The sequence below is a fragment of the Bacillus rossius genome, chromosome 1 (assembly GCF_032445375.1).
Source record: "Bacillus rossius redtenbacheri isolate Brsri chromosome 1, Brsri_v3, whole genome shotgun sequence".
NCBI classification, from domain to species: domain Eukaryota; kingdom Metazoa; phylum Arthropoda; class Insecta; order Phasmatodea; family Bacillidae; genus Bacillus; species Bacillus rossius.
Window position 1 is genome coordinate 102,607,421 of NC_086330.1, and position 288,358 is coordinate 102,895,778.

General features: G+C 39.1%; 5 protein-coding genes across 9 annotated transcripts; 2 read left to right on the forward strand and 3 right to left on the reverse strand.

Moving 5' to 3' along the window:
• Positions 1-9,904: 9,904 nt before the first annotated feature.
• LOC134540990 (inter-alpha-trypsin inhibitor heavy chain H4-like) lies at positions 9,905-159,734 on the reverse strand. 4 transcript variants are annotated; one of them, XM_063384104.1, is made up of 25 exons: positions 159,242-159,680; positions 149,358-149,468; positions 108,160-108,326; positions 107,196-107,306; positions 106,858-106,996; positions 104,623-104,737; positions 103,869-104,029; positions 103,108-103,308; positions 101,393-101,567; positions 82,179-82,567; positions 80,687-80,977; positions 75,530-75,608; positions 63,086-63,193; positions 62,742-63,005; positions 37,000-37,046; positions 36,448-36,596; positions 35,765-35,875; positions 30,871-31,012; positions 30,203-30,302; positions 21,382-21,566; positions 20,232-20,444; positions 17,897-18,029; positions 13,149-13,498; positions 12,673-12,768; positions 9,905-10,121 (listed from the first exon to the last, which is right to left on the reverse strand). In XM_063384104.1, the coding sequence occupies exons 1-25, from the start codon at positions 159,266-159,268 to the stop codon at positions 10,074-10,076; spliced, it is 3,912 nt and encodes a 1,303-aa protein (XP_063240174.1). In that variant the 5' UTR covers positions 159,269-159,680; the 3' UTR covers positions 9,905-10,073. The 4 variants fall into 4 exon arrangements, with proteins under 4 accessions (XP_063240174.1, XP_063240182.1, XP_063240200.1 ...); XM_063384112.1 differs by having other exon boundaries at positions 13,149-13,486; positions 159,242-159,679; XM_063384130.1 differs by lacking the exon at positions 149,358-149,468 and having other exon boundaries at positions 13,149-13,486; positions 159,242-159,734.
• Positions 159,735-164,056: 4,322 nt separating this feature from the next.
• Positions 164,057-165,034, reverse strand: LOC134532877 (uncharacterized). Its single transcript, XM_063369925.1, has 2 exons — positions 164,822-165,034; positions 164,057-164,257 (listed from the first exon to the last, which is right to left on the reverse strand). The coding sequence occupies exons 1-2, from the start codon at positions 165,032-165,034 to the stop codon at positions 164,057-164,059; spliced, it is 414 nt and encodes a 137-aa protein (XP_063225995.1).
• Positions 165,035-177,035: 12,001 nt separating this feature from the next.
• LOC134541013 (large ribosomal subunit protein eL28) lies at positions 177,036-219,078 on the forward strand. The gene is made up of 5 exons (XM_063384142.1): positions 177,036-177,329; positions 180,881-180,973; positions 207,623-207,751; positions 215,093-215,206; positions 218,943-219,078. The coding sequence occupies exons 2-5, from the start codon at positions 180,887-180,889 to the stop codon at positions 219,024-219,026; spliced, it is 414 nt and encodes a 137-aa protein (XP_063240212.1). The 5' UTR covers positions 177,036-177,329; positions 180,881-180,886; the 3' UTR covers positions 219,027-219,078.
• A 25,653-nt stretch (positions 219,079-244,731) lies between these two features.
• Positions 244,732-246,659, forward strand: LOC134541020 (splicing factor, suppressor of white-apricot homolog). Its single transcript, XM_063384155.1, has one exon. It carries the CDS (start codon positions 244,814-244,816, stop codon positions 246,506-246,508), a length of 1,695 nt encoding a protein of 564 aa, XP_063240225.1. The 5' UTR covers positions 244,732-244,813; the 3' UTR covers positions 246,509-246,659.
• Positions 246,660-250,949: 4,290 nt separating this feature from the next.
• Positions 250,950-260,963, reverse strand: LOC134541025 (replication protein A 14 kDa subunit-like). Of its 2 annotated transcripts, none has more exons than XM_063384172.1 (3): positions 259,354-260,529; positions 257,848-258,034; positions 250,950-252,720 (listed from the first exon to the last, which is right to left on the reverse strand). In XM_063384172.1, exons 1-3 carry the CDS (start codon positions 259,384-259,386, stop codon positions 252,653-252,655), a joined length of 288 nt encoding a protein of 95 aa, XP_063240242.1. In that variant the 5' UTR covers positions 259,387-260,529; the 3' UTR covers positions 250,950-252,652. The 2 variants fall into 2 exon arrangements, with proteins under 2 accessions (XP_063240242.1, XP_063240236.1); XM_063384166.1 differs by lacking the exon at positions 259,354-260,529 and adding an exon at positions 260,741-260,963 and having other exon boundaries at positions 251,143-252,720.
• Between the last annotated feature and the right edge of the window lie 27,395 nt (positions 260,964-288,358).

Sequence of the window (288,358 nt, forward strand, 5' to 3'; positions counted from 1 at the left end):
GGTAGGGCTGGCCTCCGGGCCGGTTGAATGACCTTCATTCAAGCAAACTGGCAGGCACGTGTTTCTTATCTCTGTGGGTGGGTGCGTGCGTGAGCGAAGAGGACATTGAAGGTAGTAGGACTACAGCTGCAGTGTTGTGTTACTTCTATGTTGACGTGCTAGTGATTCACACTTCCTGGAGAGTATAGTCACTGCCACGCACAGTTTACATTTCACATACACAAGAATAACACTTCAAGCAACTCGTTAAAAAATACAGATATAGAGAAATACAGGTAAATGTAGACTGTTTAACCATATATTAACGTATAAATATGTACATAATACATATTTGTACACTAAATTATTGTCTACAAACTGAAAGCATCACACGGAAATAAATGTTACTCGCTATCACGTGTGTCAGCGTGTGCAGTGGGAGTCGGTGTACATACTCTCGGGCCGGCCGGAATTTTCCGTTTACTTGACATAGTGAAACAATAAAACAACTTATAGCATAAACATCTTTATAGTAATTCACGTCCGACGCGAAAACCAGCAGTGTATTTATGCAATGTGCGGGAAAGACTGGCTATAATTAGCTCTCTGACAGACGTCCGCGTGCGCGCCTTCAAGCAATGTACAGTCAGGCAAAAGCAAAAACACCTCATTCCAGTGCGGAAATGTTTTGGAAATGATTTAATATTTTTTGGAAAATTAGTTCCGGATATCGGGAGTTCCGTTTGTGGGAATTACGGTCGAGGGGTGCTCTACTGTAATATGTATTGTTAATAATCAATATTTATTCATCAATTATTATTGATATCCTGACCTGTTATTTTGAAGTGACTAATAATTTTCTTAATTCATGTTTATTTATTTCTATTTCAAACAAATTAATAATAATTGTAAAAAAAGTTTGGATTCTTAAATATTTGTTAAAGAAATGAAAGCCAAAATTTCCAAACTATGTTATCTTGTTATAAAATTGTATAAATGATTTTGCTGTGTAATACTAAGTAATATTATATATGTGGTTGAGAATAAAATTTATTGAATTTGAGTTACTTTTTAAAATGTGTATGAATTGTAGTTAGAATTGTTTTCGTGCAACAGTTGGGGTCCTGAAAATTTTAATATAACATTTTATGTAGTGATTTTTTCAACAGTAATATTTATTGTTAATTAATCATTATTGATTGATCAATGAATGATTATTGATATCCAGTGAAGTTATTTTGTAATGAGTACTAATTTTCTTAATATATGTTCAATTAGAAATTGTCTTCTTTCTCTCTTGTTGCCATATACTTCGAATTACCAAAGAAGCATCACTTCTATCACATGTACTGAGTTACACATGTTTTTTTTTTCTTTTTTTTTTTTCCAACGAACATCATTCTTAACAAGTCAGATAATCTTATTTCACTAATGAAAACTATTTCCGAACTCTATCATTTTGAGAACACCAAACTTTTCAAGGGTTACAAAGGCCTTAAAGTAGATGTGCAAGAGCTTTGAAAGATAGAAAAATACATAGATATGTTGAAAGTGCTGACTTCTCTGAGTAGAAATTACAATCAGTTTTCACTAGCAGTTCTGCCTGCTGTTTGTAGACCTACAAACAATGTTGACAGTTACTGGTTATATAGTCCTAACTTAAGTCTTCACAGACAAAAGGCTGAACCTGAATGAAAGCAATTTAGAAGTCTTTACTAGGCTGTCTTTTGTTGACTAAATTCAACACTTATATTTTGAATTTTTATCTGCCTTTAGTGTTAAATGTAGTAAGATAAATCAGTTATGAAATATAATTTCTGTAAAATTATATATAACCATTAAGTTATGGCTTAATGTTCAAGCCAGGCCTAGGCACTAGACACACGGCCTGACTCCAGTGGACGTATCACTATAAGGAAATAGGTTATAGAACCTAAGTATTGCGGAGTCTGATACGTATTTACTAGGAAAAATAGACTTTTATTATAAACAATTTTTAACAGGGTTAACATAACAATAACAAATGCTTACAAATTACTTTAAGATAAACCGTGTGACAAATACTGTTATAAGCTCTTATACTGTAATTCTTAAAACGTTATGTTTAGGCTAACAGTACTTAAACACGATATAGGCCTACGCATTTATGGGTGGAGTACATGGCTAGCGGGCAAGACCCTACACAACTGTTAAGCATCGGCGACGCTTCGCAATTTACTAAATATTCATAAGACATCGGGCACAGAAGAACAAATTGACAGATAATGCTAACAGCGACAAACAGCGGAGTGTAAGTGTGGCTTGACTTGAAGTGTCGCTGGCCATCGCTTGAGTCCCACACAATATTATACGTGAAAACGGGGTAAGCCATTGAAATATAATTTGCATGAACAAGGTAGCAAGACACTCGACGAAGCAAAATTAATCATGGAAAAATAGACAGACTAACAGGGACGCACAAACTAAACATAACTAATATGACTGGCCATATCTAGTATACCGAGTGACGCGGTAACGACGCACGAACAAGAATGTTAAGTAGAATTTAATCATAGCTTCGCCGAATGTCGCGGAGAAAGACCATAACGATGCCCGATGGACTGTCAACAGCTCCTAATGAGTGAAGACAGCGACGAGAGCTAAAAAACATGGGCTTATATAGCACTGAAACTACGACACCAGGAGCGCTGGTGTAGCGGCGGGCAGAGAAGGAGAAGGCAGGAGTGGGGAAAATAAGGGAGGGAAGGAGGTGGCAGGGTGGGGGAAGAGGGGAAAAGGGGGTAGGAGCGCTGCGCTGCGGCTGTAAGCGGAGGCATCTGCTTCAATGTTTTTAAATTAAATGACATCAAATAAAAGTGCTGATAAAAATATAATAATCTCACATTTTGCAATTGCAATATCTGCAAGTTGGCCAGCACTGAACTAAAAGCATTGGAAGATAAAAGTATTTGTTTGATCTTGCATATCTTATTAGTAGCACTTTTTTTTTTTTACATTTATGACATTCGCACATGTTTCAAACACAAAAAATATGCAGATTTAATTTTATTGTTGTGTGATAGACATGCTTATTACTAATGATTCACCTAAATGTATTGTTACGAACGTGACAATGGCCGGGACATGTGCAGGTGCAGAGCTGGCTGGCGACTGCCGCAATATGATGTGTGCCGCGTGCGCCTGGAAGATAACAAGGATTGTCGCTTTCCCCCTCCTGCCCACCACTCCCCGCGCGGTGCCCTGCCTTTGACACGTAACTGACACCGGACAGCTGGGAGTTGCGCTAGCTGCTGACACGTGTTTTCGAGAGATTTCTGCCGTCGGGACGGCTCGGAGTGATGCGACTGGCCCCGGCCGCTCTCGTGAGTTCTGGAGTTGCGCCGGGGCCTATATATATGCCCGAGGACGCTGGCCGGAGGAGGGAGTGGAGTTCAGAGAGAGAGTTCAGGCGGGAGCCTTCCCGCAGCGGAGCTTCAAGGGCGATAGTGCCGCGGGTGCGGCAGAGTGGCGAAGACCTTGGACGAAGGTTCCATCGCAGGGAGTGAGTACGTTCAGTGGAGTTGGGTGTTTTCCCGCGGCGGAGTTCCCGGGCAATAGTGTCACGGGCGCGGCGGAGTCCCGAGCGAAGTTCCGAGCGAGGCGTGGAGCGGATCCTCGGCGAAGGCAAGTGTCGGCGGCGGCGGCGGCGGCGGAGGCCCACGAGGGGTGCTGCGGCGAGAGTTGCGCCCGAGGTGCAGCCCAGCGAGGCGTGTGGATTGTGATAACGAGTGACTGGGGAAGCAACATTTTTAAGTGCAATTGATTAATGGCATTTTTAGATTATTTGTAAGTGACATATAAGTAGTGGCATTAAATAAAACTGTGTGTGTGATAAAAATCTTTAATTGGGGTATCCCCTTTACAAACCCACAGTAAATCGTAACAGTATGAACAAATGAAAGTAAATTTTAAATCATTTGTAGCATAGATGCTCAAACCTCATCGTTGAACACACTTCCTTCACACATAGATGAATTGAACATTTTGTAATACAGTGTGTTATGACTCTACTTGTAAAACGTTACTTACTCCAAGTTCTGCCAACAATTATGTTGCAAATTAACATCAGTGAGCTCAACACATACTTGGATCCTGTCTCCGTAGACTTTGTGCTTGAGTTTAATCACCAACACCAAGATTAGAGCTATTCCGATACATGGTATCGGATATTGGCCAATATTCACATCTCATGCAAAACCAAAGTATCGGAGGTATCAGAAAAAATATGTGCACATTAAGTTTTTTAAATACTAGTCTTGGTCAACATGTTTATTCAAGCAAACGTTTCTCTTAAAATTTACTAAACATACACTAATCCTTAATCCTTTTGTGTGACAAAATGATGGCGCAATGCGTTAACACCTGCCCGCCTCATGTACCCAAGCCGTCAGCAGGTTAAACCAAGCAAGTAAATCTTAAAAACTACTATTCAGTTTAGTACTTGTTAACTATGACTAAACAAATATGAAGTTTACGTAATAAGTACATGGTGCACAATGTTTTCAATAAGCTTGCTTTGAATTTAGATTTAGTAATAAAATTATGACATTATAAAAAACTAATTCTTAAATAATTACTTTATATACAGTGGCCAATAATATGAAATAATTTTGTGATATCAGGTATTGGTAAATGATATCAGAAATAGAGGTACTGGAATAGTCCTAACTAAGATGGTTGTTTGTCATGTAAAAGCATATCTTTGCACCAAATACGTGTCATCCAGTTTTTTTCCTGGCAAGAGTTCAGTTTTAAAACAAAACAATACTTACTCATCTGTAGGGACCCGGAATTTCTTGAATAGCACCTGCCAAATTTCTTGAGTGAGGAAAGCAAAAATTCTTGAGTAAAATTACCAATATTCTTGAGTAAAATGCAAATTTCTTTTGATTAACAAATGTATACAAGATCAAAATAAATTGAAAAGGCTGTTTAAATTTGCTGCATAAAAGCTTACATATATCCAATTTTAAATTAATTTAAAACAAAATTAAAACCAATTTTTAAACCAGTGTTCATTCACATTTTTACAACAAGCAAATTAATAAAATAATGTAGCTTAGGCAGACACTGCTCACTCAAAATGAATACACACGTGTAAACAGTAAATAATGTGTTTTTGAAGTAAAATGTCTAGTAGCTACTAGTGTTATTAAGATTAATTTCTTGTAAATACGTATACTTAAATGACAACTTCCAGGACCTCATGCAAAGGCTTCATATGCATAGGAAGACAGAAATTCAAGGTTGGTTCGACTTAGATTTGTTCTCCTGTTTGTGAGAACACCAGAAAATTGTGAGAAGAAGCGCTCACAATCCACATTTGACACAGGCATCCATATAGCTCTTAAAGAACCTACCACAAAGGATCTGTGGTCATCTTGCATTGAATTTAGTGCTTCAAGTACACTAAGATTGGTGTGTTTTTTCAATAGCTCTCCGAGGTCAGTATATGCATGTACACCCTGATCAAGTTATATGTCTTTAAGTGATGGAACTTTTGAGAAAAGAACTTTAAGTTTGTTGCTAGTAACATCCTGAGTGAGTATATTTTGCTTGTGAAACAACTCTGCAACTGGTTGCAAGTACTTGCGAGCAGGATCCTCTGCCATTAACTTGTCCAGCTTCAGCGACATGTGTTGTGCTGTTTTTTTTTAACAATTCGCTGGTTTTTCCTCTGTGGAGACTCTTGAGCTTGTTGGCACTTTCCTTCACTTCATCACTGAAGACACCTTCACCAAAAATTTGCAGTCTCCTTCTCACAAACTGGAGTTTTGGATAGACTTCTGAAGCCATAGGCTTAGAATTAGTTTCCAAGCTTACCAAGAATGGTTTAATGAAGGAACTGACTGATTTCACAAAGAGTGATTGTACATGCAGCATGCCGAGTTCCTCTTCGCCAAGGGTCTGTAGATGAGATGAACCACCATTGAAATTGTTCTCCCTTGCTGTCTCTGACAGTAGAAAAGCAAACGAGATCTCCCAGTTATCAGAAAGCCATTCAACTGCTGTCAACCAGGAGTTCCATCTGGTTACAACAGGATTAGGGGAAAATCCAGCACTAGAGCCTTCCTGTTGCAAAAACTGCTGGAAAGTATAACGTTTCTTCCTGGAATTTAAAAATATCTGCTTCACACATATTACAACTTGGTTCAATTCTGAAAGACTGTTTTTCATGAGGACTCCAAGAAGATTCACTTTATGGGCCCAGCACTGCACTTGCACAACTGAATCAAATATGGAAAGACCATCAAAACAAGATTTCATGTAAGAAGCTGCATCACTTACAAATGCTACCACCTGATCGTAGCCAACCTCCATATCTTGAAAGGCATCAGAAATAGCTCTAGCACATGTCCTGCCATTTACAGCTTCTAATGAAGTCACAGCAGCAACATACTCTCTACTTCAATAAAATAATTATCATCAAACTTAAAATATGCAGTTGTGAAAAACGTATCTTACCAAGTAAAAAATGAGAAATTTATCTTAATTTTTTATATGTTACAGGAACAAAAATAAGCATACAAAAATCATGCTAACCTAAAATACTTTCCAAATGAAACTATTAACAACATTGCTCGTAATAATTGCATTTTGTAGTGCAAATACTAGCTAAATTATTCAGCAAATTTGGCAGTGAATCATTGCAGCAATGACATTAATTAATGCATTTTAAATATTCTGGTTTAAACAGTGTATATTGACAACGACCTGTTTTAGATCAAAACAAAATTTTTCGCTTGTTTTAAATATTATATTCACTATACCTGCTTTTCCCTGGGGTCGTTTGGGACTCGTTTGGACGTTCTCTGATGGCTTTACGCATACTGCATATGGCTCTTTCACTAACTCCGGTATATTTCGCAGCTCTTGCTGTTGCCCTTTGAAGCGGCTCCAGAAGACAGCCTCCTTTAGCCTCTTCATCGCAACACTGAATCACCGACTTTATAATTACACGTTCACTGCTGTGAATAACTTTCCTGTAACGCTGTGACCGTCCTTTACCCTCCATAGCCTTCCACGCGACTAAACTAGGGGTGGCTAATGTTTGTACAACAGCTGATAGCCTAATCTGACCTGCGCGCGCATCTCTTCCCCTCTTGCATTCATTACCCCGCTTCCCCCCGCTGAGGCATGCACAGACGTCTGCCGGTAGTTGTACATGCAGGTTTATTTAAACTGTGCTTTAGCACTGAGTAGCAAAATTATGTAGCTGGATGCTTTATCGTAAACTCCCAATTATCCGTGTTGATTGTGAGACACGTCGATGCCTGGATAATTGAAATCCTGTAAAAAAAAAAACAGGTAATTCGTTTCACGGTAAGAGCCGCCCTCGAATTAGTGTCTTGGCTTAAAAAACTAGGGCACTGCCTCGCCATGTGGTCTTTCTCCGTCTGCTGGCGATCGGCGGCAAGTTAATCTTTAGTTCCTTGTCGCACGAAAAAACGATATTGTTTGCATCATGAAAACCTGTCGTGATTTCCTTCACGTACCGTTGCTCGTTCACGGTCATTTACAACAGTTGTTGGAAGAGAGAAAGTTAACACTGCGCAAGATAAAGATTGTGCTGACAATGCACACATAAATTCAGGCAAGATCCCCCCCCCCCCCCCCCTTTTCGCAACCCGTGGCCATTCTTCCAGCCGAATGCCAGCCAGACACGCAAGCGCCTGTCACTCGCCAGGCACCTGCCGTGTTGCTGGGCCACGTGAAACAAACAAACAGAAGAGGCAGCGGAGGGGGGGTGGGGGAGTAGAAGTAAGGGTATCCCCCTGGAGTTTAAAGAGTCACAAATGTGACATCTGAAAGGGAGGACCACACAAAGGGTCAGACCAAACAGCTTTCTGACACAGAAACAAGAGTGGTTAAAAATATTGAATGGCCAAGTGAAGAAATACGTCGGAGCGAAGTAATTTTTTTTACAGCTTCAGAATAACTATTAATTAATCTAAATTCAAGCACGGATAACCCAAAAACCGGTTATTCCGGGCCTGGATAACCGAGAGTTTACTGTAGCTACTTGTGTTCCTGAAGTGACGTACTTTTTTTATAAAACAATAAAAAATAAAAAGGATTTGTTAATGGTTCTGTGATAAACATTTCCAATATTGGTGAAAGAAAATGCATGCCAGCATCATATCGTGTAACACTACCGTACCTTCGCTTCCTTGGCGCCTTCAACAGCTTCGAACATCGTTTTCTGCCGTTTTCCTTTCTTGACGGCTTCAGCGTGACCATTACTTCATATGTATTTCTTCACACCGTCGAAAGTTTTCCACGCCACTGTTTTATTGCAAAAACGGCATATCATAACATTTTGAGATTTAACTATTCCATCTTGGGAAAACTGTTTCACTCTTTCGTTAATGTTTATTTTGGGCGGCATATCAGCATATATAAACGAAAACGAACGTTACGAATATGTGTCCACCCTACGACTATTCAAACCTGACTGGACCAAGCTGGCACTACGCCTGCTCCCCTTTAACACTGTCACACACTTACTGTTCATCTTCCCCCGCTGCCTTCCCCCCTTTCACCAACCTGGCTACTGCAACCTGCTATTGTTGACGGATAAGTAGTAAACAACCGTCTCGCGCTCGCACAAAATTTTTATTTTCTGTCATGGATCCGAAAAATTTGTGTATATTCTTAAATACATACAGAAATTCATGGGTACTACCGAATTTTAACAAATTCGCGAGTATTTCTTTATTCAAAAAATGTTATAAATAATTTTTATAATGGATTTAATATTTTTAACAACATTTTAAATGGTTTTAACAATTTTCGCAAATTCGCAAGTTGCGAATTTCCCGGGTCCCTATAACACAGCGGATGCACACAACAGTGTCACATGATGATTTGTGCGGGCGGCTATCTCATAATCGGCTGCAGGGCCATTCTTTCCGCTACACTTCACACGTTTGTAGCACTGTATCCTCGAGAAGGGTGGAGGGGGTTCAGCCACGGAGGAACGGCAATGGGCAACAACGGCCTAATCAACCGGAGAGAGCACTGGAGGTGATTTTGAAGAATTTGTTGTGTTTTATGATAAGTACTATTACTTAATTAGTTTAATTTCCATATAAAGTAATTATTTTTTCACACTAAATACAGTATTGCAAAAATGTGTCATGTTTTGATTGGATCAGAACTAGAGTGGCAGGCTTATACAGGCTATGCACAATTATCGTAAAAAAGTACCTCTATTCCAGGATTGAAATGCAATCAAAATGAGTCCATTTATATATTAATTTCACTCAATTACAATTGATTGTGAAAATAAAGGTAATCCTTTGTACCCCTCCCTTTCTAGCCAACATTCCTGATATGCCGAAAATATAGATGAAAACTAAAAACCTGAAAAAATCTCATTAAATAAACATAAAAAATAGTTGCCGAAAGATTTTTGATAAATACATAGATTGTTTCCAAGAAGCCTCTACTCCGAACAATTAAAAAATTTCTCCCCTAAATAATTGCCAAGAAATTGTTAATAGAAGTTATCATTTTGTAATACTTTCAGTGGTTATACAACTCTTAGTTTACATTCATAAATGATTTTCTGAACCAAAAAACCCTGCATAAAATTTATTTTCACCTCAAAGTATTCACAAAAATATTATATGAGTTGGAGCCATTTAAGCAGAAACAATAAACTAAAAAAGGTGTCTTTTTGAGAGATAACAATTTTTTTAAATACTAAAAAAAAACTTGAATTTGTAAACATATTTGTAAATATTTGTGTTTTTTGTTACTTTTTCCAACAAAGTTATAAATTTGAAAATTACATTAAACAATAATTTTTTCCCTGCTTTTTTTATATATATATAAATATAATTTGGTGGGTTACTTTTTTTCACAGAATAAAAACTAAGAGTTAACAAGCTTATAATTTTATTTTAAAATGCTTTGAAAATATACATAACTTAAACATAAAAAGTAAAAACATTATAACAATAAAAATATAAAATTATATTTTGCATCTTTGAGTTTTAAAGCTGGCAAAGCAGAAGCTGGGATGATCACCGAATGATCTTAGCTGATGATTACTCACTTGCAGCAAAAAATGATGTTTCAGAAGTTGCAATATTGTGCTGAAAACAAAAAAAAAATTTTATGTTAAAACACAACATGTAGCACAAATTAACAGGATAGATGTAAGAGGACAAAATGTAACTGCAGCTGAAAGGGCCATACGGTACCGTATTTACCAGTGTATGGATCACACATTTTATGCCAATATTTTTTTTAATAAAATGTACTGTGACCTTATGTAAATGTTCCATTTTGGGTATATAAAAAAATTGTGGTTGACTATGTTCTTAAATAACTAACCATTGTTGGTTTTTTATAAATATGTTATGAATAAGTATAAATTGTTTAATTATAATATCTCAGCCATGCATGTATAGCATCATTAACTGCGCCATTGTGCTGAGTCTGGCGCCTGTTCAGCGGCTACCCGGCTGGCTGTCCGGTGGCTATCTGCCCCGGGCTAGTGTAGCAAGAGGAAAAAAATTGAAAAATAAACCAGCCAGTGAATGCAAAGGGGGTGTGTGTTTGTCATGAGAGTGTGAAAGTGTGTGTGTGGCCATGCAACAGTATTTATGGTTCTCCTTCCCTCTATCAATGTTGTAAATGTCCACTGTATACAATCATGTGTATCTAGACAGATTTTTGTGACGTAACAGTATTCAAACATAGTTTTTGGCATGAGATTTCCCATGCTTTCTACCGCAACATTCCATGACAAAATTGCTGAAAAGGGCATTTTTTACCTTCTCTCTCTTGCTGAAGGAGATAGGGGGAAAAAAATAGACAGGGAAGGGAAACAACAAAAAACGAAAAAGATGCCAAAAGGGAGACATTAAGAACCGGCGTGTGTTTCTAATGCGGCAATATGCCGAACCATAAAGACTTAATTTGTATTCTATTGGAGACAGATCTATGATGCGATCCATATTAGAGGGCAACCCTTACAATGAAAATGTAAGATTTTTTGCCAAACATTATAGATGCGACTCATCTGCGGGTAAATACGGTAACTGAAGCAGTTTTTAGGTAAAGAGTGTACGTTTTCAACTAAAATATTTCAACTGAGATAGTCAGCAAAAGAATGCACAAGCTAATTAACGGTAATTAGTACAAATTGTTTAAATAACCGCCAGTTATTATTAATCAAGAATTGTTATTAATTACTGGTTACAACTAACCAGTATCAGTACCACCAGATTTTTAGTTGCATGAGCTCTTCTGAAGCTCAGCACAAAACTTATGGCCCAGTATATAGGGCCATAAAGCTAACAATAAAATGTTTCACTGTAACTAGTTAAGTAGGCCTATGCAAAAATAAGTTTTTAGTTATAATAAACCATGAATAATACCACATTATTTGTGAATATGAATACTAGTAAGAATGATATGTATTTAGAATTCCACTTATATCGATGGAACTCTAGTGAAGACAGATTGTGATGCTGCGACCCACAAGCAGGGGCGACTTTTACAGAGAAACTGTTAAAATTTCCCCCCCCCCCCCCCCCCCCCCAAAATTAAGGGTGCAACCCATACGAAGGAGTGACCCTTCTGCCGGTAAATATGGTAATTGTACTGTATCACGTATCCAAATACATCCCATGATTCTGATGGCATGATCCTGTATGATTGATCCTGTGGTATATGATGCTTCCTGTTTTGATTTAGTAAGTGGTAAGATCCTGGTCATACCAAAAATATTATATCCAAACAAACAATGTTAGAATGTAAATATTTCTCAAGGGTACAGTGCTACGAATGTGTGAAGTGCAGCGGAAACAACGAACCTTGCAGTTTTTTCGGATAATACGATCATAATTCATTGTTACATCACAATTTTTGTTATATTCAGGATCTTTTGATTACTAAATTAAAACAGCAAGCATTATGAACCACATAATCAATATATTCACGATCATGCCATTAGGATCAAGGGATAGACTTGGATACGCAATATGAAACTTTTACCCTTTTAAGTTTGAAATATTTTTTTCATCCAAATGATAAAAAATGTAAAAATAGTGATTTTTAATTCATTTTTATCATATTCACAGATTGTTTGTTACATATAAACAGGACATGTACGCAGTGTTGCAGAAAACAAATCGTAATTTCTAAATAAAACGTTTTAGCTTATTATATGTTAAATTATTTCATTTAAATATTTTTTTAATGACTCACACTTCCTATTGGTGATAAATAATTAAAAAAAAAAATTATTAATTTAGAAAGTTGAATCAAAAATAAAATTATTCATGAATATTGAATACTTTTAGAAACTTGCATACCCCTAGCTGCTACCACTAACTCAATTTACTTTATTAGAACACTAAATATTAATTGATTACCAAGTACATTTAAGGTGCCACATATTAACTTACACAAAAAAAAAAAACGGACATTGTGGTCATTACTCCGTTCGAGGGGTGATGAGATGACAATGTAGCATTAATGGAACGCAGGTTTGAGGAGGGGTAAGGGGGAAATGCGAGTACCCTGAGAAAATGTATCAACCCACTACAATGTCTGCCATGTTTCACGTATACGACAAATCTGGATTTGAACCTGCCAGCCTTAAAACAAAGAATATAACTGTAAGAAAAAAATTACCTTCAATGATAGTGTGATTTTCATGTCGTCATCTTTTGATTGCTCGATGGCTTCCTTCAACCAAAACTTTTCCATGAACCCATCAAATACTGGATTCTGAAACAAGGTTTATCGCTATATAAAAGCACATAAGCATTACAAGATGGCATTATTAAAATGAGAGAAAGAAATACAAGTAATACCATTTACTTAATAAAATTATGTATGATGATAATAAGAGACCAAATATTGTTTTGTTTTTTTCTCCTATCGTGTCTTGTCTCAACATTATTATTATTCTTATTAATTATCATACATAATAGTACACAATAATGCAGTAATGAGTGTTGTTTAGAAATTCAAAGTTCCTGGAAATCTAAATACCCATATTTTAGGAAGAAATTAAAATTTCCAGATCAGAAACATGTCTTGAATCAAAAAGTAAACTTGTACTTTATAACACTATAAGGAAATTACGAGGTTCTATGGAAAATTACCTGGTGTACAACCTTACAGTCTATCCTGTCAAAGTCAGACATTCGGAAGAATAGATCCAGCAAGCGCTCGACAGTTTGCTTGTGCAGCTCACAGGCGAAGCCTGACGAGTCTGCCGAGATCTCTCGGAATAGAGCTGAGAGCGCGGCGCTGCCACAGGACAGGCTGAAGATGGCGGCCTTGTGAGCATTGACGCTCTTCAGGCCGGAGGCAAGGACGTGCGTTCCTGCGTCGGGAGCGCTGGTCCCGCCCGTCGACAGGACAAAGATCTTGGGACGAGCTTGCTCTGTCTGGCCAGACAACTGCAGGGCCTTTGTGAGTGCAGCCTCCATGCTGGGGTCTGGAACAATCACTTCTTTACTATACAGCGGTATTTCTCTATTATGAAGACTGACAATGGCAAAAGATTCTTTTTAATGAATATTCGTTATAGATGAATAATGACGAAATACTTAAGCCCAAAATTATATTTACACATTTTCCTAAATGTCTCAATTCCACAACATACCTCGGAACAAGTTGCATCCTAGAGAAAAAATGCACAAGATAAAAACAGTTGAAAATATAAATAAAAACAAAACAAAATATCTACTTATTTTTTTTGAATCTCTGTTTTTAATTTATTTTCAAATCTCTCCATGTGCTGCTGTGCTATATATGTTGACCCTTTACTTTTGTGCGATATCAGATCTGGGAACAGTTTAATTGAAGACTAATCGCTTTGTGTCTAAAACCTGCATCACTTATTTCTATTTTCACCAATGCTGTTTACCACTCGGCCACAGGCTGGAAACAGTTGAGGATGATGATGTTTACCACCCAAACCTTGGCAACAGAGGTGTTGGAAGAAACTGCACATTATATCGTGGAATGCAGGGGAATGTTTCCTCCTCTTTGGCTTCCATTCTAAGCCCCACCCCTGTGCTTCCAGAGAAAGAGAGAGCAGTGAAGCTTGTCCCTGTGAACTGGTGAACACAGCTATTACTTACTCGCCCTTCTCTACCAACCAAGCTAACCACCCAGATTCTTGCACTCACTCTCTGCATTCTTCTTCCCATGATTTGCATCATGAACGAGATCAAATGATTTTTGTGCAGCAACAGTCCATAAAAAACCCCACTTTTATTCAAACTACTTGTTGCGTGAAGTTCTAAAATATGCTGTGTAAATAACCCATAGTTATGAGAAAAAATAGGCTCCAGAAAAACTTTCATAAATACAATATGGATTTACTTTAATTTATAGTGAAACTGAAATGATTAACATAATTCACCTAACATAGGACTTCTCATGATATACTTTACTCATATTATCAGGGTCACAATGCATTATCAGTTATTATTGATTAAATACTCTACATTTGTTCTAAGTTTATTCAAACATATTTCGTATGGCACAAGTAATTAAGAGCCCTGCCTACCTGGGCACACATTGGTGAGCAGAGCTTCAGAAAAAAACTATGTGATTTGAAAACTGTTTAAGATATCGGAGTGGGATCTATTTACGAAAAGCATTTAAGAATAACAAAGGGCAGATGAGTAGTTCTGTTTCCGGATTTTGTTTTTAAAATGTATTTCTAGAAAAGTGAAAATGTCTGAAACTAGTGTTTTTAAAAATAATGTTAAGGCATGCAACATTTGGTACAGATTCTTCAAAGCACACAAGGGACTTGCATTACACCTTTAGCTTCATTTATTAAGGAACTAATGTTATGGTTACCACTCAAATCTCATAGTTGCCCTATGCACTGTGATATTACATCTCACATAATTGAATATTTTATATATTTTTTTATCCCGACCATAAATAATAAATCTTTGCGAAATTACATTTGTATTAATTGCTCTATGCAATAGTGGTTTAACTTCTATGATGAAAAGACAAAAGTAATGTTTGTGCTATGGTTAAAGGAATTTAAAAAAGGAAAGACTGACTTTTTTTGGTGATCGAAGTGTAAGGACGTGTTAAGTACTTGGGTGTAATTTGTAATTGAAGAAAGACTTTAAGTTAAATGATAATGTATAACCGTTAGCAATATATTGATTTATTAAAGTTATATATTTTTCAAAAGTACTGTCTGCGTAATTACCTATAAATTGGCATCAAGACCTAGTGAAAGACAATTATCGTTTGCTACAATGGAATAGGTATGAAACAATTTTGGAATTTTGCAACTCAAAATGTGGTTAATGCAGCGAACCAACTACATTTTATGGATTGAGACACAAAATAATTGATCCTAATTCCACTGTGATCTTTGAAAAGTAGTTGATAGACTTTGAATTTTACACTGAGTTAACGGTGTTCTACAATAAAAGTTGCTACGAGGACCTCTGAAGAGAAGCCACATGAATCGTCTAGAACTGACCTGTAATTCGAGCGGAACACACGACGGGGACGGTTGCTGACGAGACCGTGTTCTTCCACCATTCTACGAGAAACTACAGGTCATCTTAAACTGTAACGCATATTTGTGTACGCAATCCCTGAACAGCGACGTAAACCAGCTTCGATATATCCTTTAATTGATTTATTATTCATGTATGTGTGTCATCAAACGGTATGTATTCATATTAGTTTATTAGTGTATTGAGTTTGTGAAGGTTTTCTTTGAAGTGTTTATGTAATTTTTAGGGATGGGGCGAATCCTGATTTCCTCAAATCCGAATCCTAACTCGAATCCTCGACTGGAATTGCCGAATCTCGAACCCAAACCCGAATCTTTGAATAGATGATGTCCACATATCTAATGTAAGTGAGATGTATTCTGCTTGCACTAAAAGTCCCTTGACTTTATCACATGTAGTTTGGTACATTTCTGGTATAAGTGTATATAAAGACAACAATTTTTTCTTGAGAAATTTCAGTTTTAGTACAGATTAGCGGTTAGGATTTTTTCTATAAATAAGCTAGAGGTCTGCGAGCCTAAGAATTTTACTTCGAGCCGAGCTCGAGCTTTTGTGGTACAGTTACACTTTTGGGAAATTATTTTTATCTTAAACTTAGTATCATGTTTGAATAAAGTATTAAAATGAAGTGGGCTTATTAATTTTGGGTAACTATTTACATAGTGTGTTTACATTTTGCACTGCTAGAAAAAGAATAACATTTTTTTTCATTGAATCTTACCTGTTTCCATTGGTTCATTAGTAACTGATATCATCCAACTAACATAACCAAGTATATGTTTGTGTAAATGTAACATATCTTTGGAAAAATTTCACCCTTGTCAATTTTTCTGGAGACCTTACTGAGCTTCAACAAACTTAGCACCAAAAATCATGTTGTTTGAAAAGTACATTCACATTGTTTCAACATTTCCACTTTTCAGCACAATAATTCTGAGAGAGATTGTCACAGAGTATTAAATTCTGTTCTTTAATCTATCATTCAGAACAATAATTTGTTCTGCACGTTCAGGAGTTAAATTAGCTCTACGATTGGAGATAGTGTTTCCAGCAAAAGAGAAGCGTCTCTCGCTGGCAACCTGCTTGGCTGGAATGCTTTAGTAAAATTGCTTAACCTCAAAATTAGTGTCATAAATATCTGTAACTGGTCATTAAAGTTTAATCAATTGAAAGTAATAAAAATAAAAACATTTTACTTCATTCAATTTACACTTGCAAAAAAAACATACACACAATAAACCTACATGGAAATTAAAGTCTTTTTCAATATCATGAAGTCTGAAATATGTTTACTCATGTCATTAAATGTAGAGCTGTGCTATATTGAAGAAGCCGATTTTGCCAATATTTAGTTGTTGAATCGGCATTTCTGCCGACTTCCGATACAGTACGCTCGTTAATTTTCAGCCGATATTACTGAAAAACGAAAGAGACTGCCATAACCTAAAAATCCACGAGAACCATTTTCACTTTTCGTAGTAGTACTGCATTCTTTCAGATCGCATTATTTCTTAGCAACATGTGCCAACCATACATATGAAAGTTTAACATCCTTTTTTTTTTTTTAACAATGTTTTTTAATTTAATATGTCATAAATAAATAATACATTACTATCACGGTAAATATACATCTCAGTTGTTACGGTAACTATAGTGCAAATATGGTAGCTATCATGCTTATGTAGTAATTATGGTATTCTACAAAGAATCTTTAAAACCGAATCCTTTGACGAATCCTATATCAGACCCGCCGAACCTTCGAATCCCTAGGATTCGGTGGATTCGGCGGATATTGGATTCGGTCGCCCCATCCCTAGTAATTTTGTAATATTACAAATTCCATCTCCCCACATTCAGATCGCCCTATTAATATTATTTAATGATTTATTTTGCTTGGATTAATGTAATTGCTCTGTTGAATGTTTTGTTTGCTATATTTAGTGTCAATTTCAAATACATCCTTGACTGGGAAGGGGGGGGGGGGGGGGGGGCTTAAGCTATGTCACCAAGCATATGGTAAAAATTACTAAATTAGGTTTCGATGACATTTTTCATTAATTTACAGATTTGTTTTCTAATATAATTAAGTCCAAGGGTTTTGCAGCATAGGAAATGTTTAAAAACCTGTGTATTTATTTGAGTTGGCATGAAATAACAGTTTTTTATGAACAAAAATATTACACAAAGAATACATTTGAAATGGTTGATGCAATAGAATGCTTTATGACATCAAGATCACATGCATCAAACAACAGGTATAGCTACAATGTTTTAAACATTTAAATATATTATAACAGATTAATACTTGTATATGCTAGTCTCCTGGTGGTGGAAATACTTACCTTTTGAAGGCACAATAGCCAGTGTTTGTGTGATGAAGTCCCTAGCCTTCCTGATGTTCTCCTGGGACGCAGGGAATACTTCAGTGCCTAGTGTAGTCATGCCGGATACCACGCTGCCAGAATCCTCCCAAACCTGTGAAAAAACACACAATGAGTTGAGAAGCAACAACATACAATAAGTTGACTGCATTAGCACTGGAATTTATAAACCTAAAAATGTGTACAAAACTTCCACATAATTTTGGAAGCACCGCCTGATTTCCTTCATCAATAGCATTTTCCATACTAAAAATACTTTTTTATCAACAGCTCTACAAGAAAGAACCACAACTGCAAAATCCACTAATATTTGAGACAGAGGTGTCTTGCTATTGGCTAAACAAAAATGACATAACTCATAAGACATGGTTTGGTGTCCTACTCAAGAAACAATTGTAGAAACTGGAAATGCACTTGACATAGCCACTGGTCAGACACTTCGCTAGCAGCATACAGCAGTTGTTTGTCTAGGTATCTCACAACCTGAGCACATTCCTATAAATCAGCCTCCTGCTGGATACAATTATACTGATGTGGAATTTATGAAGCGCGACCTAGTTGGTAATACTACATATATTAACCCATTCATGAGCCCTGCCCCTGATTCACAAGAACATAAGTTAAATAAATTAAATTTAAAAGAAAAATAATTATTTGATGTCCATTTTCCATGGCTTCTTAAAAAAAATGAATAAATCTTAAACTAAAAACTCTGTCTTTTCAAAATCAAAGTAGGTAGACAATTGACAAGCATACACAACCTTCCATTACTGCCAGAAAGATTAAAAACTGGCAGTAGGCAGCAGCACAACAAACTTGGTATGTTCGCAATACATTTAAAATGAGTTTATAAAGTTCAAATTTAATATTTTTCATGTTTAAGGCTTAACAAAAACATTTTAAAACTTTTTTTACTTTACCACATGCTGCCATTAACATATACTTTAGAATAAAATATAAAATATTTTAGTTTTGAGAATAACTCATTTTAGAAGGCATACTGGTTTTCTGAGTTGTTTACTGCAATTTATTTTCCAGTAAATTTTTTTTTTATAAATCGACCAACATTTTTCATATAGTCAACACATAAACACTGCAACATTTCCATCACACAAATCATAAATAAAATTAGTATGTGCCTAATTTAATGCATAGTATGCATGAGGTATTTCAAAACTATGTATTAGGTTTTTTTACTCTCCACAAAAATAAACAAATCTGGCTTTTTTGTTTTCTTTGCCATGGTTAGAAATAGGCTTTATCAAACATGTCCTTACCACGTGTTGCTATCCACATATCATTATAACATGGAAGCTTTACTTTTTTTTCAAGCCGTCTACTTCCCAAGTCTTCAACAAAGCTAAATCCATAAACTAATTTTGAATGAATCAAAATTAATAATGATTTGTTCACGAAAACTCTTTCAACATTGGTTTTTTTTATTATCAGTGTCCGTTTACATTCTGTACCCCACAGTTGACAGTAGCGTTTCCACCGGCCATTCCCATTTCCAATCATCTATTGCTGATAATGTAAACTCTACAAGCAGCTATACAAGTCTCTGAGCACTTGGGGATTTTTATATGCTTTAGTCTGCTAGTCTTACAGCCACACATATAGGAATGATGTATATAAACCACAAGAAAATACTTTCAACTGCACAGCCAACATGCCACATCATCATCCGCCATTTTTACCAGTGAGGAGAAAGGTGAATGTGGAACCCAATTTTGTAAAATTGTTGCATTCATATCTGGGACTTGTTAAATAAGGGTCTGATAGTTTCTTTACCTCTACTATTAGAAAGTTAATCATTTCTGTATAGATACGTGTTCACAACTTCCCTTTGTGATGAATCGTTAGTATCTCTTGGAACTTAAATAAATAAAGGGGATAATCTGGTATTTAGAATCAAACTTAAGGAAACAAGTCTTGGAATTAGAAAAAAATATGTATGTACTATACACATACCTTACCCAAACAAGTGGGAAACGGTTAATAATGAAGGGATACAATATTAAGTAATGGCAGAGTTACACTTCATTGTCATCATTACTTTTTATTAATGAGACATCATAACGATCCAGTGCAGAGTTACACTTCATTGTCATCATTACTTTTTATTAATGAAACATCATAACGATCCAGTGCGGAAGTAATGGCCCGGCCAAGTAGGGTAATGGCATCTCTTGCAGACGGCCACCAATTGCAAGGGAACCACCACTAGCAAAAAAATACATGCCCTTATTTACTTAGATTTACAAAATAATGTTTGATTAAAGCAAACATGACTGACCTGCATGTCATTGGAGCAGATCAAGATGCTGAACAGATCCCTCTCGTGCAGTTTGAGCAGCAAGTTCCTCGCGGAGGCTATGACCAGCTCTCGCATCTCCCCTGAGGCAGTGGTCCCGACGTGGAGCAGGAGGACGAGGTGCCTCGGCCTGGCCTCTGCTGCGGGACCCGCTGCCCCCGGCAGGTGCACGTGGATGGTCTGGCCACTCTCGTCCTGCCGACACCGTCAGTCACCGTTACCTCACGGTAGTACTGTCACTGGAGTGTATGTGTGTGTGCATAGTACTACAAGTAGAAAATATCAGTTGAGAAAATTTTCTGGAAAAATACAACCACACATATATATTTTTAAAACTTTCCTTTTTTCCATTGTAACCATAGATTTAATTAATTTAAGGTATTGTGATATAAGTTATACAATAATTTAATTTCAGCAGATTGGTAGGTACTTATTAAACAACAATATTTCTCCTATCAGTTGATAGAGAGAGCATGGGTTCTACTGAACTCTCAAATTTTAAGTGAGACATTAGGTGGTAAAGAAAGACAAAATATGTGTTCCCTTAACTGTTTCTATTCTACGTGAATATACACTTGCTAATTTTTTCAGTTTTGCAAAAAAAAAAAATTCTAAAAATACTTTTTTCTGAAAACTAACATTGCTATAAAATATTAATTAATTTAGAAAATAATTTTCAGGAGTTATTGTTTGTGTTAGCACACTTTCCTAATATGCATCACTAGTACGTATATTCTTCTCCAACCAAACTGTCGTAGAAAATGGTAATACTTTGAAGTGTGCTACGACAGGAGTTTTCAAATGACTTTCTTATGAGGTGGAAAATTTTTTTTGCAAATTTCTGCATACATTCTTCTATATTTGAATTTTTTTTTAATGACTAGGATGATTATGTTTCAAATTCTGTAAAAACTCTTTTAAGAAGTTCTCATTTAAGAATTTTTTTCCTGTTTAATAACCTTTAACAACTTTGAACTTGATCTCTAAACAATGTTTTTTGTTTTTAAAAAAAAAAGAAGTTTCCCTGGTTAATAACTTCAAATTTTTTAAGTAATTTGGGAAGCATCTCAACACAAATTGACTGTAGTGAATACGTATACATACAGACGTTTGAAGTGTGTAAAAGTCTCACCAGAACCACTTCGCCATCAGGCCCGTCAGACCCAAAGTCAGGTGCTTGTGCCTTGTACTCGACACCCAGCTGTACGGTGTCGTCCGCCCCGAACAGCCGGCCCTGCTCCTCTGCGCTCGGGGACCAGCGGAGCATCGCCTTGTGGTCGTCCGTCGGGCTGAACTGCACCTCCACCTGGTCCAGCACTGGAGACAGGCCACTTTACACTAGGCATGGGTCCATCAGATACACACATCTTAAAATACCATCAAATATTTTGTATTCAAAAGATATGATATTCAAGAAAAAATATTTGCAGAAAAATACTGAAGGAAATGTAAAATTCAAAATTCATAAGTGACACCTCTTAAGTTCTATTACTAGGTTAAGGGATGTTTCACGAAGAAATCTGACTTTTCTTTAGATTGCAATAAGGCATGTCCAAGCCATTCAGGATTTTTTACTTTTGCTCAAAATAACTGTGATTCATGTGCCGACAATGAGCGCATACCTTAAAGAAACTCAACCGATCACGAAACACAGTCAACACTACGGTGTTTTCACACACAACTAGTCTACACATCTTATCATGAAAAATACATATCCCTACCTATTACCTTTCCCCTATATATTTTGTACTTTTAGTATGGAATTACAATACATTATATATATATTTTGAAAATTTATTTCATGAAACAAACTATTAAAGGGTTAAATGTTTTAACGCCATTTGTTCAGTGACTTTAAAAAAAAGACCATTTGTATATATTTCTCATTTGTTTGTGCTCGGATCATGGACATGTAACAGTATTTTTCTTTTTGTTGTTGGTTGGATGCGGACAAAACTTTCTCCATGCTTGTGAGTCCAACAAAGGACAGTAAAAATTAAGATGGCCGCCTAGCCACAAGTTGGTGCTGGGCGCTGCTAGAATTCACCAATTTTCGGGTGAATTCTGTAACTTCCGTAGTCACGGAACATTTTGATCCTCCGGGCCGGATCGGTCACGAACGTAGTGATATTTACGGCGGGTCGGTTCGGATACAGTCGTAAGTAGAAGGCACGCGGACGTTCGTGGCACGCCCGGGAGCGGGTGCGTCTCGGTTTATTTGTGGAAGAAGCAAGATGGAAACAATAGACGTTCTGTTGTTACAGTGCGTAGTAAAATCAGAACTACAGCAAATTTAATGGTGCTTCGAAGTTCTAGAAAACAATAACGCGTGCGGGTGTATTTGGTACTCGTTTATCTTTCTTTGTCTTGTCTCGAGTCCTTTGTCTGACGTCACGTGAACGGATCGCGAACATCGGTCACTCTCAGGACCCGCCGGGACACGGTTGACTTTTTTTTGGGGGGTAAAGGAGTGAAAGACTAGCGGCAACAAAGAAGCTTGAGAAAGGGAAAATGGCGGAGGGGCAGTAGGGAGGATTGAGTTCAAGGTCAACACGGAACAGAGAAACCTAAAAAAAATAAATAATAATGACAGATTTGACAGCTGTTTACCTCAGGTTTCGCGGTCAGAAAATCGTCTGCAAAGAGCATCAACCCTTGCAGAGAAGGCTGCATCTGATCCATCTCAACAGAGGCTATTGGAGGCCACCTGCAGGGACTTGGATCAAATACAGAAGGGCTTTGAGGAGGACCATCTCCTAATTGCTACCAGTTCAGGACAGATCACTGAGTTTGATTCAGAGGAGCATAATAAAAGGTTGGATACATTCGATGATTTATACTACAAGATAATGTTAATCTCTGATTCCTTTGCAAGGATACCACTACCCAGCTCATCACATGCTTCATCATCCACCTCTCATGACTCACCTAGAGTGCACCTTCCAGCCATTAAATTGCCATCATTCAGTGGTGATATCAAGTCATGGCAAACATTCTCCAACCTATTTGAGACCTTAGTTGCAAAACAGAAGCAACTCACGAATGTGGAATGACTCTCTTATCTGAAGCTGTCATTGGAAGCAGAACCCTTGTCTTTAATACAGTCTCTCCCTCTAACAAGAGGATAACTTTGAGATTGCCTGGAAGCTTCTCCACCGGCGATACAATAATAAGAGGCTTATTATTAATCGCCACATTAAGGCACTAGTCAATGCCCCATCTGTCACTGGAAGTTCATCTACCCTAGTACAGCTGTTAATAGCTATCCAGGAAAATGTTGCTGCCATCAAGGTATTCAGCATATCTGTGAATACTTGGGATCCCCTGTTACTCTATCTATTAGAGAGGAAATTGGATTAGACTCTTAGACGAGACTGGGAGTCGACACTAACAGACCCGGCACAGATACCAACACTGGAACAATTTATCATCTTTTTGGAAGGTCGACAACGATTGTTGGAGTCTTTAGGAAGTGGACAAAAACTGAAGGCTGTTTACAAACCAAGCCAACAACAACCCAAGTGGAGACCATCACTCATTGTCTCAGTGTTCCAAATTTGTGGAAACCTCCCCTAAGCAGCGATTTGAATTTGCAAAACAGCTGAAGGTGTGTATAAACTGCCTGCAGCAGTTTCATAAGGCCAAGGATTGCTATTCAAAGACCAACTGCAGAACTTGTGGATCACGTCATAATACCTTGTTACATTTTGAAGACTCAGCATTATCCAGCCAAAACTTGGAGACAAACAATGAGCTAAGTACAGAGGTGCAGTTGACTGATGATATCCCTGAACAACCTCCCACATCAGCTCTGACCAGTACTGGTCCATCGTGTGTTTTATTGGCAACAGCCACTGTTGGTGTTAGAGATGCTAGTGGCAACAATCATAAGTGTAGAGTGCTGCTGGATTCGGAAAGTCAAGCTAATTTCATTACAAGCCAGTGCCTTCAGAAGTTAGGCTTGCCTCGACACAAGTGTTCACGATTGATTCAGGGTCTTTCAGGTGTGTCTGTCACATCTGTGAGAGGAACTGCCTCTTGCCAGATACATCCCATCAATGATGATGCTAGAGTATTCACCCTTGAAACTTTGGTCCTAAACAAGATAAGTGTGAAGTTGCCTAATACACATCTTTTTTCTGGGCAGTGGAAACATCTCTCGAATCTGAAGTTGGAACACCTGGTCCAATCGAAATGTTGCTTGGAGCCGAAATTTTCCCTCTTTTGTTAACTGGTGGTCGTGTCGAAGGCATTCCTGGCTCTCCAACAGCATTGGATTCTATTTTTGGGTGGTTGGTCATGGGAAAAATCGAATCGACGTCTGGGTCTCCAGTGTCTGGATTATCAACATGTTTTCATGCTTCACTTGTACCACTGGAAGATACCATGAAAAAGTTTTGTGAACTCGAAGAAATTCTAGATGTGATCCCTGAAACACCGGAAGAAGTTAAGTGTGAAGACATCTTCAGAACAACTCACGAGAGAGGAGCTGATAGCCGCTATACAGTCAAGTTTCCATTCAAAACTATGGCCCCAGAACTGGGAGAGTCAAAATCTCAAGCACTAAGGCGCTGGGGAAATTTATAACAGAGATTATGTCACCAACCAGAGCTCAAGGCTCAGTACGAAAACTTCATGAAGGATTACATTACAGAGGGTCACATGGAACTAGTGGCTGAAGCAGAACATAACGCGAGACTGGGTTACTACATCCGTCACCACTGTGTCTTAAAACCTGATAGCACCACCACAAAACTTTGTGTTGTTTTTGATGCATCGGCAAAGACGTCATCTGGACTGTCCTTAAATGACACCTTGCTACCAGGAAAGAAGTTACAGGGCGACATAAGTAACCTTATTCTTGGCTTGCAATGCCATAAGATTACTTTCACCGCTGATGTCCAGCAAATGTACAGACAAATTCTACTGGATCCACAGCAACAAGACTAGCACAGAATCCTTTGGCGCTCCAACTTAAGGGACCCAATCCAGGAATATCGGCTGAAAACCGTAACATATGGTGTCTCGACAGCACCGTTTCTTGCCATTCGAACACTTCACCAACTTGCGGAAGATGAGAAACCAAGGTACCCTCTTGCAGCAAGTGTCCTTGTGGCTGACACTTATGTGGATGACGTAGTGACTGGTGCAGATACACTGCAGGCAGCTATACAATTGCAACAGGAACTGGTTGGTCTTCTCAAGTCTGGTGGCTTCAATCTCCGCAAGTTTGCCAGCAACAGTCCAGAGTTTCTTGCCCAACTGCCACCATCTCAACTACAACAACCTATTGCTCATTTGTTTGATACTGAAGGGCATTCAAGTCTGAATGTATTTGGTCTTCATTGGAATGCTAGGTTAGATACTTTTTCGTACCATGTACACTCCATGACCAGCAGCTGCACTAAGAGGGGCATTCTATCTGATGTGGCAAGAATATTTTATCCACTAGGTTGGCTATCTATCACCTGTGCTGTTACTGGCAAAATCAATGATACAAGAGTTATGGTTAGAAGGTGTTGACTGGGATGACAACCTGCCTGCCAGATTAGAGGTGAAGTGGACTCGTTTCAAGGAGGAGCTGTCTTTAGTGGAGGAAGTTACTATACCCAGGGGACCTATTGTAGGTGCGCGAGACTCATTGCTCGAACTTCATGGTTTCTCTGACAGTTCAGAGTTAGGATATGCCACTGTAGTATATCTTCGTGAGGTACCTCATGATGGTTCACCCCAAGTACATCTGCTGATGGGTCAGTCCAAGGTAGTACCAACCAAAAGGGTTACCTAACCTCGCCTCGAACTTTGTGGAGCTGTTTTACTCTCAAAACTTCTGCGTTATATTGTGGGTGTTCTTTCATCTCTAAATTTTAAGAACGTTTACGCCTGGACAGATTCCACTGTCACCCTAGCTTGGATACGTTCATCGTCTCATAGATGGAAACCATTTGTGGCAAATTGTGTGGGAGAAATTCAAACAAACACTTCACCTGAGTGGTGGCATCATGTTCCTTCGGCTGATAATCCGGCAGACTGCGCCTCCAGAGGTCTTCTGCCCTCACAGCTGGTCAACCATACGTTGTGGTGGACAGGCCCATCATGGTTGCGTGAGGGACAAACCACACGACCACATTTCAGTTGGACGTCATCTCTCGATAATGCAGAGTTGATAACTGAACAGCATAATCAGCCTGCTGAACCCTTTGTCGGCGCACTCACAGATGGAGACCTATCGCTGCTTCATCAGTTTTCATCCCTCACGAAAATCAAACGGATACCAGCCTACTGTTTGTGCTTTATAAACATTAGAAGTTCTCACAAGGAGAAAAGAAGTGGTGCTCTTCAGGTGAGCGAGCTTCAAGCAGCACTCTTGGTGTGGGTCAGGAGGACCCAGGCTGTTGAGTTCGCTACTGAACTCTTGGCTGTGGAAAAGGGTCAATGCTCAATCTCCTTGTAGAAATTGAACCCTTTCGTAGATTCAAATGGCATTCTCAGAGTTGGTGGTAGGCTCCAGGCCTCGGACTTGCCGTATAGCCAAAAACATACTATATTGCTTACAAAAAGGTGTCGCTTGACGGAACTGATCATTGATCAGCTACACAAGGACTTGCTGCACCCAGGCCCTCAACATTTGCTTTCTGTCCTGCAGCAAGACTTCTGGGTTGTGAATGGCAATGATGTTATCAGGCAGCAACTGCATAGGTGTGTATACTGTTTCCGTGTCAGGCCAAGCCCAGTAATTCCTAAGATGGGTAACCTGCCAGCTGAAAGAATCACACAGGCCAAACCATTCCTCAAAACTGGAATTGACTATGCTGGACCATTTACCATAACAATGGCTCGGACCCGAAAACCACGGACATTTCGCGCATATATTTGTTGTTTGTGTGTTTTACCACCAAGGCTCTACATCTCGAATTGGTGTCTGATTTATCTACTGAAGCGTTTCAGCTGCATTTCGTAGATTTGTGGCCTGACACGGTTCTTGCACAGACATCTTCATTGACTGGAACAAATTTTGTTGGTGCTAATCATCAGCTGAAGGCTTTGCAGTCCTTCCTTGGAGATAAAACCAACAACAATATTATTACTCATGCCTTGGGCAATCGTGGAATTCAATGGCACTTCAATCCACCAGGCGCACCTCATTTTGGAGGACTGTGGGAGGCAGGGGTGAAGTCTGTCAATGCTCATTTGAGTAAGGTGATTGGCAGTCAGCTGTTGACATATGAGGAGTTTTATACAGTCCTCACCCAAGTTGAGGCCATACTGAATTCACATCCGCTGACCCCATTGTCAACACACCCGAGTGACCTGACAGCGCTGACACAGAGTCATTTCCTCACTCTGGGCCCTTCTCAACTCTTAGCTGAAGAGGATGTGACTTCGGTGCCTATGAATCGGCTTTCAAGATGGCATCTTTTGCAACAAGCTCACCAATGCTTCTGGCAGTGATGGCATAAAGATTATTTGCATCAGCTGCAGGTGCGGGGGAAGTGGAATCAAGCTGGAGTGAATGTGCAACCCAACACACTAGTACTGATTCAAGACCCTAACTTGCCTCCACTTCTTTGGAGACTTGGACGAGTGATAAAAACTTTTCCAGGTCCTGATGGGGTGGTACATGTGGCACAACTCCGTACACTCCAGGGACTTGTTACTCGACCGATAGTGAAGCTGTGCCCCTTATCCCAAGACTGAGTTGAAATATTTATTTCAAGGTGGGCGGGATGTTCAGTGACTTTAAAAAAAGACCATTTGTATATATTTCTCATTTGTTTGTGCTCGGAGCATGGACATGTAACAATGTTTTTCTTTTTGTTGTTGGTTGGATGTGGACGAAACTTTCTCCATGCTTGTATGTCCAACAAAGGACAGTAAAAATTAAGATGGCCGCCTAGACACAAGTTGGTGCTGGGCGCTGCTAGAATTCACCAATTTTCAGGTGAATTCTTTAACTTCCGTAGTCACACGGAACACCATTGATTTTATTTATATTATATTATATATATAATATAATATATATACACATACATACACACACACATACATCATACTGTTACGATCGCGCTTGGCTGCAGTGCATGGCATCGCCGCACTCGTTCGGCCTGTCTGCGGCCCCCTTCCACCCGCATCCTCTCCCTGGTATCTCGTGTCATACTATCTCGCTACATCCTGACCGTCGCAGTGCGCACCTGCCTCAGATCGGGTTACTTAAAAGAGGCCGCACTGCGGAATAAAATGACTCAGACGCCTTTATCGGCGTTCTTAGAGCAGCCACCGCGTCCTTCGAGGACTCACGATGCGTTTCTGGGCATTTCGACGGCGAAGGTCGCGCGATATCTCGGAGACATGCCCGATTGTTCTGGATGGGAACCCAAGGGCTATTTAAGGAGGTTGGGCCGACCTTCGAGTCAGTCAGAGAGAGAGAGTCTGAGTGGGGAGTTCTCCCGCGGCGGAGTTTCCGGGCGATAGTGCCGCAGGTGCGGCAGAGTGGCGAAGTCCTTGGACGAAGGTTCCAGGGCAGGGAGTGAGTGAGTTCAGTGGAGTCGGGAGTTTCCGGGCGATAGAGTCGCGGGCGCGGCGGAGTCCCGAGTGAAGTGGCGGGCGAGTCGTCGAGTGGGATCTCGGCGAAGGGTGTGACGGCGGCGGCGGAGTGCGGCGACGGAGTCCCGCGGCGGAGACCCACGAGGGGTGCTGCGACGAGAGTTGCGCCGGAAGTGCGGCCCAGCGAGGTGTGTGAAACGAGTGACTGGGGAATTGACATTTCTTTAAGTGTAATTAATTATTTGCTAATTTAGAAGATTATTTGTAAGTGTCAAGTAGTGGTAGTAAATAAAACTGTGTGTGTGAAATAAAATCTATTAATTGGGCTATCCTTTACGAACCCGCAGGGAAATCGTAACAATACATACACATTATTTTATTTTTGATACTGATTTGAGGTACTCTTTAGGATTCAGTCAAGATTTGGATTCGAGAAATTTGGGATGTGACTCATCCCTACTTTACATGGATCTGCTGGCCACGTAACACACTTACTGGTATATGTGGAACAAGCATACAACAGTTTAGAGCCTATGTATCCTATCTTTTTTAAACTAAAAATAATACTACTAACCGCTATGCTTACAGCTACTTATTTTATTTATTTATTTTAAATTTGTTACATGCCCACCAACAGCCGAAGGCTTGGGTGGTGGGGATGACTAAAAATACCACTGGTACATACTTTAAACTTACTAATATACTTTGCCATCAGCACTGCATTAGATAAATGCATTTAATGTTTTAAAAAAAATGGAATGAGGGTTTCTAGGTGTAAGGATGGCGGAGGCGTAATAAGCTTATTTAGAAGTAAAATTTTAATGGAACACTGTCTTTAAAATGCTTTTATCACAAATACACATTAATTTTTCACATTGTTTGCAAACATTTTTATAATCAATAGCAAATAATAGATGTTGCACTAAAAATTGACACATTTTTTCCAAGTGTTATTTAGGTTGTTTTAATGCATTATTATGATCTCACCTGAGTAGTGTGTTATCTTTCTGTATTTACATCACTGTGAAAGAAGTCTCACATAAATAGTTGCAGTAGTTTCCTAGTCATTAACATACATTGCAGACCATTGGTTTAACTTTAATGAAAAACATTTTATCTAGTTACCAGTTCACATAATAAAATAAATAGTGTACTATTCAAAAATGTTTAACTTTTAAGAACCGTTGAAACTCCCAGTCTAATATAACAAAGATTGTTCTCAGCAACTGGCACCTTGATTTTGTTTTGGCATATTTCCCAAGAGCAAGATCTGCTCATATGCTAATAATATTACAATAATTTTCCAAAACACACACATTGTAGGAAATTAATTTAACTCAACCGGAAGACAGCTTGGATACACGAGAAGCAGTACATATATATTTTTAAATCTGAAGACACTAAATTACCTTCTTCTTTTGGTGAATATGGAATGATACGCAAGGCACGTACTTCAGCCAATTTGTAGAACCCCTCAACATTCACTGTGATTTGCAGGTCTGGGACCGTCTAACATAACAGAATAAAATGCAGAGCATATTGTAGACATAATCAATTTCTCTTCACATAAAAATACCTTGTATTATCCTACATACTATGTAACCAAAAAAATTTTCATACCTAACAATTTGCATTCTTTGACAAGTATACCTTACAGCCATACAACAAATAAGAAAAATGAAAAAAAAAAAAAAAAAATCAGAAAACAAGAAAAATCACATAATGCTTTGCACAGTTTTGAGGGAGTCAGGAATTTTCCATTTACCCAATAGAACTGAGTCACTTAAACAAGAAAATTTCTTAAGATTACAAATAAATTTTTTTGCTATTACCTTAAATATACATATACAACACACAAATGTTTCTTGGTGCATACAGTAGAAACACTCAACACTAAATACAATTGAACCACTTATTCTTACACTCTTCAAGAAACTATGACAAAAATATTGTAAAATCCAAAAAAGTTTTAAAAAGACTAAAAAGTGAGAATTTAAGAAAATATGCAACTGAGGGTGTAAATGAATGGGTTCTAGGGTAACCACTTACAAGCAAATCACCATCTATGACATCTCACCTGGCCTGGGTTGAGATTGAAAGTGAACAAGTAGCCGTCTCCAAAATCTTCCAGGAACTCTTCGTACTGGAACTTGAACGTGAGAGTCGCCTGAGGCGGCAACACCACACACACAGTCACACCCCTCTGGCCGTCAGAGGTGCTGGAGCATTGAAAAACACCAGGATGTCACTTCATCTCCATCACTCTGGCATTGTGTAGTAACAGTATGAGGTAAAATTAACACTAGAGGTTTATGAATATTCTGTAGTGCAATAAATATAAAAGCATTCAGAACATTCACTCTCATTTAAATACAGAATTCTCTTAGTGAATGTAAAACAAAAAGTGAGTTAAAAGAACACTGGAGTACCTAACTAAAAAATGTTTGTGTTGTTTATATTAATTAAAATAGTTTGAAGTCCATTATTTTTGTACAATAACACAGAATAGTCAGATTCTGTTTTATAATGCTAAGCAACATATAGATTCAGTTGTATACAGTGACCTCGAATAAAAGTTATCCAAAACTATAAAATACTAAAATGTAGGGCAGCAGCAAATAAAATTAGATCTCGAACAAAAGACCACCAGGAACATAGTTAGTACAATGTTGATTATCAGATGTACTCGAATGTAAACGACCTCTAATGTATGTTAATAAAAAAAAAAGAGATTTTGCCTGTACATAGTTGATGTAACATGAAGACAAAAAGACCTAGATCAGTGAAATTTGTTACACAGATTCTCCAGGAGAGAGTCCATTTGCACCCTGAATCCATTTTTTTTCTTCAAAAATTTAATTAGTTACTTTTTATTTAATATTTTTTTTGCGTTTTTCAACCACATTTTCCCAATACGCACACAGTCACGCCCCTCTGACTATCAAGTGGTGCTGGAGCGCATTACAAAATACCAGGACGTCACTCAATCACCATTACCATCACTCTGGCATTGTGCAGTGATGTTGGGAGGTAACATTAACATTAGGGTTGTGTGAATATTCTGTAGTGAAATTAATATTGAAACATCAGAACATTCTTTCTCAATTTCAATACAAAAATCTCTCAATGAGTGTAAATAAAAAAAAACGTGAGTTAAAATAATAGTCGAGCACCTAAGAAATGTTTGTTTGGTTTATATAAATTTACTGTACTAGTTTGGAGTCCATCATATTTTTTTCTGATAATAATGAATATTTAGTTTCTATTTTCTATTGTTAAGCATAATATCTTGAGTATAAGTTACCCAAAAATATAAAATAATCAAATGTAACGCAACAGCGAATAAAATATGACCTCAAACAAAAGATAACCATGAATACAGGTACCTAATATACAAATTTTATAATAAGACAATCTCAAACAAAAGACAACCTCTAATGTATTTCAATCTCTAATATAAAAAAAAAGATGCATGTAATTATGTGCACGCGTTAGGAGTTATACTTCTTGGCATGGTAAAAAAAAACTTTAATAATTCATGCAAATAATTAACAGAAATAAAAAACAAAAGGAATGGAGTAATAATATAAATAAAGTTGAAATTCAATCAAATTAAAAAAGTAAAGTATAAATTAGTACAAAATAAATTCAATCAAATTAAAAATATTTAAATAAATATTCAGTATTTAATACTAATATATACATGTGTATAAAATTAATTATTTAATTCAGTAAAATAATATCAATATATTTTAATTAAGAAAATCAATAAATATGCTAAATGTCTATTCTGATTTATTAATTTTAATTATTAAATAATAAATAATAATGTAATAATTGAAAATACAAAAAATATATACATACGGGAAAAAAACCTCAGTTATGTAAATACGCTTGAAAAAGTTTATAAACACTATTTCTATCAATAAATCTCTGCAAAATATTAAAATTTTTGGAACAATGTTTTGAGACTGTATAGTGATTTTAGAAGTAATTTTTATGCTGATGTCAAATATGATTTTACTTTTCCTGTATCACATAAGGTTTTTATACAATTCAATTTTTTTTTTTTTTTTTTTTTTTTTAAAAGGGGCAGTAAGACACCCCAGGCCTGAACAAGCATTGTCGGTTGCTAAATTGCGCATAACTTCTATAATACTTTGTTTATATTGTTTGATTGTAGCACATAATTTAGATAATAATGTAAATGAATTATTAAAACTGAAACCATTAAAAAAATGTTATGTTGCAGGAGAGAAATTGCTGAAAACTTAAAATTAAGTTGGTTTTCACCAATTTTCTCTCTTTGAATGTAATATTTTTGAATGGTTTCACTTTAAAAAATTCATTTACATTATTATCTAAATTATTTGCTACAATCTTAATTATAAATGAAGTATTAAAGAAGTTATGCGCTATTTAGCATCCCAAAACATATGATCAGACCAGGGGTAAATAAAAACCCTTTATTACAGTGGACAATAATATAATATATTATACTCACTTTAAAATTCTATGACTTTTATGAAAACACAATGTCATATGACAATTTAATTCATCGTCTTCGCTGATTTCACTTCAAGATCTGTCTGACGTGGGTTAAAACTTCTCTTCCTCGATTGTCTTCCTTCAGCAGTGCCATCTCTTTTAAGCATGAAGCAGTAGTCCGCCATCATCTTTACATCCCACCTTCCCGGGTATCTCTTTTCCATGTCATTTATGTCTGGTGAAAACATTCTCCTTGTTCTTCACTGACATCGCCAAGAGATTCACAGGGAAAAAATCAATATGTGAATGTAAGAAGTGAAGTTTCACACTCATGTTACATCCTAATTTCATGAAATACTCCAACATTCATTCTTTTGTACTCTGGATGTTTTTTGTTACCTAAAATGTAGGCCACAACTTCTTTAAAAGAAACCCAGGCCTTTTTTTCTACAGGATTCATTGTATTTTCAAACATTCTGTCTTTCATTAATTTTCTGAAATGCGGTCCCACAAAGATCCCTTCTTTCAATTTCACTAAAGATATTTTCGGAAATTTTGTTACCAAATACTGGAAGCAGTCACCTTCTTTTGGAAGTGCTTTAGTGAACTACTTCATTAATTCGAGTTTAATATGAAGAGGAGGTAATAAGTAACTTGCTTTGTTGAACCAGGTTGTAGGGTTTTCTTTTGGGCCAGTCTGTCTGCTTCCAGTGTTTGTCTTTGGCTCTGCTGTCCCATTCACAAATAAAACACAGCATTTTTGTGTAGCCAAATTGTAGACTAAGAAGCATACCAACAACTTTTAAATCACCGCAAATTGTCCAAGAATTGTTTTTCATAATTCACGCATTTTATCAAAACTTCGAGATTTACAAATGTTTCCTTGAGATGCACTGAATGCACAATGGGCAATGAACCAAAGAAATTTCCATTATGTAAAATTACACCTTTGAGACTACTTTTGGATGAGTCTATAAATCACCTCCACTCACTTGAATTGTAAGTGACCATAAAGAAATTAAATAAACCCTCAATATCACAACAATAATCCAGAGTCTTTTTTTAAAGAATTTTATTAATTCCTTCTCTCGAGTCCTATACCAAGAGAACAAAACTCCAGGTAGTATGAGATTTTTTGCTTTCAATCTTGATCCAAGCAACTGAGCAGCATCCTTTGTCAGATTTAAGTCACAAGTTAAATCATTAGTTCATTTTGAGTGAATAATTTTGGTGCAGAATTTTCTTCGGACTTGTAATCATCAGCATTATCACATTCATTTTCTGACCTGCTTTCCTGTAGCAACATTTTCGAGAACGGGAAGTGGAACTGGGATATGAAGAGATTCACAATGTATAACTGGTCGTATGGCCGAAGGAATGTCTGGATATTGTTATGTCCTCCTTAGTTTTTGCATTATGACTTTGAACGTTAACCATACAGAAATAACAGTCGTTAATATGATTTTGTGGCTCTCTCCAAACCATTGGAATTGCAAAGGGCATTGATTTTTTTTTGCACCATTTTTTCAAAGTCTCAGACCCTCTACACATGTATAACATACCTTGTGCAGTGCCCAGTTTTTGTCTTGATTACCAAGCTTTATGCCGAAGTAAGTATAATAGACATTTCTCACAAAACTACAGATGTCTTGTCTTTGCTTAGTAGTTACATAACTACCATAAATATAACAGAACAGGTTTGGATTATTTAAACACTTATGGGAACTTATTTCTCAAATATAACCCCACACTACAGCATGTAAACAATGAATTACTGTTTTCCTCCTAAAGCAAGCTGGGTGTAACAAATGTTACAAACTATTCCCTCTTACCAAAATAAAATTTCCCCATTGCAATGAAAATTCCTTTTGTAAAATTTACATTTAAGTATAAAAAAGATCTTCCTCAATTTGCAAAAACAAACTGTACATGATAGAAAAAAATGGATTGCACATCTGGAATCAGTCCAAAAAAAAACTTTAGGAACACTTAAGACCAGAGATTCATAGAAAATTATGTTACATAGTGTAATATTCGCAATAAATTAATATTTTTAATGATATGGACCAGTATTCAATATCAATCACTAAAGTATAATATTTAAAAGCACATACATAATTATTATTTGTATGTAACCATTTATTTCATCCTGTGAAAATTTTGTTGCATGGTGTGTGCTTATCGTAAAAATTCACTCATTATTTTGTCATAACGTACCTAAAGAACTTAAAAAAAAAAAAAGCCTTCAAATGTAAGCCACATATTGACTAAAAAGAGGATCTCGAAATTTAGTCCATTACAAAATTATTTTGAATATAAAACACACTTCGATATGTTTCAACATTGATTCTAAGATTAAAAAAATTAAAGGATAGACTATGTATATCACATATAAGACAACTCTCAAATCAACCACAAGCAAACCTCAGTCTAAAACACAACAATTTATAAATAAAGAATATGTAAATATAAATTTGTTTTACCCTGGTCGGACAAGTACAGAAGCTGTGTCGTTTTTCTTACTGTCTGTAAAGTGCAGTTCTCCTGCTTTTTTCGATAACAAACGCAGTCTCTTCCCCTTTCCATCCACAAATCTGGAAATATATTAAGTGTATCAGCAAGCTGTCATAGCACAACTTGAAACTATAAATAATATATTTGAACTAATTCTCAAGCTATGTGATTAAGAAATTTATAACTCCACACGCCAGTGAAATAACAATGTGCAACATCACGTCCATCGCCATGTGACGGAACTAACTCACAACACAATTAGCACAAACATAAAAAAGGCAAGATAGGTTGTAACAACACAGAGAGTTAAATGCAAAAGAAGAAAATTGTCAACTGCATTGTTCTACATAAAATAACAAATAAATTGATTTTATGAAACCCACACAGTCTAACATTTTTCTCATCACCCATAGTCACCCACAGCCATGTAGACGAAACAGCCAACAATCTTGTTTTCACTTTATACAGTAAGGTCATAATTAACATGAAAATATTATCACTTAGTATGTTGGTACTACTTATTATTGTATTAGAAATTATGAAGGCCCACGTACTGCCTCAGATTTAACTGTGTGCAAACTTGTTGTGAATAGTTTTCCTTCCTAAGAAACCAGACATTAAGAAAAATTAATTCATCAATTACAAAACTCACATGGTACAGTGGGAAATGACAGCAGACAAGGTAAGGTATATGTTGAAGTTAATTTCTTCCTTGGTGTTCCCATGATTCACAAACACTTGCTTCATAGTGGTGCTGGCATAGCGACACCATATGTTGGATTTTACATGCAAACTAGAAACCTAAATTTAAAAAAAAAAAAAAAATTGCAAGCATAGTTATGAACTTCTCTTAGAATACACACACATCTATCTAGCTAGCTAAATAAAAACATTGTTGCCATATTTTTCAAAAACATTAACAAAAATTCATATTAAATAATAATTCACAATAATATCCACAGAAATATGCAAATTGAGCTATGCAAATTAATGTGCTTTTTTTTTAAAGAGATTTCTATGCTTAATTTTTATTTATAAACAGAAATAAAAATTAACTTTTATAAAAGTAAAAATATGTGAATATGTAACACCTTTCATCTTGAATATGAGGTTTTTTATGAATATCTACTTGAATATAAGGTTTTTAAAAAATATTCACAGCAGTCATAACATAACTAACAGTTTTCTATTACAGGAACCATACCTTGCATTTCTCCATTCCAGGGCTGGCATCATCACAAGCAATATCACCTAAAACAAATAATTTAATTACAAATGCATCAGTCAAAAGACATAAATATTAAGGCTGTGATCACCATTACATAACTAAAACTATAGTGTTAAGTATTCAATAGGACTGGATATATATTGGCAGGCCTGCTAGGACAGTAATGGCGGCGGACCCGAAGTGAGGACAACAAGGTTTATGTGATCTTGGAAATATGTGTACCAATATTGACATAACAAAAACATTACCACGAATATAAATCCAAACCAAAAATTTATATTTAATGTTATGGCCACACATACAACAACTGGCATCAACGCGGTGTGTAAGGCAGATGTACATCTGGCAACAGCGCACCAGTCTATAGACAAGGAATAACGTCGTATGATGTCGGACCAGGGAGTGTGGATTACACCGGGACCTTGGCAGTGATATCCAACATGTATCTATTATAACATATTGTGAGAGAACCTAACAATGGCGACGAGGATGCGTGAAGTAACGATTTGTGTGCTGGAAACGTTTTTCTACAAGTGCTTAATTTACATTCAGTGAAAGTGCTATCGCGTTCAACATGGCGTCATCATTCACCAAGTACGACAATTCCTGCCCAGAAGCCTGGGCTGAGCATCTAGAGCGTTTTCAGTTTTGGCTGGATTCCAAAGGGCAAGTGACTGATGACCAAAAATGAGGATTGCTAATTTAGATGCTGGACGATCACACCATTCGCGACTTAAAGGACTGGGCGGCGACGAAGACTCTGCGTGGGTGTACATTTGTCGAGCTCGTGAGATTTAAAACTATAAAATTGCACCTAAGGTAAACCCGATGGTGTGTTACAACAAATATGTCAACAGACGTCAGATGCCAGGTGAGACAGCCATTGTGTACATGTCCGAATTAAAGCGTCTAGCATCGCCCTGTAATTTCGCCGGCAATGCTATGACCATGGTGTTGTACCAATTTGTTTGTGGTCTGCGCAATGCCGACGTACAGGCAAAGTTGTTCTCCGAGACAGAGCTAACTAGCATAAAGGCTTTAGAAATAGTGCAAATGGTAGAACGTTCCGAAGCCAATGTTTTAGAGGTTAGGAACTCCGGCATGGACGAGGTTCACAAACTTCATACCACTGGAACCAATAATTTCAAATTTGGTTCCCCTGCTGTTAGTTTTACGCCTAGCAAGAACGTGACTTGTTTCCAATGTGCAGAAAAGGGACATATTGCCAGAACTTGCCCGCTTCCCAGAGACAAATTGAAATGTCAGAAATGTAACAAGGTTGGGCATGTTGCAAAAGCTTGCAAGCAAAAGGAGAAAGCTGTGTCACATTTGGTGGAGGAAGACCACACGAATTTCATTACAGTTGGTAGCCACAAACCCTGCAGTCACACTGCAGCAGACGCCCTACCACAGGCGGGTTTACCACGCCATTTTACTGCAGGCGGGTCATTGCCGCAATCTGAGGGCTTGTTTTTGTTGGCTGATTCAAAATCAGCTCTAAAAAAACCTTACGACATGCAGATACTGATTGATAACATCATGGTGCACTTTGAGGTTGATTCAGGGTGTTCACAAACACTCATGAATGTGTCCACCTTTAATACATACTGTGCCAATAAGGTCGACCAACCTGTTTTGCATCAGGCACCAATTGAGTTGCACACATGGGCATCTCAATCCCTGACTGGTTAGTGTATTCCAAGCACCAGTTCGGCACAAGGATATTACAGTAATGCTGCCTGTGCTGGTTGTTGATGGTGTTGGACCGAATCTTCTGGGTCGTAACTGGTTTGATGCCCTAGGTGTTTCCATTCAGGGTGTACATTTTCTGTCTCCAGATACACCCAATTCCACTATGTCAGATGAGATGTTTTTGCAAACAGTCATGAAGCTTCCTGCTGTGTCAGGTATTGGGACAGGTTGCTATAAAGAGCCCCCACTGCATCTAGATTTAGACCCTACTGTTCCTCCTGTTTATCAGCGCGCTCGTTCCGTCGTCTTCTCACTCTCAACTAGGATGGAAGACAACATTGAGGCAAACATCAGGAGGGAGATATGGATTCCCATAAGACACGCTAGATCCTGGGCAACTGCTATTGTGCCAGTCTTAAAGCACAATGGTTCGCTACAACTATGTGCTGATTACAAAGGCACTGTTAATCGTGCTCTGTCTGCTGATACCTATCGCTCCCCTACGGTGGATCAAGTGTTGTCGGAGTTGTCAGGTGGTGTACTCTATGGCACTATTGATTTAGAAGAAGCTTACACCCAGATTCCAGTGACCGAAGAGACATCACACGCATTGACCGTCAATACGGTTTGGGGCCTGCACAGGGTGACATGCTTACCTTTTGATATCAAAGTGGCTTCAGACACGTTCCAAAGAGTTGTTGACGGCTTACTGGGACCTGTCAAAGGAGTTATTGCATACCAGGATAACATATATGTGAAAGGAGCGACACTAGCGGAATACCGCCTCCGGCTCAAAGTTCTGCAAATTCTGGGTGATGCTGGGTTAAAAGTCAATGCTGAGAAATGTGTATGGCTAGCTTCTTCAATTGAAGTCCATGGGTTCAGGGTTAATGCAGAGGGCATTTATCCTACGGCTGAAAAGACGGATGCTATTACAAATGCCCCTGTACCACGCACAAAACAAGAACTTCAATCCCTACTGGGACTGATTTCATTTTACGGCAGATTCTTCAGAGACAAGGCCACAATTTTGGAACCCTTACACCGCTTGCTCGATTCGAAAGCTACATGGGTATGGACTGCAAAGCACCAAACTGCACTTCAAACTGTGAAAGACATGTTACTCAGTCCTGAGGTATTGTGCCATTACAATCCAAATTTACCTTTGGTCGTTACAGCTGATGCTTCACCTGTAGGGGTTGGTGCGGTTCTTGCACACATCATACGAAGCGATGATCTGCTAGGTAAAGTTACAGAAGTACCTATTGCTTACGCATCGCGAACCCTACCTGTCACAGAGCGAGCTTATTCACAACTTGATCGCAAGAGTCTTGCCATTATTTTTTCTGTTAAGAAATTTACTCCTTATTTGGCCTTTTGTCCGTTTACGATCGTAACTGATTACAAGCCTCTGCTTGGCATATTTTCTCCAGACAAACCAACACCCTTGCATTTGTCGCCGAGAATGTTACGATGGACTCTGATCTTAAGTTCATTTGATAATCAGCTACGCCACCAACCTGGAAAATCTGTTGGTCATGCTGACAGCTTGAGTAGGTTGCCTCAGCCTACATCTGCAGATGATTTGTGCCCTAAACCAGTTGGCGTGCACCTCCTGGAGGCTAGGGACCTACATCTCTATCTCCACGAGATATCGCAAAAGCTGCAGAGAATGATGATATTCTACGGCAAGTCAAACGCTACATGCATCAAGGTTGGCCGGACAAGGTACAAGACAGCTTGCGCCCATATTTCACCAAAAGGTCAGCGCTATCACTACAATCTAATTGCATCTTATGGCACGACAGGGTCGTGATTCCATCGTCACTGCAAGACAGTATTGAAATTGATTCATTCCACACATCCGGGCGAAAACTGCAGCACGGCCATTGCCCAAAGTATTGTCTGGTGGCACAATATCGACACGGACATTCAGAACAAGGTGAAACTTTGCCAAGCCTGTAAATCAGTAGCTAATGCACCTCCAAGATCAGTTGTATCTCCATGGCCCTGTGCAACATTCACTTGGGAACGAGTGCATTTTGACTATGCAGAACCATTCCTGGGACATTACCTGCTCATTGCAACTGATGCATTTTCGAAATTGCCAATAGTCAAAGTGGTGTCAAATTTGACTGCTTCGGTTCTTATTACACACACACCCAACATTCTGGCTGATTTTGGCAAACCAGTGGTCATCGTAACGGACAATGGACGGCAGTTTACATCCTATGCCTTCAATGACCTCCTTCGCAGAAATGCCATACGCCACCTGTGTACCCCGCCGTGGCACCCTTCTTCAAATGGGCTAGCGGAACGTACAGTACAAACAGTCAAGAAGTTACTGCTGAAGTTCGAGGATGTAGATATCCATGCACGAGTGGCTCGCGCTGTATGGGCCATGCGAACACGCCCCTCATCGTCCATGGGTAGAACCCCTGCCGAAGCCATGGGTAGAGCATTTCGTACACATCTTACCCACTTACACCATGCATCCGAGTTTGACGCACCACCAGTGACATTGCCCACACTCCAAGTCGGGGAACTGGTATGGATGATGAAGCATAGTTCAAGCAAATCTAGTTGGGTACCAGGTATAGTACATGGTCATTCTGGAGCTCGAGCCTATGACATTCGGCTAGACTCTGGGTTGCTGGCCATGAATGTTTCTGCTGACTATGTACGTCGACGATTTGCTGAAGAACCTGGAGATGATGTTGATGACCTTCCCACGAGGATGGTCGATACAGGTGCACATCCATCTGTATTACCATTATTCCAGAGAAGTTCTGAGGGATGTAGTGCTCCCATGTCATGACATAGTCATGCTGCATCAACGTTGGGGGTGGCTTATCCGGCTTATCCCTTGGGTACCGTACATCAAAACAGGCATCAGGCACATTCACCTGATACACAGGAAGAAACTGGTGCTACAACTTCAACACTGTCACACGCACCATCCAACCAAGAAAATGAATGTGCTACATCTGCAAAAGTGGCTAGCTCATCACCAGCAGCTTCACCTCCCCTTCATGATGCTGCTACCCGTACGACCTGCTCAGCACCAGACTCTCCATTTCTGGGCTTTCCGGAAGCGTAGTGCCCAGCAGATTTACCTCTCCGGAGAGGCGGTTCACCTGACCAGGTTCCCCACCTACCACAGCCCATGCAGTCTACAAGATCTACAGTTACCAGTTGTGGGCGTATATCTCGACGTCCCCTCCGGTACCAGTGATCAGTGGAAGTTAAGGGTGACCAGTGTGGGAAAGCTAAGTTACATTCTAGTGGGAAGGGGTGTTATGGCCACATATACAACTGGCATCAATGCGGTGTGTAAGGCAGATGTACATCTGGCAACAGCGCACCAGTCTCTAGACAAGGAATAACATTGTATGATGTTGGACCAGGGAGTGCGGATTACACCGGGACCTTGGCAGTGATATCCAACATGTATCTATTATAACATATTGTGAGAGAATCTAACATTTAAAAAAATTAATAAACCTTGCTACAGTACTCTCACTTTTAACTGGAATGCCAACTATTCAACAAACACAAAAAATTCTCATGTAGTAAACTGGGTTTTGTAGATTAGTTTCATATATAAATCACTATTCAACTAAAAATAGTGTTCACATTTTTGTCGGTTAGTCTCTATTTGAGGCAGCTATTTAATTTGTGTTATTCATTAGAAAAAATAAATTAACCAGCTAACAGCTTTAAGTAACAAGAGTAACATCCACCTTTTCCCGTACTAGGCAGGGTCAGCATGGAAGAAATGTCACGTAGCACATGCCCTGCCAATTGGGATATTAACAAATGTTGGGAGAATAGGTGAACTGGAACTCAAGCAGAATAAATTAATGAATGGATAAAAAATTTTACAGACTTGTCAATGAGGTCATTTGAAATGGATGAGGAGGTGATATGATGTGATGAAGCAGTGATGGGACAGAAACCAGAAACACACCAGATCACACAAATGTTTTGCAATTGTAAAATATCCTGATTGTCTCCACTGGGAATGCAACCCTGATAGCCTTTATGTGACCTGACTACAAACGACAGTGGGCCTGCTGAAGAGGAATGATTGAACCCTGATGTTGAATCCCACCATGTTCTTTAAGTTGAAGTCTGAACCAGTGAGAATGAAACAAAGCCACCCTCAGCAAGAGTAGCAGTTGGTGTTTGTTGGAACAGAACTTTGAAAATACACAAATACACTAGAACCTATCTGATTTGAACTTTGTTACGTTGTATGTTTTTGCCCGGCTAAGCACACAGAGAAACGTAACAAAACAAACAATGTTCCTGAGGAATTTTTCATTACGATGGTTCTGCGTTATTTGGAAATAAAAGAGTTTATTAAATTATCTTTGTTTATTTCTTTAAAAAAATGTTTTTTCTCATCGTTACATAGCCTCAATACACAATTTTACAAATGAATTTAATTAGAAAAACTTCGTTACTTGCACAGTTTTTGTCTTTTCTTATACAAATTTTAACGATGTCTTTGAATTTTGATAGGATGAGGTCCAAATACATACCACAGCACCATACATCTTGCCGTTGATGGTCGAGGAGTCTTGTCACTCGCCAAAGAAAAAAAAACTTAGTAATGTCCCTTGGTTGATTACATAACTCAAGGTACCGTCGATCGCGGACCGAAATCACACAAAGTCGGGCCGATGCCGACGCCTAGGGCCTAAAACTCTAATTAATTAATCCGAAAAACAATGAACTTAGGTTGAAAAATTACGGCCTGGCCCCAGCCCCTAGGCGTTAAATTATCTCTTAGTAATTTTCCATTTGTCTTGCGACTTGCCGACGACGTGACCGAGTTCGGCGACGATCGAGCAACAAGTGACTTGGTCGACGAGATTACCTTCCCTTGTAAAGGTGAAAACAAGGGAGGCAACCCCGTGGGCCAACTGACCAATCAGCGTACATAATTCCAAAACATGACCATATAAGGAAATTCGTACGGGCACATCACTTGACGCCAGGGCTTGCCCTGATTGGCTGGCTAGTGGTAGCCTCCAGAGACCCTTCCAGACGGTCGCTACAGCTGTGCGTACAACGTGACGCGTAAATCCCAAACACGCATTTACAAAGTGAAAAATAGCTTTCTGGCGCCAGAGTGTCGCGCCTGTCCGCTCTTCCTTCTGTACCTTCCAGACTATTCTCAAAATATTACACTAGCAATATCCAATAGAATATAAAATTACCCAAAAAATTCAAATACAATGTTAAAAATTTTAGTAAACAAAGTTGAAATTCATACCATATTAAAAACTTTTGTTTAAAAATGATGTCCTGTAAAATTATAATCTATACTGCTTTAAACAAAACAATTACTGACATTAATTATCAAATATCAAAATTAATTATTATGAACTGGAGTTAACCCTCAAATTAATAATTAAGTATCTCAAGGAAATAAGTATTTTAAGGCTTTCCATGAAATTTAACCAAAGTAATTAATAACAATTCTTAACAACTCTGAACTATCCTTATCTACATATTAAATAATTACTATCTTTCATATCAAAGTGATTCTTAATATTCTTATGACACCAAAAAAATATATATATGTATATAACATACTCATTATGCAATGCTACAACTTCTGTGTTTAGAAGTCATGGACACTTTGAAAATTATTGCTGGTTCTTTGAATTTTACCTTTACTTAGCACAAATAAAAAGTGCAAAATTAATAAATTTTGTTTTTGAAGTTTTAAGTGAAATGACCAGAACGTCTACTAAAACATATTCTCTTTTCAATAGAAAGAAAGGAGACTGTTACAATGGAGAAACTCATTTTGGGACAAAAGAATGAACGTTCAGGGCATAAACAGGTCCTAACACACCATGAGCACGTTTCAAATCCTCTCCAAGGGGGTTGCATATAAGATGATTTTGTTTATATTTAATAAAAGGAAATCGAAGTGTAGTTACAGTGGGTTAAATTTATAGATGTTATATAATTTTAAAAATGCTAAAAGTGAAATATGATATCAAGTTCAAAAATTCCATCCCACACTGTGATGCATTATTTAATTTCAAAACAAGATTAAAATTGAAAATTTGAGGTAGCTCAAAGCAAAAATAATCTTTGAAAGCATGATTTAAACCTATTTGAGGTGATCTGTCTGAATTTATTGGATGGAGAAAATTGGAAGCCGTTTTCCATCCAATACCACCCTCCAACTCTATTGTCAAATACAGTTGGAAGCAAATATTTGAGATTGAGACATGGCCTTAAGTCAGTTTCTGGGTGCGTCACATTCCCGGGCTTCTTCCGGTCCCAGCTGTAATATGTGCAATGAAACTACTGTTATCTTTGTTTTATGTCACAAATGTTCCACCTCATTTACGTTCCTTTTCACGAGCTGTTTTGAACTTGGACAAAATTATTCCGTTTTTTTCAAGTGAACGCCTGCAAAACCTCTGGCTTTTAAGAATGACCGCTACAGTAGTGGTAAGCTTAGTAAGAGACAAGTAATACTTTTGGCAGGTGAGAATATGGATGGTTCTAGAAATTGGTGAATTTGATGACAGAAACCTTTTGAAGTGAAATTTCTATACAGCTAGTAGGATAACGTGAGCAAATCAAGTCATCAGAATACATCAAAAGTGTTATAAAAATAAGGGTAAAAAACTGAAAAAAGTAGGGAGTCAAACAACTGTAAGACTCTTTGCAGGTATTTCATTATCATAATTTTTACATAAGTGAACGTCCAGTGTGAACTTCCGTTGTTTATTAGCTAACATCCTATCAAATTACTTGCTGAAAACAAATAAGGCAGTAGCAGCACTCAATGGCATGTACACATGATATCACACTTGCATATACTTATACACTTACATATTTCCACACATTTTTATACTCTCAGCTGTACACTTATAAACTTGTACACATGTTTTAAACATTTACATATCTACCATACAAATTTCCTATTCTGCTATATGTGAAACATCACTTATAACGCATGAAATGGCCGGGGACGCTGAATTGCGCCCCATTGGAAAGGGCGCCTTTCAGATTTTTTCAAGCACACACACAATTATTTAAATCCTGATAGGCTGCCTTTCCAGAGTTGGCTGTTCGCTTTGCTTTAAGCGAGAGAAAACCCTGAATTGTGCCCCATCGGAAAGGCCGCCTTTCAGGCTTTTCCTTGTACGCATACAGTCCGTAAAATCCTGATGGGCTGCCTTTCCAGAGTTGGCTGTTCGCCTTGTTTTAAGCGAAAGTAAACCCTGAATTGTGCCCCATCGGAAAGGCTGCCTTTCAGGTTTTTTCCTTGTACGCATACAGTCCGTAAAATCCTGATGGGCTGCCTTTCCAGAGTTGGCTGTTCACCTTGTTTTAAGCGAAAGAAAACCCTGAATTGTGCCCCATTGGAAAGGCCGCCTTTCAGGTTTTTTTCTTGTACGCATACAGTCCGTAAAATCCTGATGGGCTGCCTTTCCAGAGTTGGCTGTTCGCCTTGTTTTAAGCGAAATAAAACCCTGAATTGTGCCCCATCGGAAAGGCTGCCTTTCAGGTTTTTTCCTTGTACGCATACAGTCCGTAAAATCCTGATGGGCTGCCTTTCCAGAGTTGGCTGTTCGCCTTGTTTTAAGCGAAAGAAAACCCTGAATTGTGCCCCATCGGAAAGGCCGCCTTTCAGGTTTTTTCCTTGTACGCATACAGTCTGTAAAATCCTGATGGGCTGCCTTTCCAGAGTTGGCTGTTCGCCTTGTTTAAGGCGAAAGAAAACCCTGAATTGTGCCCCATCGGAAAGGCCGCCTTTCAGGTTTTTTCTTTTACGCAATGAGTTCGTAAAATCCTAATGGGCAGTTTATACTCTATTTTATTCCAAGACAATTTTTAATTGTTCTCTATTGTTGAATTATCGGCACAGATGAAACCCTTTTACACACAAAATGCAATCAATGTATGTCTCTACAAATTAATATTTATCTTATGGTGTACGACAAAACGAACCATTTTAGTTTCCTTGTAATATTTTATTTATGCATTATAGTTATCTGCTGACTGATGTCTACCATCAGAAACAAAATCGACGCTTATACAATCGCCCAAGAGATCATAAAGCTATATGTGAAGGAAATGCAAAGTAAATAAAATTATAATGCAACTTTTTGCTAGGTACTATTACAGAATAAGACCACGGGGCGTGAGGACACCCAGTGGGCATTACAGCGACTTGTACAGCCGTAGATGTGCACACAGGCACACGACAGCTTTGTTGTCGACATTCGGTGAGGGATAGTAGAGAGCTTTTATATAGATTGCCGTGACAACTTGTCTGTGTTCTTGCGGTTTTGTGGAAGTAGTTTTGCATTTTTCTTGGCTATAGTGGGGTTTAAACTGTGTAACGCAGAAGGCCTACTCACCATAATTGTAACTTACGTTTTTGCACCCAAAAATGTGAAAATGGGCGATGCCATGTAAAGTTAATGAAATAGAACAAAGTTTAAAGAAATCAAGTCTATGTGAAAGCGTCTTAATGCAGGATTATGGCCAGTAATTATAACATACAAAATAAGTGTACTCGCCGATAAACTAAGCTCGGGGCAAAAACTGTCTTTGCAATTTCCTTAAAATCTTCCTCTAAATCTCCATAACCTGGGCAGAAATCGCTATGCTTTTTGGTTTCAAACATTGTTGATTTAAATACCTAAAAAAAATTATTTTCAGGATTTTTAAATGAATTTTAAATGGTCGTATTAAAGATTTCTGGTGGAGAATCGAATTTAATAACCGTGGAAGCCCTCATATTCACAAGGTAGTTTGGGTGTTCACATTATTCAACCTAAATCTGTGCAATTCCCGATAAATTTTAGTCACGGCACTGCAGAACAAATTATGAATTATATTATGCTAGGCTTGCGCCGTACACAAAATGCAAGGTAGCACTGTCGAACACGTCGTCATGTACTAAGGTTCAAAGCTCTTGCTGGTCAAGCCATATGTGGCCCTAAGTAGAGTAAATTTGTAAGAAGGTCTACTTATTGATGAATTAGACTGCACAAAAGTGATTTACAAACGACCAGTCAATATCGACGCTCTAAATGAAATGAACAGATTAAGAAACATTTCGATATTTACAATGATAACTAAAAAATCCTACTAATATAATAAATGCAAAAGTTTGTAAGTATGGATGTTTGTTACTCTTTCACGTAAAAACTACTGAATGGATTTTAATGAAACTTTACAATAATATAGCTTATACATCAGAATAACACATAGGCTACATATTAATATGAAATTCCATCCTTAAGGGAGTGAAAAAGTGAAAATTTAATTTTATAACAAAAAAAATCATAGGTCATAGACATACAAATAGCCTAGTGAGTGAGTGAGTGTCATTTCTCTATGTCTGACACACGATCATACACATAGTAAGGTTTTGCAAATTAATATTTTTATCTTCAGTGAGACCAGCCCGCTTAGTGGAGCTCGCAGCGGCTAGCAAAATAAAGATGCTAATAACAGTTTGGTTCTTAACTTCGTCAATAGATAGAGTTGCCTTGAATTTTAAACGCACCTTCGTTCGATGCGTTTGTCATGTCTTTAATTTTCGTTTGTTTGTGCCGTATGCGTTCCTATACCATTTATCCGATTGCGATTGGTGAGTTGTTATGCGGATGCCCGTGAAGGTTTCTGAGACAGTATAACATTTGGAGCACGAATCGTTTCAAAAAAATGTGTTTATTTCATATTATAAGGCGGCACTTCGTCTGTATTTGTTGTCTAAGTTCGCACGCATGAGACAATTTATTTAAATATAAAATAGAGACAGAGATAAAGTGATACCTATATAGTGATATATATAGAGTGAGATAGAGATGGAGAGATAAGTTGAGATAGAGCGAGGTATAGAGAATGAAATGGGTTAGATAAAGAGATATACCCATACATGTATAGAGCTATATAGAGACTTATATAAAGAAGATATAGAGATAGTGGGAAGTATATATGTAGAAAAGAGATAAATAGAGATAGAGAGATACATATATATATATATATATATATATATATATATATATATATATATATATATAGATGAAAATAGAGATAAATATATATTTAGAGATATGGATGATTTGTATATGTGTAACTACTTTAAACATATTACTGAACATAACTGAATGAGGCATTGCAATGAATGCTAAGCATTAGCTAGATAATGGAATCATTTCAATATTAGTAATCTCTTATTTTTCAGATTTTTTCTATAGTGCTTTATAAAGTCTAGATTACATACAGACCACCAATTTTTTGATATATACAGGTAAGTAACTATACACTGGCAGAACAAATTCTGTCGGGATCTGAAAGTGATATAAATTATTTCGCACACTTGACATTCAAATTAAGAATACAATTACTAACTACATCTGATTTCGTAAAAGGTCCCCTTCACCCTGTTTTCAGCCCGGGCAACGCCGGGTACTGCAGCTAGTTATGAAATAAATTAATTCTAAATGTAAGTTAAGTTTTCTTGACTGGTGTGTATACCTGTTCGTGTACTTGCAGTTTTGTTAGTCTCTGCTTGTTGGTTGCAATTTCTGTCAATTCCCTTATAAGTATCCGTGTACCATGAGTTTCGACACCGATATAGTTTAAATATATACATAGAACTTTGCAACACTACTTATTTCAAATTAAAAAAAACAAATAACATAAAACTAATAAAGGATCAAATTTATTCAATAATAGAAAATAAGAATTATAAGTTGTGCGGGAACAAATGATTACAATTTCAATAGTGAGCATCCCATATTTATGCATCCATAAGACAATATAGTTTAGCAATGAACTCCTCTTTAGGGACAATAAAATTAAGAAACAACAGGAATTAGGTTGCGCACAAGTTTACTCAACGGTCCATTCAGTTCATGTTCGTTCTCTCACGTAAATTCACACGCATGACCTAATGTAGAAATTATTTTATATATAAAAAAATTTCTAGATGTAAAATTACAGTTTATTTTCTGATTTTTAATTATGTCTCAGCTTCGCTCAGTCAAAAAAAGATAGTCTTTAGCACGAAAGTCCCTTCCCAGTAAACTTCTGGGTGTAATATAGTTACCTTGGAGAATTAATATTCAAGCCCAATAGTCATTTGATTTCAACCAATAGATAACGTTTTCAGTCTATTTATGTTGCTACGGGGTGATGGCCTAATTACACAGCTCAATTTATTTTGGAGTCAGTGCTTCAAATTTTGTTAGTTCGCGTATAGGACTGTAACACATACCTTTTTGCACTCCTAATTGCTTTATCCGTCAGAATAAGCCCTTCCTTATTTACATATATTTATGCTCGTCGTTAAAACACCATCTCTTAGACTTGGATGGTCTAATGTAGCTAAAATTAATTAATTTCGTAGAGATAGTCTAGCTTGCGTCTCCCTAGTGACGCCGTCAAAAACGTTCCTATTTTTACTCTCATTTACGCCCGTAAGCGTCTGGGTCCTAAAGAAAGTGGCCTCTGATTGGCTGATACTTCAAACTTACAACAACGGTTAATTTCACAACAGACAAACAGGACTGTTAACAAAAACCATTTTTGTGCAAATATTCATTAGATTAATAATAACTATTTATAAATATAAAAGTTAACATAAATGGGATATATTACAGAAGCTGAAAATTCACGCTAATAGTATGGTTTTACAATGGACATGCCAGCAGCATTGTTGACCTAGCAAGGCCTGCCTTAGCCACGGTCAAAACAGTGTAAATATTGAAAATACCGAATATAATAATTCTGTGCTGGAAAATTGAACGATGTAACAGTACATAAAAAAAAAAATAAAAAAAAAATTTATTTAAATGCTCTAAAAAGAAGAAAATAAGTTAAATTGATTAAAAATCATCTATTTTTAACATTACACAACACCACTATTATTATTAACTAGCGACCCTCCCTCACCCTGCTTCGGGTACTGTTGTGTATAGCCTTTTGTAAAAAAAATTAATTAACTGATAGTAAAAATCGCATTAAAATCGCCCAATTACAAGCTTCGGTGGTTGTGCTATGGTATTAAGTGAAATACTGAACAAATGAAGAATGCAAAGCCTCGACTGACTTCAGTTTGCGATAAACGATTGTCGTCTATATTGTTGTGTGTACTCCGTTTTGTATACGACCTAGCACGTCGGACTAGGAATTGTTGCAATTGCAATATTTCGCAAAGTAGACGTATGGAGGATTTGAAGTATCTTTAATTGCAGTGGACGAGTCGAAGCTGACTTCATATGAAAAATCACAGCCGATTATAGAAAAGAAGCAAATGTAGCAAATGAAAACTACTCGTGTTTTTTTTGTATTGTTTATAAACAAATCTTTTGAACAATTTCCACTGCCAGCCAAAGCAACACAAATTTATCAGGTAGAAAATCCGTAAATAAAATATAAGAAGGTACTACACGCCCAAGCCAACTGTGATCCTGAGGAGGGGAGTGACGGGAGCGCTAGTGTCACAGTGAGAGAGGGGTGGGGAATGAGGAGGGGTATGGTGACAACTCTACTTGCCGTCCCACCCGCGACATGATTCGCTCCGAGCCTTGAGGCGGACTAGCGAAGGAGGGGACAGTGTGGTGGAAGGGATGACGACGGAGGGAGGGGTCCGTCTGACCTTGGGTAGTTCACATTTTTCCCGGGACCACAGTTGGCTTGGGCGTGTAGTAGCTGTGTTATTGCCAATTATAGCCACCCCTCTGTGCTTGTGTTGTTCATATGCTTACCGCTTAAACTGTGCTTGTGGTGTGCTAATAGCACGCCGCCGTTTCCTCATATGCTCGGCCAGGCGCGTGTGACAGCGATACCAGGAACTATTATGTTACCATAACTCGCTATGTGGGATATCAATATAAGATTGCGAACCCGTCACTTTGTTAGAATAATTGACGGCGGGGCGCGTGTGTGTGATTCTAAAGTTAAAAGTGGCTCACGGTCCAGGCAAGTAGTAAAGTGGCTATCGCTTTGGTGCTTGATTCTAATTTAATTAGTGTAGATAGTAGTGTGTAATAGTATTTCCGGCGCCTGGCTTCTGGCTGTGGAGCCAGGAGCCGGTCCGCCATCTTGGATTGTGACGTCACGGCGGCCATCTTAGATGGGTGTGACCCTGACCTTTGACCTTGAACCTCAACCTTCAAAATTTTCCCAAATTTGCCCAAAATTCTTCAAAATTCGCCAAAATTTCCATTTTTTTGGAAAAAAAAATTGCGCAAAAAAATCTCAAAAAATTCCACAATTCAAAAATTAGGATTTCGAAAAACGTCAAAAGTCATTTTGCCTTAGAAAGAACTCAAAATCCTAAAAGAGGCTTAAGGGGCCCGCCTCGTCAGGGGTGTATGTGTGTTAGTGAGGCGGGATGATAAGCGCGACGCTCGCTGGTGCTTCTAGCGCGGTATCGCCTCTAAGCTCAAGGCTCTGAACTGGCGTGCAGTCTTCTCGTCGTCACAGGATAACTGTGAAATTTGAGCGGTGACCATAACATTATATGGTGGAAAAATGAAGATAAATGTGTAATGCAAGTCCCTTAAGTGCTTTCAAGAATCTGTACTGGTTGTTTTACGCCTAAAAGTTACTCTGAAAACATGCGTTTAAGCCATTTTGACTCTTCTAAAAATACATTTTAAAAACATAATCCGAAATCAAAAGTACTTTTCGGCCCTCAGCGAACTCTTAAATGCTTTTCGTAAGCAGAGCCCACTCGGATATCTTGAGTAGTTTTGAAATCGCGTTGTTTTTCCTGAAGCTCTGCACACCGTATGTGAGCCCGGGTAGGCGGGCCCCTTAAGCATCCTTGTCTACAGCCTCCGATAAGCTCCTGACGTCATCTAGGGTTATGACGTCACCGTTGCAATTTCCGTTACGGACGCCATTTTGAAAATCTTTATTTATTATCCTATTTTAATGATTTTTTTTTGAATTTATAGAAAAATTCAATTAATAAAAATTTAATAATAAATATTTTAAAAATGTTCACTTACGTCATGGAGCTCGGAGTCCTTAGTTCGAACCCGGTGAGGGCAAAAAAATAAAAAATGGTGACCGATCCTTCCCTTACAGTGGCTTCTGGCAGACTGACCCCCACCACTTGTTTCATAGCATATATATCATCAGGTAGTATGATGTCATATCTGCCATCTTGAAAATTCGTAATTTTTATGTTAGAAATTCGGGAAATATTTTAAAAATCATTAAAAAAAAATCAATCCAATTAAATTATAAAAATTTAAAAAACACCATTGCACTTATCGTTAGTATCACCATCTTGGATTTTATAAATGTTGCATGTTTCGTTACAGCCACCATCTTGAAAATCGGTAATTTCAATGATAGGAATTCGGGAAAAATTCCAAAATTCATCAATAAATTAACTTATTAAAATTCTGATTGATTTCCGTCCTTGGTTCGAAACTGCTAAGAGCAAAAAAAAAACATCAGTTCCTTCCTCCACCGAAGCCACCTACAAGTTATGAGGATCTCTCCTCCTTATTGATAACCCAGCCTTCATATCCTATAAGGATTTCCAGGCTGGGGCCCCCATGGGCACGGATCCGGATACGCCGTATACGCAAAATGGAAAGGCGTTAGAGGTGCAGCTATGCCCAGAGACTGAGGCTACCCATCGCAGCATAGGCACCACCACAATCCCCCTACCTCAGCTAACCAGACAAGTGGCTACACCCCTAAGCTCAAAAGGTGCAGCATTGCTGGCGCCTACCCAATTCTCCCACATCACACTGGGACTCCTCAATCACCCAGTGAACCCGTGGTCCGGTGGAGGTCTACCCAAACCTCTCCCAACTTTCCAGGCTGGTACCGGAGCTATGTCGTCGCTCACCACGTCGACTCCGCATCGGGCTTGAGGGGCCCTTGGAGCCTGCTCCAAGAGATAGGAACCACCACTACCAAGTACGAGTCCTACCCAGCAAGAATCCTGGGCCTTAGAGGGAACCTCAGCGGGGACATCATTCAAACATGATGGATTCTTCCCATACTACTACCAACTTACGTGCATAACACGGTAGACTGTTCGCCAGTAGCTAGATCAAACCATCACCAGTCAGACACGAGCCACCGGATGTCCTCGTCTCCTCGGATCAACCCCACGACCCGCCGTACCTCGGTGCGACGGATTTACAATCGATTAAGGCCCGGCTGTGACTCGAGTCATCGGGTGACGATCGCCGTCAGCCCCAGCTAGAAATGGGAGCTGCAGCGCCAAAGCCGGAGAAACCTGGGGGTCACCTCGGTTCCTACCCCGACTGTTAGGCCAGGATGCTCCCTTTCGAGCAGTTTACAGCCCTTTTTTTTAGGCCCGGGTTGCCCAAACACTGCAGCACCATACCCAGTCCTCCATTACCATAAGGCCGGATCCATTCACTATGAGGCCCTTTGCGGACCGATGCACCGAGGCTCGGCAATCGAACCCCCCAGGAAGGTTTCTATCGCATCTGCTGTTGCCCGCAGATTCAACCCTTTCACCATTCCTGGTCCCATACATGCCATTGAGGAGGCAACTGAGGCAGGGTTACGCCCGGCATTGCTCTCTTTAGTTAAGAAGGTGCTATGACCATAGCCACCTACAGACTGACCTACCACCACCAATACCAAGGTATATATCGTCAGCTGGTATGTCATGTCCGCCATCTTATCTTCATCTGCTGGAGACTGCCATCTTGATTTAGTCTGCCAGAGTGTGCTGGCGACATGTTTGTATAATTTTCTGTTCACCATACCTTTAACCTCGACTGTTGGCATTGAACTTTGACCTTGAACATTGACCTTGACCTTTAAATTTGACATTGATCTTGAAATTTGATCTTGATCTTGAAATTTGACCTTGACCTTGAAATTTGACCTTGACCTTGATCTTTGACTTTGACCTTGACGTCCATCATGGATCTGACATTTTATGTTCAGTACATGCTATCAGGAGCTACCGCCTGCTAGTGGTCATTGCCACCATCTTGTTTTCGTCTGCTGGAGGACACCATCTTGTGTGTGTACTCGTCTTACTATCATTACCATCATGTTAGTTTAATTCTAACCCGCTAGAGTGCAGTAATCTTTTATTACTGAGGTGCCCGTCATCTTGAAATTTGGGCACCATCTTGGAATCGTGTAATTATTTTGCTAGAAATTCGGGAAAAAATACCAAATTCATTAAATAAATCACATATTAATTTACATATTGAATCGATGGATTCCTGTCCTCGGTTCGATTCTTGACCAGTGACAGGTGTAACTAAATATTAAATATATTTAATATTTTGATTCCATTACCTTTCGTGGAATTTATTAATCATTCACTCTACGAAAAACAACTCAAGACAATATACCTGACCAACGAATTAAATACAATGCCGATATGCCTTAAATGAAAGTCTAATTTTTCGATAATCTGAATAACCTATAAACAGGTCATGTACAAAGCCACACATACAGGTCAAGTGTCTCCGGACCATGAGACCGAGTCATGACAATATCAGACATATAGGCTAGTCATTCCCGGACATCATGACCTTCTTTGTCGTTAGCTAATTACAGCCAATTAGACCATCATGAAATGTTTTATACATACTAAAGGACTAAGTGATATTGAAAAATTTTTAGTAACACCAAGAGGTTTTGAACTAGTAAATATTCAGTCACTACATATTTTACTACGCGCTATCAACAAAAAGGAAGCACCATCAACGGAAAGGCAGCACATTTGGAAGCACCATCAACGAAAAGACAGCACATTTGGAAGCACTATCAACGAAAAAACAGCTCATTTGGAACACCATCAACAAAAAGGCAGCTCATTTGGAAGCACCATCAACGAAAAGGCAGCACATTTGGAAGCACAATCAAAAAGGGCAGCCCATTTGGAATCACCATCAACAAAAAGGCAGCACATTTGGAATCATCATCAACGAAATTGCAGCACATTTGGAAGCACCATCAACGAAAAGACAGCACATTTTGGAAGCACAATCAAAAAGGAAGCACGTTTGGAAGCACCATCAACAAAAAGGCAGCACATTTGGAAGCTCAATCAACAAAAAGTCAGCACATTTGCACATTTAGAAGCACCATAAACAAAAAGGCAGCACATTTGGAAGCACCATAGAAAAAGGAAGCACATGTTGGAAGCACAATCAAAAAGGGCAGCACATTTGGAAGCACCATCAACAAAAAGGAAGAACATTTTGGAAGCACCATCAACAAAAAGGTAGCACATTTCGAAAGCACCATCAAAGAAGGAAGCACATTTTGGGCGCACCATCAAAAAAGGAAGCACATTTTGGGCGCACCATCATCAAAAAGGCAGCACATTTTGGAAGCACCATCAACAAAAAGGCAGCACATTTTGGAAGCACAATCAAAACGGCAGCACATTTCGGAAGCATAATCAACAAAAAGGAAACATATTTTGGACGCACCGTCAATCAAAATGAAGCACATTCTACAAAACGAAAGCTAATTTAACGAAAAGGAGGTACATTCTCAAGTACTTGCAACTCGCTACGATGCGATCGACAACGTTAAGTTAAGATATTATGTCTCCATCAGTCTATGAATCGGGTAGCAGTCACTAGGCCGAAAGTCATTTGGCCGAAATTTCGGCCTAGTGCCTTTCGGCCTAGTGCCTGTTGCCAGAGTTAAGACATATTTCCAGCGAGATAAATTTTCAATTTTTCGGCCTAGTGCCTTTCGGCCTAGTGTACTTGACGATACCTCTAAACTATTATTTCTATTTATTTTAATTTAATGTATTGCAATACCGGTTTCGCATTTCACACTCGCCTGCGCAGACTTCAGTTAAGGTACTTCAAGAAACATTTTAACCAATTTCCTTTCTCTCACATACCAAGATTAAATTACAGATTTCGCAAATGACATTATACCGGCTGGGGATTGTTTTTTTTTGTGATAATCTAAACAATAAACGCCACTCTCACCCAACAACTGTAACTAAATTCACATCCAAAAACTACAACATAGGTATGCTTTTATTTCTCCATTCAAATACACTTACCATTCTTGTTTTTATTTCAGTTGAGATTCTACTTTCTCCTTATTCTTTAAGTATTTTAATGTAGCTATCTTAACCTAACAAACCCTACCACTCCCGCCACATTTTTTGTGTACTATCACTCAAATCACAAAATATACAACTCACATTAACACTTATCTTCATTTGTTCCAGCCTCTTTGGCCTAGAGCCTTTCGGCCTACTGCCTTTCGGCCTAGTGCCTTTCGGCCTAGTGCCTTTCGGCCTAGTGCCTTTCGGCCTAGTGCCTTTCGGCCTAGTGCCTTTCGGCCTAGTGCCTTTCGGCCTAGTGCCTTTCGGCCTAGTGCCTTTCGGCCTAGTGCCTTTCGGCCTAGTGCCTTTCGGCCTAGTGCCTTTCGGCCTAGTGCCTTTCGGCCTAGTGCCTTTCGGCCTAGTGCCTTTCGGCCTAGTGCCTTTCGGCCTAGTGCCTTTCGGCCTAGTGATTTTCGGCCTACTGCCGCGGCCCCTATGAATCCACCAGTCTTTAGTTCCATAAGTATTTGCTCCAAATGTCATTGGCTCCATCAGTCATAGTCTCCAACAGTCTTTCGGCTCCAAAAGTCATTGGCTCCATCAGTCATTGACTCCAACAGTCTTTTGGCTCCAAAAGTCATTGGCTCCAATAGTCATTGGCACCAACTACCTTTTGCTTCAACAGCTCCAATGATATTTGGCTAAAATGATACTAGTCTAAGAGACTATGAGGCTACAAGGCTACGTTAAAAATATTACAAGTGAAGATTTAATAGCAGAAATTCAATTAATTAAATTTAACTCTGAATAAAATGACATGACTCACTAAGTAAAAAATCCTTCATGTTTAGATCGGTTTCTCAGAAGCAACCAGGAGCACACGGAGAAATCCATCTAAATATTGACGAGAATAATCGGGAGTACACGGATAAAACCATCTAGAAATTGGCAAGAATAATCGGGAGCACACGGAGAAAACCGACACACACACAATTCTTTTATATAAAAAAATTACAGAAAAAAGTTCAAAATAACAAAAAATAATAAAAAAGAGATAAAAAATTACAAAGAATTCTGGCTTGTGTCAGAACTGTATCCTTTTTCAACAAATGAGAAGTTCACAAGCTGTCAGAATTGTTTGTAATTTTTTATCTCTTTTTTTGGGGGGGATTTTGAATTTTTTTATATAAAAGAAATGTGTTTGTCAGATTTCTCCGTGTGCTCCCGATTATTTTTGCCAATATTTTTATGGTTTTATGTAACGGAAGGCAAACGAACTTTGCATAAATTATTTCCGTAAGCCTATGTATGGACACAATATCATATCACCTAACAAAAATCATAGTAGAGTCTTAACAAAGATCATGTCTGATTCGTTCCCTTTTAAAGCATAATTCGGGATAAAAATAGCCTATGTTCTATTCCTGGACATAATCTTTCTCTATGCCAAATATTATACAAACCTGTTCAGGTGTGATTGAATAATAAAAATTAAAACTTTCGCCATTATTATAATGGTCCTGACGCTGTCCTGACGCACTTTACCCGCATTAAAATTGTTTAGTCTATGTTTTACTCTGAGTTTAATATACTAAGGGAAAAACGATAATGTCTAGTTGAGATATACCAAAGAGGATAAAGATATATGTCCAGTTTATTGAGAAAACAGGTTTAACCCAATTTCAGTCCCTACATTTCCAAATTTCTAAAAAATAAATAAATAGTTTTTAGGTATTTAAGTGAGCAGTGGTTTTAAACCAAATAGTATAAATATATTTGTATATTTGCTCAGATTAGGGAGATATTAAGTATATGGCGAAAACAGTTTTCACCACTTTCCTACCCCTTAAAATTTAATTTCGAAAAATCCTGAAAATACTTTTTTTTTAGGTATTTAAATCAACAATGTTTGAAACCAAAAAGCATAGCGATTTCTGCCCAGGTTATGGAGATTTAGAGGAAGATTTTAAGGAAATTGCAAAGACAGTTTTCGCCCCTTTTCACTCTCTTAATTTTAGAATTTCCAAAATACTATACCATTTTTTTAGGTATTTTAATTTAGCAATTTTTTTTAACCAAACAGCAGTACCATATCTGCACAGGTTAGGGAGTTAAAAATAAAATGGTGTAAACATTTTTTCAACCCTGTTTACCTCCTGGAGAAAATAAATCATGCTATAACGTCATACCCGCTGCGAAATCTGCTCTTGGTCTGACGATTTCTATGATATAAGCTGTTATGGGAGCAGCTACAGTAATCCACGCAGCAGCTTTTACGAAAACCTGGTACCGTGGAGTATTTGTGTGTATATATATTTTATACGCATAATTAGAGAGCTTAGAGCTTAGTTTATCGGCGAGTACACTTTATTTTGTATTGTATAATTACTGGCCATAATCCTGCATTAAGACGCTTTCACATAGACTTGATTTCTTTAAACTTTGTTCTATTTCATTAACTTTACATGGCATCGCCCATTTTCACATTTTTGGGTGCAAAAACGTAAGTTACAATTATGGTGAGTAGGCCTTCTGCGTTACACAGTTTAAACTCCACTATAGCCAAGAAAAATGCAAAACTACTTCCACAAACCCGCAAGAACATAGACAAGTTGTCACGGCAATCTATATAAAAGCTCTCTACTATCCCTCACCGAATGTCGACAACAAAGCTGTCGTGTGCCTGTGTGCACATCTACGGCTGTACAAGTCGCTGTAATGCCCACTGGGTGTCCTCACGCCCCGTGGTCTTATTCTGTAATAGTACCTAGCAAAATGTTGCATTATAATTTTATTTACTTTGCATTTCCTTCACATATAGCTTTATGATCTCTTGGGCGATTGTATAAGCGTCGATTTTGTTTCTGATGGTAGACATCAGTCAGCAGATAACTATAATGCTTGAATAAAATATTACAAGGAAACTAAAATGGTTTGTTTTGTCGTACACCATATGATGAATATTAATTTGTACAGACATACATTGATTGCATTTTGTGTGTAAAAGGGTTTTATCTGCGCCGATCATTCAACAATAGGGAACAATTCAAAATTGTCTTGGAATAAAATAAAGAGTATAAACTGCCCATTTGGATTTTACGAACTCATTGCGTAAAAGAAAAAACCTGAAAGGCGGCCTTTCCGATGGGGCACAATTCAGGGTTTTCTTTCGCTTAAAACAAGGCGAACAGCCAACTCTGGAAAGGCAGCCCATCAGGATTTTACGGACTGTATGCGTACAAGGAAAAAACCTGAAAGGCGGCCTTTCCGATGGGACACAATTCAGGGTTTTCTTTCGCTTAAAACAAGGCGAACAGCCAACTCTGGAAAGGCAGCCCATCAGGATTTTACGGACTGTATGCGTACAAGGAAAAAACCTGAAAGGCGGCCTTTCCGATGGGGCACAATTCAGGGTTTTCTTTCGCTTAAAACAAGGCGAACAGCCAACTCTGGAAAGGCAGCCCATCAGGATTTTACGGACTGTATGCGTAAAAGGAAAAAACCTGAAAGGCAGCCTTTCCGATGGGGCACAATTCAGGGTTTCATTTCGCTTAAAACAAGGCGAACAGTCAACTCTGGAAAGGCAGCCCATCAGGATTTTACGGACTGTATGCGTACAAGGAAAAAACCTGAAAGGCGGCCTTTCCGATAGGGCACAATTCAGGGTTTTCTTTCGCTTAAAACAAGGCGAACAGCCAACTCTGGAAAGGCAGCCCATCAGGATTTTACGGACTGTATGCGTACAAGGAAAAAACCTGAAAGGCGGCCTTTCCGATGGGGCACAATTCAGGGTTTTCTTTCGCTTAAAACAAGGCGGACATCAAACTCTGGAAAGGCAGCCCATCAGGATTTAAATAATTGTGTGTGTGCTTGAAAAAATCTGAAAGGCACCCTTTCCAATGGGGCGAAATTCAGTCGCCCCTAATGGCCATTGCCTTTTTGTTTTCTTGAAGCAAACACAAATTATTTCATAATTAACTTTTCAGCAGCTTTAGGTTTGAAAGAAACAAGTTCTACTATGGTTAAAGATAACAAAAAAGATGGAGCAACATGCTAAGGATGTGGATTAGCAGTCAAGCCATTATAACTTTTAAGTTTTAATGCATAAATTCCTTGGCTAGTAATAATTTTTTTTAATTATTATTTATGATCTAGTTTTGATTTATGCATGGATATCAAGTTGATTTTTGTTTTATGATTTTTAAATGTACATGTCATATATACTTTTCTACAAGTTTTAACTACATCACATTCATAATATAAGAATGAATTACATTTGAAAAAAAATACTGTTCCTTCAAAAGCATCCAAAGCTGACTGGATATCTTCATTCTGGGTATTAGCACCTCCCCAAAGAGTAGCAGTTTTTACAACTGTGATGTCGACAAGGGCTACGCCCTCCCTAAGCCTGATGTGCCTTATGCCACTGCCGACCCCCTCTACCCCCACCGACACCCTCTATTTCAAACCTCCCGCCAACAAATGTGTGTGCGTGAGTGTGTTTGGTCGCCCTGCACTAACCCTTTCGGCACCCACCCTAACTGGAGCGGTGGAGACTGCATCTTTTTTAAATAATGTAGTAATACTTAAATATCTGCAATATTTAATTCTTAAATCTAAATTAACTTGTAATTTTTAAAAGGTTTAAATAGTTATGTTTAATTGTCTGTCATATCAAATTACTAACGGTAAGTTCAGCACTTCCTGCAGCCATGACACCCAGGGCCCGGGGCAGTCTCTTCCGTTCGCCGTGCGGGGTAGGACGCATCTCAGCACCTCGTCGACTTCAACTTTTGCTCGCAACTAATCCGTTATCATCCGCCGTAGTAACTATTTTTAAACCTTTTTGAATCTAATTTCGAGGCCTACCCTGGCGGCAGACTGTGTAACTTAATTAATTAAAGCTCCCCGGAGCGTTTTAGATTAATCGCGGACTTATGCTTTCGGGGCCGGACCACGCGGTGTCCTGGTCAGCAAGAAACCTGGACTATGTGCTATTTTCTGTGTGCGTCGTGAGTGTGCGTTTCGATGCCAATAAAGCTCAATATTCACCAGACTCGTTGCACTTAATTCTCAACCACGAGTTTCTCAGCACAGAGACGGAGGTGTGTGGGGCGCCTCAAGACCCCACGAGCAGTAACATAGCGCACCCGCCGCTGAAAGCGGGCCGGTGAGTGCTAGCGGGGGGGAAGTCGAGCCTAGCTCCACAAGGGTCACGTCACGGCCCTGGGACAGAGTCGGTAGCCGGGTCCACGTGCCCATCCACGTGGTGGCGCCCAAGATCTACACGTAAGCCGATTTGAAACCCCACCCCCTATCACGACAACTGTGTTAAACAGAACAATAAATATATAATTCCTAGAAATATAAGTTTTACTTTTAAAATATAATGTACTATTAATTGATTGTCTACACAGTTGTTCTGTTATCTTATATAGAAAACAGCTCTGCTTGAAGACATGTTAAGAATTGAGTTACTCACATTACTTTTTACCTTCCTAGTCAGTAAACCATTATATTATTTGAAATGTAGCTCTATATTTAGTAGCAGACTAAGAAGCAAGAGCAGTAGTAAACTTTAACATTTTTTAAGAGTAATACAAACTCTAGAAAAGTTTTAAAATAAATCTGAAATTAAATAAGTTAGTTATTTTATGTAAAAAAAAAAACTCATTTTATATGTTTTACAACTGTTTAAATTGTTACCGACCAAATGCAAATTTATTACAACAATGAAATCAGATAATTTATAATAAAAAACCTTTAAGATGGTTCTTTTTTGGTACTTGACCATGTTTAAATGTGTTTAGCTGTAACTTATTTTTTATTTTAAATTTTTATTTTTTTTCTCTTAATAATTTTGCAACTTTATGTTTATTGATTAGAAATAAACTTCTTGAAATTAAAAATACTTATGTTTTATAAATCCTCCAGTTAACACACAGTTGAGGTCGATCGTCTCAGCTGCACTCACCTGCAGTTTTGGAGCCTTGCACTGCCGGTGGCACTGCGGAAGAGGAGAAAATTGCGGGCTCCATGGTCTGGTTACTTCCTGAGCTAAAAAGATGAGGACCCCCTCCGCCAAACAAACGTGGTGCCATCATCTTTGCACTTGTTTCCGGTGTAACACCAAACGAACATGGTGCCGCCAACAGCATCCTTGATTGTGGTCTCGTACCAAACGGTTCTCGTGCAGACAAAGGACTTGCACCGAAAAAACCAGATGTTGACATCTGACCTGCACCAAGTATAAGAAATGTTGAACAAGGTGCTGATAGATCATCTATATACTCAATGAACTAAATCCTTATGAGAGACCTGTTGTGGGAGCACACTGTGTGGCAAATGAAACTGGATTCCACTGTGCTTTCATCTTCTTCTTGTTGAACCCAAACACTCCACCGCCATGTGCTGTCCCTACTGCACCTGAGAAACCAGCACCACTATATGTTTAGAATGATACACTGATACAATATCGTGATTAACCAGTAGAAAAGCCAAGATATTATGGTGTAAAAAATAAAAGCACATTTTGTCATTAAAAATTAAAACACATGTAAAAATAAGTACATATCAAGCACAATTACGTTGATACACTGCTTTAACAATTCACGGTAAGCATGGGTGTAGATCCTGAAGTGAGCCAAGGGGGCTTCCCCCCCTCCCAAGGGAATTAAAAACCCCATTGCTGATATGGCCCACTTGTGCTTGCAAAATCATAACTATGAAATGGGAATGACAGATTTTCCTAAAGATTACCTACAGATTTTCAAACTTGGTTGTAAGACATTTAAAATATGTACAGAAAAAAAATACTAATCTTACATACTATAATGATGTAGTAAGTTAAACAAGAAAATGCCACTAAAAAATTCAAGATGCTTCTGTAATGTTTCTCAGTTCATAAGAAAGAAATCTATAAGTATGAAAATAAAATAAAAAATTTTAAAATCTATGTCTAAAGCCAGGATGTTATGGTTTTATATTATGACAAGTTTCGTTGTTAACATTTTTATTTTTACCGTATCATGCAGTAATATATAAAATTAAATTACTCAATTATCAAACCAAGAAATGGTGTTATTAGACCTAGTAAATCTATTTAACTCTTTAAGTAGTGGGAAAAAAATATTTTTTACATATCCCTCATTTAGCACAACTAATTCGTTCCTAAAAATGCTTGTGTTATTTGAAATCGCGTATTCTGAAGCATTAGTTTCCATAAATAGCAAGGCTAATTTATTTAATGTGTTCGTTTCAAAATTGTGTAGGAAAATATACTTAACGTAATATAAATGTGTAGAATAACACTCAATTATAAATATGTCACACCATTAATCTTTATATGCCTCCCATCGCACTTTGTATGATAAATACGACGCCACGTAACGGGAGATATTTTATCGTCAGTCAGCTGGCTGACTTGCCCACCCGGGCGTGACCTACAACTCACGTCACGTACCTTTCCAAACCATCCTTTACTGACAGTGAAACTGATATTACTGTCCAGCTGGCTTAAGGGTCCTGAGTCCTTTGAGGTTCCTTGAGGACCCCTGGGGATTAAGAGCAGAGCTATGACGTGTCGGAGCTGTAGTCGGCTCTAGTATCTGAGTGAAGCTCTTGTTCAGGATTCCAAAAAGGGCGTGTGAAGCGAATATATAGCCTCTCCTGCTTATGGCAACACATAGCCTTCTCATGGCGCCAGTGTTTAAACAAATATGGGATATGCCGGGGGTGCCCACTCCTCTGACTTCCTCGGTGTGTCGGAATGGGAATTCTGGTGGATTACTAAGCTGTGGGCAGGTGACTACGCCCTGCTCCTGCAGAAAGCCCACTAGGGGGTTTTGGACCCCCAAACCCTAGGTGGTGTCTCAAAGCATCGAATTCAATGTGTAGAATTCATGATGCATATGGAATAGTGAAGGGTGGTAGCGTGGCAGAGGTGTTCTCCCGGTAAGGGTATCCGGACTTTGGCAAGGCTGTAACCCTTTGGGCGGAGGATAGTCTAAGAGTCGGTAATTAAGGCAGTCTTTGGTTTGGTGTAACCTTACCTACCCGGGCTCTGGCACAAATGTAACCTACGGGCGGGAGACATGCTGATACTGATAAACACAAGGACATCCATGTCCTTATTCGGGGGGGCTCGGCCGCTGCGAGGCTGTCCGGGAAAGCACTATACCTAAAAATGAAGGGTACCATGGGACTGATCCTTTACTGTGATAGTTCCGTGCTGAGATTTCCTCTAATGGCTCCGGATCAGGAGTGGAGTAGGAAACGTGGTGGTAGTGGTCCTCCTACGATTGGAGAACACTCCGAGAGGTCCCCGCCCCGTTGACGAGTGGAAGTGTTGAGCTACTTAAGCTCGGGTACTAGCCTGCTGAGCTAGTAGAGGTTGGATAGGCCTCGGCTGGATCACGAGCAACTGGGTGACCGAGGGGTCCCAGGGATGTGAGAGGCATGGTTCCGTGACGGTTCTACTCAGATTCTACAGAGGGGGCTATCTCTGTAGGTGGTCTTGGGGTTCACGGCGGAGCTGGGGGTTGGTCGGTGGGGCAGAAGAAGGGATGGGTCTCCTCAACCTCTCGACCTAGCCGTGCGCTCGCCAGTAACATGCCGCGATTGGAAATGGCGTATTTATTCCTGGTTCTCGGAACCCATGTTGAACACTGGCAACAGTGTCAGGCATGTAAAAGATCCATCTTTTCTTTTAACCAGGACTATGCCCATTTAGGATCAGATGCCTGGGGGAGTTTTGATGTATTCATGCGGTGTGAATCTAATAATGTGTCCGGACAATTACATTTTAATTTTTCAAAAATTAAAGTGCTTATTCGCGTATCACCACCTGGTTCACACCAATCCTGTCAGGCCAATGATTATTTTTTTCATTGCAACATTCATTTAAGAACATTTTCCACGTGAATCATCTGTTCATTTCTGTTCCGGTATCTAATGTCAAATGTATTCCCGCTAGTACAACCAACAGCATCCTACTTTTATAAACTTTTGATAAGAGTCCTTATTTTGTACGATTGTGCGCACAGTTGACTTGCTTAAAACTAAAGTGCGACCAACATAAACTGGCCTTCATGACAATCTGTGTGCCGTAATACTTCTAGTTTTGTCTCAAATACTTGAACACGATGCATTATGAGTGATCAAGCACGTACAGTTACCGGCAGCTGAATGGGCAGACGTTGATTTTGTTTGAGTGAATTCCCTGCCACTGGCTACACTAAGTTCATGGCCTGGTCTGTGGCTAGGCGACAACGGTACGGCACGGCAGCATACGCACGGACGTACAAAAATTTAGTCCTTTACACTCCATAGCCGCAATTTAACTTGCCATAGCTGATGTTTGTACAACAGCCGATAGCGTAGTCCTGCACGAGCATCTCTTCCCCCCTTGTTTGGCTAACTGTATCCCACGGCACATCTGTTGTTTACAGAAGTTGAAACAGACTTCATGGCGTCGTGCCAGACTTTTTTTTTTTGCCTGCAGAGATTTTGTGTTAACTGAAATTTACAGACGTGCTATTAAAGACTGGGGCAGTAAAATTAACATCGTGTTAAATGAATCAGAGCAATCTGAAGATGTGCTAAGTGCGGGATAGGTGTACAGATTGTAGGCTTTATGTTTATTTCTGGTGCCAAAATATTTTAAAATATTTAATTTACTTTTTGTTACCCTCTCTTATTATTTAATAAGAATCAAAATTAAATATTAAAAAAAAAAAAATTATATTTTTACATTTTGTTGTTTTTTTTTTGTTTTTTTCTCTGTAGGTCTTTAGTCATATATGTATGGAATCAGCTGTAGAGTGCTTTTATTTACTTTACTTTGAAAAATCATCATACATAGATACTAAATAATTTTCTTTCTTTGTACTTAATATTTTAAGTTTTTAAATAAAAGCCTAAACTAAAGAATTGCTAAGTATATTCTATATTTTAATAGAAAATATGAGGTTGAGCCGGCAGTGAAGCCAGCCGACATCAAGATTCGAAATGTGCGCCAAGATTCATAGAGTTCGCTGGGGATGTGTCACCTCCCCTCCTTTTCTCCTACCATTCCACGCTCTCTCACGCACGAGTTGTAATTAGAGACATAGCGAGTCCGGGTTTTTCTTCTGCATTTGGTATCAAACATGGCAGTATGCTACCAAGCAGAGGGACATTTGGGTGCATCATGCCACGCAAATCTTGAGTTTGTTTTTGGTAATATGTAATATCACAGAATAGGCAAATTTCACCTTTTGGAACCGCCCTGTAAGAAATTTTCTTTAGGTCAACTACTTTTGATTATTATGGCTTTTGAGGATAGTGTTCACATAAACACGTTTGTGGATAATTTGCATTCTATTTGTTTGTGGTTTGAGTCACTGTGGTCGCTATAGCGTGTGGTACATTATGCTCTCTATCAGTTGTCAGACGGAAGTTAATAAGTTTTCTTTATGGCTGATCTAATCTTTGTTTTTAGACATTATAAACATGGGTAATGCTAATTTTTCAAGCTTGTGAGAGACTTCTCCTTAATTTGTATTGTGTCAGTGGTCGCACAGTCAGTCAGATTCCATTTGAGTTGTGTAGGCTAGCGCAAACATGAGTCTGCTTGTGGGGACACAGGATAAGGCATGCCATGCTACACGATGTTGGTTAGGCCTGTGCGAATAGTGTTTTTTGGATGCGAAGCGAATATCGAATCGAATACTAAAAATATTCGCGAAGCCGAATCGAATTGTGAATATGTATATTTCTTGACAAGGCAATATTACACCTAAATTATTAAATACTGGATTAATAGGTAATAGTAAGGCTTTGATTCAACGTTTTATCTGTATTATATTTTTACTAGTAACAAAGCAAAGAAATAAGCAAAAAATTGAATTCTAAATATTACAATGAATAAAGCAAATCATATTTTTATGCAGTTACATTAGAACTACAATGGTGCTTTGTTTTTTAGGCAGTTAAGTATTAAAAAAATTAACTATCTAAAGATTTGTTATTATAGTTAAACATATCAAATGTCATTGTTCAACATGTCAAATGTCATTTTAAATTTGACTTCAAAAACACCAAATGTTCAACATGTTGAGGGAGAAGGCATTCCCTTCTACTGGTAACAACACTACCTGCCACTGAAAACAGTCGTTGAGAACTCACTTGAGTGGCAGGAATCCCTAAATATTTTGCAGCTACAACAGACAAGTTTGGATATTTTTTACTTCCTTGATTTATCCACCAACCCAGTGGATCGTCACTTCTTGGAAGACACGGTTGACTGAGATAACTTCTTATTTCATCTTCTTTCTGGTTAGTGGCTGGTTGGTTGGGCAGTGAGTCAAGTGCAGCCCACAAAACAGATTTTTCTTCACTAGATTTTACAATCACCTTTTCATTTGCTTCTTTTGGTAAAATTTTTTATTCAGTACCAAGAATACTTTCTGCCTCAACATCAGACATCAGCACACCCTTAAATCTAGGGTCTACTAGCATTGCAATGCAACTGACTTGCTCCTTCTTGAAATTCGGAAATCTTGACTTCAAGTTTTTGCACAATGCTTTGGCAAACAAAATACCATCTTTCTGCTGTTGTGCATGGCTTTCTAGGTTGGATGTTAGACAGTGGAGAATTGGTATTATCATTGATGTGGTTGGATAATTTTCGCCACTCATTTCTTCTGTTGCTTCAGCTAATGGTTGTAGCACCTCAACAATACTTTCTGCTTGTTTCCATTCCGATGATGACAACATTTCTGTATTTCCACTGTTGGCTTGTTCTGCGACCAAGGCAGCTTTTATTTGTAACAGCCGCTTTAACATGAGAAATTCAGAGCTCCAACGTGTGTCTACATTTTGTATTACCTCAAGCTGAGGCATATTTAGTTGTGCCTGGAGATTGTGTAGTCGTTTTCTAGCCGAACTACTCCTCCTGTAGTGAGCAACAATACCTCTAGCCTTGCTCAGTAGAGTTTTCACACCGGGACATTCCTTTTTACTGTCTTCAATGGCTATTTGGAGGGTGTGGGCAAAGCAATATCGTGAACGTTCATGAAACAGTGAAGAGAAAGCCAGCTTAAAATTGGCTGCATTGTCTGTAATGGAAAATATGGGAACAGTACATGTTTCCGTACATATTCCCCACTCTGACAAAAGAGACTTGATCGTTGTGCTGATATTAACACTCGTGTGGGACTCTTGCAACGCAACAGTGTTCAGTGCAAATGAAATGTAGGTAAAATCTGGTTGCAGGTAATGACACGTCAGGCTGAAATAACTGTCAGTGGACCGAGATGTCCAACTATCTGATGTCAGAGACAGAGCTGATATTCTAGGCAAATCATTCGACAACTGGGACTTAAGCGTTTCTTTGGTTTCATTGTACAAAGCTGGTATGTAGTGTTCTGAAAACGTTGTTCTGGAGGGCACTGGGTAAGTGGGCGCTATGTACTTGTTGCCAAGTAAATCCCTGAAACCTTTGCCTTCAACAAAGTCACAAGGCAGCATCTCAGAAGCCAACATTTTTGCAATTTGTTTTGTGATGCTTTGTCACCTGGTTGCATTTTTTTGTGTTTGTTAACAAAATCGGAAATTTTTGGTTGTGTTAGGCCTACTTGAAGATTTTTTGATGTTTGAGACATCTCTGAATTTTTGCATTCCTGTAACTTCGCATACAGCATCTTGTGTTTGTTTTGCAAATGGTTTTGCAGTGTAGTAGTAGTACCTAAAAAAAAAATATTAAATAACCATTTTCATAAAATTATATTAATTATTTTTAATGTTGCATACCTAACCTAACCAACCGTTCACAATCCACACCAATTCACAGTATTTTTTATGTAGCTCACCTAGCCTAGGCAATTATTTATGGGAGGGGTGAAAACAGAAAGTAAAATATTAAAAAAAAAATAATAATAATTTTGCTAGTGTTCCTTCATTGTCCCACAAAGCATCTTAAATGCTACAAACCAAACTCAACCATTCATATGGCTTTATATGTTAAATGTCGCAAACTTAACCTAACAAACAATTCAAACAAATTTACAGCGTTTTAAATGTAGCTAAGTAACCTAGCCTTCCCAAAAATTTTACATTATTTTTACTGTAGCCATACTAACCTAACCAACCATTAAAATGATAAATTACCAGGAAACTACTTAAACTATTGCAATTATATTATACAGAATTAGAAAAAATGTAAGCAAGAAAAAATGCATTTGGAAATTTTTGATTACTTTTGTTTTGATGTGCCCCTGTCATCAGTAACTATCCTAACATAATATAATCATTCCAATAATTGAAACCATTTTATTGTATTATAAATAAAGCTAACCTAACTGTTCAAATGGTTGACTGCAAGTATTGCAGTGTTGTTTCACAGAATCATCAAATATGGTGAGAGGTATTTAACAATACCTTTTTTTATTTATTTATATTTAATTGTTTTCAAAAGAACATATTATATTCTATAAAATTATCCATTTTAAATTAAACGAAACGTCTCTGTATGTTATGATAATATACTATAAAATATTTCATTATTTGCATTTCTTAGTCTGAAATGGTAACGAACACAAAATAAAAGTTTTTTTTTTTTTCGCACAATCTTGTTTTGAAAGGCAGAAGGATTATTGAAACCTCTAAATAAAGTGCGGTTATGTCCTCACAATATCATTTGCGTCTTTACTCCTAAAATTAAACAAGTTTATTTTATAGTTAGGTTCAAACAGATATTTACATATAAAAAGAAAGATTATATAATTTCATAAGTATTGAATACTACTTCCGTGAAAACCAAAAAGCTGATGTATGCTAGTAGACATAATTTTCTTTATACAATTTGTTTGGACTTGGGTAGTGTGAATAAACTTGCCTCGTGTCGTCGAGAAGATTTTATTGCAATCGTTGCACATTGCCGCCGAACTTCCCGATTCGGTGAAATAATCCCAAATAAGGCTTGTTCTTTTACGCTTTAAACAAAAACCCGGTGATTCGTCACAACTTCGGCTTGAACTAGCCATTTTACGTGGTAAAGAGAATGTTTACTCTATGTCGTCATAACCTCACAGCTCACACCTCACGACTGAAAACAAAGTAGCAACTACGGCCGTGGCTGCAACTGGAGATTATCGATGTTCATTTGTTCAATACAATCGATTTACGTGGCCATTAATATTCGTATTCGTAGCGTGTTTGATGATTTGCAGGAAAAACTAAGGCTGTATTGGGACTCACTGAGCTAGCACTTTATCGCACGACGGTATTTACCGACTGTTTTATTTTTTTTTTAAAAAAAAAAGCTTCGCAATGCATGCGAAGCTTCGCATCACGTTCGAAGCTTCAAATGAAACGAATAGCAAATTACTGGCGAAGCCGAATCGAATATCGAAACAAGCTTCGATTCGATTCGCAAAGTCGAAGCTTCGCACAGGCCTAATGTTGGTAGACATTAGCGTAATCGTTGGTTAATTGTTTCGTAATATGTTAGTAAGTTAGTGCATTTGACTTTGTCTTCTTTGTGCACACTTGTAAACTGACCTTTCTGAGGACATAGTCGAACTTTTAGTTTTGTTAAGAGGATTTAAAGTGTGAACATGTATACCGTTTGTAAGTCATTGAATAGTCTCGCTCAAATAGGTGTTAACTTGTGTGTAGCTCATTTCGACGCTTGTGTTTCTTCAGGGTGGCCACTCTATCTGGAATTCTAAATTCCTGGTTATTTCCAGGTTTTAAAGGCTCTGAATTAAAAAATTTCAGGTTTTGCATTCCATTATTTAAAAACAAGTTCCACTGGAAAAAAAGTTGGGGTATTTTAATAAATTTAACATGCAAATTTATTAACTGATCATGCATATATTAAATTTAAAACAACCACAAAAATTTTTCTCAGGTTTTTAAACTCTTAGGAATGCTTCTAGTAACTCTGCATGCTCATATAAGATATTCCAAGAAGACATTAGGAGTAAAACAAGCAACTTAATTTCTTTTGTAAAAAATTATTAAATTGAAGAGTTAAAATTGTTAAGTATATTTTGAGACATAGCTACTTTTACATCTAATAAGCTCAATTTTCTAAAAATTATTTTAAAAATTAGTTTTAAAGCATCTACATATTTCTCACAGTTTTCTTAATTTTACAATTCACATCACAAAATGTTAAAATATTTCAGTCATTCACTTTGAAGGAATAGAATCTTCATTTATATACAACTTATGTACACTCAATATATATATTGTTTAAGAAAATGATTTGCTAGTATATTAAAAGTTTGCAAAACTACTTCTACATTTAGACACCTTTTATGTGCTCATATATAATAATTCTACCTCTTTTTCTTAACTTCATGGAGCAGTTGAACTTTTTTTGTCTCCTCATCTCTCCTCATCTCTCTAACAAGGCATTTCCTCTCTCTTGTTGCATTTTATTCCAATTGGTCATTTTTTTCATTTTCTTCCATGCTATCCACATAAGCATGGGCAATTCACACTGCTTGCAGCACGGGATTTGTGATTTTAACTGGTTGAATTCCACCTGCATTTATCACTGCGTCATACCCTTCTCTTACGGCACCATAGACTACCGTGTTTTATCGCATAATTGTCGCACATTTTATACTAAAATCAAATTTGAAAAGTAGGGGTGCAACGTTTATTCTAGAAAAAAAATTTTTAAGGTAAAGTTATTCATAAAAACAAAACCCATTCATGGAAAGTATGTTTATTTAAAAAGTGAAGTATAAAAGAGCACGCCAAACAATTTAAATTAATAAATCATGCAACAAAAACCTTTTTTAAACTTTAAATAGAAAAATAAAATCTGTGACCCGAATGCAACTATCGTCGTAGTACACACTTACCACAAAAGAGTGCGGGCCATCAGATGTAGTTAACTTGGCACTCAACAGAGAGCACGCGTAGCATGCAATCGGCGAGATATCGATATTCGACTATGTGTGCGCGCTCTATACGGGAAGCAACATAACCAAACATGAATGATGCTGGTTATATTTTTACAAGCGGTACACCGCAGCGACGTAGACGATTAGATAAAGATTATAACTTTTAAAAAGCCTTTAAAAGAAAATTTACACATCACACAATTTTGTATTTCCGTTAATTAAATAAGTACGTGATAATGTCCGAATAAATATTAGAATATTAGATTTTGACTTTAAAATACATCGTTTTATATGGAAAAAATACCTACACAAAGAGCTCGGAATCTAATAGCAGAACCAAAAACATCATGCAACAATTACACAAGAGGGTTTTTTATTCAAATTTTGATGCCCTAAAATATAGGTGCGACAATTATGCGCGTGCAACAATTATGCGATAAAAGAGGGTAGTCTAATTTCTTCCACGTTCAAAATAATATGTTGGTTTTATTCTGTAGTAGAGTCTCCAGTCTTTGACATGACAAATCAAAGTACAGTAAACTACCGATTACTCATGTTAATTGGGACCTACCAAATCCCAGATAATTTAAATCCTGTAAAAAAAAAAGATAATCTGTTTCACATTTAAAGGTTGCCCTGGAAATTAAATCGCACCATATATTTGTCTTCAGTAGAATCTGAAGACATGAGAAGTCTTTGTGTACGGTGTCTCTGCGTATTGAGACACAAACAATATGGCACTGTGTTGCCATGCAGTTTCTTTCTGTCTGCTGGAGGTGGCCACAATGTTGCTTCTGCATTGTGCAGTGTTTGACTTCGCAAATGTATTTAATGTTCATGTGGAAAATATCTCGTTTGTGATTAATGATTAACCATTCGTATGTCTGCTTATGATTAACTTTGCCTGTTTAAGTATCTTTACGTGGATTATTTTGTAACTTCTTATCTATGTATTACGTACATTGTCACACCCTTTGGTATTTGAGAAAGCATGTGAACTGAACTTTTATGTCAACATTTTTGAGAATCACTATTAAAGCAAAGCATATCACGGACCACGTTTTTTTCTATAGAAACATTGTACCCCGACTGTGCCCTGTAATCTTGTTTCATGAATCGAAAGGGTGTGTAACACTTGTGAATTTTTCTCCACAGCAATAGGGTCAGGCAGGACCTAACACAAGGTCCCCCCACCTGCCTGTACATGTACACTACTCGCGGGTCAGGGGTTTGGTTGCCTGAGGGAACCCCTCCAATCATCTGCTGGTTTCAAGGTAATTTTGGTGAATTTCACTGTGGTTTGTGCTCATTACATTTCCGTGTTATGCTGTGTACTGACTTACATTTTGGTGTTTGACGATACATTTTTCAATTTCGCTTTTTGGTTTAATCGATCACCATATCATCTTGCCTCTAACCATTAGCCATTACAGATGTCTTCCTCACAAATTCCTGCATACATATGTCAGACTGAATGATACATGCCTATTCTCCTGGCATTAACAGCTAATGAGTCACTCAATAATCTTGTAGTTGATAAAATACTTTAAAAAAATAGTAAAACAAAAATGCTGAAAAGTAAAATTTTTTGAAGAAAATATGATTAAAAATAACTTATTTCAAATACCATTCAAAACAATGTGTTGCAACAAAGCAGTTCATCACTATCGGCTGATCACCGACCAGCCAATAGCAAGAAACACATTTGATTGGACATAAGAGTCAAATGCTAAAATAGATCTAAATATACTTAGCAACATATGATGAAAACATTAACTGCTTTGTTTGCGACATGCGCCAGGTATCCAGGTGCCTGGCAGGCCCTCACGGCTACTGACCCGACCTCACTACCCCCTGCCCCCGCGTCTCCCTTCCGCAGCGCTGTTATCTATCCCCTAACGGCCTGGAAATTCCGCGGTCTTACTGAGGCCACCATGTGGAGTAATGTGAATAAGCGCCGCTATTCTGGATACTTCGAGTATCGGGTCGGCCTGGGATTACGCAACATATCACAACCACTCCAGTCCGTTCCAGAAAGACAGCCAAGCTGTGTGTGGACAGGAGCGAACCACTGTTCAGTCTAGCTCCAGTGAGGAGTGTGAACTGTGGCCTGGACAATACTTAAGTGTATTGTGAACAGACATTAAGTGTGGTGATTTAATTAGTAATGTAAATAGTGGTAGTAAATAAAACTGTATTAAAAATTAATTGGGTTGTACTTATGAACCCGTGTTCCCTACTCGTAACAATATATATAGCCAGGCAGTTTTCTACCTAGGTTAGCTGAGAGAAAATATGAAATATCTTCAGGAATTAAAAATTTTAGACTAATAAACCACGAGGATAAACCTCTTTGAGGATAGATCAAAAGTGGAATATTTTATTGTAATTGTACAGCAGAGTTCTGTTAATCTCCTCGACTAGATACGGTCAGACTCTGTCCAGATCACAAAAAAATTCAAATAAAACTGACTTTGCTTTAAAAAGCACATAGTTAAATTTTTATTTGTGTTAAACTATAAATGTTAGTTTTTTTTAATAGCTATAACTTTTCCTACAGCATAATTTTATTACTGTGCACTTGGACCTATGTTTTTAACATACAAAATTATGTAGGATTAATACTAAAACATATCTTTGTGATTAAAATTCAACATATAGACTGGTTTTTTTAAAATTTCATCTGGATTAACTGGATTTTTACACAAACTGGGTCTTTCTTTTTTTTAACAATATCTGCTGACTGAAATTATGAGTTTACTCCAACTTCATTACACTGTTAAAATATTCACTAAATTGAATGGTTGTCCAACCACACCAGCAAACAAATTCCAGTATTTGCACAGTAACAAAAATTCACCTGTTTCAGTACTGGTCTCCTCTTTTATCTCATCAGGCTTCACAACTACCAGTGAAGTCAGCGGTGTCACAAATGAGTACTGCAACAAAGAAAAGAACACAAACAAATTTTAACATATAGAACTAACTACTCGTAGTAATTTATAGTATGGGCCTAACATCTTGTGAGATGGGCTCCATAGTTTGATGAGATCGGACCGGCAGAGCCAAATACATAGCAGGGGGAATCCTACGGAACCAAATAGTACAGATTCGGCATGCCCTGGTTACACATCAACTGTTCTAAATACATAAATCATCGTAATAATTCAAGTGCATGTATCTATGTGGCTAGGGATCTGCAAGTATTCGAAAATTTAAAATTCTAATTGAATAATTGTATATTCAATTTTACATTTCAAATCGAATAATTTCTTTCAATTATTTGTTACCCATTGATACTAAAACAGCCTATGGAAGTTTTTTTTTTGTTTTTTTTTTGTTTCATTAGCTGTAATATTTGTCCATAACATCGCATCACAACTCCTGGCCTTGCGTGTAAAAAATAAAACAGTATTATGTCTTCGACTTTTCTCTATGTTAAGGTCATATTATTGCTATCAATAATATCTGACATCTTGATCACTAACGTCCGTCAGCCATCTTTCAACACAAGCAGTTTTACAAGAGAGTAAAAAGTCTTTACACGACTAACACTTGTAACATGCTACCAAAGAAAATAGTACCTACTACTTTGTTTCATTTTCTTTGAGCATTTATCATTACATCTGCCAATATTTGAAATACTTCAAGAATATAATTTTTTAAAAGTATTAATATAAAAATATTTACTCAGCAACGCCTCTCTTCAAGGACTGCAATTGTTTCACAGTAAATGAACAGCTAACTTTAAACTTTATATGTCCTCAAACTCCACAATGGCTGTTTGGACGAACACAAGTCAAAAGTTTTTATTCATGAACGGTTATATTTCAACTATCAATATCTTGACCATATATAGATACCAATATCTCAAGCCTCGGCATGCATCGACTGTTAATATCTCGGTGCTCGGCCTCATCACACACATTTTCAGAATTGTATCGTTATCATCGAAAGAGTTTTCAATAGAATGGCCAAAAGTGTTATCACTATGGAACAATTAAGAACATTAAAGAGAAAGCGCAAATTTTGTAGCAATATTACAAAGACGACAGTTATGCAAATTGTTTGTACTGCCCACAGAAACTAAAAACACCAACAGGTTAGTTAACTTACCCTCAAATTATGACTTATTTACATAAATTCTATTAGTACTATGTATATTTAATAAATTTTAAGTCCTATTCAAATAAATTTAACTCATTTAACCTGCATAAAATATAACGAATTTGATGTATTTTATTAAAAACATGTGTTATAGGCAATACTAGTTACTACAGAATGCTCTTATTCCATAAATTCTTACCTTTATTGATTTTTATTATTCAAATTTAGGCCTAAGAGTGAGTTTTAATCATTTTTAGACCCATTAAAAAAAATTAAGACTCAATTTAAAAAAAAAAATATTTCTTTGATCAAGGGAAAAGAATGATTGCAATGAGCTTATTGAAGAAATAAATCCAAGGTGAATCAATTGTAAAGTTCAGACTAATGATCTTCAAGCAGAAGAACAGAATGAATCATTTTGGGATGCTCTAGACCAGTGATGGCCAACTTCGTTGACTTCAGGAGCCACATAACACTTCAAAGTACACTCAAGGGCTAAATCACGCTCTGACATAATTTTTACAATTTTATGGAATTCTAAAAAAAACACATGTTTTGTATGTTCTGTTTACTTTTACTTATGAACTCTATTACAATTGACTAAATAAAGAAAAATAATTCTAAGAATTTCTTAAAAAAACAGACACCTTTTATAAGTACACTTATCATTTTTTTTTTTTTGTTTTCTAGTACTTAGTGAGAGCACTGTGGCTTTTGGACACTGTTCACCAACAACTTAAAATCCACATCTAATTTTGATGTTGCCACACAAAGTAAATGTGATAACACGTCATCGGAAAGTCTATTCCTACTCTTTGATTTTATGTGCTTCAATGCTGATAAAGCTGCTTGGCAAATGTACGTAGAAATTTGAACACAGTTTCAGGGCCCAATTCCTTATCAAAGGATAACGTTCATGCAAAAGTAGTTTCCAAAACTCTACTCCAGTTGCTGTGGACATTTTAACAGAGGGATCACACTGGAGTTCACAGAGTTCTAGCTGCAATTCTCTTGGCTGACACTGAATGTTACACTTCAAAGCATTGTTGAATAGTTCCATACTAGGACGGAATGTTTCAAAATCTTGAAATCTCCTGTCGAATTCTGAAGCCAGTGGGTTAATATTTTCCACGAACTGCACCAAAGTAACCATTTCTTCACCTGAGAGCTTCTTACAGTTTGGAAAGTGGAAGAGGTCATTTTGTTCCAGTGCAGACTTAAATACTTGAATTTTTTTTTCTCAAAATCCATCAACGAAACCCATTATCTCGAAAACAGTCTGATTTTTTTCCCTGCAACTGCAAATTCAAAATATTCAGATGTTGGATGATATCTGTGAGAAAAGCTGAAATTTTTCAAGAAATCAACATTCTTCAGTGCTTCCTGGAGATCTGTTGAGTGTGGAACATTGTCACTCAAAAAGGAAAGTATTTCATTCCGCAGTTAAAAAAATCTGACTAGGCACTTTCCTCGACTAAGCCATCTAACTTCCGTGTGTAATATAATAACAAATCACCATAAGCAAATCCAATTCTTCTAAAAATGACAGAAATTTTCTGTGAGTTAAAGAACGGTTCCCCCTTCTTATCAAATTGGTGATCTTGGCAACGGTAGCAATTGTGCCTGACACACTTACTGATTTGGCACACAATGCCTCCTGATGTATAATGCAATGCAGAGTGGGCAGGGTAGCTTGTTTTTGTTTTAAAAGTCCAACAAAGCCACATGATCTTCCAACCATTGCTTTAGCACCGTCTGTGACAACTGAAGATAGTTTCTCATAACCTCCATGTTCTTCAACTGCATTGTTAACTTCCTTAAAAATATCTACTCCTTTGGTTCTGTTATGCAAAGAACATACTTTTAATAGTTCTTTAGTAATACTGAAATCTTTTTGGATGGCTCTCACAAAAATTAACAACTGACTAGTGTCTGTAACATCTGTGCTTTCATCGAGAGCTAACGAAAAATACGAAGTCAGAAATAGAACCTTTCAGGTTTGTCAGTATTTGATTGCTAATACGGTATCTTCAACTCTCCTAGTAACAGTTGGTTTTGACAGAGATACAGAATTAAACTCTATTGCCACCTTACCTTCGTTAAATGATTCTGCCATTCTTACTGCACAGTTTTTGATGAATTCCCCATCACATAGTGTTTTTTTCGCTTTCGCTAGCTTGTAGCTAACAAAATATGAGGCTAAAAAACATGCTTCTTGGTTTCTTGACACACTGGTGAATACACTCTTTTGCTGAGAAATTTGTTTTTTCAATTGTTCAACAAGATGTTTTTTTGACTCGCCTGAACAATTTTCATATTTGTGTTGATGATTTGATAAAAAGTGCCGTTTGAGATTGTATTCTTTTAATACAGCTAGCACTTGAAGGCAAACTAAACACTGAGGTTTCATGTCCTTATTAAGTATAAACAAATATTTGTGTTCCCATTCTTCTTTGAAAACACGATTTTCACGGTCTACTTTCCTAAATTTGGAAAACATTTCAAACTAACTACATGAAATAACTTTCCTTCACGATAATTTAAAATAAGAGTAAGAACAATAAGTGATAGCTTCACAGTTCTCAGTGGGACTTGTTTGGAGAAGTTCTGGATTGTTACATTTAAAGTTTATAATTGTATATAAAACAAATAATTCTGTTGCTATCCTAATTTGTAATCACCTTCAAAATTATTTTTACTGATAGTATGTGTTTAATGTAATTAATGTTTTGGTAAGTAAATTTTCATTGTTACTTTAATGCACATCAAGTGGGACTCAATTATAAAGATTTAATTTAAAAAGTGTAACATGTATTAAGCCAAGAAAATTTATTTACATTTGGATTTGTTTTCTGCAACATAGTACATACATAAGTTTACATGTTTATTGTTTAAAACAAATCGTCTCTGGTAATGATTAAATATTACTAAAATAATCTATTTTAATGTAAGTAAGCACTTGTATTAACTAACAAGTTTTCTAACTTAAAATTATATTACATAGTTGAGAAAATTCATTGCCAGGTATTTAATTTTCTTCATTTTACACCATACTATTATGGTTCCATATAAAAATAATATTTTTCCAATATATATCTATCTCTCTTTCATTTTAGTGTGTTTGGCATAATTTTTTTTTTTGAACATTTAGATGCGAAAAAAATTTTTTTATGGAATTTTAAAATTAAATTTGAAAAATGTTCACTATTCGTAAATAATTTAATATTCAATTCAAATTTTAAAAAAAAAACCTATTTGCACAAGCCTACTACGTACTACATGGTATTTAAAACTGGTACAGCACTCAAATCAAAATTCCACAAAAAAAGAGATTTTCCAGGGCTGCACTCTACTGATACTTACTCTCTTCCCCTACTTTGCCTTACGACCCATGTATGTCTCATGCTCCTCACCCCTGTGCTGGAAGCTTTTAAGACATATGAACCACCTCGAACTATCATTTACTTTTCCAACTGAGTACCGTTACATATAGTTTAATTTATTCTCATATCTAGATAAGTTTTTTAAAACTTTTTTATGTACTTGCAATTTGTTTTAAGAATTAACCTTAATAGCACATAAATAGCCCACTAATAACATTAACAGGTAAGGAAGAACAATTTAAGTCTATCAAACCTTGCTGAAAACTAACTGTTTCAGAGGTTTTTTTTTGTTATTGTATGTAAATTTGTATTATGACAAAAATATTCAAAAAGAAAACCTACATTATTTAATTGTCATTTCTTATTTACAAAAATTTGTGAGGAAGAGAGAGGGTAGAGAGAGAAGAGCGAGTGAGGAGAAAAAGAGAAGAGAGATAAAAGAGAGAAAAGAAAAGAGAGCTAGAAGAGGGGGATTGCAAAAAAAAGAATAGAGAGTTGAGAGAAAGAGAAAGAGAGAGTGGTCTCACCTTCAGAGCAAGCTCGAGGGCTTGCTTCTTGTTCACGGCAACATCCGTGTCGGCCGCGACATGGTCCAGCAACTGCTTGATGGTCAGGAACGCCCACAGGCGCTCCATGTACTCGCACTCCTGCTTCGGCAGCACCGTCGGTTTACAGATGCACGAGGACCTCTGGACCCCGCACGAGTCGCTCAGCATCTCCCCGCTGAGTGCATCCGAGCTCAGCCTGCCGGCCACCACCAGCTCAGAGCCTCCGAACAGTGATCGGAAATTGGTGCTCGTAACGGAGCCAGACACAACCTGCAAGAATACTGGCCATGCATTACAAACACTCCTTTATTCTCCTTCCTCATCAGACCAATAGTTTATGAGGAGTATGTTGGCAGTTACGAGGCGAGACAGGATCAGGAATGAGATGGTGCAAGCAAGGGCAGGAGTACAGGACTTGAATGAGATCATGGGAAAAAGAAACAATGAGACAGTATGGCCAAGCCCTGAGAATGAAGAAATACAGGCTGCCTAGGGAAATGAAGGAGTTGAAGTACACAGTACAAGGAAGACCAAGGAGTGCAGGTGAGAGAAGAAGAATGGAACAAAGTGAAGGATGAGGAATGGTGGAGTGACAGAGGAAGATGGTGGCATTTTACTTTGCTGATCCTGCCACAGGCTGGAAGCAGTTGATGATGATGACTCTAAGGTAGCAGTGGTCAAGTGTTTGAATCACTTGCCTCCCACCAAAAAGGCACAGGTTCAATTTCCTGGGGGGCAAACTTAAGATTTTCCATAAGTGGGAAATGTGGCAGATATTGCCTTGAGCCAGTGGATTTTTCCTACTCAATGCATTTTGTCAATGCTCCATTCGCATCACTTCACAACACACAATCTCTGTTGACCTTTATGTTGATGATATGTTTATCAACAATTCATTCATTCTCTGTCTTCCCTTCCATGGAGGTAATGAAAACACACCCGTCCCAGAAAAACTATATAATTTTTTTTTTTCTTTTCTTTTTCCCTCAAATAATCTTTCAAAGAGCAGATCTTCCTTCTGAACTGAAATACTGAGAGACAATAAAAATGTGTACTAAAATTTAAGACAAAAAAATTGGTTATGGTTACCAGCAGAGCACATCATCTTAGAACACTAACATAGAGCCAACTTCAAAACAGTCAAATGCTCATTTATGTAAAACCTAACTATCAGATATTATTATTTTATCAGGTGTTTAAGAACATTACTATTTGACATTAATAAAATTTTGCAAATTTTCAAACTTGTACAAAATTCAAAACAATAAATAAATTAGTACAGATAAGAGAAAAAAAGTATAACTTGTAATGATGTAAATAAGGTGATGAATTGGTTCAAATCCCATTCTGTCTGTTATTTGGAATTCAATTTTCCATGGTTTCCCGATACGACTGTAAGCAATGCTGAGATGTTTCCTCACCACAGACCATGGCTGATGTCACCCTTTACTGTCGGTGCAGCCAACCTCACCTCGCCGTCCTGGTACTGGAACCGCACGTTCGCCAGCAGGGGCGATGCCACCAGGCGGTAGAACTGGCCGAGCTGCAGCGCCGCGTCCGCTGCTTCGTAGATCTTGCGCGCGAACCCTGCATTGCGCAGCGACAGCTTCTTCAAGAAGCCCATGTCCGCGTCGTCGCCAAACGCCAGGCTGAACAGAGCGGCCCCCACATCCCCGTTGGCAGCCGTGACGAGCGAGGTGATCCGGTCCGGGTCGCTCTCGCCCACGTTCGGCTGGCCGTCCGTCAGGAAGATGACCATCGGCTCGGGCCGCACCCCGGGTATCTTCCCTGCCTTGTGCAGTCCTTTGCACAGGTGCGCCACCTCGATCGCCCTCAACAACGCTCCGTGAATGTTTGTTGCTGTGAAAACATTCAAACAAACACATAAACAGGTTGTCTACAAACACCTGGATAGTCAATTTCAGGATATTTTAGTAATATTTGAATATTTTAGTGTCATTTTCATATATAATAAGCAAAATCAAACACAATATGAAATATATGTACAAACTGATTTTTAATTTAAGTAAAAATCTTTGCATAGAGTATACACATAATTTAAGTAAACTTTTTCAAACTACTATTTATATTAAATGTGAGACCAAAAACTGTAGTAAAAAAGAAAGAAATGCAAATTAGCAAACAGTGCTGGAAATTAAAGTTTTGTTACATTATAATTATTACTGTTTATTTCTGGACTTTCTCAAGACTTTTGTGTCCAGTCCAGTTTTTTTTGTTTGTGAAGTTAATGACTTCCCTGACCTGTTGACACTCTGATTAAGTGTTTAAACGTCTAATGGTTACATAAATTGAACCTTGAAAGAAACCTAATAATAGATCATTTACGATTGATTTAACACTGTGTTATATTATGGAAATAGTTCTGCATCATAATGATGTTCTGCCCTATCTAGCTCAGTCGGTTAGGTTAACCTTGTGGGGTGGACACAACAGGGAAGATCCAGGACCTTAGGCTCAATGGCACTGCTTTGTATGTGTAGAGGTATACAAGTAGAGAGAAAACGCCGACTGGCTCATCACGTGGCTCTTACAACCAACAGAACACCACAAATATTTATTTTTTATAAAGTCCTTTAAATTAATGTTTTTCCTTTTGTTGCATGAATATCTTGAAGCACTTCACCTTAGATTATAAATAGGTTTCACATTTCTCACAATTTACATTTAGACATGATTACAATACAAAACTTACATAACAAAGTAATTATTTTCAAAATTCACAAAATTGAGTTTACATGATGTCCAGTTTGCAAAAAAAAAAATCAAAAAAATCATGAAACAGGTTGAGTACATGCAACGTTACGGAGTGCAACGGCACACACTCCCCCCTTCAAAGCACACCACAGCTGGCAGATGGCAATAGTGCACAAACAAACTAAAATAACCCATTACAATGGTAACACCCAAAAAAAAACATTAAACAAGATACAATTATTCCACGATGGAGGATGATGCTAAGGGAATCAAGATAGTACCTGCAGGTATAGCAGAGGAAGAGTTAGGAGGGGTGGTCGTTTGAGACCGAAACTTGAACCAAAGAGCAAAGCTGAGAATAAAAATGGCAAGGCCAACAAGAGAGGATAAGGATACAGCAACAATGTTAAGGTAGGAACTGGATTCTGTTATCGGCAATAAAGATATTTTGTGTCGTAGGTATAGTTATAGTTACCGAGTTGGTAGCACTGCTGTTAGTTTAGAGAGTTAGAAAATGGAGGAAAAGGTGTGTGTGAAAGCTTATCTTCCTATAAGCAAAGAGGGGCCATAGCATGGCATGGACTAAGGAAATGTATCTGTGAACAGGGACTGCAAAGGGACAGATTATTTCAATTACATAAGGTATTATTTAAACGGTTTTCATTTAATTAGGCGAGAAGCCTACTTAAGGTACACAATACATAATACTGATGCTAATACAATAACAATAAGTTATGCTATCTGTGAATATTAATACATACATATAAATTTGGTATACAAACTCCAGAAAATATGTTTGCCTTAAACAATATGACGTCAATGGATACACACAAATTATTTAGGTAGACGAGCATTACAACTATCAAGGCCATGAACAACGCAAGTCACATCTGCATAACAGTGGTATGGTCCCTATACGGACCATCAAGAGGGCCGTTGTGTCCACACAAGGCAGACGCCACGAATACAGAAAATTACATTGAATCTAAAGACAAAGAAAATACGTGAATCACCAATTAATACTCGCGAGAAAGTTTACATACTGTTATAAGTTTACAAGGTCGACGTCTCGGGGGAGAACAGTTACTACCTGATAGAAATTACTGAACACACAAAAGCACAAACGGCAGAGAAGTTAATCGAAACATAATTTTCTAGGTGGCGACCGAAAGAGAATTTAAACAAGACAGCCAAAACGTTCAAGTTACATTAAGGCAAGGGCCACCGCGTCACTCACAAGAAAGAATACACTTACATGCTCTCCCCCCCCCCCCTCCCCCCCCCGAGGTCGCTCTCACGCTGACTACATGCTCGTGACTGACAAAAGAAGTAATGAAGCTGGAGAAGTAGAATCGACAAGACCGAATAAAACCCTGCCAGCTGCTTATATTACATCGGAGCAGCACAGCGCGCATGCGCCAACCCCAGGAGGGGAGGCGAGGAGAAACAATAGGAGGGGAAAGGAGGGAGGGGAAGATGTGCCGACGCCCGCAGCGAAGCGCGAAGTTTGAAGGCAGCGGACCTGACCGCTGCATGTGGAAGAATGACTGTTATTATGTGAATAATAGGATATCGTTAACAGCATCACGGCGTGTCGTTTTTTTGTGAAAGACTGACAACAGATTCAACTTGTTGGTGAGGTCGTAGAAGATTAATCACATCATGAAAAGGCGCACCACTGGGTTGCGATATTAAAAGATTACTGATATCTTTAATAATGGAGTTATTTAAAGTTAAATTAGTGAATGGGGCGAACGTCAACTTACTTACATTAAAATATACTTTAGGAATATGTATAGTAGGCAAGGTTAAATTGAAAGTTAAGGATGAACTAACAGAACCAAAAGTTCTAAAAAAAAGGGCTTACAATATCACAATGTGAGGTGTTACTGATAAAACCACTACCGATTATAGGTATGGTAAACGGTGAAAGAGATTTGGTAGTAGTTCGACATATAAAGGTAACATCAATGGACGTGTTGCTTGAAAAATCCATAAAGAATTTGTCTTCAGGAAGAAAGGGAAATTGTAAGGAAACAATAGATTTATCACAGAATTCAAAGAAAGGTTTGCCAAGGAAAAATTTAAATTCACAACTATTGACATGGGAATCAAAAAAAGGAAAAACAGAGGGACATAAGGTTATGCCATGTTTCTTACAACCAGACCGAACATTAGAGTTAACAGGAGCAAAAGGTTTTCTGTCAGGATTAACAGGATATCGTGAACCTTTAGAAACTGGTAATGGTTAAGTTTGTGAAAGAAAAATGGAAAAGCAAAGACACGGTATGACTCAAAACTGCTGTCCTTATTGGCAAGAGGTATGTTAAAAACAACATTCAATGAACAATTAAAAATTACTGCTTAGACCGAACTAAGACCATAAAACATATATCAAGTCAACTCGCCAATTCACTAACATAATTTTGTCCCAAATCTCGTGAATTGAATTATTAAAAAGCTTAAAAAATGCATTGTGGCTATCAAGATAATGATCTGCTAGATTTCTCACAAGTCTCGTGTTATTAATCACTCTTTCTTCTAAATTTTGCACAACAATCATATGATTCAAAACACTAGCCGAAATTTCATCCTAAGTGATACTTCCTTGAGACGTTCTTCCAAACTAATTAAGTCATCATTGTCAAGGGTTCCAAACACTGTTTTCAAAATTTTCCCACCGAAATCAAGCAAACCACGTTTAGTGCGAGAATGTTTTAGAGGCAACAAAGAAGTCATTGCACTGGTCTCTGATTTATATGCATTAAAATCAGTGGCGAGGCGTGAGGTTTACATGAGGGAAAGCAACAACTCCGTTCACCCCAAAACACGGTGGAGAGGAGGGGGGGGGGGGGGGTCCGGGGGCCCTCCCCCGGGAAAATATGGATTTAAAGGTACAAAAGGGTGCTATTTAAGTAGTTTTCTTAACTGAACATTGACTATTCCATGGTAGAAAAATTGACATTTTTTTTAAATTATAAACTATTTTTGAAAAATAATAATGTTTGGCATACATTATTCTGATAATAAAAGACCTACTCTACATTATTTATATACTAAGTGGGAGTGTAGTATCATCGATATCTGGTACAAAATATATAAACAGACAACACATGGCAAAGTAAGTACTTAAAATAAAGAGAAGAAACTCATAAAAATGTACTAGAATAGTAAAAATTAAATGTTGGTATTTTTTGTACCAACACAAAATAAACTATCTTCATACATGATCATAAACTCTGTTAACTGGTACGTGGTTATTCACAGTCACTCAAGCGAGATTGCAACTCTCGAGCTAGGATCCCGTATCCGCCACCCGCGGGACGCGGTCGGTAGCAGTTGGCACTGCTAGGCCGCCTCCCGTACGCCCACAAATCCCCCACGCACTGCCAGCCTTTGGTTACCCAATAGGGCGCAGGGAACTCCCAGCCAACAGCCCGCGAGAGAGATGCGCGCGCCCTGAGAGACGACCGCCAACGGAAACGCCACCTCGCCACCTGCCCTGCCGAACTTTAGTGGACATAGCCGAAGCAGTCGGCGGAAGAATTCCACCGTCTGCTTCGGCCATGTTCGCTTGAGTTCGGCAAGAAAGCGCTACCTTCGTAGCTTCTACCACGTGTTTTTACAGCCAATCCCCTCCTCGAACCTTTGTACCATGCCACCCCCCTTCCGAAAGGAAACTACTGCGGCAGCCTTCCTGCTGAAAGCGGTCCTACCAGCGCTTCTAAACCTAGCAACGCTTCTAAAACAGCATGTTTTGTGTGTCAACGAGTTCTTTTCTTATAGCGCACAGCGCACAGTATTGGGTCCCAAGAAGATAATGTAAAAAATACGTACACCTAACTGCACAAGCCAAAGTAAAATACTATTCTGAATAAAATATTTATTAAAAAAATACATTGTCTGCAAACTGCCTGGGCAAGCACTGCTTGCCTTGCTTGCCCTGACGAGACGCCACTGATTAAAATTATCTTCAAGTTAGTGGATCACAAAAGCAAAGTTTTCATTCCATGAATCGTTTTCCATACGGTGTACATTGTTCACTTTAATAATGTTGTCATTTAATGCCACCTCCAATTGATTACTTTGATTTTCCAATTGTATCAAGTCAAAATTCAACACGACGGAATAGAAATTGTCCGAGAACAACAATGGATCTTCCTTTTCGAATAAAATACCAGAGTTGAGAGGGTTTACCGTAACATCGCCGAGAACCAAATAGAAGAGACACGAAAAAAGGCTCCCCGCCCCGAACATGGCGTAGGTGCCAAAATCCCGGAGCAGACGGAAAAAATACGCTAAAACACATAACCAGAACAGACATGTGGTCAAATAAATGTTGACCCGAGATCCCACAAAAACAACTGGAAAATATTAACCCAGAAAACAAATAATTGGATTTACATTTAAATTCAATAACATACTACATTATACACCCAAACTTGTTCCCATGAAATAACATAAAAAAAAAAAAATGTTGCAACAAAACTTAAAAAAACTAGTACCATGGTTTTTTATTTATTATTAATACTCGAGTACAAAAGTTACGAGGGACTCAAAGACTAGGACACGTGGGTGATCATTACACGATCAACTGAGTCAAAGACCCAAATAACAAAACATGCCAACAGTAAGACACAAAGTTAGGCTGCAATTCGTAGACAATGCACACTTAAACTGAAGGCTGGGAATAATACTTCTTCAAATGGGAAATGTGAGCTCTCGTCACTTAAACTCCCGTGTCAGGGTTTACTAAGCTAGCTGTAACAGGGGTAAGAAAGCGCTGGATCTGGTATGGATCTGACCAACGAAAAGACAATTTAACAATTCTCTTATCGACGGCTTTGCTGGTAGGGTGTGCTTTGCACAAAACCAGATCACCTGGCCGAAAGGGATTTGCAAAACGATTCTTGTTATATTTAAAAAGACTTTTATCATTAGACCGCTTCAGATTCTTGAGGGCAGCTGTCCAAACTTCCTTAACACCTTGTGGGTCCTGTGGTAACAAATCATTTAGACACCAAAGATTTGACAAAGGGTTATTCGGTGCAAAAGTAAACATTAAATTAAATGGTGTAGATTTATGAGATTCATGGCGGGCATAATTAAAAGCCATTTGTAGCCAAACTAAATTCTTGTCCCAACTATACTGGTCTTTCGCATGGAAAGCAATTAATGCTGAATGGAGATTACGATTGAATCTTTCCGCATGCGAAGGCGGAGGATAGTATGGAGACAAGGTAATGTGGCGTATCCCGTGGGTGAAACACATATTCTTAAATAATTTAGAAGTAAACTGAGATTCGTTGTCTGAAACTATAGTAGATGGAATACCAAAATTTGAAAAATCTGAGCTTGAAGAGCTTTGATAGTGGAAGGTGCATCAGCTTTTCTAAGTGGAATAAGCCAAACAAATTTGGAAAAGGCATCAACACAAACTAACAACATATTATGCCCTTGCTTACTCCTTGGCAAAAGGCCAACAAAATCAATGAATAATTTCTGCATCAGCCGTTCAGCGACCTCTGATGCCATTAAACCCAAATGGGTATTTTGAGCAGGTTTGCTAAAAGCACACAGATAACATTTCTTAACTAGTTCTGAAATTTCACTGTGCATACCTTTCCACACAAAAAGTTTTCTTATAGCCTCTATAGTTTTATAAATGCCAAGGTGTCCACCAATAGGTGAGGAATGAAAATATTCAAATACAACTGGTTTCAGAATTTTAGGTAGCACAATACGTTTCTGGTTATTTTGAATTCTTGAATACAAGATACCTTTAGATAAAAAAATATGGACCCTGGGAAATACCAGATCTTAAATCCGTTACAATTTTATGCAGCTCTTCATCCTCTTCCTGATGAGCCTGAATATTTTTGAAAGCCAAGGGAAAATCGGTTAAGAGTACTTTACAAGCAGCTTCATCTAGGGATTTATCAACCTGTGTATCATTAAACATGCGTAAAAGGGTATCCGCAACTACATTCTGTGTTCCACGGATATGTTGAACTTTAAACTTTAATGAAGAAATTCTCATGACCCAACGAACAATTTTGCCTAGCTGGCGTGGGTGAGCCAAAAGCCACGATAACGCTTGGTTATCTGTTTCCAACAAAAATTCGGGCATGTTCTAGATAAGGTCTGAAATTATCGATACCCAAAACAACAGCCAAACATTCTAATTCATAAATCGATGATTTCTTCTCCTGAAATGCGAGCGTTCTGGATGCAGATGCAATAGGGTGTCTAACACCATCGAATTCTTGTGCCAAAACTGCTCCTATGGCTGAACTAGAAGCATCTGTTTGTAAAATAAAGGGTTTTGAAAAATCCGCCATGCGGAAAACCGGTGGACTCATAATATCCTGTTTCAAAGTTTCAAATGCCTTTTGTTGTTCCTCTCCCCAATCAAATTTCACATTCTTTTTTCGTAAGTGATTTAGAGGACTTTTTCCGCTAAATTAGGGATAAATTTTCAAAAGAACTGAATCGTACTGATGAATCTGGCTATACCCTTGACATCACGGGGTGGTGGAAAATCTCTAATTGCTTTGGTGCGTTCAGGGTCAATGGAAATGCCTTGAGAAGAAATTTTGTGACCTAGAAATGAAATTTCCTGAACTGCAAATTTAACCTTTTGGGGATTCACTCTTAAACCTGCCTTTTCCAAACGAGACAGTACTTCTTTCAGGTGTTGGTAATGTTCCTCAAAATTTCGGAATAAACCACCAGATCATCCAAATAGTTGTATACAAATTTAAATTTGATATCATGAAAAATCTGATCCAATAATCATGTGAGAACCTGTGCACCTGTCGCAAGACCGAAAGGAACACGAGTAAATAGGTATTAATTCCATGGTACACATAAACTAGTAATTGGTTTTGACTCCTGTTTCAAAGGAATTTATTTGATGGTATGCTGAATTTAGATCAATGGTCGTAAAATATTTTGCCTTAGAAAACCAATGAAATGCTGAATGCAAATGAAGCAAAGGAACAGACTCAATTTCATTTTTTTGGTTAACCCTACAAAAGTCTACAACCATTTGTTGTTTGCCGTTAGGTTTAGGGACCAAAAATGCGGGACTCGTATACTGTGAAGTAGATTGCTCAATGACCCCTTTATCCAATAAAATTGTTGCACTTCCTTTCTCAAAAGATTCATTTGGGGAAGTGCAAGATGGTAAGGTTGAATTTTGACATAACTTTTATCATTAAGTTTGATTTCGTATTCCAACAGTTTGGTAAGTCCTAATTCTGAGGTTAGAACCTTAGGAAATTGTTCACACAAATTTTTGATAGTGATACGCTGTTGGTGAGGTAAATGATTCAATGGGTCATTTTCTTTATTATTGTTGCTGTCTGTACTAATTTGTTACGTTGTATGTTTTTGCCCGGCTAACCACACATAGAAACGTAACAATACAAAACAAACAATGTTCCTGAGGTTCTGCTTTATTTGGAAATAAAAGAGTTTATTAAATTATCTTTGTTTATTTCTTTAAAAAAATGTTTTTTCTCATCGTTACATGGCTTCAATACACAATTTTACAAATGAATTTAATTAGAAAAACTTCGTTACTTGTACAGTTTTTGTCTTTTCTTATACAAATTTTAACGATATCTTTGAATTTTGATAGGATGAGGTCCAAATACATACCACAGCACCATACATATTGCCGTTGATGGTCGAGGAGTCTTGTCACTCGCCAAAGAAGAAAAAAAAAACTTAGTAATGTCCCTTGGTTAATTACCTAACTCAAGGTACCGTTGATCGCGGACCGAAATCACACGAGTCGGGCCGATGCAGACGCCTAGGGCCTAAATTTCTAATACATAGTCCGAAAAAAAAATGCAATTAGGTTAAAAAACTACGGCGTGGCCCCAGCCCCTAGGCGTTAAATTGTCCCTTAATAATTTTTCATTTGTTTCGTGACTTGCCGACGACGCGACCGAGTTCGGCGACGATCGAGCAACAAGTGACTTGGTCGACGAGATTACCTTCCCTTGTAAAGGTGAAAACAAGGGAGGCAACCCCGTGGGCCAACTGACCAATCAGCGCACATAATTCCAAAACATGACCATATAAGGAAATTCGTGCGGGCACATCACTTGACGCCAGGGCTTGCCCTGATTGGCTGGCTAGTGGTAGCCTCCAGAGACCCTTCCAGACGGTCGCTACAGCTGTGCGTACAACGTGACGCGTAAATCCCAAACACGCATTTACAAAGTGAAAAATAGCTTTCTGGCGCCAGAGTGTCGCGCCTGTCCGCTCTTCCTTCTGTATCTTCCAGACTATTCTCAAAATATTACACTAGCAGTATCCAATAGAATATAAAATTACCCAAAAAATTCAAATACAATGTTAAAAATTTAGAAAACAAAGTTGAAATTCATATAAAAACTTTTGTTTAAAAATGATGTCCTGTAAAATTATAATCTATACTGCTTTAATTACTGACATTAATTATCAAATATCAACATTAATTATTATGAACTAGAGTTAACCCTCAAATTTATAATTAAGTATCTCAAGGAAATAAGTATTTTAAGGCTTTCCATGAAATTTAACCAAAGTAATTAATAACAATTCTTAACATATCTGAACTGTTTTCTATATCAACAAAAAAAAATATCCTTCACCTCAAATTTATTCTTAATATTCTTATGACCCATTTTGCAATGCTACATAACCCCCCCTACTTTTTGATTGAATTTGCAAAATTAAATCAAAAAGTACAAAAGTGTAAATTGTTGAAACAAAAGAAATAACATACCATAACAAAAGTGTAAACAAATGTAACAAATTAACATCAAAATTAGAAATGCAAATCTTGACACAATAATAGCAAACCATGACTTTTCATATTATAAATCCTTAAAACAAATTTACAAAATTATAACCCAAACATTGAAAAATTACTTACAAAAAATTATTTAAATTCTCCATACCAATTTAAAGTGGCACATCAATCTTTAACAAAAAACACAACACTTGATTATAGAGCATCAAACTGTAAGTGTTGCATTCCTCACTTAAATTTCCACAAACAACAAGTTGACAATTCTACATTCATGGCATGACAAACAATTCATTATGACACAGTCGTATGTTTATATTCTTGAAAAACCAATTACATGAACTAATGTCCTTCCTCAGTTTTCAAATCATACCTCCCCTTTCAGCAACAGCAGCACATATATTAACATTGATGAGGGGTGGAAGCGACCAAGGAGAAGGGACTCACCCTTGCAAAAAAAAACATCGGACTCCATGCCGGAAACATATTTAAAATTAACCTCCTGGCCCCCCAACTGCCTCACAAACCACACCTCACAAAAAAAATATCTGCTGATTATTTAGGGGCAATACAAAAAAATTCACCTAAACTCTGGCCATCATGAACACACAACTGCTTCTGCAGCTTCAAAACTCGACGACTGTTATGCATTAACTTTTAGTATTACATTTCATACCTTTAATATAGGATATTGACACCCTGTTATTTAATTCAAAACAAACATTTAGCATTACCAATATGTGTAGCATTTTAATTTAAAATATCAAACATTTTCAAACTTTTATCATTTTCCGAAAACATAACTCATAATAAATTTCAGTTAACATCTTCCCATGAGACAACATTAAACAAACAAAACATTTCATTGGAATTTCATGTTCATTTGTCATTTAAAAAATATGCAAAATGTTCACTATAGTTTACTTTAGTCCAACATGATAAAATTCTTGATGACATTAATTTGTTTACAATATCAACATAAACATACTTTACACAATAATCAAACCTTGCATAGCTGATTGTCCAAATTGTTTCATTGACTCACACTAAAAAAGTACATACTCAACTTGCTTAAAATTTACCCTTTTTATTTTACACTTAATTAATTTTCCATGGTCTGAGTAAAGAGACGTGCCAATTAGCATCATTTACTCTGTAAACATTGTGGCCTACCACAGCCTTTATTTCATATGGCCCATCATACAATTTGAAAAACTTGGGTATCTTACCATCTATAAGGGATGACAACTTGTGTGAAGCAATTAAGACTTCATCCCCTTCCTTGAAACTCGTTTGGAAGAGCATAGCACCAACTGCCTCACCTGATGCATCATAAGTAATATAAAACATTTGTTTATATATAAATTCAAAAAACTGTTTCTTAAATATTGCAATATTAATTCCTTGTCAAAAAGCCAAAAATTTGAAAAATCTCTCTTACTACAAAGTGTCAACAACTCTTCACAAACGGTTATCTCCCTCTCATCAGTGCAAAATACAAATAACTTTGAAACTGGTTTCTCTACAAGCTTCAAGCAGACACCCCCTGGTCAACGAAGAATCCTCAATAACAGCAAAAAACTCTGAACAACTTACTTAAACTCCAGGAATTACGTCTCCATGACTACCTCAACGACGATGAATAAACACAAAAACTTCAACATCTTCAAAAACTTACACCTCGGCAGAAACCTCGACGACGACAACAAATCTTCAACTCCAGGAATTACGTCTCCATGACCACCTTAACGACGATAAAAATTTCAACTCCAGGAATTACGTCTCCACGACCACCTTAAACGACGACAAATACAAAAACTTCAACTTCGACGACGACAAATAACCTCAAAACAAATTATTTCCTTTAAAATCCCTTAAAAACCGCTGTTACTCTAATTCTCTGCTGCTTATGATAAACTCCTCAAATCCCATGAAATAACCACTTTAACTCACAAATTCACCAATATCTCCACTCCTCATATCTGCACCAACAAAACATTGACAACATTATCACTTCAAAACTGTTGACACAAAATTTTCCTATATTTCATCCCAAAGAAACAACTTCTAATGTTACCCTGTCCATTCCCTCTAATATTACTCAGCTTTTCCTCTACTAATCTTTCAAAAATATGCAAAATGTTCACTATAGTTCACTAGTCCAACATGATAAAATTCTTGATGACCTTAATTTGTTTACAAAATCAACATAAACATACTTTAAACATTGCACAGCTGATTGTTCATAATAATGTTTCATTGAATTATTCTAAAAAAATACATACACAACTGGCAAATATATATATATATATATATATATATATATATTTTTTTTTTTTTTTTTTTAAATGTTTTCCATTCATTCTTCTTATGTATTGTCCATTGCAATGCAACACCATCCACATCCAATTTAGTGATAAACAATTCTACCTGTTGCTCATCCGAACCCCTAAGATAGCCGAATACCTTCTCACATTTGGTGATGAACTGTATTGGAGTAGCTCCTCGATCATCCCCAAAAAATTTAGGCACTGTTTTTTCGAAAGTGTTTACTTCGTCTACAGTTAAAACTGAACTTCTAATATTACCCTGTCCATCCCCTCGAATCTTACTCAACTTTTCCTCCATTTTTTGTAAACACTCTCTACCCACATCATCCCTGAAATTCTCTAACTGGTTATTTATTTTTGAATTTTCTGTAAATATTTGTTCAACATTAGCCTCAAAATTCTCCTTGACTTCCCGAATTTTCTTTTCATTGTAATAGATATTTTGGGAATTCTCAGTTACTTTTAACTGCAAATTTGTGATATCCCCTTGATTCTTGGTTATTTTGTTTTGTACACCTTCATTATGTTGTACAAGTTCGGAAATTTTATTACTATGTTCCTGAACGGTTTTACCTGTTTGTGTTAAATTTATCTGAACTTGATTCACTGTTTTTTCACATGTGTTTAACCTAGACTGTACCTCCTCAATCTGCACTTCACAATCATTTACTTTACAGACACAGGAAGATATTTGTTCATTAAGATCATTCTTAAGTGCATTAAATCGGCTCTCAACTGTATTTGTTAGTTCTTGTCTTACTTGTATAATTTCTTGTGTAAGTTCCTGTTTAGTGGCATCTAATTTTTGTTCCATTATATACCTGAATTCAGTCTGACCTTGTGACATGTTATGCATCCCTTGTGACATGTTATCCATCATTATCATTAATTTTTCTAACATTTGATTAGACATACCTGAACCCCCATAACCTCTACTGGACTACCATTTGCAGGCTGTTCCATGTTTTCCGACTGCTCCTGCACTAATTCAATATTCAAATTAGGATCGGACATTCCTGAAGTTTCAGGAAAACCCGAAAGGTCATCCTGACTGTCTGTACTCATTTTTCTTTTGGTTTTACTATTATAAATGACCAAAAAACGTAAACAACCCTTTAAAAACACATTTAAAAAAAAAAAAACTTTAACAATGATAACCACAAATACAAAATTTAGACCATAAAAATGTAAGTTTCTGTCCAATTTAGACTTGCTGTTTCCGGCGATTCATCCCTCGTTGTCCCGCGAAGTACCGAGATGATCTATGTTGCTGGAATCGTGTCCCACGATGTTGCTCGAATCGTGTCCCACGATGTTCTGTGAAGCGCTGTTCTACGATGTCCTAAAATGTAGTTCTCGTCGCATTCCTTTCCCACGATGTCCCGCGATGTTCTTATACGGTGAATGCTGGCTTCTCACGCTCGTTTTCGTTTGTTGATGTTTACAAGTACGACGCGAAGATCACACGATCCACTCTCGAATCACTCGTTCACAAGTTATGATTTTGCCGATGTTTCAAAAAGTATTACCACAGTTAATTTAGACATGATTGGCTTTTACTTGATAAGTTTTTACTGATTTTCCGAATGTTTACTTTTATCATCAGGCAGTGTCTAAATTCGTGCCCCACGTTGGGCGCCATGTTGTTACGTTGTATGTTTTTGCCCGGCTAACCACACATAGAAACGTAACAATACAAAACAAACAATGTTCCTGAGGTTCTGCTTTATTTGGAAATAAAAGAGTTTATTAAATTATCTTTGTTTATTTCTTTAAAAAAATGTTTTTTCTCATCGTTACATGGCTTCAACACACAATTTTACAAATGAATTTAATTAGAAAAACTTCGTTACTTGTACAGTTTTTGTCTTTTCTTATACAAATTTTAACGATATCTTTGAATTTTGATAGGATGAGGTCCAAATACATACCACAGCACCATACATATTGCCGTTGATGGTCGAGGAGTCTTGTCACTCGCCAAAGAAGAAAAAAAAAACTTAGTAATGTCCCTTGGTTAGTTACCTAACTCAAGGTACCGTTGATCGCGGACCGAAATCACACGAGTCGGGCCGATGCCGACGCCTAGGGCCTAAATTTCTAATACATAGTCCTAAAAAAAAAATGCAATTAGGTTAAAAAACTACGGCGTGGCCCCAGCCCCTAGGCGTTAAATTGTCCCTTAATAATTTTTCATTTGTTTCGTGACTTGCCGACGACGCGACCGAGTTCGGCGACGATCGAGCAACAAGTGACTTGGTCGACGAGATTACCTTCCCTTGTAAAGGTGAAAACAAGGGAGGCAACCCCGTGGGCCAACTGACCAATCAGCGCACATAATTCCAAAACATGACCATATAAGGAAATTCGTGCGGGCACATCACTTGACGCCAGGGCTTGCCCTGATTGGCTGGCTAGTGGTAGCCTCCAGAGACCCTTCCAGACGGTCGCTACAGCTGTGCGTACAACGTGACGCGTAAATCCCAAACACGCATTTACAAAGTGAAAAATAGCTTTCTGGCGCCAGAGTGTCGCGCCTGTCCGCTCTTCCTTCTGTACCTTCCAGACTATTCTCAAAATATTACACTAGCAGTATCCAATAGAATATAAAATTACCCAAAAAATTCAAATACAATGTTAAAAATTTAGTAAACAAAGTTGAAATTCATATAAAAACTTTTGTTTAAAAATGATGTCCTGTAAAATTATAATCTATACTGCTTTAATTACTGACATTAATTATCAAATATCAACATTAATTATTATGAACTAGAGTTAACCCTCAAATTTATAATTAAGTATCTCAAGGAAATAAGTATTTTAAGGCTTTCCATGAAATTTAACCAAAGTAATTAATAACAATTCTTAACATATCTGAACTGTTTTCTATATCAACAAAAAAAAATATCCTTCACCTCAAATTTATTCTTAATATTCTTATGACCCATTTTGCAATGCTACAAATTTCTGCAAGGTTATCATTTTGCTGCTTGGTGTCCACAAAACATATTTTAAGGTTAGGTTGAAACTTAACAAAAACACACTTTTCCTGCATATCTAGGACAAGTCCAGATAGAGACATAAAATCTGCTCCTAGTATAAAGTCTAAAATCACATCTTTAGAAATAGAAACTAAACATGAAAACATCCAAATAAAGTTTGCAATTTTCAATTTGATAGTCGCACGACAAAATATGGGTAACACATCATTAGATGCAGTGTAACACTTAAAATCACCTTTCTCCACAAACTTGACTAGGTTTGCTGCTTTTAACATAGTAAACAAATCATATGAAATAATGGAACGTGTGGATCCTGAATCTACAAGAGCTTCTTCTTCAAAATTATTGAAACTTAGTGCTATACGAGGGACAGGGGCAGGATTTAAACCCACAAAACTAGGTAGACCAAGACGACGATTATGATTTGGGACCAGCTTAAAGGAATTTTGGTTCCAAAGTTTCTTTGAAAATGCTGGGCAGTTTTGATTTAATGAAATAGGTGAGCATTGTATTGAGAATTATTGGCTTGGTTAGTTTTGCAGGGGAAGCCGCTCACTTTACAGCCCTGCTTTAAACTTTTTCTTTTGTTTTAGTGCCCTACACTCTTTTATTACATGCCCAGGCTTCTTACAAAATGGCAGATAGGCCAATGATGAGCTTGATTCTGATTTCCTGGCATATTATTCTGAGTTCGTGAGTTTGAGGTCCTAAATACCGTATTTTGGCTAGGTTGAATTTCAATACGGGGACTAGAATATTACTTGAATTGTTTATTACCAGAATACTGAGAAAATGACACATTTCTGTGATGGTCCGCAAAGCGGACATTTTGAGAGTGAATGCACATCCTATCCAGTTCAGAAAATGTACAAGGCCTAATTAAAAAAAACTAATCTGGATCGTTCATCAGGTGTAAGCTCATCTAAAATGGTTTTAATCACCTCCTGTTCACTAACTCGTGAACGAAAAATAGCAGCCGCCTCTTTTACCTCATTAACATATGCCGCGAGATGTTCACCTGGTTTTTGTAATCTATTGTAATTATTCAACTGTAGTTGGGTCAGTAGCCTAGATGGGATGAAGAAACTAAGTATGTCTTCATGATACTGATCGAACAAAAACATGTGTAATGGCCAACTGTGTCCTTTCAGCCAATGGACCGAGCGTAAAAGGGTATATAACCTCTAAAATTTGAGTTTCATGTATACTATTACTTTGATTCAGTTTGACGATGAGCTTGAGAAAATTCAAAAAGGTAGGAATATGCAGACCATCAGTGGTCTGGAAATCTTTAAACATCTTTTCTAGCGGGTGAGTCAATTTACCAAAAACATTAGGCAGCGAAATGTTATGTGTTGTCACTGGGTGTGGTACACATGATGCATTACTGAAAGTGACTTGACAATTAGAACTCGTGGGCTGACTGACCGTGGTGTAAGTTATGTTAGCAAAATCAACCACAGTAGGATCAGAATTCACATGAGAAGGACCTGGAATAGGTGCAGTAGTAGGATGCTGATTAGAGGCAGAGGGCAATGCTAGCCCAACAAGGCGATCACAGACTTGTGCCATGGATGACACAGGGTTCAGGTCTCTTAACAGGGAAAAATCTAATTCTAATTTCAAGTAGTTTCTTAACTTCTGCAAAAACATTTTTTAATGAGGCAACCTGCACTTCAGACAATACAAGAGAATGTAACTCTAACAGGCATTGAACGAATCGCTCCAGATGTCTCAACCTATTTCTCACTCTTGGCAAAGTAAGAGCAAAATTCTCATAATCAACAAGATTTGTCATTAATTCTTGTAACACAAGGATTTTACTTGAGACCAAATAAAATTCCTCATTAGGGTCAATTTTCTTTAAATTACCACTAACAACAGGCACATTACTCTGAAGGGCAGTGCGCAGAGATTTACGCAAAACGGCAGTGGTGGTGTTTTCACATGGGAGACCACGCGAAAGACACTCAAAAATAAGTTCATCTTTTAACAAGAACTCAGGGACAATAGTAGACGTCATGGTAAACAATTAACTTACAAAACTTATACTAAAACCAAATTAATAAAACAAACTATTGCCATCCCCAAGCCATGCAAATCTCTGAAGCAGGGACACATACAAGGAAAAAAAATCCTACACCTTCACAAGCAACACAACAAAACAAAATGCCAGAACCACCAGCTCTGCTACCATTTGTTCTGCCCTATCTACCTCAGTCGGTTAGGTTAACCTTGTGGGGTGGACACAACAGGAAAGATCCAGGACCTTAGGCTCAATGGCACTGCTTTGTATGTGTAGAGGTATACAAGTAGAGAGAAAATGCCGACTGGCTCATCACGTGGCTCTTACAACCAACAGAAAACACCACAAATATTTATTTTTATAAAGTCCTTTAAATTAATGTTTTTCCTTTTGTTGCATGAATATCTTGAAGCACTTCACTTTAGATTATAAATAGGTTTCACATTTCTCACAATTTACATTTAGATATGATTAAAATACAAAACTTACATAACAAAGTAATTATTTTCAAAATTCACAAAATTGAGCCTACATGATGTCCAGTTTGCAAAAAAAAATATAAAAAAATCATGACAACAGGTATGAGTACATGCAATGTTACGGAGTGCAACAGCACAATGAGCAGATGAATCCTTTACCAATTTTCATTAAGCCTTTGTCTACAGAAATTTTGAATCATTATGTAAACTATGGAAGTCTTGAATTCTGACCATTTGAGTAATAGCTTGTGAAAAATAATTAATACTGATAATACAAAAATTATTTTCAAGTGCTTAACAATACTGTGAAAAATTAAATGAAAAATATGAGACTTTTAGAAACCTTACTAAAAACCAGCCTATTCAAAACATTTTAAAGTAATAAATGTGTATTGGTTTTACTTATATACACACGACTAAAGTACTACTATCAGATATTCTACACTTGCGAACAAAATTAGTTTTCACTATTTTCTTCATAATATAACTAAAGTTATATTAAAATTAATCTTCCAGAAATAAATAATTTACAACTGGGTTGCAGAAATAAATAATAATGACTATTTAACATTTTCTTATCTTTTCATAATCACGTGTTAACTGAAGCAAGCATAGCAATTATCTGCCATTCATTTCATTTTTATGTTTGTCTCCTTAGTAAAATAATAGCTTTTGACGTGATAACCTCTTATAAATCGATGAACGCCGGCTGCACGCATGAAAAAGAATGACTCATTGTCACGTTCCGCCTGAGCCGAGCGTGCAAGCGAGAGCGTGGAACAAGCGATAGAGAGGCACAATCGGCTTGTGACGCATCTATCTCTCTTCCACTCCATCGGCCGATGCGTCCGAGTAGAAGAGAGAGAGCGGTAGCACACAACCTACACGTGAACTGTTTTGTCAACTGTCTATAAAGTGAAGTAAAAAGTTAATGTGGTTTGTATGCAATTTTTCGTCAATGTTTTCTTATGACGTTATCATGTAAAATTATCGTCTGTAAACAGACTTTACAGACAACCCCCTTTTTTTTCCCCCAAGCCTATTTTAACATGAAATATGCAGTACAAATTTCATCTTATAAAAAAAAATTTTAAAAATGTTAGAAGATTAATTATATTAAAGTGATCAAGAAGTTGCAATCAAGGAAAGCACATTTGAGTGACTCAAACAAAAATAAATGTAAAATTCTTTACTTTTTAGTGGCTTTCATGACCCTTTTCTAAAAGCATGACTTCTTCACATGGCCCAATACACACAGGATATAGGTTGAGAACCAAGAACCTCCACAATGCAACAGAGGATGGCTTGATATTGAAACATTGCTTACACATATCGTCATGCAGCGAAGATACGAACATCTTCGCCTTCTCGACATTACTGACAGTTGCAGGTACGACGACAGCTTCAGTTACTGCAGTTTCGGTTAAGACCCTGGGACCGCGAGGGCCAAACACACTTGTTTCTGCTTGCAGGAGTGGCTCAATGACATTTGGGTCCCACACCTGCAACAACCTCAACAGCCAAGGATTTCTCAAGCTTTACAACGTATGGGTATGTCAGAGTGAAGACAAGCTGGCATGCTAACATTAGGACAACAATAAACACATGGCACAGCCAGAGGTAATAAATTATTTTATAGGTTGAAGCCGAGTGGACACTAAGTCCAGTCGACCGCAGCAGAGGTGAAAGATACGGGGGTTTTTACATTAAAACCCAACGGCAGTGGTATAAGTGTTTTGAAAAGAATCACAAAGAGAATAAGAATAATTTAAAAAAATATATATAACAGATTTATTTATCATAAATCGCCACTGGGGCATAACAACATTAAAGCTACATTAAAGCACGACCAACTCATTCCCGCAGGACGCAAATTTAGGATAAAACATTTACACAACAGCATTTACACATAAATAAAAAATATCATAAGCAGTAAAGCGGACTTGGTGGCTAGGCGCTCTAAGGGCACAGACAGTACTTGGCATGAGCAATTAACTAAAGCCCGAACGAAAACATGGGTTTCAAACACAAGTGGCAATAACATTTAAACGGGCAACATAGAAAAGTTACAGTGCGGCCACAACGCGCGAGAAACAGACAATAAATAAAAACAGACGTTAAACTTCATAGCCGAGTACATACCTAGAGATGCAGAGCCACCACCGCGGTGACAGCCTTCAGATCAGGAGAGACCCAGAACGACTGTGTCAAGACTAGCTGAGGGCCGGGCTTATATAGCTCAAAAACACATTACAACAGAGAGCGCTGGCGAGGTGGAGGGGAAGAGAACTAAGTAGGAGGAAGGGGAAATTGGAGGGGGAGGTCAAGCTGAAAAGGGAAAGAAGGAGGAGGGAGGGGAAAGGAGGGAAAGGAATGCTATACATGTACCGCAAAGTGCTCAAAAAAATGCTGGAAGCAGGAGACTACTGCTTCAAGGTTTTAATGACACACGGTTATGCACACAGACTTAAGACGACAGGACCTCCAAGATTATCGTGTGCTCCAAACCACTTGGGCTACCAACTTTCAATGCTCATAAACTTGAGTGATACCACGGTGTTGGAAACAAACTTACGACCCTCACAAAAAGAGCATTACATTTTACCCAATGGTTATATCAATGGCAATCAAGTCTGATAAACAAATTTGCGAAATCAAGCAAATTTTTGATGAGTGCTTCCTAGAAAAAAGCAGGTAAATTTTCACAGACCACTATAAACAGTATATGCATGAATCTGAGAGGTTTTTTTTACAATAAAAAAATGCAAATAATACACATTATTATCTCATTTCATTTGGTTTGGGTTTTAGAGAATAGATTTCCGCATCTACATTAAAATCACAGGATAATTTTAGCAATGCCAAGCACAACCAATTTTTTCAAGGGTAGAATTGTTGCTGTAGAACTACCGAAACACCTCAACAATGAATCAAGAAATGTTTAATGACCTCGCCCAAGAACAAAACGATGTTACGAAGAAAAGCGGTTAGCAATGCTTAAAAAACATGATAAAAGTTAGTCTCATTAAAAAAAATACGTACCCGAACATCGGTAGAAAATATGATCAAAGTGAAGAAATCATCGCTGCCAAGATCACTCAGGATGGTTTTCATAGCATCCTTCATCTGCTCGATCTTGCGGCCCTGCATGGAGCCACTGACGTCCAGGACAAACACCACGTGCTTCCGCAGCACCGGCAAGTCAGACGGGGCGTAGAAGTGAACAAAGTACCCATTGTTTATCTGTAATCAGACACATCCGCTGTGCGTTTAATATTGCTATTCCCACAGAAAAACACAGTTCTTACCTTTATTCATTAATAAAAATTAAGTAGTATTTTAGGAGCCCTTTTTAGAATTTCAATAACTTCAGATATACATACATGCATATTAAAAAAATTTTCACCTTGTAATTCACAATAAATTATTAAATATTATAGTTCAAAAATTAACTTAATGAAAATCTTCTGCCTCAACATTACAAAACAAATGCAGTTTCAAAGAGTAATTTAGGCGCTACACATACATCACTGTGAAATACCTGCAAATTGATTGCACAATAGTCAGGGTCAAAAACAAAAGAATAAATACATGCAACAAAATATGTTTGTATGCAGATGGAAGAAAACATTTATAAAAGAGGTCTTTATATATGACCCATAATAAAATTGAAGGACATTAAAATGCCCACAAGCTATAAAAATCTAAGAATTTTTTAAGGACATTAAGAAGGCATACGAACCCTGACAAATAAAACTCATTCACAGCTAAATGTCAAAAGTCCAAGCGATAATTTGACGTACCAGTATCTGCTCGGGGTTGGTTTTTCTGTCCACGTCGTACCGTACCAACAACTGACCTCTGACCCCATTGGCACCAAGTTTCTTTTGATCTTCTGAGCTGAGTGACCAGCGGACTATTCCCTGGTTTGGTTTTGGCCGCTCAATCTTGGCGAAAGCATTAGCTGAGTTTCAAAAACACAAGTTACCCACCACAACATTAATTTCTCAAATGAACATAATTTTAAAAAGCCAAATATAACAGTAGGTAGCACAAAGCTCATAACAAATGAGTTTGATCTTTGATTTTCTTAATGGAGAGATACTTTTTAAGAAACTGTTTCCCACCCCACCAGTACAATTGACAATTAAACATTTAAATTTAAGTCCTACTTAACATCAATTAGTTCAAGTACAATAATATGGTAATTTAATATTCTTTACTGGGTTTTTGAAAGGAAACTTAGTTGATAACTTAGTATCAACTACTGATCATTAAGCCATATGTGCAAGACTGCTACATTTTTAAAAAAATTTAAAAAATATACTTCCAATGATATTGTTTTGAATACTAATGTATAAACAGTTATTCAATGGACTAGGAAAAAAAAATTTACATATTTGCAATGAACCCACTATGTATTTGGAGGAATTATGAATAAAATGCACTAACATGCACAATATCTCCTTCCAGTTTCCTTTTTCTTTTACCAAATTCCAACAACATAATATTTATATACTTAGTCATAAAACTGAAACTAGAGCCTGTTATCAATACCTTCGGTGCTGGGCTTCAGCTGCAGCTCACTTGTTTCCTGGAGGGGCGGCACTTCCAGCAGAGAGAGGTTACACGACTCTTCTATGTGCACTTCCACCAACAACTCTGGAACAATCTGTGGGTGCCCGTTGAATATAAACATACATTATACATGATATCATTACATTAACCCAGTCCAGGGCCGTCGAGAGAAACTAATGGCTCGGGGGCAAATTTTTCTCAGGCCCCTCCGCGTTATTTAATGTACAACTTGACACATGTCCCGAGATGTCCATCACTAGTGTGGGGTAGGGGAGTAGGTAGGCGTAAGAGTGGGTCCTAAAGTCCTGAATGTTTGCTTCCTGGGAAGGAGGTAGGGGAGGTTCGAAGCGTGTCCCCAAGATCGCTAATTAAGGTCTTTTACTCTGAAATGAGCTTTCTCTCAAGTTTTGCTGTTTTCCACAGCTACATATACAGCCAGATACAACATTAATGCATGCATAGATAAAAGGGTAATATTACATACAACAACAAGGCAGAGTATTAACATCTTCGAAACTCAACTGGGCCCCCTGGAGCCTAAGCTATGGGGATTTGCCACCCCTCCCTCCATTTACCTCCCCCCCCCAACCCTGTAGTCGACCCTAAGTTCAAATCTTTGGTTTACACCTTATGAGTACACTTACATACCAAGTAAATTCTACACTATTACTTTATTTTCCAGTACATAATGCTTAAGATGTGGCACCAAGCTGCAATAACATGTAGACTTGCCATGTGACACTACAAAGAATAGTATGTATATACTTAATAAGTATAAGTACATTTAAGTATACTTGTTCTTGTACACAATCACTACAATGAGTTCATTTCAATGAATTTACACATGCTTGTTTTTTACTACTAACAAAAATAATGTAACCTGAGAAAACATTTACAGCATCTGCATGAATTAACAATCAACAAGATTAAATTAGTTGTAGTGTGTACATATAGCTTAAATTTTCACAAAAAAAAAAATCAAATCTCTGGCAATAAGTGTGAAAATTGTTTAAAAAAAACCTATACTAGCCAAAAGAGTTAGCAAATTCGTAAACTTTATACTACTAAAACCTTAACATGGCATGCTAAGAATATTAACAGGCTACTTTATCTCAAGTAACATACACAAGACGGTAATTATGACGACGGCCAATCCTTTCAGCTTGCTGTCCCTCTGTCCCCAGTTAAGCTGGCATGCCAGGAAACATAGGACACAAAGTGTATGAGATCAGCATCAAGATAGTGAACTGGAATAGCCTATCTTGGAACCGTGGGGTTAGGTGGCTTATGACCACAAGCCAAAGGGTGGAGAGAAAATGTGTTTTGTTTAGTAAAAATTAATTATTTTACTTAAAATTCTTGTGTGTTTGAGTTTATTTTTTTCCAGAACTTATAATTTTATTATTGGAGTTATACATATTCAGGAATGTTACGAAATAATTATGAGAGTGAATTTTTACGATCCGTGCGCACCATACAACAAAATTTTCACAGAATGGAAAAAAAAAAAAGCTACATACAAATAAAAATTATATAGGTATGTGAATTAAAAAATTTTACCTTAGTGATTGATATTGAATACTAGTCCATATAAAAAACATTTATTTATTGTGATTATTATTGATAGAAATAGTTTTATAGATGTTTACAAGTGTATTTATATAAATGAGGTTATTTTCCTGTATGTATAAATTTTTTGTGCATTATCAATTATTACATTATTATTTAATAAATAATAATTAATGAATCAGAATAAACATATAACATAATTATTGATTTTCTTAATTAATCAAAATGTATCTATACTATTTTATTTAGAATATTAAAAATTTTTAAATAAATACACAGAATTCAATATTAATATAAACACATGTAAAAAATTAATTATTAATAACTAATTTTATTCATGTGTTTATATTAATATTGAATACTGAGTAGTTATACTTTACCAACCATATTTACAAGATTACTCCAGTTCTTTTATTATTTCATTTCTATTAATTATTTGGATGCAAAATTAAAGTTACGTAGGTAGTGTTCTACTATACCAAGTAAGTATAACTTCAAGCGCATGAACATAAGTACACACAACCATTTTGTTTTAACAACTAAATAAAATTAAATTAACAGCTTTTAAAAATGTAACATTAAAAAAATAACAAAAAGAATTAAATTTTAACTTAGAGCTCTACATCAATTAATAATGAAACAAACCTGTCCAGGATCAATATTAATCACGTGTTTGTACAACGACAATTCTCTCTTCAAGAGCTCCTCGTAAGTCAGCTTAAATGTCACAGTTTTGGTTTTCTCAACGTTCACTGACACAGTAAACTTGCTGGAATCTCGCACACTGCATAAACAGAAATGTATTTAATTGGTTACAACAAAAAAGGAGAATACTGCATTCATAATTCATGATACTGAGACACAACTATATGCAAATGGACATTTAAAAAATACCAATTATTATTTTCAGTCAATAACTCTTACAAAACAATATTATATTTAGTGATTAACATTAATATTACATACTGAAGTTATCAACTCACTTCTGCTCAACGTGGGCAGCACTTAAGCCCATTGACACAGCATCCAAATACACTTGTTTAGCCTCTTCCTTTTCTTTTACATGTGCTTTGTATTCCTTACCATCTATCTCCCTACAAACAAAAATAACAAGTACATTAACACCTTATAGTACTTACACAGTTTCACAAAAAAGCCTATTCTATAAAAAGGGAAAGGTTACTGGGGCCTTCCTGGTTAGTTGATTAATGCAGAAAGATTATCCCAAAACCTGCTACAATGTAGCTTGAAGTTTCCTGTAGTGCAGAAAAAGGTAGTTATAGCACTGTTTAACTTATACTTATAATACTTCTATTTACAGCTAATGATACAATAAGTAGATTGAAAATTATTTTAATGAACATTTTATTCCTCATAAGTGATCTAAATTTCACAACTTTTTCTGTAGAAATATATACTAAGATATTTTTAAAAATTCAAGTCTTCATGCCCAGCTCAGTGATTACCTATCTTATAACAAAAAATATTTTTGAGCTAATTAGGAAAAGTTTAATGTGGGAAATAAAATTAATCAATATATTTTTACTTAAAAATGTATAGTACCTGTTTTATAAACAATAGTTTTTAACAAATTATCATTTGGCTTTTGTTGTCCTTCATATGAAATAGTTACAACAAATGTTTCCATAAATTATCATTAAGAACTATGACAAATTCCTGGCATTTCATAGTTCCTGGAAACATTACAAAGGTACCGTAATGGATTAAAAACTATGATTTGGTTTTAAACACAACCTTTAAAAATCTGTTATTTTTATTAATTTTTATTTCCAAAAACATAATTCAACATAAGGTACGTACATTACAACCAACTAAATAAATAATTCACTACAATGAAGCAACAATAAAAAATCAAAATTGCAAATTTAGTATAAATGTTATGTGGTTTTGAAGGCTGACAAACTTCCAAAACAAAAATGTGCTTACATTTGAAACGCTGAAATAAACGCAGTCTCGGGTAGTGTGATCCTGAAGGAAACCTCCTGAGCTTTATCTGCGTTGTTGGCAACAACACTAGTGACAACGGTCCGCCCATAGCGATGCCTGATCCTTGACTCCACATGGAATTTCAACACATCAATCTTCGAGTTTTCCTACAAACAAAATTGAAATGACCAATCATACAAATACAAAAAACAAACGGTAGGAACCAATTCTGAAAAAAAAAACTTCAAGAAATAACTGACCAAGCCTGAACCCCAAAATAGAGGCCTAAATTAGGTGTAATGTAAGAGGAACCAACATTTTAAAAATCCAAAATTTGCTTGGATGACAATTACTTTTTTTGAATGTTAAAGAAACAAATTTAATGTTGTTGAACCATTGTGCTTCTTGTTAATCTTCATGGCAGTAAAAATAATTACAATGCCACAATACAAACATCATGCCTAAAAGTGGGAACAATTTATAAATAACTTGGGAATACCTCTCGCGAACAGCTTATATTTCAATACCTTCTCAATACCACAAGCGGCAAAACTTTTTCATTCCAGCCTCTAGCTTCAAACCATTCTAACGTGTACATCAACCATATGCATATTCAATTCTTCTAACAAAAGATTTATGTGCAACTTTGTATCAGTCAATATGAAATTAATCAATTTCATTCGGATTGGTGAAAATTCCTGGTTATTTGCATTAGCTTACACATGTTCCTCTATTTATTATTACAAAAATGAATCATTCGTTTTTAATATGTGATTCACAACAAATAGATTACACAATCTTTACCAAGGAAGCCAATGCCATCTGTCTACTATTATCAGCAAGATTTGACATAGATAATATACTGAAAAGTGATTTATAGCAGACTAGCTAATAATCTGTGGCTTTGCTTGCACAATTTCAGGGTATGGCTGATATTGTAAGAAAAGTATGAGGTTAATTCCAATTTTTTGACTAAATGAACAGACACACTAAAATGTAAGGTAAATATAAGATTTAATTCATAACAAAACCAATTAACATTAATATTTTTTAAATTGATGTCTGCATCTATTTAATTTTTAGTTTAAATTAAGTACTCAATATTATCACTTTTATTTAAGTGTATTATTCTAGGATACACTTTACCAAAATAAATTACCCTAATCTCCTATTAATTTTGAGGTAGTCTAGCAAAACACTGTAAAACACGACAAATTTAAGTTTATTTAAGATTATATCACATTTTACACTTATACTTTTATTTTATTTTGGTTAAAGTTATTCTCAGAATAATTATACATTTTCACCTCAATACAGATACCTGCATTATTTTAAGATTTTCTATAACATTCTATAACATTCTCGAACATTCTCAAACCTTCTGGAAGATTTTATAACATTCCAGCCACTTAAGTACTCAATTTCCAGCTGCTTCTCCAAACCTCCTATAAGAAGTCCATTGATGCGATGCTCTCTTTTGACACCCATATCTTCGAACCGAACCCCTGTAGTTCCAAACCGAAAACTTCTTCATGCATGGGCGATGGAGGACTACCATACCTTATAACTCCCATGAGACTGCAGAGTTATAGCATCACGCACAGACAAAGCATGTTTACAGCTATTATATTTCCAGACTTCCAGATAAAATAAATAAAAAATAACCTAACATTTGTTTTAAGCAAACCACTACGTTGTTTATGAATGGATAATATGCCACATGTACTTCTTACTCATTCACTCATCACTTCACATCTGGAAGGGTTCCAGCCATATCAGATTCACTTTAGGAAAACCACTGAAACTGTAGGCTACGTATCCCATCATATGCATGGAACTGAGAAAGGCTTCTGAATTAAGTCTTTCTAAACAAGTACCTATTTTGAGAACAACTCCCGGCCATAGCAGAAACTTGCAGTTTCAATACTGCTCATTGAAAACCAGAAATGTTCTTGGGTTTGATTCACTACAAACTACTTTAGTGGTTATGATATGGCTAAGTGATCAATTTTTTGTTTATTAGAAATTTAACTTATTAGGTAATGCTTGAATTCAACAATGTAGCCTGCACTGCTTATTAAGTGAAATTTAAGTATATATCTATAATAAAAATGATGAAAAGTACTTTTAAATAAAGTATGATAAAAAAATTCTTAGTTTTAGATTTTTACAAATCGAGTCACGATTTCTAACAGCAAAATTCAATTAGCGAATATATGAACAAATCCCAATTATTTGGAATACCTCAACAACAATACAGTGTAGATTTAGGATTTAATATCAATGTGTCTCTCAAAACTGCTCTGCATTAATTTCTCTCAAGTGAGAAATTTTGCAGTATCAGAGCACCTCCAGGATAAAAACTTTCATGTTTGTTGGGTGAAACACTTCCCCAACATAGAGGTAATGCATAGGAACCTGAAAAATTCCCGTTATTATTTGTAGTACGAAGACTAGATTGCAACCCAGTGGCAGCCCTATGGGAAGGCCAATGGAGGCCAATCCAATTCCCCCATATCCTCTCCTAGAACTAACAAAATTGTAGAGATAACGAAAAGGAATCTACGGTACTCCAGTCCACACTTTACCTTTCAAGTCTGTTAATTTTTTTGTGTAAAAATTTATTATTTTACATTTTTATAACTACTATACTGTGTGTAATTTTTTAAAAGTTTGGCACTCTTAAAAATCAGTTAAAACATAGTTTTGATAATGACTTTTCAAGATGTCAGAAAATAGTTAAAATAGCCTTTCAAGTAAGTATTATATTTTTTAAATTTTGGACTCCCCATTAAACAAGAATACGTTTATTTCATACCACCCAAAACTCGTCTGTCATTCCCCCTCCCCGAAACACGGAACTAGGTCCACCAATGTTTCAACACCCTGTTTATCTGACTGATCCATACCATTGGATCATGAATTATATTTCAAACACCATGTGGGATTAAAAGAAAATAATAAACACTTAAAAAAATACAGTACCAAGTCATGGACAACAAAGACAGGCAAGAGTGTACGCAGAATTTCATTTGAGAGGTGTGAAACCACTTTTCCTGGTATTTGTTTCCAAATTTTCAAATTGTTTCATTTTGTTATTAGGAATGATAGATTTTTTAGAATTTCATGAAAAGGGAGAAAGATATAACACCATCTCCCCACTGCATACACCCCTGGATCTAAGGATATCTCCCCCCCCCCCCCTTCCTACAACTGCCGAAGTGATGAAAAAATTTGTGTGAAAGCAAAATGTTATTTAGAGTAATGCACAGCGAGGTTGACGTCGTCCGGGCCTGCGGCCCCTTTTGAGCCCGATATGTCACCGCCCAAACACCACCATTTGTTCAAACCTCCCGCTTGTGCGTGCGTGTGTGCGTGTGTTGCTAGCCCGGCAAGAGGGCGCTTAGCTGCAGTGTGCCGCACCCCTAATTGGTATTAATAAATATTGTAATCCTTTTCTTTCGCCCCTAAATAGTGTCACGACGGCTATGCATGTGAGTGTCTTTTATTTAACTAATTCATGATGTTTTGTTATTTAATAAGTGCAAGCACGAACAAGGACGCTCCCTAGCGGGTGACGGAGGAACTAGCATGCAACTTCATTTAAACCATTTTTATTCATATAAGTAATTATCACAGACGGTCTGGGCATGGATGTAATGTAATAATTTTTGTAAAAGGATTTATGTATTTTTCAATAGTAACCCGGGGCACGCCACAGCTAAGTTGTAACGGTAATTGTGTTCGGCGCGAAGGGCGCCATGTTGCCTCCCGCAAGCCCTGGTCTCAGCCCAGTCTCCTTCTACAGCCGGCCGAGAGCGGACGTCTCTGCAGACACCCCGAGGACATCACCGTTGTTTCACCGAGAAGTAGTTCTGTAAATTAATTTGTTCAAATCGTTTTCTTTTTATCCTAGGGGCCTCTCTCTGTCGGAGAGACTGCTTAATTAATAATTATTTACTCTCCGGAGTTTTCTATCATCTGTGTATTAAGTAACGGCTTGAGGCGGCCACGTGCGTGGTTCGCCTCCTCACCTAATTCGATTCGTGCCTCGGGCGTTTTATAACTGTATCAACGGAGGATCGTGTAAGGACGTGTACCGTGAGTAAATAAAAACCAATTAACTGAGTCACGTGTTTTGTGTTCGGGGGGGCCACGTGGGTCCTTAACCTGGTCAGCGGCGTGTGGGACGCCCTGAGAGCCCACTGCGATAATTAGGAGCGTGCCCGACGCTGAGAGCGGGCTTAGTTAGGGACAGGTGTTGCGTAAAAAATCAGGAGGGCTAATATCTCGCCACACACGGGCCACGTAACGCCCTGAGTTAAGAGTTTTCCAGCCGGGTCCACGTGCCCACTCACGTGGTGGCGCCCATTAATTTCCACCGATATTCCAACCTCAACACCGGTACGCCCTCAAGGTGTTATGACATTTGGAATCACAAACTAAAAGACAATGATAAATATTGAGAATGATACTGTAGCTATTCAAACCCCTTGTTTTTGACAAAGATTTTTGAATACAAAAATTCTTATTCTATTTATTTTGAAATCACCTCCCAAAATAAATTCTTGTATTCGCCACTGAATGGTTGCAAACCACACTACTATTCACTTAACAGGCTTGCTTCCCTGGCTTATGTAACAGCCAATGAAACTTAGTTTTGTAACCATGGGCATAGCCAGAATTTGTGGGAGGGGGGAGGGGCAAATAGAGCATTAACCAAAATTAATTTTTGCTAGGCCTGTTTTTGGGGGTCTGAAGGGAGTGGTATGAAATACTCCCCTTTCCCCTTCCCCATTCACAGAAAAACAGTTCTGCCCCAGAAAGGTTTTCAAAAATGATACTTTAAGGGGGTGCCTCCTATTTCAGGTCAAGATTTTATATTTACAGTAATTACAGATAAACTTGTAGACTTTTTCAATTGTTTAACTTTCGTGAAATGAAAAATATATACAGCACATACTTTTTGCATAATTATCTGCCAAAGTTACATTTTTTTAACATTTTTGGGTTGTACAAATAAGAAGAATTTAGTTTAATGCAGAACTGAAACTTTTTAGGATTAACTGAAATGCCACTGGCTACTTCAAGAAATGGTTTGAATTTCTTTCAGAAAATATTAATCAATTTTACCTGGCATTTCAAAATGCTCAAATATGTTACGATTTTGACAACCAAGAAACTGCTAAAGTTGGAACAAAGAAATAAAAGGCTTTCTACAAACTTCTGAAGACTGTTTTATTTCAGACATTGCAACCACGTTGTAATGCATGCCGCCATCTTTTCACACACACCCCAGACATAAAAAATTCTAGAACAATATTGCCAACTGTAAACACACAATTTTCAGACTTACATTAAAATAACAAAATTGCTCTATCCAACACTCTCCCTCAATTTTGCAATACCTAGCCCCTCAATGCATTTGAATAATTTACTGTGAGGTAGAGCTTTGGTCAAACAATCTGCATATTGCTGAGAGGTTTCAACATAGCATAATCTCAAAATTTTCTTCTCCATCACCAGATCTTTTACAAAATGGAACTTTACAGAAATGTGCTTTGATCTCTTGGTCTCAAAGGTGTTGCACATTTTGATACAGGACTGACTGTCTTCATAAATCACAATACCCATTTCTGGGGGGTGAAGAACATCACTCATGAGATTTCGAACATACAAACATTCACTGGCTGAGTTTGCAAGGGCAACATATTCAGCCTCAGTGCTAGAGAGGCTCACACAATTTTGCTTCTTGCTCCTCCAAGAAACATTATTACCAAAAACCTTAACAAAAAAACCAGATATACTCTTACGGTCACAAGTGTCATTAGCAAAATCTGCATCAACATAGGATTCTATAATATCATTATCATCACATCTGTAATAACAAAGACAGTAATCTTTAGTTTTGTTAATGTATCTCAGTACATTCTTTAGATGCCTAAAGTGAGTCTCATTATAACAATTTTGAAACTTACCAAAATAAGTGATGACAAAACATATGTCTGGTCGACTTCCTAACATAACGTACATGAGGGAGCCTAGTAACTCTTTCAATGGTAGTTCTACTTTACATTCATCTGCTGGATTTAAATTCAACTTGGGTTCCATGGGGATGTTTGAGGTTTTACTATTGTGCATATCAAATCTGTGTAAAATTTTGTCAATTAGTTTCTTTTGACTTATTTGGATCAGACCCCTTTCAACAATTATTTCCAAACTCAAAAAATTAAAAAACCCTGTGTTGTTATGCATCTCCCTCATTTTAAATTCTTTCTTTAAATCCTCTTTGAGATGACTTATTTTTAATTTACTGTCAGAAAGAATCAACAGATCATCCACATATACAATTACAAACAAATCATCTTGCATAAAGATGCATGGATCTACAACATTCCTTTTAAAACCCAAATATATTAGTACATGTTTCAACCTATTGTACCAACATTGTGAGGACTCTTTGAGACCATACAGAGATTTCAACAACTTACATACAAGGTTCCCATCTTGGTCCTCCATCTTCACAGTAACACCCTCTGGAATCTTCATATAAACTGGTTGTTTTAACTCACCATATAAAAATGCACACCCAGTTGATCGATGCACCATTCTTTCTGGACCGCTGTGGAGAGTAGACACCTCAGAGATGTCAGGCGAGCAACTGGTGTATAAACTTCTTCTTCAGGTTTTGATTGTTGGAAACATCCTCTTGCAACAAGTCTTGCCTTCTTTATCTTCTCACCTAAAATCTCCTTTTCCGTAAAAACCCATTTCGAGTCAATGATGTTGTCTCCTGATGGTTCCGGAACCAATTCCCACACATTATTTTTCTTTAGGGTGTTGAGTTCCTCATCTATGGCTGCTTGCCATCCGGATTCCAATGCATCTTGAAATGTGTTAGGTAGTTCTGATGGTAGGAGTCCTGTTGACAATGCAGTTATCAAACTCGTGTCAAAATCTTGCAACCATTCTGGAGGTCTTACTTTTCGATGGCTCTTTCTTGGTACATTGACGTGAATCAAATTTTCATCTTCTTCAGGAAATCCAAAAAAATCATCCTCAGGTTCTTCTTCAAAAGTTGGGTTGTCCTCATCATCGTTTTGTCCAGAATAGTCAAGAATGGGCACTCTTGACGACTGGGGTTGACTCATCACATGGTTAGGTTCCTGAACTTCCCTAAATTTAACACTACATGCTGTAATGATTCTACCCTTACTCTCATCCCACAATCTATAACCATTACTTGTGTAACCCATCATTATTAATGGCCTTGATCGCGTGTCAAGTTTACCCTTGACTTCTTCCTTTGGAACATGGGCATAGGCTACTGACCCAAATACTCTTATCCTGCTCAGATCATTGTAGCCGTACAAAATATCTGCAGGACATCCCCTTTTCAAAGTTGACGTGGGTGTTCTGTTCAGTGTGTATGTTGCTGCATAAATGGATTCTCCCCAAAAATTTTTTTCAACCTTGGAATCCAATAACATGCATCTGGCAGAATCTAATAATGTTCTGTTAAAACGTTCACTCGCACCATTCAGTTCAGGATTTCTAGGCACTGTATATTCTACTTGGATACCCTTCAATTTGCAAAAGTCAGTAAACTGCCCAGAGTTATATTCACCTCCATTGTCACAACGAAGCCTTGATGTTCTGGTCTCAAATCTAGCTGACACCGTTGCCTCATACTCCCTGAATTTTTCAAGAACTTCTGACTTATGAGAGAGCAGATAAACCATGGAAAAATGGGGAAAATGATCTATGAATGTCACAATGTATCTTTTAGAGTCATAAGTCGGGGGACAGATTGGTCCAATTACATATGAAGAAACAACTTCAAGAATTCTGCTGGGTTTCTTCTCTGGAGGTAGGCTTTTGAAGCTTTTCCTAGTTTGTTTGCCCTTAACACAAATCTCACAAAAACTTTTCGAGGGAAAGTACGATGAATGAGACATTCTTCTGTGCACAAGATCTGCATTATTGGTCAACAATACAACGTTCTCATCGATTTTGAATTTGATCACATAGAGATTGCCAATCAAACTTCCAGACACCAAAACATCACAGCACTTATTCAATATTTTTACTTCTGCATTTTCGAATAGTACTCTAAATCCATTTTCCTCAATTCTTCTAACTGACAGCAAGTTATATTCTAAGTTATCACATACCAGAACGTCCTTTATAGTGACAGGCTTACCTTTGCCGTCGTCCGGGGTCTCGGGCTCGAGTCCCGGTGTGGCTCCTTGTGGGGAAAGGCGGTTCTTGATACGTATTGTCCGGGTGGGCACCAGACTAGCTCGGTTCTAGTCGTGAATTTGGGGTCGTGGATGTATGTGCCCCTGCGTGGCCCACTAGGGCCGGCGGCGGTGTTGTGTGAGATGATGTTTAAATAAGAGACGTGGAGTTGAGGTGACGGTGTCGTACCTTTTATTCATAGGAGCGAGTCGTACACAATACAACACTCTACAGAGGTCCCCGGGGGGGGGGGGGGGGGGGGGTTTACTCGTTATTCCGTGGCGCCGTATTGTTTGTGTTCCGCGTTACGTGGGCCTCGGACGCTGTTACGTCTCATACGTCTCACTGGTTACGCGGGTAACGTAATTTCGTAACACAAAGGCGGGACACAAAAGTACACTGAATTAAGGGGGTGCGCACAAGTTACGTGGCACTCGTTACTCGGGTAACGTAAGTTAGTAATACAAAATACGGGACACAAGAACACACTGAATTAAGGGGGTGCGCACAAGTTACGTGGCACTCGTTACGTGGCACTCGTTACGTGGCACTCGTTACGTGGCACTCGTTACTCGGGTAACGTAAGTTAGTAATACAAAATACGGGACACAAAAATACACTGAATTAAGGGGGCGCGCACAAGTTACGTGGCACTCGTTACTCGGGTAACGTAAGTTAGTAATACAAAATACGGGACACAAAAATACACTGAATTAAGGGGGCGCGCACAAGTTACGTGGCACTCGTTACTCGGGTAACGTTAAGTTAGTAATACAAAATCCGGGAAACAAAATACACTGAATTAAGGGGTGGACGGTTGGAGACGGCCAATTCCGTATACGAATGTCTCTGTGCGGGTGTTGTGCCCACTGTGGTGAAACACGCACCGCAATTAAGTTTGTCCAAGCTCCCTTGCGGGTTTGTGGTCAGCGCCGTGCGCGTGACCTTAAGTAAAGTTCTGTGAGTTGCGGGAGGCGGCCCGTGCCGTATACTGAAGATCAACCTCGCTGACCAAGTGTGGTACGGGGTGTCTTTAAATTGATGCGGTCGGATTAGGTCCTGGACCGAAAAGGGGGACCGGGTACTCACGGAGAGGTTAAGTAAAAAAAGGGGTTCTGTTAATTAGTGACTATAATTACCGGACGTTACTTTCGATGAAGACAAAGGCTGTTGCCCCTCCGTGGGACCGTAGGTCCGCCCCGGTCCGTGAGCTGTGCTGAACTGCCGAACTGGCATGGCGTCCGAGGGAGGCTCGGCCTCTCTTGCGCCAGGTTTGACCTCATTACGCTAGACTCTAAACGGGTGTGTCTGGAAGAGACTTTATTGTCGCTAAAATCCTAATTTAATGTTCCAGGAGGAATGGGTACGGTTCTTCTCTTGTCTACTCAGGTTTTCGCGGGTTTGCCTTTAATCGCTGTTCGGCTCGCCTGACTCGGGTGGGCCATGGCCAGGGGTGTGTTCCGTTAGCGGGAGCGTATACTGGCGGGTGCAGGTCGGTCTCTGGGGTGGTCGTCGGCCGGACGACGTCACCTTTATGAGTAGCCAGTTGTAGGGTCCCACTTTTCAGTGCTTTGAGATGAGTACCACTTTTAGCCACTGCTATGTTTAAATTTACTTCCTGTGTATCCTTTAAAAGCTCTTCATGTTTCTTGTTTATTAAATGATTAGTAGCACTAGAGTCCACAATGAAAGAGATCGTTGAACTGTCCGACATGAGACACTGACTCTGTACATTTTGCTCATGTTCATTAGCCGCCACAAAAGTAACTTCACCATTATTCTCACGCACCTTATGGTTACTCTTATAGTTACCGCTTTGTTTTCCCCCAGTAAATCTACACTCACTTTTCTTATGACCTTTGCGTCCACAATTGCAGCAATTAAATTTGAATGACACTTTACCTTGGTTTCTGAAACTATCACCATTTGTGTCCATGCGTGTTCCTACCGAATGTTTTCTTTGAGTTAAATGCCACCAATTTCTCTTCACTGTTTACCTTTTCCTTTTTACGTAATTCTTCCTGGAGTAGAGCATTCTTCACATAATTTAAGTTAACATCTTCCGGATTCTTACTAAAAACAATGTCAATGACACGAGTCACAGCGTCGTAGGTTTCCGGCATAGAAGAGAGTAGGAGAGTCATGACTTCAGCATCCGACACATTACCACCCGAGCTTTTAATCTCGTTTACCGTATTTTCAAATGTATTGATAAAGTCTTTCAAGCTTCCTGACGTAAACTTAAATGTTCTTAGGTTTCTCTGTAGATCGACTTGTCGGCTTATTCCTTTTTATTTTATTTTTTATTTATTTATTCATTTCATTCCGTAGACCCCTTACAAACTGCTGGAGTTCTGGGATATGGAACATGTCAGTTTTATATACATTAAAAAATAACATATCTAAGATCAGCGCTTACACATAAACCCACAGCAATACATAAATACAGTAATCTATGTACAAAAGAATAACAAAAGTATGTATAGTATTTGATTACATATTTAGACACCATTTCACATATACATTTATGTGAAATGGTGTCTAAATATGTAGGTGGAATCCAACGTATCCATTATTTCCTTGGCTGTGGATTTATCCATAACTGACTCCAACACAGTGTCCGCCAAACACTGTGTAATGATATTGTCACGTGCACCTAGCCGGTGCCACCGCCATTTCTGTCACGATCCACTTTCAGAGGGGGGAGAGAATCGTAGCTCTTTACATAGAAACAACTCGCTTGGCATCAACTAGTCTTAACTTCATAAAATACTTTACTGTACCTAGGATCATAGGTTCGTCATCCCGTACAGGATGTCTGGTGAGAGCTGAACTAAGGAGATTTTGCAAAATAACATAATACTTAATTAAAATTATTTTATTCTTAAAGTCAAATACTCAACATCATTTTAAAGAACATTTAAATAGCGGGATTACAATTTAAAACAATAATCTCTTTACTTCCTTAACGATTGAACGACCTTACAAGAGAGAGAATGAGAGAACTTCACTAAACACTTCCCTAGTCCTTCCGAATACCTCAAATCATAATTAATACTTAAAATTAAAACAAAGATAAGTCCATACTCACATTTTCCGAAAAGCCTTTCTTGATCGATTACTTTAAAAAAATAACGTAGGGGCCTCTCCTGCCCTTGAAATCCCGAACGAACATTACATTTTAAAAACTATGACGCGTGACCCCTGACGAGGGCCATAGCCTCCGCCCGAAAGCTTGAAGATGACTACATTATGACCTAACTTAAATTAAACGACTCGTGGCCTCTGGCGTCGGCCATAGCTTCCGCCCGAAAGCTTGAATTCCTACATCACGAACGAACTAACAACTCGTGACCACAGGTGAGACGCATAGCCTCCGCCTGAGTGAGCCTGAATTCCTACATCACGAACGAACTAACAACTCGTGACCACAGGTGAGACGCATAGCCTCCGCCTGAGTGAGCCCCGAGTCACCACTCACTTGCGCTTAAATTCGCGCGCCCTGCCGCGCCTACCATAACAAAAGCTCGTTATTGAAGTCAAATTTACTAAACAACTAACTAGAACATCTGGGAAGACTCCCCCCCCTCTACCACAATGTGCAGGCCACACCGCGCGGCTTGTTACGACAGCGCGCCCCAGTAACTGCGGCCCGTGGCTGCGCCAGCGCGCGGCCAAACAAACAAACAAAATTCTGCAAGCCCGCAGCGCGCCGCGCCGGCCCCGTGCCCCAATTACATGGTCACGCCACTTGCGCTGACGAGTGAACAGAGCAGCCAGCCCAGAGTCCCGTCAGTAAAGTCCCTAAATTTGATTTCAACAACCCTGCAAAATTTCAACCCGCGACATAACCCTCCCCTCACAGAGCTCGAGCCCCATCGAGCTACCTCAAAATTACAAATTGTCTTTTTCCATTAAACCATAACTATAAATTCCTCATTTCACAAAAATAATAATTTTCTTAGTTCCTTGCTGTCTGAACATACATCTAGATTCTGCATAAGATTTATTTTAAAACAACAAGTATTCATAAAATTAAATGTAAAACTTTTATCTGGTTTGTTCTCACAGGAACCTTCAGAGGCTCGAGTTCTCAATTCTAAAAAAATTGTTCTGTTAGTGAAGCTCTCTTTACAAATTAAATTACTGTTCTTAGTTTCTCAGTATTCGTTAAACAATGTGCAAATTCTTGATAATTATTATTTTTTTTTTTTTTTCGGTTTCCGTTTATTACCATACTTCTTTCGTTCTTCAAAAAAAATTAAGTGTCCTTACAGTGTTTCAATTAATTAAACTCTTATCTCGTGAAGGTTGGTGCAACTCCTCGAAGTCAGTGTTGTCGAGAAGAGTAGCTCCCTGGGCTGGCCATCAGCAAACACCACTCAACTCCAACAGCTACTGGACTGGCTTCCAGGGCAGCTCACAACTTCTCCCCACATCTGCTTCGGAGTTGTGCCATCCTCATCACGAACAGATTACAATTCTGAAACATCATCAACAGGCATTACCATCACGCCTGACAAATACAAAACTAACTACTAAACTGCAATCGATGGGCAAGGATGCAAACACACAAAAAAATAAAATTAATTAATTCAACTGCTAACATAAAGTATCCCACCCTTAGCATAATCTAATCAGGCAAATAATTTGATAGGAAAAACTTAAGGAAGGGAAACATGACCTCCAATGATTTTCCCTAACTCTTGAGTCTTGATCTTCTCTATACAGCAAATAGTCCCCACGAAGTAACTGGGTTGAAGGTCAGTTCACATGGCCCACCCATAACCTCTTCTACTCTTCTTTTCTTCTGGGGGCAACCACAATGCCCACCAATCTCTCTCCATGGTGCCGAACCAGCTATCCCATGAGAGTAAACAACGTAGTCAATAGAAGCGCAGAGGGGAAACACCAATCTCTGGCTTGTCGAGTCATAAAACTGCTTTATCTTCTTCTTCTTCTGAGTAAAAATATCTGACTAACCTTGCTTCTATTCTTCCAAACAGTAAAAGTTCATCAGGTATCTTCATGAAAGAAACATTCTAACTAATAATTCTTCATTTTTCTTCTTCTTTATTTCTGTTAGTTGTAATAGAAGGCCATGTTAGGGAGGTTATAGGGAAAAAGAGTGGCCAATTCCCACCCCATCACCCACCTAGATCATGACTAATTAACTTTTAAACTTTCTATTTCAAACAAATTTAAAAAAAAAAAAAAAAAAAACATTTTATTTAAACTTTTAAATTATAGCAACTTTTCCTTCATAACCTCAAAAGCAAATCAATAATTCTAACTGAAATTGTGATTTACTGCATCCTTGTTCCATCCGATCTGTTTGTTTATAACCTTTCTTGTAAAGTATAAAATTTTCAAACATTACTAATTCAAAAAAAAGTAAATTCTGGTGTCCTTCGAGTTACAATTAAATTTACTATTTCTTAGCTTGAAATAATTTAAGTTTTCAGAACTATTTCATTGTCTAATTCACAACACTTAAAAATCAACTCAAAACAACAAATCATCAAAATCAATAAGATCATCTGACCTACCTATCAGTACTGTGAACTTGAACTGTTCGTACACATTTATAATAAGCTATTGTATTTAAATTCCAACCTAAATAAGGTTTTAAAAAAAACTACTAATCCCTCTGTAAATTAAGAAAATTAACTTTAAAAATTAAACTTAAGGTATTAGTTCTTTTTGACAGCTACCACAACTCACTAGTTCCATTACATTACTATAACCTAAAAAGTTCTGTAAATAATGTTTATAACAAAAAAAAACTCCAGTTACTGTCTTCCATAAAAAAAAATAAAACTTTACATGACCTTATTAATCTCCACTTGTAAGTCCATGGCTGCCAGCTTTCTCTTCTCTTGAATCTTCAGTCTTGGCTCTTGTTTCAGTGATCTTGTATCTTGTCTCTCGAACTCTTGTCATCTTGTAAACTGGACTGCTGCTCAGCTCATCTTAAGGAATCTGTAACAGTTTCAAAAATACATGTTAATTTAAATTACATAATTCCTGTTCTTTGGTCCTAAAAAAAAAATTGTATTATTAGTACACATTACCCTGAAACAACATTATTATTCATTGTTTATTACTTAAAAAAAATGCTTTACCATAAAATCCTTTTTTGTTCTTTTCATTAGGCCTATTTATTTTCCTTCTTCTTAATTAAATTCTGCTTCAAATGTTAATCCTAACTTAAGACCTACCATCTATTTATTATTCATTACCTACATTATTTATGTTACCCTAAAATTCCCATAAGTTTCTAATACTTCCTATCAAAGACATTCTCTCTAAAAAAAAATTTACTTGTGACTCTTAACTTAACAAACTTAAAAAAACTTTTACACTAGACTTAACTTATTATTCATTCTTAGTTACTAAATTTCTATATGTAAACTTTAGTACTTACAAACAAAAACTGCCTATTTCTCTCTACCTCTTAATCTCTTTCAATTATTACAATAATAATGTTACCTTGCATCTTTAAACTTTCTTCTTTTCAATTAAATTAGACATCTCATAACAATAAAAATTCTGCCTATACTCTTCTTATGGGTGTACAAACCAACAACAAAATTTCAAATTCTCAAGTTTCCTTATATTTAAATTATGCAATGCACATAACCTCTGTGGTGCCTGTACCCTTTTAGGCCTACCACCTTCTCCTCTCACATCATGACAACTCTTATTCCTCGGGGTCTGTATTCACTGTTACAAATCAAATATCTCAAAAAAAATTAAAAACAAATTTATTATTTTAAGAAAACAAAAATTTACATTGAATTTACTATGGAGCCTGGAAATCTTAATGTCTCACAGCAGCTAACATGACTAAATCCCATGGAACCCCAGGTTTACATAACCTGTGCCCAAAAATTTAAGCATACCAGGCTTTCCCTGCACTGGTTTTACAGCATCACACACTATTTAGGGCCCCTGATCTGCCATCAGTCCCAAGGAGTTTTCCCACAACCCCTCTCTACACAAGCGCCTACCGCATTCCTCTCAATTGGCTATCGGTTTTACGGCATTCTTTTGGGATCCGACCATCAAGTTAGGGCTAATCGAACATTAAACCTCCATACTTCCAAACTAATGTAAATCAATTAAATTTTCTCTGTAAATTCTAAAAATCAAAAAAAATTATTCCAACATGCCAAAGAAACTTCCAAAAAAAATTCATAATCTTATCTTCAAACCATTAAAATAAAAATAAATAGATTACTCTGTTTTCTCCTTAATAACTGTAAACTGTCAACAAATATCATGTCGTAAATTTTAACTATGCTTACTGACTCTTAATCATAAAATCTCATTTGTCCTAATTAATAAACAACCGATTTCCTTAAAATCTCACTGTATCTCTCACACTCAAACTTCACTGGCTGAATATCTCAATAAATTCAAAAACAATTATCTAAACTCTTAAAGAAACTCCTCCCCAATTATTCAAATTACTTCACCTTATTTTATTTCATTACTTAAAACACCTTACTCAAAAAAAAATTAATTAATTATCTAGCTATCTTCCATTATTATTTATTTACCGAACAAAACTTTCTCATTAATTAATTTATTAAAATTCAATTTCACATTAGGCAAGTACACTAACTCTCTACAGCAATGTTTCTCATTTCCCTCCTTCCTAACTGAATCCAATCTTACTTAACCTCCAGGGAATTTACCTCACAAAATAACCAAATTCACTGTAGTGCCTATCTGCTATAGGCCCACTACACAGGGGGCTCTAACCCCACCAACAAACTTCATTGAAATGGTACCCTATCCCATACAGGATAGCCACTTCGGTACTACCATGGGGAACTCCTGCCCCAAACTACTCACAACTCTCAGGATTCTCCTGACCCTTAATTCCGTAGTCAGCCCATCTCCTATGGTCTGCGCTACAATTCCCTTTCTTCCCAGGGACACAACGCCTCACCTTAGGGTCCCTCGCCCTAATGAAAACATTAATTTTGTCTCTCTGTTCTTTTGGAGTAAATTCCCTCTACACACAAAATCTAGCCTTCCCAGTTTTCTCAATGCTTATCGATTTTATAGTGTACCTCCTTAATAATGTTTACAAATCCCAAAAAAATATTTTTAAAACCGAGGTAGAATTTAACTAACAAAAACATAAACAACTTACAACGAAACACTTCTAGCCTATACATCATACACTTCTTAAAATAAATTACTTACATACTGAAAGTTCCTCTTCTTCTAAAACACACTTAAATTTAAATTTATTTAACCAATAGTCTATTTTCTTATCGCTAAGTTACCGTACAGCTGATCAAAACAAGGTCACGGCCGTCCACGGTCCACGTCTCTGTACGTGCTCGTGACGTCACCGAATTCCATCAGGTGCGCCAACCCTCGCTTGCGGTTCCTCCGTTCTCCGCTAGGTCTCAGCACCTCCCCGTCACGTGTTCACTCTGCCACGTCCACTGACGTGTCGTTCTGAAACAACTCTCAACATTTTTCTAATTAAAACAAAACATCACTATAAATTCTATAACTCTCTTTTACATAAACTCTCGTTTTCTTTTTAATTCCTTTCTAACGTTTATCCTTCCCTCGACTGATTTAATTCGTACGTCTCGTCTCCTACGCGCACGACAACAAAACAAACTTCACTTGAAAATAATTCCTATTTACGACAAAAAATTTTTATTTTAAATTATAATTCTCTTAACCTACAATCTTAAATTAACTTTAATAAAACTAAACCACTTGCATTATCTTTATTAAGTATTTAAATTATAACGTATTCTCCTCACGTAAAAATCCCCGATAAACTCAACGACTTAAAACAACTTATCACTATAAACTTTATCCTTACAAGTATACTCAAATAATCATCTGTTACGTCAAAAAAAAAATCTCAAAGACTTCCTCCACTATAGACTAAAATTCCGTAATCCTCTCCTCAAGTAAACTCTTAATAACCTGCTATCAGAAGCTGAAACTAACTTAATAATAAACATAAAAATCTACCTCTCTCTCTCTCCAGAAATAGAACCTATCCGGCGAACTCTACCATTTCTGTCACGTGCACCTAGCCGGTGCCACCGCCATTTCTGTCACGATCCACTTTCAGAGGGGGGAGAGAATCGTAGCTCTTTACATAGAAACAACTCGCTTGGCATCAACTAGTCTTAACTTCATAAAATACTTTACTGTACCTAGGATCATAGGTTCGTCATCCCGTACAGGATGTCTGGTGAGAGCTGAACTAAGGAGATTTTGCAAAATAACATAATACTTAATTAAAATTATTTTATTCTTAAAGTCAAATACTCAACATCATTTTAAAGAACATTTAAATAGCGGGATTACAATTTAAAACAATAATCTCTTTACTTCCTTAACGATTGAACGACCTTACAAGAGAGAGAATGAGAGAACTTCACTAAACACTTCCCTAGTCCTTCCGAATACCTCAAATCATAATTAATACTTAAAATTAAAACAAAGATAAGTCCATACTCACATTTTCCGAAAAGCCTTTCTTGATCGATTACTTTAAAAAAATAACGTAGGGGCCTCTCCTGCCCTTGAAATCCCGAACGAACATTACATTTTAAAAACTATGACGCGTGACCCCTGACGAGGGCCATAGCCTCCGCCCGAAAGCTTGAAGATGACTACATTATGACCTAACTTAAATTAAACGACTCGTGGCCTCTGGCGTCGGCCATAGCTTCCGCCCGAAAGCTTGAATTCCTACATCACGAACGAACTAACAACTCGTGACCACAGGTGAGACGCATAGCCTCCGCCTGAGTGAGCCTGAATTCCTACATCACGAACGAACTAACAACTCGTGACCACAGGTGAGACGCATAGCCTCCGCCTGAGTGAGCCCCGAGTCACCACTCACTTGCGCTTAAATTCGCGCGCCCTGCCGCGCCTACCATAACAAAAGCTCGTTATTGAAGTCAAATTTACTAAACAACTAACTAGAACATCTGGGAAGACTCCCCCCCCTCTACCACAATGTGCAGGCCACACCGCGCGGCTTGTTACGACAGCGCGCCCCAGTAACTGCGGCCCGTGGCTGCGCCAGCGCGCGGCCAAACAAACAAACAAAATTCTGCAAGCCCGCAGCGCGCCGCGCCGGCCCCGTGCCCCAATTACATGGTCACGCCACTTGCGCTGACGAGTGAACAGAGCAGCCAGCCCAGAGTCCCGTCAGTAAAGTCCCTAAATTTGATTTCAACAACCCTGCAAAATTTCAACCCGCGACAATATTCCTTGCCTTCACATCGTTCAACTTAAAGACGTCCAAATCTTTACCTTCTGCAGGTGGTTTCTGTGTAGAGCTGTAGCAAACCGTATGTATTCGTTACTGAGTAACGGGTGCGGCATCTAGTAACGAGTAACGAAACGTTACACACGAATGCATTTCGTTACTCGCATCTTTCGTATCTTTCACGCATGCGCGCGCTTATTCGTTACAAAGAACGATGTTTGTTTATTAATAAAAGTATAATTTGGAAATTCGTCGTCCAAGTTTTTTACTGTTTATTAAAGGTATTGTGTGTGTAGACAAAGTTTTAGATTCGAACAGAAACAACGTAAGAAAGTATTTTTTACAAATTATAAATATGTATGTTTTTGTTTTTTATAATCGCGTATTTTCACGTTTTATGTTCTTATCTTAAAAGATATATTATAATAAAGCTGCTCTAATGAGAGTTAATTGTTTCTTGGTTAACAAATGCTGTTAATTATCAAATATTTTTAATTGTTTATATTCGATTTATTTTTATTTACGCGACGTCATACTGTACGCGTACGAAACACGACTCGATTCGATGCTGTTACATAACATAGCATGTGCCATGTCATGCGGTATCAGAAGTAACGAGTAACGATACGAAAGTAACGAGTACTAATTGTTATAGTAACGAATACATACGGGTACACATTTTTTCGTTACTTTTACACCTCTATTTCTGTGTGAGAACTTCTACTACACGGGATTGCTCCAGTACCAGCTTGATCCTGTGTTTCCAGAAGGTGTTAGTGATGGGTCGTTCGTGAACGATTCGTTCAAAAAGAACGAATCTTTGAGAGAACGAAATCTTGCGATTCGTTCGCGATGTAAAGAACCGGCTCTTTGAGAACCGGTACCTTGAAAGATTCGGAAGAACGAAAACGCGGTGAGAACGAGAGAACGAGATGAGAGAACCGGCCACGCGCCAGGTCTGATTCGTTCGTGAAATGATTCATGACGTCAGGAGTCTGAAGAATTAGTAATCACAGCGTGCGCATGTTCACAAGAGCAAACGATAACTGATCAAATAAAATAGGGTAACATGAAAAGTATCTATACCTGAAAATGTCAACTGTTAAGTAGTGGTTTAAAATTGCTTTTTCACATTCACAAACACAAATTTGGAAATAACTAATAAAAACCGTATGAATTAAAAATAACAGGGAAAGTAACTACAAACGTTCACACTTACCATTTTTGGGGAAATTAATGTACTTCATTTGTCTCTCTTCATACGGTACTGAATTGCAGTAGTAGTATTAAATTTTTGTCTTTTTTTTTCTCTAAATGTGTTGGTCTACATGTAAACACTTTACTGTCACTGGAGTGTAAATAGCCTGTATATTAATATTTGTATGTAACTTTAAAAGTAATAAAATATAAATAATCTTGTTTCATATACGCAACTGTGATTCACTGGCTACGAAAAGCAATGTTCAAATACAAAAATACGTAGCTAATACTCTAAAGGATGAACGAGTTACGACACCTGATAAAAGAGCCAGATCCCATACACAGAAAAGAACGAAATGAACGAGATGAACGAATCGTTCTGAACGAATCATTTCACGGAACTGATCCAAAAGAACCGATTCGGTCAAAAGACCCGTTCTGCCCATCACTAGAAGGTGTAGCCTGTCCCTTCAAACGGCTTTATGTTTCCAGTCTGTTGTAACGGCGTCGCCATTGTGCCGATACCGATAACTTCTAGTCTCTTAGACACCGAGTTCCGTTTCTGATAGTTGTAGCTATCGTTTCTTAAGCCAATACTGGGCCCATAACCTGTTAAAGTTGGAACAAAGAAATAAAAGGCTTTCTACAAACTTCTGAAGACTGTTTTATTTCAGACATTGCAACCACGTTGTAATGCATGCCGCCATCTTTTCACACACACCCATAGAAAACACCCCAGACATAAAAAATGCTAGAACAATATTGCCAACTGTCAACACACAATTTTCAGACTTACATTAATATAACAAAATTGCTCTATCCAACAGAAACATGAAATGAGTTTTTGTGATAGAAATGCAAACCATATCATGGCAGCCAGTGGCATTGCAGTTATACCTAGAAAGTTTCAGTTCTGCAATAAATTAAATTCTCCTTATTTGTACAACCCAAAAATGTATCTTTGGCAGCTAATTATTCAAAAAGTATGCGCTGTATATATTTTTTATTTCGTGAAAGTTAAACAATTGAAAAAGTCTAAAAGTTGATCAGTGATTCATATAAATATAAAATCATGACCTGAAATGGGAGGCACCCCCTTAATACCCATTTTTGGCTATCTGATGACCTTCAAGTACTTTTTTTTCAAAACATGCAATTTTTAAATAAAATGTGACACTTATGAACAGTATCCTTAGACTTAGCGTACACATGCGGCAATAAATTGATAAACTAGCATGTGCCAAGAGCTTGACCAACCATTAAGTTCAGAATCAACTGGCGATACTGGCGACATGGCTGGTGGGCACTCGCGTGCGCTCTAGTTGTTCATGGAAAATGTGATTGTAGCATGGTTTCCTGTCACCTTCAAAGCTGGGTGCACCATTAAAAAAAATTATGTCACTAGCATAAAATGTAAATAAAAAATGGTTCGTGGTTAGAATGGGGAAAATTAAATTGATATTATGCCTATTTCAATTTATGATTTCACGGTAGAAAAACTTAAAAAATAAAAAATATTTTCTAATACAAAGACGCGATTTCACATAAATTTGATCGTAAGAATTTTTAAAATAACACGAGGATAACTTACAAGGAAATAATATTATAATTTATAAAGATAAATTAGCAAACCATCGTCAAAATTTAAATTCCAAATTAGCTTTTAAAAACAATCCTGTTTGAAAGAGTTTATTTTTCAAAGGACCTGGAGACTACTCCAAACACCCCATTCCTACCGGAAAGGTTCCTCTTCAAAACAATATAGGCTACCCTCGTAGAAGTATACGGCCCAGGACTCCGCTATTGCGGAGAGGAAATTACTAAAATCCCCGACCCAGCCGGCAATGGAACCTCGGAGCTGCCAGGAACTATAGCCACTGAACCAGGGGTTCCCAGAGCGTGGGCTGCGGCTTTTTTTGGCATCACACAATCGCTCGCTCGACTGACCGATCTGTGTGAATGACTTAACTAGCAACGTAAGCGAGCTTCTTCTTAAGGGGATTGGTGCACCAGCATCGTATTAAAAAAAACAATATATTTGTTGATGATTCAGCTGCTAGAGAAGATTTGAACCATTCTGGTGTAAAATTTATTTAATTTTTTTATTTTAATTAAGTTATTGCTGATTTTCGGGAATTTTTTAAATTCAAGCTTTATTAATAAACTATAAATAATTCAGTGGTAAAACTTTCGCAGATAAATTTTCAGACACGGGAGATATGACTGTGACCATTATTTTATCTGTAATCATTATTAATTTAACGTATTTACAATTTGAATTTTAATAAATGAGCTGCTACGAAATTGCGTGATATTCATTTGCGAATTTAATAACATTCGAGTTTTCATTTGTAATTCAAACACCAACATATCTGTCGGCTGAATGATTGACTTTATTTTAGTCTTTAGCTTATTGCAGTCGGACCTAAAGTAAAATTGTAGCTGTAGAAGTTTGAGCAGCGTGCAAGCTCGGATACGAGAAATTATGGAGCGCGCTGGACAGTAGTGACACCTTGCGACAGTTTCCCCAACTGTTTGCAGCCAGTGTTTTCTCTCGTTCCCACCCAGCCACAGCTGTCTGCTGTTTACGAAGGGGAGACGGGATATCGCGCGAAACTGATATGAAGGTCAACGTATTCATTTTCAGTAGATAAGAGAACGTGTTTGGTCTATCTCGGCGTATAATTGAATGGTTATTCCCCGTTATTATTTAGCACAGTGATTTAGCCAGATGTTTTTTGTTGTAAGCGTGAGATTTATTCAGGAATAAAATGCCGAAGAAACCTCCATCAAGCAGAGTACACAAAAGAACAAAACTATCGAAAGCCATTAGAGCGCTTAGAAAAAAGAATAAAGAAAGATAAGAGATTATTTTATTATAGCTTTTTTAACATACATTTATTTTTCAGAGTTGCGTATGTACAACGCGATGGACGCGATGCGACAACAAAAAGATGTGTAAAATTGTAAACATGTTATTTTTTTTTTTCAGCAATGCGTGAACCATTCATAAACTATACTCAACATGTATCCGTATAATTACGTTTGAATTTTTTTTATGACAGGCATCAATGTTAAAAAGTTTATTAAGCCACAATAGACTTTTTTTTTCAGAAAAATAAGTGTAGCAGAAAACACTCAACATAGTCTCACACAAAATCAGTTTACATGAATGCAGTTTTAAGAAGTAAGGTACGTAAATAATAGTTAAACATTATTTAATATCTGCTAGTAACGTTTCCAAAGTATCAGATTCGCCTTAATTCACGAACAATATTCGTGGCCTTATTTATTTATTTTGCTGGCGTTTCGTTGGTGACTGTTAGGACTGCAAAATTAGTAAACATTTTTCACCCTATCCTGAGTTAAATCTAAGTGTGCGCGGTTAGATGAGGACCTAGATGTGTCTCATGCTTACGCCTTTACACTCTACTCATGCGGGTATTAACCATGCGCGTAAGGGCGCGTTGCCAATGACCTGTACGATAGTCTCAACAATCCTCTACGGACTCGAAAAATGTCACCTGCTCATTGGCTACTTGACTTGTGACAACTGTTTGTTGTAATGCCTGTGATTCATCGTTGATTTTGTTGAGGAGTTTTCAGTGATTCAGATCCTCCCATTTAACTGTAGCCGAATTGAAGAAGCAGTACAAATGTTACATGCTTGAATTCATAGCGAATGGAAACCACAAATATTTACTGATGTAGTGGTTGGTAAAAAAAAATATTATTCGTATCGCGTCCATCGCTTCGCGCCATGTTGGCTCCTATATTATATGGATTTACAAAATATAACGATTCATTTACGACACTTAAGATAAGGTGTGTAGGATTTTAAGAATTCACTTGAATTAATATTTAAGAACATATTTCAGGATAACTTGTGAAGACGCTCGTACAGACGGCACCGGTTGTGATGAGTCATTGTTACCAGAGCAGGTGTACACGAAGTGGCATGTGAAACCTCAACACAACTCGAAAATCAGTACCGTAAACCGGGGTAACTTTGGGACTGGGGGTGTAAATTTGGGACAGTGAGTAATTTCTGGCTTTAGGATTTCCTGTCAAGGCAATGTATTTAGAAGTGGTACGCAATCACCGCTTCTATATTCGCTGGTATGTGCTACTATCTCATGGCATTTATTTGAAGCTGTAGTTGCACTGGTGGGATAGAGGCAGTGGATTTGGTTTCAACCACATGTTGTTAATATTTTTGTTTTTGTGTAAACTTTCGTACGCACTTTAAAAACGGCAAATACTTCACGAAAGACAGGTATGTATTTGAAGAAGTACAAGCCTTGACATCCATTTAATGTGATGATAATGTTTTTGATACTTGCATTTTATTTTATAACCTCAAAATAGTAAATTTTCATCACTTGGTGGGGTAACTTTGGGACTGTCCCAAAGTTGCCCCAAAGTTGGCGTAATATGTTTTACTGCAATTTTTTCTTCATATTTTTCAGAATAAAGCGACCAACCATGCCAATAAATCCCGAACGTGCTCTTGGTACACGGCCATATAAAAATTACACAGAGGATAACTTGAATGAAGCCTTGCAAGCTGTACGGAACAAAACATTGTCGATTCGCAAAGCTTCAACAAAATATGGTATTCCAAAAAACACTTTGCACCTAAAAAACCAGGAAAAGCATTTTAAAGCTGTCGACCGAGCTCCTGTTTTCACAAATGAAGAGTAGTTGCAATTTGTAAGTCACATTGTAGCCGTGTCTAACTATGGATTTCCTGTGGATATGTTTGACCTTCGATGTGTTGTCAAGTCCTACCTGGACCGCTGTGGAAGAAAGGAGCTACGATTTTAAAACAATTTACCAGGAAATGATTGGGCGGAAGGGTTCATGCGACGGCACAAAGCAATATTAACTCAGAGAACAGCAAAAAAATTTCTTACTCTAGAGCAGCAACAGAAGAAAAGGTTGTGAAAAAGTTTTTTGATAATTTGTAAAAGGAACTGATAGGAATTCCAAAAGTGAATATTTGGAATTACGACGAAACAAATCTTGTAGACAATTCTGGAACCAGAAAAATCATCACGAAGAGGGGAATTAAGTACCCTGAGAGCAGGGGTGCAACAATTAAATTTCCAAAGGAGGGGGCAATATAACTTTTTATAAAGAATCATCGATCCCCCGTATTGAAGCGGGGGGTCCAGGGGTCCTCCCCCGGGAAAATTTGTATTTCAAGGTGGAAAATGGTGCTATTTAAGCAGTTTTATTATCTAAAAATTGATTACACAGCACTTTCTTTGCCCCCGTTTGCCCCCACTTCAAGGTTTCAGAGGGGGGGGCAAAATACCCTTGCCTCCCCCTGTTGTTGCGCTCCTGCCTGAGAGGATACAAAATTTGTCTAAAGCGTGCACATCTATAATTGTTTGTGGAAATGCAGCAGGGGATGTAGCACCACCTTATGTAAACTATAAGGCGGAGAAGATTTGGACAACTTGGACTGAAAACGGACCCTCGGGTACTCGATACAATAGAACTAAATCTGGTTGGTTTGATGGGCATGCTTTTGAAGACTGGTTTACATCTTTAATGTTACCTGTTCTAAACTACCAGGAAGGTATGGTAATTCCAGACTGAATTTTACTCTGAAATAATAAAAGTTTCCTAACTACAAGTGATTTTTGCTGCAAACGTAGATCAAAATCTTCCAGGATGCAATTTGCTTAGGTAAAAATGTTAGTATGATCGACTCTTTAATTTCTAAATTATAAATAAATAACAACAATAGAACTTCCCAGAAAGTTGTGATAAACTGACGATATTGCGCGAGTAGCAGACCCGTACGTGACTACAGAGAAAGGCTATTTTCCTTGACCGTTAAGATTTCTGGGACGAACACCCTCTCACAGCTAGGGTAATAAAATACGGTCAAACTCTTGCAAAAACATCCACCACCGCTCTTTGCCACTAGAAATTTAACGAAGTCAGCTAGGCGCAGCACTCCAATAAATTAACTTAGAAAAAAAATACTAAATATGTAATTCTATCAATACATTTTACAACACAACTTATGTTTTATTTATTTTCTGGAAAAAATAATATTATCATACGAATTATGTTATAAAAGTGACAAAACTCAATAAGTAAATTTACGGTGTATCGTTTTTTTCAATTGTTATGTAGTAAACTAATTTTATACAATTAAATATATATATTTTTATAATATAGGCTACAGTAAAATTTTGCATAGTTCTGATCGAAAATAATATAATGTATTAGAAATAAAAAATAATTATATTTTTTGGTATTAAAATAATTTTTAATAATAAAATTTTTGTAACAAAATACGAACACACATATATAAAACTAGAGGTCCTCTAGAATTTTTATTTACAAGTTCCAAGCAGAAATTGTTTAGCTATTGTTAATTGTATTGTATCAAAAATCATTCATATAAGAAAAAAGAATATGTATATCTCAATAGATGTAACATGAATACACCCTATCATATGCATTAAATATATTTTAAGTAAACCTTAAATAAGACCAAGTTTATTGAGTGTCGCAGTACGCAGCGTGTTTCAAAGCACGCCGGCCGTGAAAGATCAGTACGGCCGCAGTACACTGCAACGCTCGGGCAGCTTTAATGAGGCAACTAATTATGCTAGACTCTTTATAAATATACTACCTTAAAGCTAAAAGTATAATTATAAACATTTATTTAGACATTTTATCGCATTGGGCTCTTCAAATCGGTGTAAATCGTATTTTTATCTGGGTGGCAAAGATTAAAAAAATATGTCGTGAATTAATCTCTTTATATCATATCTTAAATATTAAAAATTTAATTTTTTCTTACATTAATGGGTGAATTACAGTTTCTCGATTATTTTGGTAAGTTTACGGACAGTCAAAATTAAAAACTGTATAAATGGGTAGCATTTTAATGTTTTTAATTTGCTGTCACCTAGGACTTAAATGCAAATTTTCGGTTATAACGCACAAGGTCTACAGCGGTAAACTTTCGGTATGTTATTAAGCACAGTCAACTCTACCAGAGTACAAAAATCTGGAGTAAAACGAAAGTCTACACGGGAAAGGGCGGCTACCTGATCCGAGAATGAAGGATAGGGCGAGATGGGAAGCGAAGATAGGAGCTGGTTATCGCGGTTCGCTTTCCTTCCGTGTTGGAGAGAGAGAGAGAGAGAGAGAGAGAGAGAGAAAGGCGATATTGTGGAAGACCTTCGAAAGATTCCCGCTAGATGGCAGGCCTCAGAGCTGCAACATTCGACAACCTCCCCTCACAGAAGCTCTCTCGCCACTAACTTGCCAAATCTCACCCGCTAGCTTATATACGTGCTGGCTGGCCTTACAGTAGTAATAAACAAGCATTTATGAAATACTTAAGCTCATTTCCAACAAATTCTGACGAATGACTGTTTTTTGTCCTGCACCAATCCCCTTAAACTCTTCTTTAAGGCCCGTTCTACAAAATGAAACGGATCACGTAACCGGAGCCGGATCTCCGGAACATCTTACTATCACGTTTGCTGCTTCCACAGTGCACGGAAACGTAACAAATGACAACCAAAGTTATCTTGACTAAAAAATATATTATGCTTCAAGATCATAACACGGGCAGAATTTACATATATCTATAATAAAAATTAAACCGAAAGTAATAATAATGAACACTACATAGTCTTGTACTTGAAACAATTCAAACGTATTTAGAACATGAACAAACATGGCTACCACCGCAGCCAAATACTCGGCTTCTATTGGTCGCTCGGAGCAACGTAAAAGGAGGAACTCTGCATTGCCGAGCTAATCCATCGGCGCTGGTCCTCGCAGTGTACACATCGCAGGCAGCTCTCTGACTGCTCCGCCTGGGGGTTTATTGCCTCTGACGGCGCGGAAGGGGAGTGAAATACATTGTGTAGGCCGGGTATCAGGAGCGCAGTGACTGGCTGCTACCGATCGCGTCCGCAGGTGGCGGATTGCGGAGCCCAAGCTGTGATGAGCAGCTGGGGTTGTCAGGAATACACAAATACTGACTCGCGGACCAATCAGCGACGTCTCTGGTGGCTTGGGCTACCTGGAGAAGACGCAAGTTACGCAAGTTTCGCAAGTTTTGCCAGAAGCAGACCGTCGGGATCGCTGCAGCCCTTTCCATGGCTCGCTGGCGTCGCACAAAACGTGGGGGCATCATTAAACATCGCGGCGTCGGTTAGGGGGTGTATTGGTATCGCCCTGCCCCATGTCATGAAAGGTTAACTGCACGCACGAAGAAAGAAGCGGACAGCGATAGGAGAAGAATCAACAACAACCGAGTCGCCTTAAACATGCGTGTTGCCTGCCACGCACTACAGGCCATCGGGCCGCTACATACACCTACAGTTGCTACAGGCCTGGCAACTGTAGGCATAGCTACCTAAATCCGCTCCCTGTTTCCCCTCGGGCCATCGAGCGAGCTTTAACTTTTAACTCCGTGCAGTAGGTTTTCCTCTAGTGCGATCGCTGGTTTTACTACTGCTTCCCACTTTGCTGCAATCCCTTGGCTGACGGGGCGTAAATTGCCGCGCCCCCGCAGTCTTATAGGTCTCGCATTAGATGCACGCGGGTCGCCGTGGCCTCTCCCACGCAAGTGTGGGAGGCCACTGACCAAATTTTACGATATTACGAAAAGCGTATAGGCCTTCCGCCTGGCACGCATTAAGAACCTCCCTTAAACTCACTCCCATTTTGTACAGGGCTCGCAATCACTTCGGTTGTGCGAGACTGACTTCAGCGTGGATGAGCTGTTGTCTAATAAAAAAAAATTGCCGAGCTAATCCGCACGGGTCCGTCTCCGTGTCATTGTAGAATGGACTAACAGTACAAGTTAGATGATTTTTATCACGCTACGTTATTTTGTTATATAATAGCTTTATTTTACACAGTTTTAATTTAAATGACAATTGAAATGTTATAAAAAAATTAAATTATATTTAGATTATATAGTTTGTGGGTTCGTGATATAAAATTAGTTTAAATGATTTATGCGAAGAACCTCATGTTGGTTGTTATTGGGAACCCCTGCCCTAAGCCAACAGCTAGACTGGATGTTTATATAATAGTTCTTACTTTTTTTTTAATGAATGTTAAATTTGAACTAAACATTTTTCTCAAACATGTTGAGATAAACCTGTAAACATTCATGATTGGTGGGTATGTAAACGCCGCCGGTTCACAATAACGCGATATTTAGCGCTCGCATCGCATGCTTCGCGTCGCGTCGGCCCGTCGCGCAGTTGTTCCTGGCGGGACGTCGCCGACAGAAGGCACTCGCGCCGTCGAAGAGCGGCGATGGCGCCAATGCGGCGCCCCCTCGGGGATTGATTTTCCCCCTCCGAGTGGCAGCATCCGCTCGCGCCGCTTCCGGGAGCGACCCGCAGGTGAAGCTCGGTGGCTTGTCCAGCACCGACCGCAGAGTGCGGCATGAATAAGGGTTTTAAGGACCCTGCGTGCCTGGGCACACAAACGGCGTGCAGAAAACTGTTCTCAACATAGCCGACATTATAGTCCAGGAAACCAAGACTTAAAAAGGCACAAACCTGTGAAAAATTTGTCCAAAACTGAATTTTTGCACAGTTGTAGATTTGACTATGCTTAATAACATACCGAAAGTTTACCGCTGTAGACCTTGTGCGTATCACCGAAAATTTGCATTTAAGTCCTAGATGACAGCGACTTACATCAGTCCATTAAAATGCTACCCATTTGTACAGTTTTTAATTTAGACTGCCCATAAAACTACCAAAATAATCTTGAGACTCTAATACAGCCATTAATGTTGTAAAAAGCATAAATTGTTAGTATAAAAGATGTGATATTAAGCGATTAATTCATGACATATTTTTTATCTTTGCCACTCAGATAAAAATACTATTTACACCAATTTGAAGAGTCCAATGCGAAAAATGTCCAAATAAATGTTTTTGGTTATAGCTTTAGCTTTAAGACAGTATATTTATAAAGAGTCTAACGTAATTAGTTAGCTTATTAAAGCGGCCCGAGCGTTGCAGTGTATGCGGCCGTACTGATCTCTCACGGCCACCGCCGTTCCAGCGCGGCATTGCGACACACTGCGTACTGCGACACTCATTCAACTGGGTCTTATTTAGGGATTACTTAAAACATAGCTAATTCATATGAGAGGGTGTATGTTACATGTAATGAGATATGCATTTTTTTTTTTTATATGAATGTTTTTTAATACAATAAAATTAACAATAAACGATTTCTGCTTGGAACTTGTAAATGAAAACTCTAGAGGACCTCTGGTTTTATATCTGCATGGATTTATTATGTTTCAAAAATTTTATTATTAAAAATTATTTTTTTAGCAACAAATTTTTTATTTTGTTTCTGATACATCGTTTTATTTTCAATCAGAAGAATGCAAAATTTTAATGTAGCCTGTACTCGAAAATATTAAAAATTATATATTTACTTCTTTAAAATCAGTTTACTACATAAAAATTGAATAAAACGATACATCGTAAATGTACTCTGAGTTTTTTTTTACTTTTACAACATAATTCCTATAATAATAGTTGTTTTTTTTTTCAGAAAATAAATAAAACACGAGTTATGTTGTAAAACGTATAGGTAGCATTACATATTTAGTTTTTTTTAAATAAGTTAATGTATTTGAGTGCTGCGCCTAGCTGACGTCGTTGGATTGCTAGTGGCAAAGAGCGGTGGTGGATGTTTTTGCAAGAGATTGACCGTATTTTATGACCCTACCTGTGAGAGGGTGTTCGTACCAGAAATCCTAACGGTTAAGGAAACTATCCATTCTCTGTAGTCACGTACGGGTGTGCTACTCGCGCAATATCGTCAAATATCACAACTTTCCGGGACGTTCGGTCATTTCTCGGTTAGCTCTGGTTTCACCATAGTAAACGGAACAAAATCTTGTCTGTAGTGATTTCATATTCCTATTACCGTAGTAGTATGGCGTTTGAGGACAAACCAAGTTTGCTGTATACTGGGAGCCTACTTAAAAAAAAGTATTTATAGAGTTATTAAATTATTTACGAAACACAATTTTGTGGATCGTTTGGGAAATTATCATTTAGGACTTAACTGCTCTTATTGGTGTGATCACATGGGATCATCGGTAAATTTTTGACATGTTACTAAGAAACGTTTATTCTACAACTGTACAAAGTTTCTGCTTTGGGATAATTTTCCATGTTTCTTAACAGCGAAATTCGTCCCGACCCCAAGCCGACTTCGGCAACCTCACAGTAGTACACACTACACGGCTCGGATAGCTTCAGGGGTCAAACAAATTGTATGAGACCCTTAACAAATATACCCATTTAAAGAAGAATAAATATGCAACAACGTTTACTCTAAGCGATTTCCATTTTGGGCTCTTTAAGTTTATGTAAAATGTATTTATATTTCCTAAAAATTGAATGAAAGTGAATTCGTTAACTTTAATGATTTAAATTGTCTATTTTATATAAAGATGTTAAAATTGTGTACTTTTTATTACTATCCTCAGATAGGGCAATGTTTCTAGATTATTTTGGGTTCCATACTGTCAGTCTACTCCATAAACTGCATTTGCAATATCCATTATTGTGGATCGTTGCAAAAAATTGACATTTTGGGCTTAACTGCTCGTTTTTGGCGTGACGCACAAGGTTTGCATCGGTAAACTTTTGATATGTTACTAAGAAACGTTCATTCTACAACTGTACAAAGTTTCTTCTTTGGGATAATTTTCCATGTATTAAAAACCTTTGTTTCTTTACAGCGAAATTCGTCCCGACCCGAGCCTACTTCGACAACATCGCAGTAGTATACACTACGCGGCTCGGATCGCTTCAGCGGTCAGACTAATTGTATGAGACACTTAAAAAATATACCAATTTAAAGATGAATAAATATGCAACAACGTTTACTCTAAGCGATTTCCATTTTGGGCTCTTTAAGTTTATGTAAAATGTATTTATATTTCCTAAAAATTGAATGAAAGTGAATTCGTTAACTTTAATGATTTAAATTGTCTATTTTATTGAAAGATGTTTAAACTTGGTACTTGTTATCACTATCCTCAGATAGGGTAATGTTTCTAGATTATTTTGGGTTCCATACTGTCAGTCTACTCCATAAACTGCATTTGCAATATCCATTATTGTGGATCGTTGCAAAAAATTGACATTTTGGGCTTAACTGCTCGTTTTTGGCGTGACGCACAAGGTTTGCATCGGTAAACTTTTGATATGTTACTAAGAAACGTTCATTCTACAACTGTACAAAGTTTCTTCTTTGGGATAATTTTCCATGTATTAAAAACCTTTGTTTCTTTACAGCGAAATTCGTCCCGACCCGAGCCTACTTCGACAACATCGCAGTAGTATACACTACGCGGCTCGGATCGCTTTAGCGGTCAGACACATTGTACCAAGCTCTCAACAAATAAACTAATTTAAAGTTTAAGAACTTTGCAACTACTTTTATTTAATGTTTTCACATCGGGCTCTACGTGTTTTTGCAATACGTATTTTCATTTGTGCCTTTTTTTTTCAGAACACCTCTCTTCTAATATTGTTGAATAAATATCATATTTAGTAAAACGTAGTGAAAGATTTTTAAATTTAATCATTGAGAATAATGTTTTGAGTAAGTTTTGGTTTGCTATTCTGAAAGTATACTATAGTAATTACGTTATAGTGCCATATTGTTGAGTGGTCAATAAAGTATTATTTAGGACTTAACTTCTCGTTTTCGGTGTTCCGCGCAAGGTTTGCGGAGGTAAACATTTCAAATGTTGCTAGAAAACTTGAATGTTACCACTGTTTTAAATTTCAGTTAGGTGCAAATTTTACAAAGATTAAAAATCTTCGATTTCGTGGGAGTGAGAGTGGCCACAGCGCTTGCGGCTGTGGCTCTGTCGCAGTGCGTAGACGACATTGATAAGCTCGGTAGTCTCTAGTGATCCTATAAATTAAGCTAGACTTTTGAGAGATATGTCCCTGTAAAGCTTAAGAACTATACAACAACTTTTGTTAAAGAAATATTTGCGTAAGACCCTTTATTTTTAAGTGAACTGTCTTTTTATTGCCTTGACTGATGTAAAAAAACTTATTTCATTAATTTAACATTTTGTTTCTTACCTTTAATATTAACTTTTAGAACTTTATTCATTATAAATGTGAGTAGTAGTGCTTTAAGATTATTTTCATATAGCTATCGAGAGTCTACGGTAAAAATTGCGAAAATGGGAAGCATTTTAATGAACTGCTGCAAATCGCTGTCATCTAGGACTTAACTGCAAATTTTCAGTGATACGCACAAGGTCTACAGCGGTAAACTTTCGGTATGTTATTAAGCATAGTCGACTCTACCACTGTGAAAAAATTCAGCTTTGGACAAATTTTTCACAGGTTGAAACCTTTGTTTCCTGGGCTATTAACAGTGTCTGTTACGCTGAGGGCGGATGAGTAGTTATGTTTCCTTATTTCGCTGTTCAGCTCTATTTTTAGAAGAGTAAAAATGGTTAAAACGCGTGCTTTCAGAACAATGTTTAGGCATTAAATTCCCGCACTCAAGGGACTTGCAACACATCCATGTATTCATTTCTCCGCCATATAACGTTATGGTAACCAGGGCCGGCGCGTCCATATAGGCGAACTAGGCAACCGCCTAGGGCGCCAAGTAGCTGGGGGCGGCGCAGCACGACACATAACAGCTGATATAATATGTTTAACGATTATTGAAACTAGATGAAAATGGGTTTTTGTAACACTATGGAATGTTTATGTAATTATTTAAAGTCCACGGTGACCTGTTTATGATTTGTAAAAAGTAAAAAAAAAAAAACACGTCTGCTTACATTTGATTGTTGACCAAATCTTAGGTTTACGTGAGGTATTTTGAGGCAAGAGAAAAAATTTTTTTGGGTTGTCCGACCGGGGAGGGGGGGGGAGGGCTTTAAGGTTTTTCGCCTAGGGCGCCAATTTACCTTGCACCGGCCCTGATGGTAACCCTGTGCACGGCGAGGAGACTGCGCGCCAGTACATAGAGGAGACACCGCGCTAGAAGCACCAGCGAGCGTAGCACTTATCATTCAGCCTCGCTAACACGTGTACACCCCTGACTAGGGGTCTCGTCAACAGCACCGTCAATAAAGACGATAAGGGGCGATGGTATGAGAATGAAACACTGACTGAAATGAATAGGAGAGGAGGAAACGGGAGCATCCTAAGAATATCCATCGGCTCACGACAACGTCCACCACGTATCCCACCTGCGAAAAAATCTGGGCGAGACCTCGAGGGGAAATCGAACCCGGATCGCCACGGTGCGGTCACCTCTCTAAGAAGAGAGCTGGTAAGTTCGGAAATTTCGAGGATTCACTAAACAGCGTATACAATTGCCCAGTTATTTCGGCAGCGTTCACACAAATCTGTAATAATGCAATTTATCTGAACTTCTCCTGACTTACCCTGACCAAAATTTTAATCTTCCCTGGCTAATTTTTTTAAAAAATAATTTAGATGTTTTGCAATTTTCCGAAGGAAGTAGAAAATCCACACTCCTCTACGCAACATTTCACATGGTTAGGCCTACAATCAATCTTTTTTTTTTTTTTTACTAGAACCATACAACATAAATTAAACTAAAAATATAACCTTGCCATTTTATTGTTTAAATGACAACGCACACAAACACAGTCTGGGAAAAAAATGTTTTCACGGTCTGGGTGATGGCAGTCTGGCGATTGGCATTTTCCCGTTAAAATTACCTTATCGCTGATAAATTTCCATAACTTTTCCAGGTTTTCAAGTAAATTTACTTACTTTTCCTGACCAATACAAACTTCCCTAACCTTTACCTGATCTCCCTTGATTTTCCAGAATGTGGAGATCCTGTTAGACAAGCCCTCCTAAAGTAAACTGATCTATTGGGCCGTGCATTCTTTGCGAAAAGATTTCCAGACCAGCTATGAGTTATAATGTTGTAGCATATTCATATCCATATTCCCGCAATCTTAGCGTGATTATTGGCCGATGGAATTGTCTGGAAGCTCATCCTCTGGACTTTTTGGCATTTGATTGAGTCGCGTCGCTTCTGTTCTCTCATTACTGGCCGAAGTTCGTCCAGTGTGTGCCAAGAGAACTTTGGTTCAGTCATCAAAGCAAAGCATATTCTTTCGTATACGTGCTTTAAGTCTAGTCTATTTTGTTACCCAATTAGTGCGCGAAATTCTCTTGGATCTATACTGTTAAAAATCTTTACAGCAAATTTGAAGAACACTGGTTGGTATCCTCGTAGATTTACGGATAACACCATAAATTTACGGGTACTGAGTTAACTTTTATTCGAACATGAACTTAGTACTAAAAAATATTAAAAACTTGTTAAGTTTACAGGGAAAAAATGCACTCTTCTTCCTTACACGGGGCTGTTTAACATGTTTATAACGGGGTACAGAGATGGCGTAGTTTATCTGAACTCACGAAGCATCCTTCGGTATTTGAAGCGCATTCTTCTCGCATTCTTCTTTGAGAAGTCGGTCAGTTGAGTATAGTCAATGGGCCCCCGCCAACCCGACCAGTCCTCGAGCCGGGAAGGGCGGGGGAGGGGCGGAATGGGTCGCCACTGTGCGTGGGTGACCCCACTCTTACAGCTGTGGGTCGTACAGTGCGGACTGCTCGCGGCAGGGCGGCTTGCACAGCTGCGGAGACTTGCCTGATTCGCTTACTTCTCTCCTAGCTGAGCATCGTTGGCTCACGGTCGCAGAAGGGCGTGTCCTAATAACTGCGGTCCAATATGAACACGGTATAAAGGTTAGCATTCTAACATAAGACTAAATGAACCCGCGTAATTGACATACCTCTAATAATGTGTTATGTTACTGAGCCGTCTAGTTCTTTTTTTTTTAATGTTATATATCTCGGCGGTTAATAACATTGTTATGGAAATTTAGGGTGAAATAAAATGAGAATGTTACAAAAATATTGGTTAGGGATGGTAATGCCTTAAACTGTGATAGCATTCTGGAATGTAACTTTTTACATACTCAAGTTTTTTTTTTTTTTTTTTTTTAATGCGTGTACCAAGCAGGGACACGATTATACGGTGAATTGGATGAAACAGAAATAACGCCGCCGAAAAACATGTCAATACACCGTACAAAACCGAAATGCAATTCCATGCAACATAGGCCTACAGTTAAATCATAAAAGAAGTACAATTTAACCAAAATTTAAATCAAATATTATATATATTAATGTTTTAGATTCAAGGAATGTCATTATTTCCACGAAATTTTAACACCACAGTGCTTAAATCAGAAAAATTTATTCAATTTAAATTAAATACTATTATATATGTATAAATGTTTGAAATTCAAGGAAGGTCATTATTTCCGTACGAAGTTTGCACCAAAGTGCATAAATCAGAAAAAATAATTGAATTTGTTTCAAAATACTTTTCTTGTTCAATCACTTTTAAACTACAAAGCTCGCAGATTTTTTATTGTTCCGAATGTATCTGTTTTAGACAAAATTATTAATAATTAAATAATCGCAAAAAAAAGCGAGTCAAACTTACACTATTTTGGTGGAATACGTTTTACAAAACAGACTTTATGCAAAAAAAATCAAGCGAGTTTTTCAGTACCTACTCGCCAATGACATGTAACAATTAACCTTGGTAACGAGCAAAGTCATGTGTTCTCACGTTGCAAATACACTTACAATAAAAGAACTTGAGCACAAAATTTAACGTATAATTCTTTAAAATAATCCCGGGAGTGATAAATATACGCCAATTGTGTTTTCAAATAAATTTCTGGACGCCTATAACACGCAGTTTCCGCACCTGCCGCTAGAATTCGCAACCGAAGCAGCTACGTCGATTATTGAATGATACAGTTTGCAAACCAAAATTTTCAACTATATAATGAAACTACTTCGATAAAAGCTAAAAAGACTTTAAAAAATAATAAACCCCGGCTTTGGACGTGATATTCGACAAAGAATATTATTAAAATACTGTCCATATTTTTTTTCAAATGCATTAAACAGTTAAAACTATAAAGTTTTCCTTTGGCTTTATGAACTTTGGTACGCGCCATCTACCACAGATGGCAGCATCTGTTCCATGCGACTTCCGTTCCATTCACGAAATTACTTCTACCAATTGCCGTAGAACTAAGATGTTACACATAAAAAAATAAAAGTAATAACACCAAACTCTTCTATTATAAAAATTAAATTGGGAAATAAACAAAAACTCTTGTCTCTAGTACCAAGAGTAATTAGTACCTTGAGTCCTTGGTGCCTGTCTTATTATTTCGCTTGCATCCCTTTTTTTGCTAATACAATTGCTATTTTTAATGTAACTTTAGCTAAAGCGAGTAGACGAATCACTGCCAGATTTGGTCTCGTTTTGTTTTAGAACGCGAGTGTTAACTTTATCCGAAGAATGAGATAAAATAAAATTATTTGTCAAGATGTGTTTAACGATTAAGTAGGGTCATGTAATTTTCGCGAAAATATTTCCAGACCAGCTGTGTGGTAAAACTCTGTAGCATCGTGGTTGGCTGAGTTTAATTCAGGCACATGTCTACTGTCAGCACACCAATAACAGCCATCCGGTGCGGACGCAAACGCGTCCTGAATGGCCCGGCCAAAGAGGACAATGGCTTCATTTGCAGACGGCCGCCAATTCTGGAACAATTGCTACGGCAGGCATGCCTTATTGAAGTCTAATGAGCAATAAGATTTTTTCGCGAAAAATACATGCCCCAAAGAATAAGTTATACTATGAAGAGATATGTAAAATACGTGTTGTTTTCTGACACCATGCTAGACTCCACAACCTGTACAAACAGATCAGTGTCATTTGTTTATTGACTGCTGTGAATCTATGCGGATCTATGAATCTATGCGGATTGGATATGGTTGGATCATACGAGATTCAGTATTTTTTTGGGGGGTGGGACGGGGGGGGGGGGGACAGTGTAAAACTATCCATGGCCCCATGAAAATGTCATGTAGACGTTCAGGGGTATCCATTCTAACCATCACCAAATAATAACGCGAAATTGCAGGTCTCTAGTTGTAGGATTTCGTTACTAAGTCATCTTAATGCGTATGCACATATTCGATTATATTAATTTAATGTGTATTGATAGTGAAACTGTTAAAATAATGTTTTAATTATGCTTCCAATACTCCAACAATAACTTGTCTTGGAAGGCGCCGTGTAGTATCGATCTAAGAACACGGCGTGCAAGTACTTACTGCAATCCAATATTGATATACACTAGAAAAAGGTTTACTAGAGTTGTTGATCGAAAAATCACTAGCTTCATGTATTTCCGTCTACGCTGTAAGTTTGCATTTCCTTTCGCGTTATCGTGCACGAACAACCGCCGCATTAATCCGGCGTGACGGGACAAGCTATCAGAAACCGGTTGCCACACTTCCTGGGAGACCTCTCTTGCACAAAACAACACAGCACCGGAAAACTTTTTCGACTCCAGAAACGCACCTAGCCCGGCCATCACGAAAGTACGAATCCGAAAACAACCCAATCAAATCTAACTTTTTTTTAAATTTTGCATTCAGCATGCTCTTTATTGCCCTTGCATTTCACGCACGAATATTTATAAATCACCCGGGACTGGGAAAATTCGTGTGTTCAGCGACCTGTTCATTGACTGCTGACTGGTGAGACATTTCAACTGGGTAACTCGTGATTCGATACTTCTTTGATTGAGATTCTCTGATTGGCCCAGAGTCCTCCAGATTAATAGCGAACCACTAGCAGAAGCAGCACAAATGTATAATTATTTGAATCTTAGAACATTACGAAATAAATCCGCGAATTTTTCCCGTTTTTATATATCGCATATTGCATATTAATTATATTCCTAACATCGTACGCTGAAAAAAATTAACTTGTAGAGTAGGCCCTATGGTCTTCAGCGCCAATTAGTCGTAGAGCTGCATTTGGTCCGTTTATGGCCACTAATATCACATATGATTGAGCCTTTGTTATATCTATTGTAGGCTTAATTCTCACAGAGATAATGTACACTACCCCGACTACGTGTACATGCATTTATTTTTCATACACGATTAAATGTTTTGATCTGTTTAAGACGGTTAAAAAATTAACCTCACATTCGTTATGTGATAAGAAGGGGCGTGTATTTATTTGCGAAAAGATTTAGAAACTAACAGAGTGAAAACACCGTAGCATCGTCTGTGTTTCGTAACTGTATGATTTTCTTTCCGATACATGTCTGATGTTCGAACATCTATCACAGCAATTCAGTGCAGAAGCACACGCGACTTGAGTGGCTCGGTCAAACAAGGCAATGGCTTCTCTTGCAGACGGCCGCCAATCGCAAGGAGAAAATTCTAGCGCGGGCATACCATATTGCAATCTAACGACTGTTTAGATTTTTTTGCAAGAAAAATGCCTGCTCTTAGTGATACTAGAGGCAGGTTTTTCAGCGTACAAGTTGCACACTCGTTTAATGTGCCTGATTTATGGTATTTAGGGAAGAGTAGGGTAATGGGGGTCACTTAAGGGAGAACTAGATAAAATTTTAATCATAAACAAACTATTTATTGCAACCGCCTTTAAACATCATTTACTTAATTAACTATCATTAGAAATAATTATCAGTCACTTTGGCAATCAACTTTGGATATTATAAAAGTTAAAAAAAAAAAAAAAAAATTGTTGTCTGTAAAGTCGGTCTACGGACGATAGTTTAACGTGACAACGTCATAACAAAACATTGATGAAATGATTTATCCAGAAGAAAAGGAAATATCATATTCGGCCTGAGACTGAGCCGTAATAGGTTTTTGCAACCAAACCATTTAGGCATTAAAAATACTATATTCTTTGAGGAAGAATTTTTTTTTAATTTTCCTATCTTTTGTATGATACTTTATGAATAAAATTGAATCATTTTTATTGAATTAGCACTATTTTGTATGGGTACAAAGAAGGAGTGAAATGATTTACAATTTAATTAATAAATTTACTTTTATTTGCATTCATTAATTAGTTACCAATGCTCACCGCACGGCCACGAGGCCATCCTTGAAAAATAATAGTTTCAGATGTGATATACATATTTATAAAAATTTTGTTCACGGTAGGGGAATAATATTATTTCGTTTTTATAACACGATTTTATAACAAATACGCATCCCAAATACACCAAACTTATTTTATATGTTTTACAATATTTTTTAAAACATTGTGCATAAGATCCCGGGTGTAATTTGAATTATGTGTAACTGTAAAACACCATTGTTGGTTCAAAACGTATTTGAATATTCAACATTACTTTTAAATAACCGTACCGATTGTGCTGAAAATCGGTGGACGATCGTTTAATTACATAATATTAATAATTCAAACGACGAAAATATGATTGAAAAGTCAAATCGATGGTTGTTCCAATCGAGTGGAAGAGAGATGCCACGCATGCGTACAATGAGCAAACAGGACACATCCGTAGTGGGACACTTTTTCGTGCGTGCAGCCGGCGTTCATCGATTTATTAGACGTTGTCACGTCAAAAAACAGGATTTGATTACAATTACACCAACATGGGGGTAATGGTGGTCACCCTGGGGGCAAACGGAGTCCAAGAAAATCTAGCACATATCGCAGACATAACCTTCAACTGAGTTCCACCCAGTGCATTTCGCGTGAGCCCATGGCCCACATGAGGTGCATCTTAACCACATCTCGTATTTTCCAAAATCGTTGCATACCAGGCATCTGTTTCCAGCATCTTCTGCATCGTCAGTGCCAACATCTGATACAGAAGTTTCGTTCGTTTCTTGTAGTACTTGGCGCTTTGCGTTTTCAGGACCATTTTTCTGTATTGTAGTCTGTTTTCCCTGACCTTTACTTTCCATTTCTTATCTTTTTCTTTACCTCCTGTTTTTTTTTTTTTCATTTTCTTATTTTCTTTTTCTATCAGGTTTTTTTTGATTGGCGTTGAAGTTAAAATTGTAGCGTGTTGCTTCTTTCGGTCCTTTCTTGTATTTATAACAGGTGTTTTCTCTGGCAACTTGATTAAATCATGCAATTTAGCACTAATTAGGTTTGACGTGCCAGCTACTGGTGATACAATATCTGGTTCAGAATCAAGTGGGCCTACTTGTTTAGACATCCTAAGAACCGGTGGATCAATTTGTTTTGAAGTGCTCGGAACTGGTGAGTGAACGTTTTTTGATGTGCTGGGAATCGTGCTGCGAGAGATTAATTGCAGTCTTGGATTGCAATAGTCTCAGATTGGAGAATTTCTGCCATAAAAAATATATGCCACTTTCTTCACCAAGTTTGCTAGCTCGGCTTCTGTCTCAACACTAAAGACAGTGAATCGTCCTAGATGTGGTCCTAAGGTATAAACTTTTTTAATCCTCTTTTGAAGGCTTGAAAATGGGATCCCCATTACCTTAGCGCCATTTCTTAAAGAAGAACCTCCTTCAACAAGCATTACAGCTTTTTCCAGGCTATTAGAAGACCAGGAAGCCTTTTCAGTTGTCCTGACTCGTACTTTCGGCATCTAGAAATAAATAAAAATGACGTAATTCAACATACACAGTTGCGGGTAATAGTGATCACTAGCGGGTAATGGGAGTCACCTGACACTCATCTCCGACAATTAAAAAAATGAGAAAAAGAATAAAATAAAAAAAATCTTTAAAACACTGCCATAATCTGAACTGCACATCACAATTTTAAACGTCTAACTAAGTTCGTGTAAAAGTCTTAATTGCATACTGCAAGATATTCGACACTTACCTTCTAATTTGAATATAAGTAAAATTTTATCAGCGGAGCACAAAAATAAAACACCGGCGTATCTCAATGGCGCGGGCGCTGACTGACGCGAGCCGTTCCAGGCAGCGCTGGGGGGCCAGAGCGAGGGTAAGGACGCCGTTTACGCGTCGCTCGCACGTACTGTTTCGTGGATGTGAGGGTGACTCCCATTATTCGCTGACTGCCATTACCCTACTCTCCCCTACTCCATTGCGGGCTGGAACTCCACCGACACGAGCTACTTAAAGTCGTAGGGACATGGATACCTCATTTCATCGCAACTTGGGGGGTGTTTGGAGAAGCTACAGTGAGGGACTGAGGTAACCCATCCCAGCATCACTGCCGCCCACTCAACCTGTGGTTGACTCAAATTAATCCTCATCCTAAGAGTATCACAAGGTGCTTAACTAGGTCTATCACGTATCTGGGACCCCCCAGGCAACCCCAGAGGGCCTGTGATCCGGCCGAAGTGCCTATAACCTCTACCAGCTGTCCAGGCTAGTGCCGGAGCTGTGTCGCCACTCACCGTGTGCGCCTCAGCGGAGTTGGGACTCCTCTGGATGTGCTCTAAGCAGCCAGAGCTACCAACCACCAAAGCGGTCCTCACCATGCGACGTGGGCTGGTAAAGGAATCCTCAGCGAGAAACTCCAGCATCAACAAGGGTTACCCTGCACTACTACCTAGATTTATCATTTATATTCGGGCTTATATGGCCCGTTAGCCCGAAAGTTAACACGGTAACTGCCCCAATACAAGACACAGGGTATGCCTGGGAAATTGGTACCGTGGGGCCAGCCTCTCTGATACTCCACCTACTTCAGTACTCCAGAGCTTACAGCATTGTTTACGTCCGGTTGTGTCCGTTCCCAAGGTAGAAGCCATGCCAAAACTAGCCATTACCATTTCACCATTGGTTCTTCACAATGAAGCAGGGTCTTTTGGCCCCAACGGCTTGAGGACCCGGCAGTGATTGACCCCCCCCCCCCCCCAGGTAAGTTTCCAAACCATCTGCCAATGCCTGCAGAGAAAGCTTCACCACCTCACCAGATACCTCTTTCTTGCATCTCTGGATTACGAGGTATGAGGACTCTCCAGCAAAATAGAGGCAGTGATTTTTCGCGAAACGATATGATTGCTCACTAAAATGGCTGAACCAGCAATTTCTGCCTTATGATTGACAGCCGTCTGCAACAGAAATAATACCCTATTTGGCCAGGCGATTTAGAAAGTGTTTGCTTACGCACATAATTGCTGTGATTTGTGTGCCGATATAGTGGGCGTGTACCTTAAATAAACTTAACTTAACCAATCATGAAACACAGTTGATACTACCATGTTCTAACAAACAACTGGTTTGGTGAAAAATCACTGCTTCTAGTGATAAATATAGAGACCTACAAAATTCTCTGTATTTCCTGGCACCGGGATTATTGTACGTAATCAGGGCAGTGTCGTTTGCTGATTGACTGCTGCAAAGTTGTATCCTCTATCCTCTACCATGACTGGGTCACGTGTTTCTTGCAAGTTTGTTATGTGTTTCTATCTAGTCCTCCAAGAAGTGCAAAGCTAGACGCACACTGGTCGTCAAGCACGCATGAATCGCACGACTCGGATTTATTTAAGGCAGTGCGCACACTGAATTCAGAGCATCGGAATTTCCGAGTCCTTCAGTCATCCGCATCGAACGGACCGTACGGACCTTGACCTCTCGCCGAGTCCCATCGGCATTGCCGACAGTCGATACGTACGATGCGGATAAGTGAGCGCTGTTTCATTTAATACAATTTTGAGAGTTATTTGAATCCGATCCGTACGATTCCTACCGTGCATGCATTGACGACCAGTGTGCGCATACACATGATCCAATGACGAATTATCAGTACTGCCTACGCATTTAACATTCTTTAAATGATTCATGCAATGGGGAATTTTGATTTAATACAATTTCCTGGACATACGCCATTGCAGTTTTTTACTGTTTCTCATGGAAAAGATTAAAGAAAACAAATTATGAAATAAAAATGAAAACATAAACCCACAGAGAACAAGCCTAAATTAGTTATGTAAAAGATAAACCCAACGATGTACCTAAAAAAGGATTATGGGCAACACGACAGCACAAACACATTTAAACTTAAATATGAGACAGTACAATAATTCCGTGAAAGTAATTTAGTCATGAAAAAAACCCAGCACAGACGAACACAGTGGACTAACGACGATGAGACAATTTCAAAAATAACAGTAAATGTAGACAGGCATAAACCTGGACAACGCTGCAAATATACAAATACAGCGATGAAGATAAACAAATATTATAGACGAACACAGTAGGTTTCCTACGACAAAACGGTCACGACGTTTCGGGAACTGGCAACTGTTCCCGACATCAGGCACAAACAGAAAGGCAGTTGACATCAGCTGGTTTTGGCTTGTTCTCCGCGTATTTATGTATTCATTATTGTTATCCATTCTTGAGGTTTTTTTCTATGACATGCAATGGCGTATGTCCATATTTTTTTTAAAAAAACCAGTGACAAAGGGTATGATAATGTACAGCAGTCTGCAGCCTGGTCTGTTATCAAATAATAAGTAATGCAACTTTGACATGTCTCTAGTGACAAGTAGCCTGCTGTGTCATGTGAGTTAATCATTAACTGACTTGTCAACTTGCGATGACAGTTTTCCTATCATTCCTCAGAGCATAGCAGCACAGTAACTTATCGCAGTCTTTCTCCGTCCAACAACACATTCATTCGCTCCTATTGTGCGAGCCAGGCCGAAACTAACCCCCATTGACCCAATGACCCAGCTCACGCACGTACAGACTCGACCGTAAATGGGATACTCGATCAGGAGTTGTCAGTTTCGCTCACAGTAAGCGTCATTCACTTGATAACCGTGAATATCGCATGTGCTACCTTCATAAACACAGTACTCATTATTTTTAATGCCGCGGCGTTTGATTAACACAAGAATTTTATCCATACATTCTCATCAAACAAAATCAAAACATACTATCACTGTATTCACCCTTCCACACAATTTGTCAGAAACTATCTTAAAATGTTCGCAAGCGTAGGATTACTTTAACTATCGTTCTTACCTAGGTGGTAGTAACTGTTTTTCGAGGTCTCTCTCATTATCGCTGATCCCTGCAATTCTTATTTCAAAATAAAAAATTTCACTATTTTTTTTTTTTAGTTTTAAATAGTAACTAGACTACAAAATTACAGCACTACCATGGGCGTATATCTCGGAGAACCATGGGGGCCCTGCCCTCCCCCTCCCTGTAATTAAAAAGCCTCTGAGGGGCCCCGCTTGTGCTTGTAAAATCGTAACTGTGAAATGGGAATGATAAACGTATCCCACGGAGCCCCCCTGCCCCCCTCCCGGGGAATTCTTCAGATTTTTGCCCATGGCTACTACTATTGTAATTTACAATTCTATACTACACTTTATTCAAAATAAATGTATATATTCACAGTCAAATCAACCCTTGATTGTTTTACAATTGATAAAATGTTTTCGCTGTGAATACACCATTATATATTAGGTAAATTGCATACTAATACAATACAATCCAAACCAAAAGGGCATTACAGTATAGAACTTCATCATTGCCTTTAACCAAATTGGTTTTGCAGTAGGAAGAACTTAAATGATTCCCTGAACGAAACACGTGAAGTTTGTTTTAGCTCTCCCGGCAGGTTGTTCCATACCTAATACGGCATTGTAGGTGAAAGTGCTTGTAAACTGATCTACTAAATTTGAGTACCTGAAAAACGAGATCTAATTTCTCGCGTTGTGAAGAAAAGCACGGAATCGAAGCTGATGAGCTACATTACATTCACTTGAAACAGAAACAAAGTCTCTAAATGTTCGTTAAAGTAAACTCACGGAGGTCTTTACGCGATACTCAGGAGCCGCAAGCTCCTCCAAGTTTACTGACTCACTTGCGAGTTCACACACTCGCCGTACACTGTTAACATTTTTCACCCTAAATTTACGAAGAACGCTGGTTAAAAGTTATCCAGGGTTCTTCGGATATTTACGGGTTCTAAGCTTACTTTCTTTAGTCATGAAGCCACAAGACTAATATTGGTATAACAGCAAAATATTAAAAACAAAACTTGTTAACTATACTGCAAAAACTATTGTTTCCTTCACGTTTGTGTTTACCCTGTTTATAACGAAAAACATAATTCTCAGTCTAAATACGGCGCAGTTTCTTCGAAGCTCCAGTTATCTGGAATAAACGAAAGCTCTTCGTTTATTTGAGTCCTTAAATGTACTGTAATCTCCAGGAGTTTACCAAAGCCACGTGATGGCCACACACTAGCTCTCCATCTCACACGCCGCGCGAGTTGGCGCGACTGCGAAACACGTTGCTCGCATCTGGATTCATAATTCCCATCCAGAAATCACTTCACGTAAATGCCCGGAGGCAAATAATCTCGTCGGGCCCCCTCCGCCTAGTTAATGAACACTTTTTAAAACCCCACAGGTAAAAAACAAAACCTTGACTGTAAAAGTTATCATGGCCATAACTGTAAAATTGTCAGTGCGTATTGCATGACTTTTAAGGTTTCCTACGAATTACATTAGTAATATATTTGTAATTTCGACCTACTATCAGAATAAACTCATGCAAAAAAATTTCGAAAATCAACCGGGGGGGGGGGGGGGCTGGTGCCTGGGCACCAAATACCCGGTGATTTACTTCCCCCCTCCTACCCGCCATCCACCCAAACAAACACACAACCACACCCTCCAAGCAATTCTTCTCTGATAAGTAAAAGACCCTCCTCTGCCAAAAATGCTCACACCTTATGCGAAACTGATCACTCACAAAAGCAATTCTTCCCACTTACCTGTCTTCCCCCCTCCCCCCAAATAAGGATTACCTATTCGTTTTGGTGTATACTAGGGCATCCGTGAAAACCACAATTTACAATAGTTCCCTATCTAGCCGTAGCCGTACACACAGAAATCATCTCACGTGCCTAAATTTACCTCCGCACACCAGACACGAAAAACATAACAGCGCATTCTTTGCACGACGTTTTATGGTTGAAATACAGAATGTGCATAAAATACATAATGTTCCAGTTTCAATGGTATATTATAACAGTTTAATTTAGACTATTTACAACAAATCATACATCAAACTGAAGGTAAACTTACCTAGTTTTTCTCTTACAAATGTCTAATATGTGCACCTTTAGTTATACGGCACACAACCAACCTAAAGTCCAATTCTTCTCACACTTTGGTTAACAAGTCTGAAGTAATGGAAGCAATAGATTTTTCAATTCTGTGTCTCAACTCTAGCAAATCATTAAGTAGAGGCGGAACGTAGACACGATCTTTTATAAAGCCCCAAAGTAAAAAAAAAATCGCATAGCGTTGTCAGGTGAACGTGGAGGCCAACGAAAAAGAGCTCAGTCGTCTCGACAATTACGACCAATCCAACGGTCAGATTTTCGACGTTCAACCACTCTCGTACAAACAGATTCCAATGGGAAGGGGCTCCATCCTGTTGCCAAAAAGGTTTACAGGTTCGCCCTCTACTAAATGGGGAAAGAGCCATTCTTTTAACATAGGTGGCGCTGCAACTGCAAGTGAGAAAACAACAAAAAATGTATTCGTGCATGCGCTCATTTAAAACTGTTTGAGTTAATCTTTAATTGTGACCTTGAACCAACACACTACAAAGCTTATATTTGATACTTTTAATATTTATAACTGGGACATTCTTTTATGGACATACTGCACTGTACTCGGTATAGAATATACATTTTTACTCAATTGGAGTTAATATTTTCCGCGGCTACTTTCAATTAGTCCCTACTTAAATATGATAACGTAGCAAAAACCGACCAAGCTGTTTGATTAATAGCTATTCGTGATAACATTTACAAGACTTAAACAAATATAAGCTGTTTAGCTAAATCTACATTCATAACGACTAATAAAATCAAATAAACAATAAAAAAAGTTTGTTTTTTAACATACGTTATACATAAATCAACTATATTTAAAAATATTAACAGAATATTTATTCTTCAAACTTATAATTTGGTACACGATAAATTGCAACAAACTGCCCCCTGAATAGTTTTCTGACCCACAACCTAACTGTACAAGCCAGGAGTGTGCTTGTGTTGGTGAGGAGGGTTAATAAGTGCGACGCTCACTGGTTGTTCTAGCGCGATATTGCCTCTAGGCCTAAAACTCTTGACTGGCGCGTAGTCTTCTCGTCGCGCATAGGACAAATTTGCACATGTTTCTTGCCGAAAAATTATTCTGAAAACTCGCCATTTTCACTACTAAAAATACAGTTTAAAAAAGAAATACAGAAACAAAACTACTCATTCGCTCTCAGCGTATTCTTAAGTGATTTTCGTAAACAAACCCCACTCTGATCTTGAGTAAATGTTCAATCACGTGGTTTTTTCCTGAAGCTCTGCATACCGTATGTGTGTCCAGGTAGGCGTGATGAATGCGAATGGAGCATTGAAGGTATAAATGGGTGGGAGGAAAAATAGTAGTAGTCCAAGAAAACCCGCCATGGCAACATCCGCCACATTCTCACCTTGCTGTAAAAAAAAAGTAATTGACCCCGCCGGGAACCTAATCCGGGTTCGCCTAGTATGCGGGAGGGGGAGAATGACCTAACCACTCGACCACCATGACCCCGATGCTCGGAATCACTCTCCTGAACACACGGTGGCTCATGCAACTTAGCGGACGAAAAAAAAAAAATACTATTTTACGAAAATAAATATTTTTTTAAGATTTTAAAAGACGCCATTATAACCCAACCAACCTCTAATTTCAGTTACGATTATCCAGACGTGTGAATACCCTACCCTTCCGGGCAAAAATCATTATTGCGAGAGTTTTATTTATGTTACAGATCTAGCCTAACCTACCTTTTACTTTGACAAAAAAATCCGAAGATGCACCAACATGGATAATTCGGGCGTCTAACTCGGGGTCAATAACGAAAGGGGAGCGAACTAAAGGTGGGGATGGCGCGAGGAAGCATAGTACTAACACGGTGTTGCAGTGCTGTGCGGATAAAGAAGACACTAAACGAATTATAAAAACTATGCATTAATCAAGCGCGGCTCCACGGAGGTGGCGGTAGGTCTAACACCTTAAAAAAATTGTAATAATCCAAATTTCGTGATTATGTGATGTTAAATGGTTTAGTGGCATTTGGGCAGTGCTGTACGGGGTGTTGCTCGAAAATTAAAATCTGGGATTGAAGCTGACACTTCATTCAACATATTAACATATCAGCTTCATATCTTCATACTTTCTTTCTACCTTAAAAAAATTGTAATAATCCAAATTTCGTGATTATGTGATGTTAAATGGTTTAGTGGCATTTGGGCAGTGCTGTACGGGGTGTTGCTCGAAAATTGAAATCTGGGATTAAAGCTAACACTCCATTCAACATATTAGCATATCAGCTTCATCTCTTCATACTTTCTTTCTACCTTAAAAAAATTGTAATAATCCAAATTTCGTGATTAATTTCTGTCAAATGGTTCAGTGGCATTTGGTCAGTGCTGTACGGGGTGTTGCTCGAAAATTAAAATCTGGGATTGAAGCTGACACTTAATTCAACATATTAACATATCAGCTTCATCTTTTCATACTTTCTTTCTACCTTAAAAAAATTGTAATAATCCATATTTCGTGATTATATGATGTTAAATGGTTTAGTGGCATTTGGGCAGTGCTGTACGGGGTGTTGCTCGAAAATTAAAATCTGGGATTGAAGCTGACACTTCATTCAACATATTAACATATCAGCTTCATCTCTTCATACTTTCTTTCTACCTTAAAAAAATTGTAATAATCCAAATTTCGTGATTATGTGATGTTAAATGGTTTAGTGGCATTTGGGCAGTGCTGTACGGGGTGTTGCTCGAAAATTAAAATCTGGGATTGAAGCTAACACTTCATTCAACATATTAACATATCAGCTTCTTCTCTTCATACTTTCTTTCTACCTTAAAAAAATTGTAATAATCCAAATTTCGTGATTATGTGATGTTAAATGGTTTAGTGGCATTTGGGCAGTGCTGTACGGGGTGTTGCTCGAAAATTAAAATCTGGGATTGAAGCTGACACTTCATTCAACATATTAACATATCAGCTTCATCTCTTCATACTTTCTTTCTACCTTAAAAAAATTGTAATAATCCATATTTCGTGATTATATGATGTTAAATGGTTTAGTGGCATTTGGGCAGTGCTGTACGGGGTGTTGCTCGAAAATTAAAATCTGGGATTGAAGCTGACACTTCATTCAACATATTAACATACCAGCTTCATCTCTTCATACTTTCTTTCTACCTTAAAAAAAAAGTAATAATCCTAATTTCGTGATTATGTGATGTTAAATGGTTTAGTGGCATTTGGGCAGTGCTGTACGGAGTGTTGCTCGAAAATTAAAATATGGGTGTGAAGCTGACACTACATTTAACATATTAGCATATCAGCTTCATCCCTTCGTTCTTTCTTTTTATTTAAAAAAAAATTGTAATAATCCAAATTTCGTGATTATGTGATGTCAAATGGTTCAGTGGCATTTGGGCATTGCTGTACGGGGTGTTGCTCGAAAATTAAAATATGGGTGTGAAGCTGACATTTCATTCAACATATTAGCATATCAGCTTCATCCCTTCGTTCTTTCTTTCTATTTCCAAAAAATTGTTTTAATCCAAATTTCGTGATTTTGTTATGTCAAATGGTTTAGAGGCTTTTGGCTATTGCTTTACGGGGTGTGTTCACCATATTTTTTTTTTTATTGTGATTTGATATGATGCAAAATATTTATGAAAATTTATTTACGGAAATTCTGAAATTATTTTTGGACAACCTGTGTTTAAGCTACACCCACTTCTGCGCCACCGTGTACTTAAGCTCCGCCCTCTTTTGTGCTCTTCAGTGGGCTTGCTCCGCCCACTGCTGCGGCATCCTGTGATTTAGCTCCGCCTTCTGGCGCTTGGTAGTTGGAGTGGGGGAATGGAGGGGAAGCAGAATAAATCTGGGATAAAGCCAACTTCACCTCAATTAGCCAGGTGGGGGTTTTAGGGGTTAACCCCCCCCCCCCCCCCCTTAGCCATAAACTTTAATTAATTTCTTATTCATCACTCAAACAAATTTCATATAATAAAATGTTTACCATTACAATATTTAAATTTAAGAACCGAAAACTGCTAAAATAGCACTATTTTACACCTTAAAATCCAAATTTTCCCGGGGGAGGACCCCCGGACACCCCGCTTTAAAAAAAAGGGGGGGGGGGGGGGCGCATGCTTCTTAACACCCCCCATACACAAATCCTGGCTACGCTACTGGCCAACAACCCTCACTGACAGAAAATAAAAAAAGGATGTTAACAATAAACAAAAATAAACATTCAAGAGTTTACAACGTTCCAAATTCAACATTATCGAAAATAAACGCTTATATTGTAAATTTTTACTTACCGGCGGAGAGAAATCACTGGGTTCCATTATTTGTCACTTTATGATAGCGCCTAAAGCGAAACCACGCCTATTTACAGCGTCATTCCACAAAACAAAAACCTACCCAAAACGCTTGTCCACAAAATTATATGCGCTAAGCGCTAAGCGCAGTACAGGACTCTCACACACAGGATGCACAGGCGTTCTCTTCTAACTACTTGTTATTTCTGACGTTTACGTTTCTCGTTGACCTTCTGGCTTGTGCGCATGCCTGAGAAAGCCTACGAAGTACAAACGTTAAACCATGTCCGAACACGCACGAAAAATTCATCTTCGGCCTACTTCGGGATTTGGTTTTCCTTTTGAAAATACGCCTGGGATTAATTACAATGGGAACAACTAACAATGATAAAATAAGATTGTTTCAGAAATGTGTTACGAAAAAATCCAGAACACGGTCATATTGAAAGTTTGACAACTTCCTAACCTTTGCCTTGGCATTTCTTGTTGGCTCGCGGTGGCCTCCAAACTAATAGCGCTAGTAGTAGGTAAACCCATCATTAAAATTGTGTTAAATGATAATTCTGAAATAATTAAAATAGTAATTTTAAATTCGTCTCAATTTATCCAAGATACTATTTTTTTTTAATTGGCTTGTTTGGTAAATGCCTATTCTATGCCATTTCCTCAAAGTTTTTCCGAATTGATTAGTTAAGTTGAAATGATGTTTTGGAAATATGTTTACATGTAATAAGTCAGAGGTGTGGCTCTGTTGTCAAATGCTGGGCCTGAATACGAGGGTAGCACAACGACGTTGGGGTAGCACAAGGCCGTGCGATGGAAGACGAATAATGACAACTCGAGGAGGAGGGGGGAGAATCAGATCGAACTGTCCAGCTGCCATATTGGTAGATTCCACTTTCCGAAAACACTCATAAGATTGCATTGGGCAGTTAGGTAGGTGGTTTTGTTCAGCTTCAAAATTGGTGTAAATGTGTATTTAGTGGCTTAAAACTAACATTTCGTGAATATATTGATATAAAAAACGTGTACACGATCTGCTACTTTTATTATTTCATGTGCCATCAGCCGGGGTTTCGGGTGCGATTCCCGCGGCGAGTCTAAGGAGCTGTACGTGAAAATTGGGGTGTTTTCCGGGAGGGCGACAGGCTAGCTCTGTTGTCTAACCGTGAGTGGGTCGATCGGCCCCAGCGTGTCCGCTAGACTCGGTGGCTTGACTTAGAAAGTAGCGACGGCCGGGTTAATCCCTGCACCGTAGAAAAAAAAACCGACCCGGAGTTGCGTGGGGAGTTGCGTTGAAAAAGGTATTCGGTGATGACTATAGTTACCAGTCGTGAGGAATCAGACAAAACTTGAAGGCTCCCCACGGTACGCGCACGTCTGCTCCGGGCCGCGAGCTGATCAGAACTGCCTCAGGGGTTGGCGTGCGGAGGGGGGGACACTCCCTCCATGCACCAAGGTTACGCCGCTCGTCTCATTTGGGTGAAGACTTGGCGAGGGGTGCGTTCCACCAGCAGGAGCCAGTACTGCGGGCTGAGGCCGGGCTAATGGCCTTCGGTCGGTACGACGTCAAACGCCCCCCACTGAAGAAGCCCGGCCTTGCACGCGATCAGGCTCTGGGGCAGTTTGCACCCCTAGCATGTCGTTGACTCCCCATACTGGCGCCTGGGGTGGCTGCGGCTGGTGGGGCCTGCACTCTGGACCTGGTGGCTGCGGCTAGTGGGGCCACGTGGAGGCGTGATGAGGTAGGTGGTGGTGTGCAGTGTTGTGGTCGTGTGGTGGTGTGGTGTGGTGGCCTAGTTTTCACAGCATGTCCAGGCGGTTGGAGCTCTGGGCGGTCGCAGGTAGTAGTGCGTGTCCACCGGTGGTCGTGTTTTCTCCGTCGTGCCCTCAGGATTGCGGGGGCCGCGTTGGCCTCTCTCGGCCCTCCCGAGATTGTACTCGGCCAGGTACCCCGGGGGCCGCCTGTCCCTGGCGGGTCTCATCACTTGACGTGTGGGCGGTTCGTCGGGCGCTTCTGGTGGGTCGTGAGGCGTCCGAGTGGTGGTTGTGGTGGTGTTGTTGTGGTCTTCCGTCAATGTTGTACGGCGGTTGCTCGCGTCGTGGTTGTTGGATGGCCCGCTAGAGTAAGGTTGCCTCCTTCGTTCGGGTATACCCGGGGTTTCTCCTGCCTCGTCGTCGGGTTCCTCCACGACGGGTGTAGTGCCCTCAGGTAGGGTTGCCGCCTCCTCCTCTGATGCGTGGGCGATCACTGGCCCAGCCGCACAGAGTTGTAGTTGTTGTCTGGTGGTGCCGAGTACCATGTCGTCGGGCTCGTTGATAACGGTGGTGGTGTCTCCCAATAGGCCCTCCAGATCGCTCAGTGAGACGTCGGTGATGGTCACCTGTCCGTGGCGGGTCATCTGTCCTGGTTGGCGTGACGTTGTCATCTCGTGCGTGAGATCTTGTGCATCACTTGGTGTTTCCAGGTCATCGAGGGCCTCTTCTGGTGTCCTGGTTCGGAAGTCGTGGTGTTGCTCTCCGGTAGCCGGTTCGGGCTCGTCTGCTACCGGTTGTTCATCGTCGTGCATGTCGTTGTGTGTCTCATCGTGGTCGGGTACTTCCGGCATCAGCTCACCCGGTGTCGTGGCCAGTCGTAGATCGTCGCGGTGGAACTTCCGGAAACGCCGCCCCCCGAGTCTGACCAGATATGCGGTCCTGCCCACGCGTCTCTGGATTTTGTAAGGCCCACTCCAGCGCGGTGCCAATCCGGCGCAGTAGTTGCAAGGGGCTGCAGACAGCGGGTGGACCCGGGCGTAGACTTGGTCTCCCGCTCGGACTAGAGGTGGCTCCTGCGTGGTCTTGGGGGTGATATTCTGCGAGTAGGTCGTTTGTCGTCGCCGTGCGTCTTCATACATGTCTGTCCTGCGCTGGTCACGTTTCTCCGTCCCTTCTCCATCGTGCAGCATCCCGTGGATGGCCCATTCGCCTGGGAGATGCAGGTTACTCCCTTGCACCATCTCGGCGGGTGTGTGGCCTGTGCCTGCGTTCACACGACGGCGGATGCAGAACAGGGCGTCGGCGAGGTGTTGGTCCCACTTCGAGTGGTCGTCAGTCAGTCGGAGTCGGAGTTGGATCTTCAAGTCCTGGTTCCTGCGCTCGGTGGGGTTGGCTCTGGGATGGTAAGCTGGGGTGGTGTGGTGCTGGATATGCACCCACGCGAATCAGTCCTGCCATTGCTTGCCGATGAACTGGCTTCCATTATCGGTCAAGGCCGACTGTAAGTAGCCCCACCGAGGCAGGAATTCCTGCGTCATGAGGTGGATGATGGTGGACGCCCTGGCATTGCTGCACGGATATGCCTCTGTCCATCTTGTGAACATATCTGTCACGACGAGTATGAACCTCTTCCCTCTGGGCGACCTGGGGCAGGGCCCCATCAGGTCGAGTGCGATGGTCTGGAAGGCGTGGGTCGGTTGTCATGGGTGCTGTTGCTGCTCCCCATCGCGTCGGCGCGCCTTGCGGACCTGGCAGACCTCGCACTCCCGGACGTACTCCCTCACATCCCGCGCCACGCCAGGCCAATGGTAGTGTTGGGAGACCGCGTGTCGTGTCTGGTCCGCACCGGGGTGTCCTGCCAGGTCGTGGTCATGGTATAACCTCAAGACGGCCTCGTGCGCCTCGGGAGGCATGTTGGTCTTCCACGACCCAGCTACTCCAAGTGCTCGGTGCATGATCCGGCCATCCTGGTCTCTCCACGTCGGGTGTAGTTCGTCTTCGGCTTGTTGTCGTCGTCGGGTCATTTCGGTTGATTGACGTTGAGCGGTCATGACCCGTTGGTCGACGTCAGTTGCGGTGTCAGGTGGTGGGTCGGTTTGGTTGGCGTCGGTCGTGATCCGTAAACAGGTGTTTAGTGGCGAGAGGTGTTCGGTGTTGGGACCTGGCGGCAGCATGTCCTCCCACTCCTCCACGTCGATGACCTCGTGTTGGTCGCTCGGTTGCCGCGACAAGGCGTCTGGCAGCTGGTTTTCTCGCCCTGGCACGTGCTCCACCACGAAGTCGAAGAACTGGAGGAGTAATGCCCACCGTATGAGTTTCCCTTTTCTGCCCTGCATTGTCTGGAGCCAGGTGAGGCAGCGGTTGTCGGTCCGGAGAGTAAAGGTCCGGCCCTCGAGGTGCGGCCGGTACCTTTTAACTGCCCAGATCACTGCCAAACACTCCTGCTCATTGCTGTGGTATCTACGCTCAGCAGGCCCAAACTTCGCGCTGGCGTACTCCACTACGTGCTTGTCTCCTAGGTGGTCAACTTGAAACAGGACAGCGCCTACCCCAAAGGCGCTGGCATCTGTCTGCAGGATGAATGGGCGTTCTGGGTCAATACGCGCAAGGGTGTGGCAGCGAGTGAACGCGCTCTTCACCTCCTCGAACGCACGTTGCGCATCGCTGCCCCAGTGGTAGCGCCCTTGCGGTGACAGCAGGTCGGTGAGGGGTGCGATTGCGCGGGAGAAATCGGGTATGTATACCCTCAGCCAATTGATCAGACCGATAAACCTTTGGAGCTGCTTCCTCGTACGTGGAGCCTCCGCGGTCGCGATCTTCTGGAGATGGCCAGTCTGAGGCTGGCTCCCCACCGCGTTGACGCGGTGCCCCAGGAATTCCACCTCCTTGGTACCCAGGTGGCATTTAGCGGGGTTCGCGGTCAGATGGTGGTAGCGAGTCTCTCGAGCACGAGTGCTAGGTGGCGGCAGTGGTCCTCCCATGTCTCCGAGAAGACGATAACGTCGTCTAGATACGCGAAGGCAAACTGGCCGAGGTACCCTTCTAGCACCCGCGTCATCATTGCTTGGAATGTCGCCGGTGCACACTTGAGCCGGAAGGCATGGCCCTGTACTGGAATCGCCTGCCATCAGGGATGGTGAAGGCGGTTTTCTCCCGGTCTTGGTGTTTGATTGATACTTGCCAGTACCCTGACTTCAGATCTAGCATGCTGAACACGCGGGCCCTCCCGAGGCCGGATACCGCCGTCTCGACGCTGATCTGCGGGGGTGGTGCGCTGATGGTTAAGGCGTTGAGGGGGCGAAAATCAGTACAAAAACGCAGGGTACCATCCCTTTTGGGGGCCAGAACAATACACGCATTGTAGGGGCTGTTGGAGGGTTCGATCACCCCACTGTGCAGCATTTCAGTGACCTGCTCCCGTATGATCCTCTGCTCCTTGTACCCATAACCCCGGGGTGATTCATAGATGGGTTGGTCGGTGGTTGTCGGGATGGAGTGCTCGGCTACAGTGGTGTGCCGTAGGGGCTCGGCGGTCGCGAACACGCCTCGTCGTTCGTGCAGGACTTTGTTGATGGCGCTACGGAACTCCTGTGGTACATCGTGGTGGAGGTCGTCTAGGGTTATGGTTGGGCCTGATGGACTAGGTGTTCGACCCACCGCATACACAACGAATCTCTCAGTTCGCCCCACATTGATTTTAGCTGGCCCCATCTCCAACACGGCATCGTGTTCTGCCAGCCAGGGTTGCCCTAACACAAGCTCTTCCCCCAAGTCCCCCACAACAACAGCGGTCACTGGTGTAGTTAGCTCCCGAAGGCTTACCTTCACATCCGCATGTCCCATCATCCGGCCGTTGTGGGTGGTGGTTGCCAGCCGGAGCTCGCCCTGGTGTGGGCGGAAGGTGCCTGGAGGTACCAGCGAGGGGTGGATGAACACCTGGCTCGCCCCCGTGTCGATGAGGGCGAGGGCCGGGCGCCCATTCACCTCGACGGGCACGCGGAGCAGGTGGTCGCTGGGCTGTGCGAGTTGTCCCATCCTGGGTGGTTGTAACTAGATTGGTCCGCTGTGGCCGGGCTGTTGGGCGTGGTGTATGTCGGCGCGGTGAGTGCGCTCGGCGGTTGAGCGTGGTGTGGTTCTGGGCTCGCCGGGTCCTGTCATGAGTGTCGTGGTGGGTTCTGACATGGTTGGTATACCTGGTGGTCTTCGGTAGCGAGGTGTTGTGGTGGGCGGCGCTTGTCGTGGCTCGTCGTGGTTGTCACCGGTGCTCATGTGGCGTATGTCGGCACAGTGGATGCACTCGGCGGTTGAGCATGGTGCGGCGCTGGGGTCATCGCATCCTGTCGTGAAAGTCGTAGTGGGTGGTTCACGTCGTGCTGCCCTTGTCGCGGGTGGGTTTGCAGTGGTCGTGGCATCACCTGGTTCGCGCGTCGGTATTGCGGGTGGGGGGCTCCATCTGTGTCCCCCCCTTACTCGTTTCCCGTCGGCTCTTGGTCGTGCGTGTTGGTGGGTGGCCGGTAGGCGGGTTGTGTCGTGCGCCGGGCGTTTGCCCCCCTAGGACAGTCGCTGTGCCAGTGGTACGTGCCCTGGGAGCATCCTAACCTGCACTGCGGCGGTTGATAACTCGCATTGGCTTCTGGCCGCGTCAGGCCGTCGGTGCGTAGCGTTCTTGGCTCCCTGAGGTTGGGGCCCCTCTGTTGTGGTTGGGGTGGTGGTGCCTGGATTGCTAGCAGGTGTCGGCGGTTGGGTGGGCTGCTCCGTTCTCGCTCGGGGCCACGTGCGCTCCTTCCCCACATCCTCTGAACATTTTGCTCCGTCGCCACCGCGAGTTGCACGTATTCCATGACGGTGTTTACGTGGGTGACGCGCATGAACGGCTGGAGCTCGTCCCTCAACAGTAGGGTGATGGTGGAGAGTGCTCTGGTGGGCTCTGCGAGTGGTGCTATGCGCTTGAAGAGCTGTAGCTTGTGTGCCACGAAGTTCTCAACGGGTTCGCCGTCTCGCTGTGTGTTCCCGTAGAATTGTGCGGTGCATTGCACCATCGTCGCGCCTGCATCGAACCGTTGGCTGAAGGCCTCCGTGAACTCCTGCCACTCCATATCGAAGCGGCCCCATAGGCGCCACCATGTCAGGGCGCTTCCCCGCAGCTGTTCGCTGTTCCGCTTGGGCCACTCGTCGATTGGGGTTCCGCTTCGCGTGAGTCGGATTTCGCACTGGTGGAGGTATGCGCGAGGGTCCTCGTGAGGCGCACCACTGAATTCAGGTAACCTCAATGAGTATGGGGCGGTTCGCACCGACTCCATGCGCGTGTTGGTGGGTCGCGTTGCTATGTCGTGCCCAATCGGTTGTGCTGTGGTTTGGTGTGGGGGCATGCTGTAACATGTGTTTGGCTTGTTCCCGGTGACTGGCACTGTCAGTGTGGGTTGTGGTGGTATTGTATACCCTGTCTCTAATTTTTCCTTCCAAATCTTCTCCCAGTCTATGTTCCACTGTTCGTGGTTCGCTTGGTTGGTTGGTGACATGGTATTGGTTTGCGCTGCGCATTGGCACGTGCTTTGCCAAGGCAGTGAGCCTGTCAGCAAGTCGGCGGTTCTCGGTTGCTTGCAGTGTGCGCATGTCCCGTTGGATGTTTGGTGAAACATAGTTGTGTTGCGACTCTTGGTTCTTTGGACAGCTGTTATCGTTGACGTGCCGCGCGCGCCTTAGCGGGTCCGCGGGCTAGGTGCCCGGACAGCCGCACAAAGCGGAGATCGCGATTGGGAGGGCGGGTTGGTTGCGCGCGCCGCTCCAGTGGCCGGGAGAAGGGGGTGGTGCGGACACCCGTGTGAAGGTAGGGGCCGAGAGCGCCCGGACTGCCGCACAAAGCAGAGGACCGAACAGGCGGGGTGGAGGAGGGGGAGTGCGGATAGCAATGCGCAGCAGCGGCCGAGAGCGCCCGGACAGCCGCACAAAGCGGAGGTGAAAAACGGTCGTTGAGGGGAGGGGATGTCGCGCTCCCGCATCACGAAGGACGCGAAGCTTGTTGATGCGGGTGGGTGGGGAGAAGCTCCTATGTCCTCTCGCCTCGACGCGCCGTCTGTCTGAACCTGATACGTTCTCGCCCGCAAAATGGCCGTTTCGTGCCCGCTTTGTCGTCTGAGTTGGGAATGGCTTGAAGAATTCTAATTTTAAATTTCCCCTGGATTGTTTTCTGTCCGGTTTTGCTTGACGGGTGTTTCTCTTGCTAATTTATTTTGCACTATTTGCCACACGCAGGGGCGCCATTTGCCATCAGCCAGGGTTTCGGGTGCGATTCCCGCGGCGAGTCTAAGGAGCTGTACGTGAAAATTGGGGTGTGTTCCGGGAGGGCGCCAGGCTAGCTCTGTCGTCTAACCGTGAGTGGGTCGATCGGCCCCAGCGTGTCCGCTAGACTCGGTGGCCTGACTTGGAAAGTAGCGACGGCCGGGTTAATCCCTGCATTGTAGAAAAAGAAAACCGACCCGGAGACGCGTGGGGAGTTGCGTTGAAAAATGTATTCGGTGATGACTATAGTTACCAGTCGTGAGGAATCAGAGACAAAACTTGAAGGCTCCCCACGGTACGCGCACGTCTGCTCCGGGCCGCGAGCTGATCATAACTGCCTCAGGGGTTGGCGTGCGGAGGGGGGGACACTCCCTCCATGCACCAAGGTTACGCCGCTCGTCTCATTTGGGTGAAGACTTGGCGAGGGGTGCGTTCCACCAGCAGGAGCCAGTACTGCGGGCTGAGGCCGGGCTAATGGCCTTCGGTCGGTACGACGTCAACCTATGCTGTATAGGGAATGTGTATCGGGCCACATAGTTAGATCTTTTTTCCAACCAGCAGCATTGAAAGCCTAAGAGTTTAGTAGATTATGCTGGGAGCGACGACCCACACATTACTGGTTAAACATTTGAATTTGATTGTAATGTTTGCATTGTGGAAACTTTTTAAATAACTTCTTGTATTATAGGTACTGTTTTTAATGAGGAAAATTCTAATTAATGCTTACCAACTATTTTCATACATTATCAAGCACTATTTTCGCAATGTTTTTGATGGAATGGTGATGGCTAAGTTTAAAAAAAATGACTTCAATTACATCACTGCATGGCATCCTGACAATTACTAACTCAATGGTTATCACAAACATTTAGATATTATTCCTCAAATTGTATATACATAGTATATATTGTCATCACCCGAGGTCTTGGGTTCGGCCCCCGGGATGAGCCCAGTTATTGTTGGCAGGATTATTAAGGTATTACGTTATGAGAGAGTGCAAGGCTAGCGATTGTGGTTGCATGGGTCGTCGGCCCAGCGTGGATCACTGGACTCGCAGCTATTATTAATTTATCAACTTTGGGCAGCGAAACGATTTTACAGATTTACCAGAGGTTTAAAATAAAGACCGTTCATGTACACTGTTCATACCTGTGAAGTGTTTTCAGAATTTTCCCTTTTCTTCTGTTATTTTTCAGACAGCTCCAAGGATGAGCGACCAAAATTTCAAAAGGGTGTGCCACCGTTGGGTGATCAAAAATTCTATAAGTATTTTCAGAATTACTCTATGGAGTATATTTCCTAAAATGCCAATATCTATAATGTAAAATGTGGTCTAGTTGGGCGCCGTGAAAACTCTATAAAGTACTAGTGCTGTGATTGTGTATGTAGCACAACTACTAACCTCTACAGAATATTAACTAAAATATGTCTTGTTATGTTGATAGTGAAAATAAATTATTCTCAAGTTGTATGTACTGGTGTAGTTTGACTCAGTGTGAATACCAAACAATAAAATGTCGTATAATTCCTTAGCAGTATGTCTCCTTCTCTTTGGTGTAAGTATTCTGACCTTAAAATCAACAAATATAAGTAGTGTGTTTAAAAGCATTAACTTCTCTATGACTGCTGATCTCAGTGTAATAAAAACTAATTATTCTTTCAAGACAATCCAAGCTACATATTTCTGTCTATCTGGTTTAACATACACCTGATATGTAAGTATGGTTATCAATCGGAAAAATAAAATATAATGAAAATTTAACTTTTTACTAGGGTCAAAATCATGGTTGTATGGGTGACAATACTCTTTTGCAACATATCCAACTGTAACATGAAAAGTGACAGAGTCAATGATTAGCAAGCAACATACAAATACCTTTGAGACAATTATTCATGTTTAAATAGGTTTTTCATTAAACAAAATTTCAATATCCGTTATACTTAAATGTCTTTCAGAACTAATTACGTTTTACGTAATTGTATCACTGAATAATAGTTTGGTTATCAGTCAATATTTTAAATATTATTGAAACACATTTTAACTGGCAAATTAGTCTTTTCTTTGTTTTTACTAGCTCAGTCTCTTTCGGTAGATCAAACTGTCTCAAGACTTCTGGACCTGGGGCTATTCTTTAAACATTCAAGACAATTAATGACTTTAACAGATTTTAACTTTGATATCGTACATATTACTGATCAATGTCAGTTAACCAGGTCCAGTATGTACAAGCTACAAGTCTTTACGTAGTTAAGTAGTATTAAGTTGTTTTTGCGAGTTTCAAATTAGGTCTTGATCGTAAACATCATAGTTTAAGATATCTTGCCATTAAAATAGGACAGGTAACTTCTCGCTGTTCTTGTTAATTCGGGGATGGGGCAAACAAACCTCGTCGCGTCGTTACAATACCAAGAGGCTGTGGAAAACCTCTCCGAACCCCTGTCTCTCCTCCGATGTTGCTGGTTAGATCTCACTCTCCTCCGATGTCGCTGGTTGGGTCTCCGTCTCGATGCACCTCCTCTCGTGCTGCTGGTACTCCAGCAGGACTGGCGTCGGTCACCTGGAGTCGTCTAGAAGGATGATGTCCTCCGGTACACCGTCTACGATGCCGTCTACCGCTGTCGAACTCCTTCCATCTCGAAGATTGATAGTCCTTTTCTTCTTTTCTTCTTAATTCGTCGTTGATCCAGTTCTATTTATGCTGTTAGTCAAAACTTATCGTCGTCGTCGATTCTTTAGTAGAGCTTCGAACATCGGTAACTACCTCTTCTTCATTGTGTAGTTCCGGTATTTATTATAAAATCATCAATTTCACGTAGATTCTAGCTATTCAGTCGTCGTACCAATGTTTTACGTGATATTCTTACATTCATTTATGACTAAATCACGAAGCTCTTTCTCTCTAATCCTTCTCCCATGATAGTAGAACAGAAACTCAAGTTCCAATTTGTTTCAAACAGTCAAAGCTTTCTCTATTGAACACTCTCCGAAATCACACTGGAAATACTAAATTCTTTAAATAAAATATATGCGCAGTCGAGCGTCCAATCACATATACTCTTTCCTCAGTAATGACCCAAAAACAATATTAAAAGGTGTAAGCTCATTTCCTATTCGTCGCCGTTTAACAAATGTTTGCAAAGACATTTCATAAAATTATTACTTAGATAAAACATGAAAATACTTAAAGAGTAAAACCAAATTGACCTGACCATAGAGATACAATACTGGTAAATATAATTCATAACAGGACTAAGACAAAGTCATAGAGGTAAGAAGTAAAATAATAAACATAAAATTCATTTCTATTGAGGGCTTCTCAAATACCTCTATAGAATAGTCCCCTTCAGAAATGTGACTAACGAACTATACTCTGATATAGGTCTTAGGACCATTTCTCATCATACAAACATCTCATCTATATTCTAATTATTTGCAGAAAATTTACATTTCATATTATTGACCTTATTTACATACTTACTTGCAAACATAGAGTATTGTCACCGATATATGTCTTCAAACGGACATATGTGTAACAGTGTATACTATTCTACAGGAGTGTAATATTTCCTCAACTGCGTTATATTATAGTGTCCTATTACTTGTTTCGTTTTAATGTCAGACAGTTCGTAACAGTTACTTCTAATAATCTTCGTGATCATATATGGTCCATCGAAGAGTAGAAATAGCTTCTTAGTAACGTACTTCCAAAATTGGCTTACTGGATTCGTTCTCTTGAGTACTAAATCTCCACAATTAAAACTCATCTTGCTGGAATCTTTCTGGTATTTTCTCCGAAGATCCGCCGTGGATGTCAACTTGGCTGCGACCAACTCTTCAGTTTCCTTCTGTATCTCGACTAATTCTTTATCTTCTGCGGCCAGAGCTTCATCGTGATGTCTCGGTAGTAACGATGACGGTATTATCAATGATCTTTTTCCTGTTAACGCTTCATATGGAGTAACACTGGTAGAACTGTGTACAGTATTATTCAAAATGCATTTTTCCGAAACTTCCCAATTTTCAGTAGTTTTCGTATTTTCTGTGTCATCCATAGCAGTTACCATCCAACTTGCAAAATTCAAAATTATTTTATGGCTAGTTAGAAAGTCTACCCCGAAAATTACTGGTTTGGCCAATCCTTTTACGATTAATACATTAATGTACTTGGTGCTACCTAACCCTTCTACTTCCAATAAGGTCTGACGATTAATGATGGGACTAGCCCTTGATGTAACTCCTAGAATCTTTAAACTCGGTACTGGCATTCTCGGTAATGATATTCCGGTGCTCTCTATCATGGCTACGCAGTCTTCGCTGATGCAGGATATCTCTGCGCCGCTGTCTAATAGTACAGGCACTTTAACTCCGTTTAAAGTTAACGATATCTCCGGACATAGTGCTTGTTTCGCTTGAACTTCGGTTTCTGTGGGCTCGCTGAGTAAAAATTCACGCTCGTTTTCTTTGAACATAATGGTGTGTATGCTTCGACAATTATTCTTGTCATTTGCGTCGGGATCCAATTTTATACTAGCCCCGTCTAACTTACAATTAGGGACTGACGTGCGGAGCTGGTTTTCGCCATCCCTAATTAGTTTACCGCACCGTCCTTAAATCCTCTAATTTGCTCTTGTGACAAATTAGCAAATCCATTATTTGCATTCGGTGAAATCAAAAATGTGTTATTACCTCCTTGGTTTGTATCTGAGCTTCTGCTAGATTGCATGTGCGGCCATTCCGTGTTGCTTTGCTCGTGACTTGGCGCTATAGAATATGAATTTCTTTCTCCTTGTCGCGCGTCGTGAATGGTGGTGCTAAAGCTGTTCCCTTTTTCAGACGGTACAAACGTTTGTGCATTTATGCTGTACTGACCTCCGGAATGATTATTGTAATTTGCTGATCGTTCTTTCGTTGTTCGATTTTCGCCTGAATTCTCTCTGAAATTAACTGTCCCCTCCTGACGTTTATTCTCCCACTGTGATTCATTTTCGCGTCTGTCTTGTCGCTTCTCGTTTCTACGACGATAGTACTGTGGTTTATAACATCCGTTACCATATCGCTGACCTCGATATCTATTGTGATACCAATTACTTCCGCAGTTTTCAACGTTCAGTGTGTGAATTTGAGGTTGTTTGTGTCCGCTGTTCTGCCCTTCATTTCGGTTGCGCCAGTTATTGTATAACGGTGTCTGTTGGTTCGTGTTCTTGCGCTCGTTAGTTTCTTTGTGCGTTACCGTTTTATCGAGCTTAACGAGTCGTTCATACGTTAACAGTTGTTCCTTGAAATCTACAATATTACTGTATTGCCGTCCACTAAGTTGCAATTGATAATTGAGTGGTAATTGCGAAATTATCATGGCAATAAACTCTTCGTCTTCCATACGGCAATCAAGATAACGAGTTCTCTCGTACATATCGCTGATATGCGCCTCTAAATTTTGAAATTTACGATTTTCGAACTTTTCAGAATGCAACTGTATTCGCAAATTGCTTTGGATACGAGTATTCCAAAATTGGGATATGAAAGCTTTCTGAAACGATTCGTATGCGTGTACAGAATCTTTCGCCAACTCCCACCAATAATATGCCGTGTTTTTCAAGCAGTGGCTAACGCATTTCAATTTTTCTGCGTCTGTTAACTTAAATGTGTGGCAATATTCTCCAAACTGATTTAAGAATCTTCGAGGGTTTTCATTACTTTTCCCTGAATATGTTGGAACGTCATCCAACCATTTCTTAGAAGGGTGGTGTAGTGTAAGTACCGGATCTGCTGACATAATTGCAGTACTAATATTCGCGGGATTTCGCTCGGCTTCTATCGTTATCGATTTGTTTACCGGCGTGTCTTCCTTGTCGGTATTACATTCGCTAGTGTGGTGAGTCGTTAGTTGGGGCGAGAATGTTGCGATGTGTCTGGATTCTCTTTCTATTTCCCCTATTTTCGCCTCTACCATATCTAACCTTCCTGTTAGACGCTCGCTTAAGTGTACTACTTTATCGTCAGTGCGTTTACTGAATATTTCTACACCTTCAATACGAGTGTGTACACTGGAAAACTTCTGTTGCATCTCGTGCTGTGTTTCAGTTAAGTCATGCCTGATTTCTGCTGTTTCATCTGCAATCCTGTCTAAAGTGTTATTTAAGACTTGCACTAAATTGTCTAGTCTTTCGGCGTTTTCTCGCTCCTTTTGTTCCCTTTCTAACTTCTCCTCCTGTTCTATACGCTCCCGTTCTTGTTTCTCCCGTTCCCGTTCTAGTTTCTCCTCCTGTTCTTTACGCTCCCGTTCTTGTTTCTCCCGTTCCCGTTCTAGTTTCTCCTCCTGTTCTTTACGCTCCCGTTCTTGTTTCTCCCGTTCCCGTTCTAGTTTCTCCTCCTGTTCTTTACGCTCCCGTTCTAGTTTCTCCTCCTGTTCTTTACGCTCCCGTTCTAATTTCTCCTTATTCATGAACTGGAACAGTGCATCTAGGGTAACAGTTGGTGTCGGCGGCGAATGACCCAACTCCATTTCCTGCTGTGACTCCATACCAGTAGTCTCGATGTGCTGTTCTGGTACTACTTCTCTAGGTTCTCGTTCAGGACTAGAGTCAGAAGTGTCATTGCTACCTCTCAAAAAATATGACTTCCTACCTGTGTCTGTCATCTTGACAAAATAAAATTACTGTCTGTATTTTTCAAAGTGTCTTGAGTTGTTCAAAAAAAGATCATAAAATAGTCCCTAACGTTGGCTTACACGTTGTGCGCCAAAATTCTGAAGTGTTTTCAGAATTTTCCCTTTTCTTCTGTTATTTTTCAGACAGCTCCAAGGATGAGCGACCAAAATTTCAAAAGGGTGTGCCACCGTTGGGTGATCAAAAATTCTATAAGTATTTTCAGAATTACTCTATGGAGTATATTTCCTAAAATGCCAATATCTATAATGTAAAATGTGGTCTAGTTGGGCGCCGTGAAAACTCTATAAAGTACTAGTGCTGTGATTGTGTATGTAGCACAACTACTAACCTCTACAGAATATTAACTAAAATATGTCTTGTTATGTTGATAGTGAAAATAAATTATTCTCAAGTTGTATGTACTGGTGTAGTTTGACTCAGTGTGAATACCAAACAATAAAATGTCGTATAATTCCTTAGCAGTATGTCTCCTTCTCTTTGGTGTAAGTATTCTGACCTTAAAATCAACAAATATAAGTAGTGTGTTTAAAAGCATTAACTTCTCTATGACTGCTGATCTCAGTGTAATAAAAACTAATTATTCTTTCAAGACAATCCAAGCTACATATTTCTGTCTATCTGGTTTAACATACACCTGATATGTAAGTATGGTTATCAATCGGAAAAATAAAATATAATGAAAATTTAACTTTTTACTAGGGTCAAAATCATGGTTGTATGGGTGACAATACTCTTTTGCAACATATCCAACTGTAACATGAAAAGTGACAGAGTCAATGATTAGCAAGCAACATACAAATACCTTTGAGACAATTATTCATGTTTAAATAGGTTTTTCATTAAACAAAATTTCAATATCCGTTATACTTAAATGTCTTTCAGAACTAATTACGTTTTACGTAATTGTATCACTGAATAATAGTTTGGTTATCAGTCAATATTTTAAATATTATTGAAACACATTTTAACTGGCAAATTAGTCTTTTCTTTGTTTTTACTAGCTCAGTCTCTTTCGGTAGATCAAACTGTCTCAAGACTTCTGGACCTGGGGCTATTCTTTAAACATTCAAGACAATTAATGACTTTAACAGATTTTAACTTTGATATCGTACATATTACTGATCAATGTCAGTTAACCAGGTCCAGTATGTACAAGCTACAAGTCTTTACGTAGTTAAGTAGTATTAAGTTGTTTTTGCGAGTTTCAAATTAGGTCTTGATCGTAAACATCATAGTTTAAGATATCTTGCCATTAAAATAGGACAGGTAACTTCTCGCTGTTCTTGTTAATTCGGGGATGGGGCAAACAAACCTCGTCGCGTCGTTACAATACCAAGAGGCTGTGGAAAACCTCTCCGAACCCCTGTCTCTCCTCCGATGTTGCTGGTTAGATCTCACTCTCCTCCGATGTCGCTGGTTGGGTCTCCGTCTCGATGCACCTCCTCTCGTGCTGCTGGTACTCCAGCAGGACTGGCGTCGGTCACCTGGAGTCGTCTAGAAGGATGATGTCCTCCGGTACACCGTCTACGATGCCGTCTACCGCTGTCGAACTCCTTCCATCTCGAAGATTGATAGTCCTTTTCTTCTTTTCTTCTTAATTCGTCGTTGATCCAGTTCTATTTATGCTGTTAGTCAAAACTTATCGTCGTCGTCGATTCTTTAGTAGAGCTTCGAACATCGGTAACTACCTCTTCTTCATTGTGTAGTTCCGGTATTTATTATAAAATCATCAATTTCACGTAGATTCTAGCTATTCAGTCGTCGTACCAATGTTTTACGTGATATTCTTACATTCATTTATGACTAAATCACGAAGCTCTTTCTCTCTAATCCTTCTCCCATGATAGTAGAACAGAAACTCAAGTTCCAATTTGTTTCAAACAGTCAAAGCTTTCTCTATTGAACACTCTCCGAAATCACACTGGAAATACTAAATTCTTTAAATAAAATATATGCGCAGTCGAGCGTCCAATCACATATACTCTTTCCTCAGTAATGACCCAAAAACAATATTAAAAGGTGTAAGCTCATTTCCTATTCGTCGCCGTTTAACAAATGTTTGCAAAGACATTTCATAAAATTATTACTTAGATAAAACATGAAAATACTTAAAGAGTAAAACCAAATTGACCTGACCATAGAGATACAATACTGGTAAATATAATTCATAACAGGACTAAGACAAAGTCATAGAGGTAAGAAGTAAAATAATAAACATAAAATTCATTTCTATTGAGGGCTTCTCAAATACCTCTATACCTGGTAAGCATAATTCTTCTCCAGGAGAATTATCTGTTGTTTGTTGTATTCGCGGAGCACTGATGCTAACACACTTCACATAGGTTTTCACCACCCACATCCTATTAACGTCTGTCCTGTTAACTTGCACTTTGGAGCACAATCGCGAATGTCGTCATCTTAATCAGCACACACCGTTTCTTTTGTATTCCCGTGGGACAGAGCATCTGCCCTAGGCCGCGTTCTGTAGTCTAATCCTGGCGGCGGCATCGCAAAGCTTCTTCCGTGCGAACAGCGCGAGGGGTGACTTCCGCCTGTGGGATCTGGTGCTGATAGGGTGGGGACAGGGCTTTACCACCACCGGAGTTACGACGTCAATATAAGAATTTGCCTCGATGAGGTTTCTTTAATATTTTTTATTCTATATTACTTTTAACTTTTAATTTAGTTAATCAAACCAATGTTCTTAGATAAATTTATGACAATATTTTTAACATAACTAAAATTTTTATGACAAAAAGTGTTACGGAAATGAAAATTTTAGAGGCAATTTGAATTTATAGACGAGGAAAAAGGGAAAAAAGGTTTTTTTTTTAAAGTCGGTTTACGGACGATAATTTTACGTGATCACGTCATAAAATTAAATTGCTGCTTTTAAAAAGCCTGCCTAACCTGTTTGATATTATAGACAATTTTCTTGAACGGTGGTTGGCCGGTTCTTAAACTCTCGGGTCAGGCGGAATGTGACAATGAGTCATGCTTTTTCATGCGTGCAGCTGGCGTTTATCGATTTATAAGACGTTATGACGTCAAAAAAGAAAATTATATTATTTCTCACTATTAAGTCTTTGGTTTCACACGTGTAATTTTTTTTTTTGGTTTGAACTACTTGCACTTTTAAGTTAAAAATTGTATTATAAATTATCTAATTCTATAATAATGACTGGCGATTTGTAACTAATTAATTGTTTTATCCCTTAGCAATTCAACTTTTTATTATCTTTGTTTTTCTTAATATGTTAACATCGACGTAGAAAATAAGTTGAATCGAACGAACGTAAATGTTATTGATTGTACAAAATTACGGAAGAGGGTTTTCGTTTCTACCACTACCATTTTGGTATTTCGCTGTGAAGGCGTGGAGGTATGCTGATATTTTATAAGTAAAATTAACGATATAGTAATTATTTTAAAATTGTCTAGAATTAGTTCTTTTGAGATGATATTGATTGTGTTTTTATTCAGGATTCATTATATTACTGACATTCGTATTCTATCTAGACATTTTTCTTATTGCCCACGTGTTTGTATTTTTTGTACTTAAAATTGCATTTCAGTACATTAATTGGGTATAGCTTTTTAACTTTACTTTGGTATGTTATGCCTTTTGTTTTCTTTTCATCTACGTAAAATGCAATGTCTTCAACTTCAATACTGAACAAACACAACTGTCTGGCTACTATGTTGAAATATGTTACTGGTCATATATATATATATATATATATATATGTGTGTGTGTGTGTGTGTGTGTGTGTGTTTCTGAATTCTTACAGGTCTCTGAGAAATTACTGTTTGTAGTTCACATTTGATACCCTATGCATTGAAGTGGCTGCTGGCATGATGTATTTTAATTGTGTTGCCGATCCTGTGGTTTTTCTTACAAAAGAACGTTTATATTTTTGATTTGGATATTGTAATTCATTGTTACTTAAACAATAACTTATAAAAAAAATACATGATAGCACGTAACCTGACGTATAAAAGAAATTATCATTTCATGTATCAAATATATTTATAATTTTTTTTTTTATGTCAGTTTGGTGCTTTATGCCTCTGTACTGTTAAAAATAATCCCGGTCAAGAGTTGAAGCTTGGGTTTGGATGCACAGTAGGGACTCAAAGTAATTTTTTTTAAAATTGTTATTTACTTTATATTCCATTACAATATCAAAATAAAAAATACACATTATGTATGGAAAACCACAGGTTCGGCAACGCAATTAAAGCACAACATGGTGGCGGCTGCGGCGGCTGCGGCGGCGGCTTCGCTGTATAGGCTATCAAATGTGATCCTGCTGGTTTCTCAGAAACCAGTAGGAATTAAACTCTTTTTACAGGGTAAATAGAGGAACATCTTTAGTGTTTGATAAAGGTATACTTCCTAAATAGGTAAATATGTATTGTACGGATTAGCGCCAAAAAAAATCGTACAGATATGAAATAACTTTCATTATATGCTATCTTACGTCCTCTTTTCAGAACCGCCTGCGGAGATAAAAAATTCTAATTACTTTAGGAGATATCAAATTTTTTAATATTCATTTTTTGGCGATTTTTTTTAAAAAAAATTATAAAAATCCGAAAATACCTTCATTCTGTGCTCTTAAACTTCCTCTTTTCATTAAACCCGGCTGAGATAAGAAATTCCAAATACTTTTGGAGATATCGAATTTTTTAATTTTCATCCTGTGCACTCATGCGGCTATACGAGACGTGTGTAATAATTTGACCGTCGCGTCGCCATTTTATATTTTGCCGTGTGCGCGTGAATGTCTAAATAACAGAAATTTTCCATTAAGTAAGGTTAGTTACATTATAAATACTTCAAAATAAACGGAAATTAAAAATAATATCAATTTATTTTACATGTTGTATAGTTTTAAGTATTTATAATGTAACTCACCTGACCTAACAAAATGGGACAAAGGTAGATTAGGTCAGGTCAGCTACATTATAAATACTTTGAAACTGAACGGACATTAAAAATAATAAAATTAATTTTATTGGTTGATTAGTTTTAAAGTATTTATAATGTAGCTGACCTGACCTAACAAACCGGGACAAAGGATGAACAGAATAAACTCACGTAAGTTTCTTTTTACATGATGTATTCGTTCACGTGAGAGTCCTAAGATCCACATAAAGTTCTGCCATTCCCGATTACACCCAAATATTCACCTTTGGCCAACCTCGGGATTTATTTATTTTTGCGCAGGAAAAATGAATTGAAATATTAAAAGTGGTCGGATTGGTTAGCTACATTAAAACACTTTAAAACCCTTTGGATGGTTAGTTAGGTTAGTATAGCTACATTAAAATAAACAGAGAAATATAAATATTAATAAATAAACCCGAGGTTGGCCGAAGGTGAATTGTTCGGGTGTAATCGGGAATGGCAGAACTTTATGTGCATCTTAGGTTTCTCCGTTCGGGAACATCGCAAAAAAAAAAATCACACTTGTAAACAAGCAACCTTTATCGCCGCATGAGTGCACAGGATGAAAATTAAAAAATTCGATATCTCCAAAAGTATTTGGAATTTCTTATCTCAGCCGGGTTTAATGAAAAGAGGAAGTTTAAGAGCACAGAATAAAGGTATTTTCAGATTTTTAAATTTTTTTTTTTTTAAAAAAATCGCCAAAAAATGAAGATTAAAAAATTCAATATCTCCTAAAGTAATTGGAATTTTTTATCTCCGCAGGCGGTTCTGAAAAGAGGACGTAAGATAGCATATAATGAAAGTTATTTCATATTTGTTCGATTTTTTTTGGCGCTAATCCGTACAATACATATTTACCCCTAAATATTATTTTATTTACGGAAAAGCCGCAATGCGAGAAAATTACCCAAATATTCTCATACTTCAGTAATTCGAAAATGTATTGTGAAATTTAAAATTGTTTTACAATTATGTGTGTATGTATGTGAAGCAATGTTTCAGGCCCAGTAAGTAAATGAACTGGTTATTTTCTAGAAAGGGTCCTTTTTCGGTAAATATGTAGTGTACGGATTGTCAAAAAAAAAATTTTAAATCTGAAATAACTTTCATTATATGCTCTTTTACGTTCTCTTTTCATTACAGTCTGCGTAGATAAGAAATTCCAATTACTTTAGGAGATATCAAATTTTTAAATTTTAATCACTATACCTGTACATTCATACAGCATTCACCATTGTTTTTTGTTTACGAGTATCAATTGTTTTTTATTGTATAATGTTGTCACGTGATAGGCCAATATTCAAATAAACCAATAGGTGATGATTTATTAGGTGAGTTTTTAACGTTTCAAATTTTTATGCTTTATTTGTTATTTGGATATTGTTGCACGTAAAAAAAAAATTACGTTCGTTCCTACTGTTAATCCTTTGTTCCGGTTTGTTAGGTTAGGTCAGCTACATTATAAATACTTTTAAACTTAACAACCATTAAAATTAATTTTTTTTTTTTTTTAATGTCCATTCAGTTTCAAAGTATTTATAATGTAGCTGACCTGACCTAATCTACCTTTGTCCCGTTTTGTTAGGTCAGGTCAGTTACATTATAAATACTTAAAACTATACAACAAGTAAAATTAATTGATGTTATTTTTAATTTCCGTTTATCTTGAAGTATTTATAATGTAACTAACCTTACATAATGGAAAATATCTGTTATTTAGGCATTCACTTACATATGAACATTTCCAGAGTGAAATGTAGGTTAGGTTAGAATCCTTTAAAATTCTTGTAAAAGTTTGGTTAGTTTAGATTATTTAATTCCAAATATTAAGGAATTAAATAAACAACACTTTTGCTGGGTGATAAAGTAACATTAGTGAGTTTAAAAATTCCATTTCTGGATTTTTCTGTTTTTTAATGAAAATTGTGAGACTAGGAATATTAGCTTACATTGTGTCCAACATTTTTTGTTGACAGAACAAAATGTCTTCTCACCTTTGTTGGGCAATTATACGGAATAACAATGCGTACTTGTTAAAGAAGAGGAATATCAGTAAGCCCTTTAGCACGGTGAGTAGGAGTTTTACAAAAGTGTTTGGCATAATGAGAAAGGAAAACATTTGTCATGTAATATTGACAGATGTTTTCTAATTTGTCTGTTTTCTATGGCTTGACTGAAGTTAAGGCTAAGATCCTTAGTTTTGCAGCCTCCAAGAAAATTATTTCTGCCATGAATATCGTAGTAGATAAAAAATATATAAAGGGCAGAATTGTAAACAAAACTTTAAATTTTGTAAATATGATGATTAAAATTTTCTCAAAAAATGCTTTCTTATTTAATTTTAGTTTTGAAATTTTCAAAACTAAATATTAGGTATATATTTAAACGGTACACGGCTGATACTTTGCACACAACTTAAAGGAGGTACAATGAACAATTATGCCGTATAATTTTTTTAATACAACGTACAGAATTTAAATAATCTGAGTACAAAATATTGTGATTTAACTGTCACTTGCCGCTCATGAAAGGAACGAGTTCAACAGTTTGCCGCTAGAGCTCCGATTAGTTCCGAGTTTACTCACTAGATGCCTCGAATATCGCAGGAGTTCAGGCGGGAAAATTACCGCTTCGAAACGGTCAAAACACAACACTAGTATCAGCAATAGTAATCAATGAATTGAAAACTGTCTCACGTTGTCGACAATTTCTATAGATATATGTGTCAGCTTCTCAGTGATGTAAATTATAATTAATATGCTTCTCTTGTCGTGACAAATTTATTCATAGAATATTTTTGATTTAAAATCATCTAACTACAATTACTGAATTGTTTTAGTAGCTAGAGATTTATTATAATAGTTGGGCGCCTTAAAAAAACTTATTTTGGAAATACTAAAGTGCTAAATATGATATCTAACCTGTTTCGTTTACGGGCATCTACGTGAACGTCGCAAATTACATTTATTACAACCTTATTTCACATATTATCTTAGTGACTTCATTATGTATTTGGATATGACTCTTTACCGTAACACATGAATGAATCCTGCAATCACGGTGTATTAAAATAATAGCAAACATATAATAACTTCCAAAATCAATTTAAATTATTATTTATACTTCTATTCAAGAATCGTACATTCAAGACAAATATATAATTTTTAAGACTTTATTAGAATATTTCAATAATTATTGTAAAAAAATTGTTTTGCAAAATGACAATGATTTTGTATAAATTAATTATATTTCTTTAGTTAAAATTTATTTAATTATGTTTCTTTAATTAGGTATATTTGTACCTCGACTTTAGCTCTGGTAGTATGGGCTATACCTCTGGGTGTAATGTTACATAAATGAGTTATGATCAAAATATTAATAGATGTTTAAAAAAAAATTAGTAACTGAAGGACCAGCCGCCTATGGCAACTTCCTCCCGTAATGATTTAGTTATGTATATAACGATACAAAAATAAGGGACAATCTCTCGATGCTGTCGTTAACTAAAGGTCGTTTAAAATTACCTTTGGTTTTTAACAATGGATTTTTCACTACCCAAGCATTTATTTTATCACTAACCTTGAGCATTTTCGTTAGTTACACAAGTTCGTTAGAAACGCAATTACAGGGCAGTGGCGATTCTTTTTTTTTTTTTTTTTTTTTGCTTCTGGGGTCATGTAAAATTATGTTTTAAAACAAATATTGGCCAAAAAGAATTATATATTTTTCAATTTAACTTCCGCTACATTATTTGCAACTATAAATGATCATAGAAACATAAGTTCCACGTGCGCGCACACACGCACGCATATGTATACATGTAAATACTTTTGAACAAGTGAAATGAGGAGTTTTAGCAAATAAAAATTCAGGTAATTTTCCAAAATACAATTTTGAAGACCTTTATACTGTGTTCTTACATTTTCAGTTAGATTTATTTAAATTCTTTGGCAAATATTACAATTTAAAAACTTTTGTAAGTATTTCCCGTAATTTTTTTAGGTAATTTTATTTGTGTTAAAAGAAACCGAAGACCTTGCTGAAGTAAAATTAATATGTATATAAAATGTGTTTAAATGGGTGTGTAATACTTCGATGAAATTGATACAGAATTATATGAAATAAAATTCTATTGTTTTACCAGCCTTTGAGCTATCTAGTTTACGTGAAATTGTTATAATTAAACTTTAGGGCCTAAATTTTGAATTGCTCGAATATGCAAAAAGTAGTTCCCTCGCTCACATACTGGCCAATACAAATTCCAACCCACTGCCAAAAGGGCTGGAAACTTGAAATTTGGGTCGCAGCCTCAATGAGGAAATTCGGAAAAGTACCAATTTTTATTTTCTAATTATTAAAAAAATAAAATTAAGAAATAGGCACGCACCTTTAAAATCGGTGTATACCTTCTTTCGGAAGAACGTTGTTGCAGAAATTATTGTTTACTTCTCATGCTTGTACAAATTGAACAGTACTGTAAATGTATTTGATGACATAAGCAATAATAAGTTATTAGCTGATATTGAATACAAACAATTTTTTTCGTGACTAAAAAAAATAAGGTTCTCTGCTTGGCGAGTGATAAAATTATACTAATGTCAAAAATATGTTATCGGGAAAAAATAAATGAAGTTATTTTATACCACTGATTCACTACCCATAAAATCCAACTGCAAAGTCTTTGCAACTGGTATCTCACACAAGAAATATAAAACATATTCGTGCTTCATTTTATATAAAAATAAAACACATATCATATAATATCGGGAGACAGCCTTGAAAATCGTGAATATCACCAACATGGCCAATCAGACTCATATTAATGTTTACGATGGCAATATTTTCGGGGTAGTTTTACGCTCAAAATTAATACAAAACCAAATCAGCAATCCTTGTATGATCATTTATAATACTACAAAAAATCTTCCATTTCCTTCGAATTGTATTGAGCACTAAAATATTGATTAATTTTGGCCCAGATTTTATTTGAAGATACTCTGTACTGTTCCGCTTGTTTGCATTGTTTATTTATCAGGTTTAAATCATGGCCAAATTAATTGAAGTGTAACACAAATTATTTATATATGTGTGTCTGGTTTGGAATCAGTATGATGTACTGAAAAACTATGTCATATCAGTGTAATGAATGGTTGTACCCTTATAAGCGTTGAATATTATGAAACATTTTATTTCTTTGGTTTTTAAAGCCGCAGACTTGTATTTTATTTATTTCATTTAGACAACAATATGCGTCCGTGTTTTCTACATGGCACGCTCTGTAATATTTTGAATATTATAGTAATTTGGCTTTTTAAAATCTGTGATTTATGTGCAGTAGATTAATTTGTAATTTTTTATAATTTCTTTTCATATTTTTAATGATTCATTTGCTAATAGTATATACACTTCTCCATTTATTATAATAAACACATATTCCATTATTGGAATTCGTTCAGAATGGGTATCACAAGACTACAAAAAACTATTCTCCTGCATAAGAAAGGTGATAATACCAGTAAAGAAAATTATCGTCCGAGATCAATTACGTCTTATATCTAGGGACATCTGTATTTCGCGAATACATTTCGTGTCAAGGTATTTTACAAAACACTGTAGATTTTTCTTGTAATTATTGGCTGTGGTCGGTGAAGGCTGTTTTCCCGCACTCGACGGGGCCAATGAGGACTTAGTTACCGTACTGCTGCACGCCTGCAATTCGCCAAACCTCTAAGGAAAAAGCTACAGTTATGTGTGAAATAGCCTGACACGAGATGTATTCGCGAAATACAGGTGTCCTTACTTATATCAATAAATATTTGATCATTGTATGATAATTTTAAGTATGAAAAGCACAACATACTTTTAAATTTAATACATGGTTTTACATTAACTCTTAAGTACTAAAACACATACTGCTTATTTTCTACAAAATAAATCTATACACGGCAACTGATTATGAATCAATTGAGTTTTTTTTATAAGCATCTAAGGCCTGGATTGTTTAAATATATTGTTGGATAAATGAACTAAACTAGGAATACTATCAAATGCACAAAAATAGAAGAGTTTGATCTTAATGATATAAAGCATAATCTATCTATTTATCACAGCCTGAATAATTCATTCCCCATTGTCAAGACTAAAATTAAAAAAACCGCGAAAGAAGCAGTATAAAATAACTATCTCATTATCTTTGTGGGTGACTCAAACATCATACAAACAAAACGAAATATTCTTAAACGCAAGAGAGCATATTTTAACCCCGGTAATAACTTAGATTTTATATCAAAGGATAATTATCAGTCTGTAAAATTTAGTTAACGATGAGTTGGAAACAGAACATCAAACATATATCATGTGTGTTATTACCAACAGAGAACTCTCACAAACAATACAATTCCTTTCTGCGCAACCTGCAAGCTCCGGTACCTTCTGTAAAAACAAATATATGTAAAACTTTTCCGGAAGTCGTACCATGGTAACGACTGAAATATGAAGCCTTACTTCTAAATCTACTTATCTAGAGAACAAATTGTATTACATTATTTTCATAAAATTAACACCTACATACGAACAGAACTAAGCTCTTTCATTAATTTTTTTTAGTTACGTGATAATTTTTTTGAGTTATAAAGGAATCCAACTTGAACAGTAAAAAAGAAAGGCTTTTAATGAACAAACCAACTAAGTCATTATAGATAACTGTTCAAACCATTTAAGATTCATCCTGTTACATAATTTTTTATATTTATATACATCTAATGTATAAACAAATCTGAAAAAAAGGCAATAAATTCCGATTGACTTCATTATCGAACTAGAATAAAACACAAAATACACTTGCAGAGAACCACTAAATATATTGCGTAATTGTTTCTGCAATGGATTTAAACTTTAAAATTGCCTTTATTATTTCAAAAAAATAATTTAAAACTCCAAGCAAAAGTAAGAACACGTCTTCTAGCCTATAATGGCAGATTATAATGCCGTGTCCGAATTCGCCTGTAGATACTTTGGAAGTGACGTCGCAAGGCTGTCAAAAATGGACGTGAATTATGCTATGCAATACGCAAGTAAATGAATCTTTGTAACTCTCACGTACTTCCAGTAGAAAATACGTTTTCATTTGAAAAATGTTTGGTCATATTTTATATATCATTTAAATAATTTAAGAGGTCGTAAAATAAATATCATTTATTTTGTATTTGACTGGTATAAATAAATTAATTGACAAATACATGTACATATTTAGCCTACCGATCGTTACTACAAAACAAAAGTACAAAATTAATGTAAGTTGCCGTAAATTCACGTGACAGCGATGAAGTGTTAAAAAAAAAAAGGACTAATTTCACATGCGTTTAAAAATAAAATCTAAACATCTTTTTCGGCTGACTAAACATTGAACCTATCCGGATTCGTCAAAGGCAAGTGAAGACGCAAGGTTGCAAACATGTAGCTGCATTACTTTCTGATTAATTTTAATAAAATTATGCATATATCCAAAAAATGTTCAGTTAAAATTAGTATTGTATTGGTGTTTGCATTAAAATATAATGTAGACCGGGTATATTTTTATTGTGGTTTAAGATTTGTTGACTTTTGTGCCTCATGTAGGTACTTTTGGTGAAAAGTGAAAATGTAATTATGTATTATTATCAGGGCCCAAAGCATAACTATATGTTCGTTGGCCGAAAATGAATTCTAGTTATACTTGTATATCTAAGAAAAAGATTTGTATTTTGTATAAATGTAAGTATTTTATTATGTAAATTTAATTACTTAAACAAATATTTCGTACTCATAATATCTAGTTTCCATTTGTCTTAAGACATAATCAAATGATACACTAAGCAAAAAATATTTATTGGTTCGCAATTTTTCATTGTTACAATATTTTAAAATTTAAATTTGCTATTCAGCAATATCAACTTCTAAAACGTGAGTAAAAATTATCATTAAATTATATCAATTGCATATTTATTGCATTAGTATTCCTTGCTCCTAATCACTTACTCTGGTTGATTACCTTCTGTATAACCTGAGTGATTGTAATTTATGTACACCTTTTCCCCACTAAGACGATTCAGGTGCAGATTCTGGAGCAGTGTTTTCTTATGTACAGATGTGTCAATAAATCCATCAGTTTGTGGGTGGTGTTGGGGGAGGGGGTAATTACTACTCTTAAAATATCACTTTATCTGTATGCACGATAAAATATCCTTTGGTTAGCTCCCTTATACAACCTATGACGTGTAGCCTACTCCTTAGATATTTTACTTCCAACACGTTTGATTTCGTAGAGAAGGCGATTCTTCGAGTATGTGGCCCTTTCAGAATTAAATTATTATTATCATTATTAGTTACAACTGATGTTTATTTCGAGCCTCTTTGACTTCCAGTTCATACATAAAAGACGAACTACCAGTGATGCTTGACGTCACTAGTAGGGATAGCGTGAAGGAGCTCCTCATTTCACCAGACGCGACTGACATACACAAGTATTTATATTGCAATAATAAATTACTAAATTATAGCTTAATTTTCGAAAATATGATTATGTTTTTTACGAGAAGTACGAATGCCAGGACATTTACTAATATCGTTTTTAAACATCACATATAAAAAAGGAAGTGTAATCAAAAGCCACAAGCTGCAGGTCAGCTAAAAAAGCAAACCAAAAATTTTTGTAGCTCTAGCCTCATATATACATACTTAAAAACATAATACATTTAAAACACTAAAATTATTGCAATAACCTGCAATATTTTGAAGACAGATATTCAGCTACAAAAAATTCTCCGATAGTATAAAAAGTTCGCCTGTATATATAGTTGCACAGAAAAATACAGTTCTAATCAGATATCAAATAAAGCAAATAATACCACTTTGCAACATAACGTCATGCTACTAGGTGGTCAACGTTTAACTGTTTGTGTAATACATATACGCACACACCTGTGACAAAATGCGTAAAGAAATAAAATTTGTAGAAGCGCAAAACCTTTGTTGTACACACACACAGTTAAATATATTTTTTTTTACGGGGGCAGGAAAACTACATTACTGGTCAACTTATTTGAATATAGTGGTTAGCTGTGAACGAACGTTCTTGCAAAAGAGATCAAATCTGATAATTTTGGCCACATAATCAACACAGTAAAACATACAATTTGTATATCGTATATGTGTAGTGCACCAAATTAGTATTTATTATAATTACCTTGGGCTGCACTCGGTTACGTACGGGTCTCTAACTGAAATGTACCAAAAATAGTAATATTTATTCTCTTGCGCTTTGTTGAGGATTCAGTATTCTTGGGTGGGTGTGAGGGACATGGACAGAGAGGCAAAGGGATTGGAAATCTAATACTAGCCGAGGCAGAGTACACCCTTTCCCCACCCCCCTCTCCATGACCGGTCGTAAACATGACACCCCGCTGGGCGATAAGAATTCTGAGAACAGCGTCCTCTTTCCCACCCCCTTCCTTTTACCAAGCGTCGCTACATCGTTCAGCCGTATTGCTAGTGCGCTCTGTTGAGGACGTAGATAACTACGCGTGTGTGCCCGCTCGCGAGAAACTCAGGATCTTAGCCTTAATTGATTCATTTTACCACTAAACTAATAACTTATTTTATTTATATTTATAAATGTATACACACACAATTGATTGTTCTGTTATAGTTATAAAAAAAAATTGTACATGTATCATCTGTTGGTTTTTTCATTAAAGTAAATGTTTATTGCAATGGTTTTTGTAGTGATAAAAATTGCTCAGTGCTGTTTTCAATATGAGATTCATCTTCATAGTTTTTTTCCAAAAATGCTTTCATTATTTAGTACATTAAACTCCTGATTATTATCAATGTTAATTGGGACCTACTGATTAACAAGATAATTGAAATACTGTAAGAAAACCCAGATAATCTGTTTCACAGATTATCAAATTTGGGTTTCACTTTATATTTGTCTTGTGTAGAATTCTGAGCACAAGTGAAGTCTGTGCGGTTTCTGCTTATTGGAACGTAAAAATTCTGGCACTGTGTCGCCATGTGGTCTTTCTCCGTCTGCTGAAGTGGCGGCTGTCGTCCTCTCCTCTCCCCTCCTTCTTTGTATTTAATTTTTCTACCCCTCTGTGGCAAGTTATACTTTCTTCTCAGTTCCTTGTCCTTACAAAACTAGCACACAGACTAACTTGTCAAGCTGGAGGAATGCAACAGATAAGTAGAACTTCAAGGCACTTAACAACAGATGGTTTCCAGTAATAAAAAATGGATGCAACAATACGTGTGCATCTTGCGGAGCTGTGGTTTCAGTGTTCGGCATGACAAGGGTGGGAAATAAATAGCTTGAGAAAAAGCTGTTGGTGTCATTAGAGCCTGTCGTGATACATGTTGAAGATGCCTTCACACAATTTGCTAGTTCATGGTCATTTAGTAAATTGAAAGACTGATAAACCCAAAAAACAAGATAATTGACAATTTACTGTATCTTTTTACAAATTGCTGGTTATTAGTTATTAGCAGTAGTGTTTGGGTTATTCCATGTAAAAATAATAATAATTTTTTCACTTTATATTATTAATATACTTACTTTGTTTCTATGCAGAACATTAAAATGTGTATAAAAATTTTCAGTGAATAGTTTTTTTTTAATAGGTTTATTTTTGCTATTTTTGGTCAACATTAATTTGTTTAGTAAAATTGCTCTTGTTTTTAATTCATTATACCCAGAACTTGTGTGCGTGTGTGTGTATGCACACACACACACTCACAAAAAAAAGAGAGCTAAGGCAATGCAAGCATCTACCAACTTTTTAACTTCTTGTATTCTTCTGTTTTTGTAAAACTATTGTGTTTGTTTCGTCTTTTCGTTTTGCTGTGTTTTTGTCTCGTTTCAACTGTTGTGCTGAATTTTATTTTATTTTTTTGGTTCAATATTTTTGTGCTGTCATCATTTGTGGGGGTTTTTTTTTTCGTTCTGTTAGTCCATTTTTCTTTGTTGACCATATTCCTGTTATGGAATATTATGTGGTGTTTGTATCCTGTTGACAACAGCAATTTTTTGCTTAGTTTGTGTTTTTTGTCTTTTGTGTTTTTTGTAGTTTTCTTCTACAGACATACATGTGCTTAGCAATGGCGTATGTCCAAAAGCTTGCATCAAGTCAGAAAGTGGGATGATGTATGGCTTTCATTTGAACATGCTGATAACTAAAATAACTACTAATGTAATTTAAAAAAAACCTGGTTTAAAGCAAATTAAACAGGTTGTTTGGTTTTTTAAAATATCTTTTTTTTTTTCCAACCCTGCCCTTACTTAATATGTTTTCTTTGTCAAATTTCTTGAAAACATTAGGCTGTGGATTCAGAATTAATTAACATGATGCAAGTGTTTTCATTTAAACATAGACTTTGAACAATCAATTTGGTTAACTTTTTCTTAAATATCTAGCCCACCATTTTGAATTGAAACTTACATTCATAGTGAGTCATCAGTCAAGAGTAATAAATAGTGGTAATAAGTATAACTTTTATATTGTAAGACATTGCTACTTGTAGGATTCTTTAAACCTTGGTGATAGTTGGACTACCAAATGATGAGTAAAATAAACTTGTCTGATTAATTGATGACAAGCTATAATATCACTACCCACCTCTGATGGTGTCCGACATTTAATAACATTCCTTTGTTACATAAATGGTAGAGTGATATGAAGTACAGTAATACCTCGACTTACTCTACCCCGTCTTACGCAATTCCAGAGTTATAAGAATTTAAAACCACATAGATTTTTTTAATTTTTTGTTTTAACGACACTATTCTCCAGTTCATCCACACTATTGTTCAACATACAACATGTTCATACATGTTTCACGTGGAATCAACACATAGATATAAATTATTTGTTTATGTTATTTATATGTTCGTTATATCTACAGATACTCTACTATGTCTTACAAACTAAGTAGAAGTAATTCTTCTGCAGCAAACAAGAAAAGATAAACATCTTTGGAATGTATAATTAACATTATCAAAACTTTGATGCAAAAATAAAAATTTGTGAATTGGTAAGGAAGTTTGATTTACCGGAATCGACAAAACAATTGTAAAAGGTAAAGAAAAAATTCTCTTCACTGAGATGGAAACAATGTTAAAATTATGGTGTGTTAATCAAGTAAGTGTGAAAAATTATCCTGTTGTTCAGAACATGGTGTCTTGAAGAAGAAATTGGGGAGGTGGCTAAAGTTGAAATGTTTAAAGCTATTAACGGTTGATTTAGCCAATTTAAAATTCACTTTAATTGGAATATCAGTGTAGAAAGTGTACAGGTGACAAGTGCTGACGAAAGAAGCTGCATGTCTCTATCCTGAGAAACTCAAAGCAGAGCTATACCAGCCAAACCATATTCAACTTGTATGAGACTGGTCTGTTCTGGATGAGTAGAAAAACTTAGTAGTGCGTGAAGAGAGAACCTTCCCACGTTTTAAGGCAGCCAAAGATTGATTGACAGTGATGTTTGGTGCAAATTCAACTGGCGATTGTTAAATCTGCTCTTAAGTTATCACTCAGAAAATCCAAGAGCATTAAAAAAAAAATCTAAAGCTGGCTTGCATGTGATTGGGAAGTTGGATCATTAAGCATTAAGCTTGGGTGACAGCTTCCCTTTGTGAGGACTGGTTTGGTTATTACTTCATACCTGAAGTTGAACGTTATTGCCAATCTATACAAAACACATATAATGTGTGATGCTATTGATCGACAACGCACCAGGTCATCCTCCTGCTACTTTAATTTCGATACACATGTGAAAATTGTATTTTTGCCTTCAAATACAACCAGCAAGCTTCACCTAATGGACCAAAACAATAAGCTCTCCGTTAAAGACTTTTGGAAACAATTCAATGTTTTATTGGGTTTTTTTTTTTTTTTTTTCCCCACCGCTGAAATTCAGGTGGTATCAATGCCAGTGCCTGATGAAAATAGTAATGTGATTGAAGAAGTTTTCAAACTTGCCAGATAATTTTAGAAGTGGATAGTGATGACTCAAGACCTCCTGGATTTACACAATCAGAGGCTGACAATCGATGAGCTTATAGAAAAGCATAAGCAAGAGCAAGACATTAAGAACCTGATTCTTTAGACCCAGTTCAATTAGATCAAATGGCAGTTGTAAAATTGACAGAAAGCCTCAGTTCAATTGAAAAAAAGTTACAAATTTTGGATATCAGGCTCAACAAAGAGCGTATTTATGCTACAAAATACGGAATAAAAAATTATTGCATAGTGTGCAATGAGGAAATTGTCATGAGAATAAAAAATCTTTGATCCGTTAGGTGACTCAGATTTTATAAAGCCTTCTACAGAAAATGTGTCTTTATGTTTTTTGCAATTCATAATATTGTGAAATGTTGTATTATCTTAGATTTTATTACACTTTTTTTCTAAATAATTGTTTTCTTTAGATTCTGGTCCCAATTAAGCAAAACTGTACCAGACTGCGCAATTTCGACTTAAAACTGTTATCCCTGGGTCACACTATTGCACAAGTTTAGCGTATTACTTTATTATACTTTATAATGTAAAACTTAGTTTTATATTGTAAGACATTGCAAGTTGTAGGATTCTTTAAACTTAAGATAGTTGGACTACCAAATGATGAGCATAATAAAATTTTCTGATTAATTGATGACAAGCTATAATATCACTACCCACCTCTGATGGTGTCCTACATTTAATAACATTCTTTTGTTATTTTTTCCATAAAAAACAAATGTGTGAGTGATACTATGTAAAATACTCTATAATGTAAAACATTGCTAGTTGTAGGATTTTTAAAATTTAGTAATAGTTAGACTACCAGATGATGAACATAATAAACTTGTCTGATTAAATGATGACAAGCTATAATATCACTACCCACCTCTGATGGTGTCTGCAATTTATTAACATTCCTTTGTGAGTTTTTCACTAAAATATAAATGGGTGAGTGATTTTAAGTATAATACTTTATAATGTAAAACTTTTATATTATTAGACATTGCAAGTTTGTAACAATCCAGACCCCACCCGCTAGGTGTGGCCTGAATTGCTTATACATAGAGCACTTGCATAAATTATAGGGTCTTGCATTTGTTTGAGACTTTTCATTGAGGAAAGTTGTGAAAATTATGACTGAAATTGTAGTGATGATTCAAATATGTGTTTATAGCTAAATATTGTAGATTTTTCCTTACCAAAATATTTTTTCCCACTGTCCACGAATATACAAAATCATCACCGCTAATGGCAACTCGTTCTGCACGAGAAGAATGTGAAATTAATAAAATATCCTGCTCTCAATTGAACACACAATATGACAGAGGAAAACTTACTGTTCTAGGGACACAACTGACACTGGCCTGTTATGGGCTCTTGCTGACAAATGTGGTCAACAAAATTTAAAGTAACATGTTTAACAAATGTTTATTATCGACAAGGCTGTTAAATTAGTCTTCACTCATATTCAAATGTTAGAATCGTGAGCCACCGACCAGCACTTCACGTGGCAATGTCCGAGCGATGACTAGCCAGACAGTAATAAAAAAAGTACAAACTGGAAATTTCCCTGGAAAAGTTGCCTTCCTATTGGCTACAGAGACTTTTCTTACAATTACTGTTTTGTGATTCTCTGGTCAGAGAGCTGGTTAACATCTGTGTGCCTCTCTAACAAAAAATGTGCTAAACATTGTTTAAAATTTCTGCACCTCAGCGTTGCACACCCTGCCACGAACAGCATCTTTCATTTAACGGCATTGTAAACATGTAAAAAATTCAACTCTTAGCCACATAAATACCTATACCTGCTCTGACACCAAATGGGTGTTAGCCATAACAAAACAGTCTTTAACTCACAAATAAACTAGCAGAGAGTAAACAAAAGATTTAAGAGGCAGTAGTAGACAATAGTAAAAAAAATCGGAGTTAATGTTTGTTCATTTAATTGTAGCGAAAAAGAAATCAAATCACTATTACAAACAATAACACACAAATCAATGAACTGCTTATATTTATACCTCTTAAAATTATTATAAAAAATATAATGGCCTAAAGCAATATTTACAGATAATGTTGATTTAAACTATAGTTGATGTTGATGCAACAATAAATACAATTAAATATGGTGCACAAAAAATACTATTTAAGTTACAATTATTATGACAATGTAAGTGTAAATTAAAAATATAGTTTAAATCAGTTTATTATATGTGTGTGATGTAGAAGGCAATTTAAATCGTGCAGTCTTTCTCATCTGACTAACTTATAACTTGTTCTCCAAAATATTCAAGATATTTTCAGAAAATAGTTTATAAACTTAGTACCAAAAATACTCAGAGGCATTTTTTTGAAAACTAGCTCAGCAGCACCGATTTGAGTGAACAGTTTAACGTGGAGACAAAAGCAAATAGATGCAAGTATATCTAGTTGCGATGAACTAGCCGTTTAAAAGTCTAAGCAGTGTGTGCCTCATAGCAGGGGCGGGGCAGCCCTTACTTGCAAAATTGATAAAACATCCCGAGTACAGTAGAGTCCCACTATTCTGAAGTAATTGGGACAGAACACTGGTCGGTTTAGCGGAAATTCGGGATAGGCGGATTTCATGAATAATATCAACATATTGACTTATGGCGTAAATATATGCGGGTACATCTGCTAGTGTCAGCTTTATACTAGACATCTGCGAATTGTGATTTTTCAGTTCGAATAGGATTTGAGAATATATTAAAATAACATAGATCATTAAAATATTTTAACATACCATCTTAACGTATCAACAGCTTACCTTATTTAGCATGTTGGACTTTCAAGGATAAAAATATTAATAAAAATATCACAGCATAAGGAAGTTGTACAAAAAAAATAACAAATGTATCGTTTTTATCGCTTAAGCATCGCACATTTTATTCTAAAATCAAGTTTGAAAATTAGGGGTGAGACCGTGGGTGCTACTATTATACAAAAAAAAAGTAAAGTAATCCATAAAAACAAAACCTATTCATGGAAAGTACGTTTATTCAAAAAGTAGACTGCGAAAGCACACCAAATAATTTAAATTAATGAGTGATGCAATAAAACCATTTTATTCAACGTAAAGAAAATAAACCTGTAACAAGAATGTGATTTGTAACTATATGCATGATGATCGTGCGGGTTAACTCGGTTCCTGACAGAGCGCGCGCGTGCATGCAGTCTGCGCGCTATCGATATCAATCTTCGACTACGTGCGCACACTCTATACAGGAATACAGGAATCAACACAACCAAACTGGCGCTGCTTACGTTTTTATAAGCAGTATAAAGCGACTCCCGAGACGTTAAAGATGAAAGTTTATAACTTTTAAAAACGTCTTTAAAACACGATTTACACATCAGATTACTTTGTAGTAGGATTAATTAAGTTAGTAAGCAGTTTTATCAGAACGAACGGCGTAAATGCGTAAAGCAATAGGCGCGTTGTAAACGACGGGAATTTATTGCATTACATCAAATGAGGTTAAAACGGGACAGAATTAAAATGGTTCAAATAACGGTAACATAAATAAGGGGTTTCGCTGTATAATTTTCGTAAGTGGAATATGTAATTGTCCATTTACATTTCTTTTAAACCTGGAGAGGGGGGGTCTTATATTAGTGTATCCGGGCCAGATTTTGCAAGTCAAATTATTGTAAAATGAATTTGATTCGAATTGACGAATCGAATATCAAAAAATTCTAACTCGAATTCGGAAATTTCGAATATTTGCAAAACCCTCCTTTATACAGCGTTGATCGGCTTGTGAACAGGTTTAGTGAAAGTCGGAAGGGAATGGTAGTGACCTTCGACGACTCATAGTGCAGACGCCCTACCTATCCCTCTCCCTCCCGTGTTCCAAACATATGACTCACTGCACTGAGCACACTGTCTAGTTGTATCTAGGTCAGTGTTTACTCTATTGGAGTTTAATGAACTGTGTGCGCTTATTGCAAATTTATTGGAAAGCTTTGTTCCGTGAGTGTCTAGTTACTTTACCGAGTCACTGAGCCTTTTTTTTATTTATGTTCGCAGTCCTTGACATCAGCTGTTAAAGATTAAACATGGCAATTAAATGAACTCGTTCTTTGTGTACTTCAAAAAAAAACTTGCAGTGTTAAAAAGACTGGACAATGGAGAAAATGCTACTAAATTATTACTCAAATATGGTGTCAGGAAAGTGATGATTAGGACTGAAAAAAAGTTGCATTAAAATTGAGCAGTTTTGTTCTGCTTCAAGTGAAAAAAATAAATTCTTGAAAAATGGCAATAAAAGACTGTCTTCATATGAAAAATTTGGTGAGGCCTTATTCTTGTGGTTCACTCAAGAAAGACAGAAAGGAATCCCCATTTCTGGTCTTTTGGTAAAAGAAAAGGTGCTTCAACTAAACAAGCTTATCAATGGTGACCCATCATTTTCAACTACCTGTGGTTTTATGGATTGTTGGAAGAAAAGACATGGAATTATACAGCTCACGATTGCTGGGGAGTAGCTGTCAACCGACAACGAAGCAGCTGCCAGTTACCTAAAAGAACTTGTTTCTTCCCAAAACTGATCACCACAGCAAGTGTACAGTGAGGATGAAACCGGACTGAATTTTAAGGCTTTGCCAACCAAAAGTCTTGCTTCTCAAGAAGAGAAATCTGCCCCAGGGTTTAAAATGGACAAACAACGTCTAACTGTCTTAGCCTGGAGCAACACCTCGGCAACAAACAAACTTTCGCTGATGGTAATAGGCAAATCGGTGAAACCACAAGCTTTCAAAAACATTAACATAAACTCACTTCCTGTGTTTGTATGAAAAAAAAACTTGGATGGAATGCAACTTGTTCAAGGAATGATTCTAGCATCAATGTGTACTTAAAGACTTGTCAATAGAGAAAATGGATTACCTAATCGTGCTTTGCTGTTTATAGACAATGCTCCGTCCCACCCATAAGAAATGAAACTTGTTTGTGGAGACATCAAAGCAGTATTTCTGCCACCCAATGTAACTTGAATCCTTCAGCCTTTGGACCAGGGTGTGTTGCAGGCCATTAAACAGAAATACAGAAAAATGTTACTTTGCACCTTACTTGAAGAGGATGAAAATGAACTTGCAATCCTGCAAAAACTTCGAAAATAACAGTAAAAGATGTGATTTACTGGGTGGCTGAAGCATGGGTTAACACCACTAAAGGCACATTACAAAAATCTCTGGCCTACATTGGAATTTGTTGAAACAACTTTTACACCAGTAAAAGACTGTGATCTTCCACTAGTGAAAAAATCCCTGGCTGTGAAGACTCAGAAGAAAGCTGTGTTGAGGAGTGGACTGGGCGGCAATGGCCACCAGGAGTACGGAGACAAAGACATTGTAGCAATAGAGCAGAGCTCATCAGCTCAGATCGATTCGGAGGAAAGCGAGGAGGAGGTGAATGTTTAAACAGAACTCATATTGCACACATGTGAAAAAAGCTCTTAACCTTGCCTTACGCTACGTCGAGCAACACACTTCATCAACACCAAATGATGTGTTAATGCAGCAATGGTGGAACATTGCATCCTAAAGTCGATTCAGTGCTCTTTGTCAAAAAAAAAATCACTGACTTTACTTCTTAAGTGTGTGAAAATTAGTTACTTTTTGTTTTTAGCCATGAATAAAATTGATTCTGCAGAATTGTATACGTAAACAGAGCCGACATATGTTGTAAGTAACCAGCTTTCGTTCCAATTTGGTTTCAGGTGTATTCATCAAGCTTGGCTCTATATATGTCTATTTAATTTCTTTTTATAACAATAGATGTACATTTTTTCACGAACGTCTTTTCAATTTAATTACTCTGTTCAGAATAGCGGGGTTCGAAGTAGCGGTGCTGTAAATGCGTGCATTTCCTGTATAAATGGCTCACTCAAATTTTGTGGGCAAACCAGGCACAAACTTGCCCAGCAAGTCATGTTGACTCATGGCGGACTCTTTTCAGCAGCTACCAGTCATTGTTCCTTTGCAAAACAGCTCAAAATTTTGCATTCCTGTGATGTGCAAAATTAATTGAAATTAGTAGAAACACTGCAAACCACCGGTCAGTATTTCACCGCAGTTATGAAACATTGTGCGGCCCGCATTGACAAGCTCACAGTCTGTGACCGCCTGCGTCAAGGTTTCACAGCTGACTCTTTACACACACTTCCCCTTCTCTTCTCCAACGGCGTGCTATTGTCCCACGTAGACAAACCACACATTAAAATGTTTTATGCTAGCACATGTAAAAAAAAATATAAAAGCTGCTACGACCACACTTCTGAATAAATATCATACATTTAATACTACCACTAAAACCCTTAGACTAATTCAAACTAAAGACTAAAAATTAAAGATAACAATTTTAAATGTGATAAGTTTTGGTCTTTTCTATTCAAACTCATTGCCAACTTCAGAATTCCACAAAAATGTTTCATAAGTATAAATTAAGGTTTATTAGGAGAGAAAAAATTGTTGAAATAGTTACCAAGTTAGCAGCTGTAGGGGAACCTACACCACAGTTGGACTACCAAATGATGAATTTAATAAACTTGTCTGATTAAATGATGACAAGCTATTATATCACTACCCACCTCTGATGGTGTCTGACATTTCATAACATTCCTTTGTTGCTTTTTCGCTAAAACATAAATGGATGAGTGATATTAAGTGTAATACTCTGTAATGTAAAATGTTTATATTGTAAGACATTGCTGGCTATAGAATTTTTTTATTAACTTAAGTGATAGTTGGACTGTCAAATGACGACTATAGTGAACTTGTCTGGTTAAACGATGACAAGCAATATTATATCACCACCCACCTCTATGTCTGATGTTTAATAGCATTCCTGTGTTAAATTTTCACTAAAACATAAATGAATGAGAGATAGATAGCAAAACTTTAATACTAGTTGTACAATTTTTAATATTCAGTAATAGTTGGACTACCAGATGATGAATATAATAAACTTGTCTGATTAAATGATGACAAGCTCTAATATCACTACCCACCTCTGATGGAGTCTGGCATTTAATAAATTTCTTTGTTGCCTTTTTTTTAACCAAATCATAAAAATAAACAAACTTAACTGACATGTATTCAATAGTTAATTTACAGTGTTGATTTTGGCGGTGGAAAAAAACTAGCTTTTAAACTTTCTCTGGATTCAACCTAATGTGTTTCTTGTCTCATATTAGACCTTCTGTGCTGAACAAGCATTCAGAACAGACATTTGCAGATGAAACACTAGTTAGCATTTTGCCAACTTTTGTAGCCTATGAAAACTTGCTTTTTCCTAATAAGCTGGCACAGCACTTACTGTGATGATAGAGGAGGTTTGTGCAGGTATGTGTTCAATTCATCTTCTGCACTTATGCATTCTTGGTGGTGAGTGAACACTGGGGCCCTATGTTTGAAACACTTGGATTCCAGTTGTTTGCCAACTATAATGGTGAACTCGCATACAAATGAGACAACCCTCGACAGAGTTGCCATGCTGGAATTAAAATTTTCAGCATACAATTCACCGTGATGTGTGTGGCTCATCTGCGTCAAAGAAATTTAGTTTTCATGTTGTGGCTAATCTGTGTTATATCACTATTTTTTTTAATTTAGAAACAGTGTGTCTATAATTATTATGCATCATGCTGCAACTAAAATTTTAAAAAAGAAAGATTTCTCACGTGTTGTTTTCAAGACCTAATTATTTTTACATATAGAAGCCTTTAAGTGTGATCCTTTCAGTGATATCTTTTGCAGGTTAGTTCAGGTACGTAAAATAATACTATGTCTGTTTTTTATTATTTTACAAACTGGAATCAACTTCAGAATGCAATTTACACTAACAGTCAAACATTTGTGTATTGTATCAAAAATGTAATTATATATTTATATTGCAGTGACTCACAGCATTATTTTACATAGCTGGCCTAACAAATGTGACCTACAATAATAATTTGTAACTCCATGCTTACAATGGGTGGATCACAGGAGAAAACTACAAATCTAACCAATGCCACCTTACAAGAGTAAAAAAATAAATACTTCAATCAATCTATATAAAATAAATGTTATAATAATTAATCCTGGTAATTTTTAAAATTACTTAGAAATATAAAAATTATAAATAATATTACGGAATAGCATTTTGAAGGCATGGTTAATTGCATTCAATTCTATACCTGATCTAACTATTAAAATTTAGCAATGCCACTTTACAAAGTAATAGAGAATAATAAGCAGTACTACAAACACCATTTTAAAATTTTGATTACTTATTTTACTCAGAAGCCGCTTCTCTAAAAAATTTCCAAAAAGGTCAACACATTTTATTCAGCATATGAGTAATAAACACAGATGTTTATCTCGTATAAGGTGAAATATATTGATTCTAAAAATAACATGTTAGTCACGCAACAGAATTAGTTTATGCCACAGTATATGCTTGGAAATCACATCATAATTCTCAAATTGTTCCTATACAACATTGTTAGCAGAATTATTACTAATGCTGAATAGCTTAATGAATTGTTATCTTTAAATAACGGACAAAATATATTTATGGTACAGTATTTCTATCTATTACCAAAATTAACTTAGGCCTACATGTTAGATTTTATTCAGCTTATAAGAGAAAGAATAGAGCTCGCATAAGGTTAAATATATTTATGATATTATAAAAATGTTCATCACACAACATGAATTGGTTTAGGCCCATAAGAATGGGTTATATTTGCGAGTGACATATCGTAGATTTCAAACGGAGCTAACATTCCTAGCAGAATTATTACTCAGTAAAAGTAATTGTTATATTTCAGTGTTATAAATTTATGCAATTTCTATCTTTATTTGAAACTATTTCATTCAGCAGCGTAATTCATGATTTTGTGCTGAAGGGTGCGGACAAGTGGGCTTCCATTATGAACGCTTTAGTTGCACACGACCATTCTTGAATGGTTCCAGCTTACTTAAACTGCATTCCGTTTAAGATAATACCATGTGACTTCCAACTCATGTACAACTAAAAATTAAAATCTAGGGCTTCTTGTTGCATTTTCTGGTAGTTTAGAATACATTTTTTACATTTCATGCCTCTGCTGGCTGCGGTTGAGTTTCAAACTACTAATGTAAAAAATTGTCTTTTCTACTTAGATGTGGTTTCATTAGTTTCCATCTTTAATAAAATGTATTCTTTAGCAGATGTGATGCATCGTCAATAAAAACAGTACTTTTGTTTTGAAGCGTGGATCCAAAATTGTTGCAGATATGATACACAAATACACAAGTTTCCTAGCCTTATTTTGAGAGATGCGAGCAAGTCGGATTTTAGACTTTTTTTAAAGCACCAGTTTCTTTCAGTGCAGCCACAATCTCTATGTATAAAATAGGATGTTGGTATGTATGTATGACGTTGATAAATTTTGACACAGTTTGAGTGATCGCCATAAAAGTTGCCACATCGAAGTGTTTTTTCATGTAGAAGTCTTATGCTATACATTTTTTTGTAACTCGCTGCTAGATGACGCTGCAGCGCATTAACTTCTAAAACGTTCCACCGATCACCATGAAAATTGGTATATTGTGATTTTTACTGTCCTTAATCCTCAGTAACAACAAATAGTGATTATTACTGTGATAAATATTTGGTGAGTTAAAATTGAATACCATTTCAAATGCTTTATAGATTTGAGATAGTAGAGGTAAATAAATAAACACTGGCAGGACTAAAGTCTGCTGGGTTTTGCTGATACTATTAATAATTGGAATGATTGATCCAATATTAACATTTTGGTAGGTAGGTGACTGCTAGTATTGCATTCTCAAATAGGGAGGGTATTTCAGTGACTACTTCAATAAGGGTCTACCAGTTAGGGTTGAGGTAGATTTCATTGGTTCGGTTCAAGCGAGGAGTGAACTAGGTCAGTGGGTTTTGCTGCTCCAGCACACTGTTTAACAAGTGGAGGGTGTTATACCACCTTGTCGGTTCATCTTGTGTCACAGTGTTTCTTGAACTACTTTCAGTTGTGCGTTCATTTTTACAAAGCGCTTCAAATGTCCCACAATTCTCTGTAGAATGGCAATCACATTATTTACATCTGTCTGATAGAACACACTATCTTTTATAACAAGCTGCAATGTATGGGTAATACATGGCACATCTTCGTAACCTGCCTTTTCCATGGCTGCACAAAAATTGAGAGCATTGTCTCAAACCATGAAACTCAAATGTCTCTGCAAAACATGCTACTGTGTTTTTAGCTGTGAGAACTTAATAGGAAAATATAATAATGCCAAATGCCTCTGCATTTTGTTGGTGTCATCAAGAAAATTAATAGTAATGCTCAGGTAGTCATCATTTGCAGTAGATGACCAGATGTCTAGTAATACATACTACTGGCAGATTTTACTGGCTGCAATGCCCATAACTTTTAACTTGATCTTCTCACTGACCTAAAGAATGACTTTTAGAAAGATGATTCCTGGTTGATTGATTATACTTAGACTCGGATACAGCCATAAACAAACAAAACCTCGGTCTTCAATTACAAAAAAAAATTGTTATCTAAACATATCATCTCGACTAGTGCTTGTTTAAAACATCAGTTCTGGGGTGATTTGGAATTTGGTCTGTTGTTTCAGTAAATTCTTTCAAAGTACCTTAGTTTCATCAGGTGTAGTAATGATTTTAAGTTTGTGCAATACATTATGTCCACCTGTAGACACAAATGAAATTAGGAAATTTGACATCTCTTTGATTAATTCTCATAATTATATACAATGAAATGATCTGCATTGAAGTAGATTTGCTTGAGGCTCTTCTTGAAATGAATTTTCTGCAAAATATACACTTGGCACATGTCACTATTGTACATTAAATAAGTTCCAAATATAACTAGATTTTTTCATCATCTCACAAAATTAGTTATAAGTGTATTATTTTGTAAATTGTATATGTAATTGTGTGTTGAAACTCAGCATGACAAAAATTGTACTTAAACACTAACATACATGAAGTGTAGACTAGATTACATAACAACCAGACATTCTAAGCCAATAAAATTGCAAATATTGTGTGCTGTTTCTGTTATAGTAATTTTTAAGTTATTCAAGACCTTATCTTGCATATGAAACTGCCATATTTCTTTAGCAAAATTAACATTACTACACTGCCTTCTATGGACATTGCAACTCATTTACTTACCATCGAATATTGAAAACTTCTAGAATGTAGCATAATATCAATTTTTGGCTAAATTAAGTGTTTTAGGTTGGAAAACATTTTATTTTGCTATAAGCAAATTTGTTCAATTTGCTTTTGTTGCCATCATTATTTACATGTAAAGTCTACTATTCTGATTTACACAACTTTGGTATACCACCCAAATATCAGTTTTATGCAGCTATGAAATCTGATTTAAGAAAGCATATAACAACTTGATATGCGTGGCTGATCTAATTTAACTAGCTATATAATCTCCTGGCCTATGAAAAAATCAATAAAAAATTCAACATTGCAAAATTTTGAATATGTAACTGGGGATGGTTGAATATTCTGGTATTGGTCCTAAAAATAGCATGATATTCGCTTGACAGCAATAACAAAATGTACCAACTCAACATCCAAAAAATAGTATATTTGTATACAGAATATACTATTTTGAAATAGTATACTTGTTCAAATAAACTTCATTAAAAGTCTCTTTAAAAATAAGCATAATGTTTTCTTATGTGCATTGAAAGTGCTTGCAAAAACAGTGAAAGCCTCCATCAAGGTTAACTGCAAAACCTTTGTATTCTGTAACCTTCGATTCTAATGGACTAAGCAGATTTCTGAATCTGAATTGACCCATAACTAAAAAAAATTTTGTATAAAAAATTGCACTTTGGATATAATGGTATAAGTGCTCTAATATCAATGCATAGTGTGAAAGAGAGAGTTTTTGTGTGTGTGTGTCAGTGTGTCAGAGGAGTACAATATTTATAGGACCTGCTATCTTAAAAGTATGTTGTTAAATATCAGCATAATTAGTTCTGTAAGCTGCATTTGAAAATATTCTGTTAAAAATATACAACAAACACCTTTATTTACACTTGTTAAGGGACTGGGATAAAAGTTGTAAAATTCAGGGAAGTATGAATGTATGGAACACAAAGCTATACAAAACTGGTATAAATTAAAGATCTATGTGTAGTATTTATTGGTTTTACTTTATGTATTTGGAAAGGAGTACAAATATATTTATGCCTTTGTTTATGCATAAAGGTAACAAGTTTTTTTTATTCCTGCAATACAGTAAGACACTGTAATGGTAGGAAGAAAAAAATTGTCTGTTAGTAATGTAATCATGAAATTTCTGATGTGAAAGACTGTTTTACTGGGTAGTGATTAGTGGTATAAATAAGCCATTATGTTTATTTCCAATTCATAATGTATGACATTCTTGGTAGGATTTATTTCATTCCAGGTTGCCCGGCCAGGAACCCAGAATAGTTATATTCTTAAGTGCAAATTTTTAATGTACAAAAATGAACAGGGGTAAGGCAGCTGACCAATTACAACAAACATTACCTTTTAAGGAGGGAAATCATACCCTCCAGTTTCAGGGTTAGCATCTTTAAATAGTATAACAGAATTTCCATGAGTTTCTGAACCTACACATCACCTCTGAGCATCAGTCAACATTATACTCTACATGAATTCCTAGCTGCTCAGTCTCACACCTACGTGCTGGATGTTCCAGATCACAATTATAAGAAATAACCTGAAAAATAACTGTGTCTCATGGGGCAGCCACCAGTGTGTCTCACACTTGTCTGTCTTTGAGACACTGTTCTAGAGACTTAAAATATGGAAAACCATAAATCCAGTACGTACTTTACAGTGCAACGTAATTAACATGTTAGTTCAACTGACTTAACTTAGCTTACTACTTTTTTTATAAAAAAGATCTTTTGACAAGTCACAATTGTGCCTAAGATGACAATGGTTCCTGGTTCCTTGCACATACATAAAAACACTTTATAAATATTTCATCGAATGTTGCCAGGTAGTTTGTTGTAAAATTCTGCCTATGACTGTTGATTACTCAAAACAGTTTATGGTTATATTTAAATAAAAGAGTTTAAAATAAATTAAAAATTATTCTTCTTAATTACAAGATGTGACCAAAGGAAAACTCACTCACTTTTGCCGATCGCGCCTCACAGGCTTGTGCCTTCACGATAGAATGTCCCTAGCAACATCATCGTATGAGTATGACAAAAGAAACTACATCCCGGTGGACCCACTGGCCATCCTGGACCTACGTAATTATTACATTACTTGCAACACTGTCCTGATCTGAGAGTTTGAAATGTCCACCTCCGTTTGCTAATAAACTTGGTTTTTGAGCAGCCAAACGGCGCAACCTATGGGCACAGCACTTGGACAATGTTTGATGAGGCTACGTTAGTGCCTCTAGCCATGCAGGGAAGATGTAGCGACGTGACCTCACCAACCAATCACCACACATCTCTTAAGTACAAGGACACATCATTACACAAAATACATTACCCTCGCATTGACGTTTTTCTGTAAAAAAACAAACATACAATTTCAAATTTCACTTCTTATTGGGTGGCACTAAACCTGGAACACTTCCCATGAGAGCTAACGCCTGCCATTTTCCCATCATAAAAATATATACAGGAAGCACCATGATGTCTTGGTAACTGATCAACTGTCTGGGAAATTAGTGCCACCATGTCACGCACCTGTCTTTCATCTTTTATTTTACCAAAACCGTGCCCCGTGTTATAGAAATGTTACAAACTCATATTGCAATACACACATAAAAAAATAGTTATAAAAATAACATTTGAATGAAATAACATACTGCAAATCAGGCCTAATATAAATAATAACCTAGTCAACTTTGTGGAAATAGTAAAAATTTAGTTAAAAGGCTTTTCTAAAAAAAATAATTAAATATGAGACGATTATAAAAATATTCAAGAAAATAAAATACAAATACAGCGCTAGGTCACCATGACTGAATCTACATAATCAGTTGATATACTGCTTGTAAACAAACATTACCTCTCAAAAATATCCTGAAAATATGGGAAGGGCAGTGGCTTGCAATGCCGCAATCTTTACCTAACCAATACAAATGCTTGTGCATAACATCTAATTATTTCTAGTAATTATTGAAATTTGAAATATAACCGTGACCTAGTTTTTAGAGTTTCTAGATTTATGCATCTACTACTCTTGAATTAAACTGAGGTGGGAATTGGCACCACTTGTCATAGGATCATCCATGTCTTCGTTTAATAATATTCTCCACCAATTATAAGTTTTGTGTAGTTTGTGAATAGTCCAGGAGCATAACAAGAAGAATGAAGGGTTCAAATATGTCATCGTAATTTAAATACTTGAAATTTTTTTAAATTATTCTTCTTCTAGTGTGCAAAATGTGTGTATATTATAAGTAGGTACTTTTTTTAAATATATAATACTTAAACATATTATGTGTTTCAGACTTATTGGAATATTTTGAAACCGTGTTAAGGACTGGACAAAATTCATTTTAAACATAACTGGCCTTAAACCTATTCAAAATAACAAGTATTGGGACTAGAAGTTTCATATTCCAAAGTCATACTATCACAAGTAAAGGCTGATCATGGATTTTAGATATTCAAGCTAACTCATGTTTAGAATATGTTTGTAAAAGTATAATTTTGTACTGCATGCTGCATTTAAAAACACGCTAGTGAGAACAGCTTTCAGTTGAAAATTATGAAAGTAAGATGATTTAGAATGCATTATCAGTAAGTATATAGTAGGTGCTGAGCAAAACCTTTGTAAAATGCAGGAACTTAATTATTATAACATATAATTTATGGGTTTAACTTTTGCAAAAGAGTATTTAAAAATATAAAAATTGAATGGTCTGTTAAAGTAACTAACTTTTATTTCTACCTTACTATAAACATCCTTGTAACATTATTCATATCTAGCATTTTGCGAATATAAAATTAAAAAATTTTGTTTTAATTAGAAAGCAAATATCCTGGTGTACACCTAATTAGAATATGTTTTCAAGAAGCAGGCTATACCCTATTTTCAAAATTGGCTCATGTAAATTAAACATTTAATGAAAAGGCCATTTAAATGTTGATTATTTTTGTTTTGCTAAAATTACTGGTAAAAGAAATGTCAACATCAGATTATTAGCAACTCAAAATTTGCAGAACTAAAATATTAAAATTTTTAACACTGTCACTTTTTATAACCACACTACTCACTAATTATAAGTTTTATTTTGATGTTCAGTTACATTGCTGCCTTGTTTTCTGTATGTAAAGGCTGGGATTTGGCCAGCCAGTTTTGAGTACAGTATTACAAAGTGTTTTATCCACCTTTTTTTCCCTTCAGAAAAGACAATTTTATCTCGTGTAAAGTTGTGGTTAGGGGAACTTCATTGGTAACTCCTTGAATCTACTCTTGGATTTGCTACAGTAGACAAATTTGTTTTAATGATATATGATTTTTATTGTTTTATTGAAGTATGATTTTATTACTTATCTTTGCTGACAAACAAGCATTTAAAATACAGAAATATATTTTTGTGTAACTATTTGCAATTATCATTATTTTAATAATTGTGGTTTGATTTAGGAACCAAACAACCTGGTCAACTTGAGTGCCTACAAGTATAATGGGCTCATTCATAAAAGGAGTGTTGGAATAGTAGCTGCTCCCGACAACAAGGGCTTCACTGTCGAATACAAGAGGAAGAAGGCCACTGTGAGTCACTTGTCACTGGTGTTTTTGTATGCTAAGTTGTTGTTATGGGTAAACATATTCTAGATAATGTAAATGAGCAATGGTTTGATTACACAGGCCAACAAGAAAATTTTTTTTTGTGGTGCCTAGGATTTTGGAAATGAATTTAGCTATATTTGGGGTGCTGAATCTAAATGTGAAATTAGTTTTTTTCTACCAGCTCTACTTTTTGAGATAAGTGTGAAAAAGGAAGGAAAACTGCCTGCTTGACTCAAGCCACTTGGTCACAGAGATACCCCAGGATGGGAATCCCATCCTTCATTTCAACGCTTCAACTAAATTTGAGGTCAGTTTGTGAGTTTTAGCCGTGCAGGATAGAACGAAGTTGATAAAAAATAAGTTCCAGTAGAATAAGTTGTGTAAATCGTCCTGATGTGTTTGGCTACATATGCGGAGAATACACATTAAAAGGTAACAAACGCTGTTAGTGACCTTGTAAAGAGAGCTTATCATGGATACTTTGGTTTTAAGCTCGGTGATCAGGATAAATCCTGGGCACCGCATCAGGTTTGTAAAACTTGTACAGAACATTTACGCCAGTGGACTAACTGGAAAAGAAAAATGTTTGAAATTTGTTGTACTGATGGTTTGGAGAGCACCCAAAAACCACATCAGTGTCTGTTATTTCTGTCTTGTAAATATTATTAGAATCAATCGAAACAACTGTAGCAAGTGGACGTATCCTGATTAAGTCTCTGCAAGATGCCCGGTCCCTCACTCAGAGGAAGTACTGATCCCAGCATTTCACCAGCTTCCAGAGTCTGAGGACTATTGTCCCTATAACCAACCACCCTTCTGATAACTAATGAAGGTGACCGTGATTATGAGGGTGTGTCAACAATTCGTCAACGTTTCAACTAGGATGAGTTAAATGACCTCGTCAGAGATCTTGAGTCTTCCTGAATTTTTCCTGACGATTGGCACCTATTTATTGTTATCTCAAAGCGAAGATTGAAATGTGTTCTTCTACACAATGGAACAAATATGGTTTAATACCAATTGCTCACTCAACGACAATGAAGGAAGTATATACATAGCACCATAGCTTTGGTCTTGGAGAAGATAAGGTGATTTGTGTGGACTTAAAAATGGTAAAACTTTCTCCATGGACAGCAAAGTGGCCACACCATATATACTTGTTTCTTGTGCCTCTGGGATAGCAAAGACAAAACACACCACTGGGTTAGACAAGAGTGGCCTAAGAGAGAAGACATGTTCGTTGGAGAAAAAAAAAAAATATTATTAGTTGAACGAGAGAAAATCATCTTTCCTCCACTGCATATCAAGAGGGGCCTTATGAAGCAGTTTTGTATGTAAAGGCTCTTATATATTGATTGATAAGGATGGAACATGCTTTGCATTTATAGGTGGGAAAATGCCTCACTTGAGTATGGAAAAAATAAAAGCAGGAATATTTAACGGCCCAGAAATAAGACAATTCATTTAAGGTCCAAGCATTTGTAAATTCCATGAATGAGGCTGAGCGAAAATCCTGGACTTCATGGTTACATTTTTCGGAAATTTTCTGGACCTATGAAAAGCAGAAAACCAAGTTCATAAACTATATGCTTAAAAATTTCAGATCCCTTAGGTGCAACATGAGTACAATTAATGTGCACTATTTACACAGCCACCTGGGCCATTTTCATGAAAATTTAGGACAGCGGTGAGGAGCTAGGTGAAAGATTTCATCAAGATATTAAAATTATGAAGGACCGCTATCAAGGAGATGGTATACGCACATGATGGCAGATTATTGCTGGAGTTTAAAAAAAGGACTGTTCCAAGATAATTTTAAGTTCACAAAAAAGAAGCTTCCGAATTGTTGAGTGACTAGTTGGTTCCATCGATGACTTGGTACTATCCTTGTATATATAATAATATTTGTGTAATTTAATAATAAGATTTTTAGATTGATTTATGGATTTAACCTAAAATATGTTAAAACATACATTTCACCAAAACGTTATATCTTAGAAATTTAACCTCCTAGGCAAAAACTAATGCCATATTTGTATTCAGGGCACCAAATTCATATGAAATCAGCTCCTTTTACCCGGGCACTGAAACTATTGTTGGCCTGTGTTATTAATCTGTATCCAATGATTTGTGATAAGGGGGTTTGTAATGAACAGCATAAAAGAGCCATTACACCTTCTATTCGATTAAATTATAAATTTACTTCGTAGGTTTTCGTTATAGTTATTGGTTAAATATTTTTTTTAACGTCGAAAGTTGTGATTTTAGTTTTGTAAAATTAGTAAACTGAATTGAGCTTGTAATTAGTAATGTTTATATATCTTAGGCAATGAAGAAGTTTTAGTAAACTTAAATTTTAATTTAAGTGTTAAGAAATATTTATGTAGGGCAAGATACTTTTCTTCTGGTTTACTTTTTATATTTACGTAGGAGTTAGTCATGTGGGAGGAGCAGTTGGTGGGTGAGTGACGTCAAGTACTCAGCTGATCGTGTGGAGCGAAAAGAGAGATAGTGTTAGTTTAGTCGGGCAAGTGGATGGTTGTGTACATGCTGAAAACTGCACATGGAAGTGAATTGTTGCTGGCTACAGGGGTGTACTGCGCCATGACAATCTGGGCCCCTGTTTCGTGAGCATAATAGCACACGAAAGTGTGTGCGTACTTAAGTGGAATTCATTTTGAACGTTGCGACGAAACATCAAGTAAATAGCACTAACCCCCGTCAAAAAGTTTGGGCTACCACTTTGTTTTCATCGTAATTTTGACCTTTTCCATGACGTCAGAAAGTTCTTTTGATCAAATGGAGTATTTTCGTCTGGCTAAGTTTTTATTAACTTATCTTAAATGTACCTGTCATTGGATATTTTTGGTTTACCAGTAGAAGAGAAAATATTCTAGAATTCGGACTCGGCCCGTAACTATATAAAATTAACTTCTACTTTTCTAGTTTTTAGTATATTTTACTTAGCATAGTACATGCAAATTATTATTTAGCTTTTTACATAACTTTTAGTATTATTGTTTGTAGATTATCAAGTCTTTTAGTGGGTGTCTATGTTTTTTGTGTATCAGTAAGTTTAATTGGATGTTTATATCGTAATAGTTTCCTATTTTATGTAGCTATTTCATTGCCGAATTTGGTTGTAGGACCAAACCAGTGTTATGTGTGTGACTTTTGGAGGAAATTTTTTGTTTGATTTTATTTTTTTTACATTTAAGATTGTTGCTTTCTTGTTCAAAACATGATTTAGGGACACTTTAGACATTTGTTAATAAAACTTGATGCTTGGAACAGATTAAATAAATTTCTAGGTATTTTTTAAAGGATTTTACTTTTTTGTTATGTGTTTGACTCGGAGATTTTGAAATATCTTACACTCTTATGAAAGTTACATTTTTACTGTGAATCTTATTGCATAAAATAAAAATAAAAATTATAGTGATGTAGTCCACTATATGGACTAATATACACTGTAACATGAAACACGTTGCTTTCCTAGTACTTTCACAATAAACTCATGTATTGATGTTACGTGTGTGACGAACATCTGTTACGTATGTGACCAAAGTCACTCAGCAAAATTTAATTCCCTTATTAAAACCAAATACTCATAGATGAATCATACATTCATTTAGAAGGTTTATGAAATGTTTTAACATTTGATAATAAACATATGCAGGCTGTCTCATACTTATTTACCTGGAACAGTTCCTAGAACAATTTATTTATTAAAAGTACTAAACATATATATACTACTTCACAAACAGCAAACATGCAAATAACCTATCATAAGCATTTCACAATATTAATAAATATGGTACAGTACTTCAAAAATCAATAAATTTAAATTGTCCTCGTGAGCCAGTTACTTCTGGTGGAGCCAGACTCTTCTTCACATTGGCCATTTTATAATACAAAATGTCTGGTTTCGAAGGCCACTTCCAGTAGTTTCCTGAAGGAATCATTACACTAACTTGAATCTCAGAATGAGAGATGTTGAGCACTTCGCCTGGGAAAAAATTGTTATCATAAATTACTTTACACCAATCTCCTTTATTTAAGCTTAACATTTCATCATTCACATCATGAATGTCATTATTTACAACAAAACTAGGATGCTTATCTGAGTTTGAATGGAAAAAGGAAACTTTACCATCATCACTTTTAACAACATGAATATTCTGGATACCGTGAACTGCACCGACTGCTGACCATGGTGTGACGGTTTTGATTAAACTGTCTATCTCACTTTGACTAATATGAAGCACTGTTGTTGAAGGCATAAGTTGAGAAGCAGCGCTGGCAAATTCTGAAGAACTCTGTATTACAAAATTTTCAGCTTTACTCGTGGATTTTTGCCTTACTAGCGATTTAGCTCTTCCTCCGACTCCATCCACAACTCCTTTTCCATGACTAGTACCAAAATATTTCCATGTAAAGTTTTTGGCAAACTTATGTGTTAAATCTGTTAGTAACTTTACCATAAATTTATTTTTGAACTCAGATGATGGCCCATCACTACATATAATCTCTTCAAATTCATTAATTGTGTTTGGAGTTGCAAAAATTAAGTCGTACAACTCATTTATGAAGCAATACACGGTATCTTTTCCTTTGTCTTTGGTGTCAGAGCAGATCAGGAAAGGTTTTGTACATTTGTTTCCCTCAAATAAAGCAGCAGTGAACAGACACTTTCACGCGACCATAAAGCAGACTGAATCTCATTTTGGTACTCACACGAATATGCCATTGCAAAATCAACTTGTAGAACTCTACAAGTTTTCTTATCATTTTCAAACGCTTCACTTTGTATGCACTTGATTTTGACATGTTCTCGAAACCTAGGCAGAACTTCCAAAATTTCCTCAATTAGTTCACCTGCACAACCCACTTTCACTGCCTTTACTATATGGCCATTATCATTTTTTTCCCCAATATCTCCATCAAACCTGGACTGATTCATCAATGTCTTCAAACATAATTGACAGCTTCTTACCATCACAACAATCACTACATAATCCCTCCAACATGGAGCCGTTAAAGTGTCAGAGTTGCAAATTATTTTATCCCAAAAGGAACCATCATATTCAATTTTTAACCCTTTAAGTTGTAGCCTGAAGTTTTCATGATGCTTGCATTTGCACTGGTCAGCTGGAGTGTCCTTCAAAAGCAATACATTTTTTGGCCTTAGTGAACAAAATGTTGAAAATGATATTGTCTCGTCTTCTTCATGTTCCTTTCTGAAAATAGCATAAGCTTCCCTAAGATACATAGTTAAATACAATTTTCTGAAACGTTCTTTCTTGCCATTTTCCTAAATTACAATTTCATCTTTCATTCCCGGCATAGTATACACAATGTCAGGTCTTGTGAAGAAATCAGTCACTTGTTTCTTCTCTAAAGAATTAGTATAAGCAGGTGTAAGAGTACATTCCATTTTAGTTTGTAACTTTAAACCCAAACGGTTGGCAAGTCCAGACACAACTGCTACTTTTTTTGATGGAGAATTTGGTAATGTTTGCAACATCTCCTCACAGCTTTCCCTAATGACTGGGGAGTTTTTAAAGGCTTACTTTTGAGTAGAGGTGTTTCACAGTTGCCACGGCTACTATTCTCTGAACTTCCGGGCAATATATTTTTACGTTGTCTTTCTCTGCTCAAACGTTTTCTTTCTGCAGCTGCAGCCTGGTAAGGCTTCTTCTCAGCTGATGACATGCTTGCAATTCTTGATTTTCTTATGGTTTCCACTCTTTTACTCTCACTTGCTTTGTAGGTTATGTCATCTTTCCTCTTTTTTCTGAACTTTCTGATTCTTTCTGCACTAGTCATAGGCACTTTATGTGATTCTTCTGATACTTCAGGATTCATATTAACAACAGTTACAACTTCTATATAAAATTATAACATTGTCACAGTCTTGAGCCTAAAGATACACTCTCTTCCCCACTCATAACACAATAAATAAAAACCATTGGTTGTTTCCCTCCAAAATGAATAATTGTGTGTTTAAGGAAGTAACCATTAGATTTCTTATAATTATAATTTAATGTTAACAAATTGTGAATGACTGGTTGAAAACATAATTAGAACCACCTGTAATTTAAATAATATGAGTATTATTGTTAAGGCTATTAATTATAAATGTGTAAAAATTGTATATATACTGTTATTTTTTTAATACTCTGCATCTCAACTGCCAACTTGACATTTAAAAGTACATCAAAGTGTTATGAAAATAACATAAAATAAATTGTTCTTGTGTCACACACGTAACGTCACACACTTAACAATATTTGTTACGTGTGTGACAGTTTAATTTATATCATAAAAAAAAGGTTTCGCCTTATAATAACTGTATTTTTAGATTATCATCTTTATGTGTAACTAGCTATAAATATAGGATTACAAATTGTTTTTTCATATATTTCTATTGTTATAGATATTTTTATACTTTTTTGTTACGTGTGTGACACCGTATTTACACTAACTTTGGTTTCTACTTCACAATTATCATTTTTTCAGTACACAAATTTTGCAAACCATATTATCATGATCAAGCATAGGATAATGTTTGTGACTCACAAGTGAAAAATTCATATTTAATTGTATTAAGCCAATGTTTGAAGGATTTTAAAGTCAGGAAATGTGGAATACTATGTTACACACATATGAAATCACTTTTTAATTTGGTAAAAACACAACTATACTCATGGTATTCTCAAAATGCATTGCTAATGCTAAAAAGTATCAGCCTTTAGCTACAATTTGACTATGGAATGATTAAAATTAGATACTTTTTCATTCTTACGTACTTAGGACCACTTCTTCTGGAATCGCCCTGTACCAGATTTTCATCTTTTTAACTTTGTTTGATAATCAAAAATGAATTCTTGAATTAACAGCTGCTAACCCTTTTTTACTACGCCAAAATATTTCCAGTTTAACTTTAGTTTTTGGACATCCTGTTTATGGGAGATCAAGGCTATAATTTCCTGTTGGTTTCAGAATAATTACTGAAGTTTCATTTGGTTTTAAGACACTTAGCTGCTACTCCCAGTAGGGTATCACAATTGTGGTCACTGACACTCGAAACGAGTAGTTTTCATTACCTTCATTTATGAACTTTATACTTTTGTGAGTAATTTTTTAAAATGGTATTTTCACAAAAATTATCTGGTATAAATCTTTTGGTGTGTGTATGGGTTTATGTAATCCAGATCAGAACACATTTGTGTTCGGATTTAAGGCTTTCTTAGTATCCAGACTCGTAATTTGAATTCCATGCTATAGTTTGGGAATATGGGATGTGTTGTTGTTTTTCAGAACAAGCCTGCAAAGTCCACTGTGAAGATTACGATGAAGGCTGGTCCGCGTCGCTCCCTCTACAAACTGAAGAGGCTTATTAACTGCAACCGCTACAGGAGGGATTTGACCAAGGTGCGTACATTTATAAAGTTAGCTTTCGTATGAAGTGGGTTTTTGTGGTTTGAAATGTGTTTGATTTAACAATGCTTTTCTGGGTTTCTTAGTTGAGGTGTTAGTACTCTTATGGGTCACTTGCAGTCAGACAAGTAAAACCTAAGAAAAAACTTTGCAGGTTAATCAAATGGAGTAATACCTATTGCCTTAAATCACTAGTCAAACTGGTGGATTGGGAAGTGTTATTTTGTAGCCTTTCTGCATATCCCGTTGATCTGCATTCAGGTATGCAAATGTTAAAAATGTTATGTGCCCATGTATGTTTGACATCCTTGCTTTATGGTGTTGCAAAGTTTGTATAAAATACAGCTGACATATTTTTTAATGAGCGTTCATGAAATTACACCAATCCCTGTCTTGGCATATCTTCAAATTGTGTGAATTCATTTAGCGTGATGATCATTTTACTGCCGCAGTCTTAAATAGCACATCTGTGAATTTCAGTTAGCACGAAATTGCCACAGGCAGAAAAAAACATCAAGCATGATGCCACAAAGTCTGCTTCAACTCTTTAAAAAACAGATGTGCTGTGTTATACAGTTAGCTGTCAGCCAGCCACAATATTTAAATTACTTTAAAAGTTGCTAATCAGCTAACCATTTACACTATTTTTAGATATTCTGAATTTAATTAATTAAACCTTATTACTCATTAAAATGGTAAATGTTTTTAAATATTAGAGCACCTTTTTAGAGAAAGTTAGAAAAATCTGTCAGGGAAGTAAATAAAAGGCAGTTTTATTATTTTCGTTCAGGGAAGACACTTCTTCAGAGTTAGATCAAATATATGCCTCATCTTTATAACTTTCAGTTCTACCAAAAAACTTAAATATCTCACTGTTAAATCATTGGCAGGTGGTAGGTATTAAAAAAAATTGGCATAACTACACAATGTGTACATATCTAGATGTTGTATTAACAAATTATAAAATGTTAAAGGAATGGGGTTAAATGTACGTAACACATTGTAAACATGTTTTATCGTAACATTAACAATTATTTCTTGGCCTAAACTTTAAAATTATGAAAATGTAAAATGAATTAGAGGATAGGTCATTTCTGTATAATTTTTTACATTTGTTCCACATTTTTCTGGTAAACAAAATTTTTTTTCAACTTGAAAAAACAACACATTTTTTGTGTTGCATCAATTAATTAATAAAAAGTACCTTAAAACCTGGAATGACATCAAATGTGTAGTAACTTCTCTTGTAAACAAAGCCATCATTCCCACTTTCAAGCTAAATAACCAAAGATGTAATAAACAAGATGGTTAGGTTAACTCTGTATTGTAAGTAAAGCACAAAGAGCATGGACAAAAAAGTATCGCGTTTGATGCGTTCATAAATATTGATTTGCGCTGTGGTAGAAAAAAATACCACGTTCAAGATATTGAAATACTCTTATTGTAATTTTTTCCTGTGTTATACATCTTTGACCAAAGGCGTGACGTTTTCAGAAATGGTGTTGATCATCTTATGAAAACAGCGTAATTTAGGGTTGTGCGAATGTTCGGTATACCGAAACCGAAATCGAAATTTTGCTACTTTCATTTTCGATTTCGGTAAGAATTTCATCTGTCGAAGTTTGTTTTTAGCGAAATATTTCGAGCCAAACGAAAGTTCAATAGCTTACCGAAGTTCGTTTGTTCTAGTTGAAAAAGAACACGTAATTTAATAAAAATGTACAGTAGAATACCGGTACAATAACGTACCTCATTATAACGTATATTTCACTTAAACATATTTTTTTTAAGTCCCCGCCAAAAATCGTATCTTCGCCATGCAAAACGGTTTCAGTTTAAGTATCATATTTTCACTATAACGTATAAATTCTACTAGTAGCGTGGCATTACTACACCAAAATTTACTAAACTGGTAAATAAATTTCCAGCTAAATGATTAATGTAGTAGAACAAAGATACACAAATACCACCGCAACGTATTTTCTAACCTCTAAATTCTCAAAACAAAGTTGACAAACAGTTGCGCGCACTACCATGGATTATACTGTACGTAGTATGCGACGTGAGCAACACAACACCATTCGATACATCGAAAGACGGCAGTTTGAGAGAAGTATTCATTATTTAGACAAAAGTGTTACGCTACGCTAAAAATAGTTTGATGTCTTTGCCGGGATTGTTTATTGTTATTGTTGAGTTTATTTTAATGTTACGTTATTTAGACACCGCATTGTATTTGTGCTACAATATGAATGATCCTGGAGATAAAAAGAAACAAAAGCAATTCACGCTTAAGGAAAAAGTGGATATACTCAGAGAGTTAATGAAAATACGGTAAAATCATAATTTGAACAAACATGGTAGATAAAGTAAACAAAATTCAAACGTGATTACAGTAGGCCTAGGTATCAAAACAAAATCATGCAATATTTGAAAAATTACCGGAAACATTTGCTTTCAAACAGTAGTGTAGATACTATATTCGTAAAACATACATTCCAGAACTGTTAGTACACTATTTAGTATTTACAGTATACACATAAACAAAGAACTTACCTACTTTTATTCGCGCACGGCCAAACAAAAACATTGTCGTCGGCTTTATTTAAATTGTACATACTCTGTCTGGCATATAAAATCCTCATAATATACAGCCAATTAGACAAAAAGGTCAACAAGTCACTGCGTGTAATGACCACTTGGCAGCAACCATTTATGTTTTGTTTTGACCATATCCCTTTGCCTGGTCTACAGCTTCCTGAGCAAGCCATGCGTGACAGTGGTGCAAGATGGTGGCCGTTCCGCAGTAGTCACGTGTTTTTCATCAGTACCATGCACGTGATAAATGTATTATCATAGACTGCGACATTACGACTGTAAAGAAAATAGTCTGTGCGCTGAAAGATCTGGATTGATTCTTGAAACTTACGAGTGACATGGGGCTATGTTGTGTGGTCTAGGGCGGATGTTGATTATATTAAATAGTTATATTTATATATACATCAAAAGACACCAAAATGATTTATGTAATATAATTTATTACTGAAGAGCAAATTTTGGGGCACTTTTTTTCTTTGTTAATTAAAAAATTTCGCTAAACTTTCGTTAAGAATATAATTATCTCATAGAAAAATTCATTTTCGTTTCACTTTCGCGAAACTTGATAAATTTTCTTTCACTTTCATTTCGTGTGGATGAAGTCACTTTCGCACATCCCTAGCGTAATTCTCACTAAACTTAGTTTTTCGTCAAAAAATGTTGAAATTCCACAAAAAAAAACTTTAAAAACTGGTGAATTTCGTCATTTTTCGCATATTACGCAATTCACAAACTTTTTGGGTCCGTATTAACTTGTGATGTGTGGTGATACTTTTAAGTTGCTTATTCATTCTCCATTGTGCTGTGCACAGATTTATATGAGGGAAAATACTTTTTATTTTCATTTACCCAGAAATGCTTTTATAGAGATTTTTATTAATATACCCACTTAATATTTCTAAATATTTTTATTCCTAGAGACATGCTCTGTGCTCTATGATGGAGTATACAATCAGTTTTGCAATGGTTATCTTATGTGTGAAAAACGTGTGTTGGTAATTTGATCTGTCAGTTTTTATCTGTCACCCATCACTTTTTTTTTGCATCTTGGTAGTATTAGTGTTTGCCAAGTTTCCCTCCCCATATTGTAGAAGGGTTTATATATACACTCTAAATGTGTGGTTTGTTGTAGGCTGCGTTGCGGAGAGCAAGTGCTGTGATCAGGTCGCAGAAACCTCTCCCTGTGAAGAAGGCACGTGTGAAGAAAGCAGACTAAAGCTTCTACAAAAACAAATTTAAAGATGTAATAAATACAAAATTTGTTTAAATCTGTGGGTTAATCCAGCAATTTTTACATTGTAAACATGCTTAAAAAAAAAATTGTTACTCCTGTTTTACCTTTTCCCCTACTAATTAAATAACACGGCAAAATGTCTGTTGTTATGTGTTTCACACATAGTTAACTGCCAAATATTAAAATTATTTATGTAATGTTTGAAAATGCCGAAGTATTACGATTTGGTATACGTGAATCATTTCTAACTGGAAGATAGGGTAAACTAATACCCTCTTAATTGTCTGTTTGGCTTTTTTTTGTTTTGGTAAGGTAATATATAACTTATCACATGTCAATTTAATGAAGTTAAAAACAAATATGTGCTAGAATAAATATAGCTATATTTTTAGGGTAATATTTAAAAAAAATCAAAAAAATCTTTGAGTAGTAAGTGTAAAATTATGCTTCAAAGGGCTGTTTTTTTTTTTTAAATGATTTCTTAAAAAAACTTACAGTTGGTGGGTTATGAAGTCTGGGGAGACAATCCAGATGGAGAGCCATTAAAAAATTTTAACTGCTGATGTCTTATTAAAGTGTAAGAGGGTGTTTTGATACTTATATAAAGCATCTCTCATCCAGTGATGTATACAAGTTAGTTTCCACCTGGAGCAAGAACTCTTCTCCAGTTCTGTACCTTGGTGCTGTTGGGGCTTTGCCGGAGTTTCCCCTTCAGCTACCCCATGGACTGTCACTCCACCAAGCTTGGGTAGATTGTGGCCTTGCACCATTTCCGTCAGGGTAATCCCTGTGGCCTTGTTGGTTGTGTGGCAGTTGTTTGTCCTTGATGAGGTTGCTCCTCAGGCTTAAGCACATCTGCACTTTCAACTCCTTGTTCTGCCTTTCTGTTGGGTTGGCTTGTGGGTGGACTGATGTTTGATGTGGCACGAGTTGCACATCTGCCACTGTTACCTGTCGAATTAATTAGCATCCTTCAGCAGGTCGCACTCGGTCTCTCACGGTCCATGTCCCCACATGTTTCTACTTCCTTAATTCATTTGTGCTTGACATTGTGCACATAGTAGTAGTGTTTCAGCTTGACAAGGTCTGGTCATAGTCTGCACCCAGCATGAGTAGGCTGCAGTTTGGATCTCTGGAGTTGTTTTTTTGCAGCATGGTGCAGACCTTCCACCTCTCCCGATTTAGGTGGGAGACTCCCGATTTTTTATGTAGTCTCCCGTCTTCACGTTTTGATGCGTCATTCTCCCGATTTTGACGTCAGTTGACTCATGATCGAACAATTATACTATCGATAGTAATTCGTTGCTCGGCTGTCGATGTCAGCACTGCGTGACCTTGCCATAAATATTGATTAACACTAGTATTACGTACTATATTATTGTACTTTGAACGAGAATAAAATTCTGTTTGTTGTAATATTCTCAAATAAACGACAATTCGGGGTTTGGGAAACATTTTTGTCTACAACTTTGTTAGTTCTCACCTGCTTTCTGTGCGTGTAGCAAAATGGTTACTGTTCATAACACATTATTTATTTGTGGTCGAAAGAATATAAAGTTACCATATAAACCCACGTACCACCCAAACCTTTTTTCAAAAAATCAGGTTCGAAAATGTAGGGTGCGGGTGTTACACGGGTCTTGGGCCATTTTAGCGCGGTGACGAAATAACGCCGGCGCGACTGGAGGTTGCTGTGATAGACAAGAGGAGTAGGGGAAAAGGAGGGGAAGGAAGCGGCAGACAGTCAAGGTCACATTCCTCACAGCGTTGTCACACTGCAGCTTCGCTGGTTACAAACGCGTGCTCCCACGCACTGTACTATCCTCATTTGCAAAGTACCCAGTGGTTTTACACGTGTGTTGCTGTTGGCTGCAACTATTGTAATGAATCGTAAAAAGTTGCGTTCTTTCACAGTTGCGGAAAAATTAAAAATAATCAGTGAAGCGCAAGAAATCGGTAACCGTGCTGCTGGGCGAAAATATTTTGACGAATCGTGTGAGGGATTGGAGGAAAAGTAAAGACAAACTGTTTTCGGCCAGTGGCGATAGACGTGCGTTCCGTGGTGCAGTAGCAAAGTTTCCGGAGATAGAGGAAAAACTTCACGACTACATCAGGACAGACGGCAATTCGGGTGCGCTGTAAGCACGGAAATGTGTTCGCTAAAGGCGCTGCAAATTGCTCGTGAACTTGGCGTGGGTGAAGGCTTTAAACCAAGTAGGAACTGGATGCGCAGGTTCATGGTAAGAAAGGGTTTGTCCATGAGGCGGCTTACTACAATCTGTCAGCGTTTACCGACAAGCTACGATGAAAAATTAATAGCATTTCAGAGGCATGTGTTAAAGCTGCGGAAGCTGTAGAATATGCCACATTTAGGCACAAGGTTTTTTATTATGCATGTAATAAAAATAGTTTTTATTATGCGTGGCTAGGACTCACGTGCTTTATCGTTTATTTTGTGTGAATGAGGTCATTGCCCAGCGCACGATAATGGACGCGGAAGATTGTAACTGTAAACAGCTGGGAGCTGGGCAAGGTCACGCGCACACACTGCGTGTTGTTATCGTTCGCGCATGCCGATGCCACGTTCTACTCGCGCGATGTTGCCACATTGCAGTTGCCTGCCTTCTGTACACTTTAAACACAAATGCCGAGGCTGTAATAAGTAGCATACCTAGTACTTTTTTGGTAATTCTTTACGATTTGTTATTGTTTGATCACGACAAAAAAAATTTTTTCCATGCAGGTTTGGAATAAAAACATTTTTTCCCCACCATGGCATTCTAAAAATAAGGGTGCAGGTCTTACCAGGGGGCAGGTGGTACGAGGGTTTATACGGTATAATGTCGAAGAAACACCACGCAACATTCAAGAATGATTATTCATTTGAATTTCCAATGATAATCGAGTCAAGGTTAGGAGCTACGTATGTGTTTTGTACCGTGTGCAGGTGTGATTTCACTGTATCTCATGATGGGAAGTGCGATGTCTCTAAACATATGCGTACTAAAAAACACGTAGATAACTGAATGTGTGCAGACAAACTGTAAGACTTTTTGTTAAAGATACTGGTAGTGAAAATGTGACTAGTGCCGAATGTCTATTCACTACATTTATTACAGAATATAACCTACCTTTTAATTGTGCCGATCATGCGGGACCTTATTCAGGAAAATGTTCCCGGACAGCAGTATAGCGAAGCAGTATGGCTGTGCCAGGACAAAAACGGCGTCAATTGTTAATGTACTGGGTGACTTGGAGAAGGAAAACCTTTTTGTGGCTTTGAAAAATACTACATTTTCTATTGCTCTAGATGGTAGTAATCAAAGTGACTCAAAAGTTGTATCCTATTGTAGTGATGTTCTATAATAATGAAACACACAAAGTAGAAAGTTGCTTGCTGGGTGCACCTTCTTTAGTACATAGGTGACTACTGGACACAATATTGGCAATCTTTTGCTATCTGAAATGAAATCATGTGAAATTCCATTGTAAAATTCTATAGCTTTGAGTACGGACAATGTGCCGGTTATGATAGGGCAGAAGAGTGGAGTGGCAGCTGTTCTAACAACCAAAATAGAAAATTTTGTAGTGATCGGGTGTCCATGTCATTTAATAAATTTGTCAGCAGAGAAAGGAGCTGCATGCCTTCCAGTTAACATTGACGAGTACTTAGTTGATGTATATTACTTTCTTGAAAAAAGTGTGAAGCAAAAGGAAAAGTTACATGAATTTCAGCAGTTGCATAACACAGAAACCAGAAAAGTTCTCAAACACGTTTGCACGTGCTGGCTATCATTAGGGAGGTGTCTGGCAAGATTATTGCAGCAGTGGCGACCACTCACAAGTCTGTTCATGACTGAAGTAAATTCTAAGAAGTCTTCTGGAAGTACTTTAGATACGTTCACAATTCCGAAACTGAAGCTCGCAAACAGCCCAAAAAATTTTCTCACTTGCAAGGATGGGGTCACTAGCAAAGATGACGGTCAAAGTTTCTGGTTCCAGGTCTGTTTCAAGCAAAAAAAATGTCAAATTGGATCGGTTAATCCTGTTCTGGAAAAAAGAAGTTACGAATCACAAAGTGTACACTCAAGTAATCAGAACATGCCAAAATATGGTGACAGTTTTGCAAATAGTCTTATGTGAAGAAAGATTGTTTATGTTTTGGTCATCTGATGTAAACAAGGCATTTTGCTTATTTGTGTCAAGTACTTTGCCAGTATTTGACAGTCCAAACATAGTTATCCAATCAAGTACACCTCATCCATTTATTGAGGTCTATTTTACTTGACATGCTGCAAAATTTAATGTCCAAATTTGTCAAGCCATCAGTTGTCCTTTCATCACCTTCATTGCTGGAAATTGCCTATCACAGTGAAGGAAATCAGAAACAGGACTCTGACATAGTCATTGGTAGTGCTACTGCCACTGTAGTAGATTCTCTGAAGCATGAGGATAAGGAGGTATTCTTCACTTGTGTTAGAAAGTTTTGTTCTACATGTGACTATATGATACACAAGTTCCCTTTGAAAAGTGATGTTTTGATGCATGCTGAGGTAGCTAACATCTCAATCAGCACATCATCTTTCTGAAGTGTTAAATTTTTTGTGGAATGATTTCCAAAAATGTTGGGTATTAGTGCAGATGATTTGCCTAGAGAAATTGACTTATTGCAGTCTCAATTTTGTAGATTTCAGTTACAAAAACTAACCCCAGAAATTGAGCAGGAGGAAAGGATTGATACCAAATGGTGTTTGGTTGGAGAAATTGTGTCTGCAGATGGCATTCGTAAATATGACAAACTCGCTAAAGTAATGTGTCGTCCTGGCATTTGGCCTCGGTCCCCTTGTGCGAATGCTGCATGCTCATCCCTGAAACAAACATGGCTGCCCCAGACACTGTAGGGTAATTTTACCTAAAATCTATGCCCAAGCTAGTTATCCTGTAAGATGGTGATGCACCTGGCGCAAAAGAATAGCGCCTGCTGCAGAATGTAAATAATTAGGATTCATTGTGGCATTACTCAGGGGAGGAGTGGGCTTCCGCTCGTGTTGGGAGCATCCCGAGATTCAGAAATCAGCATATTACCAGGTCAGTCAGTGACATTATCTGGGGGAATAAAAGCAGGAATTTATAATTAGGTGTTGTGCTTTCCTGCTCTCCTTTCCTCTCCTCACACACACATACTATCTCCCTCCTTTCTCTGGAGCGGCCTTCGTGATTACGCTCTGGAATCCTTCGCTGGATAATCTCTTTCCCTGGAGCGGCCTCTTGAGGATTATGCTCTAGGATATTCCCCCTGGATCAGTCTTTCGAGGAATATGCTCTAGGGCCACCCCCTCCCTCCCACCACTTCCTTGTTCCCTGCCCCGCAAGAGGGCAGGCCACAGCCCCTCTCTGCCCGACTACAGGAGCTGTTCGACAGTGACGACTGAGGACGTCACACCCCAGGGGGGTTTTCACCCCACCACAAGCCACTCCAGCACCGGATGCTGTTATCGGGACACGTCAATTTGGCGCCCAATGTGGGGCCTGTGTCAGTCTAGATAGGCTGAGGACCATGACCTACCACCGCTACAGCTTCTCATCACAGCCGGAGCAACATCCACTTCCAGGAGTGCAGTAAACACCTGGTGGCGCCCAAACCCATCTGAAAGATGTCTTCTGGATTCTGTGCAGCACCTCGCTGCAGTGCACCAGATGGACTCAGCATCCCTTGTGTATGCTGCAATGCCCAGTTTCACCTACAATGCCTTGGTTTTATAGAACAAGTCATTGAACAGGCATATATCCACATATTCCAGCCCTGCAGACAACTTCTGGTGGAGAAGAAGCCAACAGTTCCAGCTCCCCGGCGCTGCTGTGCACCGAACTGCCCTGGGACAGCACTAGTCCTCGTCACCTGCCAGGCCTGCCATCGCGATTATCATCTCGCCTGTCTAGGCTGGGAAGATACACCACTGAACCTTGCAGGGATGTCATTTACCTGCGCCCAGTGTAAAGTTAATCCCACTGCACCTTCAAGTACAAGATCTGCAAATGCACCACGGCCCTTTAGAGGTCAGGATCATGAGGACCCTGTGCAATCCGTCCACCAATGAGAGCAAGCCCTACGGGCATATGCAATCCACCCCACCGAATGTGTGGACCAGATATGTCCATTACTACTTGGGGAAGCCTCTAGATGGTGGAATAACCATGAAGGGCTGTATGACACCTGGGAAGAGTTCACAGGGGGCTTCCTGAACCATTTTGGAAACCAGCCAAGATTGGCAAAGCTTACCGCCCAATTATATGGTATCAAAAGGAAGGAGAGGATGTCGAAAGTTTCTTACTACAGAAAAGGAAACTTTATGAAAGGCTACACCCATGGAGAGACCCAAATGAATTTCTCCCCACCTTGTTGGAGCTGGTGCAGCCCAACCTACGGCCATTTCTGCGGCATCCGCCTCCCGAGAATTTATCCGAACTAATGGTTCGAACCACTGCCGTGCAGCGAGACTGTCTCGAAACTAGGGGCACTGTAGCAAGTAAACCGTGGTCGCCCTCAACCCCGGTGCAAGAATATGCTACCCCCAACAAAAGATTGCCGAAGTGTTGGCACTCTCCTGAACAACACTTTCATCAAGACTGCCCAGTGCTCTGCTGCAAACAATATGAAAGGAACAGCCTCAACACAGTAGGTCCCTGGAGGGAAAAAGTGGTGCCAACAAGCCCTACCCCTACACCCAAGGCAAAAGACCTCAACTCCCAAGCTCGGCTCGAAAGTAGACCCACCCCGAGCCTTATGTGCATACAGCACCACCCACAACAAGAACTGCCAAGAGTCAAGGTGCAATAGCACTCCCAGCCCATTCAGGCCCTTATCGACTCGGCCACAACCACTAATTTTGTGCGCGAGATAGTTGTGCAGATAACAGGGACCTCTATTAAGTCCCAACCCCAAATGACCCAGCTTGCCACCCAGGGATCCACCATGACCTTTCTGGGCAATGCTGTGCTGCAATGCTGCATAGCCGATGTGGAGATGGAGATCCCATGTCTAGTCGCAAAGGACCTTCAAGAAGAACTCGTGCTGGGCCAAGATTGGCTCACGCAGCAGCAGGCGACATTGGACTTCGAAGATAAAACTATACGCTTCGGACGAATGTCCCGCCGAAATCTTAACTGGGGCACCACAGGAATGTGTGACCCGAACGCCCCTAATCAAAGTGGTGTTAACTCTGACGCCGTACCCGCTGCCTGTCCTGAAATTATGTTAATTAAAATGTTAGAAAGGAAATTTAGTCTCAAGGGCGGGGTTCTTTGCCTCCTGGCTGCAGACAGGAACACGTCGACAAAGGGCCCCCCAGGCTGTTATGGCCTCCCAGGACGCCGTATTAGTAAAATACACACGTGACTGATTATTTTATTTCGGTAACACACGTTACAGAACTTCTAGTCGCACAAGGCACTGTCACGCGGCTGGCCGTATCATCGTCAACATTCCCTCCGCCCACACGGCCCTCGAATGGCGGCACTGATTAACGCCTCACAGTGTTCCGAAGACTACCCCAGCGACGGGTGCAGGCTAACCTGAGTTACGGTGACGGCGGGTCGTGACACGGCAAGACTGGTGCCTGGCACGTGATAGTCCGAAATACACTTGATATGTGAATCCGCTAATGTTTGAGCAGGTTCACAAATAACACTGAATTATGCATAGACATAATGATAACGGCACACACTAATCTTAACACGGCAATTAACACTAAATAATTATGAGCGGATCCCGGGCTCGGAATGGATTCGGATCCTGGACCTCTGATGGTCACGTGACGCGAGACTGGTTCTTGCAGTGGCGTGTGCCATGTTTAAACTGGGGACGGGCACGACGCGACCCAGCGTGGTCTCTCGTTCATGTCCGTTGCACGTCCCAGGAATTGAGGCGTTCTTAAATTAAGTTACGCGTTTGGCGCAATGCCGCCCTGCGTGGGCAAAGTTCTAACTCACCGTAGGGAGATCTTAAGTCGTGAGGCGCAGGCACCATGGCGGGTTGGCTTGAAACAAATAATTACGTATTAAGTTGACGTCGTCCGGCCGAAGGCCACCCTAAAGCCCGACCTGCAACCGCCAGTATTCAACCCCGCTAACGGAACGCGCCCCTAGCCATGGCCCACCCGAGACAGGCGAGCCACCGGCAGACAAGGTAGAATCCGGCCACCCATAATAACCACACCGACACTACAGTTAATCCCTCTGATAAATCACACGCAGAATAAAAACAATATTGCGTATAGGTTAAACGTTCTCTCAATGAAAATGCGACGTAGGAGTGCTCGGGCACTCACGTGTGAAAATGTGTTGACGCCGACCGCCAATGCTCCTCTGTCGCATAGACTGCTTTGCCTCATCAACGTCTCGTAAAAACGTGTGCACCGAACGCGCTTGTGCGCGCAGCAAAGTGCAGTGCGTGCGACGAGGCGAACACCATGCAACGAGTGCTGCGCCGGCAGAAGGATCCGGCCGGGAGTGGCATGTCCCTCCGCCGCACTACAACAAATTATTTTAATTATGTTTTCCACAGGTTTTATTAAACTTTATTTTCCATTAATTAATAATTAAGTCTTTGCAAAATCATGTTTCACTGTGCGATTTGTCCCGAACCTGGCCGGTTCAGTTTCCCGCGAAATTCACACGTTTCCGCGGGAGGGCTGGCGGGGGAGGGGGGTCGCGCGCGGCGACACCGTGAGTGTCCTTCGAGAGCTCACCCAGGCCGGCAGCCTGCGCGCAACGCGGAACCTTCAACCTTTGCATTCACCGACATGTAGTTTTCAATAGTGTAATTTCTTTTCAACCTTTTATGTACAGTTCCGCGGTCGGCCTAAATTTACCATGAGGTACTTAACTTAATTCAATCAGTGCTCCAAGATGAGTGTTCTACGTCATACGTAAGTACTGTGGGGAGGTTATGTGGATTTACGTCGGCGCTTCACGCCCAACCTAGCCTACCGGCTACATAGTTTTGGCCCGCACGAGGCAGCCAGCAGGCGACGCGTGCCATCGAACTTAATAACGATTCAGTCCCTGGGACACATCTAGACACCACGTAGAGTCGCCGGAGACACGGGCCTACGTGCTGCTAAACCAGTTTAGTTAGAGTTCGGTAATAGTGTAGTGTATTGTGCGTCAAGATATCGTGTGCCATGTCAGAGTGTATTTTTGTAACTATCGCATCACGTGTACGAGTCTGCCCCTCACGCGCATAAAAATCGTGAGCCGCCACTGAGGAAGTGAGCTGCGCGTGTGACTAGTCGCGTCGGGCAAACCGTTACGGCCAGAACGTGCAGCACCATGTATTGGGCTGTGCTGTATTAAATTCACCAACTACCTTCAGAAGCTTTGTGTTATTATTCAGGCGTCCCGAGTGGCCATAACAGCTCGGGGGGCCCTACTGCGTTAACCCCTACCTCTAGCCACAAGACCGAACCTTCCCTGAGATCACGAACCCGAACAGAAATCACGTCTAAATAGTCAGAGGTAGAGGGGACGGCGTCAGTGTCAGTACATGTGCGAGTGTCCCCCTGGCGGCCTTCTACCTGTATTAATTAAGTGTTTCAGGTGACATAATTAATACCTCCCTATGTTGGGTTTTTACTCCCCACCAGAGCGGTCCGGCAGGGCGAACAGTCTCTCGTGTGACTTACAGTTCAAAAACATAATCCGTAAACATGCTAAAACTAAATCGTAGAAGGGATGTGTAATTTTAAATTTAGTTTCAAATAATTAACGTAAGAATTTAGCGCTCTTAAAATCTCTTGTTAACTTGTTAATTTGGAAAATAACGTAATGAGGTCAACCCCGGCGCGAGAGGACACAGAGCCTCGGCCGGACGCCATGACACCACGGCAGTACAGCGCGACTCATAGACCGGGGTGGACACACGTCCCACGGAGAGGCAGCATCCTTTGTCTACACTGAAGTAACTCCTGGTAAATATAGTCATGCCACCGAAACTTTTTTTTTATTAAGCTCTCCGTGCGTACCCGGTCCAACTTTTCGGTCTAGGACTTAATCCGGCCGCATAAATTCAAAACTCCCTGCACCACACTTGGTCCGCGGGGCAGTTTGCCAGCATACAGCACGGGCCGCCTCCCGAAACCCCGAACTTTTGTTAAAGTCACGCGCCCCGGCGCTGACCTCACCAATGTAGGACTTGGACTAAGTTAGCTGCGGTCTGCGCTCCGCCACAGTCGGTGCGAACACCGCCTTGAAGCAAAGACATACGGGATTGGCCGCCTCCAATCACACTCAACGCCTTATTCACGTAACATTTTTAGTAATTTTGTGCAACGCCTTATTCACGTAACATTTTTAGTAAATTTGTGCAACGTCTTATTCACGTAACATTTTTAGAGTGACTCTGTGTAATGTGTATTTTGTGTATTGCGTGACATCAGCTTCTGTACGACGTGGTGTGTAACCCACTGTATTACGCCAAACCCACAGTCACACGAATAAATGGAGCATGTTATTTACCGCATTAATTCAGCACCTAATTAATCAGTCATACAAACCCCCAACCACCAACAAGTAGGGAATCCTTCATATCCTACGCAACACCGCCGACGGTCCTAGTGGGCCACGCAGGGGCAACCGCCCCCACGACCCACCTCTCGACTAGGAACAGAGCTAGTCTGGCGCCCACCCGGAAACATTCCATTGATAACAGCCTTTCCCGCTAGGAACCACACCGGGTCTCGAACCCGAGTCCCCGGACGACGGCAACATTATAAGACCCGTAGTTGGGTCACACACTTTAACTAAGGACCGCACGACAATTCGTACGGCCGGTTAGGGCCAACCGGGGAGCTGTAGAAAGATGATTCGGAGATAATTACCTATTGATGCTAAACGTGGATATTGGCGCGAGAGTTGGATGCTCCCCGTGCGCGGGCTGCCGGCCCTGGCGAGTGCTGGATGGCTACTGACGATTCTCCCTGGCAACCGGGCCAGGGAGGGGAGGAAAACCCGCGGGAAAAACGACGGAGCGCGGGAAGGCGATGCCGGCCAGTTTTGTGAGCGGAAATATTTGACACAACCATTAAATAATTAAAGACAATTTTTATACTTATTAAAAGTTTTAGTTTCTGTTTGATAATTGATTTACATGTGCACTAGATACCTGATGCGCATTGCCACACCCGTCCGGGCGATTTGGGCATTTAGCCGGCCGTGACTGACATCACGCCGTTCGAGGCGCTGCACTAAGACACACGCGCGGGCGTGTTCGTAGCACTAGCACTGGCTCAGGTGTTGAGGACATATAGCGGCCTGTGCTCTCAGAGGGAGCACCGACGGCGGCGTCAACACTAATCCTGGAAAATGCACGGAACAACAAAAAGACAACCACCCTATGGTTGTGTTGGTGCAAGGGGACCAGCAACCCCAAGAAACTACTTCCCCATGCTCTGCTACAACCAATCTGAGTCAAACTAACTCAGGCAGTGGTTTTCAGTGGTGCCAGAAAGGAGGAACCCCAAAGGAGAAATCGACTATGCAGTCATGGAGACAGCCGCCAAGCGGCGCCTTCATAAATGCAAGATGCAACCGGAATAAAGAGTCTTTTCCAGACCGAGGAATATAGATTCCCCAGAACGGGATTCACCTGCAGCCATGGAGACAGAAAACAGATCTGTTAAAAAACCCGAACCCCAGAAACCTACTAGCCCCTCTCCACCAGGGCAGGTACCTCCAGGACCCTACGACCACGGGAACGGCTGGTCAGACCAGCCCGTTACCGGCTAACCTCAGCATAGTGCAGTGGCTAGTGTAGGGAGGTCAGCCCTGGGACTGAAGCCCAGGTTACTGACCTTTGGCAGGTGCGACGATCTAGGCCAAGGCCACAGCGGGAGGGAGCGAATTGTCATGTCCTGCATTTGGCCTCGGCCCCCTTGTGCGATTGCTACATACTCATCCCTGAAACAAACATGGCTGTCCCGACACCACAGGGTATTTTTTACCTAATCTCTATGCCTAAGCTAGTTATCCTGTAAGATGGTGATGCACTCGGCGCCAATAGATGGCATCTGCTGCAGAATGTAAATAAGTGGGATTCATTGTGTCATTACTCAGGAAAAGAGCGAGCATCCACTCATGTTGGGAGCATCCCGAGAGTCAGAAATTAACATATGATCAGGACAGTCAGTGACATCTTATAGAACATGCTGCAAAGGCTAAATCTGTAAATATTGACTGTAATGATAATGTAACCGACTTGTTCATAAGCTTGGCTTGTACTGAATCAGTCAAAGATCTTTACCCTAGAGACATCTGGTAATACAGTATGGAACTATAACTTGATGTTCTACTTTCTGCTCTCGCTCTCGCTCTCGCTCTCTCTCTTTCCCTCCCTCCCTTCCTCCCTCCCTCCCTCCTTCCTCCCTCACCATACTTCAGAGTGTCCTTAGGGATCATGCTCTGGAATCCTTCGCTGGAGTGGTGTTCGGGATTTTGCTATAACATCCCTCTTCCCCTGGAGCGGTTTTTCGAGGATATCGCTCTAGAACTATCCTCCTGGAGTGGCCTTTCCCTCCCTCCTCTTACCAGCACTGGAGTCTGTTGCTGGGACATGTCAAAGGCCCCCCACCCTCTCCAACGAGGCCAATATGCACACCAATGCCTCTCATTTACATTTTTCACTTTGGTCTTCCATATCGAAGCACTGGGGCAGCAGGGTCATGTGGGTTACCTGGTGTATAGGGGCTGGACTAGTGTGTTTGTCCCACTCGAAGTACGGGAGTAATTGCATGACACTACAGCAGGGTCCGTTGTTGGGGGTTGTTATGTTTTCGGCACTGTATGCCACTGGTAGTCCTGCAGGTGCTTGGGGGGCCAATGTGTTTGATGGGCGAAGGGTGACGGGGTTGGGAATGGAAACTGTCACTCCAGATTGGTCGTTGGGTGGCGACCCGAGAAACACATCATTGTCTTTGCTTGGCTCCTGCGATGCTACCTCTCTCCCCTTTTAGTGTCCTGCCCTAACATTCCCGCCACTGTCTGGACCACGGATTCGCCGATGCTTCGGCAGCACCACTTAACCGGCGCCCACCCCACGCAGTGTGAATGCCCCCCTCCATCTCAGTATCCTCTCCCTCCGAATCCGGCTCCGTGACCGTGACCTTAAAACTGGCATCTGACAAACTAAAATCTGGCAGCCACCCCTTAAATAGATCCTGAGAGTCTGACTCCTCATCAGTGAAATCCGGCCACGCCACTGTTTCGGACGTGTGGCTCGGTAGATGGCTACCTAGGGTTTCGTGTTCTGTGTCCTGTCTCTGGTTTTCTACTTCAGTTGACGGAGTTTCGTCCCGTGGCGCGGGTGAGTTCCCCTCCTCCTGACCACTCGTACCTGCTGGCACAGCACCTGTCAATAACAGCTGTTCTTTCCACGGGGACTCGGGACCGTCATACTCTCGTGATTCGATTCTCTCCTGGTCCGTTGTTTGTTTCCAGGGTTCGAAACCTGGTGGGGTTCTTTCCACTGCATTGCTGTTCGTGAATAGTTGATACGCCCTTCGTGCCCTAAAATTATATTATTTTAATTTAATAAAAAAAGGCATAGGAAACAGCTGAGCAAAATTATAAAGAAAAATAAAGTATTAGCAGAGGGGGCACGAGGTGGTGAACAAGACAATTTTATACTCCCTGCACACAAGTGACTTGGGAGCTAGTGGATCGTTTAAATAGATATAGGTAAATAAGAAAATTAATAAACACTACATAAGTAGGTTGGTGATTTCCTGTTTTATTTAAGAAGGCAAAATAAATCTGTTTTCCCTTTGTTTTGGTTTCACAATAAAATGGTATTAATAATATATTAAAGTTATTAAAAGGGGGCCGGCCCGATATTATTAAAACACGTTATATTATACTGTTAACAACACAAAATGACATTTTATAGCAGGTTAGGTTCGTCCACTTATTACTGTAACAATTTCACATATTCTTATTTAATAAGTCCTCTAAGGCACTGCTCGCTGGTATTTATTAAGGTAAGTTATTTTGTTGCTTGTAGGGAGAAGTTATATTTTAGAGATCACCCGGGGCTTCAAGTTGAACATCTGGCCGGGAGGAAGCTCTTCATAGAGAGAAATGAAGCTGGAGGTCCTGGACAACATGATGGGTGCAATTTCGGCGCCCAAATGTTGGACCCTGTCTGAAACACAAGCCAAATCCCGACGAATTAGACCTGCTTTCAGACAGTCAAACACAGTCGGCGCGAAAAGGACAACAAACGGGAATTCAGGGAGGAAAAATAGACCGAAGTAACTCACCAAACAGGGTGTAGCTCCTCGGCTCAGGAAATGTCTCGCGCCGACATCAGAAAGGCGCAGACCGAGAACTGTGCGGATGACGCGGTAGAAATCATCATTTAGTAAGATAAAAAAATTAATAAACTTTAAACTAAAACATGACTTGTTTTCAAATTATTATGACTGACTGGCTACTACTGAATTTTGAAGCTGGGATCACATCCCTTAACACAGCTGACTACATTCCTTATTCAAACGAGTTCGTCGTTGCCGCGAAAAAGCCTCTTAGCAGAGGTGATGCCGAGATGACGCGGTAAGTAGCCGAAGTCAGAGTCCTGCAGTGGCGGACAAAACTCCTAATTAAAACGGGTGGTCGGCCCTAGGGAAAAAGAGGAGGAAAGTTCGGCTCTGGGCCGAAAACTTCCAGAGGAGACCGAGGATTCGTAGCTACGACTTCAGTTGTTTGCGCCGAAGGGCGACTGCTGCGTTCTCTACCGGCAGGCACAGAAAGCAACATACAATCGACTTTTACATGATGCGAGGAGGAAGCATAGGGCCTTATGGCGCAGCCGGTGCTGCGCTCTGGCAGCCTAAAGGGAACAGAAGGGGGAGGTTGGCAAGGTTGCCAACAGGAGACGCGGACGTCAGCTCCACTCGCTGGCGACCAGAGCAGACGTTACTATTTCTGTCGCCAGATGTCGTGGGTGGTCCATCTTTAAACATATTTTTTCTATAGCAAATCGTCCTTTAAGTCGGCCGCTGCCTGGCAGGTTCACGTCAGGTCAATGATCCTGGGCTAAATTCTGAGAATCAAGGTGGGTAGCTGTGGGGGAGAGGGGGTACAAAAAACGCAACTGGGCTGGGAACAGGGGTTCATGGGATCCTCGTTCATGCTGAGACTCGCTAGTCTCAGCAGGTCTCTACGAAATAGAAGAGCTTGCAGGCCAGTAGCTGCTCTATGCGATTTTAGGGCCGGTTTTATGACCCCCGGCTAAAGTTCCGGCTAAAATTTAACCGCAGGCTAGCTCTTATTTCGGTTTTATGACTCCCTGTTAACGTCTACCTTCCAGTTAAAGTTCCGGCTAACCTAGCGGGTGGATGAACCGGCCGCTAGCTGCTTAACCGGAGGCTAAGCAGCAGAAAATAAAATGGCGATGTATCAGGCGAGGTTAGTTGTTGATAGTGATGATGACTATTTGAGGAATTCTATTGAATATTTGCAGGATGCGATGTAATAATTTATTACTAAATATAAAATGCTTCGCCGTATTCGTCAAAGTTTTATTAAAAATTACATGTCATGAAAGTGTAGTCACGCTTTTCTATTCTCGTCGAGTCGTGTATTATTATTTGACTTTAATTGATCACAAAGTACATAAACGTATGCAATGTATATAAACTTAAATGTTCCTGCTTAAGAATATGTGTAAATAAGTGAATTTTAAAATTGAAAAACGAGGGTTATTATTACCTATAAAATGTGTGTTTTCGTGGAAGTTGAATCTGTGCATTTATTATTTATCGTAATACAGTGGACATATGCCGGGAATGAAATGCACTTCATACGACTTCAGACGTGGTTATAGTTCAATGAATACAATTGAATGTGAAAATAAATGTTACCCAATTATCCCTTTCCTATCTTACAAACCTTTAGGTACTTATTATCTACCTGCCACGCAAGTGCAAAACGAAAACAGCACTGGAATTATTCTGTTTCCCGTATCCAAGTTTATCCCTTGATCCTATCGGCATGACCCTTTGTATGTTGGTCTTGTTTTACATTAGACTTGCTGTTTTAATTTAGAATGTTGAAAAATCATGTACATAACTCAAAATACCTAACATATCACGATACAAACAAATTATGTCAGGTCTTGTAAAAATGCATTTCTTTCGTATACCTACGTTTTACAATCATAATTAATTCCCCAGTGAAAATGTCTAGGATCTCTCGACCTACTACTAAATTAAAACAGCAAGCATCCTGTACCACAAACTAATTCCATTAAGGATCGGATTAATTTGGATACGTGATACGAAACTATTAGTACAAAAATGAAACCTACACCAGTGAAATGAAAATCGACAAGTATTTTCCCGAAACAGCGTCTATATTATTTGATTATGAAATAAATTTATGAAAGAAATATGTGTTCTCTAGCAAAAATGTCATCCGTATTTATTTGTTTGTATAGAATTACTTCGTTAGTTTTGGCTTAATATATAACCTAACAAATTCATGAGTTTCAATACAAGAGTAAAGTTGAAAACACACGGTTTTGAATCGTAAATTGTAATTTTATGGTTTAATACAAAGCAGGTTTGACGTCGAAGTAGTTTTTGGTTAATTTAATTAGGTATATCTGTTGCAAGATAAAGTTCGCGGCATATTTCTTTACTGCAGCTGTAAACATTCCGAATCATAATACAAACAAACAGCTGACTAACATTCTACCAGAAAAAAAACTGTCTCGCAACAAATGTTACTAAATTCTGGTTTATTTCATTACCAACACACCCATTATTACACCACACGCTTCGTCAGGTTCCGGTTAGCCAACTGCAGGCTAAGTATGGGTCTTAATATACCCCTCGTTCGTTAACCAGAGGCTAGCCTAACCTGGGGGCTAGCTAACCTGAAGATTTAGCCGGAGGTCATAATACCGGCCCTTAGTCATGTAGGGAATTAATGTTACAGGGTAAGAACGTGACTGTAAGTGGGAGAAATGCCATACGGGCTGCTAACGTCTACATTATACTTGCAAAAGATCAGATTGGTCCCTAAGAAAAGGAACTTCGGTCCACTGGTGCAAAGTTTAACTAAGTAGAGTACACCAGCCTAACAAAGTGTAAATCACCCTTTTGTAACTAAATAATATAGAAAATCAAATTTCCAAAAATAATTTAAAATTATAATAACAATTTAAAAAAAAACGTGCCGAAATACATAATTTCCGGCACATGGTGAGTTGCATGTTATTAGGCGAAGGTCGTCCCTATGAAATTTGGCCGGCCTGCCACTTGGTGTGCGCACTGTGTATGAAGTTGGTCCTATTTGCCTCAACCCTAACCATGGCTCTGACCACTTTGGTGCCAGCCCGGCACAGAAATTACATCTTTTGGATGATAGGTGATGTTGCCTGATGTATACCCAGTCCCCGGGTTCCAGAGGAGGGGGTGGGCGTTCGGTCTGTGGCGTGTGACTTATTAGGTACTGTTGCTGGTTGTGTCATGCTTGTTCCCTTTGCTATTCTATTTTGGCCCTGATATCGTTTCCCAGGGGGCATGCAGTGGCTGCTGCCGCTACCCGGCATTCACTTGGAAGAGCTAGAGTCTGCCCTTGTAACAAATCTGCCAGTGAATAACCTGTGACATTGTTCGTACGCCTCATGAGACAGTACAAGAGCTGGGGAATGTGGATATCCCATTTAGAATGATCCTCCCCCAACCTGAGACGGAGTTGAACCTTGATGTCCTGATTCCTCCGCTCGGTGGGGTTGGCACCGGGGTGATAGGTGGGGTGGTGTGGTAAGTGACGTCCCATCTACAGCAATTCTCTCGCCATTGTCTGCCGGCAAATTGACAGCCGTTATCTGTCAGAAGGATTGCGGGATAGCCGTAGCGGGGAAAGACTTCCCCCTCCAACAGGGCCGCTATTGTTCCCTCTCGGACATTAGTGATGGGGAAAGCTTGAACCCAGCGCGTGAACATGTCCGTTATCATTACAAGAAAACACTTTCCCCATGTCGTACGGGGGTAGGGGCCCATAATACCCAACGCTACTGTGTGAAAAGGTTTCTGGGGCCTGTAAGGGTGCTGCTGCTCCTCTCTGTCAGAGCGGCGTGCCTTACCCTGCTGACAGGCTTGACACTCACATACGTGGTCCCTGAAATCCCGGGTAACCCCCGACCAGTGGAATATTTTACACAATTCGTCCAGAGTTTTTTCTGCGCCTCGGTGGCCATCTAAGTCATGATCATGAAAAAACTTTATGGTAGCACTTCGTGCTCCCATGGGTACGTGGGTGTGTCAGGCCTCCATATCCCCTGGTATGTGTGTCTGTAATATGCCATCTATGCACCGCTGATAAGGAAGCACCTGCCGGCTACAGACCTCCACAGCCTCCTGCGTGGCCGTTTCGCCCTGCTGAGTCTGTCGAACGGCCTGCAGTAGGTCCGACAAAGTGTTTGGGGGCCTATTGTCTGGCTCGGGGTTTGCCTGGGTAGTGACATACGAAGCTGTGCATGGCGGGTTTTCCGGTGGTGTCGGTGCACTACCCTGAGGGGGCAACAGGTCCTCCCAACTGTTGTAATCCTGGTACGTGGTGTCTGGGTCCGGGTGACGGGACAGCTCATCTGCTAGCTGGTTTTCCTGTCCCGGCACATGCTCCACACAAAAATAATAATTCTGTAGTGTCATAGCCCACCTTGTGAACTTAGATTTACTGCTTTGCATAGAATCTAACCACTTTAAACACTTACTGTCTGTGCGTAACGTGAACCTCTTCCCCTCCAAGTGGTGCCGGTGCATCCGCATTGCCCACACGACTGCAAGGCACTCTTGTTAATTTGCGTGGTAGCGGCATTCGGCTGGCCCGAACTTTGCACTGGTATACTCCACCAAGTGCAGTTCCCCATCATCATCCAGCTGGTAGAGTACTGCCCCCATGCCTACCTTACTAGCATCTCTTTGAGGGTAAATATGTGATTCTGGCCTTAGCCGAGCTAGGGTGTGGCATTCCCGGAACAATTGCTTGACATGGTGGCAGTCTTCTGGGCGTACGGGCACCTGCCAATATCCGGACTTCAGGTCCAGTGACGAGAAGAAACGGGCATCCCCCAATCCGTCCAATGCATCTGTGATGTTAATTAAAGGATGTGGTGCGGGTACAGTAATTGAGTTCATCGGTTTGAAATTAATGCAGAACGTAAGTGAGCTATCTTTCTTCTTTGCCATTACCACTAAACAATTATATGGTGACTCACTTGGTTCCACGACCCCATCTCTCAGCATCTCGTCAATTTGAGACTGAATCACCTCATCTTGGGTTAGAAACCAAGTGGCTCATGGGGGTAGGTGAGGATGGTATGCTCGGTGACATTGGTGGGCCGTAACATGTCGGTGGCTGCAAATACCTGGGGCTGCTGGGCCAAGATGTCCTCAAACATCGGTACAAACTCACCCGGGACCTCGTTGCATAGATCAGCCAATGACACAGGGTGTGTGGGTTGTGGGAGGGGGGGGGGGTGGCTGTCCCAGGCAATACATGGTCCTCCAGCCCTGCCGGCCCACGTGCACCTTACCCTCTTTGAAATCGATTGTGGCATCCTCCTGGACCAACCACGGTAGGCCCAGGATGAGGTCGTCCCTCAAGCCTCGTACCACCAGGGCAGTTGTTCGACTCGACTGATCTCGCACGGTGACAGTTACCTGGGCGCGCCCAGACATGAGCGTGCAAGTCCCCTCTGTGGCCAGCTGGACGTCCTCCTCGCCAGGCTCCAGGTTCCCCTCTGGCACCAGGTGGGTCGCGACATATGTGTGGTTGGCCGCGGTGTCCACCAAGGCCTGAACTGGATGTCCTTTCAGTAGGACGGGCACCTGGAGCAGCATGCCGGTGTTGTCTCCAAGTCGTCCCAGCCTGGACGGTCCGTAGTCAGGCACTGCCGGTGCGGCCGATGTCGTCGGTGGTGCCTCTTGATGGGTTGTGCTCGCCGACGACCTGGTGTGGGATGCTGACAGGTGATGCACGCCGTGGCTTTCAGGCATGGCAGTCAGCGGCGGTGCAAGCATGCGTGCTGGGCGTGTAGTAAGGGAGCAATGGCCAGCTGATCTACTGCTCCATACTGGCGCTTTCCCGTCTGGTGTTCCCTGCCTTCCTTTTTCATCCATACCGCGGACCTGGTAGGGCACGCATTGTGCCAGTGGTATTCTCCTGTCCTGCAGTACCGGCACCGTGGTGGCTGACCGGCCCCTCCCTCCTCCTGGTGTGGGCGTTGTTCTTCACGACGAATCGCTCGATCCTGTCGAGGCCAGATGGGGGGCTGCAGGTTCCGCAGAGGCGGCGGGCCCCCATAAGGGACTAATGCTCGGGCGTCTGCCGGTGCCACTGCCTCCCGGGGTGTTGCTGATCTCAGCACTGGTGGTGCCCTGCGCATGGCCCCAGCTGAGTGTAGATCCTCCTTGATTTCCCTGGCCAGATCAACGAAGTCTGCTAGTGGTAGCCCTGTGGTGCTTCGCAGGAATGGCCACAACTCCAGCATGACCAGCTCGCACACGATTGACGTGACTCCGCTCATGAGCTCGGTTCCCCCTAAGCGCCGATGTAGGCGAGCCTTGTTGTAGATAAAGGATTCGACCTCTTCTCCTTCCGCCTGTGGATGGCAGAACAGCTGGCGTAGCGCCTCTGCACGTGCCCTCGGTCCATTAAATCGTCGCTCCACTGTGGTGGCAAATGTCCCCCATTTCGGCCCACCAGGCCTGGGCTATTCCCTGGAGCTGACCACTGACCCGCTCCACCCAACACTCCACTGGCACGTTCAAGAGACATTCGTGACATGCCTGAATGAAGACTCGCGGATTTTTGTAGGCTTGTCCCGCAAACTCCGGTAGTGCCACCCGTGCTCTTACTGCTCGGAGTATCGGTCCTTGTTGCACCATCTCGTTCTCGCATATGTGACACATAAAAAGTCCATCTTGGAACTGGAGTAATTCACCCCGATTGGTGCACGCACGATGCTTCACTATCCCACATCCATGGCACTTAGCTGATTCTCCAGACTGCCCGCAACAGCCGGCCGCACTGCAAGCTTCCTGTTGCCCGTGCCTCTCTCTCTCTGCTGATCTGACTCCATTTTAATGTTCGGTGAACATGTATATATTTCTCCCGCATGACCTCCCGCGATATCATTCGTAGCTCGCGGCAATGAACACCACCCGCATCTGTCCTCCCATGTTCACAGCAACTTCCTGTATGTCCTGCATGACATCACCCGACTCACACTGTCCTAACAATGTCACAATAATGTTCTCACAATGTTCGGTATTATCTCGAATCTATCGCGCGCAGCTGACGGGCCGTATTGGGTTGGGTTTCACGCAGAGCGGAGTTGCGATAAGGCGCAGAGTGGAGTCGAGTTGCAATAAGGCGCGTAGATGCGAGTGTGAGATGCGTAACTAAGAAGCTTCTCACGTCATCCCTTATCTGTAACTCTCCGCGCCGTCTTCCTGTTCCCCATTCGTACTGTCGCATCACTGGGTTTTACAGACTTGAAAAGTTTGAGTTTCTAACTTGAGATAATTTGTAATTTTGCTAGTCCTTGTTACTAGTGGCGCGTCTCCGGCTGTTCAGAGTCGGTAGAGAAGGGTTCGTGCCCCATGGCCTAAGGGATCTAGCCTGCCCAGGATGATTTCTGGAAATATAAGACAGCATAAAGTTTTCGGGTTTATGTGGATAAAACACACCCTTTACATTGGACTACCGCGGTCCCGCCTGGGCAATTTCAATAAGGGCAATGCCCGGTTCCGCACGCTTTATTTTCCCCGAACACTTCAAGGGGCGTCCCACCCGTACTGTAATCGCGATCCCCCAGATAGTTAGGATCTAGCGTCTGTGTGACGTTTCTTGTGGTATGATACCTACCAAGAAAGGCGGCGCCGTAACTGTGCGTCCGAAACCTATGGCATTAATAATAACCCTGACACCTTTGAATATATATACTGTATAGAAGTCGTGAGTGGATAGGATTTACTCTACGTTTTTCAGAAGCGTATGATGAGCAGCTTGGGAACTTCACCGCTGCAGTGCGCTGCCGTAATGCCCTGTATCGTCTTAGTTGTTATTTACACGTTAGAGCGCAGCGCTGTCACCCGCTGTCATTCCCCCGCACCCCTCATCCATCATTCACTGCAGCTCAACGTCTTTCCACAGGAGGGGGAAGGGGTGTTTGAAGAGTTCGACACTTGTCCGCTAGGGACCACCACAAGTCGATGCCCTAGAGATGGTGGCGATTGCAGCGGTGAATTAACCAACTACCTCAAAACCGTATTAGAAATATTAACCTGGGCTGGCGACTTCTATACAGTATATATATTCAAAGCTGACACTGACACAATACGACTAACTAATAACTAACACATTGCGACTAGCTTTAGGCACAATGGCTCACATGCAATTGCAACTAAAAATGGATTAAAAAAGAGACAATAAGAGCTATTATTAATATCCAGGAAGCGCTCCTAGACCGCATCCCGCCACCGACACAGACTGGATGGCGACTTGCTGTGTTGCCAACGCTGGCCTCACCCGAGCTGTCGAGCGACGTCTCCCGCGTCCACCTCCCAGCGTTTTTCGAGCGCAACTGCTTCCACCACGTGCCGAGACCGCGACTCCCCTCCTCCGCGAGCCCGTGGAACGCGCGGATTGGCCACAGGCGGAGAACCACGGCCTAGGCGCCTAATGAATAATATGAATAAAATAAATAAAAAATAATATGAACTATAAAAACAAATAAAATATAAAATGAAATACAATACAAAATAAGTACCCACAAAAGAAAACACAAGTCAACATGGCATCCTCGGTGAGTAGAACCACTTCCGCGAAGCACCACTCGGCAGGAGAAGCCATTGGCGTGACATATAGGCCTATAAGAATTAAGGAGGCCTTTGGGCCGATGTCTGTTTATCTGTAGTAAATTGGGTGAATATATCTCAAGTGAAGTTTTTATTCTACCTTATGCCACATAAGAAACATATTAGATTAAAATATATGTTAATAGTTTATAAAGATATTCAATTACGTGATGTGGCATGAAGGAAAATATGTATTACACACTGAACATATAAACACTTATATTTCATAGCATCAAGTCTTACACTTTCTTTTACAACAAACTCTTAATGCATTCAGAAGGATACCTAATTATAAAATTGTAAAATCATAAGATCTTCTCATTTATAGCATCAGAGATGATATTATTGACATTTCATGTTGTTGAAATTTAAAGTTCTAAAAACATACTCTTTTTTTCCTTCAGAAATAATTTTTATTAAACCTTAATTTATTTCTAGCAATCATTTAAATGCCATTGAAATAACTTTCCACAGTAATAATGAGGATTGATAAAATAATTCTTTATATACATGGGGCATCCCTGTAGTTAAATGTAAGGTAATGTTCTAATTTCTTCACATACCTGCCACCGCCGCTGATTCATCATATTGCCATCCGGGGCAGTAAGCGTGGGCGAGGCCAGAAACCGTTTCTATAACTCGCTAAGTGCATAGTAAATCAGGTGCACCCCACACTGGTGAAGAATCATTTGAATCGCCGGGGGGGGGGGGGGAGTCTTGTTGGATATGTTTGACACACTGGCCTGTGTGTGCATTGGTAGGTTGTGTAATGCTAGAAAAGTTACGTGTACTTAATTCGGCCATATACAGTAGCAATTTACAAGTACTGATTATCAGGGGCGCAACAACTAAATTTCCAAAGGGGGGGCAATATATACTATTTTATAAAGAATCATTTATCCCCCCTATTGAAGTGGGGGTTCCCCTGGGAAAATTTGTATTTCAAGGTAGAAAATGGTGCTATTTAAGCATTTTTATTATCTAAAAATTGATCACACAGCACTTTCTTTGCCCTCGTTTGCCCCCACTTTAAGGTTTCAGAGGGGTGGCAAAATACCCTTGCCCCCCCCCCCCCCTGTTGTTGCCCCCCTGCTGATTATGTAGTTAATAGGTCTTAACAAATGGCACTCTGAAGAAACAATGACAAACACTGGCTGTATCCGAATACCTAGGGATGCGTCCTTTAAGTTCACGTCCCTACATCCCTAAAAAAATGCACCCACAGTTTAAAGGATGCATTCTAAAGGATGTACGATAGGTATCCGAATTGTTTTACAGGTAGCACTACCTGTTGGTTTGTCATTGTACTAATGTGGATTGGCATTTTCTATTCATGACATCTAAGGTGGGCCAGTAAAACGTAAATGAACATTCAAAATTGTAAACAATTTCGGATGATTTCAATTATCGTTGGGAATTGAAATATGGAAGAAAATTTGAATCAGGGACATGTTGTTCCTACAAATCAAATTAATTTACTGTTTAGGTGAATTATGTAAACATATACTTATGGTATAAGTATTTATAAATACCATAGTTACAATTCATGTGTTTATCTTTTAGTTCAAAATCCATTTTGATTAACTATCCCGTATCACACGTGCGAGAGTCGCATCCCTAAAAATCTCGAATTAGTGGACGGATGAGAGGATGCATTGACATCCCTTGTGAGAATTCGGATACAACTCAAAGATGGCCGCTTCCATTACGATGTACTATCTATGGATCTCTTAGCTAAGGGATCCATTAGGCCATTATTCGGATACAGCTACTATTAAAAAAATACCAGTTATAATAATTCAAAGCACAAAATAATGAAAATAAATAAAAATAAACTTTACAACCAATGTTTTTAAACCAGACTGGAACATCAATTTAAAGAAAGTTTTTGCTAATTTCTTTTCTGAAATTTTGATATTCTTATCAAATTTTGAATAAATTATGTTCACATTATAAAATGAATAGGAGTCTACAGATTTATAACAAACATTTCTTCAATCATACAAGGGCTTGTGCGGGGCCCTCAATGGTTGACCAGCTTGCCTTGCCCTGGAGCAACCCCTGATTACATACTTTAATAATTCCGCTCTGAGATCTCTAAAGTTTAAATATTCTTTAGAGAATGAAGTAAATAGCTACCACAGCGTACAGCTGGCACAGCTGGTACAATAGATAGAAAAGGCCTATACATTAGAGCTAAAATAAAGTCATATAAAATAATATAATAATTATATCAACAACCCTGAAAATACTCTAATAATATGCTCGAGCCATACATCACTCAATTACTTATCAATGATGAATTCATTTTCTGATAAGCATCACGTATTTTTAAAAGTAAATACGACTGAAATATGTAAAGACAATAACTGCATGTAAAGGAACTGCGTATCTTCCAGTGACTAACTTAATAACCAAATATTTTCAAACACAGAAATGGAATCCTAATGACAATAATTAAACATCTGACCAAATATAAAACAATTACTTGCCTGAAAATTTTTATTATGAGTATTTTTCTTAGTATTTAATAACTGCCAAGATAGCGGACGATGGCCGTGTTTATATCTTGGGTCAACGGAAAAACATCCCGGCGTTGGCTGAAGTGAATTCTTCGGGTGTGTTCGGGTATTGTCCACCACTCTTGTACATCGTAGGGTCGTAGGCTACCCGTCCCCCTTTAGGGATTGGATGCGCCAGGTTTTTACCGTTGAGAAACCTCTCTCTTACTGCGGTAATTTTGTGTTTTTTTTGTACGCAGCTGTTGGTATGACTCACGCCACGATATATTTATTATTAAAAGTTTGTTTTCTGGTAATTGACAGGTTATGTTGATTTGTTAAAATGCCTAAAGACGGCTTAACTGCAGATATCCGTGCTCTGTACAAGAAGAAAGCAGAAGAAGAATTGCTTGTATTTGGTTACTCGTGTAAACTCTTTCGGGACGACGAGAAGGCTATTTACATAGATCAAAAGAAACATCTGATACCATGGATGGGGGACGAGACGCTTCAGATAGACAGATACGATGTGCGCGGCGCTTTGGCCGATTTACGACCTTACGAGCCAGAGAACCTACACACTATTCTTTCAGAATCAGAACGACTTATGGAACAACTTTGTGACGGTGAAAGGTACAGAGCATTGCATCGAGATGAAGACGAGGAAGTTATGTATCGAGAGGAAGAAGCTAAGCGTTTGGCAGGAAAGGCGTATGGACAGGTTTCGTTTGCGTATGACGAGCCCGGTGGAAAATTGATGGACAAGCAAGACATTCCCGAGGAAGAAGACGAGCCATTCGTTCCAGTGTTTGAATTTCCTGCAAGTATGACTCTTCCAAGTACTGTAAAATTAAATACAATCATCGAAAGGACTGCAATGTTTATAAGTCAACAAGGACCACAAATGGAAATTCTGTTACGGACGAAACAGGCAAGTAATCCCCAGTTTCAGTTCTTGACGTTGGGTACACCATTGCATCCTTATTACCAGCATCTACTAATGTTAATTAAAACAGGTCATTATCATCAAGTCAAGCCACAGAGAAGTGAAGATGAACATTATCTACATCCCACTTTGGCTGGCAACCAATCGCGAGTAGAGTTAGCACCCTCTGTTCCAAGCATCAGTTACAAGCCATCACCAGACTGTGCATATTCAATGCTTGTCAGTGAAATCAAAACGAGACAAGCTATTTGGTCGGATGCGGCCAGCAGTTCTCAAGTTTCAGCCAGTAACGAAGTAAACGAAAGTCCCTTGCCCTCTGTGTTGCACCAGGAGGACTCCAACAGCAGTCATGAAAGTGTTGCCCCTCCCCTGTCAGAGAACCTCCAAGTCATAATCGACAAAATGGCCAAGCACGTGGCAAAAAACGGGAAGGAATTTGAGGAGTTGATCAGGACCAGAAATGAGCATCAGTTTGAGTTTTTGAACCCAGCACACTATCTTTACTCCTATTACTGTGAGAAGGTGCAAGAACATAAGGAACTCGAGCAACAACATAGGCCTGCGAAAGAAGAAGCAGAACCGCAAGAAAATCTCAAGATCAGCACAAAGCAATCTGGAAAGACGACACCTACTCCTGTTTGCTTTTCTATTAGAAAGCCAAAAAACAGTGAAAATGTCCTTAAGGTTCCAAGTGCTCTGTTAGTGGATGGGGAGGACTCATTATCAGGCGTTGAAGATGGTGAGCAAGAAGATGAAGAGATGAGAGCAAAGGAAAAGCTGATCAAGCAGGAGCGCAAGAGACGAGCAGCAGCATTCCTGACCCACCTAGGCATCGGCCTGCAAGCCGCGGAGCCGCCCTTTACGCATGCCGGTACGCCAGGGACCCACGATGCAGGGAAACTGAGAAGAAGCAGGGAGGGTGGGCATGTATCGGATACCAAGAGTGATGTGCAATCACGGACACACAGCAAAGATCATTTGAGTTATCGGAAAACTGACAGTTCAAAATCCCACACAAAACATTCGAGTAATAGTGGGCGTAGCAGAAGAGACGATGGTAGTCGTCCACACAAGCGAAGTCGATCGTCGTAGGCATTATGCTTGTGCTGTACAGTGATATTCAAAACCTTTGTAAAATAGTGGAACAATTATTTATAAAACCATTTTATGAACTAAATATGTGATCCTACAAGTAAGTTTATCATATCGTACATGATGAAATAAATTTTTATAGTTGCTTTAATTTCAGGTTATATGTGAATGTGTGCATGGGACTGTAATATGAAAGATTGTAAAGATTTTTATTTTTTGTTACCAGACACACAAGAATTATTCATGGCACACTTTACCTAATGCAGTTTCTCAACCACAGTAGGATGATTTTCATTTTGGTTGACTTTACATTGTAGGTATTATTATGGGCTATTTCCACTTTGTACCTGTTTTTAGAGCTCTAGAGTAAATGATGAATTTTGATGGTAGTGTTTTAGGCACTTAAATATTTTGCTCAAGGAACTTTAACACTATTAAAGTAGGAAATGGAAATTCTTGTTAGTAATTTGCTGCCAAAAACTTGAATATTGAATATAGGTACGCAAGAAATATTTTAGGAATGCTGAAATTTAAAAGGCATATGCAATAGGTATTTTAAAGCATGCATGCAAAAAAGTCTAAAATAGCAAGTTTAAATAATTTCCAGATGTAAAATAAAATTAAATGAGAGTGAGTGAAAGGCATTATGGGTAGGCCTGAGAGTGAGTGAGAATGCTTATTGTCAGCTGCTGGAGCCACAGTAATTAGAAAGAGACAGCCAAGCCAATTACAAGTTTTTGTGAGATTCTTATTGGCTGGTCTCATCTTGGGGGTGGATGATGGGTAGTGTGTGTAACCTCGGTCAATAAAGATGGGAACAAAAACAATAAATAAAAAGAAAAGTGACATTTATTATATGTAGGTACTAGTGCATACTAGTGACAATTATTTATCTAATATTGTTAAATGTTTAGTGTCTTCCTTTTGTCATAATTGTATTTTTACATACCAAAAATAATTTTTTAAGAGCCATGCAAGGTGCCAATTTTGCTGATTCTCTTTTTCTCACATTGTAGTTTTGTCAATAGCTCGTTTCCGAAAGTTTATAACTCGTACCCAACATATTTTGCAACCTATTTTCAATTTTCTTTAAAAGTTAAACTATAAAAATCTTCAATAAAAACATAACCAACATGTAATAAGTTTTATATATTTGTACAACAAAGGTGTTTTATTAAATTGAATTTAAATAGCTTTACTGCCATGAAATATTTGTAAATGCAAAATAACAATATTTATGTTGTACAATTTTTGTAAATTTACACAAAAATACAACAAAGCAGAAAATGGATTATAATAGCAAAAAAATTAACTACCGCATCAACATTTGATACTTTATCAAGAGTAAAGTGAACCTTTCAGCAGTCAATAACAAACAGCACAGTGAGCAAGAGCCATTTCGCTGGCCCTACCCATAACAACTTTTCACTTGCACTCATGCAATTGTCTTTTATGTCTGGCAATTATTTAAACCCACTGTGTTAGGAGTTTTGCATGTATGCTTAAAAATTACTAATATGCGATGTAAATTTCAGTGTACCTAAAACATATTTTCTGCACATTTAAAAACTTCCAAGTGTTGGGCAGCATGGCCATTTTTCATAACCACTAAAAAGTCTTAGGTTTTCATTTTGTTTAGTAATGTGTTTTATTTACGATTACCTATTCAAATAATAGGTATATTATGTAAACTAAAAATTTGTTTTTGGAAATATTTTTATTTTGTAAAATTTGCGCAATGCTCAGTAACGAAACTATCAAAAACGTTCAAGAAATTTCTATTTCTTACTCTTACAGTATTATGGTTCTACTGTGCAAATTGTCAAAAGTGCATAAAACACCTACTCAAAATTTGCTGAGCTCTTGGGCTGTTTATTTTGAGCTGAACATGGTTTTTCTTTGGGTCTGTAAATTATATTAATTGCTCAAATGAAAATGTTTAAAATATTGTATAAAATCCACATACAATGGATTTTAAACTGGAGTTTGATTTGCAGTCTGTGAATCTTACCAAAAATACTTTTAATAATATTCTTACAAATAGTGTTTACCTGGAACATTTTTATACTAATTAAATAAAGAAATACTTCAGCTATTATTGTGAAAAAAATTAAATGTTATTTTAAAGCCTTGTTCAATCAGCATTAGTTTCACTTCACATTTGTAAATGCAATAGCTACCATCAACAATTTTTCTTCACTCAAAACTAGAGCCAAGATTTTGTGGTGTTAAAATAAAATAAATTTTTTAATTAAAAATTAACACTTACGTAATCTATACTGATATTATAAAGCTGAAGAGTTTGTTTGTTTGAACGCGCTAATCTCAGGAACCACTAGTCCGATTTGAAAAATTCTTTCAGAGTGGGATATTACATTTATCGAGGAAGGCTATAGGCTATATTATATTATCAATAACATTAGGGATCCTAACTAAAAGTCCAATTTAGAATCAAATGCATTGGAGGGGGTTAGATACAATATGCAGTACACGTACGAAGTGTGTATTAATGCCGCAGGCGCTATTGCCTATTAACATTGTTGCCACGCACTAGATGCCTTACCATTCTTAATTTTCCCATACAAGTAAAAAACACCCGTGTGATAATAACAACGAAGCAATCAGTACCCTCATAAGAGTTCAATTAGTATTTAAATACTTTTTATCACTTTAAATCACAAACCTAAACTATTGTTTTTTTTCCTCTGTGTATAATTTGTTTTTTTATTGTCCTTTTTTTTTCAAGTATATATATTTTACAGACTTGAAACTTTACAGTAATGTTCCGTATCTTACGCAGGATGACATTTTCCGAAAATTAGATCCCATGGGTGGTTAAAACCAGGCAACAGAGGGTACTTTGTCTGCATGAGAACAGGATTTTGCATTGTTCATGCCTTCTGCGTCTCCATGGCAACGGGCATCGTGCGGCAGTGGCGTACCCACAAGGAGGGGCATGTATAATGAGCGGCGCAAGAGTGATCTGCCTGTAGACTGCCGTAGCGAAGTACGGGTACATCAGTTGTACGATGCGTGCACGAGTCGGGAAACCATCGGTGCTATTCATGTTCTCTCCGGTACATTATACAGCATTGTAATAAATTTTCACTGAATTTTTTTTAATTTACCATTACTGTAAATGGGAGATGTGGCTTAATTTTTTTCTATTAGTATAGCCGTGCGAAGCCGGGTTGGGCAGCTAGTATGAAATATGTATCAAGCACAATTACATTGATCAATTGCTTCACCAATTCGTGTTACAATACTTAAAATGTGTATATAAAACAATACTACATATACCTACAGATGAAATTTTAACAAAAAAAACTGCAACTAAAACATTTAGTTTTCTTCTGTAATATTCATTAATTCTGGAGAAAGTTATAAATATGACAATAAAAAAGTACAGCCAAACATTTTTTTAAAATGCAATGTCTAGAGCTAAGATTTTATAATTTTATATTTTGACAAGTAGCATAATAGTTTTTAAAATTAAAGTATTGTGCATTATTATATAAAATCACTCAATTATCAAAACAAAGAATGGTGATATTGGAAACATTAACCCTACATAACATTTTAAGCAGTGGGACAAAAAATGTTTGGTTTTGGGCCTAAAGTTTACTTCTGGTGCTAACATATTTTCAATTTTTGACGTGACGTCTAATAAATCGATGAACGCCAGCTGCACGCACAAAAAAGTGTCCCGTTACGCTCATTGTTCGCTTGTGCCGCATCTATCTCTCTTCCACTCGATTTGACTTTTTCGAGGCACATTAAACTTGAAACACTCCCATTCGTTTCCTACTTTTCCTATCATCGTCCTATCCTTAACAGAATAACACAGATTGGAAGAAGTTAAATAGCAAACATGTATAAAAGTTATAGTTAAAATAATCTCTTCGTTAAAGTAATAAACATATTATAATTAATGAGTGCAAATAAAAGTAAATTTATCAATTAAATTGTAGATTTCATTTCACTCCTTCTTTGTATCCATACAAAATAGTGATAATTCAATAAAAATGATTCAATTTTATTCATAAAAGTATGCAATCATTTCATCAATGTTTTGTTATGACGTCACGTTAAACTATCGTCCGTTAACCGACTTTACAGACAACCAATTTTTTAAAATTACTTTTTGTCACCATCTTATTACTTACAATTAATATGATTCAAAAAGTCAGTATGCAATTTTATAACTCCAAAATCATTATACATTTTCTTGTGATGTTTCTCTGCAAGCCTTTAGCCATGTCTTTACGGTATCAGCTATAGACTTGTTTTTATTTACTTCACATTAAAAAATTATAAATAGAAACACTTTTTTTTTACGTAGTACATAATAGTTGAGGTTTTTAACTACAAGCCTAGGCTGAAGATATGTGAAATGAATTTTATATATATATATAAATAATATACATACATAATATATACACACAATATATACACACACACACACACACTCTGTCACAAAAAAAAAATCAGGTAATTGAGGTGAATTTAACTGTTTTTGTGTTTTGCCTTAGGTGCATTTTGGTTTTAGGTGGTGTATCAAGTGTATTTCCGCTTTTATTTCGGTTTTATCGCTCTCCACCATTTCTTTCCTCTACCCACAACAGTACATCAGTGACATTAAGCAGGCATAGACAATTTATATAATTTTCCTGAGAATTTTCTTCACAATGTTATTTGCTTGCTTTTTGTAAATAGTTTCTCCATATAAGAATCAGACCAATTAGTAATAAATAATTTCAACATAAACATATATTTCTTGTTTAATGTTCAGGGTTTAAAATATTATAAAAAAAAACTTACTACAAAAAATTTATACATATATCTATTAGCTACTTACCATCCTCTGCGGTAAACTAAACAACCAAGTCAACACATTGCAAATAGTTTCTCATATATTTAGTATGTCACAGTCTGTCTTTAATCTGACACATTCAGGGCCATGGCAAATTAGCAATTTTCCGGATTATGGAAAATCAACATAGTTTTAATGCTGAGACCAAAGAAAAATTCTTATACTGTACAACAGTATTTAAAAAAAGTTGCAATAAACTGCTCTAAAGAAAAGTCTCTGATCAATTAAGAACCCTGTTAAGAAGTTCAAGGTGCTTAAAATTTTTTATGTATTTCCAAGACAAGCACTAAGAATTTTTTAACTTATTATACAAGAAATTATCTTAAGTGTTATTCTCTTATGATAGTTTTTACTGTATTACATTGCATCTGTGATTCCAAGCTCTTCTTAAAAAAATCATTCAGGAAATATAACTCTAAAAAATGGTAAACAACATACTGAAATATGTTGTTTCTTCTGAGTAGTATCCGAACTTCTTTAATACAATCAAATAGTACAGACTGAGTGAATGTGCAGGTGTGACAATGACAAAGTCATGAACAAGTGCATCATAATGATGGAAAAGGGGGTTAGTTTTAACAAAACAATCCTGCAATAGTCTGGCATATGCTTTTAATAATGAGAAAAGACACAAACTACAGATGTGATGTTTTGTACAATTCATCTTTCAATTTTTTTATTGGAATGAATATGAACCTTAAAGGCAGTGTAATTAATTAAAGTGTACATACACAAATTTCTTCTCTAGCAATCTGTACCCAGGTGAGATGATAATATTGTTATGGAGTGGAAGTCCAAAATATAAATTATTTAACCGCTTCACAAAATAATTGAAATCTGTCCCTTTCATACAGTAGAATCACCTGTACACATGGGTTTGTTATGTGTTACTGATTACAAATTCATAAGCTGCATTTATTAAGTTTCAAATATGTTATGTTCAATATAAAGGACATTGCCTACAAGTACATTGCCTTGCATAAATTTTTCTTTAAGTTTTCAGTTTACCTGGATTTTCATTACCCTGGATCAGATGCGCCAAATGATCAACTTAATGAGGTTCTTCTGTACCACAATATAGTTACATGTTCATAAGCATCATTGCAAAACCATAAGAAAATAACAACCTAATAAGTTCTGAATGTGGACTATGAGAGCCTATGTGGATTTTACACAAATTCAAAATTACTGACATGCTGTACGAGCAACAAGAAAATAATTGTTGCAGAGCTGTTTTGTTTGTTTCATTGCAAGAGGCTGCACCAGAATCATTACGAAGGGGCCCAGGGGTTGGCGATGGTGTTTATCAAGGTGACTGCGGTGTTGAACTGTGCCTTATCTGGAAGCAAAATTACAATACATTGCAAGAATTAAAATATTTATTCTACTATGGTTTATTGTACACAAATAATTCTCCATATAGCATTGAAGTACACTTTCTGCACCCTGCATACTGAATGACAATCATCACGGACATTCTTAGGTTCAGCTTAATTGCACAGGCAAGATAAATTACACACACTTTCTACATTTTGCTTTTATTGTTAGAAATGGAGTAAATTATAGGCATATTTATAAATTTTCAGTGAGGCTCCACTGAAAAAATAATCCTTCTTCAATGGATCCAGTGCACAGAAGATCCAATGATGTACAGTAATGGGAACTGGGTTCCTGCATTAGGCTGTGTTCTAAGGATCTGCTGGAACCTGAGAGGGCATCCTCTCACAATAGTAAAGGATGATTATAAATACAGAAATTTATGCTTGAACTGCTTGTAATCAACATGTGAGTTTTGAGATGTTAGACCAGACTGAAGCATGATCTATTTGTTAAAATAAAAATTCCTGACTATGTGGAGATAAATATTTGTTTATCAGTCTAGTACATAATTTTTTAGTGGAGTTAAATTGGTTTATATAATAATGCCAATGTGTGTTTTCCTATCTTTTTTACATACTGCAGACTATGGTAAAAGCTGTTTAATTTGGCATGTTCACTGACCACAACCATGTTGGATTAGTGATTTTGTTAGATTATTAAATGGCAATATAGTTTGAACAGGACTACCAAGAAAAAATAATAAATAATCCACAAAATGAATGTGCACGCAGTAGGTATAAACCTAATAACGCATTTCAACTCAAATTGTTGAATCTTTTACTATGGTCAGTAAGTTGTATTTAATGGAAATATTACACAATTTAACATTGAAACATTTACTTAAATACATACTGTATTTCTGAATAAATTGATACTTTAGAAGGGTATATAAGGATGAACAACAAATTGTGCTTAACCTTTATAGAGTGGCAAATTCGAAGTTCATTTTCAGCAGTGTGTTGAAAGGAAATAAGTGATCTTATGTAAAAAATAATAATTTTTTTATTAGTCACATATCTTTGAAACAAATAGATACCACACACGGGCATCTTAAACATTTTTTTTGTCGAAAAAATTAAGCATAAGCACTAAATAATACCTGTTAGCAAAATGCATGTCTATTATTCCATTTTCAGAAGTTTCAAATGGACACTTTAATAAAATTGTTATGAAAATATTTTTTTTTTTTAAGAAAGTAGACATTTCCCAAATAAAAATATATCATACAATAGAAAATATTACCTTCAACAAACGTTAACAAGAAACAGTGTCTAGCTTTTAGCAAGTGGCCAGTGCAAAGTCATTTTTAGTGGGTTTTTGCTAGAAAATAAAATTTTTTACAATTAAAACCTAAAATTGTTTTATTAGCTAAATCTTTTCTGTCTCATATTTGTCATCAAGTAAAGTACATGTTTCAGCAAAGCATGCACAAAATTATAATTTTTTTTATGAAAGGGTAATTTATACATATACGTTAATCAAAATTAAACACAGCAAATATAAAACATTTAACTACATTTGCAAGAACTTTCTTAGTTTTTAGTAACAAAGCTAAGAGATTTTATGCGATAATTTCCACAATATTTAAGAGGAGATTCTTCAAATATTTATATTTAACATGCAAAAGTGAGGTGTCAAAAAAATTATGATTAGGCAAAAAGCTGATGGAAATTAAAGTTTGACTTATAGGTCTTCAGTTTAGTTACTTTTTCGTGACTTTCCGCACCCCCATGATATGTAGACACCCTGGGTTATCTGCAAGCGAGTGGTAATAAAGGATAAAAACTAGTGATAAAACAAATATTCAGTACATAATTATCCGGTATCTGGCTGAATATTGGATAATAAGAGAGTATCTGACCGGTTACCAGATAAAAAAAAAAAAAAGAAATATGAAATTTAGGTACTATATTTAATCCACATAACAAATATAATCATATTTAAATTTTACAAAAAATAAAATTAAAAAATTAGTACTTGTACTGCACTAAGAGGCAACAAATGGTTTCGCTTGTCTTCACAGAATCAGCCAACTTCAGAAAAAGTATTTCGCTGTACAAGCTGCTGCAGGGAGCCTGGCAATTGATAGCGGAGTAAAGCTCGTTCTAGGGATCTAGTGAATGCGGTTCTTTCTACCATGGCTCGTTGTCTAGTGCAAATATTTCTGCTATTAAATAATGGTACTTCTTGGCTTTTGCGTCATTTACGGCCAAAGAAATTTATATTCGAATTATTCTGTCATAGTCAATTATGTTTTTGCTGATACTGAAGATGAACCTGTCCCCAGGATGGCTAAAGGCATTGTAGTAGGCACGACAACGGCTGGATCTTTTTTCAGTGTACGAAGTTCATCTGGATGTTTTGTTTTTATACAATTTTTCATGGCAGAAGTACCTAGAAAAAATAGGATACCGTCAACAAAACTCTGCTACAAACATGACTTGTGAAAAGTAATTAAAAAACGAAAACTCTGTGCAAATGATTTTGTTGTTATCGTATTGTCTGGGTGACTCAGAAGTTAATTCAAAAAACTGTTTTATATAAAAGAATATAAAATTTACACCAATAACGTTAAGAAAATATTCTTGAAATAATTAAAAACAAAATTAAAAAAAATAAGCTCATTTTGTTTGGTACATGGTACCTCTTTATTTACTTTCAGCACCACAAGAAATTTTAACATTGCATAACAAACAGAAAACTTTTGATCATAACTCTTCATATCAAAATATTCACAGAAAGGCGAACTTTTCTTTACGATGTAATTTTTTGTTTCTATATCTGTTTAGAATTATATTAAAAATATTTTCATAAAAACCTCAAACTACAATAGCACGTTTTTTAATAACCTCAAATGATCATGTTTGCAATCAATTCAACAAGTCAATGAAACACTTCCTAACTTCGCTCATGAACAAAAAGACCCAAATTCACCAGAGTCCGCCCGATCGTTTGTGCGCCACCCACGCGAGCTTGCTCATTACCATGTGCCAATCGGCAATGTTCAGCTGAATATCCGGCTATCCGGCCAAACAGCTATCCGTTTTATCACTAATAAAAGATATACCTAGAGCATCCCACTCTTGGATTGCAGCATGGAAGTAAATAGGTGATTGACCTCTCTTTCTAACACAAGTTAACTGCCATAAGCACTGTCCATGTTTCTGAGTATGCTGTCCCAAATATCCTACGTATTTCAGATTGAACTTTGGACTAAGAGATTTTTGCATATTGTACAGCATAAAAACATTCATCAGGCAACATATATTTTGCATACATAATTTCACCATTAGGGGCTGAAATAATATATAAAAATTTAACTTTTTCACCAGGAATTGTTTTGATGTATCCCCCCCCCCCCCCCCAAATATATTTATATTTAGAATATTTGTGTAAATAAATTCATGTTTGTGGATGCCAAAGAACAAATCTCAAGACAAAAACTTTTCATGAGAAGTTAACAAGTTATATAAATTTTTTAAAATCCTAAAGTGTATTTTTTCAGAAACTGACACATTAAAAAGTTTACCAGAGTAAAGTTTTTTGTTATTTAAGTTTGATGGAGAGTGAAATCGTAGAAGCTGTTCACGAACAATGGAATTTATTTGTTAAAGCAACACTATCTCAATTGTTCCTGTTTTCGTGCCCAGGACTGTGAAGACCTAGCTAATCAGCTTAAGAGCGTGCTGCAACAGACAAAGGACGAGACTCACTTCCAAACAGGCCGTGTGTCTTCGGAGAAATGAGGTTCTGTCCTGCAAGCAAGTACATCAGCTATTTCCTTTGACACACATTTCTGAAATCAGCCCACCGGCGACCAAACAACGCGTTGTGTCTGGTGACTCATTTTACAATTCTAATTTTGATGTGTTATTTACTTGCATTATATTAATTTGTTTATCAAGAGTGCATTATAATTTTCATATGAATGTGCATCAATGGATGTGTGTGAATTGTTGCTTGATGTAAGTTAAAGTAAAAAAAGTGGCCATTTATTACCATTTATAAGTGAGATACAATATAATTATAAATTACAGTATGTGTTCTCATGATGCTTCTCATACGTCTAGAATTCTAAAGAAGCACATCTAAACTTCAAAATGTGTTAGGTATCTGGCAACATTAAGCGAGAGGTGGTTTATAGTCGAGACTGCCAACAGCTAAGTCATCTCTACTAACAAGGCGGAAAGAGGCAAGTGTAAAACAAAGACACCAGTGTACCACAATGTCGTGTATGGACCTGCCTACAAGGCAGATGGCAGCATGAGTAGTATCACTCTAGACATTCTAAACTGTGACTGCACTTTAATAATTAACAAACTTTTGAGTTAAATTTTTAAATGTAATGGGACACACAAGTTAAGTGAAGTGACAATAAAACTTCAACAATTAATTGTTGTTAGCTAACAAAAGTATTTTTAAACATTTTTCATGATATTTATTTAATTTTTGATGGGATTTGAAATGCCCGAAAAATCTGAATGTGAGTGGTTTGATCAGTGCATGGGCCAAACCAAAGAACACAGGATTAAAGAGTGTCTGCTGCTAGAACAGAAATTAGTGTTCACTTTTTGTTTATCTTTTGTGCACTAAAAAATGGTCCATGTGTACTGGGCTTAAGAACCACCTCTCTGGGCCCACACACAGAGTCAGAGCTTCAGAATAACGACTTGATTTAAAAACTGTAATTTATATCTGATTGTGTCTGTTTTTATATTTCATTTTTAAATTGTATTTATAGAAGAGTGGAAAAGACTTAAAACAACTGTTTTCAGAATAATTTTTAGAAATGAAGCATCCGGTAGGGAATTTTAAAGCACCCAAGGGCCTTGCATTACACCTTTATCTTCATATCTTGGCCATATGTTATCGTTACCACTCAATCTCACAGTTGCCCTATGCATGATGAGAAGACTGCGTACTAGTTCAGGGCCTTGTGCTTCAGCGCAATACGTACTAGAAGTACCAATGAGCTTACATACTGCCTCACTAACACAAATACACTCCTGATTAGGACAGGCTCCTTAAGCATTGCAAGATTCTAATTTAGATCCTCGGTGGGAATAACAAAACCAATCGCCCTTACCGAACAGGGCGGTGATCTCTGCAGGGAACATGATGTAGGAGTCGCACATCAGCATGGTGCGGCCCTGGGCAGTGCCCCGCACCTCTATGACGCCTGTCACCGGCTCCTCCAGGGGGTGCTTCATGTTCACAGTCAGTCGCTGCTCGTCCGTCGTCAGGATTTCAAATGACATTCCATTAGGATTCACCTGGAAACCACACGAAAACACCCCCCTACCAATTACATCATCATTGTGGAGTTCAAGAGGCTGCCTGAATACTTAATAAGTGTGTTATACTATTCTTGGTTAATGAGCCCATAAACACATGTTCGTTAGTTTCAACTTGTCTCTTTTGACAATCTGAGCCACACAAAAAAATATCTCTCGACACATGCCCAACATTCTTCGGAAAATTAATTGATGCACCATGAATTCAGTGAAATATTACACAAATTTATGTCATGACTTCGTAACATTAGTAACATATGGAACACATTATTATAAATTTCATTCACAATTGAAATTAAATTTTGACACAGCCAATCAACTGCTGATACGTACAAAAGACTGACAATGGATAAATTGTGGAAGCCTGAGATTTACACACACTCCAATGTTCCAAAAAAAATTTACAAATGATGTCCCGAAACCCTTAAATCACCTAAATTGATCATTTTGGTGAATTCCAAACTATCATAAATAGCACAAAGTTGCACAAGCGTTCGTTCAAAATTATTGGGGCATAAGCAGAAGATGCTGTAAATATTAAGCTTCACATCCACTAAGGATATATGCGAGTCTAAAATATTACAAAAACGGTTTTTGCCCTGGGCGGTTTACACAGCCTAATCAGTTTTGTGTAAAGTTTAAATCCCTTGAAGTTGTATGTATTTACACTTTAGTATTTGGGGTATTTTTTTCTAGTTGCCTTGAACCTCCATACTATTAACCTTCTCAAGGTCAGTTCCCTACTTTGTGTGATGATATTTATTGCAGATTTTTGATCGACTACTGCTTCTTTGTAATTAAGTAATATTATAACTTAATTACTTTTTGTCATTATTTTTTGTATCAACTTTTTATGACAGCCACATAATATTTTAACAAAACCATTGATTTAATGGATCTTGTGTCATGCTTAATTTTTGTCATAAACATATATAAGATAATGTTTTGAAGATTTTTTTCTGCCATACCTATAGTATGTACATTCACAAGCTACCCTTATCTACCACACAAATCATAATAGAATGATTTCACTTGTTTTCAATGCCAGTTCCTGTGTGGGCATGTAACATACTAGTTGCCTGTTGCAACCAGTATGTTGCAGTTTTACTGCCTCCACTAAAAGTAAGTTTTTGTGTGTTTCTATTCCCTGAGTTCCTGTTTCCTAAACTGCATATCCTTTTTATGTGAATACATTGCTGTAGTTTGCTATTGTCCATCTGTGAAGCCCAAGTAAATATAACCCTAGGTGATTGTATAAATGCCTCATATTTAATTTAATATCTTGAAATAGTTGTTACCTCCGCCAACAATTTGTTAATGTAGCGCCACATTTACAAGAAACTAAGCAGTAATACTGAACGAAAAGATATTTTCTATGAAAATGAATATAAAACTTGTGAACATTGATCTTCTTTGGCTCCTGTCACATTTCATAATGATTCTGTATAAGGCATTCATGAGAAAAATACGGCCCGCAGGCCAAAGTCAATTCGGCCCGCGACATGGTTTTTGAAAACCCCTACAATTACACATAGAACAAAATATATTTTCTATGTAGCTAGAATAGAACAACGGTTTTATTCTCACTGCGTTTTAAGTATGGTATTATCACATCTAATATTAACTGAATTTGCACGCAACCTCGCGTAGGTGTAGTGCCGTAGTAGGTGTCTGTAGATCGGTAGCATGGCAATGTGGAGTACAATGTGTGTGGCAGTGTTCACACTGGCGTCTTCACAGTGCCTGGCCTGTAGAGCGCACGGTGTTGCTCCGCAAAGTTCGGAACAAATCGAAAGCTACCATTTTTGTTTCGTCTGTTCTCAAGGTCAGTGTAGTTCGGACAGTCACATAGTTAGTGTCCAGTCACATAGTTAGTGTCAAGTCACCTCTACAGCTGTGTGTCTGGCTTGTGTTCCTATAGTTTTGCTTTGTTGGTTGTGTTTATTGACATTTATTATTTAAAAATCAAAAATAAAGTTTATCACTTATAAAAATGTGTTTTGTTTAATTTTTTTTCGACCCACCTAGATAATGTTTTATTATATCTGGCCCTCCCCTGCCCATGTCTGGTATAAGGATATTGCAATATTTTAAGTAGGTTATCAATTGCTACCCGTTATATATAAGGATTGGTTAGGTTGGATTAGCTACATTTGAAATACTGTGAAATAATTTTGACAGATGGTTAAGTTAGGCTGGTTTTAAATGTTATTAACCTAACCAACAATCCACACTATTTTACAGTATTTTAAATATAGCAAACTATTTAAAAATCTTTTCAAAATAAAGTAGCTAACCTTACCAACTATTAAAATTGTAAATTAACAGAAAAGTATTTAACACATTTCAATAAGCTTTTAAATAAAGAATGTATCAAACGAAAAAAAAATCAATCTTTGCAATTTACTTTCATTTTTATGAAACAACTTTTATCGTTCAGTATTACCGACTAAGCATGACGCCTTCTTTTAATTAAAAAAAAAAAAAAAAAAAAAAAAAAAAATCGCACACAAAAATTAATAGAAAGTAAAATGCGTACATGTCACATCATGTTTTAAAATCCCTTACTTTTATAAGCATATAGGTCTTTTGTCTTAAAGTAGATACTTTCACGACCATGCTCACAATAAAAAAACAATAATAATTTATAAATTCGATTTTTAAAAACTAAAAATTTTCACTTGCCTTAGATACCTCTCCTAGGATAGTTACTTCCTTCCCTAAATGCTGCGCCAGTAGGCGCCCGTTAATACGACTTCTGGTAACATTACTAAGCCCCGCTGGCATTTTCATAGCTTTTTAATGATTATTTTAAGAGACCTAAGGAACATCAAAATCAACCATAAAATTAACCAAACAAATCACACGCGCGATTAGTGCGCGGGATATTACAAAATTGTCATAGAATAGTTATATAAATAGAGTGAGCGTAATACTGCACAGTACGGAACGATTTGATCCAATATCGACGATTCCTACAAACTCAAGACATTTTGCTTAAGCGATCACAATTAAGTTATTAGTTGAGTAAACACAATTTTATCCACTCAAAATAGCTAAATATTAATTTATATTAATGTAAAATGAGTAAGGGGTGACAGTCCATCGCTCAGGAGCTCTGAAAAGCATCTGTTCCATTTCTCTAATCTCTGGTTCCATGATGCCTACCACTTCAGTGATGACAATATGGCTTACAACATATCCTACACTGAGCGACTAGTCGGAAGAGCTAGCGAGCTGCTGTGACAACACATCATGGTGCAAACTGATATTGAAATAAATAATAATAAACTGGGGTATAATCCAAAGGCACCTTTTTTCCATGTCATTACGATAAACATTATATTTTCACTTTGTTTTGGGGTGGAATACATATTCGTGTCTCAATATATTACTGTTAATTCTGGCCACCGATGTGATACGATTCCAAATGTCGGTGCTCCTTGTGGTGATTTAGGCCATTTTGCTCCATCGCCACTTCAATAGAGAGTGTGTAGCCAAGGCAAGGCAGTGCGGTGCACCAAATATGGGCCAAGAGTACCTATCAATCTTAGGTAGGTAGTTGCAACGAGTCTTGTGCACAATTCGAGCACCAGGGCTTTCGTTTTTAATGAATTTGTCAGGTATAATTATTCTAAAAAAGGTCATATATATGTAATCAATGAATCAAAACTGTACTTTCGCTTAAGTTTATGCAAATGTGGCCTTGCTCTAGACCAATTCTAGACACATGTACCACCGAAAACACCCCTGAAGAGGTCATTCCCATCAGGGGAGGCAGTTCCGAATCAATATCGTTCAGGGATGGATAGCACAGCACCATGAGGCCCATCAGTTTTTTCCTAACTGATTGGGTCTCATTATTCATAGTGAAAGTTTTATATAACCATCATTTCTCTGGCCCGTAGTAAGTCACACACAGCCAGTCTCATATTTGGGCTCGTGTCGCAGGCCTCACTTAAATTAATTATATCATTGTGACTTTCATTGGCTTTCCCACACATAGCCATTATTTGTAACGAAATGTGTGCAGACATATTTTCATGTTTTAAGGGACGAGGACTATCAGTGCCCACTTGTAGCACCACCAGGCATTAGACTTAATTTCCAGCCAGGCGGTGTTCAATATGATACGATTCCAAATGTCGGTGCTCCTTCCATTTTGCTCCATCGTCACTTCAATAGTGTGTGTGTGTGTGTGTAGCCAATGCAGGGCAGTGCGGTGAACTTGTCTTCAATGCAATTCTGTATTATTGTATAATTTTAATGGGATCCACAATGCCAGTGGGTGTCCCCAATTAATTAATTATGGCCAAGTAATGTTGAAACTTCGGTGTACTAATTCCAAACATCATCTGGGCTTCAATGTTATTTGTGCCCTTGTGCATGTGTAAGCTGCAAGATACCGAAGTGGTCGTGAAATTCAGTTGCCTTCTTTTAATAATAGTTGCAAGGAGTGTAGATTTGCCTGTACCCATGCATAAATACATTACACTGTATTTAAAATGGTTCTAACATCACTATGTAAGCTTCTTACCATCTTAACTTCCTCCTGGTCGCATATAAAACAGACTACTGCCTCGTGCTAAGGACAGGCCACATCCAAGACATCATTGTGTATGTGTGCCTTCGTGTAATAAACTACTCATCCAAGATCTTTCGTTTATAATTTGTAACAGTACTAATAGCATCCTGTGGGGCTAATACTCCAATAACCTTGTGTGACCCACCTGCAGCCGCCCCTGACACATGGTGACATTATGCCCCGAGAATTAGTCTTGTGTTTACTACACACACCTCAATCCTGCTTGTAAATGCCTGGCCAGACATCTACATCTTCACCACACACCTCGAGGCAGACCATAAGACGACAACACTTCTGCACTGATTTGAAACTAAAATCTATTGTATATAAATTTTGTAACACTGCAAACATTATTTTTTTTATCTGTGTTCTCTAAGTTTAAACTATGTATTTAATTTTTGAAAAATATTTTTTTTTGTTTCTTATTTATTTTGTGAGGGGAAAAATGCTTGCAGCCAAAGTTGGGAGCTGAACAGACAGTGAATGGTATATATCATGCATACACAGGTTGAGGGTGAATTCAAGAATTTTCCAGATTTATGTTCAATTTATCCCTAACAGTAATGCGATAGTGTAACATGACTATCAAGTAACTCACTTCTACACCAGGAATATATTAAAGTGTCTGATGGTTAAAGGATTGTATACAAAGATATTCAGAATGTATTAAACATTTTATTTGTTTTATTTTTTCGCCTCCGAGTCTCTCATGGAGGTGAAATGAGGTGATTGTCACTGATCTGAACAAAGCTGGAAAGTTGATGAGTACCTATTGTCAGCTCAGTAGAGCAGCTCCACATCAATGTGGAGCAGTTGCGGCTTTTTAAGCCCACACAGCTGGCCGAAATGTTGACGTGTGTATGAGAGGACCTGAGAAAATCACTACCAGCTCCAGGTGTTAGGTTCAGCATAACACTACTTTATTACAACATAAGAGTTATTCATACGTACAGACTCAGAATTTCCCATAGACAAACTGCAGAAAACATTAGTATATTGACAGGGTTCTATCCTGAAGTGCACGAAGGAAAGTTAACCAAAGAAATTGTTCTGGAGGCGGCCAGATTTCTACATCGTTGCCTGCGATGCGTGGCAATGTGGCAAGTCGAGACTGAAGAAGGGAAGTAAAGCTCCCACTCCAAAAATGACCAATGACTAATGACGTCGTACTGCCTGTGACAGAGAAGCCCGGTCTCCACCCCGCCAGTACCGGACCTCGCTGCGAGACCGCACCCCTAGCTTAGCCTATGCAGGCTGACCCCCCCCCCCCCTCCTAGGCCGGCCGCGGTCAACGGCAATCGACAACGGGTCATCAACTAGGACGGACGAGCTGTTCCTCGCATTTCCCATCAGTTCAAGTAACACTGTCAGGTAATTACATGCATGTGTTTATTGTGTTCAGCCACCATACCCTAAATAATATAGCCTAGGAGCTTAGTAGTGCACGCTGGGGCCGACACCAACCACACCAACGACTAGATGCTTTTAAGACTAGCCTGGCACCCTCCTGGAGAACTAACACCTCAAAAGAGACACCAGCAACTACTAGGCTCACCCCGGGTACCGAGCTCAAGACCTCGAGTGATGGCATTTGGCACCTATGCATGTGACAAAAATTAATAATTCCATTGTTTTTCCGTGATCCGCAAACACCAAGGAAACCAGTGCGCATGAAACTGCCATCTTGTGCATGTGAAGGAATTGGGGTTAGACAGGCAGACACGACCAGGACAGTGAGGCGATTGCTACGCCTCCATTTGCCGTCACCCGACCTCTGTGAAAGGTCCGGGGGGTACCTGACGGGCGCTACGGGCGTCGCGATGACCTTGTTGTCCGGAGGGGCGCCAGGCTAGCGGGCTGCTAGGCCGTTGATGTTGGGTCGTGGGTACTCTGCCCCCGCGTGCCCCGCCAAGTACACGGCTTGAATGTAACCTGAATGGTTCTACCTAGACTGTGAAGGCCGCTCGGCCGTGTGGAGGACGGGAGATTACGGAAAATGATATACGAGTTGGCGAGAATACATTTAATTTGGGAGTTTCACCTGGGGTCCATGTGGGTACAGGGTACACTCTACAAGTCCGCTCCGCGGTTCAGCCCCGCTACAAAAATTCTCACCAACACTTGTTAACAAGGAAAAAAAAAAAAAACACAACACTACGTGATAATGGTTACCGCGGCAGTCTCGCGGAACGTGGGTCGATGCTCGCTGGAGACGGCCAGCGCCGAAAGTTAACGGGTGCAGGGGGGAGGGGGGGGGGGGGGCTCGATAAGCAGGCTCCTAAGTTCGGCGAAACACTTACGTGAGTGATACGCTACGCAGCGCGGTATCACAATGAAGACGGTCGGGATAGGCCCGGTTCCGCAAAATATGCGCCGAGTCTACGTGGGCAGCGGTGAATTAACAAAAGGTTTTAAATTTAAAGATTTAGTACAGAGTAAAAATAATCAATGAAAGAAAACTTGGATGCTGCCCACAGACACACGTCTGTTCCCGGCGCGATGTGGTTGGAGACTGCCGAACATGGCCGCCTCGCAAGGAAGAGAAACTTTCTCTTCTTTGTGAGTCGGCGTCAAAAAACTTATATTAATTGAATTTACTCTATTACCAGTTAAAACATGTTCCAGGTGCCCAATTAAAATGTAGCATCTGGTAATTGGGTGCTTAAGGCTTAACAATGGTTTTAATGTATTTAATTATTTAAATTGTGACATCAAGTTGGCGACTGTAAATTTACTAACATATTGTCCCACTGCGAATTGTTTTAGAGGGATTTCTCCTATTCTGACTTGATCATAGTCACGGGCATTTTAATTAAGGCCAGTGGCCGCAGTGACTGTTAATGAGGTTTGTTGTCTGCTCCGTGCGTGGTGTACTCGCCCGGAATGGCTACGACGCACTTATTACATGTCGGGTAATTAGTAATTTCGTACTAATGGCTTTTCGCTTAATTGATTTTGGGTTCGAGCTTCAGGGGTTCCGTACCTTTAAGTTTCATTACGTCTATTGGGGTCACCCCCGAGGCGCTCGCCTAATTCCGGCTAGGCAAAGGGGCGCGCTCCGAAAACGGGATACGGTACTGGCGGTGCGGAGCACGGGCTTAACGGCCATGGTCGGTACGACATCATACGCCCCCCCCCAGTGGAAGCCCGTCTCCGCCCCGTGTTCCCGCTCCCGCGGTACGACGACCCCTAGCACAGCCTGCACCCTTCGACACGCGATCCCATGGCGCGTGGCGCCATAGCGCTGGCGGCGCATGAGGTGCTGGCGCAGGCGGACGCCGTCTCGGTCGCTGCGTGGGCAGCTGGGCCGGGAGGCGGTGCCACGGCACATGAGGTGCTGGCGCAGGCGGACGCCGCCTCGGTCGCTGTGTGGGCAGCTATGCCGGGAGGCGGCGCCGCGGCGCGTGGAGTGTCGGTGCAGGCGGACGCCGCCTTGGTCGCTGTGTGGGCAGCTGGGCCGGGAGGCTGCGCCGCGGCGCGTGGAGTGTCGGCGCAGGCGGACGCCGCCTCGGTCGCTGCGTGGGCAGCTGGGCCGGGAGGCGGCACTGCGGCGCATGAGGTACTGGCGCAGGCGGACGCCGCCTCGATCGCTGCGTGGGCAGCTGGGCCAGGAGGCGGCGCCGCGACGCACGAGGTGCTGGCGCAGGCGGACGCCGCCTCGGTCGCTGCGTGGGCAGCTGGGCCGGGTGACGGCGCCACAGCGCTTGGAGTGTCGGCGCAGGCGGACGCCGCCTCGGTCGCTGCGTGGGCAGCTGGGCCGGGAGGCGGTTATGCGGCGCATGATGTGTGGGGCGACGTGACGAGGCTGCCCAGGACGTACTCGGCCAGGTGGGCCGGGGGTCGATGCTCCCGTCGGGGGCGCTCTCGCGGGCTACTCCCCTCGGGGCACTCCCCCGCGACCTTCATTACCCGGTGCCGGGCACGGCGGGGTCGGCCCCTTCTCTGCCGGTGTGGCGTGGTGTATGTCCCCGCGGGCTCCTCTTGCCTCGGGGAGGGCTTGCTTTCGGGGGCTTCCCTTTGTGTCGGGGCTGCTGTGGAGCAGGGGACCTCGCGGGGGTCATGTACTGTGTCCGTTTCCGGTCCTCCGGGCGGGTGTGCGTCGGGAGGAGTCTCAAGCCCGTCGGCAGCTGTGCTGGCATGTGTGGGGGGCAGGATATTGTTTACCTCAGCCCAGTGAGTGGGGGGGACGTCGATGCGCACGTCCACTAGGGCCAGTACCGTGTCCTGGTGGAGGAGCGTCTGTCCTAGGGCGTACACTACACATCTCTCCGCCCGCCCCAGGATGAGGCGGGGAGGTTCCAGCGCTAAGACAGCGTCTTGCTGGGCTAGCCAGGAGAGTCCCAGCACCACCTCCTCGCGCAAATCCTGCACCACCACCGCAGATACACAACTGTCCGATTCTCTGGTACTCACCGCGATCTCGGCGTGTCCCAGCATCCGCCCTGTGTGCGTCGTGGTGGCCAGGCGTAGCTCGCCGCTGTCCGGTGGTAACGTGCCTGCGGGCACGAACGAGGGCCGCATGAAGACGTCGCTCGCTCCGGTGTCGACAAGCACGGCGGCCGGCTGTCCGTTGACCTCCACGGGGATGTGGAACAAGTTGTCCAGCGGGTGACCCAGCTGTCCCAAGGTCGGGAGGGCGTGTCCCTCACCGAGCGCGTGGCTGTGGGCGGGTGCGGGGAGAGGGCGCCCTATACCTGGGGCCGGCGGGCTGGCGCGTTGCGGCGGGGGTGGTCTCACGTGTGCCTCCTGGCACGGCGGCATGGCGGGTCGCGCCACCCGGAATCCCCACGGACACTATCTGTGCCAGTGACGTTCGCCGCGCGGGCACCCCCTAGTGACACAGAGGGACGTGTTCCCGTGCCGTGGCGTCCTGCGGCGGACGCTCCGCCCGCCAAGATGGCGGCGCCTCAAAGGCTCGTGGTCCTCTGGGCTGGTATGGGGGCGTGTCCCGTGGTGCCGTGTTTTGCCGGGCTTCCGGTGGGCTGTCATTCTCTGGGGCGTTCGCGGCGGGGCCGCGGTTGCAGGCCCGCTGAAAGTTGCACTCTGTCTCGCGTGCTTCCTGCACGTACTCTGCTACGCCACCGGCGTGGTAGCGTCGCAGGAAGGGTTGCAGCTCGTCTCTCACCAAGCTCGTGATGACGGGCAGGGCCCCGGACAGGTTGGTGCCGGGTGAGATGCGGCGGAACAGTCGTATTTTCGTGGCTATGAACGCCTCGACTGCTTCGTCGTCCCTCTGCCGTGTCCCATAGAAGTGGGCGGAACACTCAACACGGGGCGATCCGGTGTCGAATCGGTGGCTGAACTCGTTCGCGAATTCGCTCCACGGCATTGCGAATCTGCCCCACATGCTCCACCAGCTCCGGGCGGTCCCTCGTAGCTGATGGCTAACCCGCTCTGTCCATTCGGACTGGTGCATCCGGCACCCGATTAGGCGTGCTTCGCACAGCCTCAGGAAATCCCTCGGATCCTCATGCAGGGCTCCGGTGAACTCCGGCAGAGTCACTCTGCTGGGTAGCAGGGCTCGTGCCAGGTCCTTCAGGGCGAGCCACGCGCATTTGGCCTCGGTCGTCCCTGGGGCGTGCGTCGTGTGGTCGGTGTGCGAGCTCCAGTCGCTGGCGCGGGTGGTCGGTGGTGCGGGGGTCACCGGTGTGTGGTGGACCAGCAGGGGGGTGTTGTTCACTGGTGGTGTTCTTGCCTGTGCCTGCGTCTCCGTGCTGTTGTGCCACAGTTCCAGAAGCTCTTCGGTCTTGATCCTGGCCGCCATCGCATTGCGCGGGGCTTTGATGTGGATATCTAGCCCGCGCGCGCACGTGGCTCTGTTGACAAACATTCTCCCGGTGGTTGATGAGGGGAGAGGGGGGTTGGCGCGCGCGCTGATTCGGGCAGCTGGCTGAGAGGCGCCCGGACAGCCGCACAAAAGGGAGAGCCGAGACTGGCCACTGCGAAGGGGGGATGCGGATAGCCGTGTGTAGTGGCGGCCGAGAGCGCCCAGACAGCCGCACAAAGCGGAGAGCGCGAGGATGTGAAGGTTGATGGAGGGGGGTGGGGTGCGCTGGCGAGGATGTTCGCTGAAAGGCCAAAGGGAAGGGTGGGGGTGAAAGTGAAAGTTGGCGAGGGTCGGTGCGGGCGGTGACGCACTCTTCCGGGTGGTCCCTTTGTCGCTGCTCCTCTGAGCACCAAATTCTACAGCGCGCGTCAAAATGGCATTCTTCTATCCCCTTTGTCTGAATTTGGTGCGTTTTTCGTGATTTTTGGCTGTAGTTAGGCCCCACGTTGGGCGCTATTTGCCGTCACCCGACCTCTGTGAAAGGTCCGGGGGGTACCTGACGGGCGCTACGGGCGTCGCGATGCTCTTGTTGTCCGGAGGGGCGCCAGGCTAGCGGGCTGCTAGGCCGTTGATGTTGGGTCGTGGGTACTCTGCCCCTGCGTGCCCTGCCAGGTACACGGCTTGAATGTAACCTGAATGGTTCTACCTTGACAGTGAAGGCCGCTCGGCCGTGTGGAGGACGGGAGATTACGGAAAATGATATACGAGTTGGCGAGAATACATTTAATTTGGGAGTTTCACCGGGGGTCCATGTGGGTACAGGGTACGCTCTACAAGTCCGCTCCACGGTTCAGCCCCGCTACAAAAATTCTCACCAAAATTTGTTAACAAGGAAAAAAAAAACACAACACTATATGACAATGTGACAATGGTTACCGCGGCAGTCTCGCGGGACGTGGGTCGATGCTCGCTGGAGACGGCCAGCGCCGAAAGTTAACGGGTGCAGGGGGGAGGGGGGGGGGGCGTGATGAGCGGGCTCCTAAGTTCGGCGAAACACTTACGTGAGAGATATGCTACGCAGCGTGGCATCACAATGAAGACGGTCGGGATAGGCCCGGTTCCGCAAAATACGAGCCGAGTCGACGTGGGCAGCGGTGAATTAACAAAAGGTTTTAAATTTAAAGATTTAGTACAGAGTAAAAATAATCAATGAAAGAAAACTTGGATGCTGCCCACAGACACACGTCTGTTCCCGGCGCGATGTGGTTGGAGACTGCCGAACATGGCCGAAACTTTCTCTTCTTTGTGAGTCGGCGTCAAAAAACTTATATTAATTGAATTTACTCTATTACCAGTTAAAACATGTTCCCGGTGCCCAATTAAAATGTAGCATCTGGTAATTGGGTGCTTAAGGCTTAACAATGGTTTTAATGTATTTAATTATTTAAATTGTGACATCAAGTTGGCGACTGTAAATTTACTAACATATTGTCCCACTGCGAATTGTTTTAGAGGGATTTCTCCTATTCTGACTTGATCATAGTCACGGGCATTTTAATTAAGGCCAGTGGCCGCAGTGACTGTTAATGAGGTTTGTTGTCTGCTCCGTGCGTGGTGTACTCGCCCGGAATGGCTACGACGCACTTATTACATGTCGGGTAATTAGTAATTTCGTACTAATGGCTTTTCGCTTAATTGATTTTGGGTTCGAGCTTCAGGGGTTCCGTACCTTTAAGTTTCATTACGTCTATTGGGGTCACCCCCGAGGCGCTCGCCTAATTCCGGCTAGGCAAAGGGGCGCGCTCCGAAAACGGGATACGGTACTGGCGGTGCGGAGCACGGGCTTAACGGCCATGGTCGGTACGACGTCACATTAGTTTCACTTTTATAATTAATTTGTAGTTTGAGCGTCTTTATTATTAACGTCTTTTAAATTGATTTGGTTTAGATTATATTATATGATATTATAGTTAATTTGGCGTTTGTCTCCAACTCGCTTAAAGTATGGTAAAAAACAAAAGAACATTACGGACATTAGCGGATCTGCGTTTGTGTTTCCACGAGCCAACACCACGGCGCGCGCGGAGCGGTGTGACGTCATGGGGAGGCGTGGACGAGTGAACGACTGCGGCTGGCTAGCGGGCAGACGGGGCTAGCGGCTGGTGGAGTGCACTTCGGCTTGCGGGAGCAAGTGTGTTGGACTGCAGCAAAATGGAAGCCAGTATTCCATTCACGCTTCGAGCAGTGCCCAGCCAGGTGCTGTCATCCAGCACGCTGCATGGACTGAAAGTAAGCCTCGACGCACTTGATATTAACAACTAGACATCAGGTTGAGTTTTCAATGGAACGAAAAGCAGAGCGACTATAGTGATCACAAACTCAGACCTAAATAGCGTCAGAAATCTTTAACCCCGTGAACTAAACTATATTTCTTTTTATGTTGGGCCGCGCGAGAAAACTACATTTACTGCAAGAGAGACTTGGACTTGTTTTTTTTATGCTGTGGTGCGGGATGTTAGGCACGGATTATAGCGTCACAACTAGAGACCGATTTGACGAAGAGAATAGTGGATGTGTCTAAAAAACAATAATAGACAACTACGTTATCCATGATTATTTTTAACGGAGTTGTTAGGGAAAATCTAAGCTTTCTTAAATGTTTGTAAAATTAAGCGTGATTGGTAGTTGTTAATGATTGGTTATATTAGATGTATTTTTTTTTAACGCTAAATCGCGATCTGCAAATTTGTGTCAGTTGTCCTGTAGTTAATGTACCAAGCCAATATCAAGCCGTTAAATTAAATAGCAAACAGGCAGTGATGCACTTAATTATTTTCCATGCCGTCTTTTCCTGCTTAGGGGCTGTACTTTTCACTGCATTTACCCTTTTTACCCATTTGCGATTTCTGACTTCGAACCCGAGCACCTCAAGTAAGGCCTCAACAGCGGACAAAGGGCCCCCCTCCCTTTCACTTCTGGACATTCCAACGGAGCCAGACCGACCTCCCCCTTCCATCAGCCAGAGTTAACGCTCTTTTCTTTGTGCGACCATCCGGGCAGCGGCCCACACCTCTTCCCCCTTTTACCCACCCGAGCTAACACTCTTCTCTTTGTTCGACCATCCGGGCAACAGCCCACACCCCTCCCCCCGCTTCACCCCCAGAGAACACCATTATGGCCCAACCTGCTTCTCCCACCAGCCGAAGTTATCGCTCTACTCTTTGTGCAGTCGTCCGGGCAGCGGCTTACCGCGTCACCCCTCCCTCCTTGCCCTTCCTCCATTGCTACCGACACACCTCGGTAGAAGACTATGTGCAACAGGCAGTGGCCACTGAAAGAAACCTCCAAATGGTGTGGCACGAAACCCATCAACGACAGACCGGGGGTACCACAGCCTAGCATTACCGGGCGAACCAGTGACCAACCACCAAGCCAGGTCGAGTGAACCGCAACCTAACTCAGGTGGCAGCGGGCCATTGAGGATGCACTAGCATCATGCCAGAGCACCATGCAGCCAGGTCGTCGGGACAACCAGTCGCAACGTAACCATGAGCGGCCACCTCAGTGCCAACGGGGTTGCACCACTGGGTAATATCGCTGGCACAGTGAATGCCCACTTGCCCCACCACCACGCCAGCAGCAGACAGTGCCACAGTCGGGAAATGGACCACCGGGGGTGCAAGACTGAGGGGCCAACTCCCCACGAGAATGGCACCATCTGCCACAACCTTCTCGGCACCACCTGCACAACTCCCTTCTCGGCACCACCTGCCGCAACTCCCTTCTCGGCACCACCTGCCGCAACTCCCTTCTCAGCACCACCTGCCACAACTCCCTTATCGGCACCACCTGCTGCAACCTCACTCTTGGCATCACCAGCCACACCACCAGCAGTGCCACTGGAACCATCCTTACCAACTGCATCACCAGCCACAGGACCAATGCCCTCAATGCCACCTGAACCACCACCCATCGGGATGATGCCAGGTACCACACCGATGCTGGGCCAACTGTTCCGGCCACGCGACCAGGAGCTGCACATCCCGGGGGAGGTGAATGGCCAGCCGACGGCGGCACTGGTCGACACAGGTGCGAGCCACATGTTTGTCGCCCCAAACCTGGTACCTCTGGGAGCAATCCAACCCCACCGCACCGAGCTGCGCCTCGCGACCACTACACAGCCAGGGATGACAGTGTGCCAAGCCGAACTCCAGGTAAGCCTTCGGGAAATGTCGACTACAGTTCTTGCCCTTGTTGTGGAGGACCTGCATGAGGACCTCGTATTAGGACAGCCCTGGCTAGCAGAGCATGATTCTGTGGTGGAGCTGAAGGCTGCACAAGTCCACGTGGGAACCCGGGAGCGATACACAGTTTATGCCATGGGCCTCGCATCCGAACCACCTGGCGAACCGCTTACACTGGCGCAACTGCGTCACGATATACCCCCGCAGCATCAGGCAGCTGTGGAAAAGGTGCTGCGAGAGAGGCAGGATGTATTTGCACTTGCCAACCCCCTGCAATGCACCACAGTGGCAGAGAATTGGATCCCAACCATGAATGATCAACCTATTCATGAACCACCCGGGGGATGGCTTCCAAGAGCAGAGCGCCATCAGAGAGCAGGTATGGGAAATGTTACGGGATGGCATCATCGAGCCCTCCAATAGCCATTTTAATTCATGTGTGGTGTTGGCCCCGAAAAAGGACGGCTCGCTGCATTTTTGTGTGGACTTCAGGCCCCTGAATGCCATCACCATCAGCTCACCTCCGCCCCAGATCAGTGTCGAGGATGCCATCGCAGGCTTAGGACGAGCCAAATTGTTCAGCACGCTTGACCTCAAGGCTGGCTATTGGCAGGTGCTCATACGGCCCGGGGACCGAGGTAAAACTGCTTTTACAACACCAGATGGGCGGCTCTTCCAATTCAGGGCAATGCCATTCGGCTTAAAGTGCGTGCCAGCCACCTTCCAGGAGCTGATGATGCGGGTGCTAGAGGGGTATGTGGACAGATTGCCATAGCCTACCTCGATGATGTCATCGTGTTTTCCGAGACATAGGAGAACCACATCCGCCACCTTGCCCTCGTCCTAGAGCGGCTCGCGACACATCACCTAACAGCAGCCCCATCCAAATGTCATGTTGGGGTGCTCGAAGTTAAGTTCTTAGGCCACTTGGTGAATGCGGCAGGCAACAGCCCACAACCAGTCCACCTGCGGAAAATCGCAGAGGCTGAGGTGCCGAGGACCCTCAAACAGCTGCATGTTTTGTGGGACTCATTAACTGGTTAAGGAGCTATATACCGAATTTTCAAATATCATTGTTCCACTCATATATCTTTTATCACCACAGTTGCACTACAGGTGGGATGCGATCGCACAAAATGCCTTTGACCACATTAAGGCTGCATTCATGAGCTGCCACACATTGGCACGGGTGGACCCAGAGCACCACCTGTACCTGCAAACCGATGCCAGTGCCCTAGGGGTGGGAGCTGTGCTGTTCCATCTGGACCAGAATGGAGACAGACAATTCATCGACTATGCGAGTGCGAAGTTCGGCTCGGCAGAGTGTCGTTACCACAGTAACGAGCAGGAGTGCCTGGCTATTGTGTGGGCCGTGAAAAAGTACCGCCCTCACCTGGAAGGAAAACTATTCACGCTCCGCACCAACAACAGGTGCCTGACCTGGCTGCACACCATGCAGGGGAGGAAGGGCAAGCTGATACAGTGGGCGTTGTTCCTGCAATCTTTTGAATTTGAAGTCGAACATGTCCCTGGAACAGAAAAACCAGCTGTCCGACCTTCTTTCTCGCGAGCCAGACAAGAACAGCGAGCTAGCCGAATATGAAGACTGGGAGGATATGCTGCCACCCAGCCACCAAAACAGGCAATCCCAACCAGATACAACATGCACGTGGATTACAGCCGATGTCCAGGAAGACTACGTACCACCGAGTACAGCAGCCGACGTCCACCACCGAGTTTTGGAAGCCCAAGGGATGTCATCAGAGGCCGATCGACGGCGCCAACAGGCGACGATGGGGGAACATGACACCTGGTGTGTACGAGATGGGACCGTGTGGTGCTGTACACCTGGACACTAAGTGGACTGGAAGACGTGCATACCACCTGAAGCCCGGGAAGCTGTACTACGGTTCTACCATGACCGCGACCTAGCCGGCCATCCTGGCACCGACCAGACGAAGCGGGCTGTTTGCCAATATTACCACTGGCCCGGAGTCGCCAGCGATGTACGCGAGTACGTGCGCGAATGTCAAGTCTGTCAATCACGGAAGGCACAACAGCGAGATGGGGAGGAGCAGCAGCGGCCACGGGAACTCAACACAGCCTTCCAGACAATAGCACTGGATGTGATGGGCCCATATCCACGAACACCGAGGCGGAACAGGTTCTTGCTTGTAGTAACTGACCTGTTCACCCGGTGGACGGAGGCCTATCCCTGTCGAAATGTGCGAGCCACCACCATCACCAAGATCCTGGCACACGAGTTCTTTCCGCGCTGGGGCTACCCGCAGTCAGCCCTCTCCGACAATGGCAGCCAGTTCTTGGGCCGACAGTGGAGGACCTGGTGCGACGACCACCAAATACAGCACCACACCACACCCGCATACCACCCGCGGGTGAACCCCCCTAACGCCGCAACCAGGAGCTGAAGGCGCAGATACGCATACGCCTCAGCTCAGACCATGCACAGTGGGACAGGCACATTTCAGATGCCCTGTATTGCAAGCGCCATCGGGTGAATGCGGTAACTGGCAGAACACGCACCGAGATGGTTCAGGGACACAATCTACCCCTGCCCGGCGAATGGGCCATGCATGGAGTACCACACCCGACAGAAGACCTGAAGAGTGAGACTGCCACCGCACACCCACACACGAAGAAGCACGCCAACAGTAAAACGTCTACGCGATGGAAATAACACTAACGACGAATCACACGCCACCCACTGTACAAGCAGGATACCAAGTGTTTGTGCGTGTCCATCCCCTGTCGGCCACACCACGTAATTACTGCACAGAACTGGCCCCCGCTGGGGAGGCCCATACACGGTATAGAGACGCCTGGGCCAGACCACATACCTCGGTGGGCCTAGGTGGACGGCGGGTGAAGAAGATTCATTGTGATGACCTGCGCCTTGCCACACTCCCGGGAGACAGGCTCCCAGAATCGCCTGTAACACTGACTCCACCAGAACACCCAGCACCGAGGAGAGAACTGGACGATCCGACCACCCCTGAGGGTGACGGGTACGAGGACCAGAACGGTGGGCAAGCCTCACACCAACGATGGCTCAGACGCAAATGATTACTACGAGTAACTATCACTGATGTCTCGGTGGATGAAACAACATCCGATGCAGACGAGGCACCAAGTACACCACCGGTCGTGACCGAACCGTACGAGACTGACCCCGACGCACCTGTGTCACTGACCCAGGGCGCCTGGGGCCACCTGGCATCCCTGGAGGACGCCCACTTTACTGTCCATGTGAGCGAGCCGAATGACGAGGCTAACGAACAGCCCCGCCGGCCAACCCAGCACCCGTGTCACCTGGATGATAATTGTCTCGATGATCCAATGACCCCACAGCGACAAATGCATCGACAAATGCGAACAAGGCTGTTCACAGGTGCAGACACCGCACCTGATAAGAGCAGCGACCATGCGATGACACCACCCGCAACGGAACCAGAGGAGGACCGAACCAACCAGAACTCGAGTGGTCTGGCATCACCCGGGATTCCAGAAAGTGAAGAGACCACATCGGCCACCCAAACTGACCTCCGTCAACATGACAACCTGACCAGACGGCCCCAACGGGTCAGACGGCCACCACCGGGATACCTCGCAGACTACCACCTAGGAATAATCCGGGGCACCTGGTCTGCTGATGCAGCCCCTGGGTACACACAGCGGGATGACCTGTGAGCAGAGCGCGGGCCCTACTAGCTGCTGCCACTCAAACTGTCTCCAGCTTGGACCTGCTGCCAATGCTAGGAGTGCAACCATGCTGCCGGGTACCGATCACAGGGAAAGACAAGGCTTCTCCGTGGGCGGGTGGGGGGGGGGATTTGACGTTGTACCGCCTGTGACAGAGAAGCCCGGTCTCCACCCTGCCAGTACTGGACCCCGCTGCGAGACCGCACCCCTAGCCTAGCCTATGCAGGGTGACGCTGCCCCCCTCCCCTCCTAGGCCGGCCGCGGTCAACAGCAATCGATAACGGGTCATCAACTAGGACGGACGTGCCGTTCCCCGCGTTTCCCATCCGTTCAAGTAACAACCGTCAGGTAATTACGTGGGTGTGTTTATTGTGTTCAGCCACCATACCCTAATCAATAGCATAGGAGCTTAGTAGTGCACGCTGGGGCCGACGACCCACCACACCAACGACTAGACGCTTTTAAGACTAGCCTGGCGCCCTCCCGGAGAACTAACACCTCAACAGAGACACCAGCAACTACTAGGCTCACCCCGGGTATCGAGCTCAAGATTCCGAGTGATGGCACTAAGATGCAAATTAGGTTAAAAAAAATCGGTTAAGAAACAAATGAAGCCATTGAGACTCAAAATCAGGTAAAGACATCAACACTTGAAGGAACTCACATTACAGTGTCCGACCCTGGTTGCGATCCAATCCAGATTGAAACTGTTGCTATGGGATTGTTGTTTCACACCCGCAGACATAAAATAATGCTAATAATGTCACTGAATTAGAAAAACAACATAGTTTCTCAAGTGTATACCTACAAACAATAAAACATTTCACTATGAATCACGAAGGAAATGCCTCTCCTAATTCTGTTAATTATTGTCACTTTGCCAAATAACTCGTTTTAAACAGAATCACTGTTGTCGGTGGTGGTAGCAGTGCTACTGGTGATTGAGTTAAGGTACCACACTCCTCTGCTGACAGATCTAGAAGCCAAGCTTAGAATACTGCCCAGTGTAATATCAATTAAAATCCTTTAATTTCCAGCACCTAATTAATGTTTTGATTAATGTTTTTAAAAGAAATGTTATGAAATGACTTCGTAGCTACTTATTTTCTGTTTGTATTTATTTTAATCTAAATTTTTCTTATTGTAAAAATTTTTGAAAGTTTCTTTTAGCCATTTGAAACTCCCCTGACTGCGTGTCTATGTTGGTGATTATTTGATGATAAGTGATCTGAGTTACTTTTAGGGTTGGAGCACAAGGGTGGCCTGAATGCCGAATGTCATGTGCCTCAGAAACCAATCCGGTTAATTTACACCAATGTGTCGCAAAAATATAATAATTTATATTGTTGTACCAACATATTTGGAGTTATTACTGGCTTGAGTAAAAGTTTGTGAACCAATAGTTTGGGAAAATTCATTTTTATTGAGAATATATTTTTCGTAATGAAATATTCAGTGAACAAGACTGGTTATAACTTATTTTATTAAAAAGAGAAAATTATTTTAGTTAATCCAAAAATGTCTAAACTAATTGTTATCTGGGCTCTCTGGAATCTAGCACATATAATCGTAGTTGAGTATGTAACTGATAACATTGTATGAAAAATGTTGTTGAATCTCATAAACACATTCCCTCTTACTCCCGAGGTGTATACAAATAACTAGGTAATAAACTATTAAATGAAAATGATAAATGAGGGTGAAATCAACAGTGGCCTTATATGTGTTGGCTAGCAAATGTGTGGTTGTCTGTGCAAAATCACTGTACTTGTCTCATTAGAATAAAAGCATAAAAATGTATTAATTTATAGTGTATCACAAGACACTAGGTAGGTCACCAGCACAGTTAACAACATAAAAAAAATTCTTTTCGGAAGAGCCTACAGGTACAAGTAGACTTCGAAGTACCTGTTTTTACTGGAACATTCTGCAAACTTCCAGAAACTTCTGGAACATTTTGAGAACTTAATGTAACTTACAAAACATCCTATATTTTCTCGAATATGTAAAAAAAAAAGGTCAATTAAACATTTTCTCATATCCCATGCAGCAAAAATGTTGTGAAAGATTTAATTAAATGCATATAGCATTAAACAATTTAGACAGAATTTCATACTATGTCGACTAAGGTCGGCCTCGCTGGGTATATTCCGATTCCACCCCCCCCCCCCCCCCCGCAAAAAAAAAAAAAAATTGAACATGACTTAGTTCTTGGCAGGAAAAATATTAGACTTATGATCTCAAAGAACGTGAAATAGTTATATAACAAATGCTATCAACAATATCCTATATCTCACTAATTATTTGGAATTAAAATCTGGTAAAAGGTGATAAAAAAAATACTGTAAGAAGAAAGTTCCATGGGAAATGGAAAAAAAAAAAAATATTTACTCCTAATTCAATCGACTTCTTGAAATTGAGAACAATAGCAATGAAAAGCCTGTTTACGTTTAGATAAAAAGGGGTTTGTTAACAACAAGCTTCGAAGGTAAGCCGGCTACACCGTAAGCGATCCCATCATACAACGCGCAGTTGACGCGAAGCAAAATCAGTGCCAAGTATGCAGTTAAATTCAGACATTTTACGTTTTACAAACTACTGCAAGGTGCAGTTACAATTAAAGAAAGACGTTACATTATTTACGTTTTACAAAACTACTGCGAAGTGCAGTTAGAATTAAACAATTAAAGAAAGAAGTTACATTATTTACGTTTTACAAAACTACTGCAAAGTGCAGTTACAATTACAGAACGAATTTACATTAATAAGAAATAATAAAATACGTGCGACGACGTCTCAGGGGGAGACAGTTACCAATAAAAACGAAGTTGACAGTGAAGTTACGTTAATGCATTAATCCAAACTTAACAATTTTCAAGGTGGCGGCCGAAAAGGAATTTAGACAAACCAATCCAAGAATAAATGACTCTACATTAGGGTAAGGGCCACCGCCTCACACACAACTCAAACCAACTAACATTTTTCCCCTGAGGTCGCACACCCACGTAGTTAAAACTGAACCTAACGGACTACATGCTAGTAGATTACAACAGATCAGCTACTGCTGACAAACGAGCCTGATTAAAACCAGAAGCAAGAAAGAGGCTCCCGATTATTACTTTTTTTTTCCCTAGCCTAAGTTAATTCTAAGTGTGTAGGGGAGGGTCCAGGTTAGGGGAGGACCTAAGTGTGTCTCAGGCCGAAGCCTATACACTCTACCATGCGGGTTTTTAACCATGCAGGACAAGGGCGCGTGCATCGTGTGCTTATTGGGGTTTACTGGCCAGCCATGGCTGCGATTGGCGCCATGACTGACGCCCCATTGGTCGCCTAGCTTAAAAGCTAGCTAATGTGACCCAGGTAAAACCTGCATAGACACAGGGAAAACCCTGGGCTGGTTCATGCGGGGATCAAATAACATGCATTAAGCAAGCAGGTAACTACTGGACAAGAGGGAAGAAGGGTCCAGGTAAGAAGAGTTGGAGGGGCTGAAAAATCAACCATGCTGGAGTTGGGTGCTTGGGCCTTGCGGCCCGCATTTAAAGTTGGGAGCTCCTGGGTTATTATTAACCAGGGGCGCAAGCGCCCCCAGGGGCGGGCGACTTCACTCGTCAGCCCAGCCACAGCTGCCCAGGCAGCCACAGTTAAAACAGAAGTGGGCAGACGAGCCAGTAAACCGGCTCGAACTGCGGGCGCACGGAGCGAAAGGCAGCCTGACGTTGCGCCATCTTCATCTTCCTTCTTCAGGTCAACAGCAGTACTTTTCAAGCCAGGGTGGGGGGAGGGAACCAACCTCGCCACCCAAAATCCCCGAGACGGTTTAAGGTCGCGCCGCTCGAGGCTACTACTGCCACACCTACAGTAGCCCCAGCTGAAGGTTCCTGATGTCTTCCTTCAGAGTTCCAATGCATTTCAATTCCGTTGCGCGCGCAGCAGTTCACAGCTCCGCAAGTTCCAGCCCGCAGTTCGTCTACACTTTGCTACTATGGCACATCGAGCTCCCCTGCGGTGCATTCGCCGACGAAGCTGCTTCCTGCCACGCGCCGAGCTACATTCAGGCTACCTTTCACCCCGATAGCCGTAATAACGACTCCACAGGCCGGCCATTGGTCCGCGGACTGCTATTGGTTATTCACAGCCACCCCAGCGAGATTGCAACTCTCGAGCTGGGCTCCCGTATCCGCCACCCGCGGGACGCGGTCGGTAGCAGTTGGCGCTGCTAGGCCGCCCCCAGCACGCACACAAATACCACACGCACTGCCAGCCTTCGGTTACCCAATAGGGCGCAGGGAACTCCCAGCCAACAGCCCGCGATAGAGATGCACACTCCCCGAGAGACGAACTGGTTGCAGATCAATTTATAAGATCGCGCCGCAGCGCGCGCATGCGCCGATCAAGGGAGGGGGTGAACAGTAGACATAGAACAACCACTAGGAGAGGGGGAAAGGAGGGAGAAGGAGGAGGGGAGCGGAGTGCCGGAGGCCGATGCGGCGCGCGCAGTTCAAACCGCTACAGCTATAGAATCACAAGATCGAAAACTGTAGCGAGGCTCTGAGACCAAAACAATGGAAACGACGAGTTAAAATAAATAGAAATGACTTTGATCATGGTTATTATGATCACTGAGACAATGGCGATTATTATGACTATGATGCTGGTGATAGTGATAATGAAGACTCTACATATTTTTAAAAATATTAACACTAAACATAAACCTGTAAGGAAGATAACAGCAGCAGAAGAGATTGAATACTCATCGTAGAAAGATCCAAACATATTGGTAGAAAGTTTAAAACTTCTACTTGCTTCGTAAAATACCAAAAATGTACAAATCATTAAATAAACATGGAGTCTACTTCGTGAATGCCTTGTATAGTCTTTTATATGCATCTGTTAAAACCAGTAACAATGATAGGTGGTTGGAGAAATTTGCGAATATATATATATAGGCTATATATATGGTCAAACTATATATTTCATACAAAATAAACTGTCAAAAAATAAATGAATTTGGATGAGGATTTAACTAATATATTATACTAGTCGCTGAGAGTAGGCTATATAATTGGGGGCTAAACCGCAGGGTCCCCAGTTCGCTTTTTGCTTTGGTAATGTGAAGACTGATTCTCTCTTGTAAGTATCATTGGATTTAGTTTGTATTTGTTAGTTTCCTAAATCGAATTCAAAGGAAGGTGTATCATCATCTGCGGGGAAACTGATGACAGCGACGTCACAATAACCGCGGACATACCAAAGGAACATGTACCATAGTCAATGGAGATTTCGCTGTTAACGATGCCGACGACTGAGGAAAGTGTACCACTGTTACCGACAACGCTAGAGCAAACTTTAATGTATGCAGTGCGGTCAGCTGAGGTAACATCTATATCGTCTGCATCATAAACTAGTTTCACTATGGTGAACCTATCGACTATGACTACTGGAGGTACAGCAGCATATTCCGAGCATCGATATAGCAACCAAGAAAAGTCGTTATCAAACAACAGTAATGCTCGTCGACACGAGAAGAGAGAATGTCGTTCGTCTGTAAGACATATCGCAAGCAATCTGCAAGAAATGATATGTTAAAAAGACACTGTAAGACATGAAAAGTTCCTGCTGCGCAGCAGAAGGTAAAGATTTCAATTCAACAGCATTGCAACGATGCGCTTAAGAGTACATCGGAGCCTGGTACAACAGTAACATCAGCATCTGGCTCGGGCCTGATAGTTTCGTTGTCATCGAAAAGACATCCTTGCAGCTACTATGATGCACGATGACACGAGAGGAGTAAATGTCCGAAGAATCCTTTTCGTATGAAGTTTCTCTGTGATAAGTGCCATTTATGGTTTATACATACCAAGAGACTGAGAAGATATGTGGTAAACTTCAAAGGTGTAAAAATGCCTTCTGTGGAACTACCTGCGGATGTTTCGACTCCTCATATGCGTGCAAGTTCTAGTAGCAAAACAAGATGCGTAGCAACCGATTGCGATGCCGCCTGGACATGTATTTAAACCTAAGATTATGCTGGTTGCATTACAGGTAAATGATAATGGATTCCACTTGCCGAAATCTGCATTTCGTGGGATATTGAAAGACTACTGACGTCTAACCCACTCCTCGCGGATCCGTATTGAATGATTTCGGTTGTGCCCGGCGCCAATCAGTGATTTCGTGCACTGATACACGAGACTATCTCAAGGGGGGGGGGGATGTTGGCCACGTGGCTGGAGGCAGAGTCGACTTCTTGTGCCCTTACTGGCCGTCTCAGGCGTCACACACACAGTAATTAGTCACTACAGGAATGTTCAGAGAGTACAGAAATAAACTATGAAGAAGTACACTCGCGGGGTTTATTCTACAAACCACTCTCATACATGGTGCTGGCCAGTAGCTGACCTGTCCGGTGCATGAGGGAAGCTTGTCTGGCGCGCGTCGAGTTGCTGGCGAAGGCTCCACGTGTCCCGGCGCGTGCGTCCCTCCCGGAGGACTGAGTTCTACTGCTCGCAGCTGCCCGGCCCGTTCCCGCGCGAATTCCGCGCGCCAAAACCGAAAGACCGGACAGGCCAACTAGTTTGGCGTAATTGCACAGTGAACAATTTTTAGCAGACAAAACAAGCCTTCCATGGTATTAAAAAGTATTACTGTAAATTGTTACCGAATTTATATCCATAAATCGGCGAAGCTTTCCCTCGTCTTGCATCGATAGCACCGTCTCGCGTCTATCGATATATCGTTGCGCGCGGGCCGGTCGGCGCACTGCACTGCACACGTCGACACCACGGCAATTGACAGTAATGGCCTAAGTGACCGGAGGGAGCACCAACATGTGTCATCACTACTATTAGCTAAATACATTTAATGTGTAAAATACATTTGTACTTTTCTTGGCGATATCAAGCAGAATATAATCAATCAGCCTACTAATCGAGTAGCAACGTGCGGATCTTTAAAATATAATTTGTGGTTGGGCTGTATATATGGCAAACCATTTACGTCCGAGGACCAAGTGAAGAAGTGCGCTTTCAAGACAGTGAAAACTTCCATTTGTAATTCCGATGAAATGAAGCAGTCTGTTTTATACAGTATCGAGATAACTCTGTCGGGAAGGAAAAGACTAAGTGGGGAAATGATCTGGCTGGTCGCTATTTTAGTTAAACCGATTGGAGCTGAGAATTAGTCAGTTCAAGCCAATCCATGATTAAATCCTCATTAGATTGCTAACTTTTGCAAGTTTTCATGTAGTAGAGTAGAATTTACATAGAAAATAATATTTGTAAAATTTTGTTCTATTTATTTTACTTGGAACTTAGACATTTATGGTGAAAAATTAAATTGAAGTGTTTTTAAAAATAAGTAGTATAGAAAAGGGGCTCCTGCACCAGGCTTCAGGCTTGTGTTGTCAGTGTCTGGGTTCAGGCTGTGGATTCTGACATCACACTGGCCATCTTGGATGACCTTGACAGGGAACCACACATAACTTAGAAAGTCACAACTTAGAACTGTCATAACTTAGAAAACTTGGAAAAATCCACGTAACTTAGAAACACACAACTTAGAAAGATCATAACTTAGAAACACACAACTTAGAAACACGCAACGCAGAACCACACAACTTAGAAACGTCGTAACGTAGAAAGTCACAACTTAGAACTATCACAAGTAAGAAACACACAACTTAGAACTGTCATAACTTAGAAACACGTAACTTAGAAACACGCAACGCAGAACCACACAACTTAGAAACGTCGTAACGTAGAAAGTCACAACTTAGAACTATCACAAGTTAGAAACACACAACTTAGAACTGTCATAACTTAGAAACACGTAACTTAGAAACACGCAACGCAGAACCACACAACTTAGAAACGTCGTAACGTAGAAAGTCATAACTTAGAACTATCACAAGTTAGAAACACACAACTTAGAACTGTCATAACTTAGAAACACGTAACTTAGAAACATGCAACGCAGAACCACACAACTTAGAAACGTCATAACGTAGAAAGTCACAACTTAGAACTATCACAAGTTAGAAACACACAACTTAGAACTGTCATAACTTAGAAACACGTAACTTAGAAACACGCAACGCAGAACCACACAACTTAGAAACGTCGTAACGTAGAAAGTCACAACTTAGAACTATCACAAGTTAGAAACACACAACCTAGAACTGTCGTAACTTAGAAACACGTAACTTAGAAACACGCAACGCAGAACCACACAACTTAGAAACGTCATAACGTAGAAAGTCACAACTTAGAACTATCACAAGTTAGAAACACACAACTTAGAACGATCATAACTTAGAAACACGTAACTTAGAAACACATAACGCCGAATCACGTTACTTAGAATTTGAATGAGAAGGCGTAAATATTTTGAAAGGACTGTAGTGAGAAATATTTTTGCTTGCATTCCCCGCATTCAGAGCTGCACTCTTGTGGCTAAACAGTTACTTTCGGGTTCAGTTTGGTTCTCTGTGTATAGATGGTGCTGTTAGTTCCACACATAGCTAAATTGACTTCAGCTAATGGTTTGCTCGCCATATATGAATTACACGTTTATTTTATTCCTGTTTTCATATGATTAAGATTTAATTTGTGTTAGTAAAACAGTTTGTTTTGTTTGAAGACCTATAATAAATTCGCTGTTGACGGAAATTTAAAACTAAATAAAAATAAACTTGTATTATCTCATTTACTTACGTTGTAGCGTCATTAGGTATTCTTCTCTCGAAGGTTACATTAGTGTCTTTTATTTAATATAAAATTTTTACAGTTTTTTAAATGTAGCGATAAACATAATCTTGAGAATATAAATACAGAATGTATGTAAAATAATCGTTAAAACTGTAATAAGTGATAAATCACGTAATGTAGAGAAAGCAGAAACATTAATGTTCAGACGCAGGGTAGTTATTAAAATCTTTTTAACACATTCTGAGATAAAAAGCTTTAAAAATTTTATATATGAGGAACATAAATATTTAATTTTTCCATTTCATAAAATTTATATCAAGGTACTATTTTCCTGTTGATTTCCGGGGCAATACTGCACAAGCAATGTTTACTGGGGATGCAGAAAACTTTTGGCTACACAGCTCGTTCCAACATGACGGCAAGGTTATAGGAGAGGTGGTAAAAAAATAAATATTCATGAAATGATTTCGAACCTGAGCTTTCGCGTTTTCGCTACCTCGTTGTATTATACGTAGTGCATTTCCGAGTAACACTCATTACTTGATGTGAGATAATGAGGTATTTTTACGGGAATTAGGTTTTAAATTTAAAAGTATATATTTTTTTAAAATTTTTTTCATTGTTACTTTAATTAATTTATTGTTTGCCTAACCTATTTTCATAGTTGTAAAATAAAATTCGATAACTATTTTCCTTTAATATACCTATTCATATTTTTGAATGAGTTACCCGTAGTTATTTATAACTATTTTTGACTAATATTATAAAAAAAATTTAAGGGTATTTTCCGTTTATATATTTATCATAACTTTGAATTAGTAACAGTTTAGGAAAAATTGCTGTTTTTTTTCTTCGGCTCGTAGAAGTTTCAATCGAGTTCATATTTCAGCGTGACTCATGTAGCTGAAAATGCCGGTCGATCTGCTCGGTGTGACCTGCGTTATGCCCTACGTATAAATCAGAAATTTTACTATCTCTCGCGGACTTTCTCTTCCTTCACGTAAGATTGCAGAGTATTTTGTCTACAGACTTTTAAGTTTCCAATGTCTTAGTAAATATGTTGAAATGTACGTACTACGGCAGCTCCCCCCCCCCCCCCCATTTTTTTTATAGTAATGTCAACAATATAAGTACGGGTTTTCATCAATTAATGATTACATTATTTTTGGTTTCGTATTTCGCACAATAAACTTTAAAATTTAATATTATGTATTTTAATGGTTCCATGAAAAAAATTCTCTTTTATTATTTACTTTACTCTAAAAGTAAGAACTGTGTCAGGTGTTTTGGACGAAAATTTTAAGCTCTATTGCTTGCAACCAGATAACTATTTACTGTACTCGACTTTGAATTAACACTTTCACTAATTCATTGCCAAATGCGAGTAGGTTGAGTGGAGAGGCATTATTCACAAATGAGTTAACTAATTGTTTTCTTGAGAAAAATGCTGTGACACAATTACTTAATTGAATGTCTGCGGTTGGTTATGTTATGTGTAGACCTACATTACATTAGTCTGTGGCTTTTTGCCTCATAGTGCTACACTCCATTAACTAGTAATTTTAACATATTCACTTGTGTTGTTTTGTCATATTTTGACTCATTTTTTTTGCAGCTGAAATTAACAGCAGGGCCTTTCCCTTGAAACACACAAAACTCCTTTTGATATATTTTTAAAGAATTCTTAACAAAAAAAGTATTTATAATTATTAAGAAGTTCACGCCAGTATGCATTCAAAATAAACTTTTTTTTCTAGCATTCCGTATGAGAAGTGTATAAATGTATGTCCGGAAACTGAAGTCGGTGCGTGGTGTGTTTGGAGTCCGCCATCTTGGATTGTGACATCATGGCGGCTATCTTGAATGACCTGGACTATGATCTCGCCGCCATACTGGAATCCACCATTTTGTTTCTGAAACTTTCCACCATCTTAAAATCGAATGCCCCAATTCGTTACGGCCGCAATCTGGGTTTTTCCATCATCTTGTTTTTATCTGCCGGAAGTTGTCATCTTGCTTTTCTTTCTTCTACTGGAGGTCGCCATCTTGGATTATGTAATGTCTACCATTTTTGTTACTGCTATTTTTTCCTAGTGTTTGTCAAATACTCTCTGTCTCATGCACATAAGTTCGATGTTTCATTACCTACTAATGAGTTTATGACCCTTATCGACATATTAAATTTAATTTTTTATACTGTATACATTGGCAGTTAGGTTATTCGAACCATGGCAGTTCGGAACTCTGGATTAGAAACATACGCCTTTTACCACATGACCATCGAGACATTTAACAGACTGAGATTATATAAGGTATATATATAAAATGTCGCAAATTCAGACGTAATTTTTTTCAATATGATGAAATAAAAATATCAGAATTTGTTAGAGGGGACTGCCGCCATACTTGTTTTCAATTCACAATAATAGGAGCGTGAGTGTCATGTAGTACACCAACCATATGCTAGAGGGCGCTGCCAACATATTTGTTTTCAATTCTAGCTACCAGGCACGTTAGTATCCAGCCGTATGCTATAGAGCGCTACCGCTATGCTGGCAAGAGAGCAGGAGTATTTATTGCAAGAATGTTGTCACTTCCGCCATATTTTCGGACATCATAGCCGTCATATTGTAATTCTGTAATTATTAACCTATATATTCGGAAATGATTCCAAAAATTATAAAAGAAAATCTTTCATAATGTAATGATTGACCCGATTGATTTAAGTCTTTGGTTCAATCCTTGAGCAATACAAATAAAGTTTTATGTTTAAAATTTAATTAAATTAATTTAAAAATACAAAAATATATATATTTACTTTCCTAATCTATCGGCTCCTAGTGAGCCGCAGATGTAGGTTTGATCGCCATATTGAAATTCTGTACTTATTAAATTAATAATCGAGAAAAAATCAAAAAAATATTAGGAAATTAGCCAAATAATATAGCGATTGAATCAATTGATTTCAGTCCTCGGTTCAATCCTTGGTCGATGCAAAAAAGGGGATTTTAGACTAAAAATATATATTTTTTATTTCTCTCTTTACCTTCTGACAATTGGATAGTTGGCCTTACAACAAAACGTCACTCTAGACAGGCCGTATGACAGGCGTCTCCACACCAAGAGGTTTGGAAACTCCTTCAGCTTACTCATGTACCATTTCAGGTATAGACAAAGTATCCCGAACCATAAGATCTAATTCATCGGTTCTCAGAATACTGTTCGAACAGATCATTTACAATGTCAGCCTTGTAGGCCAAGCATATCCGAACCACGATG

Coding starts and splice junctions, on each gene's coding strand:
- LOC134540990 (XM_063384104.1), bottom strand. CDS start 159,268: ATGGAACCCAGTGATTTCTCTCCGCCG. Junction 82,568..101,392: donor TTCGCTGCATGACGATATGT/GTAAGCAATGTT, acceptor ATGTTTTCACAG/CAACAAACATTCACGGAGCG. Junction 80,978..82,178: donor TCCAGTACCAGGACGGCGAG/GTGAGGTTGGCT, acceptor GTATTCTTGCAG/GTTGTGTCTGGCTCCGTTAC.
- LOC134532877 (XM_063369925.1), bottom strand. CDS start 165,034: ATGGGACAACTCGCACAGCCCAGCGACCACCTGCTCCGCGTGCCCGTC. Junction 164,258..164,821: donor TGGGACATGCGGATGTGAAG/GTAAGCCTTCGG, acceptor CCACCCCCGCAG/ATCAGCGTCGAGACGGCGGT.
- LOC134541013 (XM_063384142.1), top strand. CDS start 180,887: ATGTCTTCTCACCTTTGTTGGGCAATTATACGGAATAACAATGCGTAC. Junction 180,974..207,622: donor TCAGTAAGCCCTTTAGCACG/GTGAGTAGGAGT, acceptor GGTTTGATTTAG/GAACCAAACAACCTGGTCAA. Junction 207,752..215,092: donor ACAAGAGGAAGAAGGCCACT/GTGAGTCACTTG, acceptor GTTGTTTTTCAG/AACAAGCCTGCAAAGTCCAC.
- LOC134541020 (XM_063384155.1), top strand. CDS start 244,814: ATGCCTAAAGACGGCTTAACTGCAGATATCCGTGCTCTGTACAAGAAG.
- LOC134541025 (XM_063384166.1), bottom strand. CDS start 260,848: ATGAAAATGCCAGCGGGGCTTAGTAATGTTACCAGAAGTCGTATTAAC. Junction 258,035..260,740: donor TCCTAGGAGAGGTATCTAAG/GCAAGTGAAAAT, acceptor TGTGGTTTCCAG/GTGAATCCTAATGGAATGTC. Junction 252,721..257,847: donor AGAGATCACCGCCCTGTTCG/GTAAGGGCGATT, acceptor TTTTGCTTCCAG/ATAAGGCACAGTTCAACACC.